Below are 288,358 nucleotides of genomic sequence, written 5' to 3' on the forward strand. Positions count from 1 at the left end.
AAAATGACAGTGATAAAATAGATTGTCCTCCCAAATTAATGTGGGCCTCGTCAAATCTGCCAAATACCAAATAAACTACAACATGTAAGTGCAAAACTCCTTCCATCTACTTGACAGTTGGTGGATGCATTGGCTTTTTTGTCTTTGGGCATGAATTATTAGCTTTGGAAGGATCCCTAGCATGCCAGCCATGACCCCATCTATATTGTCTACTTTCCTGGGATATAATTCCATATAAGTCCTATTCTTTTCCCACACCTTCTCACATTTTCTTTTTATTTCTTTCTCTTGCTTTGTTCTTTATTTTCTTACTTTTTTGCATTTACACAAGGAATGTTTCATTATATTCAGGGTTAGCCTGGAATTCTACCTACCTCCTAGTCTCCTGAGTTCAGTGACTATAGCTGCATGCCTCTATGCCTGACAATGATATTTATTTCAGAATTGGTCAACGGAACCCAAAATTTCAGAATCTACAATCTATCTTACCCTCCTTAATCAAGCCTATTATACTTTTAAGTACTGTTTTATCTTGGGTCCATGTGAGCTTAAACTTGTAAAACTCAGGGTTCTCTTGTTCTGTCTGGTTCACAACCTCATTCTAAACGTTCTTGGTTCCTCTTATGTCTGTATGAAGAATGGGAAGAAATTAAAGAGGACAAGGTGGAAGGGACTATTTTTGTATGCGTTTCAATCTGCTATTCTGAGAGTGATGAACTACTTTCAAATATGAGGCATGCCATTTTCAGATATCTGGAGCCTATCAGAAGCATAAATGAAGTAGGAATTTTACTCAATTTCTGTAGTCATGTCTGTCATTACATCCCTTCTGCGTATCCTTCAAGCTGCTGTTGGTTTCCATACATGTTACCATTTCAGCCTTCTATCACAATTGAAACAGAGGTAACCATTTTGATCTGTCATTTCTGAAAACAAAAGAACTCAAAAAGACTATTTTTGTACAACTTGACCAAATTGGCAAAGAATTGATCATGAAAATACAGATCTTCTTGCAAATTTCACCTTTACTTTACTGTTGGTCGTCAAACTATGACATGTATCGAAATTACCTGGACATCTTATTAGTGTTTAGATTTTGATTTAGTCCTTCTGAGTGAATATTTGTAACTACCCTTCAGGGGATACTTATGCTTACTGCCCAAAGACAAAAGTTAAGTAGTGATATGACATGGGTGGGTACGTATACATTGAAGGATGTGCATGAAATCTATATTTAAATGTGCTTTCGAGTCGTGTTTTGGTTTATGGTTTGGTATTTCATTCTTAGTCCTGTGACTATATGAATGTAATTAATTTCCTGCTTTTGTTATAATGTTGCTTTCTTTTGAGGAGGGATCTCACATAGCCCAGGATGGTCTTGAACTCAACATGTAGACTAAGATTAGCTCGAATTCCTGATCCTCCTGCCTTTACCTTTCACGTTCTCAGGTTACAGGCATTTATTGTTCATTTTATAGGGTACTGGGGATTTAACCCAGAGCTTCATGCATATTGGGCAAGCATTCTACAAACTGAACTATATGCTTGTTGATTTTCCATTATTTATGTTATAAAAAGGCAATTGGACATGGTTTCATATAGAGCATGTAAAAGTCTACACATAATAACAACACAGTTTAAACATTTTAAAGGTATGATACTATGAAGATATAGTTCATTCTTTGGAAAACCTACCTTGTATGACACAGACATCTTCTAAAATGGGGAAATCAAGTAGACTGCTTCATGTTCCAAAATGGAAACACATCACTGCTGGGTACTGATGCACTGAGGTATAAAACTCATCTGTGGAGGTGACTCAATGAATAAGAGCACTTGCAAGAGTTTACTTTGAATCCCCAATACCCACTTTAAAAAATGACTTGGGCATGATTTTTCATTGTGTGGGTGGTATGGTTGTGCATGTACCATTGATTGTACATGGAGGTCAGAGGACAACTTTTGTGAGTCAGTTCTCTCCTTCCTTCCAAAAAGAGCCCCAAAAATCACACTCATGTTGTTAAGATTTCATACAATTGCTTTCACACACTGAGCTATTTTAGTTCAGAATTAACTACTTACTTTGACTTGCAAAAGCTACTACTAAGTTCTACACCAACTTCTCCTTGTTAGCTACTAAATATTACCATTCCCTCAGTCAATGGACTCTGAGATAAGGCAAACTAATTATCATCTTTATCAAGGTGTATTGTAGTAAAACAAAAGGGGGGAGGGTTAAACCAGACTAAGATACCAGCATTCTGAAGACTGAGGCAGAAGAATCGTGTACCCTTGATGAGTCTGAGCTATGGAATGAGACTATACCAGAAAAACCAACAAAAGTTTCCAAGTGTGATACACTTCTGTGTATCCACATATGTAGATATATATGATGAATAAATACATACACAAAAGTATATATTTAAGTTCATATGTATGTATATGGGTGTATAGCATATATACATGTGCAGTAACTAAATGTGCATAGTAAATAGAGGGAAACTATGAGTTAAATTTTAGTACAGCAACAAGCCAACTCTATGCTTGTCTCATTATTTCCCATCATTGCAATAAAATTACACAGAAATTTTAATTGAGGAAAAATTTATTTTAGCTCAGAATTTCCATCATAGCATAGAATTCATACAATCAGGTACTTGCAATAACAAGTGATATTACATCCACAGTGAATAGCAGAGAAGCATAAGTTAAAGTACACATGTGTGGTCAGCTCACTTTCTCCACTCTAATGTAGTTCAGGATCCATTGCCTATGGAATTGTGACCCTTATAGTAGGCCGGTCTTCCCAGCTCAATTAATATAATTAAGACAATTCCCCAGACATGTCCATAGACCAACTTGATCTTGATAATGAGACTCTTTCCAGATGATTTTATGTTGTGGCAATTTAACAATTAAAACTAATCATCCATACTCTTATTTTTGTATTGATAACAATACCCCAGGCTTAAAAATGTAGTTAAGTTATTTTTCTTATGCTTATTAGTAAGTGTGCTCTGTTAAGATGAACAACTATTTGTTTGCCACTTATGTAATTATTTAAGGTTCCAATTTAATATGTTCAAAGAAAAATTGAACTACCAGCAGTTTTAATTTATATTCCCTTAATGTGAAGTCATAGAGAGCAAAGTGACTGTACTTTTTAAACTCTAAAACATGACAGTGAAATCTTTCCAAAAGACAAAAAGAGCAATGGTTTCTTACTTTTAGAGGAATCATACCAAAACATGTAATTTAATAACCAATCAGAGATGGTTCAGTAAGACATTTGATAATTATACACCAAGAATTTCTCTTCTTGCTTGAAGTATTGTAGTGACGGATTTTAAGATTAAAGTGTCATTTGTCTTAAGGGATTTATTTGAACAATCTGGAATTCCAAATCTTGTGAAGCTCTTCACATTAAAATATCACCATTCATGCATCTCATCATTCAATAATTCAGTAGTTCCACAAATATCTCTTCACTAGCATGCTATAGAAATTGTCATCAGTGCTGCTGGAAACAATAATGGTTAATGAAGCAGCCATGCATAGCCCAGGCATAGCCAAAAACTCTAATGAGGAACAGACATCTAGCAATACGTAATGAATGCAAGTCAATTAATGTGTTAATTAGTCCCGATGGCTGCCTTTTAAAGTATCAAGGCTTAAGACAACAATCACATAGCAACTGGAGTGCAGAAGTGCAGAAGCGTGAGATGAAAGCTCATAGAGGGATAAGTCCTGTTAATAACTCTGAAGAGGGGTCTCCCGTGCTATTCACAGTCCTAGGGCTTCATTTGTGATGTTCATCATTCTTTAGCTTATAGGTGCATCTCTCCAGCACATGACCTTCTTTCTATGTGTCTTCACACGATCCTTCCTCTCTAAGTCTCTTTGTTTCTTAATTTCCCTATAACCAGAGCACTGGTATTCCTTGATGAGAGCCTCTTTTTAAGAACCACAGTCAACTAGATCACTTGCTGAAATAAATCCATCTCAAGGCATTAGAGGTTAGTACTTCAACATACCTTTATCTAGAGGGACACAATTTGCCCTGTAACAGTGCAATGCAACTGCATTACTAGGTGTATATTTGGGGCTCAGTAAAAGTAACCTGGAGGATCTATTTAAAACTAAGTGGATAGAGAAGGACTAGTGAAGAGCTACAGACTAAGATACAAGGGACCAGGAGAAAAGGAGTAGGCTGGAAAAGACTGAATCATCACATGCAAAGGCTCTGTAGTGGGGGAAATACTGATGTGCAGAAAAGAGAAAAGCAAAGGCAGTGCCAGGGTGATGAATCAGAAAGCAGGAGCATAAGATGAACCATTAGCTTTTGCTAGACTTTGTTTAGGAATTCTGAGCAATTAGCAAAACTCAGTTAAAGATAATATGTTTACGCCGGGTGGTGGTGGCGCATGCCTTTAATCCTAGCACTCAGGGGGCAGAGGCAGGCGGATCTCTGTGAGTTCGAGGCCAGGCTGGACCGACAGCCTCCAAAACAATACAGAGAAACCCTGTCTCGTAAAACAAAAAAACAAAACAAAACAAAAAGATAATATGTTTACAAAGGATTTAATCACAATGGCTTTTATTACTGCAGAAAAACAAGTAAAATAGGCATGGCTTAGAGCCATGGTTGTCAATCTGTGTGTCACAACCCTTTAGGGAGTTAAATGACTCTTTCACAGGAATCACCTAAGACTATAAAAAAACACAAATATTTACATTACATTATAATTCACAACAGTAGCAAAATAACAGTTATGAAGTAGCAAGGACAATAATTTTCTGATTGGGGTAGGCACAACATATGGAACTGCATTAAAGGGTCGCAGCTTTAGGAAGGGAAATAAGTAAGCACGAAAGGACAGTAGAGAAAGTCTAGAGTATAAATGTGAACGCCAGAATAATTGCAGTCAACTCAAAGAATAATATTCTGTGTTCATATTCAGAATGTACGGTCCTAGTACAGCCGTACTTGTCATTGAAGTGTCTAATTACTTCAGTAGTAGTTGGTGGGCAGTCACTGCCACAGGCCACCAACACCCTACTGGCACCTTCCCAAGAAGGCCTCAGAGTTTCAGATACAAAAAGATCATCTCATGATTATGAGGCCAGAACACCTTGCACCAGCTGTATCATATGCTTTTCTCTATTGTCACTGAACCATCTGTGATGGGCACTTCATAGTAAGGTTTCAGAAATGATGGTCAGACTTAGGTTTAAAGAGCCGCACCCATATTTATGTGCATGCACATGCACATGTAAGTATCAGTGTAAGACTGTTTATATTTGCAGAGGTACTTGTTAAATGTGATTAGAATAAGCTTAAACACTAATTACCTCATGTATCTGTCTTGGACATAATTTCTGAAACCTTAAAATGTGCTGGAAACTTGAAAGAATTGACTCATAGAGGCTGTTTTTCTGGAAGAAAAAAAACAAATGTAGCACAGGAATTAGTAAAAACAAAAAAGAAAGAAGGAAACCCCCAAAGATGATGCAGTTAGCTTTGATTGAGTCTGGTAAATTCCCTGTGCAGATGCATTTTCATTCTTCTGAATTTTTTCCTTCCATTGTTACTCTTCTGTCAGATTGACCTCAGACTGACCACGATCCTTCTGCCTCTGCTTCCTGAGTGCTAGAATTCAGATATGTTTTGAATACATGGTCTCTCCTTGATTAGTTATCATTGTAATTTGGACAATTAACTCACCACAGTCAAATCACATATATGTAAAAGATAAGACTGTCACTTTAAAGAGGGGAAGAGAAGGTGAGACATGAAATTAAGTGTGACTTATTTAAACAAAGGACATTTCCACAGTGTTAGAAAAGAATATATTTAAGAATCAAGTGTTGAGAAATTGACTTCCTAAAAGAATCCCCAGGTCTTAATTTTGTCTTTTCCAGACTGAAAACCGTTGTGTTATGTAACTTTCTATGCCTCACTCCTTTTCCTCGACATTCCAACTGCATTTTAAGCTCATTCCTTTTTGAAAATTTCCTTGAATTACTTTGGCTCGATGAACCTTTCAGACTCTTGCACATCTGTATGTCTTACCCAGTCATACCCGATCTTTGAAATGTCCTGCTTTCTCCAAGTATTACTCTTTCTCCCATCCCCACATGCTACTAAATAGCTGGGTTTATTTGCAGTAACATATCTCCCTGATGTTCGATTTTGCTCGTGGATATCATCCTAGGTATAAAAGAATTAGCATAAAAATAATTACTCTCTAATCCTTTGCTTCATATTCTCAGCTTCAAGCTGTGCTAGTTCACAGCTACTGGAGGAAATAAGAAACCAGTCAGTGTGTAACAAACTAAACAGAGGCATTGGATGAGAGCCTAGGAGATCCACTAAGGATTTGTTGCTGAAACCCACACCGCAGACAACCAAAATCTTAACTAATGGCCAACAGTGAATAAAATAAAAGACTTGCTAACTATAATATATACAAACAAGTTACGTAATATTAAGTAAGAAGAATTTTGCTTAGAAAATGAAGGAATAGCTGGGGAGATGGGTCTGCAATTTAAAGCTTTGGCTGCCCTTCCAGAGGACCTAGATTTTATTTTTAGCACCCACATGATGTTTTAAAACTGCTCTAACTCCAGTTCCAGGGAATATAGCATCCTCTTCTGGTATTTTTGGGTACTACACACATGGGGTATACTTGGACATATGAATGAAGGCAGAGTGCCCACATACATAAAAGAATAAAATAATTTTATAAAGAAATTGAAGGACTAAGTAAAGGTCAGGATGGGTATTAATAAAGTGACTCACTGCAGAGAGAGCACACAATGGGCTTGCTGAACTTGGCAATTGTGAAAGGAGCATCAGTACAGGGCTTTGTCGACAACTTCATAGCCAGAGCTTGTCACAGTTCAATGACCAATCTACACCATATTCAAAGGTGAGTAGAGAATTAAGTATTTGTATGTACATACAACTTCCACTGAATAAAACCAGAACTCAGAAAGAGTAGTTTAGATATAGGGTATAATGTATTTCAATTTAAATACAAAATGGATGATTGGAAGTGTGTTAGACTCCATGACTGACAGGCCAGGGATGCCATTTCCCACTCCTGCGGGTCAGCTGCTTATCTAAAGACTGAATATTATGGCATGTCTATGTGGCTGTGCCACACTTCATGTTTAGCTCAGCTTGCCAGTGGAGGGACCTACTGCTTCTTTTCACCTTTCTCAGTTTATTAAAATTGTCATCAGGGTCACATAGTTTTGCTTTCATAAATGGCTTAATGTAAACAGACCACAGAGTGACTGATAGAAGAGAAAACACTTGCTCCTTCCTCTTTGTTTCTCTCAACTTTCCTTTTTGATGTCTTTCTCTTGCTGCTGAACACACACACACACACACACACACACACACATACACACACAATACACACACATACACACACATACACACACACATACACACACACACACACACACACACACACACACACACACACACACTGTTCTCTTATAAAGCATCCTGCATAAATGAAGCCAAATTCCAACATGACAAGAAAGGGTAAATCGTGCTAAAAAGCAATAGGGTATTTTTTTGAGGGTGAATTTTTGGTTTAATTATTATATCACAAAAATATAAAGAACTCAAGATGGCTTGATGGCATAATTTGCATCCTTTGGTTAACTGTAAAGTGCTAAAATAGAAAATGCAATGAAAGAACTGTAATTATCCACTTCCAAACTTTAAGATCAAATTTAATAGCTGCATTTTCTTTTTTCCCAGAAGGTTTTGCTCAGATTCCTTTTCTAGCAGGTGAGATTCTTGGAGATTTCCTTCAGAAATATGTGATGACAATCACCACACACTCCACTTAGAAGCCAGGATTTTCCTCCTCCCTGAAAAAGACATTACAAATACTAGAAGATCTCTTGCTAATTTAATTTTATAAAGTTAAAAAAACACAATTCCCTTAAAAACAAGTGAACATTATAATGTTTCCTATTTGAGAAACCTGTGGTTCCTGAATTTTCAAAGAACTTGTTTACAGGGTCTCATTCAGGCTTGCCCTGAGGAGTAACACAACATTTAATACTCTTCATTTCTCAGACATTGCTTTAAATGCTCTGATGTCACTGTCTTGGAAGTACGAATGAGTTTTCCATACAAAAAAACGACTCATATTTTCATTTTAGTACATGTCCCATAGATTTTCTGCGACATCTTGGTCTCAGGTCTTTGAAAGCAAAGTTAGACTTAAAAATATTCTTATCCTCCTTCTATATTTCATCTCATCTCCTCAGCTAAATAGGGTTTTAAGTAAATTATCTTTCTCCTTTTGAAACCTTCTTCACATACCATATATGATCTGACACTGCTACTAACAGCATGCAGGCATTAGATACCAGAGTTCTCCTTTACCTCAAATATGGACAGATAGACACTATACCCAGAGATTTCTGGAACACAGAGGAGATGTCATGCCCCTGTTTCTCAGTACAATTCCATGCAAAGTACCATTATAGAAATTAAAATCAAGGAGAGTTAATTGACAGAACACAGGAACATGACTGCAACACAAGTTATTATTCCTTCACATGTTTAAAAGAAACTATTTGAACTACATAAAGAGGTAGAGGGCCACTCACTAATAGATTACGAATCCTCAGTATATAGCAAGATGTGTACACAATTGCATATATCATAGAGTAATTTACAGAAGGATACTGCTTCATTAAGGTTTTTCTGATATGAAGTCTCCTTCCTAGGTTTGTGAAATGGCTCAGTACACAACACATGAAGACCCTAAATCAAGTCCCCAGAACTCCCCCATAAAAATCCAGGCGTGACCACACATGTCAATAACTCCATCAATGCTGGGAAAGAGAACAGCATTGCTGAGGCCTGGTGGCCACCAGCCGATCTTCTAGTTCAATGAGACACTCATTCAAGGGAATAAGACAGAGAATGATAGAGCAGGATACCCAATGTCCTTCTCTGGCTAAACCTCGCCACAATATACATACAGGTGTTTTAGTTCTCTCCTTTCCATCACTAGCCATTGTTATTCGTACCTTGATTACTAATTAAGGATGCTTCTCTTCCTCTTAAATTGTTCTCTTTATTTTGAGTACATTGCAGGTCTAGACATTATTGCTAAAGACTTCACCAAAGAAACATTTGACAAAAACTTCCAACTCAAACCTTTCCTCAGAGGGCGGGGGGGGGGGTGGGGGAGAAGCATCTTTGGCCAAAGATGCGGATTCTCTGTCCCTCCTCTTGAAATGGTACAGAATCACAATGCTTACCTTGGCCTTGCTCTTTGCATCTCTGCCAGCAGTAAACCTCACACAAGCCAGTTTGGGCTTCTAAATCACTGATATTTCTCATGACTTACCCCATTAAGTAAAATTTTCTAAAAAGAATTCTCAAAATATTACTCAGAAAACAATTTCCCCTTTGGGCTGGCAAGGTGGTTGAGCAGTTATGACCATGAACCGCTCTTGCAGAGGACTCAGTTTGAGTCCCAGCACCCACTTGGCATCACACAAGTAACATCCTCTTTAGGGAATCCATTGCCCTCTTCTCCTATTGGCATGCATATATCCACACACAGACACACATATACACACACTTAAAAATAAGAATCTTTTAAAAGATCTGAATCATTGTGACACAGAGTAGTTAAGAATGTTGTCTTTGAGAAGTAGATGCAAGAATCGTGTTTTGATACCGTAATGAACAGTGAATGCAGTGAATGAAATGCTCTTAGCAAAATTCTCTCTTATGTTTTTTTTCATGCAATAGCCAACTTTATTCAGAGCATTAGACAATTTATACTCTGAGGGTTAAGAAGAGTCACCTGAGTAAAGTGTACAATCGTAAGGACAAGCTGCACATGGCAAAAACATGTTTTTCCATTGAGGCAGATAAACAAATAACCATAGCCAGTTGTAATGAATAATCTGAAGAAAACTCACTCCTGTGTTATACCTGGGAGGGTCCTGAAAGCATATTCCAAGAATAACTCATGTTCTGAAGGAGCAGGGATTATAAGACTCTTGCCTTGTTTACTTGGAGTTTTCTCACAAGGCCTCAGAAATTTCCTCACACAGCTTGGTTCATGGACTGTGCCAACAGTTCTGCTCTTAACCTCTCATTGCTTATTATGTCTGAATGTTCTTCTTCATAATGTCTTCAAGCCTTGAAAATTTTCTGCATGAAATAGTCTATTGTTGAGGCTTTCCAGTAAGTTTTTTTCTTCGTACTGAGATTTTTGTTTCCTGTTTAGGTCAATCCTCCCAAATCTCTGTTAGTTGAGTTTTGCATACATATCCTGCCTTCTTTTTCTTTTTTCTTCTTCTTTTTTTAATTATTTATATATATATATTTTTAATTTAAATTTAAATTAGAAACAAGGTTGCTTCATATGTCAATCCCAGGTCCCTCTCCGTTTCCCTCCCCTTCTCCTGTGACCTCCCACCAACCCCCTCAATATGCCCTCATTTCCCTAGGGAGGGTGAGGCCTTCCATGGGGGTGTCCATAGTCTGTCATTTCATTGAGGGCAGGGCCTAGACCCTCCCCCAAGAGTTCAGGGTGAGAGTGCATCTCTCATTGTTGGATGAGAGTCCAAAGTCCATTTGTATACCCGGGATAAATACTGATCTACTCTCCAAGGCTCAATAGATTACCTAGGCCTCCTCACTGACACCCACATTCAGGGGGTCTTGATCAGTCCCATGCTGGATTCCCAGACATCAGTCTGGGATTCAAGAGATAACCCTTGTCAGGTCAGTTGTTTCTGGGGGTTAAACCAGCCCTGTCTTGTGTTTTTAAGAACAACAAAGTGCTAAGAATGGCTGAAGGGCCCAGTGTTAATGGTACACACCTTTAATCCCAGCACTTGGAAGGCAGAGGCAGGCAGATCTCTGTGAGTTCAAGGCAGCCTGGTCTACAGGGAGAGTTCCAGAACAGGCTCCAAAGCAATACAGAGAAACCGTGTTTCAAAAAACAAAACAACAATAAAAAGAATGGCTGAAGGACAGTGGAGAGGGAAGGAGAAGAGATGGGGTTGGAGTGGACGTCAGAGTGAATACTGGTCACAGATCAGATAATATGGCCCATGCCCTCTTATAAAATTTATATTAAATGAGTTTTGGGCTTAAAATATGGAAGTATACGATGTTTTAAAGTCCTTTCATCCTCCTCAGAATGACCATGAAAATGCATTTCATATGCTTACAACTTTTGAAACAAGCAATGTATTGTGAAGCATATTGGTATATTAAGTCAACTAAAAATGTAGCTAAGAGTATATGTTCCTGTTAGCCACTTTTGTTAATGGAAATGTTAATGGCAGAAAAAGGGAACATTGTTGTTCTCAAGTATTCACTGACATACACATTTCTCCCAAGCATAGAACAAGAAGTAAGAACACTAAAAAGTCACTCAGAAGAAAACAGGTGGCAGTGACTTAACACCTGGACATTTTAAATAAAAAGGCAACCAAATGAATTTACATTTCAGACTTGTATTTACATTGCATTTGAGAAAGCTTATTCTAACAGGTATTTTTATGACTTGTTTTTAGACAACTATTATAATACTGAATTTGGAGCAAAGGATCTGTAGTTCCATGAGTAGAGTGTCTGTCACATAACTTAGAGTGTCCTTCACTTATAATGATGTAAACAGTTTTGTCCATGTTGGGAATTATTGTATAATCATGACATTATTAACAATCATAGATAGACAAAAGTCTTATTATAGTTAGTGTATTCTGTTTAGCCTTCAGAAATCTTCCATGAAAGTAGATAACAAAGAGTCTAATGTATAATCTTGTTGTGAGTGGGAGGTTATACATTGAGAGATCTGACACCCAGTTGTTAGAATATCAGGAAAACGCAAAGCTCAGTGAAAGGCTAATTGTATTTTGTGTCACACATGGCACAGCAATAGAAGAGAGGCCCACTGTGTGGAGAGCACCCCTTTTGGAGGTTGAGAGCTGTGCATTTTGCAGTATAGCTGAACAAATGGTACAGAAATGAACTAACTTCTGTCCATCTTCCTCATCTTCATTTCTACATGGAACAAACTATTCACCAAAAGACCTTTAAGAGCAAGTTAGATTAAAATAGATTTATATGCATATATTGTCCTTGGTTCTAGTCCAAGAAACAAAGACACTTTAAGTGTTATTTATATTTGTGTGGCATGTGTGTGCATATGTGTATGTGTGTGTGTGTGTGTGTGTGTGTGTGTGTGTGTGTGTCAAATGGACTGGTGCCACCATAGGTCAGAAGATGAGTCCTATAGCCTGGAGATGGAGTTACATGCAGTTGTAAGACACTCATTGTGGGAGCTGGGACCCGAACCCCCATCCTCTGCAAAAGCAGCAAGGGCTCTAAACTGTTGTACTGTCTCTGCAACACACAAGGGCACATTTGACACTGAGGTGATGAGGTGACTCTCAGAGTTTCCTCTTTTAGCACTTCATTTCCTCCATTCAACTGCCACATTGAAAACATAGTCTCAACCGGTGGCAGACGCCACTGGTTCATTGTCATCAGCACCACACTGATATGGGCAATCCAATGACACTGTTTTCAAGCCCGTAATCCTTTAGGAATCCTGTGACCCTAAATAAATCTAAAAGAAGCTTGGTAACTATATGGTATCGATTGTTGTATGACACATATAATGCTTCACACTTGATGTGTGACAGCTTCTTCCATGGCCGCCTCAATAAATCTGTAAGCAACAAGAAACATCATTTCTACCCCCAGAGGCTAGCCAGTGACAAATGCACATAAAGAAACAAAGGCTGTTGAAATCTGCCTCGATTTTTACAGTAACAATGGCTTTTAATTTTGACAGATTCATGTCAAACAGTTGCCATGTGATCAATCTGCACTCTGTATTATGATCCACAACAATCATAATGTTTTCTAAGATAAAGTAAGTCCTAGACATTCAAATGGTTTATATAATTTCACCCATCTATGTGATTCATTCCTAAGGCCATACCCAAAATGTCTACCTTAAGCTGCCTTCCATAGTCTAGGTATTCAAGAGTAATTATTTCATCTTAAACATAATAACTTGGTATTTCCATGAATTGTTAGACCCACTGTGATGAGTAGGGGTGGAATGTCCCAGCAACATCCCTTGATTAAGTGTCAACTCCTCATTATCTAGTCAGGGGAAGCCACACCTACTGCCACCATAGACTGTAGCTCTCACACTTAAAAGCCTTGATTTGATGCAGCAAGCAGGATAAGTGTTGCCATAGTTGGTGATCAATTACGGAAGGCTGTGAGCACTACTGACCGTAGATTACTGGGGTTGTGGAGACAACCTTATCTCTCTGAAATCACTTCATTTTTTCTGAGATAATTGTAAAATATATGATATGGATTAATAGATGACTGAGGTTTTTCCTAACTTCACAATTACATAGATCCATGTACTATCGAGATTTCAGGTGACTTTCTCTTATACCAAAGGCCACAGCTTGCATCGTGGTGTTTCCTTTCTAAGGTTCATCCCAGCATGTGTTATTTCTTTCTTAGAAGAATTACAATGAGGAGAAACATTGAAGTAGTGAATGTATATCTTCAGTGAACCTTTAAACCACAAGGTGTTGAAAAAAAATTGTAAAACAGTTCATTTCATACTTAAGATTTGTTAAGATTCTTAAATCTGTTATAAACAAATTCTTGACAGGAAAGAAGGAGGATAAAGTAGACACATTATCACTACAAAGTTGACTAGTATTGCAAAGGCAGATAGTGCCAAGGTATGCTTTATAAATCCAGAATGGGACTATGAGCTAATTTAATTCCCACTGCTATGATTAAAAACAGGCACCCAGATCAATGTAGGGATGGGAAAGGTTTTTTGGTCTTACATTTTCAGGCTACATGTTGAATGTGAAGTAGCACCCAAAGACTCATGTTCTTGCTTCCCACTAAGATGTACTGAAAGCCCTAAGTCATGAGAATGGCAAAACCTTTGCCAATCAGCCTGCCTGTCTTTGTCATTATTATTGTTGTTTTTAAATAATAATCAAGTATATGTCCCTCTTGAGCTCAGTTCTGTGGCACATAGAGGAAAGTCTACTCACTTTTGGTAATGTTTCACAATAGTCACAAGTAAAGTACACTGCCACAACACAAATTGATCAATTAGAAATTTGGACTACTCATGAATATATTCAGTCAAGATGTACAGGTTTTTGTGGGCTTTTTTCCTCATTGTTTTTTTAACTTATCCTCAGTATATTATTTAGAAAAAATCAGTAGCTATTTATGCAGACAGTTGATACACTATTGGAGAGGCCCATGATTTTGCATGGTAAGGAAACAGAGGTGGTTTCTCACATGTAATAAAAGCAGCCATCAAGTAGATGAGCTCCTTCCTGCCTCCTATTGCCACCAAGGATCCTCATTATTAAGATTGAAGCTCATTGTCATAAAATGGAATGTGAATATCAAGAGAGTACATTGGCAGAATTTCATGCCAAGTCAGAACTGAAACAGAATGAATATGAAATTTGCATAATCTCCAAAAGAAGGAGGCAAGCCAACCTCCTCTGAGGATTGAGTTAATAATTAGTACAGGGAACAAATGTAAAAGACTTGGACAATGAGTTTAAGTTCAGTGCTAATCAAGAACTGATAGAAGGCCTGTTGAACTACTTGGTCACCAAGTCTTTGAAATGTCCAGTTCTAAAAATTTTATGTTCCAGTACTCATGGAACAAGAAAAATAATGCAGATTATGAGAAAATATTGGTGAAGTGACAGATCTAAATTTGAAAAGGAATCAATATTTATAATCAGTGTTTGGTCTATTAAACTCACATTACTGAAAGAAGACAAAGACTCCACGAGGTATTTTCCAGAGCTTAATGAGATATTTGTACATTTCCAACCATGCTCATCCAGTTTCTTTCTTCAAAAGAATGCTAAAATGGATTTGTAGTAATTTTACCTTTACTGTTTTAATAGAAGGTATCTCATGTATAGTATATGGAAAGGGATTAGAAGGTGTGCTGTCTTTATGTAGCATCTTTGCAGAAATTTCTAGTATTGGAGGAATCTGCTTAATCAGGAAAGTCACTGGGATTAAATGTCTTATTCCAGAGAGTGTTTTTATCATGTTAAATCACCTCTTCCTGTTCGACCAAATCATAGCACCCAAGTCCCCATGATAGACAATCTAAAGCCTGGGTCTTCTGGAAATGGGGGGTAGAAAAACCTGCCTTTGAACTGTGTTGGACACCTGGAACACACACCAGTTGGAGATGGAAGTAAAGTTAACTAGAGAGCTTCTTCAGTGATAGATAACATTATAAGATGTTAGCTAGCAGCTTCCTCAAGTTCTCAGATCAAGAGCTGTCCATTATAATAAAGGCCTTAACCTTTCATCTTGATTCTGATTTTCTGTAATATAATTCATTCCTTTTCACACAGGAAGATCCATGAAACAGTTCTCTGTATGTGACTTTGATAAAAGTTTATGTTCTAGAAAAAAAATCTTAATGACTGGGTTTGTGGGGGTAATGCAGAAGTGGGAGTGGATTGAAAAATATGCCCAATAAAGGACACTCTGAAGCTAAAAACAAAAGTGTGAAAGTATCCTTGATGCTTTAAGCATAACCACTTATTTTCTTCTCCCTCTTCATGGAATGACCTTTTCATCTTTCAATCTATAACTTAACTGCCACACAGAACAGACACCTGTCTTGGTGCTGATGGCAAAATACACACTGTGTTTCATACTCACATTCTCTATGTGACTTTGATCTTACTGTGTTAAACACAGAAGGACTACTTGCCAAGAGATATGGTTATGTATCTTTCTGGATTATACTAGAATGTCCTGTTCACCTAAGAGAAAATCTTCCATTAGACATTTCCCAGGAGATATAATCATGAATTACAGGAAAAAAATCATAATTACTCCTCATTCACATCTTGCTTGGTGGTCTTGGTTTCCATGTTGAGAGACCCTATATTTTGGTCTTTGGAGAATGTACTTATTCTTTATGTGTCTGTGATGGTTTGAATTGTGTACTGTAGATTAGTTTACATGTGATTTTCCCTAGAATTTTCCAGAGTATTTCTCTTAATCGGATGTCAAAGTGATTAATAATACAAAGACTACCCATCGATATAGGAGAGAATAAGTTGTGTTCCCCTTGCAGTTCCAATGGCTCTGGGAATAAATTCTTGGTGTCAGTGGGATATCATTTGTTCATACTTTAAAGGCAAGGTACAAACATAGATCTGACCCTGCTGAGTGGGCACCATGAGCCAAGTCTCTCTCCTGAACAGACAAAAATTATGAACAAGAAGTTATCATCTACAAAATATACAGATGATGAACACGTTATTTCTCTGAAAAAGCAAATATCAAGGCCCTAGAATATACCCATCACTTCTTGAACTGGAATTAAAACCCAACCCATTTCCAAACCCTGCTCTGTGTTTGTCACTACCTCAGGGGTGGCTAACAGTTTAGCTTCCATCTACATTAGCATTTCCTAGTTACTGAGAATTTGAATGTTACACAGTTTAATCTGGGTGTTTTCATCTAATTAATGGTATTCTTCATAAATAATCATAGAAGATAGTCTCATAAATTTTGGCATAATGCTGCTGCAGTTGACCAGAGATGACTCACCAATGGAAACTATTAATCAAACCATGGCAGCATTCCATTTTTGAGATGCAAAAAGCCTGAAACAGTAGTGAAATCTTATTGTTTGAGCTGTGTTTGTCCATCGCTTTGCAGTTCCAGAGGCTAGTCTTTATATATAATTAACTTCTGAGTGATACATTTTATTTCTATGAATTCAAGATTCTACTCACTCTACTCCAAGGGTGGCATTTTGGTTTACAGATGTGTTGAGACAGCAATGCCTCAGCAAATTTGTACTGATAGGAGGCATGAATATTTCAAGATCATATTCAGATTGTCTTGGGGGAAAATTGTAATCTGGTTCCCACAGCTGTTGCTAAGTGAACCAGTGGAGTTGTTTTTCCTCTGGCTAAACCAGTAGGGGGTTCCCAAAACCTGTCTCTATTCCAAGACACTCTCTGTATTTTTATTACTCACTATAATTTCAGAAACTGTGTTTGCAAATGCATGAGTTTTGAAATCCTCTTATAAATTATTTATGTCTTCATCAACTGGGAATCATGTTCATTCACAGGTTCTATGAGAAAAAATAGAGTATTTGGGTAAAACTAGATCTTTAAAATAATTTTCAAGAGATAATGTTAAATTGGCTAACTTTTTAAAATAGTATGAGAGGGTTTAGGGTGGTTTTATAAAATCCAGTGTGCAAACATGCTGCTGTGGGTTAGAATATGATCTCTCTTGGCTTCTTTTACCTGGCACTCCTTAAAAACTCTACTCTAGACCTTAAGGTGAGCAGGCCCTGTGGTTGTGAGGTGTTGGGAACTATAGAAGGCAGAACTCTTCACATTTTAAGGGAGAGAATTTTCTGAAAGTAGACAGGTGATGGGGAGGGCAAATATTTAGCTTCAAATCATCACTATGCACCTGTTAACAAAACAGTGATTTGCATATAGTAGAGTCTCAGCAAGTATTTGCCAGTATCTTAGAATCTCTGGTCTTTGTTTTGAGGAATTCTAGAGATTTGTTTGATTGTTAGGCTTTTGGACTACAATTACATATAAAAGTATGCTATCAACATATAGTAAATATATTATTATTGTACCAGCCTGATGGGGGCTATTCTTGTGTATGCTGTGACTATATGTTTCTCTTATTGGTTGATGAATAAAGTTGTTTTTGCCAACGGACAGGCAGAATTTAGCTAGGTGGGAATCCAAACAAAGAGGTAGGGAGAAGAAAGAGAAAGGCTAATGCCATGTAGCAGCCAGGGAGTCAAGAGATCTGTGGGCATCACCAGTAAGCCAAGGCCATGTGGAAATACAGATTAATAGAAATTGGTTAATAATTGAGAGAAAGCTAGCCAGTAAGAAGTCTAAGTCATTGGCTAAACAATTGTAACTGATACTAAGTCTCAGAATGATTATTTCGTTAAGTGGCTGAAGTATCCAATAGGTGGAGAGTAAACCGGTCCAGTGGGACCAAGATAAATGGAGAAAATATCCTTCTACATAATCCTCTGAAAACAATTGCTGTTTCTTGGACTTGCTTTAGGAAGCAATAGACACATCACACTTTGACCTAATGATAGTCTAACTTTAGAGTTATATGTGTGTCCACCTGTGGGTGGAGTTCAAAAGTCAATGTCAGATATCTTATTCTATGACTTTCCAATTTATTTTTTGAAACAGTCTCTTACTCAGAAGCTCACTGACTGGTTAAAGTAACTGTCCACCAAGCCTCGGGCGTTCTTCTGTCTCCTCCTTCCTAATAATGGGATTGCAAGTGCATGTCATGATGCTTGGCATTTTACATGGGTGATGAGGATTTGAATTGAGTTCCCCATGCTTACAGCACAACACAATCAAGTGAGCCTTCTCCCTAGTTCTGAGATCTTATCCCTAATGCTTCACCTTTTTGTTGAGTAATGGCACAAGAATGAATTCATGCTTAAAAATCGCCTGTGATCTAGAAGGTTGGGTTACATGGATTTAAGTAAGTACACAGCTCAGAGCTGATATGGAAAATGAGTCATTTATTTCAGAAGGACATATCCTCCCATTGCCAAACTCTGTATGGGTTTATGAAGAGGATGCTGAAGAGGAGCTGGGAGAGAGCATGGCAGTCATTATACACTCTACAAAAGCTGCTGTGGGCATGCATTGCAATATTCCCAACATTTCTTGTGTTTTAATTCATATTAGACTGGCTCTTATCAGTTTAATAACAGACTGAAGGCAATTTCAGTAGCACACACTGTAACATCTTATCCAGGGCATCTTATCTGTTCTCTTCCTGAATCAAGACTGGGACAGGACTCCACGCAACCTTAATCACAGGGCAGATGAACTGGCAACAAATGGATGTTCTGCAGCGAGATGTTCTGTTCCAGAGAAAGATGCAATCAGCTCAAGCTGCTTCAGAGTAATGTTTCAGATTGTGGTCTTGTAAACAGGCCTGAAAATAGCCAGTTTTCTTTTCTATTTTTTTAAACTGTAAATTCTTGTAATTAAGGTATGCTTCAAGAATTAACCCTAAAAGAATAAGGATTGGAGAATGGAGTAGCTCTCTGTGTTGAATTACTAGTTGGAGGAACAGAGCACTCTGTTCATAGGAGGAAGCAGGTCATTAGAGGAACCACATCTAAACACCGTGTGTCAGAAATGAGAGGAAAATGGAATTTCCTTGGTGCCAAAGAAACGTATAATTATCTGGGACAACAAGCATTGATATTTGTTGTAGTGGGATGCAAGGAAAATACTGAAAAGCAAGACTCCTGGTGTCTCAGCTCCACATCTGCTCAATTAATTTAGGGGTAATTTTATCATTTTAATCTACAGGAAGCTCCTCCCCAGTCGCTAAAGTACCCTGGTGTATTCCAGATGTCAGGCATTTAATGATGTCTCTGAGCCCAGGGGTGGGTTTGAATGCAGGTGTTTAATGCCTGCTGGGCCTCTGGACAAACCTACAAGTGGATGTCTCCTGGTTTGCAAGGGATACAAACCACTCCTGCTCTCAGAAAATGTTAAGGGTGACTATGGCCACTAGGAGGAGCTGGAGGCTACTCCATCCTCTGCTTGACTTCCCCTGAATTGGTCTGGAAGAGGAAACAATTTGAAACACTGGGAGACTGGGAAATTAGAGTTCTGAAAAACAGAATTAAACTCCCTGACTTATGATAGAGGTAGGACCAGTGTGCATTGCTTAGAAGGGGATGGCTAGAGTCTAGGAATTACGGTGGGACAAATTAACAAATTTCTACTAAGTCTTGTTTTCCTCACCATTGGAAGTAAAATAATATCAGTATTGATCTTAAGTTTTATGAAAACAGAAGCAAAATAATCCACAATGCCTGACTTCATACATGGGTCCTGGGGATTTGAACTGAAAACCTGATGCTTGTACCACACACACTTTGTCAAGCAAGCCTTCCCTTAGTTCTTATTTCTTGTTCCTAAAACACACGTTGCTTCACCTCTCTTTTGAATAATGACACAAGAATGAACTCATAGTTTAAAAGTCAGCTTTTCTTCTAGTGCAGCATTAAAACTGTTCTGTGTATGTGTGTGTGTGTGTGTGTGTGTGTGTGTGTGTAATATAGGTGTGGGCATATATATTTATCTCCAAATTTCCTTTATTTACACATACTGTCTTAGTCTCCCTAGTGCATTCCTTCCACCTAAGCTAAGGAATTAGAGCTCCATGGTTTTATTCTTGGACCTTGATTTTTCCTTCACGAAGCAGTTTAGTCTAATGTTTGAAGCAGAGGACCATTCCTGTCTTACAATCTTAATTCTGACACTTAAACATGCTGTGAGGTTAGTGAATTTGCCTAACTTCAACAACAGAAGTTTCATTTTTACTAGTTATATTTGTTCTTCGACAATTTCTTAGATGCACATAGTATATTCTGGTTATCCTCTCTCCACACACTCTCTTATCACCCATCTCTATTATCTACCATGATCGCACTTTCAGAGTGATGACTTTGGTTTGCCGTGGTGACACATTTAGTTCAATCAAGGACATGTGTGTGGCCATGTGTGGGTATTGGTACTATCTATTGGAGCCAGATGGGATCACCATTAAGTACACAACTGAATGCCATAACTCCCTTCCACACACTTCTCTGAATATGTCAGAAGCTAACAGTTCAGCAGTGAGGGGTGTCCACCGCTGAGCTTCTCCTCCAGCTTGGCTGATGACTGACCCATTCCTTTTCAGACACAATGCAGACATGCGCAGCAGCAATGAGTTTGTGATTGCAATGACAGTGTCTCACCCAGAAAATAGCATTTTAGCACCCTCCTCCCTATTTTCCATCTCTTATATGCTGTCTGCCTCCTCTTCCTTAACATCCCCTGATCCTTAGAGGGGAAGATATAAATGACTGTTTTAAGTCTGAGCCCTCACCCCACACTTGTTCAGTATTCTCATTAATCAACAATCCGCACCCATATGGAGTTTGGGGATACTCATCACCCTTCGTGTGTACCAGCACCTTCCTCTGGGCGTTTCACACATAGACAGTGCTCAATTCTTATTTATAAGATGAGTCAACTTTTCATCTTAAGATCTTACATGAGATCAGCCATTCGTTCAGACATTCTCTCTTCTGGAAGGTATTCAGTTAGGTAAACAGGAAAGGCTGAAAAAAAGAACACGTGGGACCAAAGTGACAACACTTCTGAGTGACTGGAAATCTCCCAGTGTTCATCCACCATGTCTTTTTACCTAAAGCATTTGTTCAAGGCTGATGTATTCTGGGTCACCATTGCTCATTTGGGGGCAGAATATAGAACAAATGACACAGAACGTTTTTCTTAAACTGTTTTCTGTCTAAAATAATAGTGATATTAACTAATGATATTAATGATACGTTGCAGACTAAGGGGACACAAATAAGAGACATGGAGCCCACGTGCAAGGAATTGTCCATCTACAAAAAGAGACCACAGTACTGAATATTGATATCACCCCCCCCCACTGACAGGAGTGTAAGATCCTAGGATCATGATGGTAATCTTTGTAAATGTAGCCTATCATATCTCACCCTCCGGTCACAATTCACATTGCACTGAAAAACCATCTCTACCCATACATGCCATAAGACTTCCAAGTCTCATCCATTACGGCATCTTCACCAAACCAAATGTGACATTATTTTGATCAAGAGAAGGCTTTTCACAAAGTGGTTCTATAAGTATTCTTCCTTCATACAGTCCATCCTGGTCTATAGATTTGGGAGCCAACATGACAAATTACCGGTGTCCTCTAAATCCCCTATTAAATATACAATTCTTTAACAGAGAAGATAACTGCTAAAAAAAAAGGCACATGATAGATGTAGTAGACTCTTCACTGGTTCCTAGCAGTTCTGAAATCTAGGGAGGCATAGATAGCCAAGTCTTTGTCATCCTAGAACAGGTCTTATGCTCTGTGTAGTGCACAGTATCTCTGTGGTCTGTCCTCTGACCTCTTCCTTTTGCAGAACAGGTCTGTAGTTTCAGTTGGGAAAATTCCCCAGTCTGCTTTATGCATGGCCAAGTCTTAGGTGCAAAGGCTTCTTATGCTTCGTACTGTATTTGTCCGCTCCATCTATGAGAGGTATATTATGCCAAAATTATTTTCTTAAAAATTGTGACACTTTCCTGTGAGTCTTATTGAGATATACTCCAATACACAAGAAGGAGTGCCATTATGAATGGCCCTGTCCTATCTTAGGCTCCATGACAGGCAGCCAAAAGACAAAAGTCTTCTACATGATTACAAGCCCTGTGTTTGTAACTGAGAATCTAAAAGACATTCTCTTAAGATATTTACAGTGTCTTTTATTCTTACTAAGTGTATTTATTTCGGAAGCACTATAGTAAAACTTTCTAAAATCCTAAAAAAGGAGTTTACTAGAATCTGACCTTTGACATAACATTTTAATACAAAAATCATATACCACCTGCAGAAACCAGGGATGAGAAATGGTCTTATTTTCAAGTCTAGTAAGTTTTGACTCCTGAACACAAAAGAAGTCATGAAACAATTTTAATCTTATGCCTGGAAATCTCTGCTGAACCATTATGTTCAGGAAGTTCACTGTTTGTTTCCCACATTATAGTAAGTATTGTTAAACTTTCAATCTCTGCAGAGAAGAGCACATGCTTATGTTCCTCTGTAATACTATTATTGCTTTTCTTTCAGCCTCCACTGTTAACCTGTGGGTCATGGAGACCTTTATATATCTATTAGGAATCTCACTGAGTTGATTCAAGATTTTCCTAACAGATTCAAACTCTGCTCAGCCTTAGAGGCAGATTTACCTTCAAACCAATACCCCCTACTTTATGTTTTGATTCAGACAGAACCATTTGTAGGTATCAAATGATAGAACAGATGTTCATTGTTACTTAAAAAAATCATGGAGCTTAAGAAAACTCAAGCACTTGTTTTGTCCATAATTATGAAATATGGGAAGAGGTAACTCATTTTTCTATATAGAGTAGTTGTTTTGTGATGTTTTATTCAATGGGGCTGAAGTCTGGAGCCCAGGGATGTGGGTTTGTGGCCTTGGATTTTCCTCGGAGTGTTCTTGGCACATGCTGCTTTGACTTCCTCAGAGCATGGTGCCTATGCTTGAAGACTAAAAGTGTATAGAAAGTGGGTATTAATGGGTGGTGTTTTTGTAATCTGGACTCAGATGTCACACGGCATCATTTTTGTTGAAATTGGTTGGCTTAGGATTCTCAAGATCAAATGATAGAGACTTTCATAATCTACAACAGCTGCATTTGAGGAAATCAGCTTGTTCCACAGAGTATCTCTGACAAAAGTTTCCTATTTGTGAGTCATTTATGAATCACTTAGGCATATATACTGTCTGTTCTTTTTCTTTTTGGAAATTTTTATTGATGTATATGATTTATATGTTGAGAATATTACCTTGCTCTTTATCATTTCTGTTGCCAATAAACCGCCCCCCCCAGTTTCATTTATATGTGGATTCTCATGGCTTTTATAAAATTACTCTAAAGTAACTATCTTAGGTTGTGAGTTGGGACCTCAGTTTACAGAGATTTCAGATCATTTTTTTCTGCCTTCATTTGTAGCATATGTGAAAATTAATAGTGTATGAATTAAAATAAGAACCATGTGCTTGGCCCATCATCTAAGAAACAATTTTCTTCTAATGAGATATTTAAAGTGAGAATTTCTAAGAATATGTAATGAACATATTTCTTATATGTAAAAATTAGACAGTGCCTGATAATTCAGTGAGGACTTGTTTAATGGATAATTTCCTTTCTCTTTCAACCCTGATGGTGTTTATTTGACTTTTCTAAAGAGATATGTTGGCCATGAGTATTTTATTTGAGAAGGTTCCCCACAAAACAGAATGGATACTGGAAAAAAAGGAGGTGGAGATGAGATAATATTTTAGGGTCCAAAATGGACAAGTGTGACTTTATCCTTTGCGGCTCTTTTAAGTTCTGTAGCAGTCATACTTCAGAATGTCCTAATTAATATGTGAGGAAGCTAGGGTGTCAGACCATTAATTCTAGCCTCATGCTTATTGAATGCTTTTTTTAAACAGGATTAAGCATCTCAAACTTCTAGCCATTCCTAAATAGTCACCTCTATGCAGGGCACAAGGATATGGGTGGGACCAGGAAGGATCTACTGAAGTAATCCATTGCACAAAAAGAAGGACCAAAGAAACACTATGAAATCAGAAATAAAGCAAGGATAAACACATCCTTTGATGCGAGAAAAGATAATTCTCTTAAAGCTTCTAAAATTATAGAAAGTCAGCGTCTGTTACTATGATTTTAAGCATCAAACAACAAAATTACCTCCACTTACAAGGGCATCTGCTCCACTATGTTCATAGCAGCATTGTTTGTAATAGCCAGAACCTGGAAGCAACCTAGATGCCCCTCAACTGAAGAGTGGATAGAGAAAATGTGGTACATTTACACAATGGAGTATTACTCAGCAGAAAAAAACAATGGAATCTTGAAATTCGCAGGGAAATGGATAGCACTGGAAGAAACCATCCTGAGTGAGGTAACCCAGTCGCAAAAAGACAAACATGGTATGTACTCACTCATATATGGATTTTAGATATGGATCAGGATAGTGCCAGTCTGCACTTCCACAGATAGAGAGTCTGGGAAACAGGAAAGAACCTAAAAGATATGCATATATGCATAGTACCCAAGAGAAGAGGATGGAGACAAGATCCTCTGAATGGATGGGGAACAGGGCAAGGGGGGGGGTAGTGGGACCTGGGAAGAATAGAGGGGGTAAAGAGGAAGGGAGTTGGTCATGGGGGAACAGGAAGTTGAGGGGGTGGGGGTAGAATAGGGGGAAGAGGGAATCATAGGATCGAAGACAGATCAGGCACCAGAGTGACCTCGAGTGATCTAAAGGAATAACATCAATTGGCAAGATAAGCAATAGTGCAAGGACCACCTCGAATGCCCATTCCTGATAATGAACTTGATGTCTATAACTATCCGGGAGCCTTCATCCTGGGACTGATGGAAGCAGAGGCAAACACACAACTAAGCACTGAACTGAACCCAAGGAACCCAGTGACAGAGAGAGAGGAATGATGAGCAAATTGGCAAAGAATGGGCTGGCAAAACCAGCAGAGACAGCTGATCTGAACAGGGGAGTGCTCTTGGACACCAGACCGACAGTGGGGAGGCCAGAATGGGACTGATCTGGACCCCCCAAATGTGAGTGTCAGTGAGAAGGCCTGGACAACCTATGGGGCTCTGAGCTGTGGATCAGTGTCTATCCCTGGTATACAATCTGTCTTCATGTGCCTATAGCACAAAGAGAGATGCTCTCTCAGCCTGGACTCTTAGGGGAGTGCCTTGACCCTACCAAGAGTAAAATGATAGACTCTAGACATCCCCTATGTGGAAGGATTTGGCAATAGGGTGGGAGGGAGGGTGGAAGGGGAGTGCTGGAGGAGGGGAGGGAGAGGGAACTGGGATTGACATGTAAAACGAGCTATTTAAAATTAAAATAAAATAAAAAAAACTTTAAAATACCTAGTATTTAATCTGAAATGAATGTGTGTGTGGCCAAGTACATTTCTGACTCAAAAGTAGTAGAATTTGGCTGGGAATTATCTTTTCAGACTTCTTAAAATTAAATAGAAAACATGCTAATTTACTGAGGGTAAATACAAAAATCCTAACAAAATGAAAACACACAATTCAGTGAAAATCTTTCTTCTCTCCTTTCCTTTTTTCCTTCCCTCCAACCTTTCTCCTCCTCTTTCTTTCCTTCATCCCTTTATTTCTTCCTTTCCCTCAAGAAATTGTGTTGCAGTTCTGAAACCTTTCCAGCTAGGTTGCAATAAACTTTAATATTAAAATGTATAAATCCTCTTTGCTAACCTATCTTTCTTGTCTTCCTTTGTCTTTATAAAAATGTACAACACCAAGTGCTAACATACATGACAAAATGTAGACATTGCCTTCCACAACTTTCAGTTTTTATGCTGTCCTGGGGTCTCTAACGCTAATAACTTTCTTGTGATGGTTGTCTGTCATTTAATATCTACCTAACCTTTAGAAACAACAGATATACTTTTATATTAGCTATAAACTGCCACTAGTCAATTTCCATTCAGTATGGGTTGCCCTGTGAATGATAATAAAATTAGCTTAACAAACATGCAGAGGAAAATGAAATGTCAGCTTTTAGTATATACTTTTCTTCCATCTGCCAGAGTGATTTGAAATGCCAGCTTTAAAAAGTACGGAGGTAACAGCCCGCCTTTCGGTAGGACTTGCACTCTGCCTGAGGCGCGTGGATTTTGGACTTTGGGTTCTGTACACTGGCTGAGAGGGCTGCCACTCTGGTCTGGCGGTGGCTTTGGACTGTATATGGCAGCAATCGGTGGTCCATCTGTCTCATCTACGCCTAGGATAAGCTGTTCAACTGTTGCGATGGAGCCGATCTGTTCCGTCGTTCTTCTTCAAAAAGTTTCTTGAGTTTTGAATCCTGCTACCTAGTTGGCAGACATTCCACTTCTTCTCAAGGGACTGCTGCCTTGCCTCTCTTCTTCCCCCACTGCTGCGATTCTTGATTTGGAGCCAGTAGCCACATCACAGATTTGCGATGTGGTGGCAATTGTTTGATGAAATACGTATGCTTGAGAGCTAGTCCAATGGAGATCTCAAGAACTTATTCTTTATTTTTTAAATTTATTTAAAAATTTTTTATACAATATATTTTGGACAAATTTGTTTCCCTTCTAGAATGCTCCCCCCTCCCACACTTCCTATTTTTCTCTCTGAAACACAAACACACACACACACACACACACACCAAACCAAGCAAAGAAGAAAACCTGTCGTCTGTTTTGTCTTAACATATGGCCTCCCCTGGTGTGTGGTTAATATACCCAGTGTCACTTCACTAAAAAACTTATTTCCGCTTTCTCAGCAGCTGTCAATTGCAAATAACATTTCTGAATAATTGCAAGTAATATTCTTGAATAAGTCAAACAAGCTGATGTGGGATACAGCAACCCATCCATCGATCATAAGTCAGGTATTTCAGTCATCTCCTTGACAGCATGACAGTTATTTTTTTCATATCACTCCTTAACCATTGCTTAATGTGCATTTTCTCAATGTTTTGGCTCATATGCTTCCATTAGCAGCTAAAATTTAAGAAGACGGGGAATCTGCATCTTTGGTTTAGGAGCACTTTTAGAGTTTTGGGTCATAGCAAGTCTTCAATAAATAACTCCTGAAAAATTGAATCAATGTCATATTGCTACTTATTGGTACCCCCTACATACTTTCAAGTGTGTCTTTACAAAAAAAATCAATAAAATGGGTAACAATGGGTTCCCATAATCCTAAGATTTATCCAGAGTTGTCACTGCAAATGTTCCTGAGTAGTTTTCCTTTCCCACTTTAGCATCCAAGGAGTTTAAGCTATGAACAAATTTCAAGTTTGCCCCACTTCAGTTCCTTCAGAAAGACTAATGAATTTCTGGAAGGTAGTACCCAAAAATTCACCTGAATTTGAGGCAGTGAGACACTTCATTTCAAAAAATGTCAGAGGCTCCAGAAAAGATTGATGTGGCTACAGAGACGGAATGCTGAAAGGAAAAGAATGTGACAAGAAAATCCTGAATCAGAATCTGTGGAAACAGAAGAAAGAATGACTGGAGGAATACTTGAGAAGCTGAGGAAGCCTGCAGTTTCCAGAAACCATGATAAAGTGAGCATTGAATTAGTTGGTTGCAGCAAAGAGCAAGAAGTCACTAGTGTGGGTATATGGAGAAGACTCAGTGAGTCAAAACACTTTCCACACAGTGTGAAGACAAGAGTTTGCATCCCCAAAATCCTCATGAATGCCATGCAGGTGCAATAATCTGCCTGAATCCCAGTTTTGAAAAGTGGAAGCAAGGATACCCTGAGCAAGCTGCCTAGCTAGACTAAAACAATCTGTGAGTAATTGTTGAGCTATGGGGTCAAGTGAAAGACCCTGTCTGAATATGTAAGTTGGCAAGTCCAGGCAAGGAAAGCACTCAATATCAACCTCCAGGTTGATCACACACACACACAGAGACAGAGAGAGAGAGAGAGAGAGAGAGAGAGAGAGAGAGAGAGAGAGAGAGAGAGAGAATGTGTATGTTCTTACTGCCATTGGCATGTCTTGGCTATTTTGTCATCCCTGTGACGACATATCAAAACAACTAAAAGGAGGATAGATTTACTGTGCCTCACAGTTCAAGGGTTACAGTTCATCAGCCGGGGAATGAACGATGGTTAGAGAAGCTTCTGGTTGTGTTAGGGAAGGCCACATGCTTCCATCTTGACCCATCAATAAACAGATCTCATAAGGACTACCATATAGCCTTATGTCTGCCACTCAGTCCCCATGTCTAAAAGGCTCCACAACCTCCCAAAAACAGCCCAGCCAACTTGGGACCAACTGCTCAAACACATGAGCATGTAAGAGAAATTTCACATCCAAACTACACAAGAGGCATTAGACTTCCCAGAAGCCTTGGAGAAAACCATTCCTTCTTATAAAATCAACTTCCTTCAGAGCATGCCTTTCTTTTGGAACCTGCTCCAATCCCAGGGAAACATACAATGCTATCTACAGTACTTCCACAATGTTAAAATGAGAGTCAAGTTTGCCTTTATACAATCGTGATTTTGCAATATTTAAACTACATGCATTTCTGTCTTTATGATCTTTTTGGGTTTAATTGTGTTATTTGGGGACTGATAAACCAAATCTTGTTACTCTTACACATTACTGTGTTCTCAAAATTCTAGCAGGCTGCTATTATTTCCTGTTTGGTGATAGAAACTAACTCTGGTGACTCTATTAAGAAAACCCTGGTGTCTCCAGGGTCAGAGGATCATAACAGCCTTTTAAAAATTCTAAACAGTTTAAGATTCCTTTCTTAAATTTATGTCTATTTTCTCTGAAATATGGAAATTTCAGTATCAATTTGCCAATTATGTGTCCTTAATGTAACACATCTGTCAGTGTTCTGGCTATAACCTAACTGCAAAGGAAAATTTAGGACACTACTGGTTAACTCTGAATGTATTGTCCACTACAGGGTTCCCTCATAAGTTTTTAATAATAGTTTACAATTGGAGAGACTCCTCAGTGCCTTAAAATATTTCATTTAAATAACTTGTTATATAACAGAATTCCAAATAATCTCCCATTCCAAAAACTCTTTTTCATGTGTTTCATTTGATTAAGGATCTACTCTGTAACACAGTTTTCACTGCACAGCATTGCAGTCAAGCATCTTTCCTTTAAAAAGGCCAGAGGCTGGGGGAAGGTAAGTAATATATTAGAGTAGACTGCATGTATAGTGTAAAATCAGTGAAAGTGGAGAGGTTGTAGGCACACATAGCAAGAACACTCAAACTTAGTTCCTTAAATGAAGATATATCTGTTGAAGAACATTAGGTGAAGATGGGTTACATTCTTTTATGCTATGGAATGTTTGTTTAATGATGCAAAGATGTGTTGCGTTCTTTTATGTCAAATTTGTTTAACTTCTGTGAAGCTGTGTTACTTTGCCTGCCTAAAACAACTGATGGGTAAAATAAAGAACTGAACAGCCAATAGCTAGGCAGAAGAAAAGCTAGGTGGGGCTCCCAGAAAGATAGAATAAATAGAAGGAAAAAAGAGAAGAACAAGGGGCAAGAAAAGGATAGTAGGATGCTGGGGGCCAGCAACCCAGCCACAGAGCCAAGCACATAGTAAGAAGGAAAGAAAAGATATGTAGAAGTTAAGAAAGGAAAGCTCAGAGGCAAAAGGTATATGGGATAATTTAAGAAAAGCTGGCTAGAAACAAGTCTAGCTAAGGCTGGGTATTCATAAGTAAGAATAAGTCTATGTGTGTTTATTTGGGAGCTGGGTGGAAGACCCTCAGTTTAAAAAAAAACCAACTATACATATCTAATCCATGATGCTGGAGTTAGAGAGAGTCAGCCAAGTGGATAAAGAAATGAGACTGGACATACGAAAACAGAGGACATGACTTATACTTTAAAAACAACCAGATTTGCTAATTTTTAAAGCAGGAAGATAAAGGGACTTCAATATGAAGATACCAGATTCAGACTAGCCTATCAAGGAGTGTATCTAAAGGCAGAATGATCAATTGTGTGGCCATCACAATCATCCCACTGAGAATGGACAGCATTTGATGTGGGTGAAAAGAACAAAACTCAGAGCTTGTGTCATGAATTTAAAGAAATGCTGGGCGGTGGAGAGATATTCAGCACACACCTCTTCTGCAGAAGGGCTGAGTTAGGTTCCTGCAACCCACATTGGGAAGCTCATGACTGCCTGTAACTCCAGATCCAGAATCTTTGGCCTCTGCAGGCAGTGGTACTCATGTTCACACACCTGCCCATAGATATACACAAATAATTAAAAATAAAATTAAATGTTATACAATAAAGCAAATTGACCTGTCTTGTTCAGAACTCATCATCACTGGGAATTTGAACTTATGATACACATAACAAACTAGGTGTTTCCAATTTACTATGTAAATATTCAAACCTCTAGTTGGCATTTCAGCAGGATACCTAGACAAAAGTGTGTTTCTTTCTCACCTAGAAATTTAGCTACTTGAGAAATTACACTATAGACTTTATTTTTCTCCTACTTGTAGTTATTTTTATATTAAATAAGTTATTTAATTAATGATAATTTTAAACTGTAGAACAGCATAACATAAAAAATATTAAAGATGAGTTTGGTGGTACTGGCCTGTGATCCCAGCACACAGGCAGCTAAGACAGGAGGATTTAGAGGTTTTTTTTCCAGATTTATTTTCATTTTTAATTGTGTGGGAGGGTGGGTGTGTGGGATATGTGCATGTGAGTATGAAGCCAGAGGTGTATGATACCCTGAAGCTGGAGTGATTCACCTGACCACTGTGCTAGGGACTGAGAAGTGAGAGCTTCTTAATTAAGCCAGCCTGGGTTACATAATGAGTTCCTGTCTCCAAACAACACACCACCCGCCCCCCCCCCCCACACACACACAGAAAGAGAGAGAGAGAGAGAGAGAGAGAGAGAGAGAGAGAGAGAGAGAGAGAGAGAGAGAGAGAGAGAGAGAGAGAGAGAGAGAGAGAGAGAGAGAGAGAGAGAGAGAGAAAGAGGCAGGCAGACAGACAGACAGAGACAACAGACACAGAATTTGAAATCATTAGTATCTACTATCTTTCACATTATTTGTCTGACAAGGCCTCAATCTTGCAATGCTACTCTGACAGTAAACAGTAAGCTGGTGCATTTTCCCCATAGGAAACTGGACAGTACAGTGTCTTTAATATATATATATATATATAAAATCTCATTATTAAAAACACACAGCAACTGTACATATTTATGGAATACATTGTGAGTTTCAAATGTCTATATGATGTGTAATGACGACCTCAGGCACCTGTTATTTCTTTGTGCGAGGAAAACTTAAAGCCTGCCCCATGCCACATTTGCCTGAAAGGATAGTGTTCTTTTGACTTAAGTAGGGAAAGTGAACAAACATTAATTTTTTATTTGTATATCTCCAAGAGTACAGTGGCAACACTTAAACAGAAGATAGTGTTGATGCTACTTTTAGTACAAAACCAGAGCTCCCTTGATCATAACTGAGGCGTTAACATTGTTGTGTATGTAAGGAAACAGTTTTTTAAATGAGTATGTTATGTACATGGCAGCTTATCCTATGCACATATCTCCAGATAAGTTACTTTGGCCATTTGCCCATTAGAAGAGGCATACCGTGCTTACATAGTTAATAGTAATCACTAAGTTCTGGCAAAGAAATGAAAGTCTCTGTGGGAGCTGAGTGCTGCCACTGCATTGAGATTCTTGTTAAATTAAGATTATCCAGCCCTACCGAGGAGGAAAAGCCATTTACATATTCATACCCTAAGATCTTAATTTTCCAGACAAGCCTTAATAATACTTTATACCAGGAAACAAAACTATTCATTGCAATCATTTCTCTTCTTTTGCCACTGATATTATATAAAAATTAACTATAGAATGTGGTCATTTTTACTCCTAATAGATTCTAATTTTCAAAATGGTTTACATTGAAGATATTCAGCTTTGAAAGCCAAGAATCTAAAGACCATTTTTTGGGGAGAATATGTATCAATATATACTTAATTATGAAAACAAAAATAAATCATATTTTATATTGTGTCTACCAGATAGATGACTCTCAAATTAAATATTAATCTTATGATATTAGAACTTTAGGCTTATAAAGGCAGTACTACACTTTGTAATAAAATATGTGAAACCTTTAATTTTGGAATACTACCAAATTCAATATAAAGTACACGTTTTTTGTAAGCAATTGTTTACCAATAGTAAATCACCCATTCAGTTGCTATTTTAAGGAAATGTGTTCAAAGAACTTGCTAATTCTAATTTTGATTATTAAATTGAACTAAGCCAAATAAATAAATGAAAATATTCACTAATGTAAAACTCCTCTTCATTTTGTGTTTTGAGAAAATGGGTTCAGGGAAAATGTTAGTCTGTCTATTATTATTGGGTTTCACTTGTTGACAAAATTTTTATCTTTATTCTAATGTGAAACATATTCAAGCATTTCATTGCTGTTATTCTTTTTTATTACATTTATTTTTAATGATCACAGAAATACTGTGTGTGGAAGATACTTTGATCTTCACATGATCTGAGCTTGTGTTGCAATATTTACACCCAGGGATTTGCAAGAACAAGAATGTGCTATTTGTCATTACTGGAGAAAAGTCCCACTTCTACATGACAACTGAGCATTGAAATTCTGCCTGCATGGGTCTCTGTGCCAGCAGTAATGCATCATTGATTTAGCTGGTAATTGGCATTCACTCCGTACATTGCTTTATATATAATAAAAACACAAATCTACCCACTACTGAAATAAACCAGCCTTCAATGAAAAATGATAATCATGAAGATTGTTCAAAATCAAGAAGAAATGGGTGTGCAGACATTAAGTGAAATTGATTTTGCATATATCTATAAATTTAAATAGATAAGGATTATAAATTAATATACAACATATCTAAATAATTCAAAAAGATTTAATATTGTATATCACTACAATACCATTTAGAAAATTATACTCAAATCTCTCATAGGAATATCTTTTTCTCTTTAAATGGTGCAACTGTACAGTTTGATGTTGCTTGTCGTTAACATAGTCCTACAAGAGTGAAGGTCAGCCAGAGAGGTCTTTGCAAAGTGGCTATGACGCCCCTAGCATAACTGTAGTATTTTGTCTCTAATACAGACTTTCTCTTCATACTGGCTCTACTCACTTGCTCAAAAATTTCTTCACTTTTGTCATAACTATTAAGTGCACTCAAAATTAATTTTTACACCTATAAACAAACATCAAACTGGGCAACAGGCACCCAGAACATAGTTCACACAAAATAATTATTTATGAGAAGGAAGAAGAAATAGAGATATGCAACATATCTACTACCACTAATACAAATGAACAAAATACCCTAAGAATATTTTAAATATTTTTAAAAGTTCTTTCCTAAGCAGTATTTTCAAATTTAAAACTTCTATGTTAAAATGCTGTCTTCTGTACAGGGATAATCATGTCTCATGCTAACAACACTCATTCATGACGCTAGATTCTCAGTACATACATCATCACTGATTTGCAACTGAGAAAAGGTGAGTGATTGACAAATATGTTATTTCACGAGAAGAACAAAAGTTCTTCTCCTTGAATCATATTTTCTAAAACAATAGGAAACAATAATTATTAAGAAGCAAACCAAGTGCTAGATACTAAATGTCCAGTTATTTTATCATCTTTCATATCTAGATAAAGACCTGTCATTTTAAAGAACAGTGTAGTCCAGTCACCAGCCAGAATGCAAGTTCTCATTGTTGAGCAAAATATGATAGACATCTTCATACAAAAAGTAAGACGATGAGGGCTAACGAGATGACTCAGGTTAAAACCACATATTGCTCTTCTGGAAGACCCAACGTCATTTCCCAACATCCACATCAGAAGACTTATAGCCACTTGTAACTCCAGTTCCAAGGAATCTGAAACCTTCTTCTGGCCTCTGCTAATACTTATGTACACACACACACACAGACACACACACACACACACACACACACACACACAAACACACACACACACTCACAAATGGAAATAAAATTAAATTTAAAAAAGAAATTTTTTCTTCTATTTCACTCAACCAAGTAACCACACAAACTATACTTCCCGGGGTGAGAGAAAGAGACATCAGTAGTTAATAATATGTATTACCCTTGCCTGGAACCCTAGTTAGCTTTCTAGGACCCATGCTGAGATTACAACTGCTTGCAACTGCAGCTCCTGGAAAATGTGGTGTTTCTGACCTCAGCAAGAAACTGCACTTACTAGTTTGCTTGCATGCATACACAAACTCACACACAAACTACATAAAAATAAATAAAATTCATTTTTAAAAATGTTTTCTGTTGGTGATAAAATAATGGATATTATAAGTAGTTGCAAAATAAAGAAACGGTAACCAAATTTGATGTATAAATGATTAACCTGGAGACACCAGGTCCTGAAAAGAACAGCTCTCTTGTGAAACACAACAACAGGCAAACACACACACACACACACACCAGTGATACTCAGAAGGAAATGTTGACACTGCTAAATACACAAAAGGGGCGATCAGCTCATGTAATGCTAACCATCAGAATAATATTGAACACATAAAAGACTTAGAACAGAGGCAAATCACAGTTCTGGAATGAGCAGTCAATAATATGACAACTACAAAAGCCCCATTTGGAAATCAGAGATCATAAAAGAGTTGTAGTCTTTGCAGCCCCATTCGGAATCAGTCTGCAACCACTCCCTTCTTTATGACAGGATTCAGCTGTGTGCTTTGGAAATCAATATTTATGACCCTGGAAATATAGTTTCCTAGCAAATTTTCAGGGAAAAATAAGCATATGATCATGAACAAAGCATATTTGCCCTAAAATAATTTTAATGTAGTTATCACATACATTATATCCTGGTTGTTTTATTTTAATCAAACTTGACACACGCTAGTGTTATTTGAGAAGAGGAAAACATAAACAAGAAAATTTCACTGTAAGATTGGCCATTTGAAGCCGGGTGGTGGTGGCGCACGCCTTTAATCCCAGCACTCGGGAGGCAGAGGCAGGCGGATCTCTGTGAGTTCGAGGCCGGGCTGGACCGATAGCCTCCAAAACAATACAGAGAAACCCTGTCTTATAAAAACAAAAAAAAAAAGATTGGCCATTTGGCAAGTTTATGAGACATTTTCTTAATTAGAGGTCGATATGGGAGTGCTCAGGCCACTGTGAACAGTGCTAGTCCAGGGCTGGTGTGTGTTTGAAATAAAATAAAATAAAATACAAGCAGGCTAAACAAGTCATGAAGAGCAAGGCAGGAAGCAACACTCCTCCATTGCCTCTGGTTTCTGAATCAAAGTTCCTGTCTTGAGATCTTGCCCTGACTTCCTTTGATGATGGACTGTGGTGTGGAACTGGATATGAAATAAACTTTTTCCTCCCCAAACTGCTATGTTCCCAGTATTTTATAATATCATTAGAAGAGTTAGGTAAGGCAAACAAGCACATTTTTAAATATATTTTATTTTAAATTAATGTGTGTGTGAGAGAGACAGAGTGTGTGGATATGTGCATGGATGGGTATAGCTCCCTAAGAAGTCCAGAAGACGGCAACATATCTCCTTGAATTGGAGGCACAGTGTTTGTGAACTGCCCAATGTAGGTACTGGGAACCCAACTCATGTCTTCTACAAGGCCAGTGCCCTATTGTAGCAGCGGAACCATCTTTCCACCACCATGGTCTGGACAATTTTAGTAGCCTAGGGGAGTGAGAACATGGGGACATGAGAAGTGTTTTGAATCTTGTAGACTCTTGGTGATCAATGAAAGAAAACCCAAGATGAGGAGAGAAAGAGACAGACAGACAGACACATGCACACACAGGCACACATACATGCATACACATGCGCGCACACACACACACACACACACACACACGCAGAGAGAGAGAGAGAGAGAGAGAGAGAGAGAGAGAGAGAGAGAGAGAGAGAGAATCAGTCAATACTATAAGACTACTTGGTGACAAAATGCCCACTTTCCTCTATCTTACCAGGGACATGCATCTTTCATGTGTGATAACAAGGGATTGCTGTCAAACCATTGTTTCTGTTACTGCACCAAGCTCCATCCTTATACATACCAGAATCTTGATTTCAGAACTTTATATACCTTTTAAGGATCATATTTACTCCTGATAGTATTTTTGAAAGAGGATTCTATGAGGGGAATCATTATAACTCAATAAAAATAGTATTATTGGGCCAGGCGTTGGTGGCGCACGCCTTTAATCCCAGCACTTGGGAGGCAGAGGCAGGTGGATCTCTGTGAGTTCGAGGCCAGCCTGGTCTACAAAGTGAGTTCCAGGACAGCCTCCAAAGCCACAGAGAAACCCTGTCTCGAAAAACCAAAAGAAATAGTATTATTGTTTACTTAATGAATGTTTATAAAATGTTTATATGCCAAAAATCATTTTAGCTGCTACACGTTGCATAAAAATACAACAAATTCTTAGTCTCCATGGTCCTTAAATTATGGTGGGAAAGACAAAAAATAGAGAAAAATAAAGAGCATAGGTACTAGTTTGAGATGTAATAAATTAAATGTAAAAAATAAAAAAGATAAATAAATGAGATAGAAACAGTGGTTTTAAGTAAGGTAGCATTTGAACAATTGTCTTGGGAAATTAGAGAGTTCTCTGATGTTATTTCTGACTAGAACATTCTGGACAGAAAGAAGATTAGCTACAAAACCTCAAACCAGAGAAGAGCTGAAGCTAGAGCCTGTGAGGATTTGTAGGCCCTTGGAAGGAACTTGGATTTTCCTATCTGAAAGATGGTAATTGAGTGGAGTACTTAAAAGAATACCGTGACCTGATTCATCGTATAGAGATAAACAAAGAACTGTCTAGGACAGAATCCAACAGTCCAATAGGTGGCTATCCAATAATTCAGCTGAGAGATATTAGAAATTTAGGTCACAGTGATTAAAGTGAATGTGATGAGGAATAATCCAGTTCTGAATAGATTTTGAGGCAAGAGCAAAGAGTATCTTTATGTTAGACTTGTGACAGAAGATAAAGATCTTACCCACAAATTTGTGAGAGATTAAACTCCCTGAGTATAGAATATCTTACTACATCACATCAAAATACAGGTAGCAAAAACTGATCAAATAGAAAGAAGAAATAGACAGGTCCACATTAAAGATGGGAATCCACACTTTTTTCTGATAGGTTATTTTATTTATATTTTTGATGACTATTGTTTTTTTTTAGTCAGACTTTTTTTTTGGCTACAATTATTTTATTACTTTAATTTTAAATAGCTTGCTTCACATGTCAATCCCAGTTCTCTCTTGCTCCCCTCCCCATCCCCCCATCCCCCCCAGCCTCCCACTGTATCCCTACTTCCTTCCACATAAGGGATATCCATAGTCTGTCATTTCACTCAGGGCAGGGTCCAGGCACTACCCCTAAGAGTCCAGGATGAGAGAGCATCCCTCTTTGTGTTATAGACACACGAAGTCCATTTGTATGCCAGGGATAAACACTGATCTACTGCCCAGGGCCCCATAGGTTGCCTAGGCCTCCTCACTGACTCACACACTCAGGGGGTCTGGATCAGTCCCATGCTGGCCTCGCAGCTGTTGGTCTGGAGTCCAAGAACTCCCCCCTTGTTCAGATCAGCTGTCTCTGCTGGTTTTGCTAGCCCATTCTTTGCCAATTTGCTCATCACGCCTCTCTCTCTGTCACTGGGTTCCATGGGTTCAGTTAGTGTTTAACTGTGGGTGTTTGCCTCTGCTTCCATTAGTCACTGGATGAAGTTTCTAGGATGGCTATAGACATCAAGTTCATTATCAGGAATGGGCTTTTAAGGTGGTCTCTCCAATATTGCTTAGCTTGCCAGTTGGTGTCATCCTTTTAGATCACTAGAAGTCACACTGGTGCCAGATCTGTCTTCTAACCTATGACTTCCTCTTTTATGGTATTACTCATTCTGTTCTCCCCCTATCATACCCCCACTCAATTCTTCCTGTTCCTCCATGACCTACTCTCTCTTCCTCTTCTTTCCCTCTCTTCTTCCCAGCTCCCACTCCCCCCCTCAACCCCTCGCCGTGTTCACAATCTGTTCAGAAGATCTTGCCTCATTCCTCTTCTCTGGGGTACCATGCATATCTCTCTTAGGTTCTTTCCTGTTTCCCAGACTCTCTGTCAGTGGAAGTGCAGAGTGGCACTATTCTGATCCATATCTAAAATCCATAGATGAGTGAGTACATACCATGTTTGTCCTTTTGTGACTGGGTTACCTCACTCGGGATGGTTTCTTCTAGTGCCATCCATTTACCTGTGAATTTCAAGATTCCATTGTTTTTTTCTGCTGAGTAGTCCTCCATTGCATAAATGTATCACATTTTCTTTATCCACTTTTCAGTTGAGGGGTATCTAGGTTGCTTACAGTTTCTTGCTATTACAAATAATGCTGCTATGAACATAGTGGAGCAGATGTCCTTGTTGTATGAATTTACATCTTTTGGATATATGCCTAAGAGTGGAAATGCTGGGTCTTGTTGTAGATTGATTCCTATTTTCCTGAGGAATCTCCATACTGATTTCCAAAGTGGGTGTACAAGTTGGCACTCCCACTAGCAGTGGATGAGTGTTCCCCTCTCTCCATATCCTCTCCAGCATAAATTGTCTTCGGTGTTTTTGATTTTAGCCATTCTGACAGGAGTAAGATGTATCTCAAAGTTGTTTTGATTTTCCTGATGGCTAAGGATGTTGAACACTTTCTCAAGTGTCTCTCAGCCATTTTAGGCTCCCAAATTGAGAATTCTCTACTTAGTTCTGTACCCCACTTTTTAATTGTATCCTTTGGTGTTTTGGAGACTTGCTTCTTGAGTTCTTTGTAAATTTTGGAGATCAGCCCTCTGTCAGATGTGGGGTTAGCAAATATCTTTTCCCATTCTGTGGACTGCCTTTTTGTCTTGGTGACTGTTTCCTTTGCCTTACAGAAGCTTCTTAGTTTCAGGAGGTCCCATTTGTTAATTGTCAATCTCAGTGTCTGTGCTTCTGGTGTTAAGTTTAGGAAATGGTCTCATGTACCAACTCGTAGAAAAGTATCTCCCACTTTCTCTTCTGAGAGTTTCAGTGTGGTTGGATTTATATTGAGGTCTTTGATCCATTTGGACTTAAGTTTTGTGCAAGGCGATAGACATGGATCTATCTGCAGTTATGCCAGCACTATTTTTGAAGATGCTTTGTTTTCTCCATTGTACAATTTTAGCTTCTTTATCAAAAATCAAGTGTTCATAGGTTAGTGGGTTAAAATCAGGGTTTTCAATTTGGTTCCATTCGTCTACCTGTCTATTTTTGTGCCAATACCAAGCTGTTTTCAGGACTATAGCTCTATAATAGAGCTTGAAGTCAGGTATGGTGATGCCTCCTGAAGTTCCTTCATTGTATAGGGTTGTTGTGGCTGTCCTGGGCCTTTTGTTTTTCCATATAAAGTTGATTATTGTTCTTTCAAGGTCTGTGAAGAATTGTGCCGGAATTTTGATAGGGATTGCGTTGAATTTGTAGACTGCTTTTGGCAAGATTGCCATTTTTATTATGTTGATCTTACCAATCCAAGAGCATGGGAGATCTTTCCAATTTCATTATCCTCTTTGATTTCTTTCTTTAGAGACTCAAATTCCTTGATATACAGATGTTTCACTTCTTTGGTTAACATTATCCCCAGATATTTGATGATGTCTATGGCTATTATAAAGGGTGATGTTTCTCTGATTTCTTTCTCAGCCACTTTATTATCTGTATATAATAGGGCCACTGATTTTTTTTGAGTTAACCTTGTATCCTGTCACTTTGCTTAAGGTGTTTATCAGCTCTAGGAGTTCCCGTGAGGAGTTTTTTGGGTCCTTATATGCACTACCATATCTCTGCGAATAGTGAAAGTTTGACTTCTTCTTTTCCTATTTGTATCCCCTTGATCTCCTTTTGTTGTCTTATTGCTGTAGCTAGACCTTCAAGTACAATATTGAAGAGATATGGAGAGAGTGGACAGCCTTATCTTGTTCCTTATTTTATCAGCATTATTTATAATAGTCAGAACTGGAAAATAGTCTAGATGCCACTTAACAGAAGAATAGATAAAGAAAATGTGGTACATTTACACAATGGAGTACTACTCAGGAGTAAAAAAGAATGACATCTTGAAATTTGCAGGCAGATTGATGGAACTAGAGAAAGCCATCTTAAGTGATATAACCCAGACATGAAAAGACACCCATGGTATGTACTCATAAAGGGAACACACACTTCCTAAACAATAAATGATTGAATTAGTGAAATATAAAATTAACAAAGAAGACTTGAGCAGCAACACTAACCAACTTAGTAAAATTATTAATAGAACTTTATAGCAAACAACTGTAGAATACCATATGTTCCTATGCTTACATATGGAATGTTCTGAGGATAGACAATTTGCTGCACCTTGAAAATGAACTTCAAATTTATTATTCAGCCTTAATAGAATTAAATTTAAACAAACCATGGAAGGATATCTGGAAATGTCCTCAACTTGGAAATGCAGGTGTGAAACTCAGTTCTTGCCTCAAGAGGAATAAAAGAATTTTTAAAGGCCAAGTATGAGTAGCTATGTCCATGGAACACAGAACCAGGTGGCCTCAATTACTAAGTTCCAATGTCATAAAAGTTGTATTGTTATAGAACCATAACAATGACAAAGCGAGGGATTGAGATACTTTTTCAAATATATTATTTGGTGCATTATGAAAGCTGGACACAAGGAAGTGAAGGGATCATTGCCAAAAGTATTAGGTGCTGTCTGATGCTATCCTTAGCTTTGGGTTAGGTTTCACAAGAGAGTTATAGGGATGATAGGTCAAACACACAGGTAAAAATCAGCATCTAACAATGGGTTAAAGATAGCCCAAGACATTTTGTCTCTGCATCTATAACATTCCTGCTTTCCAGATTCATGAAGTTTCAGTCAGTGTTGTAGAGTCTTTAACAGAGGTGTGCCTCCCCACCCCACCCAAGAACTGTTTTCAAAATAACATGAAGCTTTACAAAAGAAGAGCAAACAAAAAGAACCACCACCCCCTGTTTATACTGACATTCCCCATAGAAATGTGCACACAACTTAACATTTTGAAAATTTAAATGCATCAACATTTATAAATACAGTGTGAGATGAAGAAGTTAGTTTTAATTCAAGAATGCAAGACTAGATTACACTGAAAAGTCAATTAGTATAATTCACCAAATTAATATAATACATGAGACAAATTAGTTCATGTTGGAAAGTAATTTGAAAAATTTCAACAGCTGTATAAAATTTACAAAAACTGGAATAAAACATATGCTCTTAATATAGAAAATGACACCCATGAAAACTGTACAATTATTATAATGAATGGAGAATTACAAGATACTCTTCCTTGAAATTGGGAAAAAATTCGCTTTTACTTAACATTATTCTGTAAGTCAAAAACCAACACAATAAGTCAAGAAAAAAAGCACTATAGTTCCAGGCCAGCGTGACCTACAGAGCAAGTTCCAGGACAGCTATGGGTATAGAGATAAACCCTGTCTTTAAAAACCAGTAAGTGGTAAGACTGCCATTTACTATGCTGATCCTACCTATCCAAGAGCATGGGAGATCTTTCTATTTTCTGGTGTCTTCTTTAATTTCTTTCATTAATGACTCCAAGTTCTTGTCATACAGATCTTTCACCTGTTTGGTTAGTGTTACCCCAAGTTATTTTATGTTGTCTGTAGCTATTGTAAAGAGTGATGTGTTTCCGATTTCTTTCTCAGCCCCTTTATTGTCTATATATAGTATAGTTACTGATTTTTTTAGTTAATCTTGTATTCTGCCACTTTGCTGAAGGTGTTTATAAGCTGTAGGAGTTCCCTGGTGGAATTCATTGGGTCACTTATGTAGAATATCATATCATCTACAAGGAGTGAATGTTCTAATCTTTCTTTCCAATTCTTATCCCCTTGATCTCCTTTTGTTGTCTTATTGCCTAGCTAGAACTTCAAGTACAATATTGAAGAGATATGGAGAGAGTGGACAACCTTGTCTTTTTCCTGATTTTAGAGGAATAACATTGAGTTTCTCTCCATTTAGTATGATGTTGACTGTCCTTTTGCTGTGTATTGCCTTTATTACGTTCAGGTATATTCCTGTTTTCCCTGACCTCACCAAGACCTTTATCATGAAGGGGTGTTGAATTATGTGGTAGGCTTTTTCAGCATCTGGTGAGATGATCAAGTCGATTTTCTTTTTCAGTTTGTTTATGTGGTGGATTACATTGATGGACTTTCATATGTTGAACCATCCCTGCATCTCTGGGATGAAGCCTACTTGACCATGGTGGATGATTTCTGTGATGTGTTCTTGGATTCAATTTGCCAATATTGGTCTGTAGTTCTCTACCTTAGATGTGTCTTTGTGTGGTTTGGGTAACAAGGTAATTGTAGACTTGTAAAAAGAATTTGGCAATGATCCTTCTGCTTCTTTTGGTGGAACAACTTGAGGAGTATTAGTATTATCTCTTCTTTAAATTTCTGGTAGATTTCTGCTCTAAAACCATCTGGCCCTGGGCTTTTTTTGTTGGGAGAATTTTGATGACTGCTTCTATTCCATTAGGTGTTATAGGTCAATTTAAATTGTTTATCTGTTCTTGATTTAATTTTGGTAAGTGATATCTATCCAGAAAATTGTCCTTTTCCTTCAAATTTTCTAATTTTGTGGAGTACAGGTTTTCAAAGTATGACCTGATGATTCTCTGGATTTCGTCATTGTCTGTTGTTATGTCCCCCTTTTCATTTCTAATTTTGTTAATTTGCAAAACCCTTGCCTTTTGGATGGGTTGGAGAAAGGTTTGTCTCTATTGTTGATTTTCTCAAAGAACCAACTCTTTGTTTCATTGATTCTATGTATTGTTTTATTTGTTTCTACTTAATTGATTTCAGATCTCAATTTGATTATTTCCTAGCATCTATTTCTCCTGGGATAGTTTGCTTCTTTTTGTTCTAGAGCTTACAGTTGTTCTGTTAATGACAATCTTACCAAAAACAATTATAGATTCAATTCAATGCCCACCAAAACCCTTGCACAATTCTTCACAGACCTTGAAAGGACAATACTCAATTTTATATGGAAAAACAGAAAACAAAACAACCAGGATAGCCAAAACCATCCTGTACAATAAAGGAACTTTAAGACGCTTCACCATCCCTGACTTCAAGCTCTATTATAGAGCTATAATAATGAAAACATTTTTTATTGGCACAAAAGCATACAGGTAGAAAAATGGAATTGATTTGAATACCTTGATAATAACCTACACATCTATGAACACTTGATCTTTGACAAAGAAACTAAAATTATACAATGGAAAAAAGAAAACATCTTTAACAAATGATGTTGGCATAACTGGATATGAACAAGTAGAGGATTGCAGATAGATCCATATCTATCTCCAGGCACAAAACTTATGTTCAAATGGATCAAAGACCTCAACATAAACCCAGCTGCCACACTGAACCTCTTAGAAAAGAAAGTGGGAAGTACCCTTGAATGAATTGGAACAGGAGACTTCTTCCTGAATATAACTCTAGTAGCACAGACACTGAGATCAACAATTAACAAATGGGAGCTCCTGAAACTGAGAAGCTTCTGTAAGGGAAAAGACACAGTCAAAAAGAGCAAATGGCAGGCCACAGAATGGGAAAAGATCTCCACCAAACCCACATCTGACAGAGGTCGACTTTCCAAAATATACGAAGAAGTCAAGAAGCTAGTCACCAAAACACTAAATAATCCAATTAAAAAGAGGGGGACAGGATAACCCAGAGAAGGTGAATAGGACAAGAGCTCCTAATTGGATTGGGAGCAGGGGGGGAGTGGAGTGGAGAGGGAGAAGGGACAAAGACAGGAGGAGAAGAAGAGGAAGAGAGAGGAGGACACGGGGTGGGGGGAGGAGCAGGAAGATTGAGTCAGGGTAAGAACAGAAGAGAGAACAATGAGAGGTACTGTAATAGAGGGAGCCATTATAGGTTGGAGGAGACATCTGGCACTAGTGAGATCTTCACAGATCTACAAAAATGACACCAACTCACATTAAAGCTACTTTAAATGCCCTCCCCTGATAATGAAATTCATGACTACTTTATATGCCATCCTAGAACCCTCATCCAGTGGTTGAAGGAAGCAGAGGCAGACACCCATAGCTAAAAACGGAACTGAACTCCTGGAACCCAGTTGCAAAGAGGAGTGATGAACAAAGGAATCAAGACCTGGTTGGTGAAACCCACAGGGGCAGCTGACCTAAACAAGGGGGAATGCATGGACTCCAGACTGATGACTGAGAGTCCAGCATGAGACTGATCCAGACCCCTTCCCCCAAACCTGAGTGTCAGAGAGGAGGCCTCAGCAATCTATGGGACCTTGGAGAGTAGATCAGTATTTATTCCTGGCATACAAATGGACTCTGGGAGCCCATTCCACATGGAGGGATGGTCTCTCAGCCTGGACACATGAGGGAGGACCTAGGCCCTGCCTGGGATGATATGACAGACTCTGAAAATGCCTCATGGAAGCCTTTACCCTCCCTGGGGAGCAGAGGGGGGATAGAGTGGGGTAGGTGTTAGGAGGGCTAGGGGGCTGGAGGAGGAGGGGAGGGAGAAGGAATTGGTAATAACATGTGTAAAAAGTTAAATTAAAAAATTATTATAAGGAAACAAGAATAAAAAATAAAGGAACTAAAGGAGAAAAGTGGGGTACAGAACTAAACTGAAAATTTTCAATAGAGGAATCTAAAATTGCTGAAGGACCCTTAAGAAATTGTTCAACATCCTTAGCCTTCAGGGAAATGCAAATCAAAACAACTCTGACATACCATCTTACACCTGTCAGAATGACTAAAATCAAAAACACCAAGGACAGTTTATGAAGAAAGGGGAATTTTCTATTGCTGGTGGGAGTGCAAACTTGTACTGCCACTTTGGAAATCAGTATTGCAGTTTCTCAGGAAAAATGGGAACTAGTCTACCTCAAAATCTAGCAATTCCATTCTTACACATATACCAAAAGGATGCATATTCGTACAACAAGGAAATTTGTTCAAATATGTTCATAGAAGCATTATTTGTAATAGCCAGAACCTGGATCAACCTAGATAGCCCTCAGCTGAAGAATGAATAGAGAAAATGTGGTACATTTACAAATGGATTACTACATAGCATAAAAATAAGAGTCTGGGCAAATGGATCGAACTAGAAGAAACCATCCTAAGTGAGGTAACCCAGTCACTGAAAGATAAACAGGATATATACTCACTCATATGTGGATAATAGACATAGAGCAAAGGATTGCAAGTCTACAATCCACACCTCCAGAGAAGGTAAGGAAACACAGAGGACTTTAAGAAAGACATCCATGGTTCCTCAGGGAAGGGGAAAGGGACAAGAGCCACTGAACAAATGGGGAGTATGGGGATAGGGGGATGGAGGTAGGAGAAAGAGGAGGGGAGAAGAGGAGGGAGGAGAACATGAGGGATCAGGAATATTGCATGGGGAGAGGAATAGAGGAGAGCAAGAAAAGAGACATCAATAGAGGGAGTCACTATAGGTTTAAAGAAAAATCTGGCACTAGGGTATTGTACAGAGATACACAAGGATGATTCCATCTAGGAATCTAAAAAATAGTGAAGAGGCTACCTTAAATGCTCTTCCCCTATAATGAGAATGATGACTACCTTTAATGCCATTCTAGAGCCTTCATCCAGTAGCTGATGGAAGCAGAAGTAGAGATCCACAGTTAAGCTCTGAGTCAAACTCCTGGGATCCAGTTTCAGAGAGGGAGGAGTGATGAACAAAGGGCTCAAGACCTTGCTGGGAAACCCACAGGAACAGCTGACCTGAGCAAGTGGGAACTCATGGACCCAGTCTGATAGCTGGAGAACCAACATAGGACCAAACCAGGCCCCCTGAACGTGTGTTTCCGTTATAGGAGCAGTCAGCATTCTATGGGGCCTCTGACAGTGGAACCAGGATGTATCCCTAGTGCAGGAACAAACTTCGGGTGACCATTTCCCAGGGAGGGATACTCTCTTAGCTTAGATACACGGGGAGGGCCTAGGTCCTGCCCAAATGACTTGACATATTTTGATGATCCCTCATGGAAGGGAGAGAGAACTGGTATTGATATGTAAAAATAAATTGCTTCTAATTTTAATACAATTTACAAAAATACAAAATAAAAACCCATATGTGTCCGTGTGTTTCTGTGTCTCTGTGTGTGTGTGTGTATACATATATATTAGTAAAGCTATATTTAGTCATAGGTAACATCATTAATTGTACAAATAACCTGTGTAATGTGTAGACAATCTCTTTCAAAACTATTTGAGTCACATATAAATACATACACATGCATGCAATAACTAAAATATGTCAGTTCAGTCAGTTAACTAAAATATTTCATCAATCTGCTAGCAATCAATTAAAAAGAAATAAAATAAATCTTTCATACAAAAATGTTAGAGCAGCATTTGTGGCAGTATCTAACAAGATGGAAAACACGGGCAGTTTTGACAAAAATGAAAACCTTATATTTTAATACTGCAAAATTCTCTGATTTTTTTAAAACTGGTTAGATACTGTGCTCATATAATGGAAGAACCAGTATTGTTTTCAGTTTACCACAGATTTACTGTAATTACAAAAAAGCTCAAATACAACTTAGAAGAGAAAAGAATGATGATTTCAGCTCATAGATTACAGTCCATCATTGTGGAGAACTCAAAACCAGCCAGCCACATCACATCCACAGTGATCTGGGTCTTGCCACATCAATTCATCTAGTTATGACAGCCTCCACAGGACATAATCACATGACTAATCAATGTGGAAATTTCTCCTTGTGACTCTTTCCCCAAATTATGTCACATTGACAGTTAAAGCCAACCAAGACTGTCACCCTATGATCATCATACCTGTGTAAGTTATTTCATGTTTGGGTCCTCTGAGAGCCCTATCTGGTACATCTGTAAAAAGAAGTGGGTCAATCAGACACTGAATTTTGCTTGTTTTGACTTGCATCAATATCCAGTATGTTTTATTTATGTTTTTTTGAGACTTTCTCTGTATTGTTTTGGAGACTGTCCTGGAACTCACTCTGCAGACCAGAACTCATAGAGATCTGCCTGCCTCTGCCTCTCGAGTGCTGGGATTAAAGGCGTGCACCACGAACGCCTGGCCTATCCAGTATGTTTTAACCTGAGTGTAAAATATATTGAGAGCCTTAAGTTTTATCTGGAAGATGGGATTGGTTTAACTCACATGGTTGCATAATTTCTCAATCATTTCACTCAGCAGTTCTCTCTTATCAATTGAATAACTAGAATGGGCAGTCATCATTTGGTATAAATGAAGGGCAAAAATGTTCTTTTGGTACCAACAAATATTCCATGGATGGAATTCTGAATTGTCTCTTAGTCCATAATTTTTTTCTTTTTTTATTTTTAAGTTTAAATTTAGATTAGAAACAAGGTTGCTTCACAAGTCAGTTCCAGGTCCCTCTCCGTTTCCCTCCCCTCCTCCTGTGCCCTCCCCCCACCCCCCAATATCCCCTCATTTCCCCAGAGAGGGTGAAGCCCTCCATGGGGGTGCCCATAGTCTGTCATTTCATCCAGGGCAGGGCCTAGGCCCTCCCCCAAGAGTTCAGGGTGAGAGTGCATCTCACATTGTTGGATGGGAGTCCAAAGTCCATGTGTATTCTTGGGATAAATACTGGTCTACTGCCCAAGGCTCAATAGATTACCTAGGCCTCCTCACTGACACCCCCATTCAGGGGGTCTTGATCAGTCCCATGCTGGATTCTCAGGCATCAGCCTGGGATTCAAGAGTTAACCCTTGTCAGGTCAGCTGTTTCTGGGGGTTAAACCAGCCCAGTCTTAATCCCTTTGGTCATCAGTCCTCTCTCTCTGTTACTGGCTTTCTTGAGTTCAGCTCAGTGTTTAGCCATGGGAGTGTGCCTCTTCTTCCATCAGCCACTGAATGAAGGTTCTGTTTCCCAGACTCTCTGGCCATAGGATTGTAGGCTGGCACTCCCCAGATCTATGTCTAAAATCCATATATGAAAGAGTACATGCCATGTTTCTCTTTTTGTGACTGTTACCTCACTCAGGATGGTTTCTTAACTTTTTACGCATGTCACTCTCAGTTCCCTCTCCCCTTCCCCAATCCTCTGAACCCCCCACTCCACTCCATCCCCCCTCGGCTCCCCAAGGAGGGAAAGGGCTTCCATGAGGGATTTTCAGAGTCTGTCATATCATCCTGGGCAGGGCCTAGGTCTTTCCTCCTGTGTCCAGGCTGAGAGAGCATCCCTCCATGTGGAATGGGCTCTTAGATTCTATTTGAATACCAGGAATAAATACTGCTCTACTCTCCAAGGTCAATATATTGTTGAGGCCTCTTCTCTGACACCCAGGTTCTGGGGGTATTGTCTGGATCAGTCCCATGTTGGCCTCTCAGTCATCAGTCTGGGGTGCATGTGCTCCCCCTTGTTTAGGTCAGCTGCCTCTGTGGGTTTCGCCAGTCTGATCTTGATTCCTTTGCTTACTGCTCCTCTTTGCAACTGGGTTCCAGGAATTCAGTTTGGCTTTTAGCTGTGGGTGTTTGCTTCTGCCTCTCTCAGACACTGGATGAGGGTTCTGGGATGGCTTATAAGGTAGTCATCAATCTCATCATCATGGGAGGGCATTTTATATAGGCGTAATGCCAGTTGGTGTTATTCTTGTAGACCTCCGAAGATCTCACTAGTGCCAGATCTTTCCTCCAATTTAAAATGCCTCCCTCTATTATGGTATCTCTCTTCCTTCTCTCCTCTATTCTTACCCTGGCTCAACCTTCTTGTTGCAGAAGAATAAAGGGAAAGAATTATTTGAATTTAAGAAACTCAAATTTCTTTTTTACATGTCCATGCTGAATCCATGCACTTCTCAGACAGTTTCATTCATTTCTCTGGTAAGCCAGTAGTAGTTGCTTGAACCAGAACAGCTTGACTCTAGTTTTATAATGCCAGCTGAAGTCAAGGCCCCTCTGTAGGATACAAACTTGTGCCCAAACTCTGAGCACTGGCTGGATACTGCCAAGGATACTTGTGAATGGATAAAGGGCATGGTAATTTAGTGCCTACTCGCTACATCTAGGGGAGGGGAAATGCTGAAAATTCAGACATTTTAGCATATTTCCCTTTGCCTTCACAAAAGAGGAGAACACAGGGTGAAGATAGTAGAAATAACAAAATGTTCCAGATGTGCTTATCACTAGATCAGTTTTGCCACTTGAAGCATGGTGGCCAACATCTGGGCCCACAGGATGGACGAGTCTATATGCCTAGTCTTTATATTGAACTTCACTGTTGGTTTTGGAACGACACCTAGAAAATATTTGTTTGCAATCACTTGGTTTCTTTCATGCAAGATGAATTTTGGAGTAGAATAACAATTTTTGTCTCTAATTTTCTGTGCTTAATATGGTAATCCATTTAGTAAATATGAATTCATACTGTTTTGATGTACAAAAGGAAATTGATATAACTGCAAATGGTTCATCTTGGGCTCATTTTTCATGTATGTCTCTCGATTGGTTGGAAAGCAATGGCTTTTGCACAGCCAATGTGCAAGAAAACCATTATTTTATGATTAGGTGAAAAAGTAAATGAGATGACATTCATATATAAACCAATTACCAGTGAAGGATTGCCAATTCCATTCCCAGTAATAAGTGGTTTGCTTTCAATATTTGGTTAATTTTTCCTGCTGTGATCAAAAGTGTCTCTCTTACAACTCAACCACAGGATGCTATATGAGACTACCACACATTTGTAGTACTTTCCACTGGTTTTGAAATTGAGTTGGGTTAGCATAAACCCTTAAAATGTGTTGTTACAGTGACAGTATAACTATTTTCTCCCAGTTACAATCTAATATCTTCTCTTTAACTGGAGGGTCTCAGGCTTCTGATTCATCTCTAGCCTGAAGATGCTCTAGAGTCTTTGAATACTAGAGCAAAAGAGAGCCTAGTAGTACAACCAACTCTCTGGTTCCATCTTTGGCAATGGAAGATTGTAGTGTGAACCATTTGGCCAAAGTCATAGAGTGTGTGTCTCTAAACTTGAAAGCTCTCTTTCCACCACATCTTTTATAACTTCTATTAAATTTAAGAGGAAAACCGGAAAGGATGTGATATAAAGTGTGAAGATTATAAAATAACATGATAATCTCTAAACTACTTTATGCTTGTGGCTTCTACTATAAGTCTGAATAGTTAGATTTTTGGGACAAATTGCTGGATACAGTTCTCCTGAAAGTTATACTAATTTTGTTTTATTTCTTTTCTTCCTAGTGGAAGAAAATGTGTATTTGGATAGTTTAAAATTTGTTCCTGTACTTTATGACTTATCAACTAGTAATTTACTGTTGCTCAAAGATCTTCCTTATCATGAAAATTAGTCTTGCATTGTATAATTAGGGTACTTTGGTAGATTTCAACTTTATTTCCTACACCCACATTTTTTTTCACAATGATTCAGATTTAGTTGTTAGACAAAGGTTGTTATAGACCTTATTTGACCTACCAACTGTTTGGTGCAAATTTGAAAATCTTTTCTGCAGTAAGTAAGTACCTCACATTGGGATTAACTTTGATATATCCATTCTTATGATTCTTTTTATGCTATTTACCTTAGGGTAAATTGTAATGCTAGAACTTTTTATTCAAAGGATTTTAATGAAATAATTAGGAACCTTTAGATCTTAAAATTCTGCTTAATATCAGGAGTTGCTACATTAATATAATAAAAATAAAATATAAGATTTTCTAATTTTAAGTTTTATATGCTATCAAGCCTTCTTAATATTTGATGATAAAATTATTAAGTGACTTAGTTTTTGTATTACTATAGTGATAATAGAATGCAATTCTCAACTCAGTAGGAATAGGAGTTTATTTTGAAGCCAAATATGCCTGACCCAGGAGTAGGTCTTCTTTTATCCCAAAATCCAAAGTAGAAGTTGCTTCATGATGTTTTATAGCAACAAAACAAAGAAAATCATAAACCAAGACACTTTGTAAATACAATGGTAGAAATATTACATAGATAGGTCAAAGAAAAGCAGGGGACCTATGCTATAGGCCACAGATGTTATCTAATGAAACTCTTAGCTTCTAGGTCAGTGGGAACTAGGGTTTTGCTTAATCAATGCACTCCAAAGACTTTTATCCATCAGTTATAGATGTTTGGTCTGGTGGTCTGAATGGAAAATGTCTCCCATAGGTACATAATGAGTGACATTTTTGGAAGTGTGGCCCTGTTGAAGTAGGTGTGGCCTTGTTGGAAAGTGTGTCACTGGGGTAGACTTTGAGGTTTCAGAAGCTCAAGCCAGACCTAAATGGCTTGCTGTCTCTTCCTGCAGATCTAGATGTAGAACTCTCAGCTCCTTCTACAGCACTATGTCTACCTGCATGCTACCATGCTTCCTACCATGATGATAATGGACTAAACTTCTGAATTGTAAGTTAGCCCTCAACTAAATGTTTTCCTTTATAAAAGTTGTCATAATCATGAGTTCTTTTCACAGCAATAGAAACCTTGATTAAGATATTAGATCAGACACAGATGGACAAAGAATTGCTATTTAGGGTTAAAGACAGTCCAAAATATATTGTAATTAGGCTTCAGACTTGCAACATTCCAACTTCTCTACAATCATTGACTCTCTATAAGTTAATCAGATTTTCAGATGATTCAGTGGAAAGCACATATTTCTAAGGAAATTTTTACTATTCACATTATAAAGAGTAAACTTTTTTTCTAAGCTAATGTATATCAAATACCCAAGGTTAGTATTGAATTTTCTTTGTAGCATAAGATGACCTTGAATTTCTAACCTACAACTTCTGATTGTTTTATATCTACCTCCTATATTCTAAGATTAGAGGCACAGGTTATTTAGTGCTAGGAATCAAAACTCAAAGCTTCACATATGACAGGACAGACAAGCATTATACCCCCCCGTCCCAACAGAATAACTTTTTAGGGAACAACACTACAAAAGCTCTTCAGCCATAGATGATACTCTCCACATGGTTATTTCATTACTTATTAATCTGGATAGTTTGCAAAAAACAAAGCTGAATGATGAAATTATATAAGGTAAAAGGTAACCTAGGAAATAAGCGTGAACTCTGTTGTCTGTCACAAGAATATAACTTTTAGCCGAGGGTATACTTCAAGTGGTAGAGTAACTGCCTGGCATAACAAAATTTGAGGTTCTGTCACCAGAACTGCGTAAACTTGTTGTGGTGGTACAGATGTGTAATCCCAGCATTGGAGAACTAGAGGCTAAAGGATCAGAAGTTCAAGCTCAACCTTAGCTACAGAGTGAGCTTGAGGGCAGTTTTAGATACATAGAGCCTACCTCAAAATGAAAGTTAATAAAAAGTTAATACAAGGAGTTGTTTATTTTCAAATTGAATGCAGTCTAAGAATTCTAAAAAGGCATTTTCTACTGGTTCTCTTTTATCATGGGACAGGCAAGATTCAGAAAATCAATGCTGATAGATGCACATTTCCTTTGTGTAGTTTCTGAATTCTTCTCATGGGCATGGGATCATTTGGCTGGGCCTATTAATTATAAGAAAATGCATCCACAGCCTCCCATATCTGCAAACAGTACATTGCATATCAATGAACATAATTCTCAGAAACAATAATTCGAACTTTTTATGACAGCAATAGAAAAATCTTCAGTAGCAGCTGCTGACCTAGCTAGTTTTAGAAAACAGGTCCTCCAGAAGCCAAGTGGTGCTACTGAGAATTCAGTTTGCTTTTAACAATTGTCTATCAAGTCAACTAATGAAAGTTGTAAAACTTGGTCATGCCTGATAACTTCAGAATCTCCTGGCTGTGCTAAGCAACTGTCTGCACCTTTATGTATAGCCCTTATGTGTTAGACATGAGTGGAAGTGGTGCTTTTTAAAGACATTTTAACAATAATCTAAAATTCTTTTGGAAGACTATTTGGAAATCTGTCATTACTAACCATGTCCTGAAATGAGAATATTATGGCCCATCATCCCCATTTCTCCCCTCTGAGTGCATCATTATATTGCTGATTTCACAAAAGTAACTGCATTAAAAAAAGTTAAAAGTGTGTGTGTGTGTGTGTGTGTGTGTGTGTGTGTGTTTCACTGTGGAGGCCAAAAGAGAGCATCTGATACACTGGAACTGCAATTATACGTAGTTGTTAGCCTCCCATAATGGGTGCTAGTAATGGAACTACAGTCTTTCTTTAGGGAGAGCAGCAAGCATACTTTACCACTGGACCATCTATTTATCCCCCAGGCAGTAGTTTTGATAGTGGTCCAGAACTCCTGAGTTCCGATTTGGAGCTATAAGAATGTGGGTGTAGCTCTATGATCAGTTAAAACTCCTCCTTGAGCAGTTGGTTATTGTTGGGGATCTGCAGAACTTGGGACTGGATTTCATGTTCCCTTTCCCTCCCCATTAATTAATTTGCATTAGTAGTATATGAGGTGAAGGAGGGTGGTCTGCTCTGGACTTGAAATTCTTAAAAATAGTTGTGCCTTCTATTTCTGCTGCTGCTACTACTTCTCATTTTTACTCTTTTGTTCTTATTCTTCTCTCACTCTAGTTCTTGCTCTCACTCTTTTGTCTCCTCTGTTGCCTAGAAATAGAAGTTGGGAAAGCCCTAGAGATTCCATAGCCACAAGACACAAAGCCCTTGTTTCCGGGATTCCCCGAATGAAAGTAAGCCATGTTATCAAACCAAGAAACATCATCTTGGGCATTCACATATGGAATTAACTATTATTGGTGTGCCCAAACAAATTGAATGATTTCTGTTTTTAGATGCTATCATTTTTTAACAACAATAGTTTTAGTCATGCCTATATGTTTCATAAAAATTGTAGATTACATGCTCATTTTTTAAAACATCTTACTTTCCCAATTTTCCCCATGAGATATGTCACAACATTCTTAATTTTTCTTTTAGACTATATTTTCTATCTATCATCATTTTTTATCAGTCTCCTGCACTTGATTGTTCAGTCGTGCGCTTACCAAGTCTCCTTTTCTTCTCAAGTTCACTTCCTACTTTCATCTCTCTCTCTCTCTCTCTCTCTCTCTCTCTCTCTCTCTCTCTCTCTCTCTGTGTGTGTGTGTGTGCGTGTGTGTGTGACCCACTATGTTTATTTAGAGTTACCTGTATGATTGTAGATAGGGATTATTTGCTTGAGTGAGGGCAATGCACCAGTGGCTATAGCCCTGGGAAATATGACTCTCCCTTCTGCCAACTTTAACTGCTTATAGCTCCTCTTCAAATGGTGGGGGTTATGAGCATCTCCTCTTTCCTGTTAGGATGTTTATAGACCTGTTTGTGTTGTGAGGTATCCTTCACAGAAGATCAGTTTAACACTGGTTCAAGTCAATATGAAGTCTTTATTAGCTGACCAGTAACTACACTGGGTGCTTCAGACCTGAGCACAGTTCTGAGCCTTTTTCCAGACTTTTAAGCACAAAACCACATCCAGAATTGACATGCCTCTATTAGTAAGAACAGTTTGCCAGAAGCTGAGCTATGGAAACCACAAAGCAAAATCAGTGTATTTAGCACTTTCCCAGAACTATGAACCTTAGTGGAATAGGTCTTTGTTCTCATTTTGGCTAGTGGTGTTGTCTACATGCTGGGTTCCGTGGCCTGAATAGTATTTCCATTATGGTGTCAGTTGTGCTAAGATCTGGAGGCCTACTAAGATCTAAGGGTCTGTTACAATTGTGTTCGTGTCTTTCACAGATACCTACTGCTGGCTGCTATAATTTTATGGGTGCACCATTCATGTCAAGTTCTGAAGACAGCAATTAATTTCTATCCTCTGGATCTTACGTTGTTTCTGCCACCTCTTTGGATATGTGGTCTAAGTCTTGGATATATGTCTCCCATTTATAGCATAGTACTCAGAAGCTTCTTGTTCTATTTATAAATATCTACACTGACCACCACTCACAAAAGAAGAAGCTCTTTGAGCAAACCTGAAAGCAGCACTGATCTCTGTGTATAAGCATAAGTATTTAGAAAACACTATGTGTATTTACCCAACCAACCATAGTGGATTCTACCCTAAGTGCTATGACCTCCTTAGCAAGGGTTCTGACTAGGCTTACAGTACCTGGTATGAGTGCCTCCTGTGGAATGAGCTTAAAACCTATTAGGATAACAGTTGGTTACCCTGATAACCTCCATGCCACTGTAGCACCAGTCCATGTATCTTTCCCGGCAGGTTGGTATTGTAGTCTATAGGATTGGCTGCTAGATAAGACTATTGAAGTTTTTTTCCTCTAGCAAACTGCTTAGCATCTCCAGCACTATTGAAAATAGTCATCATGTAAGGAGCTTCCAGCTAAGTTGCAACTTGATTTCTTTATAGTTTGCAACAAAAGTTCATGATGTTTCCAGCAGTACAGTCCTATCAGCTCATTCTAGTGGCAACCAAGAGAATTCAACAATCAACAGGCAATAATCAATCTGTTAATCCCCATCATTTTACTAAAATGGAATCATTATGTTAAGAGATTTTCATATTTTATATAATATTCTTACAGCATAGCACAATAGTATTACAAGAACTATAGAAATCTGCCCTGAAATTTTTCTGAATATGGAGACATTAAGGAGCTTTCTCAAGAGCAAGAAATTGGTAAAAGCTTAAACTCATAATGCTTAATTTCAAACATATTTCTGATGTTAAGTTAAATTGTATTTCAAATGCCATTTATTAAGATATTTTTTCTGGGTCAGCTTAGTAGTTTGCACAAATCATTTCATTTAATCCTTCAGGGACTATTTGCAGAAAGTATTCAATCACAGCATGAATGTATATCAGCATTCTTAAGTAACTGCACTGTAAAGAGAATTATGACATCTGAAACCCAGAGAAAATTTTACAATTCTACAGAATGGTTAGGTAGCCAAACAGCAATTTAAAGCCATCTTAAGATGTAAATGTTACTTAGGGTTGCAGTATTAGCTCTGTGTTTTCAGAGCTATGCCCTCCTACTTGAATAATTGAAATAAAGGATCACAGGGATTGCAAAGTAACCTGGAAATTTTGTTTAAAACAAAGAAACTTCTGAGGTCAGGAAAATAAACTTTTAAAATTGTCAGCAGGCCACTGAATGAAGATACTGAAGGGCACAATTATTGCTATGGTTTCCTTTTATCTAGCTTGTCTTAGTTGGGTTTATGTTGCTGTGACAAACATCACAAGATTCAACTTGTGGAGGGAAGGGTTCATTGGTCTTACATTTCTGTATATAGTCCAGCATTGAGTGAAGTCAGAGTAGGAACTAAACAAGAGCAGAGATAGCAACCACATAGTAAACCTTTTTACTGGCTTGCTCAACCTGCTTAGCTATAAAAACCGAGGGGTGGCATTGCTCACTGTGGACTGGTCCTTGCCATATCAATTAATAATCAAGAAAACTGTCCCTAAGATGTACCCATGGGCAACTTCTATTTGCAGTTTTTCAATGGAGGTCCCATATTCCCAGGTGTCTCTAGTTCTTGTCAACTTGAGAAATACTGACTGGTGTGATGTGGGAACTCCTGTGATTATGTCAATAAAGCACTGTTGGGCCAATAGGAATCTAGATAGGTGGGACTAGGAGTCCAGGAGAACTCTGGGAAGGAGAAACACAGAGAGTTGAGATGTAATGCCATGGGGTAGGAAGCCCGGAAACTTCTCTGGTAAGAGAAACACTTAGATTAGCAATTATGGGGTAATTACTTAAGTCAGAGCTAGCCAGTAAGAAACAAGCAAGGCCACCAGCTCCATAATTAATACAGCGTCTTTTGTGTTATTTGGAGACTACAACGCGGCAGAGCCCAGGCGACTGGTAGGTGATAAACCAAAGCGGCTAACAAGGAAAAGCTTCTCTTTACATAATGGTGATCAGGAGTGGGATGATGAATTTCCATGTAGAATGGCAAAAGTTTTAAAGGAATTTTAGAAAGAGAAGAACGGAGAGAAGCACAGATTTTTGGTAGCAGTATTTTCTCAGGTGGTCTCTGTTTTGTTAGCGGCAAGCAGAGACACTCAGCTGGCTTGAGTTAGGCTTCCTGACTCAGCATAAAAAAAATCCTAAAGCAAACAAGGTTCTTTTAAGAGGCTTTGCTAACGAATTAAAAGTTGTACTTACAGCTGCAAGTGGCAGTGACCACATCTCCAAGCCGGCAGCTAGAGTCACGCTTATGCCCGCCATCTTGGAAAAAAAAAACGGCAGTTTAAAACAGCCACTGTTTTACAGATAAGGCACATGGCCAGAAAAACATAAAGATTTACAGTAAAGTCAGATTTGGATGAAGAAAAACCTCTAAAGGTTTCCAGCGTGTTTAAAAATTTACGTAAGATTGAGAGAAAAAGAAACGGCCAGCTGTGGTGGCTCATGCCGGTAGAATTTACTGCAGAGGCAGAGGCAGGCGGATTTCCAAAGAGAAACCCTGTCTCAAAGAAAAATAAGTAAAAGTAAAAGAAATAGAGTAATAATAAATAAATAAATAAGCCACATAAAGATGGAAAATACACAGAGAGTCTGGATACTGTATGCTATTGTGTTTTTCAGTTTTTCATTGCTAAGGAAGGAACAACTACTAACATACGCTTGATTATAAATGCTGCTGAATTAATTAAACTTCTATCTTTTAAAAAGGCCTTGACTTCAAAATTTAAGTATAAGGATATGTTACTTGGAAAAGGAGTTTTCATTATGTTTCTACAGAAAATGAAAAGCTGAGGATTCCTTACACGCTTCTGTGGTTTGACGAACCAAGACCCCCGGAAGCAGTGGGCCAGGTGTTCCAACAATCAAAACAGCTAAGATGATGCAGTCTTACAGACCATGAAAAAAAGGACTTATACAGGTTTCTGAGTTTTGTCATGGTATGAACAGTGCCCCCTTCCAGCATGAAGCAGTTGGGAATGAGCGATGTCCTAATTCCCATCTTGTTTATAAATCTTTGCTTTCACTTAAATGGGGTTGTTTATAATTGGCTAATGATCACAGCCAATCTCCTTTTTAATGGTAAAAAGGGGAATTATGGTATAGGTATGGTTTTTCATTTATTAATACAAATTCAAGGTCAATTTTGTGATATATATATTTTTCCTCTTGATTAAGTATTGTGCTTATACTGATCTTTTAAAACATAAAGCATAATTAAATATAGACTATAGATAGTTACTTATAATATTCAGAACTTATAGTTAGGTAAGTTAGATTTTCTAGATATACAGAAATATATTTGAGGTAGATAAACAGTCTTCAAACCTCTCAAAGACCTTCAGAAAATGGCATTTAAAATGGTTTATGGTTTTTCTTGACAATGAGAAATGTCTGCTCCTGGCAGCACCAATTACGTCTGAGAGGAAGATGGGTATCGAAGAAACTGGTTATGGAGTTTGCTTTCAACATGGCAAGATTAACCATTTGGGCAAGAAACTGCTCTTGCCTGTACTGCCTGACTGTTGCTGTATAATCTGGACATGCAGGACCCACAGGAAAGGACTGCTGAACTCAGTCTTATAGGGTTCCTACTTCATGAAAGAGTCTACGAGACTTTCTGCAGGACACAGGAAAATGACTGACAGACTGCTGATGCAGATGGACAGTTTGAAATTTCCTGCTTTCCTGAGAAGTCTTCTGGACACATTGTGGCCTATGCACTGAAGATGGATGCCCCAACGTTACAGAGGAACTTCGGGTGACTGTCCAGGCAGTAAGATGTCTCTTTCAATCCTAGTGTTTATGTATTATCCTTCTGTGGTCATTGATGGAGTTGAAGGCAGATAGTTATAATTATAGTTTTCCTTAGTTATGATAAGAGATAAGCTACATATAGGACTTTGGACTCAAAAGAATGAGATAGATGATATTTTCTTTAAATCTTGCTAAATGTTGATAGACAAAATATTGTAACTATGTTCTTACTTGCTAACTGTTCTTTTATATATAATTTGACTATGTTAAAGTTAAGACCTTTCTTTTTGTTTAGACAGAAAAGAGGAGATGATGTGGGAAGTCCTGTGATTATGTCAATAAAGCACTGTTGGGCCAATAGAAATCTAGATAGGTGGGACTAGGAGTCCAGGAGAACTCTGGGAAGGAGAAACACAGAGAGTCGAGATGTAACACCATGGTGTAGGAAGCCTGGAAACTTCTCCGGTAAGAGACATACTTAGATTAACAATTATGGGGTAATTACTTAAGTCATAGCTAGCCAATATGAAACAAGCAAGGCCAACAGCTTCATAATGAATATAGCCTCATGTGTGTTTATTTGCGACTGATGCGGCTCTGGAACCAGGCTGGCGGGAAGGCTTCTCTCAAGGAAAAAGCTCCTCTTTACACTGGTGCCTTGTCCACTTGACACACAAACACATCACTATTAAATCATAAATGCTCGTTTTCTATTTTTCACTAAGATCTCATGTAAATGTTAGTGTTGCACTATTAAAAATAGCCCAACTTTTAAAAGTTCTACATTCAATACAATTCTATTACCTAGAAGTTCAATGTTCCAGGTTGGGCATATGACTCAACAGTTAAGAGTACATGCTGCTCTGTGTAAGGCCAGAGTTCAGAGCACTTATATCTAACTAGTTCACAATCATTTGTAATTCTAGCTCCAAGGGATGCAATTGTCTCTTCTGGCATCCATGCATGGGCTTCTACATTCATGTGCATATACCTATGCACAGATGCACAAACCTAATTAAAATTAATACAATTAAAATTTTAAATTTCAATGATCTTTAAAGTATCTACTCTCTTAACTGAAGGCTCCAATAAGATAAAAAATACACTACATAATTTTTATTTGTTTCAAGTACATTTGTAAAATTACATCAAAACAAACAAAATACAACCATATAAATAGTTGTGTGATTAATGTCTTGCTCTCACTTATGATCTTCTGGTTTCCAGAGTGCTTGGGTAGTCTCACTTTTTTTGTTAACTATCCATGGAACATACAGGTTGTCTCATAGAGCCAGATCAGTTCCATTCCACATGTACTGCTGTCCTTGGTGGCTGTCTCTCTAATTTCTACTTTCACCTTCGGTACAGGTCTTCCCTTGGAGAATGAGACTGTCTCTTAACTTCCCCTTTTTCTAGGGCAGTCACACTTAATTAAATTGTATGCTAATAACTTCCCTTTAACTTGCTTTCCTTTCTAAGGGCACTTCCAAGTAAATTCAGATTTGTGGTATTTCTGTTTAGGACTTCATTGCATGATTTGAAGGGATATGGATGCAAATCTATCTTAATATATGTACTGTATATATATGTATGTATGCCAGGCATTGTTTAAATGAAATAAAAAACAATGAATGAAATAGGTAAAATCTCTTTCTGAATGATATATTAATAACCTTTGACTTTCCTAGTCTATAATACTGACAATTGTACCTACTGGACTCATGAATTTCCTTCATGTAATAATTTGACAGCTAAATCTTAAATTTAAGACTGCTTAAAGAGACTCACATCTTCTATTTCTAAAACACGTGCAAAAATAAGAAATCAGTCATATTTAATAAATGAATTCATTTCAGTCTGAGAGTAAGTTTGCAGTCTAGAAAAGCTAGTTTAAAAGTCTCCACAGTGGACCCCAGACTGATGACTGAGGGGCCAGCATAGGACTGATCCAGACATCCCTCCCACAGAACTTGGGTGACAGAGAGGACACCTTGGCAATCTGTGGTGCCTTAGAGAGTAAAGCAGCATTTATTCCTGGCATACAGAGGGACTCTGGGAATCCATACCACGTGGAGGGATGCTCTCTCAGCCTGGACACATGGGGAAGAACCTAGGCCCTTCCTGGGATGATGTGACATACCTGAAAATCCCTCATGGAAGCCCTTTCCCTCCCTGGGGAGCAGAGGGGGGATAGAGTGGGGTTGAGGGGTTGGGAGGATTGGGGAGTGAGGGAGGGGGAGTGAGAGGGAACTGAAAGTGACATGTGTAAAAAGTTAAATTAAAAAATATGGGAAAAAAGTCTCCAGAATGACTCTTACTGAAATACTTCTGGCTGTTCAAGTGACATAGCATACAAGATGATATTGATTTATCAGTTAACAGATATTAATTTGCAGTAATTTTGCATACCTAAGCTGTTAAAAATGAAACATACGATTTAGGAATTAATCTTCAAAATGACATAATAATGGCATTAAAAAAATTTTAAAGCATAACCATGCTTTGCCCCAGTGCATGGTCCTAGTACATAGAAAAATGCAACTCCAGGTAGATTGAAGGTATTATGTTTTGGATATGATCTGTCCTCCAATGGCCATGAACTAACAGCTTCTTCACCAGATATAGAGATATCAGGAAATGATGTAGCATTTAGGAGGTGGGACCTAGTGGAAGGAAATAAGTTAACTGGAGGGGGTGTTAGTGAAGAAGATTGACAGGGTCCTGCCCCCTCATTCTCCTTTCTCTTTCCTGTCACTGTTGGTAGCACTGTTCATCCATGTGCTTACCCCTACAATGTTAGGATCAAAACATCAGATCCAGTTGACCATGGACCAAACATCTGACATGACACAATAAGCTGTTATTCTTTTTAGTCGATTTACATTAACAGCTAAAGGAAGGCATCCTTGTAAATTCAGATTGGCAGAGTTCAGAGGAATGTGGTCCTCAGGAACTAGAACAAAGAAGAGTTTACACACAAAGGTATTCCTAGACAGCATTCAAGTATGAGTCTTAGAAGCAAAGAGTAAAGAAACACTTGGTTACCATGAAAATCTGGCAATCTCTTGAGAAAACTATGTTGAAGTCTTCAAGTGTCCTGAAGGCTCAGCAGTGAGTTCTTGAACATCAGAGGAAATGTGTGGAGTAGGGGGATTCTCTTAAGTTATGGGAAATGTTCTACTGCTGAGACATTAAGGAAAGTTAATTCCCTATCCTCCTTGTTTCTTCTTTCTGAAATATGTTGTCCATTCCTAGTCTCTATTTGTTTTGCTTTCTCTGCTGCAATTGTCAAATCTGAGTCACTACCTTGGGAAAGTTCTACTTAATACCTACAGTTGTAGAAGGGTGTTCACTGCCACTTGATGCTCTGACATGTACTGGTTTCAATCCCATCATTCACCATAATTCTGGAAAATTGCAACATCTTTCTCTGTCCTGCTGTGCAATGAACTTTTTCAAGATAGGAGCTACATCCTTTTCACCAGTAGACCTAGTAAAGGAAAATGAAAGTACTTACTTGTCAAAAGAGACAATTTAAAAGAACAAACATGTCATCTTCTTATTTTTCTAATAACTCTTTCTTCTGTAATGTGCAACACACAGTAGGAAATGAAGCGCCAATAAGGAAATGAACAAGGGATTTTCTGTCACTATTCTGTCATGCATAGTTGGATGGTTCTTCAAACACAAACTTAAGCTAATAATTGTTGTCTTTTCCACCTCACAGAAGCATTTGGGAGGATCACCTGAGACACTTGTGTGAAGTGTATTGCTAAAATCTAAAAAAAAAAAACTACCAGGCTTGTTATTATCACTAGGGGTGGGGGGAGTGGAAATCAATGCCACAAAACAGATAACATCAAAGCCACTTTCAGAAGAAACAACTACAAAAAGATACCTTAGTTTTATTTATTGTTGAAAATGGTTTGGGTGGGTTTTACTCCACACTGTCAATACACAGTTACTCATCTCATGGTAGAAACAGAATATAGTTCTTTGAATTAAAAACATTTGCATTTTGGGTGAAAGTGCAGGAGGTCTGGCATTTTAAAATAAATTTGATTAAAGGCAAGTCCTTTGAATGTCTTCTATTTTGCAGATTTCAGTCTTTGGAAGCCACTTGTTCAAAACAGATTCTTGAATTCTACCTGAGGCTCAGGGAGGCTTTTACGACAACCACAAAATGAACCAGCAGGTTACTTCTTGTTTTGCTGATTTGTTCATTTGAGATTTTTTCTTCTCTCATGGAATACTCTTTCCCACTTTTCCCACTGGTTCGCTTTCTCGAGAGGAACAGAACAGACAAAAATGAATAAGTGTTATAAAGGGAATTTATTAGACTGCTTTATAGGATACCTGCTGAATAGTACAGCAAGGGTCTGTACAGACTGGTGAGGTCAGGAATCCTGTGGTTGCTCAGTCCAAAATCAGGTGTCTCAGCAGCCTCCATCTGCTGCTGAAATCTCATGTGATTCCTGGAGAGCTAGCTATTTTGTTTTAAATACATCTCTGAAGGTCAAAGCAGTTGGTTTCTCATGGTAGCGATAAATGATAGCAGCAGCAATGGGGATAAATAGACCTAGGATAACATTCTTCTAGGATAACGTGCTTTTTCCTGAGACCTTTTCACATCTGTGATGCTGCAACTAGAAGATGCTGACCTCTAAGTTAAGCCCTCTTGATAATTCTCTGAAAGACCCATTCAGAAAGCTGTCTTTTAATTGATTCTGGATCCAACTGAGTTGACAATCCTCTTTGGTAACTTTAAGATCCATCATGTCTCACTTGGCACTTTAGGGAGTATTGACAGATTGCATGCTACAGATACATACTGCGTGTCTTGATGATATAGTTTTCTTATGTTCTCTTTTAACTGGTTGGGTGGCTAAGAAGTTCTCCAAAGGGAGTTAGGAATAAAAAGGAGGGGGAGGGAGATTGAGAGAAAGAGAGAGCAGAGGGAAGTGCAGGGCCAGAGGGGGAGAAGAGGGAGAGAGAAGAAGAGGGAGTGCCTTTGCTCACCACACTGAAACTTCTGTCAACACTAAGTGTGAAGTCTTCACTTTGTCAGTGGTATGGTGTGGGCTTGGCTGAGGGTGCCAGAGATACAGCAGTGAGTCTTCTCACAGCTCCACAGGAAGTGTTAAGACAGAGTAGACATCTCAGCAGCCAGAAAAGCTGATTTTTTTCTGGCCTATTTATAGACAAAGATTGTTCTGTCATCAGGAACACATTCGAATTCAGGCTCTTTCTTGAGGACTGTCCCTGTTCTTTGAGTCTTCTCTGTGTGTGGCTACTCACAACTTGTACCTTATAAATTTTCCCTTCAGAGTCCAGAAACCACCCTGATTCTATTGTCCTTCAGGGAGCTTCTGGTTCTTTCCCAGTTTCTACCCACTATCTGTTAATTCCACATGAACAGACTCCCCCACCATTGCAACCATAGACCTGAGGATGTTCTGCCTGGATTATTGCCACTCTGATACTATTCCCATTGTTACTCTGATTGTTGCCAACACTCACAGAAGTTACATTTCCAAATCCTAACACTTGTTTCATTGCCTACTCTCCTCTGGCATTGTTTTTCTCTACCCTAAACTATCTCTGACACTCCCTACATTTTAATCAAAAGATGCCAATAACAGAAATGTCTCTATAAGCCTAAATCCAAGCACTCTGGTTTCTGAAAGCATCCCTTACCTGCTCTGTCCCCTCTTACTAGGGCTATGACTTGTTATTTCCATCTGTTTATGAATTGAAACCCTTAATTCTAATTACTTATTTAGTTTCTTCCTTTTTTCCTATAATTCCGTTCTCAAACTTAATGACTCCCTTTTATTACACATATGTCAAAGCTCCAATCCTGGCTATCTCTGACTCCCTGTCTGCCTCTACTGTGCCTTCTAAGATGAACATTTTTTGGTAAAGCCAAATAGTTGAGTTGACTCACACATTCATGATTAATAACTTTAACTGCAGTGTTGATGCCATTCAACCCAAACATGTATTTCCAATTCCATTCAATCCCCCTATTCTCTTAAATGACTACTTCCTACCTACATTACTCTCCTGAAACTTGAAGCTTCTAATTCTGTTTTCATTCTCAGGCTGATTAATCAATCTGAAAAGAAATTCTCAAGTTCCTTCCATTTGTAAACACCATGTGTTCCATCTGTTACAACAGAACTGTCTGTGCTATGAGTGAGGACAACTCCTCTTTACCTTTTGTGTTATATTCTCTCATCCTCCACTATTTAAGGACACCATTTCAACCAGTTCTCTGCTTTTATATCTGAATTGCAAGTTGCTTTCTATTAGGTTTTCTTCCTTGTTGTTTCAAATGCTGCTATTTTTTTTCCATGTTGAAAAACCACCCTTGACCTAACTTCCCTTATCAGATAGTAGCCTATTTGTCTTCTTTAGGAGTTGTCTGCATGATGTTTTCTCCACCTCCCTTCTCGGTAATTTTTAAACAGTCATGTTTATACCCTCTCATTTTACCACAGCAAGGCTTTTTCAGTTCATCAGCTGATGTGTCCTAAACGGTCAACCCCAGTTTTTATCTGTGAGACCTACAGGCAAAGTTCACAAAGTTGATCTTTCTACTTTTTAAGTGCCACCACTTGACACCTGGGACACAACGTGCTTTTGTGTGTCCTACTAACTCGGTGACCAGAACAAAACAATAGTAAAGGAAAGTACTAAGACATCCAAGTGGAAGTGACAACCTTTACATCCTTTTAGTACTTTTTTATTATTTTGACCACCTTAATGTTGTCTTTTTGTTGTTGTTAACAGTTTTTTTTTTCAGATTTATTACCTGTACAGTGTTGCGCCTACATACCAGGAGAGGGCACCAGATCTCATTATAGATGGTTGGACGCCACCAGGTGGTCACTGGGAATTGAACTCAGGACCTCTGGAAAAGCAGCCAGTGCTCTTACCCTCTGAGCCTACTCTCTAGTCCCCTTTAAAGTCATCTTAATCAACTAATTAATATATTTAAGATTGGTAGATTCCACCTGGTGAGCAGGCACAATAGCTAACACAAATTGGACTCCAGGATTTAGTGTTATTGCTGTTGTTTTGTCAATGCTTTGTTTATAATAGAGATAAAGAATATGAGTTGGGTGGATAAAGAAGGGAGAGTGTCTAGGAGGAGTTGGAGGAGTAGAAAGCATATGATCAAAACATATTGTATGAAATTCTCAAATAAAAGATGCAAACATAAAAAAAGAGTACAGTGGAGCAGTAGTTATTCCTGGCATACAGAAGGACTCTGGCAACCCATTTCCCATGGAGGGATGCTCTCTCAGCCTGGACACATGAGGAAGAACCTGAGCCCTTCCCGGGATGATGTGACAAATGCTGAAAGTCCCTCATGGAGCCCCTTGCCCTCCCTGGGGAGCAGAGGGGAGTGTGGAGTGGAGGTGATGGGTTGGGAGGATTGGGGGTGGGGAGGAGGGGAAGGAAAGGGAACTGAAAGTGACACACATAAAAAGTTAAATAAAATATATGGAAAAAAGGAGTACATAAAGTATGAGGCTACAAGGATAAACTGGAGGGGATGGAATGTAAAATTTTTTGATCAAAGATATTATATGTATTCATTAAGTTCTCAAACAAAATGCTACTCCTTGTCTTGGTGGTCTGTTTGATTGACATCAAAACAGATAGATTAAAAATTAGATTTATACTTTATGGTGTAACATCTTCTACCTCTTTTCATTTCAGCATAACCACACTCTTACAAATAGCATTTATCTGAGTGTTTCCCTTTTTAGTCTGATAATGACTACTCTTTAATTAAGGTGATTTAATCTTTTTAGCTTTATTGTGACTACTACTGTGAATGGGTTTGTGTATTTTACAGGTCTCGGGTGATCTTTTGTTATTCTACTCACTATGTCCATATCCCTAGGATATTGTGAAAATAACTTTTGCTATTCAGTGTCCTGAACAACATTTCAGGCAGGTTGAGAGTTTTGTCTAGGAGCATTTTCCTTCATCCTAAAACTTTTTTTCAAATTTGTCTGGTTTGTTTCCTGATAAAAGCACCTTTATGACTGCTCTTGTTGTATCTGGTGTGTGTGTGTGTGTGTGTGTGTGTGTGTGTGTGTGTGTGTGTGTAAATGTGGGGTTCAGAAACCTGTATGGGTTTGTTTGGGGCTATGGGTAACATCAGAATGACTCTTCCTCAATCACTTCTCAACTTTAGTATTTGAAAAAGGGTCTCTCTCACTGAAGCTGAGTTAGGATTAGTGTGTCTTGTCTTAAAATTCCAGGTATCAACATGGCTGGCTACAGATACGCATTCCTACATATGGCTTTAATGTTTTCCTGTGCCTTTGCATTCATGTCTCTTCATTCTCATCTCCAGGAAAGTAATGCTACATTTTCTGTCACAATAAAGTGCATTGTATTTTCTATAATCTGACATGAATAAAATATAGAGGATGTGTTATTTTAATTTTATTTCCCTTACTAAGCATAATACTTTTCATATTAATCTAGGTTGTATGTTTGGTACTAGTTCTCTATGTTGTGTTATAAGTCATTCAGCACATCTACAACAATGGTCCTTTGTTTGTGTTGGCTTAGTTGCTTTATCTGACTGTTGATAGCCATTTGGAATGTGTCTACTTTTGGACTATGACAAGTAAAGCTCCACAGCCACTCTCTTTAATCTTGGAAAGGACTCCTGTTTTAGGGTTTCTTGAGTAAAAGCCAGAACTGGAATAACTAGGTACATGGTGAATGCATACTTAACTTTTTATGAAACTGCTGTATTATTGCAAAGCTATATAGTATTTTGTTTCCTCAACAATGATGAGTAAAACTGTACTTACCTCACATACTTAGTGAAATATTTTGTTAGGATTTTGTTATTGAAGTGTTAACTATTCTGATGAGTGTTTATGGTATCTCACTGTGGTTTTAATTTGCATTTCCATAATTCCTAAGGAGCTGTAACATTTCTTTCTGCACCAATTTGCCATTCTCATATCATCTTTAAATAGTGAAATGTCTACTCTAATCATTTGTGGATTCCAAATGGGTTGCTTGTATCATTCAGTTGTAATGAGTCCATCTTATATTTTGCATGGAAGAATTTCTCTTAGATAAATACCCTAAGCATTTCCTTCAGCTCTGTATTGACCCTTCATTTTTTTTACAGACACCTGAATGGAAGACCAGAATCCAAAGCACATGTATGTCTTTCCTGAAATTGCCCAGCTAGTATGTGTCAGGTCTAGGATTTAAATTTAAGTCCTTTTGCATTCCACACCAGAACTCTCAGTTACTATGCTATTTTCCTAAAAAAATGGAATAATTAATTTATGTTAGGACATAATGTTAATGAATGTCTTCTATTTTGTAGTTTTAGTTCTTGAGAATTTAGTTAAATGAACACCACATGGCATCTGTGCACCTTCAATCAAAGACAAACATGGGGAGACAGGTACAACACAAAAAGGTGTAATATGTGCTCAATGAAGAACAGTCCAGAACAAGCTAGGATTTACTATATGGAATTGTTGAGAATATTAAACATGTGTTTGGTCAGAGTCTAAAAAGATACAAGTCCGGGGATCAAAAAAGAATCCTCTTCAATATGAAAATGACATTCTCAAAGGTGAATAGCCGGTATGCTGTCTTGTTTTATGTCAACTTGGCATAAGTTGGAGTCATCTCAAAGAAGGAAACAATTGAGAAATTGCCTATATAAGATCAGGCTGTAAAAGAACAAAGTCAGCATGACAAAATATTTCCCTACAGACTGGGAAAAGATCTTCACCAAACCCATATCTGATAGAGGGCTGTTCTCCAAAATATGCAAAGAACTCAGGAAATTATAAATCAAACTACCAAATAATCCAATTAAAATGAGGGAACAGATCCAAATAAAGATTTCTCAATAGAACAATCTCATATAGCAGAAAAACACTTAAGGAAATGCTCAACATCCTTATTCCTCAGGGAAATGCAAATCAAAACCATTTTGACATTCCATCATATACTGATCAGAATGGCTGTGATAAAAAACACCAATGACCACGTGTGCTGGAGAGGATGTGGAAAAAGGGGAACACTCCTCCACTGCTGGTGGAAGTGCAAACTTGTACAGTTGCTGTGGAAATCAGTATGGTGATTTCTCAGAAAATTAGGGATCAGCCTACCTCAAGATCCTGCATTACCACTGTTGGACATATATCCAAAAGAGATACATTCACACCACAAAGACATTTACTCAGCTATGTTCATAACAACATTATTTGTAATATCCAGATCTTGGAAACAGCCTAGAAGCCCCTCAACTCAAGAATGGATAAAGAAAATGTGATATGTTTACACAATGTAGTACTACTCAGCGGTAAGAAACAATGCCATCCTAAAATTCACAGGTAAATGGAGAGAACTAGAAAGTAACATCCTAAGTGAGGTAACCCAGACCCAGAAAGACAAAATATAGTACGTACTCACGCATAAGGAGATACTATACATAAAGCAAAAGATACCCAGCCTACAAACCATAATCCCAGAGAAGCCTGACCCCTCTTCCAGATACAGATGGAAGCAGATGCAGAAATCCACAGCTAACTAATGGGTCAAGCTCCTGGAATACAATTGAAGTGAGGGAGGAGCGATAATATGAACAAAGGAGTCAAGACAATGATGGGGAAACCCACAGAATCAGCATACCTGAGCTGGTGAGTATCACTGACTCAAGTCTGACAAATGAGAAACCTACGTAAGACTGAACTAGACTCCCTTAATATATGTGACAATGGTGTGGCTGGGACAATAAATGAAGCCACTGGCAATGGGCCGAAGATCTAACACTAATGCACAAACTGATTTAATGGAGTCCTTTCTATATGGAGGAATTCCTTACCTGGTCTAGACACAGGGATGTGGAGGTGGAGACGTGCCTTGGTCCTGCCTCAACTAGATGATGGGACAGACTTAGTAGACTTCCTAGGGGAGAACTTACCCTCTCTGTGGAGCAGATGGAAGAAGGAGGAAGTGGGGGGGAGCAGGAGGAGAGGAGGAAGGGGAACTGGGATTGGGGTGTAAATAATAAATTAATAAAAATGCAAAAAAAGATCAGGCTGTAAGCAATTCTGCAGGGTGTTTTTTCTTTTTAATTAATGATTCATATGGGAGGACCCACATCATGGCAAGTGGTACTACACATTGGGTGGTGGTCCAGAATGGTATAAGAAGGCAGTGGAGCAAGCCATGTGCAACAAACCAGTAAACAGCACTCTTCCCAAAACTTAGTATTAGCTCCTGCCTATGTTCTTGACTCTTCTGAATTTCTGCCTCGATGTGCTGTGATCCAGAATATGTAAGGCACTTAAACCCTTGGAGAAGAAATAATTTTGGTCATGGTGTTTCATCACAGCAATAGAAACCCTAAGACCCTATCCCTAACTAACCCTAATTCTGCATAACTAGGAGCAAATGTTACATTGCTGGGAAAGTGGTAAAATTTCCATTTTTAATAGGTGCTGGGCATCATTTGTGTGATTCTTTGCATAGACTTTATTCTATAGACAACTTACTGTGAATATTTATCTCAGTAAAATAAAACTCTATCTTAAAATATTTATTTGGATATCTGTGAGTTATTGAAAATGGGTATGAGATTTGAGGTCAGTCTACTATAATTCAAGAGCAGGGATTAAATGAACATAAACTGATCTGGCTGAGTGAAAGGGCTGGATTTATGAAATAATTTTAAAAGAATAATCAGTAGTTCAAACACAGGATGTATAACATGCTATTTAAGTACAGTGAATGAGCCAAAGCAAAAATGATCTATGAGATTATTAGCTGAAGAACTGCAGAGGAACAACAACAACAAAAAACTTCACACATTTTGTATCTCAGAATCATTATCTGATTATATGCCTGAATTATATAAGTGTCTCAAATGCCATAAGCTGAAAAGAAAGCATGGACTTTCTGTGATCCACAGAAAACAAGGTTATTCTAATATTATGCAACACTATCCATTGTCATGACTGCCTTCGGCACTGCATGAGCCATAAGAATAGGCTGTAACCACTATTAATCAGAATACCACATGACAAGCTGCTTGGCTCACACAGTCTGGGAAACCATATATTCTAACCCAGAGAGGCAAAGGTCTTAAACATCCAAAGGCTACACGTATCTTGAGAAGAGAATCATCTTGGTGATGGAAGCCAATGCTAACATAAGGCATTGGGTATACAAACTTAAACTATGTAACCTAAAAATTATAAAATCTAGGTCAAGAAGTAATTTTAAATCTTTTCATAATAATTCAGATTTATGGATTATTTGGGCATAGGAGATAAGCACACATCTCAAGATTATAAATTTGGTATGGGAACAATTAACAGAGGTTACATTTTGTATGCCCATATACATACTCTTTGTTCATCATTGAAGTTATATTTGCAAAAGGATTAATGGACTGCTCATTTTTCTCATCTTCTGACTCTTGCAGTACTTGAATTTATAATTCATGGTGTGTGTGGCAAGTGAAGTTCCAAGTGCCAGAATACTCCATAGCTTGTTCCTACAGAGATATATAATTAGATCCGTAAGAGAAAGACAAAGAAATACTTAGAAATATATATTGAGATTCTTGAGATACGCCATCATTATGAAGATTGAACAGCTAAAAAATAAATTTGATCACATTAAATAAGAGGTCCGATTAAAAATTGAAAAATGGATATATTTTACTTCAGGTAAAAAAAAGAGGCATCATTTTCACATGTCCTTTCTTTCTAACATTAACTATATCAAGAGATTCTCTAACTTTTATTAATGTCTCTTCAAGATATGGATGCTTGTATTTTTAAATATTTCATAAAATATTGTAAGTTGCTAAAGGGGTTTTATTTTATGGTTATCCATGACTCTAATATAGAATGCTGTTAAATACTTAGATTTTTGATTCATTTGTGTTTTTAACAAATGTGAACATTGCTGTAGAATGAACTTGAGAAGACCTTTTTCAAGAGTAACATTTGAATTAAACTCAACAATAGGAATTCTTCCTAAGACTGGTCTTCCTAGACAATGACCACAGCAAGTGTGAAAGCAGGAATGACTTTGGTGAGTTTTTGAATCAGAGCTAAAGCCAGTGACGCATAGGAGACTTGGTTTTCAAGTTTATGGGTTACTTCTCATTTCAGGTTCCTTATATTAAAGAAGAAGAAAATAACATCTTTCTCATTAGGTAGAGTAAACATTAACTATTATTAAGTAACAAATATTGATCAGGAAGAGTCATTTCTATGGAACTGTGGAACTTCATGGGAGAGAATCCTTCTTGGGAGGAAGAACAGTAACCATGCTTCACCCAGCAATGCATCTCTCCTTCATAGGAAAGAGGGGAATACCAGCAGGCTCCACCTACAAATGCAGTTGAAATCCAATTCACACACATGTTCTATAGAGTATATGTTTGTTGACACTGGGCTCTAAGCTCGGTAAGGTGAAAATGAACAGTATTTACCACCGGATTTTCCAGCCTTTACTAACACCACTGTAAGATGTACCTATAATTGTGGTTATAAATATGCTAGCAAATATTTTCAGTCACTAAACAGACTTTTAGTCTTGGTTTCATTTACAGTCCTGTGCTTAAAATCCAGTTAGGTACTAGAACACAAGAGAAAGTAGAACGCATGAGAAAGTAGAAGCGCAACAGGTCTAAGGAATCATTCTGTCTAGTGCTGTGAAGATAGGCTCTGGTGCTTTGACCATAGCTACAGCATTCCTGGATGAATCAGCAATCTTCAGAGAAAGAGCTCAAACCTGAGCAGAGGTTTCTATGTCGCCTGGAACCCAGAGTGACAGTACTCAGCTAAAGCCAAGGTGACTGCAGAAAGAGACAGAGATGTCTTGTGAATGCCAGATTTATCTATAGTGCAGCATTTGTGCCTCAGGACACACTGCTCTATGTGGCAGCAATCTCCAGAGAAATTTGGGAAATGGAGGACCAGTAGGAGGAATGCAGGGTTTGAAGAGGAAGAGGACTGGGTTATGGGTTTTCTGTTCTGGTACCCTGTCAGAGAGGTGCTAGGCTGTCTATTTAAGGGAGCCAGCCAAAAAGGAATGGCCACTTGGCATTAAATTTCAGATAAATGATGATTATTTTAGTATAATCAAAACATGAGCTATTTGGGACATTTTTAAAAAGTTGTTCATTATTTATCTGGATTTCAAAGCTGAACAGGCACCTGCATTTCAATTTTTGAAATTTAGCAATATGCTTATCAAGCTTCATTCATTTTCTAGCTTCAGTAATTGGCCCTTACTCTTTGGAGGCCAGCTTCTGTGCAGCAAATTTCCCAGCAGGCTTACTGCAGTGAGGTTTAAAACTTATTTGCTTAAAACACAGTGCCACCTAGCTGGGACACTGTTACTTAACTGTTTCATGCCCACAGGACATAATAAAGATGGTCACTCAGACAGCCAGAAACTTCTGTTACTGTCCAAAACTTTCCAACCTTAACCATATCTCATTAACTGTTTGGAAAGCCTTGCATATTGAATGGCAATTTCTCTCCCTGTGATTTTCTCTAACAGGACAGGCAGCATTTATTAAGTGCCTAGTTTGTACACAGGAGCTACCTCCTCTGCTTTTTTGAAAGAAACGAGTAAAGTCCCGTTTGTGCAATCCAGATATTCTCAGATGTGTGGCCTTCCAATGGAGGATGGTCCAGTTACCAAAGAGCTACTTGGGCATTCCTTTTAATTATGTGCTTGAGCACTGTATGAGTCAGGATTCTCTAAAGTAAAAAAATGATACTAAAATATTTATTAGAGTGACTTATAGGATATATAGTCTTGGTAGTCCCATACTTGCTGTCTCATGGGAAGAAGCTTATTATACAGCAGCTGTTCAGTCCTCAAGACTGGTTATCTCTACAGTCCCACACTGGTGCTGGTGTGCAGGAGTCCTAGAGACCTGCTACTTTTCAGTCTTCATTAGAATCATGAAGAAGCTGGATTTAATACATGACGCATCATGATGCATCAACAAGGCAGATGAACTTGCCTGTGAGAGAGGGAGTAAGCCGACAAAACACAAAAACTTCCACGTTACGATAACTCTTTTCTGCCTGCCTGGTCCCATAGCTGTGTCAGCCACACTCAAAGCTTATATTAATTATAATATCGGGCTTCTTATTGGTTAGCTCTGCTTTAATTATTAACCCATAACTACTAATCTGTGTATTTCCACATGGTCTTGGAAAATGTCAGACCTACTCCTTTTCCTACTACACAATGACTGCTCACCGTCTCCGTGAAGAAGAGAGTGATTTCCTGTTTGTCCCTGCTTATATTTTGATTCTGCTCAGCTATGTCATTTCCTGTCCAGCAAATCAGTCAGTGTTTTATTTATTGACCAATAAGAGAGACATACATATAGAAGAACATTCCACATTACTTCCACCTTCCATGCCCTTTTGTGTGGGCTGTCACTATAAAGTGTAGCACAGACTTAGGGCAAGTTTTACCCCTCAGATATTATGAGTAAGTAAATCCCTGAAAATATTTGTCACATCTTGGGTTTTAATTGATTCCAGAAGTAGTAAAACTGACAAACAAGATTGGCCATTACAAGTACTATGTTTATAATATTTCTACCGACTCCTTCTACTTCATCGAACCCTTTCTAAATGTCTCCACCCCTTTCAAATTCATTGTTTCTCATTTGATTATGACTGTTACATATATGCATATGTAAATACAACCTGCTGAACCCATTTAGTCTTTTGCTTATATGTATGTGTGTTCAGGCTTGCCCGATATCTAGGATTAGATAATGCATCACAGGCCTTGTCCCTGGGGAAGACTAATTCACATTCTCTCTTTCTCAGAAATTCTGTTGCCAGATTCACTCGTTATTAGGTACACATTTGTATTTGTCAAAACCCCTGTGCTGTGTTCTGTGTCTCTCAAATCCATGATGCTTCATCATGGACCCTCCCTAGATACACCAGCATGTTTTATTACCTTTTGCTCCCATTTCCAAGTTTCTAGTTAGCTACTAGATTTTACTTCTGTCTAGAGAAGTGGTTGTTCTTAAGATTGCCCCTACTTTTAGGAAGATCTATTTCATTTGCAGCTAATCCAGTCATCAATCCTCCTTTAATTTGTACCTTAAAAAAGTCCCTAACTCGAATTCAGCCTAAAGCTGTTTTAAAGAATAACTGACAATACCCAGCCCTCCCCCTCCTAACGTATAATAAGGGTTGATGAAGAGGTGGAAAGATTATAAGCACCAGAGATCTGGAAGAACTAGGACAAAATAATACCTTCTGAGAATGACTGGATCTTTGTACTCATGAACTCAAAACTTCAGTAATTTCCTGCACAAGACCTGAACAAGATTAAACAAGTCAATATTCCAGTATGGATAAGGGAGGGTTCCTTAAGTCATCCCCTTAGCTGAGGTCAAGAAGGGAGAGTTCAGGCATGTGGTCTCTCATATGTTGACCATATTCCACTGGATAGCATACAACACATGCATGCAGAGGTACCATTAATTGGGCAGACTGAGCTATTAAAAATAAGAAGAGGGGATAAGTGGGGGGTGAATATCACCAAAATACATTAAAGTTATTATGAAATTAACAATGAATAAATAAAAATATGTAGAAAAGAATAAGTGATAACAGGCAATATATAAAGCCATAATGTCAGGAATAGCAATATGAGTTTTAGGACTATCTTCTCTCTGCGATAGATAGTACAAGGAAGAAGTTACATTGAACAATCTCCAAGAAAAATTACCAAAATTAGAATATTATGTACGTTAGAGCCAACTTTATCTTAACATAGTTTTATATTTACAAAAAAATATTATAAATATATACTAGATGCAATCAATCATGCCTGCAATCCCAGAACCAGGAAAAATGGGACAGGAGGATTATTCCTGGGTTACTTGATGAGTTCAAGCTTGAATCACACTGAAACTCTGTATAAATAAATAAATAAATAAATAAATAAATAAATAGGAAAACTCCTTTAAACACAATTCAAGAGAATTTCCTTCTAGTTTTTCCTACTGTGAGCAATTTCCATAAGCATATTGCATGTTTGATCACTCAAGAGCTAGATGATGATGATACTGTGTTATTAACTAATTATGATTAACTCATATGCCCTTATTTTTGCCTCTGTTGCAGAACTGTACCCAGGATACTCTATTTCAATTACAACTTCATCTCCTTAGACTCTTCTCTGTAATTGTTTTCTAAACTATCCTTGTTTTGGTTAATCTTCACAACTTTGAGGAACAGATCTTGTCAGATGATATTTTATAAAATGTCTCTCAGTAGATTTCTGCTTGATTATTTTCCTGGTGAGTAGACTGGATATGAGGTTATGGACTGTGGAAGATTTCATTACTAAAGTCCTATTTCAATACATATACAATAACATCCTATAAACACAACTTATGACCACTAGAATTTATTTTGTTCACCAAGCCAAGGAAGTATTTGTAACTTTTCTTCTCTCTACAGTTACTTTTTCCATACCACACTCAGAATAGATATGTGGTATGTGAAGGTCACTCTTAAGGAGCAGGAAATGATACTCCAACATCTCTTCAGTTGGAGTTTCTGGAAATCATGAACATGTTATGTCAGAAATATTGGTTTCACTGATTTCAATTTGGCAAATGGTCCCAAATACCCTTGATATTTGGCACTTGGAAAATGCAGGCTCCTTTATTCCAATCTTAATTATTAACATTGACTCTCATATCATCCATTATGCACCAAATAGCACATATCGATCTCTATGCATACACATACATGCATATATGTGTATGTATTTATGTATGTGTGTTCATAGAGACATATATGTATAATGTATTATATTACACCTATATGTTGCATATTACATTATATAACATATATATGTTTTAGAATGGCTATAAAGGGTTAAAAGGGTTGCCATGGAGTTCAGGTTCAATAAGGCCTTACTGAACTACTGAATGTCAGAAGTTGAAGACTGAGAGGTGTAAACAGTGTCTGTATATAGAAGGGGGTACAGTAAACCCCGCTAGAGAGTAGCTGGAAATGTTATCACTGACTCAAGTTTCTGATTCAAAAGTTGAGTCAAGCATCAGGGTTGAGCTATACACATGAATTGTGGGACCTAGAAATAAAGTGAAGGGCCAGGTCCTGATGTATATCAGGTAGATTTAGCAGTGGGGCCATTACTAAGCTTAAGCCCGAGGATAGTCAAGAACTCTGTATCTGTTCTTGTCTTGATGTACACCCTGAATGTTTAGATAACTGGTTTCATTTGTTCCCATAAGAATACTCTATTAGGTAATTTCATTGTGCAGTTCAAGAAACGGTTTTGCACCCTTTCATGGTATGATGTGTTTGATATATTTCCACTGTGGTTTTCTAAACATGCCTCAAATATGTCCATGTATTTATAGTGTGTCAAGTGAATTTGATTGGTGTATAGCGTGGTACCCTCTATACTTTTAGAAATATGTTAACTATCAGCCTGTGCTTCGTGGTCATGGTGTTTGCATGCACAATGAGAATCATTCAGCCTGCTTCTGTATTTGCACTAAAAATTGAGACAAATGTAGCTTATAAGATGGAGTTTCTGAAGACACACACAGCCTGAAGCCAGTTTTACATAATATGGAGTGACTTACAGCAGCGAACAACCTGATCTTGACACTGCCTAAATTATTCACAATTAAGCTACAGAATTTGTGTATTTTCTCCACTTATTTTTACTTATTTATCATTTATTTCTGTCAATATGGGATCCTTACCATCAATTTTAAATTTGGAGTTGCATTACAACACCTTATTTTTTACTTCCATATTCTTATTATTCTAACTTTGGCAACTGGGGGATATTTTAGCTGAATCCTATATCACTCTGATATAGTTTCACAGTGTGTGATAGGGTCCCGAGTACACTACTTCCACCATGGACTTGTCATTTGACCAAACAGAAAAAGCAGAGGGGCCATTCTTGCCTACTCCTTCACTTTTCACCTCAAGCAAGTCATAGACCCTCATTTAGAGATACTTTGCCTAAACAGAGAAAAGAATCATCCTGTCTTCAAAACCATGATGCCTCTAAGAAGAAACTCATCAAATAAGCCTTGGTGAGTCTCCCTCAGCTTCTTACCAACAGATTATATTCCCTTGTGTATCCGTGTTGTTCTAGAACTCTACAACTGCCCTTAAACTTAACCATAAATACACACAAACTTTCCTCTTTTTAATGGTTCCCACATCACAAGATCTCAACTTGCATTATTCTCTCTTGTTACTGTGTCCTGTATTCTAGGAACCTCCAATAAATGGGGTGGGGCAGAAAGGTAGCACTTCCCTAGTCTAAGTGTGTTTATATCTTCTTAATATGTGCGTATGTCCTGCTTCAGTACTAGAGCCAACTGTTTTTCTTCTATTCTTACTGAATAGCAGAAAAAGACAACATAGCCTAAGATGGAGCACAAATGGTCACCAAAGGGTCCTGGGCATATTTGCAGCTAAAGTCAGTGACTTAGATGATGAAGAAATGTGTAACATAGACAGGACCAGGCAATTGACTAAAAGAAGGGATATAACTTTATGTAAAAATAGTAAGATGACATTATTTTGTTATGACTTTCAGCAATATTCTTTGGTGAGATAATATTAATTAAAAATAAACTATGACTTTAACTGCCCCCTTTCTTTACTTTCTTTCATAATCACTGTCAAGAGACAGTTCCAAAAATATTGTGATAATGTTTATGCAGATTCTTCTATGTGTTCCTTTTATTTTTAATTTTAAGTAATCTCTATTATAGAAAAACTTGCAAATACATAAAACATCACACAACAAAGAAGCTAATCAGAACCAAACCCTATAGAACTTAATGATCGAATATACAGTTAGGGTTAGCATTGGTCTTCTTTCTCCTCTTCCTCTTCTGTTTCTTCTCTTCTTTTAGCTCATAAATACTGCCATGTTCTGTCTTCCTTTTTACTCTCAGAACCAGTCTGTAAAGTTGGGTAAACACTGTACAGCTTCATTTTACAAACAGGCAACTTTCACCACAGGATTTACATAACTAGCTGCAGGACATCTTTCTTTTTTTAAAATTGAAACTATTCTTAGTTTATTTTTACTGTCTCTTCCTTTTTTATATTTTAATTTCAAGTAGCTTGTTTTACATGTAAATCCCAGTTCCCTCTCCCTCCCCTCCTCCCGCACACTCTCCACCACCCCCCCAGCCTCCCACCCTATCTCCATTTCCTTCCACATAGGGAATATCTAGAGTCTGTCATTTCACTCAGGGCAGGGTCCAAGCATTCCCCCAAGAGTCCAGGCTTAGAGAGCATACCTCTTTGTGTTATGGACACACAATGTCTCTTTGTATGCCAGGGAAACATTGATCCACTGCCCAGGGCCCCATAGATTTCCCCAGGCCTCCTCACTGACTCTCACATTCAGGGGGTCTGGATCAGTCCCATGCTGGACTCCCAGCTGTCGGTCTGGGGTCCAAGAGCTCTCCCCTGTTCTGATCAGCTGTCTCTGCTGGTTTTGCCAGCCCATTCTTTGCCAATTTGCTCATCGGTCCTCTGTCTCTGTTACTTGGTTCCTTGGGTTCAGTTCAGTGTGCAACTGTGGGTGCTTGCCTCTGCTTCCATCAGTCACTGGATGAAGGCTCCTGGATGGTTATACACATCGAGTTCATTCGAATGGGCATTCGAGGTGGTCTCTCCACTACTGCTTAGCTTGCCAGTTGGTGTCTTCCCTTTAGATCACTAGAGGTCACACTAGTGCCTGATCTGTCTTCTAACTTATGATTCCCTCTTCCCCCTATTCTACACCCCCAATCAACCTTCCTGTTCCCCCATGACCTACTCTCTCTTCCTCTTCTCCCCCTCTCTTCTTCCCAGCTTCTCCTCCCGCCACCCCTTGCCATGTTCCCCATCTGTTCAGAGGATCTTGCCTCATTCCTCTTCTCTAGGATACCATGCATATCTTTTAGGTTCTTTCCTGTTTCCCAGACTCTATGTGAGTGGAAGTGCAGAGTGGCACTATCCTGATCCATGTCTAAAATCCATATATGTGTGAGTACATACCATGTTTGTCTTTTTGTGACTGGGTTACCTCACTCAAAATGGTTTCTTCTAGTGCCATCCATTGACCTGCAAATCTCAGGATTCCATTGTTTTTTTCTGCTGAATAGTACTCCATTGTGTAAATGTACCACATTCTCTCTATCCACTCTTCAGTTGAGTGGCATCTAGGTTTCTTCCAGGTTCTGGCTATTACAAATAATGCTGCTATGAACATAGTGGAGCAGATGCCCTCGTTGTATGAATTTGCCTCTTTTGGGTATATGCCTAATAGTGGAATTTCTGGGTCTTGTGGTAGATTGATTCCCATTTTCCTGAGGAATCTCCATACTGCTTTCCAAAGTGGCTGTATGAGTTGGCACTCCCACCAGCAGTGGAGGAGTGTTCCCCTTTCTCCACATCCTCTCCAGCATAAATTGTCTTTGGTGTTTTTTATTTTAACCATTCTGACAGGGTAAGATGGTATCTCAAAGTTGTTTTGATTTGCGTTTCCCTGATGGCTAAGGATTTTGAGCACTTTCTTAAGTGTCTCTTGGCCATTTTAGCCTACTCTATTGTGAATTCTCTATTTAGTTCTGTAGCCCACCTTTTAATTGGATCCTTTGGTGTATTGGAGACTTGCTTCTTGAGTTCTTTGTAAATTTTGGAGATTAGCTCTCTGTCAGATATGGGGTTAGTGAATTTCCCATTCAGTAGACTGCCTTTTTGTCTTGTTGACTGTGTCCTTTGCCTTACAGAAGCTTTTTAGTTTCAGGAGGTCCCATTGTTAATTGTCGATCTCAGTGTATGTGCCACTGATGTTATGTTGAGGAAGTGGTCTCCTGTACCAACTCATTGAAGAGTATCTCCCATTTTCTCTTCTAAGAGTTTCAGTGTGGTTGGATTTATGTTAAGATCTTTGATCCATTTGGACTTAAGTTTTGTACAATGCGATAAACTTGGATCTATATGCAGGACATCTTTCTTAACAGTAGAAAGAACACTACACACTAGGTTCATCTATGGTGGAGCTCATGCTCAATCCACAAAGCACCACTGATATTTTTTCAGCCTTAGTGTTCAGGCTATGTTGTTTCTGACAATGTAGTGAGGGTTAAACTGGAGTTGTCCAGGACATGGTAAGGTGTTTTTTAGTAGCACACCTGACCTCTAACCACTGAAAGCCTTGATAATAGTTGTCTATTCCCAAGTTATGATAAGGATATTCTAAGTATTGTCAGATGTACCCTAGGGAAAATAATTTATCCAACAAGGAAAATGCAGACTTTAGTTCATAATTTTCTTTTAAGAATGAAACACAGATGAATTGCATTCAAAGCCCCAAATCTACGTAAAGACAATTTCGGGATACTGGGAGCAGTCTGAACAGTGTTTCTCTGGGAAGAACATACTAATTGGTTATTGAGTATTAAGTGGTCACTTCTGAAAATATACATGCAAGTAACTAAGTAGATTGAGCAGGTTATATTTAGGAGTAAAAGTGTATATTCATGTATACATGTGCGTGTAGCAACAATCATTAAATAAAAGAGGCCATGAAGTTAAGAGAGAGCAGTCAGGGGTATATGAGAGAGTTTGGAAGGAGGAAAGGAAAGGGACATTTTTGCAATTATATTATAACTTCAAAAAATAAAGAAATCACAAGTGTAGATACCAAGTACCTGAAAATTTAAACTTCCAATTTTAGTGTAATATATGAGAAATATTTTGTTAAGGCTGGTTATGTTATGGCCTGAATTTCAGTATTAGCATATTTGTTTAAGACAGTAATCATAGTCTAATAGTTTTATTATTGCAATTTCATAGGTGATTTTCTTAGGATCATCAATTACTATAGGATAAAGTCAATCAGATTAGGTTATGCACATATTAGGATTTCAATTCTCATAAAATAGGTTAGATGGAGATCCTTATTTTCCATGGCTCTCTTAGTTACAATTGTGAACTCACTACAGAAGTAATACTACAGTAGTACATCTCAAACATTTGATAGAGGTAAAGACATCATTTAAATGCGTCTTTTAATCACTACAAATTCAAACATTCTACGTTTCACTTTTCTACATTCTTTTTAATCTCACACATTTACATACATGATTTTTACATAACAGTAATCACAGGGCATAATTTGCATCTTTTTCAACTTAAATTATATCATAAACATGTTTTCACATTGCTACATAATGTGCATATTTATAATTTAATGTCTACATAGTATTCTGCATAATCGGTAAGCCATAATCTATTTACCTACTCTGTTATTGCCACATGTTTAGATTATTTCCTCTGTTATAAATAACACTGCAACAGTCATCTCTGTGATTATTAAATTATATTACTTTGGGGGACAGATTCACAGGAACGAAATTACAGAAGGAAGAAGGTTATGAGCTTTTTAGTGGCTCATGAAACATAGTGCCAAATTGCATTCCAGAGGGATAGGCACTGCCAGCAGAAATATAGGTCTGTATTAGTTAACACTGTGTCCCATTCAAAATTAGGATTTTTAATTTTTTTCTGTGTTTTATAGTCAAATTGTTTAAATAGTCACTTTGAGTCTCCTTTGCTGATGTTACTGTTGATGTTATCTAGAGGGGAAAATTTAAAAAAAAAACGTTTATAAGGTATTTACACATGTAATCACTAGGCTAGGAAAAGTTCATGGACTGCCTAGAATAACCACCCTGTCTCTACCTTCTCAGGCCTGTGTCTCTCCTTTACCTTTGCTTCATAATACTCATGAGTATGTTAAATAATACTGTGCACTTATGCTCCTCTTAATTTTTCTGAATCCTCCAAAATAATGCAAATTTTCCTCTGGTAACATGAGTTTAGCTTTATACATTGCTATTTGGTACTTGAATCTGTGAGAGCTCCTGGTCCATGACAGGAGTTAGGTAACCATGCTTGAATGGAGGATTTGATTAATCAATTCCATTTATTTATGTACCAGTCTTGACAGATGGTCACTGGATTATTTAAGAATGCTTGGTTTCTGTGTCACCTCCCCTATACCACTGCTTCTGAGCATGACTACAGGATTTGTTCTGTCCAGTGAAAGGTATGCAGAAGTGATACAATTTGAAGCAGAATATATAATCCCAGCATGCATCAACCTAGCTGCTCCCCTTGCCACAGCTAGTACCTGTGGTCCAAATAGCATCTTTTCTGCTAGACTAGATCTCACAGTAAAAAAAGCTATTAAATAGACCAATGCTTCCAAGTGACACTTGAGGGATATGTAATAAAAAACAAAATAAATTCATTCCTGGAGGCAGAAATTTGTAGTCTCTCTGCTATAGTCTACTGTACCCTGAATGATGTGGCAAGTTCAGATAGCATGACCTCAATCTCAGAGCTAGCAGTAGGGAAGCCAACACACACACTTAATGCTTGTGCCTTTCCCATTAATCTAGGTTACCTTGGGGGCGGGGTAAACACTTTCATTAGATTATTAGGGCTGAGAACCACAAACCCGTTTGCACAAACAGTGGAATTTTTTGTCTCACAAGTCTACAGGATGTTCCAAACTCGGTAAGTGGGCTGAGTGAGAGTGGTACCCCTCTCACCCTGTTGTTCCTAGCACTGTGAAGGCAGAGGTCATAGGGTAGCCTGAGTTCTGGAATTTGAGATCAATTTAGAGAACAAAGTGAGACTCTTTCTCAAAACAAATTAAATCCAGTTGTCATCATGTTTGGTTCTTTATGAGGCGATGAGAGTATGTTTCTCTTACCTATCTTCTGATGATTCACTGTATTGTCTTTCTTAGACATGATCTTTATTACTGTGATCTCTGCCTTCATCTTTACGTCTCTTCCCCTCTTTGTGTTTATCTAAATTTCCCCTTTTTATAGAGATACCAATCACATTGGTCGAGGACATATCCTACTACAGTATGGTCTCGCTTTAATTTCAATGTGATCATTTAATAATTTTACATCTGAGCTTCCCTGTTTCCAAATAAGATCATATCACATTCTAAAATAGGAATTATAACTTTATATATTTGATATAAATGTCAGAAGTAGAATGTTTACCTTGTAACAAGAGAAACAAAAGTGCTTGATTGTCCAATTCCCCAGAATTATGTATATGTACATATATAGCTTATATATGTATGTATATACATGTGTATATATATAAATCAATATATACATGTCAAAGTTTATATGTGATGTTGTTCTACACAGTTTTATTCAACTGACATAAGCTAGAGTCACCAGATAGGAAGGAGCCTCAACTGTGAAAATGTCTCTATAAAACTCCACCGACAGGGATTTTCTTAATTAGGGAATGATGGGAGATAGTCCAGCCTATTGTGGGTGGAGCCATCTCTGGACTGGTGGTCCAGCGTTCCATAAGAAAACAGGCAGAGCAAGCCATCGGAAGCAAGTCAGTAAGCAGCACCTCTCCATGGCCTCTGCATCAGCTTCTGCCACCAGGTCCTGCCCAGTCTGAATTCCTGTCCTGGCATTCTTCCATGATGAATGGTAATATGGTTGTATAAATCAAATCAGCCTTTCCTCCCTAACTTGCTTTTGTAATGGTGCTTTATCACAGCAATGGAAGCCCTACCTAGAACAGATATAAACAGTTGACTGAAATTATGTGATAAAATATAGATTAAATTGGACAGAAGATAATTAGCTTCATGTTGTTTCTGTTATCAGCACAATTTTCCTGGAAATTTATTGAATTGGAATGAACTAGAAAGAATGAAAAACTGGGACTTGAACTAGAGTAATATTATTTTTAAAAATACATATTGTTAAAAATGAACAGTATTATAGATTCAATTGATGACAGCCCAGCTGCAATGTCCATATGTGTTCAACATTTTATGATTAGCACCAAGAATTCAGAATAAATACAAAGATATATGAAATGGTATGGCTATAATCCCAGCAGCCTATACCATATGTTATGAATTTCCCATTTAAATATGAAGACTCATTTCATTTGATTTCTCTGGTATGATATACAAGATGTTCGTTTATAATACAAAGCACTGCATCATAAATAGAGCCAGCTAACTGTGGTGGTTAATATTGTCAACCTGACAGGATCTTGATTTACAGAGGATGTAAGCCTCCAGGTACATCTGTGAGAGAGAATTTAGATTAGGTAAGCCTCTGAGAATGCCTGTGAGTGATTATCTTGCTATGTCAACTGAAGTGGAAAGACATGCCCTAGAGAGGACAGCACCATTTCCTGGCCTTGGATAGTGGGTTACATAAAAAGGATGAAGCTAGCTGAGCGTTCACCATTTACTGAGTTTGTTTTTCTAGGGATGCAAAGCAGCCAGCTGTTGCAAGGTCTGCCATCTTGACTTCCATACAGTGATGGGTTATGCTTGAAATGAGATTGTCTTGAATGTGTACATGGAGGTGCAAAGATCTATGAACTGTGGGTAGCACCATTCCTTGGACAGAGGATCCTGGACTGTATAAAAAAGAGACTGCTATCCATGCACTGGCATGCATACATTAGTTTTCTCTCTGTGCTTGACTGAAGACATGACTAGCTGTTTCGAGTACCTGATCCTTTGACCCCCTGAAGTGAGGGACTTTAAACTGTAATTGTGAGCTAAAAAACAAACAAACAAACAAAAAACTAACAAAAATATTTCTCCCCTAACTTGCTTTAGTCAGAATATTTTAGTTGCAGCACCAGAAATGAAACGACAGCAGCCTTTATCAGTTTTTCTATGGGCTGTAATCATTGGAGCTGAAATTTTATAGCAGTAGAGAGCTGCTCCAACATGTATCCAAACTCATGTGTTGTAGCCTTCAGCCTGAATGTGACAACATTTACCGACAGAGAGTCAAGTAAAGTGGGGTCTCAAATGTGAGGTCTTCATCTCAGTATCAGGGTTCTTTTTAGAGGAAGAGGCTAGCAACTTTCTCTGTGTTCCCAGGAAAGGCAGCTGTCCTGCTGGCCACACAGAGCAAGAGGACGTGACTCCACTTATGGTTATCTGACAGGAGGAGAGACTAGGCATTATCAGACAAAAAAACATTGACTCCAACAATTCTATGTTAATCTTTGTTGAAAGCATCCTCTAACATGCCTTTGAAATGATGGAATCTGTGAAGCTTATACAGTATGTTTGCTTGATTGAAGACCATTGGTCTTTCCCCCATGAAGTACTGCAAGAGCAGGTTTCTCTGACTGAAATAAAGCTATTGCCTCGAGCTGGGCAGCGATGAAGGCAGGTTGGAAGCTGCTGTGCTTGCCCTTCACTCTTGCCGCTGTTGAGTTTCCTGACTGTTTAGATCGTAAATGATATTCAGTCACTTCAGAAGATCTATGTTGGGTAACGTGGTTGTTGCAACTTCCATTCACTATTTTCTGAGAACTCCAGGGAGCTGTCAATCCAGCAGCCACTCTTTCTTCCACAGGTCTCCCAGCTGTCATCAGGAAGAGGTGGTTGTTTTGAAACCTCCTTGGCTGCCAAGGGGAGATTATATTTGAAACGACAACCTAGAGAGGAAGCAAGACTGGCAATAGATGCCCCAAATGAGGGAACCATAAAAACTGGGATTTATGTAGGGCCACCCAGAGTCATGACAACTTTGAACGACACTTAGGTCATCCTCAAAAAGCCCCATCCCCAGCTGCTGTGGATGCCACTAAGGCAGATTTCAGCCTACTTTGGAGGATTGCCTCAGTACCCATGACAGGAATGCATATGCTTCTCTAGCTAGGCTAACAGCAGTCCAGTCACCCTAGGTCAGCCATCAGAGGGACCTTCCTCTTATGCAGAGTGTCCTGTAAGAGACTGGCCCCAGGACAAGCACATGCTGTGGTTTGGGTGTTTAGTTTTGGTCTTCTATCCCTGGTAGAGTGGACTGAGATGGATGCATGGTGAACAGAAACACCAAGCCCCAGGGAACACCCAGCAACAGCGCAAGGACCAGAGGAAAAGTTCAGGAGAGTAGCAGGGAGCAGAGAGTTCTGGGAGGCAAATGGTGTTGAAGAGATGATAGCAAGGATGTAACAGCCTAGGAAAAGAGAGGAGTGTGGGAACAACAGACCTTGGCCAAAGCAGGCAGCTGTAACCCACCACAGAGAAAACATGTTTACTAAAACATGTTTACTAAAAACAATCCGGTGCCCTTAAGAAATGTTTACCGTAGCAATAAGTTCCTGTTAAGGGCTTGTCCACGGGAACACTCTGACCTTGACCTTTTCCAATGACTAATGGCCTCTTCCTGACCCCCCCCCCACCCCACTGCATCTGGTGTCAGGGCATATAAGCAGCCGGGGTAAGAATAAAGCAAGGGGCTTCTTGAGGCTTTCTTGAAGCTTTCCTGAAGCCTTCTTTCACCACCGACTGGTCTCTGGGTCATCAATCCTGACATCCTCTGCACATTCTCGGACACAGGCTGTGTTAGTGGGCGCGGCCAAGGAGTGACTGGGACAACTGCAAATGCCTGAGCCAGGAGAGTTCCAGAAAGCCACCCAGAGCTACTAGGAAGCAAGGAGGAGTCCAGAACATCAATGGCATCCTGAGTTCCTAGGGTCAGACCTGCAACATGAGCTGCTTCGTTCTGCCTTTTGGTAATTTCCATACAGACCTAGAGACATCCCGTAGCCAGATGGAGACACTAATCCTTTGAAACCAAACTTCCTATTTATGGAACATTTAAGAAATACTTATTTTATTTTATTTTTTAGTCATTCTCCATATTCTCTTCTGGCAGCCACTGCTAACTCAACAGAAAACTAGAAGCAACAGGTTCCAAGGAGATGGTTTCAAAGACAAGAAATAATGAGAATTAACAGCTGAGGGCAGAGAATACTGTAAGAAATTGAATAGGGAAAGCATCATCAAATAAGCAATCATGGCTTCTGAGAATCTTCAGGAGAGTGAATTCTCTGGCTCTTTACAATTTCCAAGAGTTTTGCTTTATTAGAACATAGAGTAGAATGATTCATAGTCAAGAGTTAATCCACTGTGTGAGCAACATGATTATGAAAGATTGCTGAAGCTAGCAAAGCCAAGTTATTCAGGGAAGATCTGCTTTGTCTGATTCCTTTTCTTCGTCTGGCAATGAATCGTCTGCACAGCAGGTTCACTCCTAATGCAAGTGCTTCTTGACCTTTGCTGATACCGTTTTTCCTTGGTTTGACTTAGAAAAAATGAATGAGTAAAGATTCACATTAAAATTAACATAAGATAGAGTTCTTAATGATATATGTTAATGGAAAATAAATGTAATATTCTAAAATAACCTCATACATGAGCCTTTATAAAGAAGTTTTATGCACTTAAAGTTTGCATTGTGGTTTCATATGTATGCATAACCATATATACACCTCTCTATTTCTCTCTATATGTATACACATACATACATTGTAACATGAAAAACATAAGACCTAGATTCACATATTGGTGGTCAGGCTTCAAGCTGAAGATCAGAGAAGCAAGACAGCTGATTTCATAGCATAGCACTCAAACTATGATAAATAAATGTGCATATTTTCTTCATCTTTAAAAATACCTCTCTTTTGTGAGTGTGTATGTGTGTGTGTGTGTGTGTGTGTGTGTGTGTGTGTGTGTGTTATATTTCTTTGCATGCGGGGAGAATGAGAAATGGTCTCCCATTGAACATGGTACCAGTATGTCCCAGTAATCTTTGTTTTCATTCCCAGTGTTGCTGCGGGTGCAGGTCTGTTACAGTTCACCCAGCTTTTTGCATAGGTTCTGGTATTTAAACTCAGGTCTCAATGCTTGTGCAGTAAGTGTTCATACCCTCTGATCCATATCCCCAGTCCAAAGGTCTGTTTTTAAATAACTTAGACCATGGCATTTAATGACACCAGCCTAAGCTAAGTTAGAGTTACTGTTTCCAGAGTTTGCTCTTTTCTTGGTGTCATTTAACTTAGCATAAAGAATATGTATCTTTCCTACAATTTATGACTTATTTCTCCTGTTCCTAAGTTTATATTGGCTATCAATATTTCATTTTTCAGTGTTGTAAAAATATTTCAAACATATTCTGTGACATCAATAATATAAACTCAGAGACTGATATTGGGGTTCAAGCTGACAATCAGAGAAGCAAAGTAGTCAGCCAGTAGCTCTTACCCCTACCTCAAACTGGCTAGCTCCATGAGTCCTCAGACTGCAATAAGAGACTCCTGCCTCTCTTCTGTGGAGACTAAACCTGTCACACAGGACGGTGGTAGCTCATGCCATTAATCCCAGCATTGACGAGGCAAGCAGATCTCTATGAGCCTGAGGCCAGCCTGGTCTACAGAGCTACACAGAGAAACCTTGATTTGAAAAAGAAAAGGAAAAAGAAAAAAATAGGTTTGTGGCAAATTTAATATACAACAAGAAGCAATTCTTCACTCATCCCTGCACCCACCTCATTATTAGTCCCTTCTTGAAACTGGACTGGCTCTGGGACTTACTTTGACTGAATGAATGAGATGGGCAAACGGCACCCACCGTGCCAGCACTCAGCAAGTTTCTGCTTTCTCAAGCCAATGTGCAGTGGGTCCTTAGCTCTTTGATAGATTTTATTGGGAAGACATCAGATTCTCAGGCCAGCCAAGACCAGTCTGATGACTTTCACGTTCATGAGAAAAGTTATGTATGCCTTTTAACTCTCATTTATTTAGCGAGGGTGAATCATTTGATACATGGAACCACTCAATAAAATGCTAGATGAAGGAACATTGGATTCGTTCACAGGGAGCAATATCTCCCAGGAAACATGTTTAAAATGACAAGTTACTATGCAGTTTGGAGGAGTTTTTCTTTCTTTAAAAACAATTCAATTGAAATATATTTCATTTTTCTTCTCAAGAGAAATAAAAACACTATTAGTTTTCAACTAGTAACAATTTTGCAAATAAAAATACAATACCATTGTGTTTGTATTGTGCCAAGGTGTAGACAATAATTCCTTTCTAAATAGTTACTGGCATGGATTTTGGTAAAAAAATATCTGAACAGTGGAGGTGTCAGTGTGCTCACTCATCTATGTTTTCTTGTTTGAAACTCTTTGGGTAATACATGTGAAGAACAGAAGTCTGAATTTATAAATAATTTACAATTAAAGAATCACAAGAATAATGGTTTAAGGAAACATGTCATTGCCAATCAACCATATACTATGGATACATTAGACTAAAAACAACTGATATATTGAAAGTGACAGGAGAGAAAATAATTAAGCATTCCTCTTTTACTTAAGATGTGGTCATCTGTAATCTGGAATAAAATGCCTTGATTCGTATTTTTTAAAGAATTACAATTTATAGCATTCATTAAAAAGGTTCAAGTTCTCAGTGTACAACAAAACCATTTTATCACATGTTGAGGGTAGCCTTTCAGAGCACAGAGTTCAATAGACAATGCCTGTGGGGACAGGTCAAACAGACATCTACCTCTTTGTTATCTGCCATCCACAGGAAGAAGACTGGCTATAAATTACAAGCCTGTTTGGTGTTCAAAGTAGTTTCCAGAATTTTATGATTTGCAACTATGGAACTTGACAAGATCCCAGGATGGTCATGGAATGTAGAGATAATTTCCCTGATCTAGACGGTATCAAAATTTGATGTATTTTAAACACTCTCCATTCGATATGAGAACCCTAAACTCCATGCACATTCTTTATTCCTCTACCCCAATAAAGATCAATCCACAAGGAAAAAGAAATTTATCTTTTAATTTAATTTTTTAATTTTTATTTGAAAAATACAATACACAGCAGAGAATTATTTCCTCCCCCACTGTTCTTTCACAAAGGAAACTAAGGTAAATGTAACTGAGATATTTGGCTAGGATAGATCCTGAGAAAAAGAGAGGCCCAGTTAGAAGTTGAATAGACAAAGTCTGTCAAAGAATGTTCACCTCTCTTTTAACGTAAAAGAGCCTTTTTAAGTTACCTTAGGCATCAAATAACACTTGTGCAGAAGTTCTGCCATGCAAACAGAGACTACTGAAGTTTTAGCTTGAACAATTTACACTGACCTGGGCCCCAAGGAAGTAGAATAAAGTTGAGAGTCTGTATCAGAAAGGTATGTGATTGCCTGCTTTTACTATACTATGTATATACATATTTATATACTGATATTAGTGCTTTCTCTTACAGGTCCTGGGGATCAAACCCAGGGCCTGTGCTGCTAGACAAGAGCTGAACTCCAGCTCCTGCCAATTGTTTTAACATTTTCTTAAATGTAGTTTCCATTATTCTCAGCAATAGCATCATGGTTAAGTAGTCTCTTATGGGTTTGGATTATTCTTATGCCTCTTTAATTTTTCCTGAACTTCATAATCATGCAAACTTGGGTTCTTGATGCTTAAATATTAGAAATGATTTCACCCTGATCCTCCTTTGTTTTGTTTTTCACTTATAACTCTTTTATACTGACCAGGTTTGGGAAGGTACAGAAATTCATCACTGACAGTGACACCCTGATATAATGTTAAGGCCTCCAAGGGGAAAATCATTTGTTCTTGGGTCCTTCTAAAGCAGATGTAGAACTAGTAGAATTAAACAATTGTACAAGCCTGACCAGTCACCTGCCTTTGCTTGATATTATACTCATACTCTTTATTCTAGACCTAGGAAGCAAATTATTACCCACTACTAGTGCTTTTTAAAACAATGTCTTTAAAAGTGATGAAGAAATGCAAAGTTTGCTCAAATTTTCAAAAGAGCTGAATTGCTATAGAGATCTCAATTTTTATAAGAGGGAATTTATTTGGCTTTTAGTAGAAGTGTTTCGACTCCTAAGGGCCTGGAATTGGACAAATGAAATCCATTTGTAAGTAATGGACAAGCTTTTGGTTTTAATTATTTGCTGATTTCTATTGAAAGTAAGAGTAAATTAAATGTTTACTTTCAACACTCTTTCAAGACTAGAAAGTTTTTCTTTTAAATCAATTTCTGCACATATAACTCAAGCATCTTGGGTCAGCAAAGTGACTCATTATTTCATCCTCCTTATATTTTGGTTATCATCTTCATCTTTAATTTCAAATGGTTACTGTAAAGTTAGTCCTTCAGCCACTTTCTGAATGGCAACTGAGGTACAGAGTGAAGATACCTGATCTGGACTTCTCTTTTACAGAAAGCCTCACATCCAGACACTGGAGCTTCCTTATTTTTTATAGAATTATAAACATAACCCTAGATAGCTCTGTATTTGTAAAATGTTTATGTTCATTCATATAAGGTTGACATTTAAAATACTGTACACCTTCTTAACTCTATTTTGGCATTTCTTCATATTCTTTTAACATAGGTAGTTGTTTAGGACTCTAATGGTCTCATAATGGGCTCAGTGTCATGGATGTTGAGGCAGCTGTGGCATATTTGAGGGGAAAAAATACAAGTTCAGTGTAAATCTGAATTTTGGATTTAACTCTCTCCTTGACTAGCGGTATGGTATTGGGCATGTTATCAGTCTTGGCTTCATTTTTTCTCATGTGTAAATAAAGCCATCTTTCAATATTTATACAGGATTTCTGGGAGGATTAAATGATAAAATAAATATAAATACATTTAATTAAAGTATTAGACAATTACAAAAACACATTAATCATATGTCTAGCATCTACATAATAGTATGCTAAGATATGGTTCTTTCCCATTTAAATTATTTGAGTCCTTGGCCAGTAAGGAAGCTTAAGGATAGACTATAGCCATTCTGGAGACACTGTTAATGGTGGAAAGTTACACAATAATAAGGTATCAGGGCTGGATTTACCTTAACGCATTCTAAATATTGCCTGCATTTGAAAATTGTTACTCAACCATTAAATGACAACTGTCAAAGAAAACGTCCAAATAAATTATTTTAATTATGATACATTACTCAGTGACAGTAAAAATTGGCAATTTCCCCTTTAAAAGCAGAAGCACCAGTCTTAGAATGTGTAGTATGAATGGTGTTTTAAGTGTAATATAGCATAATATAATGAGCAAACAATTTAGTATAGGACATACTCTCTAAAAGTAAAATGATCCCACACACTGAAATCTGTTAGAATGGAAATAATGTCATGCTGCATGGTAAAAAGCCCCCATGACTTTCAAAATTAACTTCTAATTAAATATGATACACTGTTGAATAGATGTATGAAAAATTAAAAAAGGCTCATCTAGCCCAAAATAGAGGGTTTTTTTTCTATACAAATATAACCTGCATTGAGGTTTCTTTTCACATAGTCACAGAGATTCTTTTGAGAAACTAAGCCAACCACTTTATTTAAGAATTAATTTGTTCATTATATCATCATGTTTTTACTGAACACCCACACTTTGTGCTAGGCTTTGCAGTAGGTGTTTGGGGATACACAAGGGAAAGCCATGACCCTGCTCCCGAGGAGCTCACAGTCTAGTGGGGTGGGGGCAGACAGGATGCTGTTGAGTTTAAAATTTATAAAAAGTCTCAGACAACTTTATAAATTTCCTGTATAATCAAATAAACTTTCTTATGAATGGATGGTAAAAAGGGATGATGTCCAGTGCAGGGAAACACCATCTGCTTCAATATCATGTGACTTCCGCAAAGGCAGTGATGTGGTTCTGGAAAAGAAAAGGGGATTCCAGAGTCAGAGCCCTGGATTCTATAAAGTACTTAGCATTTTTGACAAATGTCAATTAGCTTTATATAGAATTGTGGCCCACATGCATGTTGCCAAAGCACACAGTGTTATTAAACTCAATTCTCTGTACTGTTACATTATGTTAGCTAATTAAATGTTTTATTCCATATTCTTAATTAGTTGAATAGATTAAAATGGTATACCTGCTTTGTTCAAAATTAAAACTCAAATTTGGGTAGATACAAATGGCAATACCAAATGCATTAATATTCTGCTCACTGTTAATGGAATTTCAATGTGCAAGCTGCAGTTTCAGACTAATTGCTCCCTGTGAGACAGATGGTGTAGCGTGAGGTGGGCAAATGCTTAGACTGAAATAGCATTTGTTAGTTGACAGAGATCTACTTGAATCCTTCACTCTTGATGCGTTAATTCAGACTCCACACCGAAATCTTGGCGTGTTGCTCTTGTTTTTATTTCCTCCAACCACAGGATATTTTACAACCACTAAACCCTTTTTGTTTCTTTGTCTTTAAAAAGCTATCAGTTATTGAGAAATAAACTTTTTAGAATGGCTAATACTGAAATAGCCTTAGTCATGGAATATGCATGCCATAGATGCTGAGATATTGTGATAGACATTTGGTAGTATATGATTAATTCTGACATGAGTGGGATGATATTAAGATCTAGCATGAAGAGCAATCTCATTGGATCACAGCATCATTGAAAAAAGTCTGTCTTGTCACACTACCTATTCAGAGTGCTTTTCATAATAGTTACGTTCAGAGTTATTCAGACAGAATCTTAGGAGATACAATGACCAAGATTAAGCCCAAGTAGATGAAGAATAGAATTTGCTAAGTATTCATTAGCAAAATGTTCTCTCTAGTCCACATCACACCAGCAGGCAAAATACTGAGGCTTGTCCTTGAGTGCAGGTGTCACCTAGAGGAAAAAAATCATTGTGTCTTAAAAGTCATTTCAGGTCCTGACATTCAGAGAATTTAAGTCAGTTTTGGTATTCTGAATGTCAGAGCCTATAGACATAGGTGCTGGAAACTTAGGGGCTCCACCAGAGCAGCAACTGCTCTTCACCACTGAGGCATCTCTCCAGTCCAGTTTAAGTACAATTTTACTGCTTCAAATTCTATGTGAAAATCTCCATTTTACTATTTATTTCTTTATACAGATGTATATGTAACAGGACTAGAATGAAGTCATGATCCATTTATTTATGATGCCACAATTTAGTGGTGACTTACTGTTTGAAAAGACGAGCCACTCCCCAAATCCTTTCCTTAAAAAATTCAGAAAAAGAGGCAAAAGAACATCCCAGGAAAGTACTTAGACACAAGAGATTTCAAAAAATAAATACTTTTTGAAAATATTAAGCTATTTCATTTATTTTTAAATGCTATACTTCTAGTGAGGAAAAAATGGAACCAATAGTAACAACAGCAGACAAGCTAAGGGGTGAGGAGCAGATCCTCTGTGGCTGTGCTGGAAACCTGTGCAGAAGGACATGGTTCTCTGTATTTGCTCTAATTTTTGCAACATAGCTCCAACACCAGTGCGCTAAAGCGCACATACGTTTATTGCCTTAATTGGAGGTGCTCGCAGTGGCTAATCCCCATTATCCAGCCGAAAAGCCTGGCAAGGCAGTCTTTAAAGGACCTCCCCTCTGAATTTTCTTCTTGATCATCTTCAATACATTGATTTTGAAACACCTACAAAACGCATTTTACATATTATTTAAATATTAACATCTTTGCATCAGAGAAACTACTTGCTACTTCATAGTTCTAGGTTGTCATGTTAGATGACACAAAATGAGTTTAAATAATGTTTATAAAAGCATCCTAATGCCAGTTGGTGTCATTTATTTATTCCTGGCATACAGAGGGACTCTGGGAACCCATACCATGTGGAGGGATGCTCTCTCAGCCTGGACACATGGGGAAGTAGACAGAAATGAATATAGTTCCCTTTTTCAAGATGGCACAAAAAGACCTCATATCTTAATACAAAATATTTCACATCCTGCAAAACGTATGGCACTAAGGATTCTGAATAAGGAAACAGACCACTGTTAAATTCACCAGTGAGTCCACTGTTATGAGGATGCTGTCTGCCAGGAGAAGTTAGATTGCACGTCATAATAAAAAACAATGCCATGCTTCATTTTGCTATTTGTTTCCCTATTTCATTCATTGGCTGCATTGAGACAGGGAGCATGGACAAAAGGGAGAACAGAAAGCATACCTATAATCCCAGCAAAAAGATAGGCTACAGAGTTCAAGGGCAGATGTTGATACATAGTGTGATCAAGATTAGTCTGTGTTACAGAGATTCTGAAGAACCAAAAAGAGAAACAAAAGTAGCACCCCAGAAGGAGAATGTGTTCTCTGATTCCCATGAATGTGCCACGTGAAGACTTGGAGTGAGATAATTTAGTAAAGAGGAATCATTTTAAATTTAATGATAAAATTATTAGAGAAATTCAGACTTGAGGCTGTGTAATTGGTTGGAAATTTCAAAGTAAGCAATTACTTTGATTAAAGAAACTGAGAATAAGGGAAAATAAAAAGCTCAGACATGAGCTTCTTTGGCCCAGAGGATTTTTTTAGAGTTTCTTTCTGTATTGTGATTTTGTTTAAGTGCAGAATTGTATATTAATTCAGAGTTTTCTTTTCATTCAATAATCTCCTCTTTGTGCAATCAAAAGGGGGAAAGGGCTACTTTCTGAGAGAATTCTCTCTGCCTATGAAGAAGGGATCGGTGGGAGGCTTCCTTTGACAAGCTAGATAAATAAAAGTTTCCTCTAGGCTCTTCTGGGGCTTTAGCCACAGATCTTAGGAGCTGAGTAGCCAGAGAAGCTACAGTTCCCAGTCCAGATCTTTAGATGCCCTGTCGCTCTTCCTGGGATTCATGCTGTAGTTTGACCAAGAATAGGCATATCCCCAGAGGCTTCACCTTAATTGATCCAAGGCCTCACACAACCACCAGAATGCAGAAAGGCTCTCTGGTTGATCTTCATGTGCAGCCCGTATTGAGAGCTGCTGCATCAGATCAGCTAATCCATCTGCATCAAGGCTAAGTTTTGGTTTAATATCCACAATACCCAAGAAGCCTGATGTATACTATCCCCATCTCCAGAACTAACCCAGTGCCTTTTGTAGAAGAATCCCTGGGCTTGTGGCCCAGTTTTTGAAAGTGCTATAAAAGACAGCTCTTGGTTGGTGTAGATATTTAAATACTTTATCCTCTAAGTTTCAAATCCTTCCTAAGGATCAGCACTTACCTGTCTATCACACCTTTAGTCCATATTCTCAGAAATCTATCCTGTTTATGAATATAAACTTTTAGCTTCTCTCATCTGACTTCAAAGTTTGACCTTGTGGACATTTCTGGAGTGCTAATTCCTACATCCACCCCTGCTTTAGGTTCATTTTTTCCCCACTCATCTGGACCCCATGATGATCTGACAGTGCTTAACAACATCCCCAAGCCTCGTATCCCTGTGGTCTTGCTTTACCTGTGGGCAAATGGTTCTCCAGTCTCCTCTTCTTGGGTGATGCTGTGAAGTGTAGGTGAGTTTCCCCTCTATGTCATCATCTACCACAGCTGTCGTACTACCCTCTGTGTCTGTCTACAAAATACTCTCCTTCATCGCTACATTGGAAAATCAAAAGACCTGAGGGACATACTACAGACTTTTGACTAGGTATTTATTCAAGTTTAATTTATTATAACCCTAATAGAAATCACTTTGACATTCTTAGTAACCTGTACATTAATATTTATACTGACTGCATTCATAATTCCCTTCAATTGCGCTCAATCCAAATGCCCTCCAAACAGATGATGGGAAAAGAAGCTGTGATACTGTGATACGGTCAAAACACCCAGAGCAACTCTCATCAACAAAAGTAAGGATGGAAATCCCGTTGGCACACCTAAAAGAAGTCAGACTCAAAAGCCTGAATACTGTGTCAGCTTGTTTATGACACACTGAGAAAGACAAAAGTACAGGGCAGAAAGCAGGTCAGTGGTTGCCAAGGGTAGGGGTTGGAGGTGGGCTGCTTATCATTAAAAGCAGACAGTTCTGGACAGATTAAAATTTTACAGCTTGAAATTGTTGATGGTTACATGAAAGCTTACTTTTGTTATAACTCATAAAATTGGGAATTTTAGGGAATAGGAAGCTATCTCTACATGCTTGCTCCCCAAGATTGAGGACTGAAGTTTCACCCGCACAACCCACTTCAAAAATGCCAGGTATGGTGGCACACATTTGTAACTCTAGGGCTGGACAATGAGAGACATGCAGAGAACTCTGGGGCTCACTGATTAGCCAGTCAGTCCCATGGTGGTAAGAGATCCAGTCTCAAAGACAAGGTAGATGGCATCTAAGGAAGAGGCCCACAGTTGAGTCTGGCCTCCACAGACACATGCACATGAACACAGGTACATATGCACCTGCACACGCACAGGCACACACAGACAAAGGGAATATCATAGGCTATAAACCAGTTATTATACTGAAATTTAATTTTAAAAATAGAACTGACATCTATGATTTGCCAGAAATCAATATAACAGTGTCTAAAATTTGTTTTTTTAGACATGGCATCATTAATTCATCATCTAATTGTTTTAGCTGCAGAAGAAAAATATAAAATAAATGTACTGTAAAATATTTTAACAACACATTGAAAATGAGCTACCTTATTTATTCGTGGTCTATTAGGCAGACGAAGAGTCTCAAAAACACTATTTTCCTTTGTTAAGAGGACATGGATGAATGAATTAAACCCAAAAAATTCACTCTCCATTCAGTGTTTCTCTTCCTATGAACTGAAATCATTACCTGATCTTACAAGGGCACATATTATAATTTTTACCTTAGTAATGTTACTAACTGAGGGAAATGGAAGGAGAATCTTTCATGCCTAATTAAGAAGATGCTTACATAATTTACACAGATTATAATTTCTCCAACATGCTTTCATTGTTACACTACAGTATAGTGATCTTGAATTTGCTCTCTGAAATTATCACTGTACAACATAGTGGCACAAAAATGAAAATACCATTTTGTATTATGGGCAGTGTTGTGACCCTGGGCATATTACTTTATTTGTGTCTCTTTCTCTACATAACTGCAATTAGGATATTCTCTAATGTTTTCTTATAGAAACAAAATGACATATTATGCATAAGGTTCTCTGTCTAATTTGAGATACCTGTTAATCTTTCACAGAAGCTTAGCTTCTACTGTTAAGTTTGATGATATGATGGTTTTATTTTTTGATTTATAAATATCTATATGATATCAGATTGAGAAAACCCAATGTTCAAAGATAACTCTCCCTATAGAAACCTATGCACACAACTCCAAGGTTTTTATCTTTCGTTTGTGAGACAGACTTTCATTGCGCAGTGTGGGTTAACATCATAGTCATGATGTGGGCAGCATGATTTCCTTGCCTCACTCTTCAAAGTTCTAAGGGATAGAGGTGTAACATCACACATGATTTTCACACAGGGTTTTGAAATCTGTTCAGAAAATTTTCCAAGGGGCTTAGGAAGATGGCCGAGTCAGCAAAGTGCAAGCATTCAAGTATGAGAACCTGAGTTTGGATTCTAAATACCCAGGTAAAAAGCTAGGTGTGGCAGGTATAACTATAATATGGTGCTATGGGGAAGGATACAGGTTCATTGGGCAGCTTGTGTAGCTGAATTGATTGGGATTGGGGTTAGTGAGAGACCATGCCAGAAAACAAGGTGAAGAATGATAGAAGAAGACACCAGATGCAAACATTTGGCTTCCATACCCATATGCACACATGTAGGGGCTCATCCACATGTGTACACACTCACGCAAACAATTATATGCAACCCCACATACACACATACATAAATTCAAGTTCTCATGTCTACTTCCTGTTCATTTTTTTGTTTTATTTATCTGAGTATGTTCTCCCTTCTTCTTCACGTTCTTCCATTCCCTCTCTTCCTATCTTCCCTCTCTCCTCATCTCTTTGCTCTCACCTCTCCTCTTTTCTTTTTATTTCCTTTTTTTCATATCTGGTATCCAGCTCAGGGTCTCAAGCACAGTAGTGTAATGTGTATCCTTCCTGCCAGCCACTTGGGTCGCACTGCTGTCTCAGCCCCCAAATAGCACATAGGATGCTATATTAGTTATAAGGCTTTTGGCCATTTGTTTGATTTCTTATTGGCTATCTCTGGCTTAATTATTAATCCATAATTACTAATATGTATTTCTATAAGGACTTATTTTTCTAAGGACCCAGCCTCATATATCTTCTCCCCACTATCACATGGCAACTATTCTCTTCACTACATTTCCCAAATCCTCCTAGACACCTAGTTCCATTTATCTTGCTTCCCTATTGGCCAACAGTGTTTTAGTTACATATATACAAAAGGACTTCCACCATCATCTCCTCTTTTATGTCTAAATAAAAAGAAATGTTTTAACTTTAACATAGTCAAATTACATATAACAGAACAGTTATCAAACAAGAACTATAGTTACAATATTTGTCCATTAACATTTAGTAAGATTTTGATTACTAAACTATAACCTCAGACCTGCATTTTAAGTTTTCACAAGATATTAAAATTAGTGACTTTTGCATTTTGTTTGCCTCTTTACCTAAAACAATAAATTAAAGACTAAGGATTTGGTTCATAAGACAGTGGGTTTACTATTTATTCCCTTCATTGTTGTTTTTTCATTTCTAGAAACAAGCTTGCTTCACATGTCAATCCCAGCTCCCTCTCGCTCCCTTTCTCCCTGCCCCCATCGGGCCCTCCAGGCCCCCCCCCGACCCAATCCCCACTCTGATTTTTAGAGAGTATTTTCTTTGCAGAAAGTTTTCATAGTTCTTAGATGCTTCAGACTGAGGAGAAGGGGTGGACACCTCTGAACACCCCCTATGTACAAATGCACATGCTGCTGAGACAAGATAGTTCACCCACCATTCCACCTTTGATTGTTCTCTCCCTAACTAATGGCTGAATGAATCATATCCACCTAAGCTACACGCATCACCCTTACACCATTCAAAAGTAATTCTCAGGAAGATGCTTTCATAAAAGGCTGCTGGATACCTGGGAAAAAGCCTGCCTGTTATTCTTTACCTTGTATAATATGATTCCTCTACTGTGTGGAAAAATAAATCCTGAATACACAGACATGAATAGCACAATCAATAATTTGAAACCATGACACAGGACACTAGTGTATTCCATGTTTAGTTAGTCCAAAGATTGTTAATAACTGCTTCAATTATTTTTCTGCTTTCTTGTTTAAAAGTTTTTCTTCAAACAATATATTTTCAACATGTTTCCCCTCCCCCAATTCCTTCCAGATCCTCCTCACACCCCACCTAACTTCGTGTTCTTTCTATCATCTATCTATCTATCTATCTATCTATCTATCTATCTATCTATCATCTACCTACCTACATATATTTGTCTATCTACTTATATCTATCTATCTATCTAGCTCTATCTAGCTCAAATAAAAAACAACAACAAAAACTGACAACCATACATAAAATAACAAAAAGAAAGAAAGAAAGAAAGAAAAGAAGGAAGGAAAATTAACACAAAGAAAAGAAGGAAGAAAAATTAACACAAATAAAAAAGAACAAACAGTTCAGGAGTAGATGCCTGATGCATTTTTATTTGTTTCCAGTTTCTTTTTAAAGTAAAATAAAATATATGAGAATAGCATGTAAATTTATTTTTAAGTTGTTTTCATACATGCTCAAAACCTTCCTTAATTGTCTAAAGTGTGAATTGATTTATCCCCACTAACTATTGCAACACCTAATCACTACTAAATCTGCCATTGTGGTTATATAGAACATTATATATCATTCAGCAGTTCCATGAAGCAAAGATTTGCTTTATACAAAAGCAATTTAATTTTAAATAGATAGTCAGTTACTCATGACACTTCAAAGAAATTTCTTACAGTGAGCACTACAGTGGATAATCATGTTTGTCTTGGCAAGAAACCACACAAGAAATCCTGGGTTGTAGTGCAGAGGAACTGGATTTCAAAGACATAATTTCAAGTCATTGAAACTAGTTCTCTTCATACACACACTCACTCACTCACACACACACACACCATTCTGAATAAATTCCACCTCATATTTCCCCTTGATTCCTGTCATACTACCTTTTCAAGGGAAATCTCAGTTCCCAGGATTCCCTGATCATGGGGAGTTCTCTTAAAATCTATAGCATTCTGTTTATAGTCACCATGATATTAGGCATGGAGATTTCCATCCATAATTGTACATACTCTTTGTGACATCTGGCGATTTCTGGAGCATGGTTACTGATCACCACTTTTCACTCAGCTACAATTAATCAGGGTGTGAATTTACATGACCAGTTTCATTGATAAGCACAGGTTTGTGAAAAGTCTGTGTGACTTCACAATATACTCTGACAACCTCTAAACCCCTGTGGCTCCTGTTACGTATTTCTCATATTACACATTGGTGGATAGGTTCTGTGTTGCTAGTCTGCTTCCTATTCTTTCCTGTACCAGAGTCTAGGCTGAAACAGGTTTCTCCCAGAGAAGTCATAAGGCTAGCAGGGTGGAAAGACAGCCCCAAGACCAAGTAAACTGTTGACCAATGAAGTGTCTCTCCATTCTATTCATAGGCTAATAGCCAAGTCCAAACTAAAGAAGCAAAATGCATAGTCTGTCTGAAGAGGTAGTTAACGGTTGAGAATGTCACTCTCTTTTACCACAGCTGTAGGATTCTTCTGTCTTCTATCACATTTGTAGGATTCTTTCTTTGGTATTGTTAGTTTTCAATGAATCTCTGGTTTGTAGTACATATTTCAGTTTTACCTTATATCTAGCTAACTTACCCATATTAAATATTAAAGTACTTATTTGAAGAAAGGTTTCTTTATTGCTCATTTATTCTTTAGTCTATGTTTTTAAAGAAGTAAAATATTTTTAATTTTAATGACATGTATGTGTATATATCCATATTTGAGTTTGTACATGTGAGTGCAGGTACCTGCCACAGTCAGAGGTGTAAGATCCCCTGGAACTGGGTTTCAGGTAGCCCTAAGTCTCCTAGCATTAATGATGGGACTAGGACTTGGGCCTGCTCCAAGAGCAATATGCCCTTTTAATTGCTGAGTCATCTCTCCAGCTCTCTCTTTAGCCTTTCTTAATCTGAGTGCTTTTACTTTCCGCAGCATGAATTTCCTTTCTTCTTAATGATTTCTATTATTGTTTTTAAACCTGTCATGCCACACATTCTAATCATACAGCTTCTAGTTTATCTTTCATTCCATGTGTTCTTTTTAATTTCCTGTACTGTGGAAAGGATGGACATGCCATGGACAATAACTGTAGTATACTTCCTTATGGTGTGTATGTATGGGGGGTTGTACAGTGTTTGTGCAGACATGTGCAATTGTATGTGCAGGCTGATGGACATGTGTTAATATGCACAAAGACCAAAGGTCAACACTGAGTGGCTTTTTCAATCCTTATTTTTAGACAGAATTGCTCCCTAAAAATACAGATCCCTAAATGGTTAAAATGACTGCTTGCATCTGCCTTCCTAGCACCAGGGTTATAGATACATGTAACAACATCTCTTTTTTATGTGAAAGCTAGAGATCCAAATGCAAGCCTCGTGCCATCCCAGACATATACACTGTCTACCATGTTTGTCACAAAGTCACATTAAGAAATATAAATTTATGTTCTGATTATTCCCACTTGAAGTGAAGTATATTATCTCAGTTTAATTTCCTAATGTGTGTGAGAAAGGATTTCTGAACAATCTAAACATTTCCCTTATGGAATCTTCAACTTCTGAGTGAAAGAGCTAAAAAACTCAATTCTATGTCCTCATTTGGATAAAACATGTGAGGAGATTCAGATCATGGACATTTTCAGGAAGATAACTTTATTACTATATAGTTTCATTCCATGTTTGTTAACCCATTATATACCATGCTTCTGTGCAGCTTAGCTTAAGAACTAAAGGCAATTGTTTCTCTTGCGTTTGATCTGCTTGGTTATATTTAAATATCTTTTAATTTATATGTTTGAGTGTTTTTTTCTACATGTATGTTTGTATTCTACATTTGTGTCTGGTACCCAAAGAATCCAAAAGATTGTATCTTATCTTGGGAGACTATCTGGAGCTACACAGTTGTGAACTGCCAGTTGAGTACTGGGATCCATACCTGGGTCTTTTGGAAGAACTTACAGTGTTCTTAATCACTTGGCCATCTTGCCAGCTGTTTCCTTTACTTGTATGTATTGTTTTGAACGAAAGTAATAACCCACTCAGTTTTGGGACACTCATTCTCTTTTTAAAAAATTACTTCATCTGGCATGAATTAATAACAAAATTTGTTTTTTTTCCCTAGGGAATTTTGGTCAGTATGAACATACCAGTTAATGGGTTTAATTGAGGAAGCATAACCAGACCTTCTAAAGATAAGCTTAAGAAAATGGGATATTTTAAACACTCCAGGCAAGGTGACTCACAGTAGTCGTTCTGCATTTGGGAGGCTGCAACCAGAGGATTTCTGTGAGTTCTAAACCACCACAAGTTGTACAGTGAGTTTGAGAGCATCTACACTGTTTCAAAGAACAAAAACTTACTACCAATAAGAAGGCATACCAGACCTCAAAGCCAATCAAGAGAGTGATTGTTTGCCCCCATAAACAATGTTGCCACTACTGCAGTAGTGGGCCTCCTTTCCTGGCAAGTTGATATTATAGCTTATAGAGACTAGTACTAAATAAGACCACTGTTGTCCTTTCTCTCCCAGAAGGGTGCATAGCACTGTATAGTACTATGAAAAACAGCCAGCCAGGAGTGTTTCCTTGCCAGTTCAAGGTTGATTTTTCTATGTCCAGAAGCCAGCATCTTCAACAATAAGTTCTTAGCCTCTAGTGTTAACAGGCAACCAGGAACAAGCCTGTATTATTTTGATGTTTCCCTAAACAATCACTTACATGAAATGCAAGCCATGTCTGGCATCAGATTTTTATTTTGTAACAAGTCTTCTATCATGTACACAGATGAGAAGTACCTCTATTCAAATTCGCCTTAGTTTTAGAAAAATAGCATTTTCATTTGCTTACAAACTAGTAAAGTTTCACAAGTGTTTTCATACATCCTTGATTTTGCTTAACTCACCTTCTGTTCGTCCCTTTCTCCATGTCCTGTGCCCACAGTACTCCCTTCTATTGTATCACATCTGGTACTATTAGCTCTTATTAAATGTTTTATGTGTTTTCAAGATCACGTGCATTTCATTTTGGTTACGCCTTCACCAATCTCTCACTTCTCCATTCTTATCACTCCTCTACATACTAGAACCTTCTGTCCCCAGAATTGCCTCTCTTTGCTTTCATTTCACCTATATTCTAAAATTTCTGCTCCCTAAATACATCCTTTTTCTTCTAATAACTTGCTTCTATTTTCCTGGATTCTGCATGCATTCCAGGTTAAAAAGATTTGAAGCTAGAATCCACATACAAAAAAGAACATATGGTTTTCGTTTTTAGGGACCTGGGTCACCTCACTCAGTAGTTTTTATTTCCATTTCTAGACCTTATCCTGCAAAGTCAATGACTTTATATTTCATTATAGTTGAATAATATTTCACTGTCTATGTGGGTTTGAGATATGCTTTACGGAGGGATTTCTTGCCTGGTACTGTCAGCATTGTCAAATCCCATAGTTAGGGAAGTCACTGGGACGAGGGGAGCACCTACTAAAGCTGATTTTTAAGTAGTTATGTTGTCAAACTGACTTCTAAATATCTATGACTATAGCAGTAGATCTATGCTGCTCCTAACCTTGGTTACAAATGCTACCTACTGTAGTGGAAATCAATTAATCCAGAGACTCATTACTGTTCATTATCTAATAATGAACAATTGTAATTGCTCAGTCATAGGTAGGGCATCTGTATCAACTGTTTCCTGCGTTCATCTCAGAGAACACGGTGGAAGATGGAGTGGAAAGAATGTAAGAGCCAAAGGATGAGGAGAAGAGTTATAACATGATGTTCTCCAGACATGATGTTGCTGTTGAACACATGAACTCCAGGCAGCTGTGCTAACCTGCAGAAGTGAATCCAGTTGAAACTTCTAGCACAGGCTGGGGAAGACCTCATTAGGTGCCAACCCTACCTGAAGGGCATTGGGTAGTCGATTGATGGCGAGAGAAGGAGAATCACTTGTCTTTATAGGGTGGTCACTACCAAGTTAGCCATGATCCGTGGATGATTCCATACCCATGCGCATTTGGAAGCAGCAATTGGACCCAGTGGGTTTTTTTCTAAATTAAATTTAAAATTGAGAGGGAGAGGGAATCTAAATCCCAGAAAGCATGGAGGTGGAGGGCTGAGGAGTGGATACAACACACAGGATTAATCTTATCACATGTGAACGCATGAGATCTCTCACCAAGAATACCATTTGCTATAAACAGCACAAACGACGTTGGCACCTGTGCTATCCTGTGATACAAGCATAACAATGTTCTACTGAACCATACTGATCTTGTGAGCCTGAAAGGGTACTAACAATGCACCCTACCCTACACATCAACACATTCATTCAAAAAGTAAACATTTGCTTTCGCTATAGTAAGATGTAGCTTATGGTTATCCCAAGGGAAGTTTTATTCCACATGTGATAATGCAGAGTGGGAAACTAATGGAAGGGAGGCAAACAGTTGGTGAGTAGGCAAGAGAGAGCAGTAGAGGGCAAGAACAAATGAGAACAAAGCATAAAGACACGTGAATCTGGGAAAAGGCAAGGAAGGAATACACTGTAAGAGCTGAAGGAGGGGAAGAAAAGGGGGGAAATGATGTAATTATATTTTAATTATACTAAAAATATGTGGGCACAGAGCTGAAGAGAAGCTGTGAGATAGCCCTTGAGTAATAATTTGACTAATTACAATTGCAAAGTACAGCAGCAACATTTAGGAAACATCCCCCTATCTGCTTCACAGAAGTTGCAAGAACAATTTTTTTGCAATGTACTTGACTTCTTGCTCACAGGGACACCCACCAAGGCCTGGGCCTGCTGTTTAAAACATTGTCTGTGCACAAATGCAGCCCAGCCTAACCCTTGGTATCTCTTCCATCCAGGAAGCACAGCTGGAGTTTGCATGATGCCAGATCTTTGTGCACTGAGATTCAGTGCATGTCTCCTGGGCACTATTTGTGTGATGACAGCTTATGAAGCACTTTTTAATTGGCAGAGAACATGGGAGAACTGGAGTATACTTTATAGAAAAATGCATATATTTGTAAGTAAATGTGTCTTTTTATTCTGCTTGTGTGTGAGGCCAGTGAACAGTATTTCTTAGACATTGTAGCAAAGTGGTAGATGGGTTCTATGCATAGTTACCAAGCTTCCAACATGAAGGATATCCATGGGTACTTTAAATGAGATATGCATTTTCTGTAGGGAAAAGGGGCCAGTCAAAGAAACACACCCTGAGCAGAGCCAAAGAAACACGCTTTGGCCCTGTAACCAGAACCAAAGAAATGTACCCTGACCCTAAAACCAGTGCCAAAGGAACACACTTTGTCCCTGGATCAGAGTCAGTGAAAGAAATGCACCCTGGCCCTAAAGTTGGAGCCAAAAGGCTAAAAAGGGCCAGAGAAAGAAACACACTTTGGCCCTGAAACCAGAGCCAAATCTGACCTTAATCCTGTGCAGAAAAGTAACCAATCCTCTAGCAGAGCTCTAGCCAATCTCAGCTCAGCACTGAAATCCGACCAATCCCTACCCTGGAAAAACTTCCCCGCCCCCAAGAATCCCTATATAAACCCTGTGTATGGTAAGCTTGGCTGGTCCAGCTGCCTTCCAATAAACCCCTTTGGATGAGCTTTGGGTGAAGATCTTGTTTTGCAGAGGCAAAGGAGCAGAGGCGACCCTGGCCAGAGCAGAGCAGAGTGGAGCGAGCAGGGCTGCCTGGGAAACCTTCCCTTGGCAGAGCGGAGTTGTTACACCTTCCAGGAGCAGAGCTGAACTGTAGCAACTTCGCTGGCGAAACCTCCTGCCAAGCAAAACTGCTATACTAGGCGAACATCCCCAGCTCATCCCCAGCTGGAAGATCCTGTCCTCCCAGAGTGGAGCTGATACACCTGATACACCGGAGAAGCCTTTCCCTGAGGCAAGGCTGTAAGCAGCTAAACTTACTGCAACCTGTGGTGGTCCTTGGCTCCCCAGCTCCAGGACGCCTTTCCACCTGAACTGTGTAACACTCAGTATTCTGACTCCCGAGTGCCAGAATACCTGATCCACTCCTGTTTCATCCTGTCCCGACCCATCCCAAAATGCTTACATTTTCTAAAATCTTTCCAGTAATAAACTCTGCTAAATGACTCCTTGCATTCTGAGGTGAATCTAAGCAAAAAAATCTGTACATACACTCTTTGAATACACAACTAGAAATATCTGGCAAATTTGGTCTAGAAAGGAAATTATGAATCACCTGCACAGATGCTACCTTTTCCAAAGGACTTTCTACTCGAGGAATGTTGATCATCGGCATACGGGCCACAGTGTCCCTGTGCATGTGCCCATTCTCTGGTTGTCTTCCTTTGAAATTATTTACCACGCATACAACCTAAAATGTCAGGAAACAATTGCAGTTAAAAAGTCATGCATCCTACAGCTATCGCCCTTTTTAGGAGTTTAATAAAACTCCCAAAGCAACTAAGTTTTAAAAAAATTACCTATGTTATATGAATAAAACTTCACAACCAGATTTACAATGAATAAATTTGAATAGTTATTGCAGTGCAGGTAGGTTCAAGAAAATTCACCAGTGAATATGTAACAGAATGAATAATGACAATTCTGATATTCCATAATGTTCATTGATGTATAGAAAATGCTCAATCCAATCCAAAATTAACAGCATAACCTTATAAAAATTCACAGCAAGCTAACATATCCCTAATGTGGCTAACCCACAACTTAATTTTCATGCTCATTATTTCTCAGTGCTTCAAGAGTATTGCATTCACACTAATCCTTGACAGTTGGAAAAATCTAATATAATAATACCCCTTTAATTATACTAGTTTGTTGTATATTGTTTCTCATATATAGGCAAGATTTGAGAAATAGCTTACCAGAGATACTACTGAAATAGAAGACTTTTCACATAAAGGAAATTGACCCTCATTTTAACTGATTATATGCTAGAGGTGAAAATGTGAACCATGCATGAAAATTAAGTTCCTGTAATGTTAAAAATATACTTTCCTAGAAAATGATTCTGATTTAATAGGTGAGGAAGACAAAACTTTTAAATGCATTCCAGAAGTTTCTGATGAAAATGAATCATATTTAAAGACTAATGATTTAAGCAACACAGGAAAATCAGTTCCTATGGTGAGGGCTATTTTCTTTTCCTGGGCTTTTTATTCTAGAGTAAATAGGACTTAATGTTAGTTTCCACCTAATATTCATTTTACATAAAGTAAATGCTTAGTCAATAAATTGTGTATTTTCATAAATTTATCAGTGGGTGATTTTCTTTTGTTAAGCATACTAATGAATGCTTATTTTGTTTCTAAAATTTTTGAAGATTTACTTAATTTTATGTGTAAGAGTTCTTGCCCACATATATGTATGAGCATCATGTATGTGCCTGCACATGATGGTCAGAAGAGGAGGTTAGATGACGTGGAACTAGAGCTCCAGATGGTAGTGAGCCAATACATGTGTGTTGGGAACAAAAAATGGGTCCTCTGAAAGAGCAGCCAGTGCTCTTAACCTCTAAGTCATCTCTCCAGCTACATTATTACTAAGTAATTCTAAATAGCAATTAAATCTTGGTTACTCACCCATTTTTGAATAAAATACACAAGGGTATGAAATAATAACATATACTATATACAATACTTTATATCACAAAATTATTGCTTTAAACCTTCCTAAGTCCTAAAAGAATTATAGGTTAAAACCATAGATAAAACCTCAATACTACCATACGACAACTTTTTCTGCATTTACCATGATCTTTAAAGTAAGGATGATAAGGGATTGAAGGTTTTATTCAGTACACTTTTTACCTTATAAAGTTGTGGTGATCACACAAAAGACTAAAAGAAGTAGATTGTTCAAGAATGTGTGAGTAACAAGGAGAACCCTAAGAGAGACATACTTGGATACCCCTGGGAAGGGGAAATAGACAAAATCTCCTGAGAAAATTGGGAGTGTGTGGAGGGAGGAGGGAGAGCAGAAAAATAGGGGAAGGGGAGAAGTGGGAGGGGAGGAGAACATGAGGGAATGCAATGGTTGAGAAGGGGAAAGGACAGAGAGGGAGCGTAAGGAAAGAGATATCTTGATAGAAAGAACCATTGTGGGGTTAGCCAGAACCATAGCACTAGGAAAATTCTCAGAAATCCACAAGGATGACCCCAGCAAAGACCCTAAGCATTACTGGAGAAGGTGCCTGAACTGGCCTTCCTCTGTAATTAGACTGATGACTACCTGAGTTATCATCATGGAATATTCATCTAGCAACTGATAGAAGCAATCGCAACTACTCAACTCTATATTTTGAAGGGAAGGCAGCAATTCCAGATGCTCAACCGAGAAGATATGTTGAAATTCTCATAAGCTTCCCTTACTAAGGCAGACAATAGGTCCAATTTGGTCTGCAGGCTCTACTTTGATGAATGAACACTGCTCTGACACACAAAGGATAGATTTGCTAACTTTAGGTAACAATTTTAATGACACAGAGTTTCACATCCATATCCTAAAACACACTTCCAGAAATCACTCTTCTAACACATATTCATTCAGGATCCCTTACTTCAATTCAGAGCTCACCAAACCCACTAGTCTATCTAATTAGCTTGTCCAAAAGGTGTTTTCTCTCAGTCTTCAATGTGCTGGGATTACAGACACCAACATTGCTCACCCAGCATTTCATGGATCCAGGAATCCTCATATATGTGGAACAAGTGCTTTATGGCTTTGCTTTCCCATGGAAGTCTCCCCTGAGCCCTCAGCTAGGCAAGCTCACTGTGTTTCAGTGTTCTTGTTTTCTCTGTGCTCACACAGGACTCTATAAGAGCATCAGGCTCAAAATGAAATTTCACACTGTATAAGGAAGTACCTCGATTCATGTTTCTTCTAAGACACTGCACAAATCAGGAAACCTGCCTGAAGTTTGCTGCCTCTATACTCAACTATCATGGTGAGTGACACCATTCATGAATGAGCACACTAATGAATGAACATACAACCTAGTCACAAATTGTCAAATATAAAATTTTATGTGTATAATTTAATTTCCTTTCAAACACTGTAGTTTTATATCAATGGCTTTGTTGGGGAAGTCTTATGTCAATAAAGTACTGTTGAGCCTATAGGGAACCAAGATAGGAGGGATTAGGAGTCCAGGAGAACTCTGGGAAGGAGAAACACAAGGGAGTCGAGATGTAACGCCATTGGGGTAGGAAGCCCGGAAACCTCTCCGGTAAGAGACATACTTAGATTAACAATTATGGGGTAATTACTTAAGTCAGAGCTGGCCAATAAGAAACAAGCAAGGCCAACAGCTTCATAATTAATACAGCGTCTTGTGTGTTTATTTGGGACTGATGCGGATCTGGAACCAGGCTGGCGGAACGGCTCCTTCTCAAGGAAAAAGCTTCTCGTAACATGGCTTCCATTCGTGTAAGTCTATATTCTCCTAAAAAGCTTACAAAAAATAACCACTATCATACATATTTTTGGTTAATAAATGTTTTTTTTGGCTTTTCAAGACAGAGTTTCTCTGTATTGTTTTGGAGGCTGTCCTGGCACTCGCTCTGTAGAACAGGCTGGCCTTGAACTCACAGAGGTCCATCTGACTCTGCCTCCCCGAGTGCTGGGATTAAAGGCGTGTGCCACCAATACCCGGCGTATTAATACATTTTTATGTATTCACATTTCTCTTCCTATAATTGTTGCATTATGAAATTTATGGACTCAATATTGGCAGAAGGAGATGGGAGAAAGAGAGAGGGAAAAGAGGAGGGGAGAGGAGTACACAGGGAACAGGAAGATTGAGCCAGGGTAAGAATAGAGGAGAGAAAGATAAGAGATGCTGTAGCAGAGGGAGCCATTATAAGTTGGAGGAGAGATCTGGCACTAGTGAGATCTTCACAGATCTACAAGAATGACACCAACTGGCATTAAGGCTACATAAAATGTCCTCCCATGATAATGAGATTGATGACTACCTTACATGCCATCCTAGAACCCTCATCCAGTGGCTGACAGAAGCAGAGGCAGACACCCACAGCTAGAAACCGAACTGAACTCCTGGAACCCAGTTGCAAAGAGGAGTGATGGGCAAAGGACTCAAGATCAGGCTGGCAAAACCCACAGAGGCAGCTGACCTAAACAAGGGGGAGCACATGGACTCCAGACTGATGACTGAGAGGCCAGCATGGGATTGATCCAGATATGCCCCCCCAGAACCAGGGTGTCAGAGAAGAGGCCTTGACAATCTATAGACCTTGGAGAGTAGAGCAGTATTTATTCCTGGCATTCAAATAGAATCTGGGAGCTCATTCCACATGGAGGGATGCTCTCTTAGCCTGGACACAGAGGGGAGGACCTAGACCCTGCACAGGATGATATGACAGACTCTGAAAATTCCTCATAGAAACCCTTCTCAACTCCCAACTGTGGAGTTGATGAGAGATGGAGTAGGGTAGGGGGTTGGGAGTTTTGAGGTGTCAGGGGAGAGGGAAGGGAGAGGAAACTAGGAGTAACTCATGCAAAAAGTTGAATAAAAAAGAATTATTTTAACTAGGAAAAAGCAAACAAACAAAAAGAACAGATAAGTATTTTTTTTTTGGTTTTACGAGACAGGGTTTCTCTGTTTTGGAGGCTGTCGGTCCAGCCTGGCCTCAAACTCACAGAGATCCGCCTGCCTCTGCCTCCCGCGTGCTGGGATTAAAGGCGTGCGCCACCAAAGCCCGAGTAATTTAAACAGATATATAATCCCTAATGAAATAGAAGCAGTCATCAAAAATCTCCTAACCAGCCGGGTGGTGGTGGCGCACGCCTTTAATCCCAGCACTCGGGAGGCAGAGGCAGGCAGATCTCTGTGAGTTTGAGGCTGGGCTGGACCGATAGCCTCCAAAACAATACAGAGAAACCCTGTCTCGTAAAAACCAAAAAAAAAAATCTAACCAAAAAAAGTCCAGGCCCAGATGGCTTTAGTGCAGAATAATACCACAAATTCAAAGAAGAGCTAATACCAATGCTCCTCAAAGAGTTCCATACAATAGAAGGAGAAGGTTCATTGCCAAACTCTGTTTTTGAGGCTACAATTAGCTTGGTACCCACACCACACAAAGACACAATGAAGAAAGAGAACTATAGACCAATATCGCTCATGAATATTGATGCAAAAGTATTTTGCAGGGATGGTTCAACATATGAAAATCTATCAATGTAATCTACTGCAAAAGAAAAATCACATGATCATATCACTAGAAGCAGAAAAAGTCTTTGACAAAATCTAACACCCCTTCATGGTAAAGGTCTTGGAAATATCAGGGATAACAGGAACATACCTAAACATAATAAAAGCAACATAAAGTAAAACAACAGACAACATCAAACTAAATGGAGAGAAACTCAACGTAATTCCTCTAAAATCAAGAACAAGACAAGGCTCTCCACTTTCTCCAGGTCTCTTCAATATTGTACTTTAAGTTCTTGCTAGAGCAATAAGAGAATAAAAGGAGATCAAGGAGACACAAATTGGAAAGGACGAAGTCAAACTTTCACTATTTGCAGATGATAAGATAGTCTACGTAAGCGACCCAAAGAATTCTACCAGGGAAATCCTATTGCTGATAAACACCTTCAGCAAAGTGGCAGTAGCCCTACTATACATAAACAATAAAGAGATGAGAAAGAAATCAGAGAAACATCACCCTTTACAATAGACACAAACAATATAAAACATATTGGGGTAACACTAACCAAACAAATGAATGACCTGTATAGCAAAACTTTGAGTCTTTAAAGAAAGAAATTAAATAAGGTACTAGAAAATGGAAAGATCTTCCATGCTTTTGGATAGGTAGGATCAACATAGTAAAAATGGCAATCTTGCCAAAAGCAATCTAGAAATTCAAAGCAATCCCCATAAAAATGACAGCACAATTCTTTATAGACCTTCAAAGAACAATAATAAACTTTATATGTAAAAACAAAAGACCCGGATTGCCAAAAGAACTGGAACAATAAAGGAACTTCCAGAGGCATCACCACCCCTGACTTCAAGCTCTATTATAGAGATATAGTCCTGAAAACAGCTTGGTATTGGCACAAAAAATAGACAGGTAGACCAATGGAACTGAATTGAAAACCCTGATATTAACCCACACACTTGATTTTTGACAAATAAGCTAAAAATTATACAATGGAAAAAAGAAAGCTTCTTCAACAAATGGTGCTGGCATAACTGGATGCTGGCATGTAGAAGACTGAAAATAGATCCATATCTGTCACCATGCACAAAACTTAAGTACAAATGGATCAATGATCTCAACATAAATATAGCCACACTGAACCTCTTAGAAGAGAAAGTGGGAGGTATCCTTGAATGAATTGGTACAGGAGACTGCTTCCTAAACATAACACCAGTAGCACAGACACTGAGATCGACAATTAATAAACAGTACATCCTGAAACTGAGAAGCTTCTGTAAGGCAAAGGACACAGTCAACAAGAAAACAAGGCAACCCAAGAATGGGAAAAGATATTCATCAAGCCCACGTCTGACAGAGGGTTGATCTCCAAAATTTACAAAGAACTCAAGAAGCAAGTCTCCAAAACACCAAAGGATCCAATTAAAAAGTGGGCTACAGAACTATATAGAGAATTCGCAATAGAGGAGTCTCAAATGGCTGAGAGACACTTGAAAAAGTGCTCAACATTCTTAGTCTTCAGGGAAATGCAAACCAAATCAACTCTGAGATTCCATCTTACTCCTGTCAGAATGGCTAAAATATAAAACACCAATTACAGTTGCTGGAGTGGATGTGGAGAAAGGGGAACACTCCTCTACTGCTAGGGGGAGTGCCAACTAGTACAGCCATTTTGGAAATCAGTATGGAGATTCCTCAGGAAAATGAGAATCAGTCTAACACAAGATCCAGAAATTCCACTCTTAGGCATATACCCAAAAGATGTGCATTCATACAACAAGGACATCTGTTCCACTATGTTCATAGCAGCATTATTTGTAATAACCAGAACCTAGAAGCAACCTAGATACCCCTCAACTGAAGACTGGATAGAGAAAATGTGGTACATTTACCCAATGGAGTACTGCTCAGTAGAAAAAAAAAAACAACGGAATCTTGAAATTCTCAGGCAAATGGATGGCACTAGAAGAAACCATCCTGAGTGAGGTAACCCAGTCACAAGAAGACAAACATGGTATGTACTTACTCATTTGTGGATTTTAGGCATGGGTCAGGGAGGGCCAGCCTACAATTTCACTGTCAGAGAATCTGGGAAACAGGGAGGACCCTAAGACAAATATGCATGTTTCCCTGGAGAAAGGGAATGGGACAGGATCTCCTGAGAGGATGGGGAATATGGGGGCGGGGAGGGAAGAGGGAACTGGAACAAAGAGAGGGAGAGAAGAGGATGGGAGAGGATGACATGGGAGAGTAGGAAGTTGAGTAGAGGGAAGAATAGAGAGCAGGATGAGAGACACTATAATAGAGGGAGTCATTATAGTTTTGGGGAGAGATCTGGCACTTCTGAGATTTCTAGAGATCTACAAGGATGACACTAACTGGTACTCTAAGCAATAGTGGAGAGGCTACGTTAAATGCCCTTCACTGAAAATGAGATTGACGACTACTTTATATGCCATCCTAGAGCCTTTACCAGTGGCTGATGGAAGCATAGGCAGACACCCACAACTAAACAATGAACTGAACTACTGGAACCCAGTTGCAGAGAGGGAGGAGTGATGAGCAAAGGTGCCAAGACCAGATTGATGAAACCCACAGAAATAGCTGACCTGAACAACGGCGAACTCATGGACCACAGACTGATGGTTGAGAGACCAGCATGGATCTTATCCAGACCCCCTAAATCTGGGTATCAGTGAGGAGATCTCAGCAATCTATGGGGCCTCGGGTAGTAGATCAATATTTATCCCTGGCATATGAACGGACTATGGGAGCCCATTCCACATGGAAAGATGGTCACTCAGCCTGAACACATTGGGGTGGAAGGGCGAGGCCCTGCCCCGGATGATATAACAGACTTTGGAGATTCCCCCATGGAGGGCCTCATCCTCCTCATCCTCCCTGTGGAGGGGAGTGGGGACTAATTTGAGAGTTGTGGGAGTTGGTGGGGGGCATGGAAGGAGGTGAGGGAGAAGGAGCTGGGATTGACATGTGAAGCAAGATTGTTTCTAATTTAAATTTTAAAATAACAGAAAAAAGAATAGATCCATACTTAATTCTCTCCTAACTCATCCAGTTTAATATTCTAAAGACAGAATGCACAATAGGAATATAGGAAAGATTTCTAAAAGTGCTGTTTAAGTTAGACAAACTGATCGACAATGTTAAATACGTAGATTCATTGAATTTAGTTTTATGCTATCTTAGGAGATGTATTCATCATTATAATTCTATTCTTCACATTTATTTGAACTTTTAGCATTCAGGCTATTTTCTATTATAATTTCTGTAAACAAGGGTTTCTTGCTATGAAAAAAATCACTGCATACACTTGTTCCAACACAAGCAAAATTTAAGAGCATGGAGTTTTAAGTGACTTCTATTTTCTCTGATTTTTCATTAATTTTTATCACCAATTTCAAAACTAAAAGCCAACTGTAATATGATGACCCAAATATTCCAGAGGCAAGAAGTTGCTATGTTCACCTTCTCTCATCAGCAAACAACAGAGAGACGGTTTTTAATTATGTTACTCATTTACTTTACATAGTTAAAGCAGACATTTTTTAAGGAGGTCAAAGTTTATTGATCTTACCAGATCAAGTATGCAATAGCTTCCATGAAATTTATCCTTACAATATAGTATTTATGTGTCTGACTTGATTATGTTTATCTTTTAAATAAAACATAGCCACCATACAAGAAATCAAAGACCCATTTTCCCGAGATTTCAAAAAATAAGTAGAAAAAAAAAAGAAAAGAAAAGTGGGTTTTGTCTGAGCCAAATCTTTGCTATGTAGAGGATGAAATATAGGTGTAAGGGATGGGCATTGAGTCTTTCAAAGAACTCTGGGTAGCAAATTAAATTCATTAATTTGGTCATATACAAGCCCCTATTTTATATGCTTGAAAAGATAAGCAGTGAGCAAAGTAAAAAAAAATTATTTCTCCACAAAAGCTTATTTGCAAAAGATGTGTGGTAAAGCAAAAACATAAGGTGTGGTATCTTGGAGCTATAATGTGTTAGGGAGAAACACAAAGAAGAGACTTAGGAGAGGAGATGTCTTGCGTGTGACTTGGGGAAGGTTTCACTTTATTTGGGGGAAATAGGGAGATGTGAGTGACATATCCAGGATCACACACATGAAAAGGCAGGACTTCTATATCCTCCTTTCTAACTTGCAACTGAAATACACAGAAAAGGAATTCCCAGAGAACAAATTGTAAGAAGGGCAGGGTTGCTTTTGACAAAGTAAGGAGGCTGATTATGATTCCAAGAGCTGAATTTATGTACACAGTGAAAAAGGTAGGATACCTTTCACTAGGAACTAAGCAATCAGATCCGTGTACGGAGCTGAGGTGTCAGGGAAAATTTGGTTTTGTCTTGTTACTGACAATGAATTACTACAATATAGACAAAACCAACAATGTGGTGGTGTGAGGGATGTCGGAACTGTAGCTGTACATGAGATAGGAAGTAAGAAGTTCTGGTTAGAAGGACTAATATAAGACACTGGAATAATTGGGTAGTGGAAATGAACTTGAAGTAGATGAATCACTGGTTGTGGGTGAGGAAGTAGAGAATGAGTCAGATGTAAATGCTAGATATAGATAATGGGTGATGAGAGGAGGTGTCCTTGAATCAAGACATCAGTTTGGAGTAGACTGATGTTAATTTTATTTTGGAATCATTTTAGAATCTTGAAAACACTGCAAGATAATTGCAGGACATTTGCAAGCCAGAGTTGGAGTGGCTGCACAAAATAAATGCTCTACTGGGTTATCCAAATGAGAACACTGGGAGTCATCACAAGTTGTTTCCTGTACCTCTTCCATATCATCTTGTGTTCCCTCAGGCTATAATTCTTCCCTTTCTCTTCCAAAGGCACTCCCATCTCTTTCTGTCTCTGTGGTCCAGTTTACACTGTTTTATTTCCCTGGTTCTTCATAACATGTGTCCTTGTTTTTTCACCTGCAATTTTATTCTAGAGCATATTTTTAAAACACCTATCTCATATGGTAGAAGGTAATGAGTGGAAACAAACTATCACTTATGGAATTGTACATCACTCATTCCCGGGGTGTTCACTAAGCATGTACTATTTTGTTTTTCCTTCTGTAAGTTCAAGCTTGCGTCTTTGGGGAGGTTGTGATTATCCTCATTTAAACAGGGATGCTGGAGCACAGACAGGCTCAGTAAAGCATGCAATGGGAAAAAATGAGTGCATGAAAACACTTGGACTGAAGCAAACCTTCTCTATTTTTCCTGGTTTGAAAGCAGGAGCTACTAACTCACCTACATTTTAAACAAAAGTCCAAGTTATTCTCCTGGCACACAGAACCTTTCCATCCCTGCTACCATTCGTGTTGGGAGACTGGTACCATTTGAGAATGCTATGCTTTCTCATGCATAAGCTGTGTCCTGGGTTTGCCATATAGAAAGGGCTCTACACTTGATGTCCTTATATAGCCTTTCACATTATCTCTGTGACCCATGCTTTGTTCTCATTCCTTACCTAGAATCTAGACCCATGCTCTTTATAACCTTCCCAAGTTGATAACATCACTTCTTCCTGAAGGCTAAGTCACCCCAGTAAGTTAATATCTTCAGTACATATTGGTAAATTGTGTTTAATAATCTATAAAGTTGCATGTCTGTTTTCCTACTGGATTGTAGCATGCTTAAGTATCTGAGCTATCTCTCTCTCTCTTATTTTAGATATTTATTCATGTCACCAAGAACAGTGCTTGCATTAAAGTAGGGACTTGACCGTATTTTATTTTAAGGTGGAAGAGGGGGAAGGGGAGTTTAAAGAATTGACTAACCCTCAAAGAAAACTCTCACACTGGAGACAGACCACACTTACATGATCTTCCTTGATTCATCAATTGTTACCTATAGGCACTTACATTCACAAATATTCATTAATCAGAACACATTTCATGTTTAGTTATGTGGTTGTAGCACCATTTTGGTGTGACCTTTTCATGGGGTCATTTTTCTCTTGCATCATAATATTTGAAGGACAATCTTAGAATGTGTGTAATATACATTCTTAGATTGAGTATGCACAATATAGGGACTTGAGCTCAGGCAAGATCCACAGAGTAGCTCTGTAGGGAGAGATCAAGTACCTTTAGCACTAACCACACCCATTTGGGGGTGACCACAGGTATGTGGGAGATAAAGAGCTAGGGGAAAGAGGAGAGGGCTCTCTCTTGGGTTCCCATGGAGGTGCTGAGACCAGCAGAGTGCTGATCTCAATTCTCGGCTTCTCATGTAAGTGATTTTTCTCTAATAAAATAACATACGACCTCCCTACTCTGTGTATGGTGATCTTCCTCTCACATAGCTCTTCTTTTATCGAGTTCTCAGATGGGGACATGTCTGAGAAGACACTAGGATTCTGATTTTAAAGGATCTGGGTAAGGCAGTAAGATGCTGTCTGAGAGTACAGGAGGATCTATAGGAAGCACATCATTACCAATTCTAGGTACATAAATTGCACCCAAACACATAAATGAAAAGTTCATACACGTTTTTTGCCTACTGATTATTAACTAGAGACAGGAGGCTGAGGAAGGATGAAGCAAGTATAGTGAAAAACAAATCAAGCTGAATTAAAATGGAAGTAAAGTGTTCCTTAAACTATACTGCGTCACTGTAAAAGCCTTTTGATTTATAAACTATGCACTTGGTCATCTGGGTAAGATGGTATAAACCCCGACAAATAATGGATGGATAATTTCTACTCAGACTGAAATCTTCTAATGAACAAAATTATAGATACATGGTAAATATATGTTTTAGCAGGCACGCAGTTAGCTCTCCATTACAAGGCTCTGCATCTTCTTCATTCTGTAGAAAACATGACCAGAGATGTTAGTGTCCCTATCATAGTCTCTGACTATTTCAGTCCCCATGGTGAAATGATGCTCTTAAAGTCCTAGGCAGTGGGAACATTTGTGGCACAGACCTCATGGAGTGCACAGATTGAAGGCATGAGGCACTTGGACCCTTGAGGACATTTTAATACACTAGAGGCAACATATACTGAGGAATTTTGTGAACATACAAACAACAGACTCTACAATACTGACTGAGGAGGGACAGGCGAGATGGCTTAGTGGATAAAAGTACTTTATGACCTGAATTTAACTCTCCACCCTCACATGGTAGAAGGAGAGAACAGACTCTCACAAGTTGTCTTTTGTATCTACACATGCAAGCCATGGCACATGCAGGACCCCCATAAATAAATGTAAAATACTATTTGAGAAGGACTGTTTTTAGCTCTGCTCCATTTTATATAAAAGTATTTCAAGTGTAGAATTTATCTGTTATTCCTACCCAAGCCTAATCTTAAGAATAAATATAAGAAAGAAGAAATAAGTAATCAAAAACATATATATTATCACATAATTTATCACAATGATTCATCCTTGCATTTTCTTAGAGGTAATATTCAAGTTTATTTAAAAACAAACGTTTTTTTAAAACATTGTACTTACCGGCACGAATGGGCTTTGGGAACCCATCCCTATGGTGGGGGAGACACTCTCCCAGTCTAGATAAATGGGAGAGGGCCTAGGTACTGTTAAAATGGTGTGACAGACTTTGATGATCCCCTATGGGAGGCCTGACCCTCCCTGAGGAGTAGTTTCAGAGGTGGAATGGGGTTTGGTGGAAGGAATGGAAAGACAGGAGGGAGAAAGAACTGGGATTGGTATGTAAAATAAGATTGTTCTTAATTTCAATAATATTAATTTAAAAATTGTACTTACCAGAAATACTGCTATAGATATTCCAACTAGAAAGCCTGCTATCACATCTGACCAATGATTTCGATATTCTGCTACTCTGTTGAGTCCAGTAAGAAAGGCCAAACACATTAATCCCAAGCATAGAACAGGTTTAGCAAGTCTGGTGCCTTTGGCTTTGATAGTGTTGGTAATGTACATCTGAAATAGCAAATAAAACAAGACTTTTCACAAAAGCATCTTCTTGATATTCACATGAATTACATTATGTATAAATTACAAAGATATATTTATCAACTCTATGTGACTGTGTGGTTTTACTCATCAACTATAGTTTATGATTCCAGTAATTTAAAAAGGAGAGGGACCTGGAACTGACTTGTGAAGCAACCTTGTTTCATATCTAAATTTAAACTGGAAAATAAAATTAAAAAAAAAGTTAATTATTTGCTGGCTGGTTTCCAACTCCCTACATAGGGAAAGCTGACTTTGGATGCTGGGATTATAGGTGTGTGCCACCACACCTGAAATGAAATTTCTCATGATGATTTCTTAAATATGGAATTTAAGATTGCCAATTATTTAACTTTATGTATCTGTCATGGCCATTTGTTACTAATGACCATTTTTTAAAAATTGTGTGTATGTACACATGATTGCAGGTAGTGGCAAGATGTAACAAATCAACTGGAACTGGAGTTATGGGTAATTGTTAGCAGTGGGGCGGTAGTGCTGGGAACCAACTCAAGTCCTCCACCAGAGCAGTGAGTGTTCTTACTGCTAAGCCATCTCTTCAGTCCAATAACAACCAGTTCTTATGTAACAGCAGCAGTCAGCTAGGAACATGAGCAGTTATTCCAAGTGATCTCCTACCATTCATCCTACTATCATTTTATGCACTTTTGTTTCATCTGAATTTATGCTACGTTATGCTTAACATTGATGTTACAGGGGATAAACTGATGATGTATTGGTGTTTCCATTTGTATGTGCTGTACTTGATCAAAGCAGAATTAAAAAATAGCTAGAAAAATGAAATGGAGATTTCTACCAAATTGATGTGAAGGTAGTCCATACAGTGAACAACCAAGGCTGGCTTTTATGTTGTTATCTGAAAGCATGAGATTAAATGTCAATAAAGAACACTCAGGGTCAACTGGTTAAGGTAAAGGAAATAAATCCAGGGTGAGCAAGCATGCTCAGGAATAATTTGGCTCCTCTCAAAACATCACTTATTCTATAGCTTCATTTCTCCTAACTTAAATCACATATCATTCTATTAGCAAACCTGTTGACTTCAAGAGGATACAGAAAGTATGAAAGAGGCAGGTTTCAAAGTACAAGTTGATTTATGGTGTTAATGTCAGTAAATATCTGGTACTGATAACACACTCAGGAAAACAGTTATAGATAGACATATCTATTACATTCTATAATCTTGACTGTTAGCTTGAGTCAGACAGAAAATACATTTGCTTATGAGATTAGACTAAAAGAACTGTATCTAAGCTGTTAGTTCATAATGACCATTTTAGAGCACTAAGAAATACACTAATTATCCTTTTTTTGCTGTTTTTCAGGGCAATGTTTGCAGCCTGTTAGCTGCCAGAAGATGTATGCATGCATAAGCAGTTCAAACAATTCTAGTTTTCTCCATGGCCAAGTTCTGGACTTTGTAATTTGTCTCAGAGCTCAATATTCTCAAAGAAATATTAAAAAAAGGAGAGAGGGAGAACTGCCAAGTCAGTTCCGGCAGAGAGCGTGGCGAGCTAGGCACTGCGGCCTCCTTCCTCCCGGCCCCCCCACCGCCTCCGGCCTGCGCCGGGTGAGCCGGGGGGCCCGGGAGCAGCTTCGGTCTGCGTCCTTCGGACCCTAGGAGCCCGAGCACCGGCTCGGCCGAGCCGCGATCCTACAGCGACTCTTCCTCCGCCAGCGAAGCGCCGCGATGGCGGCGACCCCCCGCGCGCGGCCTCCTTGACCCCACCGGACCCCTGCTCTCCAGGGCCGGGCCCATAGAGAAGCTCCAGGCAGGTCTTCCATGACTTCTCCCGGTGTCGGCGGGCGTGGCATGGCGGACAGAATGGGGCCACCCGAAGGCCAAGGTTGGCCCTTCGGGGCCTCTGCAGCCTGAGGCGGTGGATCTGCGCAGGAACCCTCGGCCATCGCTGGGAGCGAACCACCCGATTGACGAGCCCGCGGACCTGGATGAATGAGGCCTCGACGGTCCTGGAGGAAGGTGAGCCGAGCCCCGCATAGCGGCCGGAGGAAGGTTCGGTCCTGGGGGCGCGGGGTCTCCTTCCACCGAAAGAAGCCTGAACGAGACATCGTAGGCGGCCAGTCGGAAACGCTGGCGAAGATTTGCCCGCCGCCTTAGAAGGCCTTGTATATAATATGAAAAAGCTGCTCTCAACCTTTCCCCCGACCCTTTTAGAGAGACCTTTGGCTAAATCTGGACATGTAGCTGTAGTGATTGCCGACGCAGGGTAAAGTAGAGGTAGGACATCACATGTGTGTATCCAGTCGTCTTAAAAAAACATCGTAGACGTGTCTTCCAGAAGTGACTTTGCAATGGAATTGTTTAAGCCACATCTAGAAAAGACCCCAGGAGCGACACTCGTCCTTGTCTGTTCAATAGGCCAGAGGACCCAGCAGGAGGAAGAAGAGGTCCGGAGCCAGATTGGTTGTGTGAAGACGTCTGTTTTTGGTGTTCTATTGTGTATACATTTTATTCATTCCAACCCCCCCGTGTGTGTGTGTGTGTGTGTGTGTGTGTGTGTGTGTGTGTGTGCTTGCGCGAACGCGCTATCTCACAGTGTGATGTGTGTTTGACAATGCCAAGTATTTTTTGGGAAAGATCTTTCTAGATACTCTAAAGTGCCTGATATATTTTATAAGTAGCAGTAGTAGTAAAACAATACATTATGTAAATACGCTTTTGTTAGGATTCATTTGAAATATTGTTTGGGGAGGAATAGCCAAAGCCCTCCTGAGCTGACCACATTGTGTTTGTCCCCTGGTTTCCAGGAGAAGGAAATGAAGAGCTCTAAGTCATTGTGTTCCATGGGCGGAAAAGAAACCACTGTCCCATTTTGTTAGGCTTTGCTGTGTAAATAGCATATGTAATTATATAAAGGACAAAGGAATCCTATTTACAACATCTGGTCACTCTAGATGTTAAAGAGGTTGCCAGTGTATGACAAAGTAGAGGTAGTAGAACAATATTTTATACGTTTGTGTTAAAATTTTTCTTTTTGTGTTAAAATTTTTTGATTATTACTCTTGATATAAGTGTGCCGTTTACTGGACTGCTGTGTTCATAGTGGACAACAGTCCTTACTTGAAACATCTGGTCTATCTAGATGTTTAGAAGTGCCCAACGTATGTTAAATGTAGAGGTAGTAAAATATCACTTTGTAAATATCTTTTTGCTAAAATTCACGAAACGCTGCCTTTGGGGTGGAATTATGAACCCCTCTGTGAGCAGTTCCGTCTGTCCTTGCTCAGTGCTTTGGAGGAAGTGCTGGGAGGCAGCGAGGTCGTGTGATAGTGTTTTCATAAGGGACCTCTCAGATGCCATTTCTATATATTTGCTGTGTGTGTACTGTATATAATGGACAAATATGTCTAAACATTTCAGCTTCTAGTCTCTAAATGTTAAAGAGGTTGCTAATATATGACAAAGTAGTAAAATTAGCACATTGTATACACTGTTAAAATTTATAGGAAAGATTGCTCTGTAAATGATTTGGGGATACGAATTTGTTCCAATTTCTAAGCATTGCATATGCCTGTATTTGTCTACTGGTTTGAAGGCAGAGAGAAGGGAGAAAAGAAATTGGGTCAAAGCCCAGATGGTTACATTTAGAAGATACCTCAGATAATAACCATTGTAAAAGTGTTTGATACATTTAAAAGTAGAAGTAGTAGAATAAAACTTTGTGTAAATGGATTTTGAAAAACTGGAGATACTATGTTTAGAAGTAGAATTGCTAACCCACCTCTGAGAGCAGTACCAGGTGTACTTGTTCAATGGATTGAGGAGGTGGGGGGGAAGAAACTGCAAAAAGATTCCATTAGTGTTCTAGATAGTTTTAGCTTACCCATCACCCCGTATATACATTTCATTTAGCCTTGCTATACTGTATATATTGTACATACTGGACAAAGGAGTCCTAACTTTAGTTTGAAGGCATTAAAGGGGCTGCCAGTGTATGACAAAAGTAGAGTTAGTAAACTAGCCCATTCTGTATACTCTGTGTTAAAGTCATACAAGGTTGTCTTCTGAAAGGGGTTGTGGAAGTCTCATCCAAGTGTTAGGTCCTGTGTCATGTGATACAGGGGAGGTGGGAGACCAGAATGCTCTTAGCAGAAGACACTTTGAGATCTACCCATTGTTACATGTGTGTGGTTTCAACACTACTCTGTATATAGGGGACACATTTATGTCCTCATCTGAAACATCTAGACCTTCTAGGTGTTTAGAAGTGCACAAAGTATGTTAAAGATAGATGTAGTAAATAATACATGTTGTAGATTATCCTGTTTAAACTTGTGGTGAAATGCTGTCTTTTGGAAATGGAATGCTAAGATCACTTCTGAGCAATATATAGTTGTGCTGGTTTGGGAGGGAGGAAGAAAGAGAGTGTGTAAAGAGCCTAATACTAATGTAAGCTTTGGTAATGCAAGATTAGCCATTGTCCTTTTGTCTGTGCATCTTATTTGTGCAATGTGTGCTGCATACAGAAGACGACAAGTCCAAATATACAGCACTTAGTTTTCCTAGATGGTGAAGAGGCTGCCCGTGTGTGACAGTAGAGTTAGTGAAAAGACGTGCTTTTTAAGTTGTGTTAAAATTCATAGGGAAAATTCTTAGGAAGTGAAATTGTTAATATCCTCCACAAAAAAGAAAATAACGGTTATGTAAACTGGGTTGAGAGAGATGGGAGAGGTTCTAGACCAGAACATTGCTATTTATAGGTATATGCAGTTTATTTACTGCACTGCACTGTATGTATGCTAGGGAAACAGAAGTGTTACTGGAAACATCTAGTCTTTAGACTTTTAAGTGTGGCAGGTGGATCTTGTGAGTTCCAGGCCAGCCAGGGCGACATAGACATTGTCTCAGAACAGTAAGAAGATGTGCATAATAGACTGATGGTAAGGCACTTGCCACTCAGCTGGTGACCTGAGTTTGTGCTCCATGACCCACATGATAAAGGAGAAAACTGATTCACTAATTGTCTTGTAGCCTCCATACAAGTACAGTGGCATGTATGTGCCCACATGTACTAATTAATGTAAAAATGCACATGGTAAAAATAGAGGGTTAATACTTTCTAGAGATTATTATTTCATAGGAATGTTTATGGGGGTTGTGTGGAATTGTTACACTCTATCTCTGAGCAGATGCTGTTACCAGGTGGAGGTGGATAGGGAAAGAATAGTGCAGGGTAAGGCACTGTGCCTAGTGGTTGCTTCCACCAGCCTGGCCATTGTTCCGGTGTGCGTTTCAGTTAGTGTGGAATGTTGACAAGTATTAGAAGATAAGTCCCGGTGCCTAAAGGAAGGGCTGTCTTCTGGGGTGGCCTTTGTAATACTGGCGGTAGAATCATCCTGGACGGGAGCTGTGCAGAGAAGAGGGATGAAGGAAGAGCTCTTTGCTGGGACCACCACATCTGGAAGACAGTTACAGCTGTACCCAGGGATCCATACATACATGCATATGGGAAGATACCTGTTTATTGTGTACAAAATTCATCCCACAACATCTGAACTTCATGAATGTCCTAAGGAGAGCATATGGTTAAAAGTATAGCTTCATAGGCTGACAGAAGAGGTGACTCTTGAACATAGATTAGCTAAGCCATGCCTGGACAGTGGGAGCTAATTCATGTTGCTAGGTTGACTGGAGGAACTCAGAAAGGTTCACAGGGCAAGATCTGCAGCACTGTGCTGTGTTAAGATTGACATCCTGAGGACCCATGCCATAGGTGCATCTTCAGTGCTCCACAGGATACATTTATTTAGCAGGAACACCTTCACATTTTAGTATATACATCTGATGATAAACTTAGGAATGCTGTACTTACTTGGTCTGCTGCTTTTTTGTTTCTCTAAGCTGAGCATTGAGGGAATGCAGAACCTTAATAGTAACTTCACCAGTACTTCTATCTAGAAGCCTGCTGCCATTTTTGTCTTCTATGAAATTTTTGTTGCCAAGGAAGACAGGATTACAGATTTGTCTGACAGACTGAGATGGTGTAGTGTATTCTTGGTTATCAAAATACTCATGTAGCGTGGGATTTTTAGTTGGTGAATATTCACAATGTGGGGGAAAGCTTGGTACATACTGTATAATCTCAATTCCCTAAATGTATGTACATTTGCAGCATCTGGAAAGACACATCAAGCTGAACTGCTTGTGACTGGGAGACTGTTCTTAGCTTCTTGCGTTTTGTTTCCTGTAATACACATGCTACAAAATAAAAGCTTCTTTTAAAAGCTTAAAAAAAAAAAAAAAAAAAAAAAAAAAGGAGAGAGATTGTCTCACTTGACCAGTGTCATTTGGAACAATTTTTGTAGATTATCCATTTATTTATTTTTATTTAGAAACAATCTTATTTTACATACCAATCCCCTTTTCCTTTCCCTCCCATCCTCACATGTCCCCCACTGACCTCACCCACTTCCCAAGGATAGTAAGGCCTTCCACGGGGGATCCTAAACATCTGTCACATCATTTGTATCTGTGCTGAAATAGTATCCCTCCATAGGGAATGGGCTCCCAAAGTCTATTTGTGCACTAGGAATAAAAATTGGTTCCACCGTAAGGGGTTCCATAGACTGCCCAGACCTCCTAACTGGCACCCACATTCAGCAGAAACAGGCACCCACAGCTAAGTAAGTACTGAGCCATACTCCTGGAATCCAGTTTGATAGAGGGAGGAGGGATGAGCAAAGGTGTCAAGACCTTGCTGGAAAAACCTACAGAAACAGCAAGCCTGATCTAATGAGAGCACAGGGACTCTAGTCATAAAGGTGGGGAACCAACTTAGTATTTCAGTTATAGGGGAGAATTCACAGGAAGAGAAGAGAAAGATTAAAGAATGCCGTTGCCCTTGTGAGACAGAACATGAAAGAACTCTGCCCACAGGAATAACAAGGGCACCTGGCCAGGGAAGCTTTCCTGTGATGCTGTCTATAGGGTAATCCCTCTTCTGAATTTGAAATGCTTGTGGAATTTTCTTTAACAAAGACATGAGGATGGCTGATAATTCTCTACTTTTTCATTTCTTCACATCTGGAAAACTCAAAAAAATAAACTACCCTTTTTAGAATAAACATGAGTTAATTGGATGATATGAATCGTGCTACTATTTATTAGATCTATGATTTAGTAAGTGATTCCTATCCATGGCAATGTTTTTAAGATTTTATCTCATTAAGTCTTTCAAATTATTCTAGAAATTGGGTATCCTGATTACCTATATTATATAAATGAAAAAGCAGATCAAGATAAAGTTTATTATTGATCACTCAATTTTATTTTGGTGGTGTAATTATTGGCAAAGAAGAAATGAACCTATAAACAGAGAACTTTAAGTACTTCATAGTCATAGGGCTTTGGCTGGTCTTATTTGCATTCCTTTTGCTTCATTGAGTTATTTTTTGGGGGGGTATTACTAAAAGACTTAAACAGGGCTTCGGAAAATGCAAGAGAGCTGGAAGTAAATGCAAGAGAAAGATGACATCATGGGTTTCTAAGAGTAACAAAATGGCCTGCTCAATCATTATGGATGGAGAATACAAGAAGGGCTAAATTTTCACAGAATCTCTACAGTTTTGGTAAATGCTTGCCATTATTCCCCAAGGGCCATCTCAGGGACAACTTTATTCTTATTCAGTTCTGGTGGTCCAGACAAATTATTGACTTGGACTGTAGCTGTTTCAAGTTCAATGATGATTCATTTCCTTAATTACCCTACTGAATCAAGGAGGCATACAGGGAGCCCCAAATAGTCTAGCCAGTATGTAAACTAACGAAAATGTGCCTCCATTAGAAGAAATTCAAGTTTTATTTCTCTTCAATTAAATCCAAGGCTAATGTCCAAACCCCAAATGGAATGTGAGAGGTTCACAGATTTGCAGAGCTGTGAGAATTACAAATGTTACAAGAACTGTAGAAGCCATACAGATAACATTAAGGTTGATCATAGCAATGCTGTATAAAATACACACGCTGTTGAAGAAAAATCACCATGAATATAACAAAACACAAATAGAAAATGTTTCATTTGAACTTGGAAACTCTCTAGTGCTTTATGACAAGAGACCTTTAAATAGTCTGTTTGTGTTATACTTGCAGAAAGTCTATTACTAGCTAATCTACAGAAGAGGAAATCATAGCATAATGATACACCTACCAATGAAGCTAGATATAGGACAGGAATTGATTATTTATGCTTTCCTGGTTTCTAATTCACTTATGAAATCATCTAGATTAACCAGATGTCAAAATGTAGCTAAAATAAACACAAACAGAAGGTGAGTGATTTGAACAGGATGGTATTCCCTCCATCCTCAAGTGTCTGTGGATGTTAACTAGTTTACAGATAAATCATTTAGCTGTATTATCCATCCTTATTCACCCATTCCATGTAAGAAGATGCAGAAGGCTAAAGTGTATTATTTGATTCCTGTTAATATCCTATTATACATTCTTTCATGTTTCTCTTTGCTTATTTAAATACATACAATTAACTAATACATAGATACACGGGTTTTACTAAAGTGTAGCTACAATGTTCTATTATTTCATAATGTGGGTTTTCTCCCTCGTTGTAGTAAACACAAATCATCTAGTCAAATCACAAAATTACTGCTTATAAAAGAGTCCTGTTATAGCCAATATATTTCAATTGCTAGTGACTTACCGTGTACCTAATTTATGTGTTAAATTTCTTCAAGGAGAAAACATTGAAGGTTTGATCCTGAAGGATGAGCATGAGTGTCCAAGCCAGCAGAATCTGAAACTGTTGGGGGAGCTAGTCTAGATATAGGATATAACCCAGGTAATCAAGCCATGTGCTCTCATAGAACCATGCTCATCTTCTCAGAACTCTTGCCATGGTGGCTGGCTCTTATTTGTCGTATTTGTTTCCCCACTATAAGGGAGACAGAGAAATGAAGCCTGGTCCTTCACTGTGAATTCTGTCCTTGGCACTTGGTCTGACTTACAGGGAGCTCTTACTAAAACTACACTTAATAAAGAGAAGATTGAGTGAGGGTTAGCTATGAGGGAGAGTACAGAGTATTTGTGGCACTTGTTCTTTTGTATATTACCATGTTTCTCTCCATTATAATATTCTATTAGAATGAAGCATTTGTCCAGTCACTGCTATATTTGAAATGCATAAAAGGCTTTTTGAACAGTAGGCATTCAAAACTTACTGCCTGAAGGAAGCATGAAAGGCAGAGTTGCGGAAAGTTGGACATTCGAACTCTTATTACATGGAAGCACATCACTACTCGAAATTATCTTGAATATATGTTTACTAACTTGCTGTCTTCCTTCTTTTACTGTTTTGTTTTTACAGAAGCAAGGTCTGCAGGGGGGTAATCACTTGTGGCAAGAAGAATATGAGCCCCAAAAAGATGTCTGTGAATCTTCATTTCCTTGCTATTTCTTATAAATGTGGTTCCCAATCACACAAGTCTTTGAAAACAGATCATGTTCCCTCGTTGTAGCTGGAGAGAAAGACTGAAGCCATGGATGGAAGGAACACAGATATATTCTCATAAAGCTTGGGAAGGTGAGGGTTTGTTTTACCACTAGAATGTCCTCAAGGTTGTACACCAGATGACAAGTTCCCCTTAACCCAATGAGACCCATATTTGACTTCTGACCTATAAGATTCTACAGTAATATATTTGTATTGTTCCACATTTACTGTGTTTGTGGTATTTCCTATGTTCAATAGAAATCAAACATACTCAGGAACTATCTCTTTAATGTATGAATTAATTAATAATAAGATTTGTAACAGTATTCCATGGAGTGAAGTAAGTATGTCATAATGATTAAAATATCCACATTAGAATCAGAAAAAAATGTGTTGGAGTCTCAACTCTGACACTTGCAAGTCATGGTGGTTTGAACAAGAATGGTCCCTATAGGCTCATATGTTTGAATGCTTGGTACTCAGTTAGTGGAATTGTTGGGGAAACATTAGGAGGCGTGGTCTTGATAGAGGAAGTGGGTCATTGGCGGTGAGTGATTGAGGTCTCACAAGCTCATACCACTCTCTCTGCCTTATGCTTGTGGATGAAGATGCAAACTCTTAGCTACTGCTCCAGCACCATGCCTGCCTGTCTGCTACCATGCTTCAAGCGATGACAGTCATGGACTCTAAACATATGAAACTGTAAGTCACCAGTAAACTCTTTTTTCTGTAAGTTGCCCTGATTATGGTGTCTTATCACACAGATAGAAAAGTAACAAGACACATGTCTAAGCATGTCTATTTAACAAACACAAATGAAAATTAAGATGCTGCCCCTAGTGTGATAAGGATTAAATGCAATAGCATGGCTAAAGTGCATAGTACAGCATTCAGTCTCCAGTAAAGCCCAAGTAACTGTAGGGGTTAAGTTGGAGCAAGAACAGGAAACATACAATCAGGATCATGATTCTGGAACAGTGTCCGCTGAATGGTGGTCCTTAGGCTTAAGAGAGCATATGGCCAAGTACTCAGGGAACTGCTCTATCTTCATGATTGTTTCACTTTTTCATCAAACTGCTTCATTCTTTTGTCTTTTCCTTTTAGGCCCTGAAGTCACACTCTACTTGTTCTCTTGTAAATGATTATCATGTACTATCTTCCCATGACTTCTTCTGTGCAATTGATGAAATATTCCCTCTATTTCCTCCACCAAGGTAGGAACAACTCTGTATCCAGATTCCACATAAACCTGGACACTTCAAAGTTTTGTGACCACTGCAAGTCATTTCCTAAAACTGCAGCACTAAAACTAAGATTATCAGTTAACATACAATCATGGACTGGCAGCCTCATGGTAGAGTAGATAATCTACAGATACACTTGTATCCTTCCCTCTGATCATCAAACTATTGAAAAAACAAACGCTAGTGAATTTTTAAAAAATTTCAGGAATCCCATACTAGACACACACACACACACACACACACACACACACACAGAGAGAGAGAGAGAGAGAGAGAGAGAGAGAGAGAGAGAGAGAGAGAGAGAGAGAGAGAGAGACAGACAGACAGACACACACACGCACACACAAGCTAGAGTCACAGCTCTAGCCAGAAGAAAAACTTGCCTCTCAGGAAGAAATTTCACACAGTTCTGACAGTTTGACTCAGTCAAATTATCCTATGTATTAGTTACTTTTCTATTATTATAATAAAATACCATGGCCAGGTTAATTTATAGAAGGGCAGGTTATTTGGCTTGCAGTTGCAGAGGGATAGGAGCCTGTTATGATGGAGAAATGTGGCAGCCACAGAGATGGGAATTCAATGCCCAGAGTTCACATCTTGAGCCACAAGCACACAGAAGAGAAAGCACACTAGAAATGACAAGGTTCTTTCATCTCTGAAAGCCTGCCTGTAGAGACACATCCTCCAATAAGGTCATACCTCCTAGACCCCTAAAACAGTACCAGCAGCTGGAGAACAAGTGTTCAAATCCTTTTATCATGGAACACACCTCACCATTTAAGCTTCATAGCATATGAGTATCTGTTGGCATTTTCTTCCTCATTCTCTATAAAATTACACATACTGCTACAGAAATGAGACAAATGAGGAGTCTTTTCCTTACTGGGTTATGAAAACTGTTAAAAATACCCACGTTTTCATTTTATAATTTCTGGCTCCTAATTTTTTAAGATATGACAAAATTGGGCAGCAAGTTTACAAATGTAAGTACCCTCCCTGTTCATGCACTTACTCTCTGACCATCCTGAGGAGCAATGTGGCTCTTCCACATAGCAAACTCATTGGCCCATATTTGGTAATCAGGTCACACTTTGAATATATTTGCATGTCTTAGGTTTTGACAGCACTGGTTAAGATAGTATAATAAAATACTCGGATTTATTTCATATCCTCCTAACATTACTGCTCATATTATTCTGTCAGTGGTCAACTGAACCTTCCTTAACTTCCTAGGAAAGACTGAAATCCACTCAATTTCCTTGTATTCTGCACTTGTGGAATTTTTCACCAATTAACACCCAACCTTTTAAAAAACACCTTGAACTTTTATCCTGGCATTTATCACACCAGCTCTTCCCTAGTCTTTAGTTAGCTAAAGGGAGCACCCCAAATGACAAACATCCAAGATGGAATGCTGCTTGTAAAATGGCACAGCAACTTTAATGCAAACAAAATCAGGTGTTTGTTCAAGCTCATGTTTGCATCCTTGAAGCTTTATTATTGTTATAATTTTACTTCATATTATTATCTGTACTTATATATTTGCCCAAATGGTAGTGCAAATGCATCTAAGAATACCTGAAGAACAAATAGTATTGGAATATTGTCATGGTGGACACCAAGGATATTACAAGGCTGGTTTGTATTCCAGGATCCACTCCCTTGGACTGTGATGGAAGTGAGGATAATGATGCAAGAAACAGTGATATGTTAAAGTGTTGTAACTCAGAAGATGAGTCCCATCATTTGGGTCAGGGTATAGCCCCTGCCTGTGTGTTTAGGATGAGAGAGTATCCCTCCATGGGGGAATGGGCTCCCAAAATGCATTCATGCACCAGAAATAAATTCTGGTTCCACCACAAGAGGCCCCATAGACTTCCCCATGGAAGGCCTAACTTTCCCTGGGAAGTGGATGGGGGACGTGACTGGGGTGGGTGGGAGGCATGGGAGAATGGGAGGGAGAGGGAACTGGGATTCATATGTAAAATAAGATTCTTTCTAACTTAAATAAAAATATTTTAAAAAATAAAATATGTTCATGTTTATACAAAAAAAGTGTCCCATGTCAGGGATTTTTGCCATTATATATTGAAAGTAAAGATATTAGGAGGCCACAGAAACAAAGTCTCTTTTTAGTCTGCCCTCCGGTGTCTCCTCCCTCCCTCCCTCCCTCCCTCCCTCCCTCCCTCCCTCCCTCCCTCCCTCCCTCCCTCCCTCCCTCTCTCTCTCTCTCTCTCTCTCTCTCTCTCTCCCTGAAGGAAGCCATAGAAACCAAAATTCCTGTTTTCCAAGATGGAACCCAGAGCTAGAGAGTCATACCCCACTTACTGGGGTTCACGTGGTTCTCTAGGGTTCTCTAGACTCACAAACAATGAGCATCTTTCCAGCTTCACAACATCTTATCCTGGCCCCTGGCTCCTAATCTGAGAAACCTATCATCCATTGCTGTGCTATTTCCTGTGAGCAACTTTTCTAATCACACAAGTCCTTATAAATAGGAAATGTTCCCTGGCAGTAGAAAGAGAGAATCTGTGAAGCCATGATTCTGTCTTTGAATGATGGAAGGAACACAGATAATCCAGACTATGCTGGAAAAAGTAAGGAGTACCTCTCATCACTCATCTACAGGCTTGTTACCTCTGGTTCTCACGACAACTAGCTTATCAGCTACCTACCTTCCTGTATTGGGGACATAATAAGATAGGTGTTCTGTCAATTTAATCCAGAAATGAAGTATAAGTCCCTTTATTTTGTCTTTTCGAAGGATAACCTCCTCCTGAGATGTGGTTTAATTTATGCATAAACAAATGTATCCCCACCCCTTACTGTAAATGAGCAGTTCCCTCTCTTCCATATACTAATTGTGCTCTACATTCTCTCTCCTACTGGTTTAAGTAAAATCTTCAGATTCTCCAGTTTTGCTTCAGATATGCCCAAATTAGATTTGAGACTTAAAAATTCTTTTTCTCTGGGCAATCAAGGCCTAATTCAACCATGTACTTAGCACAAACTTCTTTTTCTGATTGGCACTGAATTCTCTTTTAATGCCTATCCTTCACTGAGGTACTGAATCCATTATTGAACCTGTAGAAACTTCAACTCATGACTCCTTCAACTGTGGTTGATGTAACTAGGAACCAAATCTTTTCTTCTATTTGATTTCAATTAAATTAAGCATAATTGAATTAAACTTAACTCAAAGCTAATGCTTGATTGGGCTACCAGGCAATTTTTAGTGGGTTTAGAACTAATTAGGTATGCAAACTTACATTTTACATTCTGGATTCCATGAAATCTAAATATGGATCAAATGTTTCACATGAAGACTCAGTATCTGAATTAAGATGTCAAATATGTGATGGATTTAGAAAACTAAAGAAAGGCATAAAAAGAACATCTAATTAAATTTATATCGATACATGCTAAATGATACATTTGATATACTGACAAATGTTTTCAAAATATCACAATTTTGCTTCTTTGAATGAGACTATTAGAAAATTTAAAAGTCATAGCTCACTTTATATTTATTATGTACACATGTTAGTATGTGTGTTTATTTGTTTAGGTAGTCTATGCATCCATGGGCAAGTACCTCAGGTGTCTTCTTCAATATCTCTCCACCATAAATTTTGAGACGACCAAACCTGGAAGTCATCTGTTAGGCTAGGATGGCTAGCTAGCCAGCCACAGGCATCCTCCCACCTCCACATCCCAGCACTGGGATTAAAGATGTGTGGACTTTTTGCCTAGGTGCTGGAACTTGAACTCTGGGGCTGATAATGTGCAATAGGCACTCAAGTATCAACTGAAATATCTCCTCAACCCCTCAGTTTACACTTCTATTAAACAGTGCTGACCTGCAGAAACATCATGCTTTCAGGGAAGAAAATGAACTGTGACTTCTCCTAGATTGCATCCATTCATCACTTACTGTTACTGTATGTTTTGTATTTATTGCATTCACTAACATTAGCTACTTATCTGAAGTTACTCTTCATATCACCTTTGCTTTGTCAGACAACAATTCTATGTATCTTGTATAATATTAATATGTGAACTTTTCAAATAGCATACACTCTGCTAAAATGATATTGTGGAATTATTTGAACCCTCTAACAAACTTACACAGCTATTTTTTATATTCCTATTTTCTTAACAGCTTTTAAAACTTTTACTTCATTAAAGTTAATGAACTATTCCATACTTTATGAGTTTAATAATCTAGGAAAAGCCAATCTACCACCAATTAGCTCTTTAACCTTAGAAAAAAATATTAACCTTATCATTATGGGTGAAAATGGCAATGGTGTTTGTAGAATTTAGCAGTTACTACATAAGTAGGATTTTTTGTTATATTCATGGGCACATGGAAACTTTTATTTACTTGGAGACTAGAATACAGGGTTAAAATGACATAGTAATATTAAAATTATATGGGCAGGCAAGATGGCCCAGAAGAAAAGGCATTTCCATGAAGCCTGGTAACCTGAATTTGATCCCTGGCATCCACATGACAGAAGGTGAGAAGCCCGACTTGTAGTTCATGCCACATGAGTTTGTGCACACATATAAAATCAATAAATACATGTAATTTTTAATTGCCCAATTTAAAGGCATGGGTGGGCAAATATTTATAATAGTTTATAATTAATTTATTTTCATATAATTACATATAATATGTATACATGTGTATAACATTTGAGGAATCAAATGTTAGCATTCTTTATTCTTTAATAGCTTCAATGGACATCTAACAAAGATTACATCATCCCAAATACAGGATTTATCCTGCCGTTGACGTCTTTGAATGGGTAACATTAGAGATTCTCAAATGTGAAGTAAGTAACAAGCACCTCAGTGTTCAGGACCAGCTGGTACATGCAGTTTCGATTAGACTATGCTCAGTAACTCAGCTGCCCCCAGCACAATAGGTGATTGATGGCCTGGCTGCAAACAACAGTCCCTTCATCATGGCCTCAGTCACCTTCTCCCTGAAGTGCCGCAATGGCTGATTTCACATGGAGACTGTGTCTCTCTTGCATGACCCCCAATAAACATATTGCACACATGGCCTTCTATCCATCAGATAGAACAACAAAAACACTTATAAAATGCCATTGTCATCTCTGAAATCAATATAACTTGTACTCCTCTTATTTATTTTTATTTATTTTCCATGCTCCAAACAAAAAGCAAGGTAAATTTTGCATAAACACAGCCTGCTAACTTGTTTCTGTTCCTTATAGGAAAACAAAACAAGCTGTGACTTTGAGGAGTTACCAGCAAACAAAATATATTTCATTGCTGTGGTTTAAATAACTGTGTCATCTCCAAGATTTAGAAGTATCTCACTAGGAAGAAGGGAATTAAACTGGCATGAAAATGGCCAATTTGAAATTTTTAAATCCTACAAAGAAATGCACAGTACAGTGTTAGGGAAATCTGAGGGATTTATTTTGTCTTAGCTTACAGGCAAGCAAAGCTAGTAAACCCTCTGAAAAAAAAACCTGTTAAAGATTTCCATAAAAATTTAAGTTGAATGTTAAAGACAAAGCTAGCAAATGTATATTTCAAGTGTCTCTAACCTACCCTCAAGGTTTTTCTTACAGTTATATCTTTAATAGCTTGATGTGTTAAGGAAAGAAAATTGTTAGCAATGTAATAGACTATTAACATGGTATTTTGGTGTATATATGTGTGTGTAGTTTATGTAGATGTTTCTCTCCCTCTCTCTCTCTCTCTCTGTGTGTGTGTGTGTGTGTGTGTGTGTGTGTGTGCATGTGTGTGTGCATGAGCTTGCAGGCATATATACACGTGAAGGCCAAAGGTCAATATCAGTTGGCTTTCATGATCACTCTTCTTATCTTGAAAAATAGTCTCTCACTGTGTCGACAGCTCCCTGATGGAATACTAGGACACTTTTGTGTCCTTGCCGCTCACTTCATATCCCCAGCCTAGTCCTAGCTATTGGAGAAAAAGGATCATCCTGTCCTCATTTTACTGTCCTGAATTTTGTTCCAAATCATTATGAGTTATTCTTTTATACTCTGATCTCATATCTTGTCATTTCTATCAGCTTAGAAGGTTAGAAGCACCCTTTCCTTTTAGCCCCTGTGCTTAGTGAAGTTAGTGCTTGACTTAGTAACTAACTAGTTAATCATAAAATAATTTTAAGTGTACTGAAGGTGAATTATGGATCTAACTGCTTTACATACACACTATCCAATACAGTAAATAACCTCTTGTAGTTGGTACCTAATAAGGAGGCAGATAGAACACAGAAAGGCCAAGTCACTCATCCAAGGATTTAAGGCTAGGGAGGGTTGGAACATGTGCTCAAACTCAAGCTGCTATAAAAGTAATGGGGAGTTCAGTTCAGAAGTCAGAGGGATAGTTCTCCTTCAGTCTTTTTAATGTGTGACATTTGAGGAATCTTCAAGTGGAACAGCCCCAAGAAGAAACTGGAGGACTTGAAAATAGCTCAATGAGACAGATTGAAGGCTTGGTGGGTTGAGCCTGTGGCTGAGTTTAGAAAGGAAAGTCAGGAAATAAGTCCAGAAGGCTAACGGTGTCAGGTTACATTAAGTTCTTTGTGTCAAGTCCAGGAGTTCAGATTTTCATTAAAAAGAAAATGAAAAACTACTAAAGCAGTGTGATAAAATGACAAGAGTGCATTCAATTTAATAAATTTTGAGACTGAATTGAGAAATATTGTATCTACATTTGCTGGGTAGGAGATGGTATTTTGATTCATGCATATACTATAGAAAAATTCAAGATTAATTATCATATCAATCACTGCATTCTTTTATCTTTCTCTGTGTGGGGGGAGGGCTATGGTTTGCTAAGAACAAAGTGCTCTGCCACTGAGCTATATCCCCAGTCTGTTTTCTTTTTATACATTTTATTTAAATTAGAAACAATCTTATTTTACATATCAATCCCAGTTCCCTCTCCCTCCTATACTCCTATGGTCCCCACCAACTCCCCCATCCCATTCCCCATTCACTGCTCAGGAAGGGTGAGGCCTTCCATGAGGATCATCAAAATCTGTCATGTCATTTAGGACAGGGCCTAGGCCCTCCCCTGTATATCTAGGCTAAGTGAGTATCCCTCCTTGGGAAATGGGCTTCCAAAGTCCTTTTCTGCCCTAGGGATACACCCTGGTTCCATTGCCAGAGACCCCATAGATTGCCCAGTGCCCAGGCTTTTTTCTGTTTTGCATTTTAATACAGTGCCTCACTAAATTGTCTTGGCTGCCTTTGAACTCACTCTGTGGTACACTGGAGATAGGAACTTGTGATCTGCCCAATAGCACCTGGACCAACCAAACAACTGGGGTCACAGGGCTGTGCTACAGGGCTTGGAGAACACTTGAAATTTGAAATTGCCAATTTGGCTGAAGAGATTTCAAGTGTTGGGTTATCACACCTGGGCTGTGGTTATGAATAGAACAAATATTTAGGGCCTTGAGGTGATGCAATTCTTTTAATGTTTAAATAGGATGTGTGTTTATGTTTGCCTTTAAGTGACACAGGTGAAGATCATTAGTGAACAGTGAGGGAGGGATAAGTAAACACTACTACTCCTACTTCTGTTCTAGAACAAACTCTATAGAGTGACACTAACAGGCATACTAGTCTGAATATCTCTAACCTATTCAGATCAATAATTATGCTCAGTTACACCAAGAATCAAAACATTTGATGTCCCTATCTATGCATTCCAGGATAATCCTAATATAACTACTAATAATGCAAACTACATAATGGGTGGTTGAAATATGCATTGGAAGATTGGGCTAGGTGGAAAAAATCATTGTCTTAGGCTAACAATTTCAAACAACTGAGTTAAAACAACACACTGGTTCTCTAGGACAGAGAGATGTGTAATATGTTACTGTAATGTCGGTCTTTTGCACGAGGTTGGGGACACAAGAAGCACAGAAAATCACCAAAATACAATAGATACTTGAAAAAGCTGTTGCCAAAAATTTGCATCTTGTCTGAGGTTTCATGAGAATATAAGAAATATAGACAGAATTAACTAATTCCATCCTTCCTACTTGCCTTCATTCCTTCCATCACTCCTCTATTCCATCCCTCTCTCCTTTCCCTCTCTGCTTTCCTCCTTTCTTATCCTCCTACCTCCTCCTTCTCTGCATCCCCTTCCTTCTTTTTGTCTTCTCCTCCCTTGCCCCTTCCTATGGGACATTCCTTTGTCCTGCACAATGGCCTTGAGCTAGAAACGTGAAGACAGCAAAGTCTGTCTTGCTGACCCAAAGAAGCTGTTAGTCTAAGAGAAAAGAGACATGTACATGAGCAGATTTATTAACTAGATAGATACAGTTGCCTGCAGACAGCCTGTGCTAGATACCAAGGCCCTATTTCAAAATAAAACAAAACATTAAAAAATTAATCACTAAGAATAATTGAAGTGTATGTCTTGGAGCATAAATGATAGGATTTGCAGTAAATAAAAGTCACAAAGATCAATAGCCTTTTTAGGCCCTAGGCTTAAATGTAATACCTGTCCTTACCTAGAGAGAGGGAGAAAGGGAGAAGGGGAGAGGGAAGGAAGGGGAAGGGCTAAGGAGAGAGGGAGGGAGAAGCTCACTGGAGCAACTACCAGGTTGGAAGAGGGAGAGCTAAGCATACATTCTCCTGTGGGTTCTCTTAACAAGAAGTTAAAAGATGAGGCCACAGGAGAAGTGGGGGAGCATTAAAGGCAGAGGAAATACCTCTGTAGAAAGAGACTCTTAAAGAGACAGTTACAAATTAACCTACCTTAAGGGCAAGTCAGGTAATATAGATGAGCCCAGAAGTTCAAATCCAGAGGCAGTCAACAGCAAAATCACAGATGACTAAGGACAGTGAAAATGATTTAAAAGGGAGATCAAGATCTGTGACTTTAATGAAAAAGACAACAGTTGTGGCTTAACAAATAATCCAGGAATTAGAGAGAGACCACAAGAATAATAGGAGAGCAGCTTGATGTGATGTGCCTGCTAAAACAGCCAAGCCACCAGACAAGAAGCAAACCAACAGAAATTAAACAACATTTGGCTCAACTTTAGATCCTTGACTTACTTTGACAGCTTCATCTGTAAATTATATAAACTTAGGAAATAAAAGGAACTTTACAGAAAATTCACTTGCTTCTAAACCATATTCCATGACTGTTCTGATATTTATAGCAGGGTCTCGGAGCCTCTGGGTGTGCAGACAGTTGGATCATAGCTGTGATTGTATGTCATTATAAGACTGGCTACACTACCAGGAGAGCCAAGTTCACAGTGACCACAAGGAATACCACGTCAAAGCTCATTAAAGACTAAAAGACAATTATAGCAACACTGTAAATATAACCCAAGTGCTTCTGAACACAGGCCCTAAGTGAGTGCAGGTTGCACTCATGCTGAGCTGGCCCTGTGTGTGATGAGTTCCACTTCAGAAGGCTGCTCAAACAATGCTGAAGAATGGCCAGATCATGCTTGGCCCAAGTAGATGCTGTGTAGCAATTTTTATTAGTAACATAATCTAGCAATGGTAGGACCTCACCTAAGGCTGCAAAAATGGGAATGACATTTTATCACCTCAGAGAGACAGTTCATTGAACAGTTCACCTTTATTATTTCATTTTGTCTGTTTTGATTATATTTGTAATAATACTGAAGTTCCAAGCTGAGCTACTATAGAGCTTTGTGAAATTAAACGTGTCCAGAAAGAAAATGTTGTGGGATAAGGCAAACCAATTATAGGCCAAGTGAAAAGCCCCCACAGTTCTGTTCAAAATAAACGAGCTGAATGAGTGGGTGTCTTTGTAAGTCAAATCTAATAGCAAGGGATATCCAGAGACCATTAAGAACACTTACATATAAGACAAATTTGTGTGTGTGTGTGTGTGTGTGTGTGTGTGTGTGTGTGTGTGTGAACATTTTCATGGCCTTTGTCTAACGGGCTCACTGCAATATTGTTCTTAATCTTTTCTATGAAACCAAAATCACTAGAACTCTATATTATGCTATGGCTGTGTGAATGGCAAAGGACTGTGTTGGGAAGAACCAAAATTCCACTTGGGTAACTGCAGAAATATTTGCCACCCAAACAAAGGTCTCAAGGCAAGGAGCCTGGGATTTTACACTGGATGAACCCTAGGATGTGCCCTTTAGTTTGGTGACAGCATGGGGCAGGCAGTGAGAGGCGACCACTCAGAGAGTACACTTGGAGAGTATGATGGGTTTAGATGCTGGCTCCAGTATATAATGGCTGTGTGACTAGGAGTTGCAGTGAGCTTCCTATTTCTCATCTTTAATTTAGGAGTTATGGGAGCCCTCTAGCTTGGTTTACTGATAATGTGATAAAACGCTGGCAAAAAGGAACTGAGGGAAGAAAAGTTTTATCTCATTTTGTAAATACTAGGTCACAATCCTTCACTGAGAGATATCAAGGCAATAGCTCAAGACAGGAACTTAAATGACAGTGGATAAATGCCACTTGATGGCTTGCTAGCCATGGCTTCCTCAGCTACCTTCCTTGTACAGCCTAGGTCCATTTGCCTACAGATGACACCACTCATAATGGGCCTAGTTGTTCTAGATCAAGTTATCAATAGAGTATATGCTTTAAAGATATGCCCACATGCAAATATGTTGAAGGCAATTTATCATTTGAAATTCCTTCTTTCCTGGCTTGTTTAGGTTCGTGTGAGGTTGACAAAAACTGTGCCAAATAGTATGCATCGTATGGGGCTATAAGGATTAAATAAGAATATCCATGTCCTTTTCAGGCAAGTATACGTTTATTTAACAGCAAGTTCGACCTAGTGCCCCCCTCTCAGCCCTTCCACTTTCTGTTAGTTCCCCTTTTTTGCCTAGACAGTTTTGTTTATACTTCCATACTATAGATACATATGCAATTTTATGTATCTATATAAAATGTAGGCAAATGAGAGAAAATACAGTATTTGTCTTTCTGAGACTGGCTGAATTTGCTTGATATAATTCTCTCCAAATGTATCCATTTCCCTGCAAGCAATATGACTTTGTTTTTTATGAACAAAATAAATTTCATTTTATATATATATATATATATATATATATATATATATAAAGAATATCCACGTCCATAGCCCTGACACACTCAGTATAAGGCAGGTACTTTTTTTTCAGCTGATCATATGAAAACAGTCTATTCTTTTTACAGAAATTAAAAATAAAAAAGTAGCAAGTATTAGGTCTTTGAGCGTACAAAATGATCATTCTGAATTTGGATGCTGAGGAAGAGTTCAAAGCTGAGTACTACAGAATCCTGGGGACATGACCAAGAGAACCCAGAGAGTCAACCAGGATCAGGGACACACCAGCCAGTATCTCTAAATTCAACTTGGGTTCATCCATGTCTTCAGGCACTATAGGTGTACCTAGGCTTGTCCTCAGGATGGACATAAATCCCCCTCATGCAGGATCATAAGACTAATTGAAAATAGTATTGCAAATTTAAAGAGATGAAGCTGTTGAGCAGGCAGCTGTTGGGGGCTGTGTGTCAATGTAGAGGTGTGTGGCCTTTACTTCTCATGGCTCTGATAGAATCGGCAGGAAAATGCAAGTGTTTGATTTATTTAAGGACCAAGAGCTATTTATTCAGAACCATCGATCCAGAGCTTCATGCAGGCATTGCCTCCTAAATCATGAGTATTTTCTTTTCTGTATCTGTATACTTTAAGATGATAGATATATTAGAGGACAAGGCCAATGTATCTATTTAAAACTCACTGTTCCAAATAATAAGCACTTAATATATGGTTGCAGCTGTTTGAGCCAATCAACATACTTACCTATGTCTAAATTATATTCATGCCATGATTAGCATCAAGGTAGCTTTAAAATAATGTTCTCTAGCCTCTGGAATTTATAATTTATGTGAGGTGTGAATACAATACAGGGTTAACCTTAAACCCTATCAAGTGCTAAATTGTGCAGGCATCTGGAGATCAGAATTTACACAGGCGCACGCCATGAGAAGGATCTGTTGCAAACACAGGTAATAAATGTTTGCAAAAATAAAACCTGCCAAATGTCTGCATGGTCCTTATTACTGCCATGCACTCATCATTCTAAATATTAGCAGGGTCTTGTAGGCAGCAAGAACCAATTGCTGCACCACTATAGGGAAGCCAAGGCAGGTGGACAGTTCATGTGTAGTCAGTCAGTCTTAGTCTCAGTCTTCATCTCTCCCAGCAGGGACAAACGGGGGCATAAACAATCTTCAGTTGATTCTACATCCGGAATCTGCAATCCTGACACTCTTGACTCTACCTCTGAGTCTTCCCAATAGAAAGCAGAAACATTATAAACAAGACCAAACCACTTTGTGCCTTTTTCAGTTATATGACCTACAGAATCTGTGAGTATGCAAATGTTTGTTCTCAGCCAGTTTTGAGGTGATTAGTGATGGAGTGATATTAAGTGGAATGTTGCTTAAAGGTGAAATAATTGATGTACTTCTTCCTGAGTGTTAATATATTTATGTTTCAATTAGCACATTCATTCCATAATTGTGAATATATACTGTATTGTAGCTGGAAGTTAATTCAAAGAATGCCCAGCCATCCATTTGTTTTTGGCATGCAGACTTGGCTATTCAGATCTGTCTGGAAAGCAGGTTGGTAAAAGGCTGGGAACCTTCCAAGTGCTTTACAGCAACAATTTAATGTCCCCAGGCCCCAGGGTGCTCCATTTAAATGGCGGGTTTGATGGGAGGCAAAGCATCAGTGTGTTAGCATGACAATTAAAGATGAAAAGGGGAAATTTGTGCATTTCAATTCTTCTGATCTATGTGACTACTTAGAGAACTTAGTTATAGCTAAAATTTAAAACTGAAAATATATAAAATATATGAGTACACAGTATAATATATTATGTTGGACAAGTGCAAATTTCAGTTCATATGTGAAATAGAGCACTAATACCCTTTCACATTTAAATATATTTGTATTCTCATATAATTGTAACATTTATTCAATTTTTTATTTAATACTTTGATTTAAAAATATTTTAAAAAGACATTTTGTGTGTGACATGGCGTATGTGTGACATGTTAATAGACATGAGTGTATATACATGCTTCTGCTTGGATATGAATGTATGTGTGACAGGGGTTTACATTTAATGTCTTCCTCTATCACTCTCCTTTTTATTTTTTTTGATAGAGTCTCTCACCAAACTTATAGCTTGCCAATTTGCCTACACTGGGCATCCAATGAACTCCAGGGATCCTCCTGCCTTTGCTACCACAGATCTGAGATTACAGATGGATGCTGCTAAGCCTCACCTGAATGCTGAAGAATGAACTCAGGTCCCTATGCTTACCCACCTTAATAATTCACTGATCCTATTTTAATTTTTATGTGTTCTTGATTTTAAAGTTAAAAATAAATCAATAATTAGTATCATCATCATATAACTATTATTTATAGATAGTTGTTTATATAGAAGGGATGCTAAAAATGCCTTGTTTTTTATGTCAAATATAGTAGGTGTGTCACCAAGATCAGAAAGATTAGTTTCAATCAAATGAGATAAATCTTTACAAGGGAGCTTACTGCTGATCCAGATTAAGATTTTCTTCATGACAGAGCATCTTGCTGGGATTGGAAAATTCCTTTCATACACATCTTCTAGATGGAAAGTAATTACCTATCATCAAAGCAACAATCATCTGGATATGGCCTTTCTCAATGCCCTGGCAGACAGTCTGCTGTCACATAATTTATACTCAGATGTTCGTGTGGCTGCCATGGAGCAGATACAGAGAGGCATCTACCTCCTTGGCAGGTCTGATGGCAGCAGGGCAGGAAGAGGCATTGACTTATGGGTAGTAGTGGTACCAGAGTTGTAAGGTCACACACAGCATACCTCATCTCACTTTTCCTGTGGGCAGATTCTTGCTGGCCTCTAGGCCTTAGTGCTTCCTACTCATTCCTCCAGCCTCGTATTTCAGTTTGTCCTTTTACATCATTTTGCCTGACTCAGCCTGTCTCACTCTGTATCATTTACAATGCACAACACTGACCAGATCATAAAGTTGAATGGCAATTTTGGCAGATTATGAAGACAATGAAAATATCATAAGCTGAGTGAATCTGAAAGTAAGAGTATACAAAGAAAAAAGTTGCTATGCTTAGCAAATGGTAGAAATCTTCACCCGGAACAGAATTCACATGAATTAAGAAATGAAAGACAGGGCAACCATGAAATAAGGGAGCTGTCCTGGTTAGCTTCAGAACTCAGAACAAAATGCCAAAGAATAGGTGGCTTAATCAACAGAAATAGTTTTCACAATGCAGGGTTTTTGAAAGTCTAATATCCTTGGTCGGGTTCAAAAGATGACATGTTTTCTTGGTCTGAAGATGGTCAGAGTATTGCTGCATCCTCTCAAGGTACAGAGAGATAGGAAGGGAGCATTCTGGTGCCTCTTCTTTTAAAGGCATTGATTCCATCTTGAAGCCCTACTTTCATGACCTTATCTAACCTTAATTATCACCTCCAAAGTCTCCATCTGGAAATATCACATTATGAGATAGAGCAGTAATGTAGGAATAAGGGGTAGGAGAGAGGTTACAGTTCAACCTACATTGTAGGACTCTTTTTGTTTGTTTGTTTAAGCGCTAGCTAGATTAAAAAGTTATTACATGCATCATATAGGATTGTGAAGGTGCATTAAGGGGCAGCTACAGACTATGCAAACAGGGATATACTTAAAACTCATGCTACTCCAGGCACCTAGTGTCAGATAGATGGGTGGGGAAAAGCTATATTAAGAATTTTTTTAACAAGCACCTAGAACTGTCAAGGCAAGCAATACAAAAGCACCGAATTAAAGCAGTAGGAACACACAGGAGAAAGCAGAAAGTCTGGATTCCAGAGATAGATCAAAGGTAGAAGCAACAGAATTAGTCAGGCATCTGGATGTAGGGGTGTGGGAGAAGGAGGAGTTGAAAATGACTCAGATTTCAGGGCTGGATAATTGGAAGGGGAAGAATGCCAATCACCAAGTCAGAAGACATAGGGCTAACTTGGAGCAGTGGCAGGGTTGACACTGGTTAGGCAAATTTTAGGTAGAAGGAGGTGGTGGGACGTTTCCTAAATTGATTATTTTTAAGACTAAAGACTAGAGTTCAGGAAAGAGCTAAGAGCCAATAAAAGACTTTGGGGGTTCATTAGAAAAGACATCAAAATAGGGAAGGATGAGATAATTCTGGGAAGGGATCAAGAACTGCTCTCTGAGGCAGGTTAACGGTTTCCTAAAATCTCAGTAAGGTATTTAGATGGGAGAGGAAACACATTACGGGGATATGGTGGTTTTAAATGCTTTAAAATGAGGGAAGCTGACACAAAAAGCATTCATGTACCGGAGCATCAGGTTCATGGAAAAGAAAGGTGAGGTCAAGCATCTTTCAGAATGAGCTTTAGTAGGAGAGAGCCCTGTGACCTGGGTGCTGAGATCAGACCTTGAGAAGGAAGAGCTATTAGGAGCAACAGAGCACCCAATCAGAAACAACTTGACAGGTGCCTAAAGGAAAAGAGAGGGTGATTTTTAAAACCTGGAGAGTCACTTATCAAAAAGGGAGGGAGAGAGAGACAGAGACAGAGAAAGACAGAGAGAGAGACAGACCATGGTAGGAACAAAAGGAGGAAGGAAGAAAGAGGGGGGGGAGGATGCTGAACATGACCATAGGACACCCATGATCTAACTGGATCCTGAGGTGGAGTATTAACTTGTCTTTCTAGAACTTTCTTTGTAGATGAATAATCACTGAAATTAATGTGAAGTTAATTGTGTGATTGTTAGTTTTCTGTTTTGGTAGAGGTAGTTTAGAGAGAAAGAGACATGTTTCTCTGCATTGTCCACAATCTAACACTGTTAAATCTCTATCTAGAAGAAGAAAACAGTAAACACACTGCGTGAAAAATTCTCTGCACTGTAAGCATTTGGTAATAATAATAATTTTATTCCCCAGATTGCCACAATACTATAGAAGAACTTCTACTTTTTATTTGAATCCCTTCATTCCTTTTCTAAGATTTTTCTAAAATGGCATAAACAAATAGCTCACAGTAGATTGTGTTCACAAGAACACAACTTTGAAAGTAATGAAACAGCAGTGGTACCAAGAAATTACCTCCATTTGAACTACATTTTTGGTTCAGTATGATGTCTGAAATTAAAGTGCTGTAAACTGTCCCTGGATATTAAACCACTTACATGCAAATGTTTTTGACGTGGGGATTGAATTTCATGCTGGGCAATACCTTATAAAATACCGGCAAAAAAGCTACACAAATTGATAGCTTTCCAGTAAGCATAGTTGGCAGACAGAGGTTGGAATCAATCAGGAGTGCTGACCTCTATAGCGTGGCTGATGGGCTTGACTCTAAGAACCCCAAGGTGCACTCTGGGTACTGCTCCAAATGTTGGGCTCTAGGAAGAATGTTCAAGAATATCTAGCTGCTCCAGCTTTGCTTTCAGTCAGTGATAACTCTGGTTCTTAGCAGCTTGGGTTCCTATCTCATTTCACCTCCTAGAAACAAGGAACCTCATCTCACACTCATTGAACCTGGTCTCCTGAGCAATAGGGTCTCAGTGTTTGGGAAGCTGGACAAATCTAAATCTTCATTGTCTCAAATACTGTGACAATCTTCTCTGTCAGACCATTTTAAAACCTCAGAAGGAGTTTAATTCAGTGTAGAGAGAGAAGCCAGGTGCCTTACAGGATGCAGTGTGCATGTGTGAAATTCGGTCAAAGGTAATGTGAAGTACTGCTTGTCATCCAAGTTGTTTTTCTGGCTACCTATTGCTCATGAACTAGAGCTATGGAGTTTCATTACAAGTCTCTTCTGGTATATTACTCTCTTTAATTCTTAAATCTCATAATGCTACACATATACCCAAGTCCCATGGGGTCCTGTTTTCTTTGTTTCTTGGTTCTTTGTTTCTTGTTCCTTGCCTTTGATTCCCCTGCTCTTTACCCATGTTTCTTTTCAACTTTACAAAGCACATCCAACCTCAAGATCCAAGTACCACTTCAAGGCATCTACCCTGCCGCCTGCCAGCAGTGGACAATGTGTGGCACTCACTATTCCTGCTAGATAGACTGGCAATACAACAATCACTTTATTACATACCATCCTCAAGACAGACTTATCCTCTAAGTATCTTAAGCACACCTATTGCCTAAGAGTCTTCTAAAGAGCCAGGAAAATTCTTACATTCTCTTAAAATGAGAGAGAGAGAGAGAGAGAGAGAGAGAGAGAGAGAGAGAGAGAGAGAGAGAGAGAGAATAACTCGAAGATTTTTAGTTCAATAAAACTTTTAATAATTAAATAATGTCCTTTTCATCCAGGCAGTGGTGGCTCAGGCATTTAATCCCAGCACTTGGGAGGCAGAGGCAGGCAGATCTCTGTGAGTTTTATTCCAGGTTGGTCAACAAAGAGAGAACCGGGTTAGCCAAGGATACACAATAGAACTGTCTCAAAAAAGAAAAAAAAAACCAAACAATGTCCTTTTCATAATAATGCTGTCATAAAATAAAAATTTTGACATTTATAGGGTGGAAGTATCCTAGGGAGGCATAGTGCCTAGTGCCCACAAAAGTCACAATACAACCCTCACTATGTTACATTGTCGTAGGCTGGTAAGACCTCCTTTCCTAATGACAATGGGCAGTTTGCCAGAGTTCCCACACCAATTTGTTAATGACTAGGGAAACTCAACATATGAATGCCTATGACATACTTTGTAATATTTGGAAAAAAGTGTCGGGAATACTTCATTCACTGATAATAAGCCCACATATAGTAAAATATCAATGCTCTTTGCTTTCAGCCAGAAAGAATTCAGCTTGGCAGCACGTGAGAGCTCAGACTTCTCAGAGTTTCTGATATAGCATTGACAAGTCAGAGACTTCTGGGATATGACTGAAGAGCCAGATACAATTAAAAAATCCACACATCAGTCACAGAACATACAAATACAGGTCTTATTTCTAGAAGCCAGGTAAAACAAAAATATGCAGAAAAAAGGCAATACTTCTGTGTGTTTTATCATTTGCTTAAGGGCTTATCATATCCCACTCACCCATTTCTATAATTTTATGTGTGCAGTTTCAAAACAGTAGTATCATTATTTTTTATTGCAAGGAATAACTGCTGAATGCCTGTGCCCAAGAGAGTATGAGAGATTGTGTGCATTTAGATAGAAAAATTTTGAAACACCGGGTTCGAGAAAGAGAGTGGGAAAAGGGAGACAGTGTGATTAAAAGGACCCATGACAGCAAATACATCGGAACACAGAAGGCATTTCACAGATGGCCTTTGTCTCTTCTCTCACCACACAATAATACTTAGCTGAATGCTGTCAAGGAAAGTGTCAGTCGACTAATAATGGCAGTGGTGGCACCAGTCATTAAAGTCACGAAATAGCTGATGAATTGACTGTGTGCCAAGAAATATTTCTTTATATATGTCTGAGCAGACATTTGATCAAATTTACTCCTGTGAAATCTGAAGCCCAGGGACCTTATACATTTTAAGATTAAGTTACTCTTGTGTGTGGAATTTTATAGGACAGCATAGTGATGGCAGCTGTCTTCTCTGAACATAAGAAGACAGAATGGAAGACCAGAGTGTGTTTTTAATATACCTTATTTTCCCCTTTAAACATGACTTCAAATCTTACTTATGAAACAAATAGGGTGTGTTCTTCTAATCCTTGTCTCAGTAGCATGTAATCTTTAGTTAGTATACATGGAACCATGTGAGATCACTACAAATATGACATGCAGGACATAAGCAAGGAGAGTGTCAATGACTGACCACTAACACTGAAGACAGAGGAAAAGCAGTATTCCTCCTCCCACTCTTCAGGAAAAACATTAGTAAATTCAGTAATGACCACGAATTCCTCCTATGGCATTATATCCACCTACGCTCTTCTGTGATTTGCCTAGATAGATAGAGCACCATGATTGAATGGCTAGGAAATCAGGAGCATAAGTCTTTGGACATGTCAAAGCTTGGAGCTTCAACCTTTTGGAAAGCTGTTCAGAGACACGGTCTGTCGAGTTGACTGACAGAAAGACCTCTTCAGAATGAGAGAAATCCAGTTACTCTAGCTGTACCAACTGAGGCAAACCCCAGTTGACTGGTGAGATGATCCAGACCCCTGAGGGAAGCTACAACTCACTTGTAGCTTTAGAATGGATCAACATGGGACACTACCCAGTGGAAACCAATGCCCAGATATGTGCTGACTCTGACCTATAATTACTTTATGTTTAAGTCCCTAAAAATTTATTTTATGTGTTCAGGTATATTGTCTGCATGAATGTCTGTGATTTGTGTGCAAGCAGAGCCAGAAGAGAGCATCAAGACTCCCAGGTGCTGGAGCCACAGATGGTTGTGAGTCACCTTGTGGGTGCTGGGAAGCGAACCTGGAACCTCTGCAAGAGCAGTCAATGCTCTTAACCACTGAATCATCTTCCCAACACGTTTATTATTATTATTTGCTATTAGAAGAAAGTGACCAAAAGATATAAGGGCATGCTTTCCTGTTTCAAAAATGCATGGGGTTTACTGGAATTTCAAACATGATTTTTCATTCTCAACTTTGAATGTTTTTTTTCCTTGCTTTTAATTTGAAAGATGATTCTTTAAGGCTAAATTTAAATATGATTTAACACCGATTTAGAAATTTGAGAGTTGAGGGTTAAATAACTTTGAGATTATTCCCTCAACTAGGGAAACTAATAGCATTTGTAAAAATAGGATTAGGGTTTTTTTTCCTCTTAAACTTCTCAGTAAAGCAACAGAAAAACCTACAATCAAATTATCCCCAAGCCTTAATTAAAGTCAGATCCTTAAGGAGAGTTCAAATTCCTTGGGTTTATGCTAAGCCACAAAGAGTATCATCAAACAAATATTTCTCAGTTCGCTTTCAAATACTGCATACTGGCAACCCTTCATTCTTATGAGTTCACATGTTTGTGACTTAACATTAAATAAACATATTTCTACACACCAGCATGAAATCATTTCCATAATGAATATTGTTTCTGAGGCATTGTTTTCTATATACCCACTTATCAAAATTCTGGCAAAGATTCCAGGAGACTGAATTAGTTTGAAACACCCAGGCTTTCCATTATGAAGTATTTCCCAAGGTGTAACTAGCGAATCTGGGGTAAAATATATTTGTATATAAGTTCTAATATAATGGTAAAACCTGACTGGAAATTCTGTATTTGCAGCAGAAGTTATACTCAGGGTTGCCATAGCAGCCACCCACGTTCTCTCTCACACAAAAAGGGGTGGTGAGGAAAGAGAAGAAAGCAGTTGGGAGAGAACAGAATCTATTGTTGAAAAGGCAGAGGTACCCATCAATGTAATTACAAGCAGAGATCTTAACTCTTTATCTGAACAGCAGTCAGTAATAGAAGATTCCTTAGCACTGGGCTGCTTTTTAATCTCATTACTATCTGCACCCTTAGCTTTAAACTGTACTGGATGGTGAAATAATGTAGGAACAACTGGGGTTGGCTATCCAAGAACACATAAGAGCTAGTAAACTTTAATGTTTCTCTATCTGAGACATCGTGAAGATCATTATCACCAAGAAAATCTGTGATTCACTAGATCTGAACAAAGGACATCACTTTCTCACTATCTCCAACTATAAATGGGCAAAATGAGTACAAACTGCTACAACGTGTGACAATTTCAGAAAACGATTACATATAATGAATTATTAAATATAAATAATCATGAGTAGATGTTGACATTTGTCAACATAAAAAATTAGTCAAATAATAAGTAAAACCTGAACCACAGGAAGTGCTCAATAAATGTTTGCTAAAGTCACAATAATTAATCATTATTAATACAGTATTTGTCTTTATTATGCCTAAAACAGTGCAGTGTACAAAGCATGAGTTTCCAAAAGAAATTCTTGCAGGTGATCAGCAGCATAGAGGTAAGACAAAATGTGAAGATTCTTCTAGAACATAAGAGACTATTGCAATGTCCCCTAGCAATGTCTTTGAAGGACTACTTAGCATACTAAAAAGGCTAAATATTTTATTCTAATTACATATTCATCACCATGGACAAAGGCTGGATACACAGCAAAATCCAACATCTATTAGTGCTAAAAGCTAGTACAGTATCTCACTTCAGAAAGCACTATACAATTTTCCTTCCATCATTTGTTTGATCACATATTCATGTACAGATATATTTAGAGTCCCTACACAGATTCAAAAAGTGAACATTAGGTTTAGATGAAGGCATAGATGAAAAACTACCTTATGCCTTCTGATTCACTCATTTAAAATCTTCACTGCACAGCTGAATGCTGCATATTCTAGCAGAGGAGAAGCCTGTAGTCAAGCAATGTGGTGAATAGGAAAGAATATGTGTGTTTGTGCATTTCATTCAATTCGAGAGGCGCCTTACAATGCATAGGGAAATGCAAAGCTGATAGACTAAGGAAACTGAAGAATTCAAGGACCATACAAATTTTGGGGGACAGAGTTAGAAGGCAAGAAGGGAATCGTAACAAACATTTTGAACAGTCAGCAGGAATTGGCAGAGGAAATGATAGGCTAAGCTTCACTCCCAGAATGCTGTTCAAAACTTCTTGATGGGAAGTTTTTAAAGACAAGGTAGTAAGGGATAATATCATCATGGTTTATAAGCTTCAGGAAGTCACTGCCGAGACACTTGGTAAGCTAAGGTGAGCTGATTGCCAAAGCTTTGCAGCTAACCTAGCTGCATAGTGAATTCTAGATCCATTGGGACAGCAAGAAACAACCCTATCTTAAAGAAAAAAGAACAACAACAAAAGCAATTTAAAATTCTTAAACTCTGCACTTTGTGACCTCTAGATTTATTTTTCACTGTATATGTTATGAACACTGGTACATTATTCCTCATAAAGTTTTCTTCTACTTAGGAATCTATTTCCTGTCTTAGAGAGACATAGCACTGTGTAATGCTTGACATTCGCTACTTTTAGTGGTAGCCTGACATGATTGCATTAGCAACATTCCCATTACCAAAGAGTGTATGGAGCATAAAAATAATTCTGACTTTTTTCCAAGTAATTAGAAATAATTGAATTTGGTTTCAGGGTGGGACAGATTCTTCCTTCCTCCCTTCCTTCTTTCCTTCCTTCCTTTCTTTTCTTTCTTTCTTTCTTCCCTCCTTACATCTGTCCTTCCTTCATTTCTTTCTCTCTTTCTTTCTTACAAACCTTTTCTTGACAAGTTGAAATCAGAAAGGAGTAGATCTTGGAGCTACTGAGAAGAAGATCCCCCAAAGAAAGACCTCTATATCCTCTGTACTTCTCACCACAGTTTATGGACAAGCCCACAGAAAGCAAGGTTGAAGTTCAGTCCCACAGCTGGACACCTCCTGGGGAACCTGAGAAAGCTGACTGAGGGACATGTAGTTGGTGTCAAGAGCTGCCTGCCACAACTACCCTTTTCTCCACCCCTGCTGTCTGTAACACATTCAACTATGACTGCTCATCTTCACCTCTAGGTCTTAGGATGCCTATACACAGAGCCTGGACATTAACAAAATGAGGGCAAATACTCGAGAATAAAAGGAAAACATCATTTCTAAAGGTATTTTGGTTAGTTCTGTGAGGATATATAAAGATACTGATTGAGACATTGTGATGATGTAATTACCAATAACAATGGAGCTTTCTAAAATAAGAGTTATTTCTCTCTCAGAATCAGGCAACTTGAGGGCTTGAGTAGGCAGCCAGGAGCCCAGACAGTTCTCTAAATTATGTTATTAGAACTTAGTGGGTAGTGCAACAGAACAAATTTGTATCCGTTAAGTCTTACTTAATATAAAGGCAAATATATTTGCAAACAGATATTCCAATCATAACATATCTTTATGTAATAAGCTACCATCTATGACCTCAAGAGAGCCAGCTGAGTTAACATAATTCACAGTACAACCAGCAATTATTAGAAATAATTTGAATGGTCAAAAGTAAATATTAGTTTTCTGTATACAACTCTCATTATGGTGCAGAAAAGTATTTCACACTTGGAAAAGGGAAAAGACATACCTAGAACTATGCATTGCTATTCATTACTTACTGTCAGATACATGGCAGCATAGACACTGAGGGCAGCCTCTTTGGATGGGAAGGTTTTCCTTGCTCGCATGATGAGATCTGGGTTGCCTGTGCACGCTTCCTCTCCACTGATGAACTGTGTGTACTGTTGACACCCAAGTGCTGTGTAGTTGGGTTTACACAAGGCCAGAAAGTGTGGAGCCAGGTTACCTGTAACCACTTGACCAGCATTTACAAAGATATCTGTAGCAAAGAGTCCAAATGTATAAATTCCTGGGGAACAAAAAACAAATAAACAATGTTAGCTTTTTTCTTCTTTAGAAAACATTATTCCATAACAATCCAATATGGAAACATTTTAGAAACTGTACTGCATTCCATAAGTGCATGTACTCAGTTCTTTCCATTTTACCTCTCCTCAGTTTCTGCCTTGGCTTTCTGAAGTAGTTATGAGTGTTAAATTATTTAACATATTGAGCTGTCTACCACTGGCTACATTTTCATGCATGGCAAGCTTGTGAGATATAAGATCAAGAAAGCAAATATATGCTGAAACTGTGTTTGGGTGATGCAGGTTTTGAAATAAAAAGACAGACCCCAAAGAGTAAGCAGTTGACCGTGTTTTAGTAATGTTAGCAATCTCTATTTTTTCCTATTTTTGACTTTTTTATGACACTAAAGCTAAAGCAAAGCAGTTGTATCTCTTTGATTATGCATCCTAAGCCTACTCAGATGGATAACACCTCTGCTGGAAGTGCCAGTTAGCAATAAAATCCAGTGTCATCAGTTTACATTTAAATATCATGGAGAAATCTTTAGCAGAGTACTCTTGGATCCAATCTCTACATTGCCTTCAGAAACACATTTTTCAAAGGCACAGAACAGCTACCACGTGGTCCCATGTTATCTTTTAGAGATTTGCTTTCTAGTTATCTGTTTTGGAACAAGTTAGGAAACAAGAAGGCAATCAATATTCTAATTCTAGACTGTCTTTACTGTGGCTACATGAAAGTACAAACCTAAGTATACAATTTTTCGTCCATTGTAATAAGCTTAATAATTTACTTGAATTTGAAAAGCTCTCTCTAATCAGAATCACTGGACATTTCTTACATGAAAAATGCAAAAGACCTAATACATTTTCAGTGTTACATACATAGATGGCCTTTTAATTTTTAAAATCTTGTGGAGATTTTCTTATGAACAAAACTTATTTTCTGCCTCAGTAAAACAATTTTTTTCATTGATAACAATGATATGTATAAAATATAACCTTGAAAGGTGTGGTTCCGATGTGAGGATATTCACTGTTTTCTAACTAAGTTAATAAAATCCACTGGGATCTTTATTTTATTTTTGTTATTCTCAACCTTTACTTATTTACTTTATAAGTATGTGTGTGCATCTGAGTATATATCTGTGCCCTACATCTGCTCAGGTTCCCACGGAGGTCAGAAGAGAGCAATTCAAAATCCCCTGGAACTGGAGTTACAGGTGGCTGGGAGCCACTGGATGTGGGCATTGGGAATAAAATCCAAGGTCACTGTAGATGCAGGAAGAAATTTTAACTGCTGAGCCAATTCTGCCCCTCCAAGAACTTTTAAACTTACAGAAAATTAATATTTCCCCCAAAGAATTGACCTATTAAAAGAGCATGCTAATTTTATTTTTAAAATTAGATGTTTTTCTTCTTAGCTGCATATTTCTGAATGTTTTTTCCTAAGCCTTACATCATGATTGACTGTTGTATTAGGAAGTCATCATGCAATTGCAAGGGATCAAATAATTTTCTAGTATTGGATGCATGGATGTTCTTTTAATTTTAAAAATATTACATAAGATTTCTTTATGCACCAAAAATCTATACATAATAAAATGCTGAGTATCCAAATGTCAAGGTGATAAAACATTGATTTTTCTATTTTAAGTTCCAAAGGAAAACAGCAAGAATTTCTTTCTTGACTCCTAGCAGTGTGCCATGAGTCATACCAAGGAAAGGCTAGGTAGGAAAAGCAGAAAATCAGGAGAGGCAGAGAACTGGGAGCAAACCGAGGCCAGTAAGATGCACACAGAATCTGTCTTTCGAAAACCTCTAAGCTAACCACTGGCATCTATATACATACTCCTTTGAAATGTAGGCTAAAATGTACTCATTTCGTAACTAAGCTTCTCTTTTTGTCTAGTGTAATAGGTCCCTCTGTTTAAAATAGAAATATTTGGAAAGAATATAGAAATGTCTCTTGATACTTGAAAAGTTCCAGAATAGGACTTAGAACTAAAATGTCTATGGGTCAGGTCCACAGCTGGTATTGCTGTTGATGGCACAGATAATTTTCAAAGTGGGATCCCATAGGCATAGCTACTCTTTTGACAGAAAGCACGAAGTCCCTATGCGAATTGAAATCTTTTTATTCAGTGTTGCTTCAGTTACAAGCTTTTGTTTTCTTGTAACAGTTTCAGATTTGAAACTTCAGGTCACCATAAAGGAATGAAACAAAAGAAAATTTATATAGCAAGGAAGAAACGTGGTGTGTAATATGCACACTTTACGTTCTGACACAGGCTGTTTATAAACATGATGCAAATTCAGAGAATGTTTTTCCTTAACAATACAACCAACTTTGCTCAATAGTATTTAGGAAAGTACTGATTTCAAGTACTTTTAGTCTTGCAGATGTCATGGCTACTTACTTATTTTGTTTTTAAATGACTCACATTCAAAGGCAAATGGGTCAAAAGCACATGACTTATACAAACAAAAAATAAAATTTAAGATGTATGTATCTTGAAAATGATATCTAAATGTTTTATATAATCTCATATAATATTTTTAATATTATATAATATTCATGTATTTTATATAATATTCCTTCAAAAGATACTTGGGAGCTTTCAATATACTTAACTTGATGATAATGAAAAGTTCAGTATTCCAAAAAAGATCCTGAGTCTTCAGAGATGCCTAAGCTCCTGTTTCTTTTATGCCTAGTCTCTAGTTTAGTAGCTATAGGACAGTATGCTGTTTGCTGTCTCCAAAGTTTTCCTCTTATGCCCCATAACATGAGATATACCCTGAAAAGTTACAGGCTTCTTGATGAAGCTCTCAATGTTCATCAGAATACATCTTAAATACTTTTGAACACACATTTTAATTTATCAAACCAGGAAATGATAATCGACATTGATCTTGGCTGTCCAGTGAAGTTTGTATGTCTAAATTTCTATTGAACTACAAGGATGATTAGTAATTTTGTTAAGAGGTGACCTTTTCAGGGTGAAAGCTAACATATTGGTGTCTCTCATTCTCTAACAAAACTATTGCTATAACTCGGTTTCCATGAAAACCAGCTCAGCGCTAGTGCAAGGGGTACAGCTTATTAAATATGATATTCCTATTTTGCCAATTTATTGTTCTTAATTGGTCTACTTAGGGTTACTATTTCTCCCATGCATTCATTTGGAAGCTTTATAAACCCACTAAGTCATTTGTTTTAATTGCATACATTTGGTTTCTTTAAAAATACTATTCAGGGGTCATAGTCTTTCCTTCTTAATGTGGAAATTTCATCCTGGCTGTTGTTGTCTCATATATGATCATCTTTATTGACAAGAATAAAAGTAAATCAACGAATACATACCAAGAAATCGGACAGTTCGGCGTACCAGTGGGTTTATATAGCAACAGTCTCCAGTTAAAATAGTTTTTTCCTGGTTTTCAAAATCCCTTGTGGCTAATTGTAGGCAAAACACGGCAGTTTCTCCAACTATTATCTTGCAAAAGAAGATTAAAGAGTGTTAGAGTATCACTAGTATGAAAGTTGTTTTTATTTAAAAGATTGTAACTATCTCAATGTAAAATTGAAGCAAAATTGCTAAGTAGACCATTTAATTTTTATTTTGTTAGCAGACATAAATCATATTCCTCTCAACTTTAGGAAATATTAAAAAGGCAGATTTTAAAAATAAAAGCAGACTGTAATGATATATATGGTCCCAAAGAAATTCTGTTATTCTAGTGCATAATTTTCACTTTTGAAAAACTTACTTACCTTGCTTAAATCTGACTCTTCTCTAAACTTCAAAACAGATTTTGTCTTAATAATACATATATATCATATTTATGAATAAAATGACACAGTGAACCCCATTAATTTGCACTGTTTGAATTAATGAAGAATTACCATGATAAAAGATGATAAAATATATTTTCTATAAATATTTTTAGAAAGGTCATGTATAAATATATTGATTTGAAAACATAAATATCATATTTTTATAAGGAAAACAACAACCCATGCATGTTTGGCTTTGTGATGATTCTATTCTGAGACATTATGAAGAAATCTTAGTAATTAATCTGCTATTTATATCTTACTGAGAATGTGTTATTTTAATCTTCGTCAGACATATTAAGTATAAATTACCATACCTCTTTATAAGTGAAGAAATTGAGTGCTTGCTCAGGATTTAGCAATGAAGACTATGTTTTGGCCTAGCTTACTTCTTCTTACTGGCCTGGCTATGTTCTACTAATCATTGTACAGTTACAGTAGTTTTCAAACATTTCCTCATGATTTTCATTCCTCAAGAATTCCTTTTGCAGAAAAGGACATGGAAACTTGGGGAGTTAAATATTTAGTTCTCCTTCAGACTTAAAGAAGTCAAGCAGAATTTTTTACTTAACCTGAGAACTCAGATTCCATTAATACCATGGACAAAGCATAAGACAGAAAATTAATGAAGAAGTTTCAACAGGATGACTCAGCAGGTAAAGTATAACACAAGCTCATCTACACAAGTTGGATCCCCAGAACCTATGGAAAGAAAGAAGGAGTGACTCCCCAAAGTTATACTCTGATATCCGTATGCACACCATGACATGGGTCTCCACCCAATATTAATAAATTGAAATCCATTTTACATTAAAATTAAGTAAAAAAGAAACTGAAGCCAATCATTTGCCCGTTAATTTGTTCATGTTAGTTTTGAGTTTAATCTATCTCTTTAACATTAATTAAGACTCTCTAATGAGAGAACAAGTGCATGTCATGTCAGTTTGAAGAACAGGTACAGGTCATGCTAGCCACAAAAACAGACCACACAAGCCAGAAGAACAAATAGGAGAACTTGGACAGATACTCCCAGCTAGTCCAGAGACCATACAGCATCCATAACCCCACTGTCTAAGTGCCTCTCCACACTATCCCAGGTCTCTGCTTTCTTCCTCAACACTGTGTCCCATGCCCCCAACTTTGGTAGACACCCTCTGTTAGGCCAATGGCAAGCCTAGCTGCCAGAAGTCCAGCCCCTAACTGGGACAAAAATTCCCTGTTATAATGGCTATCAGAAATATAGGCTGCCAAGACCAGAAGATCAAAGAGGAAACAAAAACCAAGGAGAGGGCACACCCATCCAACAATGAAAAACTCAGAAATCAGTACTTAGATCTAAAATCACCCCAAACCCATGTGCCCTGATGCCAGTGTAAGTACACAATCAATAACTGCTAGGGCAATATGTCACCATTCTACTACAGCAAGCCCTAAATATTCTAACACAGCTAAAGGACAAGAAAACAGCCTTAAAACCAACTGTATGACAATGATAAAGGTTCGTAAGAGGAAATGAATGAATCCTTTAAAGAAATCCATGGAAACACAAAGAATTGGAAAAAAAGGATAAATCTCTCAAAGAAAGCCAGGAAAGCACAAACAGTTGAAGGAAATGAATATATCTATTAAAGAAATCCAAGAAAAAACAAACATTAGAAGGAATAAAAATAAAACTATTCAAGACCTGAAAATGGAAGTAGCAAAAAAGAAAACACAAACTGAAAAATATACATGGGGAATCTAGGTAAGTGAACAGGAAGTATAGATGCAAGAATCACCAGCAGAACACAAGAGGTTGAAGAGAAACTCTCAGATGATGAAGACACAATAGAAGAAATAGATACACAGGTCAGCAAAATGTAAATTCTAAAAAATTCCTGCCCCTAAAATCCAGGAAATTTAGGATACTATGAAAAGACCAAACCTAAGAATAATAGAAATAGAAGGGAAGAATGTCAACTCAAGTGCACAGAAAATATTTTTAACAAAAATCATAGAAAAAATTGCCTAACCTTAAAAGATGATGTGCCTATAAGTTACAAGAAGTTTACAGAACACCAAATAGATTAGACCAGAAAAGAAAATACCCAGCCCTTGCCACATAATAATCAAAATTCTAAGTATACAGAAAAAAGGAAGGAATATTAAAGGTGGCAGAGGAAAAGGGTCAAGTAACATAAAAGCAGACCTATCAGAATTACACATGACTTCTCAACAGAAGTATACAGATCCCTGTGAGTCCAAGGCAACCCAGATCAACACAATATTGATCCAGTCCTAAATAGAAATAACTCATCCAAAGTTTATTCCCAAAATTAAGGAGGTATAGAAGACAGAAGAAAGGTCAGGATCAGGCATTCATTCTTCATCCATGAAGAGAATAGGAATGGTCCAGCCCTTTTAGAGGTAAGAGTTCTCTGGTAGCTTGAATATTTTGCTTCCCTGATCTTCAGGTTGAACTCTAATACTCATTTGTGGGTATTTTATTTTTCATGCTACACCAAGAGACATCAAAGGAATCCAAATAATGTTTCGGTCATAATTTCAGAGAGTGGACTTCACAAAAATTGGTAAATCTACAAAAAGGGGGAGAGGTCAATTTTCTCCATAGATACCACTTACCAAATTTAAATCAGATAAACAATTTAAATATACCTAGAAACCCTAAGGGAACAGAAACAGTTATTAAAAGTCTTTCAACCAAAAATAGCCCAGAGTCAGATGGCTTGAGCAAAAAATTCTTCGACACTTTCAAAGAAGACATATTATCAATACTCCTCAAAATATTCCACAAAGTAGAATCATTGTCAAATTTATTTTTTGAGGTTACAGTCACCCTGACACCAAAACCACACAAAGGTGCAATACAGAAAGAGAATTGCACATATTTCCCTCATGAACATTGATGAAAAAATATTCAATAAAATACTCCCAAACCGAATCCATGAACACATCAAAAAGATCATCAACAATGATCAAGTAGGATTTATCCCAGAAATGTAGGGATGGTTCAACATAGGAAAATCTGTCAGTGTAATCTTCCCTATACACAAAATTAAAGAAAAAAACACATGATCATCTCACTAAATGCTGAAAAAGCCTTTTAAAAGTAGAACACCCCCTTCATGATAAAGTCTTGAAGAGACCAGGGATACAAGGGATATACCTAATCATAATAAAGGCAATTTCCACCAACAGGAGGGATCAGAAATGGGTGAGGGGGTACTGAGTGACAAGACTGGAATTAAGGGAGCATTGCAGAGGTGAGGTAGAAACCGGATGCAATGGAAACTACCAGGAATCTACCAGGGTGATCCTAGCAATGACTCCTATAAATGGGGCAAATGGAGCCTAAAGTAACCAGGCAAGGCTTCCAGTGGGGAGACTGGGACACCACTCCGCCCACAAAACTTTTGACCAACAATTTATCCTGCCTTCAAGATGTTCTGGGATAATACTGCACAAAACCTGTGGGAGTGACCAGCCAATGAATGGTACAACTTAAAACCCATACTATGAGAGACAGCCCAGGCCTGACAACCAGAGGTTGGACAGAACCAAACACCTCTGTAAAAAAAATCAATGAAATGATTCTTAATGATACTCTGTTATGCTAGTAGACCAGAACCTGAAGTAGTATACTAGTTGAGCAATTTCTGAAAAGGGCAAGGGAGGATTGTAGGAGACAAAGGGGCCAAGGACATGACAATAACATTGCCCACAGAATCAACTAGCCAGGGTTCACTGGGGCTCACAGAGACTGAACCTTTGTTGGACTGACCTAAGCCTTCTGCATATATATTATGGTTGTATATCTTGGTCTTCTTATGGGACTCCTAACAGTGGGATCAAGGGGATGACTGACTCATTTGCCTGTTTTTGGGACCCTTTTCGTCCTATTGGGTTTCCTCAGCCAGCATTGATTTAAGGATTTGTGTCTAGTCTTATTGTAACTTGTTATGCCATGTTTGGTTGAGATCCCTGGGAGGCCTGCACTTTTCTGAAGGGAAATGAAGGAGGAGTGGATTTGCAGGAAAAGGGAGCTAAGAGGAGACAAGGGAAGGCAAACTGTATTTGGAATGTAATATATGAGAGAATAATAAATAAACAAACAAACAAACAAAAAGAATCCTCTAAGGAGTCCCTGACATTCCCTAGGTGTTAAGGTTTGCTTATGTCCTCTAGAATTCATATGTTGGAAACTCGTTCCTCCAAGCACTGTGTGTACAACCTTCCCCTTTGATTATCAAATGGCAAAACTGTGCCAAATAAACTGAACCCCAGGACCCTGAATGGACGTGGCTCCAATAAAGAGACTGCATAGAATTCTGAGAAGTTGATGGGTAAGACCATACCCTGATAACAAATAATCTCTATTTAAACCTAAGCTTCTAGGCTAGAGGGATGGCTCAGCAGATAAAAACCATTACTGATTTTCCAGAGAACCTGAGTTTGGTTTCCAGTACCCGTACTGGGTGACTAAAAACAGCCTCGAAAAACAACTCCAGGGAATTCAGTTCCCTCTATTGGATCCCTATGGGCACCCACACACATGAGGCACAGAGCACAGTCTCAGTTTCTCTCTCTCTCTCTCTCTCTCTCTCTCTCTCTCTCTCTCTCTCTCTCTCTCTCTCTCTCTCTGACACACACACACACAAATCTTAAAAACTAAAAGGATAAGAAATCTAAACTTCATATTAGGTCTCCAAAGATGGACATGGAGCGCCAGTGGTCCTCATTCTTTGCTTCTCTTCCCAATGTGACCGCAATGAATATGCCTTTATCTGTTTTTCATTATCACTTCTCTGTATAACTGACCCGCTGAGGATGAATGACCAAGCTGAGGTTATTAGGCTGCCAAAGCCCAGGCTTTGACCCTGGAAACTCCAGTAACAACCCTGTCTCAGGTATTTTGTTATAGATATGGAAAACTAACTAAAACACCCAAGAAATGTTTTGGAGAATCCATAAAAATCAATGTCTATAATAATAACATAGTTAAAATAATAGTAGAAGGTAGAAAAGAAGGAAAGCACAGAAGGCTAGAAGTTTGGTGGACTTCCACACCACTTATGGCTTGGGTATCTTTTCCTGCTTTCTTCCTCTGCTTCCTTTTGTTACTGTATCTTTTATTTTAACCCAAGACAGTAAGAGTTCAAGGCTAAACCAGAACAAACTGAGACGAGCTGTATTTACATTTCACCTTCTCTGTCTGGAAATGCTGGGTTGTATTAAAAAGATTACAACTAGCTCCTGCATTTTAGCTTTGGCTTTGGTGAAGCAGATCAGCTGTGTGATAAAAACAGTTCATCTCTGGCCAAAGAAGACACAGAACTATTTTTCATGTCTATGTCATTTGTCACCAGGAGAAGTTAAACAGACAAGCTGTGTGTTTGGTATTTCCTTAGCTCCCTCTCTGCATTAATCTCTCACATCATCTGTCTTCTTGGCTTCTTCTCAAAAGAAATGACCACTGTGATGCTTTCTGGGAAAAATTAATTTGTACTGTTTTGCCACAAAGCATTCCATATTCTAAGTATGTGCCATCTACTCCACTGCATGACTCTCCAGTCCCCTACACAATTGCTGCCTTCCTTCTCTGTGCCATGCCAGTTGCCACTGGACATGCACTTCCACCTTGACATTGCTGCACATGACCTTGAAGCCCTCCTAGACTGTGAACACACAGAACTCCTTAAAAGATTGTGGATAGCCAGTGATGCTTACTGAGTACATGAGTGAATACCATCTTCAGATCATATCTTCAATCAATCAGAATGTCATGGTCTGTGTTTTACCTTTCACTTATTTAAGATACCAACTTCTTCCTGTTTACAGTGAGGAAGGTCTACCTAATACTCTGCTTCCTGTAACCAGATCTTGATAATGCCTTAATTACTAATGGCTGCCAGACTAAGAACTGCTTTCTTTGGGCCACTGGTCTTAGGGACACTCTTCCCTGTAGCTCCCTAACACATTCATTGCTTGTTGGCATTGCAGCCTATTTAACATTTCTGAGTTTCCTGCTTATGGACTGCTCATATTAATCAATGTCATTTGCCTGCTATGGTAAGGAACCCAAAGCCAACTAGATTAAACACAGAAATAGGTCTCGGGCTAGAGGACTATCTCCAAACCTAATTGGGGGTGGTGTCGGTGAGAGATTAGGACACACATAGTAGCTAGCAGTGTCATTCTTCCCCTTTCTATGGTGTCACACACCATCTTATTTATGGCTGCTCAATGAAAACTTACCTTGCTTTCATCTTTCTGAAAGCCATACCTACATTCTGTGGTTGTTCTAGCAATCTATAAGAGCCTTATCTTCAACACAAGAGATAAGTTCAAAGAAACAACCCAAAATACCAAATTAAGGGACAAGAGAAATGGCTCAAAAGTTAACAACATGTGCAGCTCTTTCACTAGTTTCAAGTTCACTTTGCATCATCTACATTAGACAGCTCATAACAATACGGCTCCAGAGGATCTAACATCCTTTTCTGGCCTCTGTGGGCATTGTACTTACATGCACAAACATACCCACCCAGAGCTGCTGTGAAATATGGCTGCATTTAGGAAATCAATCATCTGTATTAAAGACACAACAGTACACTGATGATCAAGGAAGGGATTGGCATATATTTTGGTGGTCATTGCAAAATAATTGACAGAGGTGTGAAACTTCACATGCTGAGTTTTTCGCATGATTTAGAAAATGTGTGCCAGTAGAAGACTCAGGAGAAAAGTGTCATGAGTCACTGACAATACCTGTGATGACTTGTAGATATTTGAATCCACATGTTTGGGGCTTGCCTCTGTGTGAATATTGATTCCACTCTTCCAAGATTGCTCCTAGCCAACGAGTGATCAATGGTAGGACTCTGTGGTCTACATTCAAATGGTAATCATCTTATAAAGACATCCCATGGACTTGAATACATTTTTAATCGTCTGTTCTACAGTCTATGATCTTGGTGATCCAATTTTCCTTCTTCTTGTCCAGAAATGAGGTTGACTCCCATAAGTCTGAAGGTTCTGCTCACCTTCTTCAGCTTAATTTTCAACCCTTGCATTTTAAGATATTTCTCCTAATAAACCCCTGTATGTCTCACCTCATCTCATTTTCACTTGCATCTGAGAAACATAAATTATTATAAGATCAAAGAAAGACAGAGTGTGAACTTGACTACACATAAAATAAAGGCTGTGACTTCAGGATTCACAAACAACTCCAGCCAGAAAGACAGTGTTAGGAGGCAGGAGGAAGAAGTCTTTCTCATAGTGACTTTCAGCTTGACTTCAGCAAAGGCTATAGTTGATGGAGTTGGCCTTAGAGACAGAGACACAGATATCTATGATAAATTTTAACCATTATCATAATCAATAGTACCATTAAAACAATATTAGTAGTATTAATGACAATAGTATTTGCTTCAGTCAAACACACACACACACACACACACACACACACACACCTACTTCTTTACTCTCTCTGACTGATTTAATATCAGGTTATATTGATTCTAATGTGTCCATTTCATTTTTTTTCTTGAATTTGAATTCAAGGTGCTGGTCAATAAATTGCAGACCCAAAGTCTATGATTCCTAGTACTTTAGTTTGATTCTTTTCTTTTCCTCTCAGAAGCTTTCTCCAATGAATTTTAGTTACCCTAAATCTTTAACAACCTTTGCTCCTCTAAGGAATGCTGAGGATTTTTCTCCCCTCTGAACTCTAGATGCAGGGCTCCTATTAAAGTGGAATAATTTAAGAACCTCAGGTTTGTCTCCTGAGACATCTCAAGCTCTCACATTTGCAGTGGATACATTGGTCTCTCTCTGAGCCTCCTTTTTTACCCATGTTATCACCTCAGTAAACCCACTAACCCTCCATTGGTACACCCAAGATAGAACTCTCACCCATCACACTGGCCCCTCTGTTTCTCTAACATGCCTCTCTCCATCAGTGACTTAAAAATTACATTATTCTAATTAATAAAAATTGTGTATATTAAGTTTAGGCTGTTCAATATGATGTCTTAAAATATGCACATATTTTGGAATGATAATAAATTGCTGTGTCATTATTTCACATATCTTCCCCGTGGTAGCAGCACTTATCTACTTTCTTAGGAATTTTTGAAGTATATAATATATTATTATTATTATTATTATTTGCAATAGTCACCATATTCTTTGGGAGATCATTGACCTTATTTTTCCTAATCAAACTGCTATCAGTTTCTAAATCATGATTAAATTATACCTTAATTCTACTTCAAATGTCTATTTATTTTCTTATTCCTATGTAAAAATCTGGTCGCTTGCCATTTTTTCATTCCTTATGGAGTACTTAGGACTCACCTCTGCATTTCAAATTGTCTACTACAAGATTATTCAACTGAAACCAAATTTTGGGGAATCCAAACTTCCTACTTGTAATTTCAGTGTGGACTCACAGCCTACAGATTAACAGGAATTGTTATAGGAGGCCTTTAAAGCTGTATCTAAACCCATCTTTGTCAGCTTCTGTAATCCTTACAAAGCCTTGGGATGTGCTATGCTATAGTTTCACCCAAACATTTTTATCCCATATTATACCAGGTATTTCTATGCATCCATGCTTTTATACTTGCTCATAAGTTAATATGGCCTGATATGTGCAAGGCATTGAGACAAGATTTAAACATCACTTGCTCTATTACAAATTTATTCAATGCCTGGTGTAGTCTATTCTTCCTTCTTGTATTTCAATGGTACTTTGTACATTTATTGTGGTAATTCCATATTTTTATAAGTGTGACATCTGTTGAAAGCTTGGGCAAGGATTGTACAGTGTTTTTACTTCCAGTTTTAAAGCTCAATGACTGACAGTGAATATGAATGCTGTATTGATGAATAAAAAATCCAGTTCAATCTACGCAGTAATAGACAAGAAAACTATTCAGAGAGAAACAGAAAAACCAAAGAGGCCTGCACCACAGGGCTACTGTCTAACCCAGATATGCATCCAAGTTCAAAGGCATTTTATTTCAGCCTCTACCTAAGAACCTGCAAGCTTTGAACTTTTCAGGGTTAAAGCAAGTAGACCCATGCTTTGTAATACAGGTTGTGCCTTGGAGAGTCATCCCTAGAGTTTCTACAATGTCAAGGAAATACTAGGTATATAACTTCTCATTAGGATGCTGATAACTCTATAGCTAGCTGTAAGACAACTGAACACAGAAAGACATTCTGGTCCCATTTGATAAACTGCAGTTTTCTAACACAAATTCAGGGAGCATCCTGCCACCCTCCCTGACTCTATTATGCCTTTTATAGATTCCCTTTTCAGGGAAATCACTTCTTGCTTTCCCCACATGGCTCTTTTGAGGACTTGAGGATTATTGCAGAATATTCCTTTAGACTACATGAAGCTGTGCCACTGTGATTGCTTTAATAACAAGCTGAATGGCCAGTAGCTAGGCAGGAAGAGGCTAGGCAGGACTTCTGGGGACAGAGAGGTCTTGGGGAAAGAAGAAAGGCAGAGTCACCAGCATGATATAGAGGAAGCAAGACATGCAGGAGGGGAGATAAAAGTCACAAATCACATGACAGTACATAGATTATTAGAAATGAGTTAATTTAAGTTATAAGAGCTAGCTAGAAACAAGCCTAAACTTTGGATGAGCTTTCATAATTAACAATAAGTCCCCATGTTTTTGTGAGCTGGTGGCCCAAAGAAAAACATGTCTACAGAATACCTATTGTTTTAAGCATCATCTCACCCTTATTGAGGAGTTCTTCTTCTTCCCCAAACTCGAGCTTCCTGATTCCTCATGTTCTCCCCCCTCCCTTTTTGCTATCCTCTTTCCTATACCTCCTCCCCCTGTGTTCCCAATTTATTCAGGAGCTCTTGTCCCTTACTCCTTCTCAGGGAGTCCAATGGGCAAAAGGGGTAAAGACTATGTTGGGGAAACCCACAGAAACAGCTGTCCTGAGCAAGTGGGTGCTCATGGACTCCAGACTGGCAGCTGGGGAACCAGCATAGGACCAAATATGGCCCCCGAACATGGGTGTCAATTGAGGGGCTTGGGCAGTCTATGGAGTTGCTGGCAGTGGAATCAGTATTTATCCATAGTGCACAAATGGAGTTGGGAACCCATTCCCTATGGAGGGATACTCTCTCAGCCTAGATACATAGGGGAGGGCCTAGGTCCTGCCCCAAATGATGCCAAAGACTTTAATGATCTCTCATGGGAGGCCTCACCCTCCCTGAGGAGTGGATGAGGGGTGAGAAGGGGAGATTTTGAGGGGGGTGATAGGACAGGAGGGAGAGGGAACTGGGATTGGTAAAAAAATAAGATTGTTTTAATATAAATAAAAATTAATTTTAAAAAGGAATTCTTGATTCTTCTCTCATTGGTTGCATTTCTCATTGGATGTTTAAAGCAACCCATGGGCCAAAAACATAACTGGTTTGACTCCATGGGAGTTTAAAGCAAAGGAAATGCAACTGTATAGTAGCAAAAAGCCACATATAGGCATAGTAGGAGCATCATTATGACAGTTTTCCTTGAGAAATGTCTTTTTTTGTGTGAACTAACAAAGGCTGGTTTGAAAGAGAGTTGAAGTAGTGAACAAGAGAATCTGAGATCAGCTTAAGACCAAGTTCCCTCCTGCTTGCCATAGGTAACAGATGTCTACAAAAGTGAGGAAAAAACAAAAGTTCCAGAGAAACAATTATGGCTCTCAGGGACAACATCATCCAGTTTGTCCCGGGTCAGCCTCTCATAGGCAATTCTTCAGCACCTCAGCACAAACCCTCCATTTACTAGGATGAGAAATGAATGAAAGAAAATGAATCTTGGGCTGAGTGTAAAAGGCACAGCAACCGCAGAGCTGTACCACATCTTGTTTTTCAATTCACTTCCTCCAGGATCTTTCTCATCTCTCTTCTGGCAAAAGAGGCAAACTCTTCCCTGGTACTCTGCTCTAGAGGACATTCTCAGGCAAACTCTTTGGAAGACACATGTCTGTTCATTGTCCTTACAAATCCAGTGGGAAATGTGGTCAGAGGACCACCAGTGGCTTAGAAGGTAAGTCATGAAGTTGTATCTATCTACACAGGACTAGTTCTGGTAAAACATTATTCCTGGAGACAAGGAATTGTCTCTTTATTGAAACTGACAGTACTCTTAGAGGTAAGAGTCTTCTCCTGAGCCATGCTCAGTGGATAGAAGGCATGTGTCACACACACAGAATTTCAAAAACTGGTATTACCACATATTACACATAGTTTACTTCTGGGTCACTAAATTCTGCTTTATTGAGCATCATGGAGCCCTCAAACCCCACCTTGCTATTGAGCTAGGCCTATGCATTGTACCGTTAAAATTATGCATCTACATCTATTATTTGAGAACTGATACGCTATCTCCATTTATTCTCTGAGAACAGATACATGATCTGCCCCATTTTATCTATTACTCATTTGCCAGAGAGTAAAATACAGTGTCTTAGTGAAGAGTAAATTACTGAAATGCACTTATGAATCATTCATCTCCAGATCAAATATATACCCCAACACCCAGAAGCTAACTCTTGGTTATTGAAACTCCTTAATGGCAAAATAAAGGAAGTATGATCACAATAGATTTTCCCCAGTGTTAAAATCCAAATAATGTCGTTTTCAGTTTTAAGCATGCAATTAGAAAGTCTCCTCAAAGATACCCATACATCGGTGCTTTGAAACTACAAAACTAACATGGGTGTAATACAGCACTAGAAGTCATACAATCAATGGATAGCATTTGGCATGTCTGATTCATTTCAGATATGAGTGAAATAATATCTGAAAAACCTCTATGATCTGGGAAAGTATAGTCAAGACAGATAATTCAATGTTTTGCATGTTTCTATTTAGATGGTCAAATGCAACCTACTCAACAAAGTTCTAAGCTCTACTGAGGTAAATGTTGCAAGGGATAGTGTTTCTTTTAGTTCTGTGTTCTGTTACAGACTAACCACATCTTCTTGTCTTTCTTTATCACTGATGATGATGTAGTGACTGGCATCTCTGAACATGACTTCTGAGGATAACCTACATGGTTAGTGTAGAAGTGAATTACCTGAACTGAAGAAAAAAAAATGAACGGTGCTACAATATGAATGCAGCCTCTCCCTGGATTTATAAAATACTATAATATCTTCATAATTTGAGTCCATAAAACTTCGTTTTTAATGCTAATATGTACACTTTGTTGGATGACTACACTGAATAACCTACACACAACCTCACATGCTACATATCCACATATCCACATTTATACTGGAAAGTTGTTGTAGGGAGTGAGTACTCACAGCGAGTGCCACTATTAGGAAGTATGGCTTTGATGGAGTAGGCGTGATCTTGCTGGAGTAAGTATGTGCACTTTGGGTCTTTCAGAAGCTCAAGCCAGGCCCAATGTCCTTCTATATTCCTGCTGCCTAGTTATCCAGATGTAGCTACTTCTCCAGTATTATGTCTGGCTGCATGTCACCATGTTTCCAGCCATGATGACAATGGATTAAACCTCTGAACTGTAAGTCAGTCTCAATTAAATGTGTTCCTTCATAAGTATTGCAGTGGTTATGATGCATACTTTTAATATCTGTACTCCACAAAATTTGAAAATTTAAAGGAAATGGACAATTTCCTGGATAGATATCACTTGCTGAAACTAAATCAAGAACAGATAAACAATCTAAACAGACCTATAACCCCTAATGAAACAGAAGCAGTCATCCAAAGTCTCCCAAACAAAAAAAGCCCAGGCCCAGATGGCTTCAGTGCAGAATTCTACCAGAAATTCAAAGAAGAGCTAATTCCAATACTCCTCAAAGCATTCCACACAATAGAAGCGGGAGGCTCATTGCCAAACTCTTTTTATGAGGCTACAATTACATTGGTAACCAAGCCATACAAAGACACAACTAAGAAAGAGAACTATAGACCAATTTCCCTCATGAACATTGATGCAAAAACACTCAATAAAATACTAGCAAATCGGATTCAAGAAAACATTAGAAAAATCATCCACCATGATCAAGTAGGCTTCATCCCAGGAATGCGGGGATGGTTCAACATTAGAAAATATATCAGTGTAATCCACCATATAAACAAACTGCAAAAGAAAAACCTCATGATCATCTCACTAGATGCTGAAAAAGCCTTTGACAAAATCCAGCACCACTTCATGATAAAGGTCCTAGAGAGATCAGGGATAACAGGAACATACCTGAAAATAATATAAGCAATATACCGTAAACCAACAGCTAATATCAAACTAAATGGAGAGAAACTCAACGCAATTCCTCTAAAATCAGGAACAAGACAAGGCTGTCCATTCTCTCCATATCTCTTCAATATTGTACTTGAAGTTCCAGCTAGAGCAATAAATCAAGGGGATACAAATAGGAAAAGAAGAAGTCAAGCTTTCACTATTTGCAGATGATATGATGGTTTATATAAGTGGCTGGAGAAACTCTGCAAGGGAACTCCTAGAGCTTATAAACACCTTCAGCAAAGTGGCAAGATACAAGGTTAACTCAAAAAAATCAGTGGCCCTATTATATACAGATGATAAAGTGGCTGAGAAAGAAATCAGAGAAACATCACCCTTTACAATAGCCTAAACAGCATCAAATATCTGGGGATAATGTTAATCAAAGAGGTGAAAGACCTGTATATCAATAATTTGAGTCTTTAAAGAAAGAAATCAAAGAGGATACCAGAAAATGAACAGATCTCCCATGCACTTGGATTGGTAGGATCAACATAATAAAAATTGCCTTGCACAAAACTTAAGTACAAATGGATCAAAGACCTCAACATAAATCCAACAACACTGAAACTCTTAGAAGAGAAAGTGGGAGATACTCTTCAACGAGTTGGTACAGGAGACTGCTTCCTGATCATAACACCAGTAGCACAGACACTGAGATTGACAATTAACAAATGGGACCTCCTGAAACTAAGAAGATTCTGGAAGGCAAAGGACACAGTCAACAAGACAAAAAGGCAGTCCACAGAATGGGAAAAGACATTCACTAATCCCACATTTTACAGAGAGCTGATCCAACTAGAAGGTGGGGTACAGAACTAAATAGAGAATTCTCAATAGAGGAGGCTAAAATGGCCAAGAGACACTTAAGACAATGCTCAACATCCTAAGTCATCAGGGAAATGCAAATCAAAACAACTTTGAGATACCATCTTACTCTTGTCAGAATAGCTAAAATCAAAAACACCAGAGACAATTTATGCTGGAGAGGATGTGGAGAGAGGAGAATACTCCTCCACTGCTAGTGGGAGTGCCAACTCGTACACCCACTTTGGAAATCAGTATGGAGATTCCTCAGGAAAATGGGAATCAATCTACCACAAGACCCAGTAATTCCACTCATAGGCATATATCCAAAAGAGGCACATTCATACAACATCTGCTCCATTGTGTCATAGCAGCATTATTTGTAATAGCCAGAACCTGAAATAAACCAAGATGGCCCTCAACTGAAGAGTGGATAGAGAAAATGTGGTACATTTACACAATGGTGTACTACTCAGCAGAAAAAAACCAATGGAGTCTTGAAATTCGCAGGTAAATGGATGGCACTAGAAGAAACCATCCTGAATGAGGTAACCCAGTCACAAAAAGACAAACATGGTATGTACTCACTCATATATGGATTTTAGACATGGCTCAGGATAGTGCCAGTCTGCACTTCCACTGACAGAGAGTCTGGGAAAAGGAAAGGACCTAAGAGACATATGCAAGGTACCCCAGAGAAGAGGAATGAGGCAAGATCTTCTGAACAGATTGGGAACATGGCAAGGGGTGAGGGGAGTGGGAGCTGGGAAGAAATGAGGGGAAGAAGAGGAAGAGAGAGTGAGTCATGGGGGAACAGGAAGGTTGAGTGGGGAGTAGAATTGGAGGAAGAGGGAATCATAGGTTAGCAGACAGATCAGGCACCACTGTGACCTCTAGTGATCTACAGGGATGATACCAACTGGCAAGCTAATAGTGGAGAGACCACCTTAAATGCCCATTCCTGATAATGAACTTGACGTCTACAGTATATGCCATCATAGAAACTTCATCCAGTGACTGATGGAAGCAGAGGCAAACATCCACAGTTAAACACTGAACTGAACCCATGGAGCCCAGTGACAGAAAGAGGAGCGATGAGCAAACTGGCAAAGAATGGGCTGGCAAAACCAGCAGAGGCAGCTGATCTGAACAAGGGGGAGCTCTTGCACCCCAGACCGACACCTGGGAGGCCAGCATGGGACTGATCCCGACCCCCTGAGTGTGAGTGTCAGTGAGGAGGCCTGGGCAACCTATGGGGCCCTGGGCAGTAGATCAGTGTTTATCCCTGGCATACAAATGGACTTTGTGTGTCCATAGCACAAAGAGGGATGCTCTCTCAGCCTGGACTTTTAGGGGAGTGCCTCGACCCTGTCCTGAGTGAAATGACAGACTCTAGACTCTAGATATCCACTATGTGGAAGGAAGTGGGGATAGGGTGGGCGGTGGGGAGGGGAGGGTGGGGGTGCGGGAGGAGGGGAGGAAGAGGGAACTGGGATTGACATGTGAAGCAAGCTATTTAAAATTAAAGAAATAAAAAAAGAAGTAGCCAAAGAAGGACACTGGGACTTAACTTTCTTTCTGGATCTATAGATTATAAAGAACCATGTACTTCCTTATACTGTAAAAAAGATAGAGTTCTTCCCATCTGGCTCTGAGGTATCTACTGACCACTGTATCAAAGGAGAATTGCATGGATGTAGCATCTAAGTTCTTCCTCACTCTCTGTTGGTAGACAACCATTCTACTGTTCTTTCTTTTATCTGATGTTGCTGTGCAGTTCAATTTTCTTTGTTTTGTTTCTGTAATAAAACACTGATATCTACTGTATACTGGGATTGGTTGTTTAGTGTCCTTCTAGTGCCCATTGCCACAATAAAGGAATTTGTATTCAATAGACTGAACCATAATCATCTGAATGGAAGAACTGTCCTTTTCATGAAAACTAGCTTTTGAGCTGGCTGGCCTGCCTGGGTAAACAGAAATGATATTCCTTGGGATTTCAAATTCAGCATTCAGTTGGCTCCCTGGGGACTATCTTCTGCATTTTTTTGGCTTTCATATCTCCCATCTTTAAACCAACTGCCAGAACAAATTTTTTTTGGGGGGGGGGTTGAAACAGGGTTTTTGAAATATTGTTTTGGAGCCTGTCCTGGAACTCATTCTGTAGACCATGCTGCCCTCGAACTCACAGAGATCTGCCTGCCTTTGCCTCCAGTGCTAGGATTAAAGGCATGTGCCACCAACGCCCAGCAGAACAAATGTTTTTAATGCCACTGATTTTTACTGGAAAAAACGAAAGACTGGACATTTGTAAGATTTTATTTTTTAAAATGCTTTTGCGTGGTACTCAATGATGATAACGTAGGAAATCCTTGTACTGCATTGAGCTGCTAAAATTGCTTGATGAGGATGAATAAAGAAAAGCATGATTAAAACGCAAAAATAAATGGATGAGACAAATCTTGGAACACGAACTCATTTGTCAGCCTGGCCTCATTTGCAGTTGGTATAAGGGCAATATCCCTGGTTACTGCTTGTGGAGTATTAGGAAGAGGCATCATTACAATTCAAATTGTAATGTTCTAACAGCTCTAAAGCAATTGAAATGTTTAAGCAAGCCAATTTAAAGTCCTCCATTATATAACAGCAAATGCATTGTTTTAAAAATTATCAGTCCAAGTGCTTTTAATTTCAGCTTATTATATAGGCACATTTATCCAATAAATTTATATATATACATATATATGTTATCTTTCATTATCATTTTCAAAAGTGACATAGCAATTTACCCTGAACAAAAACACAAATGCTGTTCTAACATCTCACACATATCAATGTGAGTTGATCCTCCCCAAAATCCTACAAGGCATTACTTCATTTTACAAATAAAGGAACTGAGGTATGAGGAGTAATTTCCCAAGGCCTCAGATGTTATAAAAATGGCAGAGCAGAGATCAAATGAAGACAGTCTGGCTCTGGTTTTAACTAGACTCTTCATATCAATTTCTGTAGAAATACTGTTATAGAATTTGGTGCTATACAAATTTGCTTTATCACTCATTGCCCAACTTGCCATTATAATATTGTATTTTTGTTTTATCTAGAAAAGAAAAAACCTTAAAATTCTGAACTCATAGGTATATTTCTACCAATTACGTAGTTTGCAAAATGACACGTATTAGGACCTGTCATTAAAAATCTCAATAAATGTAGCCAAACATGGTCTAATAATTATAATATTAATACAATTACAATCATTGAAACAAACAGGAAAAGACAGAACCTCTATTTCCTGGCAGGAGGCAAGAGGGCTAGTAGTGGAAGTTTGTACAATCTATTGTTAGACTATGGCATCATCTTTTGAGAATTCACCTACTATTCTGAAATACCTTTTGGAGGAGGTGAATGAAGTAACATTTTAGTAGGAAGGGAGAAATATAATAAGGTTCCACCCCTAAATGAAGAGCTACAGGCAATTCATGACTGATGAGAGAATCATTCTTCTCCAGGGTTGAGTCCATTGACAGCTTATTTAACACCAAGTGATCAGCCTGAAATACATATACATATGATCAATGCTAAATGGACCCAGCATGTGGTATTTATGTATACATATGTGTACATACATATGTCATAATACCAATTAAGAAGAGGATATGATCTGACAGAAAATCAGAGGGACACATGAGGGAGAGGGGATGGAAATGATGTACATGCAGTACTTGGGTAGAAATTCTCAAAAAAAAAACGTAAAAGAAGAAAAGTAAGTATTTTTTCAGAACAATTATAAATTAATACCTGTTTATCAAAGACAATGCTGCTTAAATGTTTCCTTGTTAATGCTGAACAGGATATCAGAAGTGTACAGAAGAATTGTGAAGGAATTTTAACTGTTGATGGAAAAAATATATGAGTTTGAAGTTCACTACCTCTTCCAGGTTTAGAAAGTTTATAAGTTATTCCCCCACTTCTTAATTCTGCTATGTTCTGGTTCACAGCCCAATTATTTGAACATTCATGAATGAATACTATGAAATTAGAATTATTGACTCTTTGATAAGAAATCAATGAACCTAGCAACTTTAATCCTTCAGAACACTTGATAATACATAATTTGAGAGACTGCTTGTTTGGTGAGTCCTATTGCCAGATGTCAAAATATTTAGAGTCGTGATATCTCAGCTTTTAGCCAGAGTATTGATGAGAATATATAATTAATTTGCAGTTCTTCTGGCTGCATAGTCCATAATTGCACAGCAATGTCCATGATGACTCTAGAAGCAATTTCCTCTGACCCTACTTTCTACTTCCTTTATAAACAAACATGTTTTTAATATTTTACTGTGCAAATAACTGGCTCTAGTTCCTTCTCATGATGACACAATGCCTCCCACCAGGGACCATCTGTGCTGCTTGGTGACAGTACCTCAGAAAGCTCCCCGGACCCTTATCTCAGATCATGACACTAACCTTGTGCAAGAACCCAACAACTATCCCCAATTCTCTGCTTTCTCCTTTGTATTGACCTTAGATGGTCTTGAATAGTGTTGGGCCTGAATCTACATTGGAGAAAGCATTCTTCCTAGACTTGAGATCATTCCCATTTGGTAAGCTCCCCTGAGAGCTACAGAACATTTCAAAAATTACAGTTTTCTGACCTATTGCTTATCCCATTTCACAGTTGGCACATATTTTGAGAATTCTGTGGTTCAATACCAAAAGATAGTTATAACAGAAGTTTGAAATCATGCAAACACTTGAGTCCTGGGACTAAAATACTTGGCAAAGCTGTCCATCAAAAAATCACTGGGAAAGAATCCATGTGATGAGCAATTCTGAGCATAAATTGCTGGCCAGCAATTCTAGACAGATATTAAAATTCCAAGCAGTTTTCTTTCAAAATTTTAATTTTAGTCTCTCCATATGAACTTAATATTAACTTAAAGTGCTGCTAACATGAACCTGTCATTTGCAGTATTGAAAAAATTTAAGTTTATTAAGCATAAAATTTTATTAATCCACAACACCATTAGAATAGTGAAGTAAATTAAAAACTTTCAAAAATTCCTCAAAATATATAAAACTAAATCTGTACTTAATAGTCATGGATTGAACCCAAACTTGCCTATAGTTGACATTATTATTTTTATAAACAGTGTTATTATCCCTCTTCCTCAAAAAGCCCTGGTTTTGTTCAGTTGTTATACCTCACAGCAAGAAATGGCATCCAGCGTGCTAAGCCTACCATCTGCCCCAAAGTGTAAATAATATGTCAAGTTCCAATGGCTCTGTCTACTCAACTGGCAATTTCTAAGACTTGTGCTGTAAGAAATCTGGGTCAATGAGGCAGATGATATCTGCTACAGCTAGGTGTTTCTGAAACAGATCTTCTTGCTTTTAAAAAGTCTTACATTCAGAAAACATTAGTTCCACTAAGTATCATTATGCCTAGGTTTTATTTCTAGAATAGTCCATTGTTCTATCATGAAGAGAGATACTCAGAATTGAGCAGATAGCTATTATGGACAGGATTCAGAGAAGGAGCACCTGGGCCACTGCTCTGATGGTCAACAATTAATCATCATGGAGATACACTGACTAGATTGTATGTGACATAATACAGCTTCTTTATTCTTTAAATGGCTAAATTGGAATTTTCTAATATTTGCAAATGAAAACAATTTAATTAATACAAAGACTAAGATCCTACATTTACAGGATTCATGATGATAAAATGTGATGTATACATTTATATAAGATATGTTTATATAATAAATACAGATAACTGCATTACCATTTTGGCAGATGTGGGGATTAAAGGCAAGAACAGAATGCATTAAATTGGTGATGAGAGTGTGAGAAGAGAGGAAAAAAAGTATCATGAAAGCCAATGTTTTTCATGGTCTCACTTGAAGGAATCTAGCTATGTTTACAAGAGTATTTAAGTACAGTGGAGACTAGGTTTTTAACATCACTGTTGCCTGTCAGGGTCCATGAGAGTTACAGCAGGTGGTAACTAATGTTCATATGTCAACCCACCAGAGGGACGGCTATCTGACGGAGGAGTCAACCTGTCAAGACAAGGTGTACAGGACCATCAACTCTAAATACTTTTGCTGAAGTAGATTGATGTCTCCCCAATACCTTCATCAAAACATGTAATCTCATGTAATGTATATATGTAATCTCATGATTGCATCTCAATGTATTCGGCACAATTTACTATGTAGAGGGTCACTTTCCCTGCTCTGCGGGACCTCCAATGAGAAATTAGTCACACTGTCAATAACCTTGGTTCCCTCATTCTAATCTCCATTTGGTTCCCTGAGATAGACTGAGAAGCCAGCTTTCTACAATTACCTTCTATTTGGCAGGACATTTGGTCAGGAAAGGAGTCTTTCATATGGTTCGCTTTCCAGACCTTCAAGATGGGGGTGGAACATACCAGCTTGTTTGATTCTTAGTCTGTTCTTGTGCCCCTGAAAAATGCAAGTTCTGTAACCATACAATTGCCGGAGAGAATTTCCTATGTTTGTGTGTATACATAAGCTGGAAATTTTATAGTACAGGAGAACAAAGAAACTGATGCAGAAAAGTACATAGTGAAGAGTTCACTTCACCCTTAGATCCTTCAAGTCCTGCAGTTGCTGTAAGCCTTCTTCTGAACCCTGAGGGGACACTGAGGCTGGTATTCAGAGACCCCTGATTGTTCCCTGAATAAATCAAGTGTCATCTTCCTCAAATCAGCTGTGCCTGCTTACAGGAGTCAATCAGGGGCCGGCCTGCGGACTGTTAACAATCCATCATAAAATAGAATGAGGCAGGGAGAGCCATTGAACTCTCACCTGATGTCCAGTCATCCACTGCCAATTATATGCCACTTTGCCCAAACTGCATATAGTCTTGAGGTCTTGAAGGAAGTCTAAAGGGCATAGACTTGGTAACACTACAAGAAGAAGACACATCTGTATTATCCTTGGGGAAGTCATCATCCATGTTGAATCTTCCAGTGGAGTTGTTTTATTGTCACCTGTGCTCCAGCCCATAACCCCTCACCCATACTCTGTTAAGTCTGATAAACTTATTGGTTCCCAGGGTTAACTAGGGAGGAACACACTTCACTGTGTTGTTGGGAGTTTGTAAGAAGGGAATAAACATCATTTATCTTTCCTAGGGAAGGAATTTCTCATAATACTGAAGAAAGGGATTAACAAGAGGAAAGGGAATTGAGAAGGAACATCTTGCTACGTAGGATCACTATATAAGTTACCACCCACGTGACTATATTGTTGAATGTGAGACAGCAAGCATTTTAATACAGAAGCCAGAATAATAGGAAAAAATAAGTAAGCCAGGGAATGTGGGTACCTTATAGCACAAAGGAGAACATTGTCCTTAAATAAGACACAAAGGATGTTCTTAAGAAGAAAGGTAGTTACTTTTGGTGGCCATATAAGTTAGTTATGGGTGCCTAATATGAGATGAACTTGTTAGGATGTTCTTGAGAGGCTGAAACTTAATTTTCAATACAGTAAAAGGCCATGAGTGCCTGTGAATGGAGATCTGATCTATATTTCAGAAGAATCCATACTGTGAGAAGAAAAAAACTAAAACACTCAATTAGTAGCTACTGCAGTAATTCTTTCCCAGGAACAAACCAGGGTCACAGCAGCAGAAAAAGCAAAGAGATGTGAGCAAATAACGATAGCAAAAGGAAAGATAGGTGAGAGGAAATTTTGAGCTACAGCCAACATTTGAGGAGTGCTAAATTAAACAGGAACAAAAACCCCATGCAGGAATGTCAATGGAGAGCAATGGAAACGGTGGGCAGACTTTCAAGAGCAGGAGCTGGCCCAGACCAGCCACATTCAGCCTTGCAAAGAAAGGGAAGAAGTGAGTGTGCAAGAAGAGAGGGTGTTAGTCGTTGGTCTGCAGGAAAGAAGCCTGAAATGGTGAGAAGAGAAATCTTTCACACTGCCTCTGCAATGCAGAAAGCCTTGCTCGGTGAATCAATGAAGTAACTCCAGGAACCAAACAGAATGGCCTTAAAGGACCTGACACTGGATTTGATTTGAATGATGGAATCAATTAGGTAAGAAGTAGGAGGAAAAAATCTGATATGGATCGCAACGGTTTCATTCTACTTCATCCTTTGTTTTACACCACCCATCCTCTACACTCTTCACAAAGATGAAAGCATAAAAATCCATTGACTCTTCCATCATCAAACAATGCTCCAGCTTTCATGGATCTCTCAAAACTTTGTCTATAGGAAGGAGAGATTTGCATACTCTCTGTCATCTCTAAGATTCAGTTGCCAGTCTCCTAGTTCAGGTTGAACATTCTGGCCTGAGGGGGAATGTTTATATATATATATATATATATATATATATATATATATATATATATTTGTCTTATTGGTTGATGAATAAAACACTGATTGGCCAGGCAGGATGATAGGTAGGACTAGTAGACAAGAAGGATTCTGGGTAGTATAGGCAGAGAAGAGTTTGTCATATGATCCTAGGAAGTGATGTAGCTGGGCAGAAATTGCCACTAGCTAACCATAGAGGTCTGGAATTTTGTAAAGACACACATAAAGTGACGTAGCTGGGCAGAATCAGGATATAAGCAGGGACAAACAGGATATCTTCTCTGCAGTGATGCTGAGCAGTCCTCATGTAGCAGGAAAATGAGTTGCAGGTCCGTCATTCCCGGTAAGCCAAAACCACATAGAAATACAAAGATTAGCAGTTGTGGGTTAATAATTAAGACAGAGCTAGCCAATAAGAAATGCTAGTCATCAGCCAAAAGCTTTATAAATAATACAATGTCTAAGTTCTTCTTTGTCATAAAGCTCACATTATACTGGCCAACATTTGATAACAACATGTATGCATTGTTTCTGAAATACAGTTTCTATTTTGTACTTGACTTCTCTTACCTGGTCCTCATTCCTGGGTTTCTGTTTTGATCATCACCTCCTTAGTACTTCATCTTTTAATGCCATCACTGTCATTTCCTATCAGTTACCCTATCACTGATGTCTTGCTGATATAGTGACTAAGACAATAAATAACCTTTTATTTATCAAAGGGATTTTTTAATACTTCCCAGTCTTGTGTTCCTGGTAGCTTCATTCTACTGTCTTTCAGAATGTTCATTTATTGTCTACAAAGCTTCTTTGTAGCATTTATTTTTCCTAGAATACTTTTCCTTCCTAACTATTCCTCCCAGAGCCCATATTTTGTTGAGAGACAAGACATTAAGACAGAATCCTTGGGAAGTACATACTTCTATGTTTTCATGGTGTCAACTCTTCAAATATGTCATACCCAGGCTCCTCCTGAATTAATCCATTCCACAAAGTTCCCGAGTGGCCCTGTCTCTACCTCATCTTGTTCAGTTGCATGAGATATTTTGAGCCAATTCAATCTTTGCAGGAAAGCATCCAAGTAGTAAAAATACTTGCAAATTGGAACTAAAGGAAGACAGATTTTACATTGTCCCCTCCATTGACAAAAATTACAGCATGTGATTCATGCACTTGGACAAGAACAGGAAGCAGTGAGAAGTGTGAACTCATGCATATAAATGAACTGAAGCCATTTAAGGTTGCAGCAGTGTATTTGTTACCAATGTTTGCATTCTGAATAAATTTGTTCCAAAAAAATCACAAAGGTGTTAGTCCCTTAATTGTAGCAAGAAGATAGCTGCATCGATTTAGAGAAAAAAATACTGACTTCCCCTACCATCCATCTAATAATGGGAGTATATACTGCTGTAATTCAAGTACAAATAGAGACAGAAACTTCTGAGAGAGTTATTTGTAGGAAACAGAAAAGGTAAAGCCTGTAGATGATAATATGATTAGGGACCTGTAAGAGAATTGAACGAAGAGTGAGGTATGCCCTATTTCCAGCATATAGAAAGATCTGGGCCCATACTCTACTGGGCCAACACAAAACAAATAGATTGATTCACTGAACACCATGGCAGACAACATACATGAAGACTTGCTATTTTCATACTCAGTTCTCCTACAGCATTATGAAGATTCTCATTCTCTAATAGCTTGTGAAATGTCTGAAATGTTACATGTACATGGAGCTATATATTAAATGACTCTTACATAGATAGAGCACTGTAGAGCCATAAAATATACACACATACACTATTCACATTATGTCTGGCATAATGATTGCTAGAGACAAGATGAGTCCCTTTAAAGAACAAAAAGCAAGAATGTCTAATATGCCTAATTATTCTATGAATAATCTTTATTCACAACTTCTGTAATGCACAGTAGGATCTATATACAAGTGAATCTTTTCCTCTCATAGAAAGACACATGGAAGGGAAATTTATAATGTCTCTTGATTCAAACCTAAGTTAAAAATGTTCTGGTAATGTGTGGTTTGTGTGTGGAGTGTGTGTGTGTGTGTGTGTGTGTGTGTGTGTGTGTGTGTGTATGTGTGTGTGTGATGTATCTACATATGTATATATTTGAAGTATGTATATATGTTAAGTAATTCTTTCTCTCCTCTATTTTTTATTTAAATTAGGAACAATCTTTTTACATGTCAATCCCAGTTCCCTCACCCGCTCCTCCTCCCCTGCCCCCATCCCCTTTCTGCTCCCCAGGAAGGATAAGGCCTTCCATGTGGGATCTTTAAAGTCTGTCACATCAATTGGAGCAAAACCTAGGCCCTCCTCTGTGTGTCTAGGCTGAGAGAGTATCCTTCTATGTGGAATGGGCTCCCAAAGTCCAATTGTACACTAGGGATAAATACTTTTTTAAAAGGTGCTTAAAATAGGTACAGTGTTGTTCCATTAAAAATCTATTTTGGCCAGGCATTTGTGGCACATGCCTTGAATCTCAGCACTCAGAAGGTACAGGCATTCAATCTCTATGAGTTTCAGGCCAGCCTTGTCTACAGAGCAAGTTCCAGGACAACCCTCAAAGCAATACAGAGAAATCCTGACTCAAAAAAAAACTATATATAGGCTTCTTCTTAAATACAGATAAAATTACATGTAGTGATTTAAAGTAGTTTTAATTGCCATGAATTTACATTAAAAGTAAATTATTGAGCCACTGAAATTCTTTAAAACAATGAAGGGAAAAATCTAGACTAGACTAGCCAATGCAACTGCCAATAGCCTTGAGCACCAGTTCCCAAACACTGTGTTTCAGCAAGGCCTGGTACAAACTGAAAGCCCCATAGAACACTGAAACAGTAAGAGGAATTTGAAGACTCAAAGCCTCCACCCTATACACATACAAAAGAATGGAAAGGAACTAGGTAATCAGTCTTTACACTGATTACAGGTTGGAATTATTTGGGGGGATATATAAGGTTAGTGATACATTTCAGTTAATTTCCTCTATTACTTTTCACTTTCGGTGGAGCTAGTAGAAAATTATAAACAATGTTTGCATTAAGATTCTCTTGAGTCACAGAGTCTGGATTCTCTATGAGCATATCTTCTGACCTATCAAAAGCTGTGAATAATGGCATAGTTACCATGGTTATTAAAACCATATCAGGGTTTGAGGGAGACACATCTCAGGAGAGAGCCGTGTTAATGTCATGAGGAGACATTTAGAGGCTTTATTTAACTTGCATATCTGATCGATTTTCTAAGAATGTACAAATATAAAATTAAATATGAGGAAAGATTTGAGAAAATTATTCATTACATGCCCTCATTATAATGTCTTGATATTTAAAAGGCAAAATGCCCCCATAGAGGAGAGTTCATGAAGCACCTGGCCATGTATCTACAGATAGTTAAAATAAATGCACAAGAAATTAGAATGTACCAGGTGGGGGTTTTCTAATGAAGTATCTTGGCAACACTCATGTTCCAGAATTAGATCCTACTCCAACATGTCAATCTCATCTGATGTCTAACCTGCAACAATCAATTCATCATTCGTTACTCTTACATAGTTTAAAATTAACTCACATATTTTGTACTTTGAGCTAGATTTTAATACCATCCTACCTAAAGTCAATTGTTTTCAGCATTTCTTTGGGCACAGATTAGTGTTTCTAGAATTTCTAGCCCTTTTTGTCTTGATTATAATTTTGTCTACCACAGAAAATTCATAAGCAACCTTTTTATGCCACATTTTTTTGAATGCAGCAAGTTCAATGAATTCTTCCCTGTGAGTCATTTCCTTTCACATACTTCCTCACTTTTACATTATTTTTTCTTTCTGGTAGTTTTAACAATTTTAGTTACCCTAAGGTTTTTACTAGTCTCTGGTATTGCTTGAGAGGAAGACTTTTCCTCTGGTTAATAGTGGACCTGTAAATTAAGGTTATTATAGATTATTCACCTCATATGATATGTTACACACACACAATAATGTAAAGCTTTAGGAAAAGTTTTGTAAATGAGTTATATAAACCAGTCACCAAAGAAAAGAAATAGGCCTGACAAAAAAATCTAGAATGTAGCTTCAAAAAACAAACCACCTCTGATGATACAACCATAAAATAGATCACTAATGTAACTTCACAGAAAACTTATGGTCTCTGGAGTTCTCCAGCTTTGGTCTGGCAATAGTTTGATTGCACTGACATTCATAGACTATACCTCAATGATGAGTTCATGACTTTTGATTTTAATATTTGCACCACTGGATTGTTGACCAGTTCCTGATATGGAGATAACATTCATCAAATACTTGATGATAAAATAAAGAGCAAAGTTGAAAGAAAAAAGGGAGGAAAGACCAGATGGAGGGAGAGAAGTATGGGGAGAGAAAGGAAGGTGAGAAGGTGAAAGGGAAAGAAAAAAGATTGGAGGGAAGAGAGGAAAGGAGGATGGAAGGAAGGAAGACATAAGAAGAATGAAAACCAATTCACTGATTAATTCATAAACATGTCATTAGGTATGCTGCATGGAAGATTCAACTTTATGTTTTAATATTGATATTTTATATTTATATAGTTTATATTTTAATAGTTTATTTTGATACCATTGTCATCCAATGCCTATGGCAAACTCCAGTGACCAACTATCCTCACTGTTCTACAAACCCAAATATAGACTATATTTATGGACAGAATTTGTAGCCTCAGCATTGCTTTGGTAATTTCAAGAAGCTGTGTTCCTTATAGTTGCCCAGGTACAGGGCAGCCTCTTTCACAAGTCCTAAAATTTACATCTTTATCTTTTCTATTCATTTGGAATCCAGCATAAATAGAGTAATTTAGAAAAAGCAAAATTAACACAAAACATGCAAAACAATATTTAAATATAAACACATCTAAGATGATATTCTGAGGAGAGGCTAACATACATTTTTCTATCAACCCTATTCAATTTAATGTTTCTAATAAGTTTAAGCAATTTTCTCCTAACTCAAAATTCCTATAGTAAATAAACTAATCTGGTTATTTATTTCAGCCCAATTTTATATTGGCTTACTGGTTGAATTTGTTTATATCTGTAGACCTAGTACATCATATTTTGTAAACGCCACACCTTCTAATGATATCTTAGTCATTTGATTTTGTGTAGAATTTTATTCCTTATTATAATCTTCTCCATTATTGTTGGCTTGATGTTCCCTTGGGAGTCACTTCAAATGCCCAATTATTGCTCTCCTTACTTGCTTGAGACTCCTTTTTTCTCTTAAAAATTTCACAAAGCACTAAAATGAAATAGACTAAATGCAACATAGACACTCCTTCCTTTAAAAACCCCCAGTGGAGCCCCAGAATGTATCCTTATTTGTCACTGGAGGGTCATTGAGAAAAATGTGGATTTTAGAAACAAGAAGAGGTTCTGGTTCAAGTCACTTGATATTGTGCAAATTACTTAGTGTTTGGGTAGCAACTTTTTCCTTTACAAATGAGGAGTGACAGTTTTTTAAAAAATGACATAGATGGAATGAAAATTAAATCCTTTCCCCATTATAATCTCCCAAAGAACAAGTTCTTATACAATAAGCGTCCACAATAATCAAACTGAGAAAAAAGGAGTTCAGTGATCAACCACCCCCTTTAAACTGATTAATAGTAGTGGCAGTATCAAACCCAGTCATGTCTGATTTTCAAATATGCCTTAGCAAATATTAGGTACCAATCCCTCTCAACAAAATCAAAACACTTTTAACAAGATACCCCGGAAACATTTGAAAGTCCTATCATTTTGTACATCCATCTGGACACTGACATGAGCTGTAAGTCTTCCTTCAATAAAAATATCCATTCTCCTTTTCCTTACTTACTGATAAATACCTAAAATGTATTTAAAATGCCAGAAAAAGTTCTAAATAAGATTCACAAGTATTTTGTCTACAAATTGGACAACTCGAATTTTTCTCAACCACTATTTTATCATCTGGAAATGACTGTTACACCTATGTCACATATATTCTCTGAGTAAGAGATTGTCATAAAATGGTATTACCTAGGGCTGGGACAATAGGTGCACTGTTGAAGGTTCTTGCAAAGGACCAGAGTTCAGTCCTCAGCATTCCCATTGAGTGACTCACAACCAACTAGCTGTAAAACAAACTCTATTCTAGGAGACCTGATACCTTTTTCTGGCCTCCACAACAGGTATCCATGTGCATGTGTACATACTAACACACACACACACACACACACACACACACACACACACACACACAAGAAACTCATTTATAAAATGCTATCTTTAAAAACTCTGAGAATCTTTGCTATTTCTGTTCCCATTGTCACATTGTTATATTCCACATGAATGCCAGGATGAGTGGCAGAGAGCTTCTAGACTAGGAGCTGCAAGTCCAGAAGGTTGGATCCATACAAAAGTCTCCTTAATCCAAATATACCATATCTGCTGTTTAAATTCTACCTGGGTTCTGTTCTGATTCCCCACCTGCATTTCAGGATAGTTTCTAGTCCATGATGCCTGAAATCCTAATGTGAGCTCCCAGAACCTATATCCCAGAGTGTGTGCCTGCCTAGAACCTCATCTCACAATCTATTCACTCCTTTTCCCCACTTTGGTTCCCATTTGGATCAACCTTGTCTTGTTGTAGTCTGTTTCCTTTTCCCAGTTCTTTGTATCCTCCACATGGACTTACTCTTCTCTCCCTCTCACAGTCCCATTTCCAGTTCCTTTCCCTTCTTTAGCCCTAGATCAGTACCAGTATCTGATATCCCAGTAACTCCATGTTAGGGTTTCTTCCCACAAATCCACCTTCCCAAACAGTCAAGCTTGTCTTCGTCCCCAAAACACCCGAGGTTCCCTCTTCCTCTATGATCTGACCCATCTCTGGCACCAAGGCTGTTATAACTCTTCTTTTGTTACAAGACACACCAAAATCGTGAGGTGTATGTGTATCCCCTATCTCTTTTCTCCATCGCTCAGCCTTTTGGGCTTAGATTGCTGATATAGCCAAAACGTTTTGCTGCGTCAGCTCCTTATGATCTGTTCTCACCTCGCCTTGAACCCAACTGCTTTTCCATGCATCTTTTGTAAGCTTTCATGCATTTACGCTTTCTGACTCCTTTTAGCTCTCCTTTTTAAGTGAAAGAAGCCAAGACACCAGTACATTCCCACCATAAAGTTTATGCAAATTGGATGAATCCAAGCAAAGCATGCTCAAGAAAAGCTGGTTTTCATCTGCTCTTTGAAGCCATTTCCCATGAATAGGATACTGAATTAGATGACCAAATTTAGAAGGATAAGGCATCTTTCAAGAAAACCAAGCATGCTTAATCCTTGATACTCTAAACTATAAAACCTACATTTCACTTACCCAGGATAGTTCAGCTGCATTTCATATAAATTTTAATGTTTTCCTAAAAGAGCTTCATCAATAGATCTTTAAATTGCTAGAACAGTATGAAAATGTGTACAGTTTACTTTGATTTTCAACTTGCAATGAGATGATTGAAGATAGTTAATACACAGATGAGCACACTTGTTATAGAGTTTGGGAGAAATTGAGTTGAGATGAATTAACAATTTATGGGAGAAAAGCAGCAGCAACAACAATAAAACAAATGCACCCATTTTAATTGTTTATTCCCAGCATAACCTTCAAGATTGTACAAATACTTATATTTTAGCTTTAGCATTGTCTTTATTGAAAACATTAATTGAAAAATAAGTATATCACAGAAGTTAACTTCTTACTAAGTAATTAAAATTTTATTTCTTGGTGGCACTTATAGTTGATAAAAACAAAAACAAATTATTTCTGAAATACCTTTAAAAGCCAAGACCCATGTGCCAAATATTGTCCTAGATTCCTTAAAGTTCTAAACCAATACATTTATTTTTTCTTGGTAGTTTACTAAATTAAATCAATCACTGAAATAGAATTACTTTTAGTAGTCCAAGAAAACTAAGTATAGCTGAGAGGCAAGACAGTGTAGAATAGACTTATGTCTTCAGGCTAGTAATTGACTGTGGACTTCAAACATCACATATGACTGGAATGTAGAATCCACTGATGTCTATTCCATACACAGCACTTTACTGTTGTAAATACTTTCCTATTCCAGTCTTGCATTGTTCCCTAAGTTGGCAAATTTTTTCTGGTCCAAATGATTACACACACTGTCTTCTTGGAGTCCCTTTCCTTCATTTTCTTGACTAGATATTATATCCTCTGCTTTAATGGTCCCTCTTCTATCCTGGTCACCTCCTCATCCTCCTACACTATTGTGGATATCTCTGCCAAGATCAGTTAAAATATACTGGCCCGGGGATCTTGCTCTCTCTGTTTGAACATCTAACACTCATTCATTACACATAAAATAACTTTATCCAAGGAAAGAGCCATAGTTGTTCTTTTAATGAATACATGAGGGAATACACTTGAATACCATGTCATGCTCTATGACAGGATGTTATTTGGATTTTTCATGTGCACCTATTTGAGAAGGTAGAGAGCTAATTTCAACGTACTTGGTATTGCAGTCTAATTGGGAAGTCCTGAACTTCAGTGAGAGAATCCATAAACAATAAAATGCTAATTTCATGTTCCCAGCTCTGCCTGAGTTAATTATGAGTGATTCGCTTGCCCATGCAACACTGAATCCTTCTCTCCTCATTAATGTCACTCTCTAAAGTACCACTAATTTTTTATTACTCTCCAAGGACGGAAATGCCTTTCAAAAACTGTGTCATGTATTGCATTTAGTGTTTTATCTTAATATATGATCACTAATAAAAATGTACAAAGCATGTTTCAGGGATTCTGTGTACTTATAGTAGTGACTCATCTCATTTAGAAACTCTGCCAGCTATCTGAATGCAACATCAGAACACCATCAAGAAGTTTTCTAGGGGCTGGGGAGATGACTCATCCAGCAAAGTACTTGCAGCACAAAGATGGAGATCCTAGTTCAAATATATAGCATTCACATAAAAAAAACTGTAGGTGCAGTGATGCACAGTGTAATATCAGAGCTTGAGAGGGAAAGAAACAAGGATGCATAGAACTTGTTGGTCAGTTTGTCTAGCATGATCCATGAACCCTAGGTTCAAAGAAAGACCTTACCTCCAAAATCAAGGTGGAAGACACCTGTCATCAACCTATGGCCTCCACGTTCATATACATCCCATACGAATGTGCAAGACACACATACATAGAAGCTTTAGCTATAAAATAAATTAATAATATAATCAATGAACTTGGAAGAAAGATCATGAGGTCTCCTAGGTAACCTGCTGTGTGTGTGTGTGTGTGTGTGTGTGTGTGTGTGTGTGTATCCACACACTGGGACTCTAACATATGTATATTAATCAAGCACTAACCATACTACTGAGCAATATTTCCTGAACCTCTGCCTTAGCTAAGAAAAAACTAAAGTATACCAAAATACATGAAATGACACACCTAATTTTTTTTGGTTTTTCGAGACAGGGTTTCTCTGTATTGTTTTGGAGGCTGTCCTGCAACTCACTTTGTAGACCAGGATGGCCTCGAACTCACAGAGATCTACCTGCCTCTACCTCCTGATGCTGGGATTAAAGGCATGCGCCACCAACGCCCGGCGTCACACTTAATTTTTAAAAAGTACAGCTACAACAAAAATTATCTTGTTAAAATTTGTACTTCTAAAAGTATGTACTAGCTATAATTTAAAACATAAAAATGAAATAATGATTATAGAGCAAAAGCATAAAGATGTTAAGCATTTGAAAATGAAAAATTAGAGGTATTAGAAATATTCTCCACTTAAAGGAAATGAGGTTTACTTTTTGAGTACATTGTGCATAACTTTGATTAAATGAAAAGTGAAATGAGCACACATAAGAAAATATTTAAAATTGATGACTGCAAACTAAAATAAAACATTAACAAACTGGAGCTTGGGAAAATAATTTGGGCTTGACAACCTAATTATCTAATGCACTTAGGTACATTTTATCATGATCTGCACTCATGTAAATAAACAATAAAAATGAATAAACAAGAATTCCTGATGGTTGATAAAGGGTTTTGCAGCTGATCAAAGTGTACAGAATAAATGAGTGTGAAGTGCTGGGCCCAAATGGGACATCTACAGCTCCACACTTACAAGGCTTAGAAAACATTGTAGAGGAGACAGGAGATATTTTAAGAGACAGAAATTATGGAAGACTTCTGGGCATCGCTGTCATCTGGACATGAAAGAACCATGGCAGCTGTGGTTGGGTGCACAATATCTGAACAAGATCAAACAAGTCAACAGTCCACAACAAATACGATATCCATGATCCCGCCTATACATGATGAGCAATTGGCAATTGAGAGCTACTAGTTATCTTTCTTTGGAGATGTGATTCCTGGGATGTTGCATATGCTGTAGCAGAATACTAGAACCCCTATGTGCATACAAGCAACAATAACTGGACTCCATTGCTCACAAAAGTGCAGGCATGCAGTTGGCAGAATTGTGACAGGGATTTGTTGGGAGTATCTGGAAGGAACAGGGTCAATATGAAAATATATAAGATTAAAATACATTGTATTTGTCTATGAAATTCTTAAATATTTTTAATTCTAAAACTGAAATAAGAGGAAAAAGCATTTCTGAAATAACTGTAATTTCTATTAATTCTAATAATTGTGAAATGCACAAATAATCATTTACTACTGTCATTGGAAGGTTGTTAGGTGGCAAGCAGGAAGCAAATATATTTATAACGCAAATTTGTTTCTTTATAGGAATTTATAATATTTTGATAGCCTATACGTTTTTATGCAGTCAAGTCAATGTGTAGTCAACCATGTGGTCATGTGATGTATTATATAGGGTATATTCAATTAAGTGTTTTAGTAGTCATTTATTTCCAAGTTGGCATATTAAATTAGAAGAGTTTTCATTCAGCTCAAGCTTAAAGTGTGGGAAGCCAAGAGATCAGCCTCTGGGAAGACTCTGATTCTATTCTTTTTATAGATGTGGTAGCTGACCAGTAGAAGATTCTGTGCCTATCTAAGGCTAACAGATTCATGAGCAAGATAGTGTCAAGAGAGGTAAAATCCTGTCCTACTTGGCTAGGGGTGAAAGTCCAGTTGAGACCCACTTTCACTACTAAACATAAGAGCATACTGCGTCTCAGCACAGTCAGATGTGTGCAGCCACTGGAACAGTACAGCACATTTAAATCCATGACTCTATGAGGACTATTCTCAGATTCGTGAAATAAATTGAGAAATAACTTCAAATGTTGGGAAGCCATTGAATCAGTTCCATTTGTCTTCAAAGTACTGAGAGAGGCCAGGTAGCAGAGTATTGAGAGGGACATACTACTTCATCTTAAGACGAATGTTCTCATAGTCGTCCTTGTTTTATACACAGAGAAGGCTTTTTGGAGTGGCAAGGAATCAGTCTTGTACCCCAGTTGGAGCTCAAGTGTTTCCAAACAAGGTAACATAATGCATATAGGCTAGAAAATTTACCTGAACTAAAGGTACAAAAGATGGTCAGCATCAGAGCTAGGAGGAGAGCTAGGTACCTGCATGTCAGGTCAATGAATTGTTCTTTTTATTACATCTTGTTTTCTCCCAAGCAACCCATACTACACCCACAAAGCCATTTATCCTTAGTAAAGAGTACATAAGACGAGAAGAAACAAATGGCCATTATACAAAAAGGAAATGATAGGAGCAACAGATTGAAGTTGACTACGAACATCAAGGAAAGAGGTATCACAGAGATACCCTGAAGCTGCCTAAATTAAGGTTGAGGATATGGAGATAAATGGAAATGAAGAACAGGGAAAATAATGTATACACAGCATTGCAGAGAACTGTCTTCAAGTTTTGGCTGGTTCCAAGAAACATAAGACCAGAAAACAGTTGTGTCTATTTTTCTGATATTAACACTAAAAATAGTGTGTCCTTTAAAAATATGAGTTCAAAATATACAGATAGCATGTCTATGCTTTTCCCTAAATATTTTTTGCCCTTGAAACTCCTTCCCATGCACTTGTTCCAAACTTGATGACAGAGACAATGTCTTGGTTGCATCTGATATTCTCTATGATAATGATAAGCTTATTGATGTCAAAATCACAACATAAGAGTTTAATGTGTTCATCAAAACTGGATAAATTGTTATTGAGCTACCTGTTAAGTACCAAATGGGGCCTTCTTTTTTGGTGAAAATAGCTGATACTTTAAAAAAAAGGTTTCTTATAGAGCCAACACTAATTTTGGATTCTAATGTTATTAACTCATTCATTCATTGTGCATGGGTGCATTGTGGGGGCAGTTTGTGTGTATGTATACATGTTTGGGGAAGTATGCTTAACTTTGTGTAGAGGTCAGAGGTTGGTCTCAGACTTTTAATTCTATTGCCATCTACCTTGGTTTTTGAACCACGATCTCTCATGAAACCTGGAACTTTCCATATTGCCTAGGCTAGCAGGCCAGGGAGACCCTGGGATCTGCCTGTATCCATCAACACATCAGGAACACATGGTCAACATTTTTACAGCTACTTGGGGTCTGAAATCAGAACCTTGTGCCTGTGCAACCAACATTTTACTCATAGAACAAGCTCTCCAGCCCCTTAAAAATCTCTTTTTTTCTCATCTTTTGTTGCCTTGCCTCTTCAACATCCTAATTAAGTGTTAACTGTAAATACACTGTTAGCTAGAATCTTTTCGGTCAACAATACAAGTCACAAGATAAAAGCTATTGTCATAAAACACACCGTGCATTTCATTTTCCCAAATAACACTGAAAAGCAAAGACATTCACCTCATCCTTCCAAGAGAAGTAAAAATCAGGGCAAGAGAAGTGTCTGGTCAAGTCATACCACTTCCATGCTTTGTGTCATAGGTAGTTGCTTACTCTGAGCCTTGATGTTCTTATCTATAAGTTGAGGTACAATAGTATGTATGTAGCACTTACAATAATGCTCAATAAGCATTATGTGTTATAAACATATTAGCTGCCTGTGAAATCTGCTTATTATCTGAGTGGCCTTGGAAAAGTCACTTCATCTCTCTTGAAATCATTAGAAAATTAAGGAAAAAGAAGAAGAAGAATATCCCTAAGTTCCTCTTCCATGGCTGAAGAGGTTTGGCTAGTAGGATGCATGTTCTATTTTACACTGAATTCACAACATTTTTTTCCAGAAATGCAAGGCCAGAAAGAGACTGATTGTGTAGCTTGAATAAAGCATCTTCTAGAGTCTGATATCTGTATTCCAGACTTCACCCAGAAAAACAAGGGGACCCCAAGTAACCATGTGATGAGAAACCAGAAAGAAGAGGAAACAAATGTCCCTTTGTGAAAGAGCAAGAAGGGTATCAGGTACTTATGACTAATGCTCTTCATTGATTTTAGTAACTGAGCAAACACTGCCCAGGCACATGGGAAGGAGGAGGTCATTGTCACCAACCCAAAGATACTATTTTGTTTTCTATTGTTTTCTTTCAATTGAAAATGTCAGGAGTTCATTTGAAATTCCAAGAAGAATCCTTCAGTGTAGCATCTCTGTGAGACAGCTTGGTTTCAGTGTCTGTGAGATCATGACACTCTGCTTTGATGAGGTCTCCGGAAATACAAGATGCCTCTATGTACCCCAGCTGTGAGGGTGCTAAATGTAAAATGGAGATTTCAACAAAGTACAGTTTCTGCTGTCACTGCTGAATGCATGAGAAACACACAGAGGTTTGGGTTACATCAACACAAATCTGACTTCTATTAGCAGGGAAAGGCCACAGGGTGTGTCAATAATATTCAGATATATAAGCTATGTGTTTATTCCACTATCCCATAATGTTTCAACTATTTCCAAATTTGCTTTGGAATACAGGGGAGACTTTAGTCCCTGGCTTTTGCATCAACTAATATAACTTTTTCAAGATTTCATTTCAAAATAGGATGCACATGAAAGCTACTCACCATATATTTGTTTGGAGAAATAAAATCTGAGAGGAGAGAGGGAAGTGCAAAGTGTTTGAAGAGAAATAACTTTTCACAGCCCTGATTTCTAATATTCCATTTGCTCTTGTTTTAGAGCTCTCCATCTATACCATGCCACACATGAAATGAGTGTTTCATAAGCTATCAACATATGGAAATGGCAATAAGATGAATATAATCATGCATTACACCATTTAGCTAAGATATCTTGAGTATAGGTTTGAGAAATAATAACTTAAAGAAGAAGCAGTCCCTAAGTGATGATATCTGCAATTGAGTCTAGGATGATGTGTGTGATATAATTGCATACATATAGGCTTACTGATATCAGCTCTACTTCCAGGGATGGCCTGCTAAAAAGCTGGCAAAATTCAATGTCCAGAGTAGTGACAAGTAAGGTTATGATTTGATTCATGAGTCTACCCTGAAGAGTGTGTGTTGAAGACTTTGGTTCCTGGTGCTACAACATACAGATCTGGGGCCTTTAGGAAGTGATTGGATTATGAGGGCTCTGAGCTCATGGGAAGATTAATCCATTGATAAAGTAATAATTTAATGACTTTTTGGAGTGGGGCTTTGTTATAAATGCAAGCACTCTTTTTTTTTCTGTCTTTGCTGCCTAGCCAGTGTGAGGTAAATTGCTTTGTCTCTTCGTATATTTCCATTTTGATGCATTGTTTTCTTCCTATACCCCAGGCCCAGAAGCCAAGTGACAGTGGACTAAAACCATGAATCAAACTAAATTCTTCCTCCCTTTATGCTATTCATCTCAGGTATGTTGTCACAGAGACAGAAAATTGAAACAAGTCTTATTATTTCAAAGAAGCTGCCAAAAGCCTCTTTGCTATCTGTATGTTAATTAATGACTAAATTAATTAGCAAAGAGGATGGAAAAAAGGTTTCTCTGTATTGATGAAAAGACTGGATGTTAATTATCATGATGAATTGCTAAAAATGTGCCTTTACTTGTGAAAGGAAAATATTTCAAGTGATGTGAATGGGCTTATATTCCCATACCTGAGCAAGCAAGGATTAAGGTGGTAGTGTGATCTATACCCTATTTCCTAATGGTTTTATCTTGATGAATTCAGAAGAACCCAACTATGGTTGGTTTGAACTAGGTCAATCCAATCACACACACAAAAAAACCCCTTGGATATGTTTACCCTTCAGACAGCATTTCATCAATCTAAAACATCTCTGAGGACAAAGAGCTGAGGTTGCATTGACCTTACAAGTTATTTGGACACATCTGCATGCCATAATGGAAAGCTATTAAATAACTGAAAGTTCAGCAGAATTTGGCCCATTATTTGAAATCAAATTCATTATAACTTCATCACCACAACTTCAATGAGTGCCTTGATAGCTTATTTATCAAAAATAGTTGAGATATTCAGCAAGACAGAACTGACTTAAGTCAATTTACAACATTCTAACTTTGAAATGTTCAAATCTAATGATTGGAATATGAATAATAATACATTATCATCCACAGCACAAAATTATCTGAATGTCATAATTCACATCCAACTTGTATAGTTCAAGAGATACAAGCCAGGATTACAAAGAACTTCTAGGAAGCTGATTTGTATGTGTCACAGATTAAACACAGAGAAGATAAAACTGAATTTATACTAAATTTACAAATGTATTAGATGTCAAACACATTGTAAATGTACGCACATATAGTCATTCATTCATACATGTTCTCTCAGTGAGAAACACATTACAAAATCTGTCTTTAAATTTTAAATGTACTTGTTTTGAAAAAAATTTAAATCTCTTTTTATCCCTTCAAAAATGGTAATTTTGCTGACAATAATTCTCAAATTACATCTGTCATAATAAGACTAAAATAGTAACCAGCCTGCTGAGTGAAAACTGGCATTCTCAGAAATAGTTTAAATAGTACTGATAAAATTCTGTTTCACATATTTTAAATCTCTTTCATCCAAATAATTGTCCGTTAGTTTCTGAAGTCTGTTAAAAGAGTCCTTCTAACTACAGGTAAGGGTCATTGCTGTGACATAAGAGCCTACCCTGTGATGTGAGTGGCCGAGAGTGCAAATCTGAGAAAATCAAGTCCTATTGGCTACTGTGATGATTTTAGATATGAGGAGAGTTTATGTATTTGAACACAGATTTTAAACTCCTCTTTCCAAGGTTTAGCCCTTTCAATATTTGTTGACCAAGACTTTACATTAATGGGCACATGATAAATAACACATTGATATTAACTCAATATTCGTTAACTCATCTCTGCTGCTAGGAATAAAGTCATTTCTACTATGAATCAAATTAGTGACCAACTCTATGTAGTTACTAGAGCACTGGACTTGAAGTAATAGGTTCAGATCATTAACGTGTCATTTACCAACTGAAGTGAATTGCTAAGGCTCTCGAGAAGTGCCACCACACAAACTACATGAAAGAACTAATGTGAAGAGTAAATGGCTTACCTCATTCATTCAAAAGTGATTGAGTATGTGTGACATCATTTTATTCAGTGCTATCAATAAGAGTAGCTGGCATTTATTGTAGAAAAGCAGCTACCACCAACTGAACACTTAGCACAGACATGCTTTTAATTCATGTAAGAGATCATGTTAAGCATTCTTATGCCTGTTTTACAGTCAAGAGAACTGAGGCTTTGAGGTGTAATTTTTACTCACCTGGAATGAATTGTTGAAGTGTGTGGATTATTCCTTTCTTTTTAGAAGTCTTGTTAACAATGCTGTACCTAGTACATTGTAGATGACTTGTTATCATTTAAAAATTCTACAGATTTCTGCTTGATGGGGTAAAAAACTAAGACCTAATGTGGTATGGTATATATTTAACAAGGCATTCCTGTAAACCCTGGAAACTATATATACTTAAAATTACAGAAATGAATAAAATGATTCTTAATAATAATCTTGAAAATACTTAAAGTTATTGAAATATTCTAGAAACCTGAATTACATAAGAGTAATAGTCTATAATAATTAGTTAGACCATTATATACTGTTAGCTCTTTTCCTATGCCTATGTATAGGAAAATCAGTAAGAAGAGTGTAGACATCATATTAATTTTTCTGTATCACAATACATATGCATAAGTCTGTCAAAATAGAGCTACAAATAATGCTAATCATGGCTAAGGGCTAGGTAGCTACACAGTCTTTGTGACCTGTTCACACTGTATCTTCAGTGTAATTATGAAGTGAGATAGTCTTTTCTTCTCATCCATTTGTTACTCAAAAAGCTTTGAAAGGCAGGGAGGAGTAAGTCAACATATCTCAGTTAAGGTGACTGTCTCAAAAAAAAGTCACAAGGATGACTTGTAGATGACAGGTAGAGGCAAGAGAAAGAAGGAGAAAAGAGAGAGGACAGGAGAGTAAGAGAAAGAAGCAGGTGAAAGACAGCTGGTTGCTTCCTGTTACCATTTCCTTATCAGTATGAAAAGCAGTAGGGATGAATGGAAAAAGAGACGCAAAGAGAATTTTTTTAATAGAAAGGGAAGGAAAGGGTAAAAGAAAAGGGAAAGGGGGAATGTGAGGGATTGGATTTGAGTGGCAGTTTCTAAAGAGAAACAAAAGGCATTAGGAGAGCTTCAAATAGACCCACAGACACACCCTGCAAGAGTACTTCATTTAGCAGATCTTAAAACAAATATTTTACACTTCGCTTGTGTATGCATATGAATGCATCTTGTTTCCATGCATGTATGGCATTGCACAATCTAGTACTAAGTCTCTCTTATTTTAAGAAACACGCCTTTGAGAAGGAATCTCACCTCTCCAGCATCACAGATTGCAAATCTAAGAGACTGTGGATCTCCACAAATGTGGGGGCTTACAGCCTCTGCTCAGTGTGTGCAGCTGAGATAATAGCTGGGCTTCAACTCAAAAAAAGGAAACTCTGAATCCCTTCTACAGCCACCCACATCTCTGCAACACTTCCAAGCAGAATAGGAAACAAAACAATTTCCCACATCACACATGGAGACAAGTCTCTACAGGGCAACACACAGTTTACCATCAAACCAGGAAAAATTAAATCCAGGGCAAAAGGTTTGAGAAAATGTTGACTTTCTGGGATTGAATCACTGTGGCTAAAAATCTTAAAAGACTAGTTAGTCTGACAAAGTAAAGGGATTTAACAGAAGAGGTAATCGCACAGTCTTTGGAGAATGGCACTGTCACTGTGAGACTCTGGGTTTGTCATCTAAACTCCCTACATCTCAGTAACCTTCATAATTGTATTATGGAAATGAACTGTATTAATGGATTTAAATAACTAAATTCTGACACAATGATCTCTCATTGAACTTCTTGTATGCCATTGACAAAATGGCTGCAAGCATGAGACATGTGTCTGAGGGAAGCACTCTCAGAAGGTCACTGAATAAAGCAATCCCCGAAGTACAGAAAGAGCCTCTACTCTAATACGTATGCACATTAACTAATTTTACAATACAGTAACACCAGAAGGTAAATTTTCACAACACCTCCATTTTATCACTGAAGAGCTTGGGCAGAGAGATACACAGGCTCAAGTTCCTACCACTGGAAAACACCAGAAGCCAAGTAGGAGAATCTGGAGTCAGTCTGAACCTGCATGTAATAACTCTCCAGGAGTTAGACACAGTTTTGTGTTATTTTGGTTTCATGGGAAGATTGTTTGTTTGCTTCTTCATTTTCATTTTAGTTTAGATAGGGTCTTGCTAGGTATCCTGTGATGACCTGCTATTCACAGCTCACAGAGATCTGTCTGCTTTGGGGGGTATTGAAGACATAAGCTATCATGCTTAGCCGGAAATTATGTTTTTTATATCTCCAGTTTATGAGATAAGAAATTTTGATCAAAGTAGCTGGCTAATTAACAAGAGAAGCCAGAGTAAGAGTCCAGACTTATCTAATGCCTGTATCTATGCTGTGTGCTGCAGTATAACTCAGACGTGGTTTTCCAAGGTAAGGGTTTCTGAAAGAAGGAGCCCTGGTTGGGAAATGATTGCATGCCACCATATGCTTCTATCACCATTAAATGAAGCTGTGGACACATTGCTCACATTCAAGTCTCAGGGCCTAGAATATAGACCTCCAACATCAACAATGCGTATCCCAACCTTCAAATAACTCTGTATGGTGTGGTGAACCACAATGGTTAAGGTCTGGTTTTGTTGTTTGTTGTTTAACTCTTGATTCTGACTCCACGAAGATAGATAGTCTACAATCATCTCTGTCACATCATCCATGTTGCTGAGAAGTCTAAAGAAGAATAGGTCTTGGTGGGCACCAAATCCAAATCTGGAGGAGAGATTAAAAGCCATTCCTGCTGCCAATTACTTTAGTAAAAATCAATGTTACCAATTAAGTTTATATCCATATGTGATGGGGGAAGTCCTGTGTATATGTCAATAAAGCACTGTTGGCCAATAGGGAACCAAGATAGGTGGGACTAGGAATCCAGGAGGACTCTGGGTAGGAGAAACACAGGAAGTCGAGATGTAACTGCCATGGGGTAGAAAGCCCGGAAACCTCTCCGGTAAGAGAAATACTTAGATTAGCAATTATGGGATAAATACTTAAGTCAGAGCTAGCCAGTAAGAAATAAGCAAGTCCAACAGCTTCATAATTAATATAGCCTCCTGTGTGTTTATTTGGGACTCATGCGGCTCTGGAATCAGGCTGGCAGGAAGGCTTCTCTCAAGGAAAAGGTTTCCCTTTACACATATGTAGTTTATAACCGGCCTTGACAGATACTTTACAGCTCAGTCTACACAGAACCATTTTCAAAGAGATGACAAACCATGTTAACTTTGTGAAAAAGCCAACATTGTCTTGTTTTCCTTGAAAACAATCTTGAAATAATATTATACATCCCTAACTATGAAGTGTGAAATGGTCTTTGGTACCTACCTATTTTGTTAACAGAATTTCCTCCTGTTTGCCCCAAATGTTCTGAAATACCACCTACCAGACTATGTCCATAATCCACAGCTGAGATATTAGGAGAAACTCATAAATGTGACTCCAGCCTTTGTCTCCAACCATGCAACTCATTCCCCCTAAAATGTCCCTCTTAGAAATAAGGTAGGCCAGAAGTTGTTGGAAAAAATGATGTTTTACATTTTCTGATTTCGTGATTTTGTTCACAAAGCTGCTCCTCTACTAATTTTCAGCTCTTCCTCAAATCGTGTCCCAAGGCTGGCAATGCAGCTCACCACCAATACAGCACTTTGCAAGTGCTCACACAAAGGCTCTTGTTATTGATACTGTCAACAATTAATTGACTGTTAATTAATTAAAGATAAAGAATGTCTCATATGCAACCATTTTCATGAAGTTTTCCTTCAGCCCTCCCAAAAAATGTGTCCTTATCCTTTCCTGTATCAACATAGGTCTTTGTGATCTATGCACACATATATGTTGAAATACATATGTCTATATATATTTGTTTTCTTTCCTGCAGTGCTGGAGACCTAAGGGTCCTGGACATGCTAAGATAACAAAATCTATATACAGATATTTCTTGGTTTGATGCCCAAAAATAAATAAGTAAATAAATAAATGTAATGGAATCCAAAAGGCACAGGCTTTTAAAATTTTTAGATGAATAAAAATAAAAATAATTCACAAGTTTAATATTGAGGATAGTGACTTTTCAAAATCATCCTCCAGGTTAAGAACACATATAAAAAGCTAAGAAGGCAAATAAACAAATGTGAATCTTCACAGTCAAAATATATTAAATATGACACAAGGGAAAGGTTTGAAGCACTTAATTAGAAAATTGATTTATGATCAAATTTAATTAATATATTATAACAAAAAAGTACAAACTTAGAAGACTGATAGACAAGGGTTAAAACCATTAGGGAATTAGGGCAACACATTTTAACTTTGGTCCTTGAGCACATAGTCTTCTTCAGCTCCCGCTTCCCAAAACATTTTTTATGAAAGGGCTAGAAGGATAGCTCTGTGGTTAAAAGTATTGCATGCTCTTCAAGAAGACCTAAGACCTGGATTCAACTCCCAGCACCTCTATGGCAACTCAAGAATGTCTGTTACTTCAGTCCCAGGGATATAATACCACATTCTTGTGGTATTCAGGTATACATTCAGGTAAAACACCCATAAACATTAAATAATAAAATTAAATTAAAAACAAAATTAGTATGAAAATAATAACGGGGATCTCAGAGATGATATAACCATTAATGGGTACCCACATAGCATGTGAAAAACATACTCAAGTATCCAAGAATAAAGTACTAACTCCCCTGTGGTTGAGTATTGTTCACATTGCTGCTTTTCTTAGGAGAAGGTAGTATGTTTAAGGACATGCTCTTGAGAAGAATGGAGAAGCAGAGCTGAAGTCCATGCATTAGTTTACTACATGGCAACAGAATGTACTATTCCTATAGAAGAAAGTGAAACAGTCCAACCATCCAAAACTCAGTATTTCTTTTCACATTGGTTCTTAAATACATTCATATCTAAGAACTAGAGGTCAACTCAAGAAAGCCAATTTGGAGACCCCCTTTTAAATCTCTAGTGTTCATGTGTCTCTCCATGCTATCTCCAGCTCCCCACTTTCAGATATGTTCTTTGGAAGCAGTAGCATGGAACTTGGCATTAGACCTCTGGATATATGAACACCAAAACTACCTTTTGTTTTTTTCTTCAGATATTTCCAGTCTAGTATCTGAAAGCTAGTTTCTTCTAATATAAGGAAAGGTAAGATCTCTTGGGAGCCTGCTCCGTAAATGCACATGCCTACAACAGTTCAGTTCTACTCAGTGATGTTTAACTCCCTTTATCCCCCTTAGGTACTCCCTAGGTCTCCCCTAAGTGATGAGTCTCCAAAATTTTGGACCAAAATATTCTCAGCTTGAAATTGGTACTTGCTGTCAATGACGGATGGTTCAAGGGTGACAAGTGCCCATCGAATTTAAGACACTGAATGGTGAGACAGACATTATTGATTATGGTTGCCAATGAATCAATGACCCAAAAATTCTTGAAAAATCTCTGTGCTATTCAGTCTCCTAGAAAGCATGTGCCTGAAAACCCAGGATATGCAAAGTCAGAAAGTCCCCAGAAACTAGGACAGCTTTGTTCTGGCAACTTTTCAAACTGGGAGACTGAACTGGAGCTTGAAACTGGATTGAGGATTTCTGACACATTTTAGCAAACCCAATGTCAAAAACAAAAATAAACTAAGGAAGTCTTAACATTGAAGTTGAAGTCATCTGTGCAGTGGTATGATAAACAGAGTTACTTTGAAGCTATCAAGAACTTGCTTGGTTTGTTTGTACTGTTCCAGTTTTGTGATAAGAACTTTTCATTTTGAAAATTCTTAAGTCATATCCCTGAATACAAAGAAAAGATACAATTTTTTAAAATGGATGCAGCAGACATACATGTTTACAATTGCAATTCATATGCTCAGCTATGGGAAGAAAGAGCTCAAGTTCCCTTGCCTTTTTATTCTCTAACTTCTTATTCATTATGCGGGGAAAGGAAGAGAGGGAGGGAAGAAGGAGGAGGAGCATCATGGGAAGGCAACCTCGGATATTTTGTCAATGTAAATAGTGTAGTTGGTCTCCAAAGAAATATGACTCATCTCCTACAAAAAACTTTGTATTGTGTTCATATATGCAAACTGTGCTGTATTTATTAGCTTAGGAGTTACATGGCCTGAGAGAGAGAGAGAGAGAGAGAGAGAGAGAGAGAGAGAGAGAGAGAGAGAGAGAGAGAGGACGTATCTGTATAATCTTGTCCTCTGTCTACTCCCCATCTCTCTCTAACACACACAACAGAAAGACGGATAGGAGAGAGGAGACAGAGAGAGACAGAGAGAGAGAGAGAGAGAGAGAGAGAGAGAGAGAGAGAGAGAGAGAGAGAGAGAGAGGGAGGGAGGGAGGGAGGGAGGGAGGGAGGGAGGGAGGGAGGGAGGGAGGGAGGGAGGGAGGGAGGGAGGGAGGGAGAATAAATTTAGCCAGGATGAGACAAGCACTAGAGTCGTCCAGGGAAAAGATAGCCTTTATATAAATCTAAAGTGCTCTTGTGATGCAGGCTCCACCACTCTGGCTTCTCAGCAAAGCCCTGTTGCTGAAGCCTCTTCATTTACAGATGCCCAAAGACATTTTAGGTACTTGTGAGCTAATCTCCAGCTCAGTGCACCTGGCTCTTTCATCTGGAGGAAAAGGAGGAGGTAAAACAGGAGCATGTGCCCCTTTACTCCTCTATCCCACCTCAGGCTATTGCTCCTCTTCCTAGTAAAATCCAGGAGGCCAACCAATGAGGCAGGGTCACAGAATGAATCAAGTCTATTCGCTTCAGAGGCTCACCCACTTCAAATCCCCTCCACCCACCCATCACCTTCTGCAGGTCTCTTCCCTGTCTTTGAGCCACCCAGCCCTGCTGGCTCAACAGAGGGTGCAGGGGTGGTTTGGAGAGAGGCAGGGGTGCTTCCCTATCACCCACCCCCGTGCTCCCCAGAAGAATGTCCTCTGGGGGAAGAGAGCTGCCACCAAGTTGGAGGAACTTAGATGGTAAAGGCTGGTGTACCCTGATCCTCCAGGAGGAGCCTAGATCTGCAAAAAAACAAGAGAGGGCTAGCAGCCCAAGGCTTACCACGAGCACCGGGACACCAGCAGCCAGCGAGTAGAGGAGCACAGGGGGCACTGCGCTGCTGTCCTCTGGGCCCGGATAGGGCTTGCGGTAGGCGCTGTCGTGGCAGAAGAAGCCCTGCACGTTCACAGTGAACGTGTCCGTGTATTCGAAGTAGTACGCCAGCATCACCGTCCCTGCCATGATCACCATCTGGAAATAGAGCATGCTGCTGATGAGCGCCACGGGCAGCAGGGGCATGCACGCCTCCCGGCCAAGCCGAGCCGAGCCGGCGGCCGACGCACCGCAGGCCCCCTCCGGGCTCCGCCAAGGCACAGCCACCGGGGGCGCGGGGGCGGGGGCGGCGGGAGGCCGAGGTGGCGCGAGGCGGAGGCTGGCAGCCACCGGAGGCAGAGGCGGAGGATGCGGCTGAGCTCCGTGATGCGCGGGCAGGATGCAGGGGAGGTGGCTACCCCTGGACGAGTCCAGGCTGCCCTACCCGCCCCCTGCCCACCGCAAGCGCCGCCCGCCCGGGCGCAGGGTCGCGCGCAAGGGCGGGGAGTCCCCAGCCCCGGGAGGGGAGCATCCGCGACACCGCAGCGCCGGGGTCAAGCCCTCCGGCCAGCACGCGAAAAGCGGCGTCGGTGACACCTGGTCCCCTCGGAGGGCTGTCGGATGCTGTGAAGCTGCAGCAGCTCCCTGACAGGGGTAAAAATCCCAAATCCGAAGGGGAGGGGAGGCAGCAGAAATGGGGCTTCTAGAAACTCCCTTTTGAGGCACCAGCTGGGCTGTTTCAGACCTCCCGCACAGCTCCTGGGAAGATGGTGCGGAGACACGTCCTCAGAGCGCAAAGCCCACCGAAGCGCAAAGTGTCCGGGTGGCGTCAGCGAGTTGCAGCCTCTGTGTTCACAGAGCTGCCCACTGCCCGGACTCCTTGACCCAGCGCTGGACAGCAACTGGGCGGTGTGGCTTCCAGGGTGATGACAGAAATTATCTCAGAGGATTTTAGATTCTGAATGGCTTTGCCTCCCCTCCAGTTTTCCAAGGCTTTGTAAATAAAACCACAGAATCAAGGCTCCTAGCTTGAGAGGCATCATTTTAGGATCTTAGGTACACCCGCTCTTTCCTGGTTCTATGTATATCCTTTCTCATCTTCTCAGCTGCTTGAGAGATGAGACATTGCAGATTCTTGGGACCCAGGGGTACCAGTTACCAAGGAAGGGTAAAGAGCTACGTGCCTCGTGTCGCTATTCCCAGAGTTCAGGGAATTGCAGGGATTCCTCTGAGGTCAGGAGACCCACATAGAGTCATATCACAAGCATACAAAAAGGCAATCTTACGTAGCTATCCATACGTGTGCTGATATTTAAGTAGTTTAGGAGCTAGATGCATGCTGCGATGCTTTGAGTTTTGCACACAAGCTTAGGCAGTATCTTCAAGTCACTGTCACCCTGCTCACACCAATCAGTCCAGTGGGCAGAGAAACAAAAATCATGTGTACAAGGCAAGGGGATGAACGTCACCTCAAGAGCCCTGCTCTTCTCGTCAGATTGTGGAATTACTTACCAGATTTATGGGGTGTTGATTTATTTTAATAGGTTGCCTTGCCTTGGTGGGTCTTTATCAGGACAGAAGCCGAAAGCAATAGCAGCTTTAATTTGGCAAATCCCTGAGTTTGCGGGTGGAGTGGTTTTTCCACTGAATTTCTTGAATGCCAAATAGATGTACGATGGACCAGCACACAATCACAAATATCATTCAACAACTACTCGTTTCAACAAACGCTTGATAGGTCACCCAAAGTGATGGGTGTGACAGGCAATTTTGACCAGTGGAAGTAAGATGCACAAGAGTGACTTGCCGTTTTATGAAAATGTGACTACTTTAAGGTTATGTGATGTAAGGCTTCATTCAGAAAAATCGATTCAAGGCTATCGAGGGGTTTGGACTGCTCTTCAGGTCCCCTGGTTAGGGCTGTCAATGACATTCCCACTCAGATTTTTTTGAAGGAATGATGTTAATTGTTAAGGGTTGCACCTTTGAAACAGCTGATGAAAATATGCATTATTTTCAAAATAGCCCTGGTGTGTATTAGCTGCCTTGTACTGGGCATGTAGCAAAGCCCTTGTTGTTTCCCACCCTGTGCTGGCAGTAAGACACATTGCTGTCACTGAGTAAATGTCATTTTGAAAAGTAATATGGTCACACTCCTACCAAGAACACAGACTGAGCTTCACATGTAAAACTTGCTGACAGGTAAGACCCACGGTCATTATGCCCAAATGTTGCCATAGTCACAGTGACATAATGAGTATGAAGTGAGCAGCAACTGTGCCATTGCAAGCATGGCTTCTTTGGGCTTCATTTTAGATAGTCAAGAGCGCTGTTGATTGATGCATGCTTAGCTAAACATCAAATGTTAAAATTCAAAGTTAGTATTGAATCTTCCCTTATGTTCTAAAGACATCAACTTTTAAACAATAACCTTCCATGATAGTCTCAACACACTGGATATTCACAGTCTGGTTCCAGGTGGGTGAGAGTGTGCGTTATGCATCCCTGGTCTCTACTTCATATTCCTGCTTTCAGGATAAAGTGGATACATTTTCTTATCTCTGAGCTAATTTTGACTATAGTGAGAATGTGTAAATTGCCTTGTCCAAACAATATACTTTAATCAGGTGTGTTTTTCCACTGTATTTTCTATTACATAGTTTAAGCAATCCTTTCCAAAAAATGTATCTACCCAACTAAAAAGAATTTTTTGAAGTCCTATCTTAATTTTTTTCTAGACTAAGCTAGAATGAAAATAGCATTATTGTTGTTTAATCTTTTGGAATTAGGGCTAAATTTGCAACGTAATTTAACTCTTAATCATGTCTTTGTGCTTGCAAACAGTGCAGTGATCAGTCTTTCCAATCAAAATACTGTCCTGTCATTCAGACTATAGGCGCCCATATCAGCTCTCACCCAGGAAAGCTACATGATTCATGTGAAAATGTGAAACTTGAAGACCTTTTATTTTCAGTTTCTAGTAATATATATTATACACAGATGCACATGCCTTAACAAGCAGCTCATGTCCTTTATCATATCTTGTCACAATAAACTTCCGAGACAAACCTCAGGGAGCTAGGGACCAATTCTAGTATCTATCTCCCTTGCTTTCAAGCTAATGCTATGTGATGTGCTAGGATGCATAAAGGTAGCACAGCAGCGTGGGTAGATGTGGTCCATCCCCACGTGGTTCACAACTATTCTTTGGCAGACAGAAGACAGATGTACCAAAAATAAAGACAGAAAAGATCGATGTTGATTCTGAGCACAAAGACCAACAGAGTAACTGTGGGCAGGCACACACTGATTGTTTGTTAGTGACTAGATGAGTGAAAAGAGAATGAATGTATTCTTCCCATTGAAGAGAACTGATGGGCTTGCTGGAAAGACACAGAATACCTAATCTTGGTTCCGTAAGATTTTTATCAACTGTCTTCTCTGTTACTGAAATAATCTTCTAAGGGACAAGATATGAGACCTAATTAAGCAAAAGAATTGATTTTGAGAACCAAGTGTAGTTACCAATGCCTACTGCCTCAACATTCGGTTCGTTGAAAAAGGTGGATTGTAATGGGGGAGAGGGTAAGATTGAGGATATCCTAAGACACTAAGCTATGGAATATAAAATGTGTATTTCCATGGATTTCCAATAACTAATATGAAAGCCCAGATATTTTCCCGGGAATTTTGTAATTAAATGTAGAAAGGGAATAACACACCCAACAGAAAACCCAGGAAGTCACTTCCCTCCCTGCATAGCCAGGATGGTGGAATGTGAAGGATCCAGAAGTTTCATATGAGACTAAGTAGATAACACTCCCCTAAATAAAGGAGTCCTCCTTTAAACAACAATGAAAAAACATATTTATATTGCCAGGTCAGAGAGTGATGTTTGAGGAGACTCAAGGCAGAAAAGCTAGATGACTTTGCACTAATGAGAGGAATTTTGAATATTAGCATATAGATTGGTGGAAGCTCTCCTGAGACTAGAGTGGAAATAGAGTAAGAAAAGGAATGCTTCTGAAAAAAAATAGACCAGGGTAACTGCTTTTAGAATTGGGCCACAACGTAATCTATTCTAAAGTTATTGAATGTGCACTACAAAAGGCAGTGTCTAGCTCATCATTGGCTTGGATGAGGGAAGAATACATAGACAAGTGTACTAAGCCCTTGATTACTTGGCATAGGAAGCCCCTCTTAAGTATGAGCAAGAAGTGAGACCATGAAATATGTCCTTAGACATGCTTATATAAACGCAAAGACAAGGCACAATGAAAGACACATGGATAAGTTCTGAGTATTTGTGATCCCATCCTTGACTTCTCACGAGTGACATTACACATGACTGTATCCTCACCCAATGAGGTCCAGTGCTTGGCAGGGAGGTAGCTGCTTTCTCAAGGGAAGATATAAGAATGGTGATTTGTGTGTCTCTGATGTTCCAACTGCAACATTATCTTTATCTCAGAGGCAGGTGCTACTGAATCAAACTGAACTGAATAACTCAGTTGTTTCCAACTGAGTCCACCAAGATCTTTAATAACACTTACTCTGAGACTGTGTTATAATTTATTTGATTCCTCTGTATTTCCAGTATCTCCAATATTTATTTTCAACACAGTTACCACAAACAAAGCAGATCATTTGGTAAAACTGCTTTACCCTGAGTGTGTGTATATGAAATTAATAAAATTGTACAAAAATGCAAAATATTTAATAAAAATGAATGCCAGGAAATAATAGAAATAGTTAATATGTCCTTGATGGAATCCTTCTGTGTTATGGAAATTCAAAGTATTAAGTTGGCAAATGTTAGCTGAGACATGCTGGTCATATTCACTGTGTATTCCTGACAATTGCTGAGCTTCTCTGAGTCCATTTGCTGTTCTGTGAAATTCAGCTTACGAATCTTAACTGCACAGATGTTGAAAGGCTTATATTTACAAAATGCTTCATAAATATTAAAGCCTTGGAAAAATCTGAATTAGAAAACATAATCAGTCGTTCAGACTGCCTCATCTAAGTCAGTTCTAGGTGTTTTTCCATCTCTGATTTCAACTCAGCAATTACTCAGATCAATTCTGGCTGCTGCACATTGCAGGCTTAAAGTATTAGGTTATTTGCTGTATGTTTTAAGCAGTAAAATACACACTGTTATGTTGTGTATCAACTTGTAGTTCTATGATGCAAGGGGACATTTCAAAGTATTCAGATTCCCTGAGAATTGCTTCAAACAGCTTGAAGAAAATGGACATAAGGGTGTGATTATGAAGTGTGGACACTTAAGCCCCAGGGTCAGGGACATTGGGACATTGCTGATCTTTGCTCTGGAGAGTCATAGGTACAGGATCTTGACCATGTCATTTTGATGTTCTTGTTATGCCTTAGAGTTATGTCTTGTAGAGTACCCTAAAACGCTGATAATCTTGCCTACTGCACCTAAATATAATATAGAGCCAAGGCTGTTCCTGCCAATCAAAGGTCATCACTACTACTGTTATTCTTCAGCAACCCAGTATAATCCTGCCATGGTGAGATCAGCAAAATCTTCATCAATCCATTTGGGAAAATGCCAGCACAAAACCCTGCTGAGTTGTGTGTACCTTCACATTCCTTGAGAATACCTGAAAGCCATTAGTTGTGCTGTGATTAATGAGGACTATTCCAAACTAAATCACAAATCCTACAAATGTTTGGAGCAACAGTGGGCCTTTAGCTGTGAAGTAAAACATGGGAGCATGCTGACCTGATGATGTTTACAAGTCCACACTCGAGACTAAAGACAGGAATGTTAATTGGCACTCCTTTGCCTGCCCTTGTCTGTGTAAGGAAAGTGATTGACATAAAAGCATTGCCGATGATAGACATTCCAATTATTCTGGCTTTCATATTTGGATCATATCAACTAACATTATTTAAAATTTGTAATTAAGAGTAAATGAACAAATCAGGGTTGATAACCCTGACTAGTTAAATCTCTGATTTGTTTATAACCAGACTTTGCACATATTGGAGCTTGCTTAGGAAGAGTAGTTTTAATACAAACATTTCACACACCATTTTTTCAAAACAGAGGCAAACTAAGAATGGCATTATTATGTCACATCAGTAAACAGGATGTAGTCAAGAGGATTAATGATAAGTAAGCAAAACACTTCTCTGAGTCTCTGGGAAGTAGTAGTCACTAAGTAGTATTATCATGGTTGTTGAAAAAATAACGGTATTTGAGAAACTTCCCTCTCCAGCTTTGTCCTGTTTTTCTGTAACAAATTATCCAGCATTTATTTTATCATTAGCCCTAACAAAAATCAGTCTCCTGAGCTGTCAAGATGGCTCCATGGGTGAACTTATTTGCTCACAAATCTGAAACATGAGTTCGATACCTAGAACCTACCTTTAAAAATGCTGAGTCACCTCTCTGTAATTACAGAAATCCTACAGAGAAATGGAAGACAGAAAGGAGAAATATGGCTGGAAAGGGAAAGCCAATCCTGAAACGTCTTACTGCCACAAACATGCCATCACTTATACACACGCACTCACTGCTACTACCACCACCATGCATACACACACCCCCATTCACATACATACATACACACATACAAACCACACATATACCACACACAAAACATATACACACCCCAAAACACCACACACACAACATATACACACTAGACATAAATACCATAAACACATACTACACACACACCACACATAGAGCACACACAAATATCATACATACACACACATAACACAACACACACAGACAATATATGCATATACATACATGAACACACACAAACATAAAGAAAGCTGTTATACCTCTCTAACTACTACAGTAACCAAGCTTCAAACTAGTGACCCTTTGCTATACTACAAAAGCAATAATGCATACTTTGGTGACTAATTTAGAGTTCTAACAAAATATATGGAAGGTTTCTACCAATAAAAACCAAAGTTCCCCCAAGATACTCTAGTTTATGCAGTTAATTAAGGTTTTACAATTTACACTGTATTTTTATTAGAGAACTATATGAGTCAAAAGGAGTATTAAAGCAGATCATCAATGAGTGAAAACAAACTATTTTATTCTCATCCACTGCTTTACATTACAGATGCCATCACACACAGAAACAGTGACTGGAATGGTGGTGGAACATAATGAAATATGATGAGCAATAACGATTTAATAATAAAATTGAAATCAGGAAAGCAAACAGAATACTATGCAGTGATATATTTCACAAGTTCTTCCTCTCAAAACAATGTTGTTTACAGAGATATAATATATAAATGTCCATTTTCTTAAAGATAAAATTTTCACCTACTTAGCACCATCTGACTTACCAAAGTATTTATATGTTCATTCATAACTAAAAATTATTTTTCTTATCACTGTATATTCTTGAAGAAAGATGGAGGAAGGCCAAGTAAATTATTATTTACTGTATGTATGTGTGTGAAGTATACACATGTGTGTATTTAAGTGAAGAGGTTAAATGTCTTGCTCTATAAGTCTTCATTTCATTCCCTTGAGGTAGGCTCCCTTACTGGACCTGAAGATTTGCTGGCTATCTAGCTCCTGGAATCTACTAATTCCCACCTTCTAATACTGGTATTTTAGGCATGTGTAGTCACAAATGACTTTTTATAAGGTAGAATCTGGAGATTTGAACTCAGGTCCTCATGCTTGGGCAGTGAGCAGTCTTACTCAATGAACCATCTCATCTAACCCCTATGAACCATCTTCCCAACTTCTAAGTGATTTAATAGCTCATTCAAGTTCAGTGGATATCCAGATGAGCAGAGAAATCTGCCCAGAGGTTTTGAACTTTAAACAAAATGGAACTCTAGACAATCACTTAAATTTCACGGAAAGGCTCACCAGAAATAGTGATAATTTCCTCATCTTTGCATCCTTCATTTGATGGTGATTGATAAGTAGACAAATCATGATTAAAGCCTGCTTTATCTAAATCCAGTATTGTTATCAAAGACAGTAAGCATCAGAGATCTTCTAGCTGAATGCAACTGCTTGAATATCCTCTATTATTTGAATCTCATTCGATTTACACAAAGAAACCCAATCCCAAGTGACTACCTGTGTGAGATCACCTAGCTATAGAAGAAAAAAGAGAAACTTGATCACTTTTCTGATGCAAATTACTGCATTTCTTTTCTCTTGCTGAGACATCATGATGTGTTACAGCTTAGTTATTTTAACAGAGTGTGTACCTCGTACCCTGAAATTCATCTAAATAACTAGATGAAATCAGATTCCAGGCAGCTCACAAACCCAGGCTCTCTGACTCTCAGTTCAGATGTTCTTCTGCGTACACTGTCTCCTTACACAACCGTCATATTCATATCAAGATAAATGTTAAGGATCATGATGCTTTGTGGCAAGGTTCAGTTTACATAATTCACCTGTTAATCATGTGATTTAGGTTGAAGGAGATAGATGAGCTAACATAATCAAATGTTCTTCAGAGGTATGTTAGGACATTCACATTTGTCTTGTTAACCTCAAAGAAACAAATACCTGACTTTTATAACTGCAACTGTGCGTTTGGAACAGGATGAACAGAATTCGCCAGGTTGTCACATCACAGTGACCTTAGTTCACAGCTTAAGTCTTCAGACTTTTAAACCCAATCTACAGTCCTGATACAGTATAAGTAACAGAGGAAGACACTCTGGATGACACTAAACTTTTTACCTTGATCTTTGGTAGACCTGGGGACAAGGCCACAGGTATGAAGCACAGACACTCCCTTATTCTATTAATAATTGGTATCATGGCTTAGTCATTGAGCCAAGAACACAGGAATCTGAAACAGTTTGTTCAGGTTTTAAGAAAACAAAACAAAACAAAAACAGACTAGGTATCTTAATACTAGAAATCTCTATCCTCACAGTGTTGAATGCAGGAAGTTCAAGACCAAGGTCTTTATGTGACTGGCCATGTACATGTCTGCATGTGTCCTCAGATGACCTTTCCTCTAAGCCTGCACACACAGAGGGACTCCAGTATGTCCCCTTCTTAATAGATACCAACCCTATCTGATTAAAACCTCATGTTTATTTCTTCAGTTATCCTCAGTGGTCTCCCTAAAGGTGCTGTCTCTGAAAATACATACATAGTCCTATATCTATATCTACACAAATAGACAGAGATAATATAGATATGTATGACATGGATGTGTATATAGGCTATTATCAAGTTGAAGCACAGGAACGCTGAATTTTTAGAGATGAAAACTGCTGTTTTCTAGGAACTTGAAATGACTTAACCTGTCCAAGGTTACTAGTGCTTTTCTTTTTTGCTGAAATATCTAGTTGATGATCACATGAGTAATAACACTTGAGAATAATAAATTATATTTACTCAATTTTGGTGATGTCTAAGCTTCCCAGTTGATGGGTCTATGGTTAAATTCTTTAAAGTTGAGTTAGAGAACACATTAATTTCTACAACTTCATTGTAAATGTCAGAAAGCCTGGGTTAAAACTGAAACAATGGCACATATTTTGACCTTGGCAGTAACACCTCACTACAGCCCACTTCAAAATGATTTTTTCATATCCTAAGCACTGGCATCTGAAGGGCAGTCTGTCTCCTCTTATAGCTAGAAGTATATCATGAATAAAACATGGATTATTTGGGATAAGCATCCCATATATTTTTAACTAAGAGTTAGAAATTAATTCCTTCTTATTATTCATCCTGATAAGGGACTCATAGGCTATACTCAGAAATTGCAACAAATCAATTACTGGCAGGTAATGGAGTCTAGTATGAAGGGAGATAAGGACAGTTAGAAGTGGGGTATATCACCGAACTTTCCTAATGCTGGCTGAACCAGTCAAGCCTCCTTGGAATTTATGACCTGCTTCCTTCTCACCAATGGGAGATGATTGCATGATGAAGACCAGAGAAATAATGTAACTTTCACCTTTTCATCACATGACATGAGGCCCCCAGCTTTGCTGAGACAATTTAAAAAGCTTACTAGACATTTTGCCCTACTGACACACTAACATAATCTTTTTTATTTTTTTTGGTCTTTTTGTATTTTATATTTAAATTAGAAACAAGGTTGCTTCACATGTCAAACCCAGCTTCCTCTCCCTCCCATCCTCCAATGCCTTCCCACCAATTCCCCCACCCCACCCCCAATCCTCACTCCTTTCCCCAGGGAGGGTGAGGCCCTCCATGAACAGTGTCCATAGTCTGTCATTTCATCCAGGGTAGGGCCTAGGTCCTCCCATAAGATTCCAGGCTGAGATAGCATCTCTCATTGTGGGATGGGAACATTTGTATGCCAGGGATAAATACTGATCTACTAGCCAAGGCCCCATAGATTGCCTAGGCCTCCTCACTGACACCCACATTCAGGGGGTCTGGATCAGTCCTATGCCATCAGTCTGGTGTTCAAGAGCTCAGCCTTGTTCAGGTCAGCTGTTTCTGTGCGTTAAACAAGGCCAGTCTTGACCCCTATGCTCATCAGTCCTCCCTCTCTGTCACTGGGTGCCTTGAGTTTAGCTCAGTGCTTAGCTGTGAGTGTCTGCCTCTGCTTCCATCAGTCATTGGTTGAAGGTTCTATTTCCCAGACTCTCTGGCAGTGGGATTGTAGGCTGGCATTCTCCTGATCAATGTCTAAAATCCATATATGAGTGAGCACATAATCTTGTGATGAGAAAATGCACAAACTAGTGCTTTCCATGTTTTCAATCATACCCTTTAAGAATTTATAATACTATGCAAAGATCCACATCAGGCATGGTACAGCAGATTATCTTCCATCTGCTAACAAAACCATTTAAAAAATAAGCATTATGCATTTCCACACTCAAAAATGATATTCCACATACAGGAGGATATTTTTTCTAAAACTGTGTACTATTCTATTTATTTACTGACAGAAGGGAAGGCAAAGAGACATACTTGAAAATTTACTATGTCCAGATACTTACTTTATATGTTTTAATGCTACATGATTCTTCATAAAATTCTATGAAATAGAAATAATTATCTTCCAGTTTGTTTAGAACCTTGTTAACTTACTCATAGTTAATGACTAGCAGAAGTGATGTTTGACCCATGAACTGACCATCTCAGACATTCTCAACATGCTGTAATATAGTACACCAGTTCTACAAATGTTGCTTTTTGGATTAAAGGAATCTTTGATTACATAAGCTGTAGTACCAATGTATTAGAAAATATATCCAATTACAACTAATAAGCAAACTCCATGCTTCAGGCTTCAAAGGCTTTTAGTTGAGTAAAGAAAGCCATTTTCAAAATTTTACATAATTGTAGGGCTCCATTTTGTCACTCTAGAAAAGACAGAGCCATGGCATCAGAGAATAGAACAGGATTGACAAGGTCTAGGTGGGCATGTATTATGAATATAAAGGATTACCACTAGTAGTGTTAACTGGGCTTATGGAAATCTACATCCTCAGTGTTGTAGTGATAATCTGAGCTATCTTGTCATACCCTCCACATAGCTGCATTAAAAAAAAACATCAAGAGGAAGCAAGACATAAATGTATTAGAGAAGATATTCCCTCCCCCAAGGTCCAGGGATCTTTGTAGAAGAAGAGGCAGAAAACTTGTAAAAGTCTGGGATAGTCAATGACAACAAGGACACAGGATTTTTCAGACACAACAGAGCAGATGCACATACGAACTCATAATAATTACGACAGCATGCACAAGACCTGTGCAAGATTCAGCCAGGTAAAATCCTAACACAGGGTGGGAGCTGGACAGGAATTCTTACCACTAGCTGAGAAATTATTGGCATTTGATAACTGCTGGGAGAGGGGGAGCTAGTTCTCAGAAATGTTGTGTCTGATAAGCTGAACACACACCAGGGCAGGTTACACTCCCAAGACTAGTCGGTCAACACACACTAGACTTAATGAGGAAAAGAAGATAAAAACCACACAGCAATACCATAGTTGTACAGGAAGAAATATGAATGTGGAAATAATGGTAAGAGAAGTAAAATGTATTCAAAATGTATCAAATGAAATGCTAAAAAAGCACTAAAATATTACAAAAATAAATTTCACAAAGCTTTTCTCCATAAAAATATCATTGATGACATCAGCATACTAATAAAACTTACAATGTTTTTTAGATTTAATCTTACACAGAATGTTATGCCTTTTGGTGATCTGTAGTCCCTCTGTGGATGGGCCAATATCCTGGCATATATACACCTGGAAGATGATGTTAAACAATAATGGAGACTGATACATAATAGTCTCTTAAGTTTTATTTGCACCTGCTCTATTCTAAGGAGTGCTGTGGAGTTCTCAGGTCACACAGCAATATACTAAGATGAAGATCTTATTTAAGAGTTAGGCAGGGTCTAGACACAGTTTTATTCTCTCTATCTCTCTCCATGATAACTGCTGACAGAAAATTGGTACATGTTTTAGTGGTGAAGGAAGTATAGCAATTTCTGGGCAGAACTAGAGTGTTCTAGAAGACTTGTTGCAGAAAATAAAATAAAATAATAAAATGAATGGAGTTTGGTATGGGAAAGGGGATAGTAAAACTGAAATGCTACAGTTTGATCTGGTAATAATAGACAGTAGCTAACCATCAAATCACAGCCACCAGCCATGCCCACTCACCAAATCTCAATATGATGCTTAGAGCAAGCTTGCGAACCTGATGACAGATAGTGGCAGGGACTTGTAGCCTTGAAAAGGTTATTGAACCTTTTTTTAATAACTTGGAAATGTCATGAAATGAATGGACATGCATGAAAAGAGTTCTATAAATGAGAAGTTACCGTAGAAACATGAGTTGCTATCAGGTTTGAGACTGGGAACCTGATTCAGCAGATTACCAAAACTACATGAGGAACATCACTCAGGTCATCAAAATTCCAAATTTTCTATTTTTCAAAATGCTGACGTTTTCACTTCAGGTGAATAGGATCCACGTGTGGTTGCAGACTGTGTGGTATAGTCATACTGAACAGTAATAAACACAGATAAATGAGCTGAGGACTGTGAATGACTCAGTAAAACCATAGCAGTCCATCTTGATGAGACGATTACCCTTTCAGGAAGAAATCCATTAAAATGCAAATATGCTAAATAAATCAAATTTGGGAGGTCAAATTTTCCAGAGACATCTAATCCACTAGCAACAGCACATCTCTGTGAAATTTCCATCTGAATTGTGCTGATGGTATGCAGCCTGGGAGTGGAATGAAAGGACCCTTTCTGCGACTATGGGCTTCAGCTTCAGCAGATGTTGTATATTCTGATAACTAAATCAAAATGAGACGGATAAAATTCTTTGCACTCATTTTTGCATATTGCTAGAAGAAAGATAACTCTGCAATAAGCAACTCACAGAGGAAATCAGAAAGTATATGCAAAATGGCATAATTCACACAGATCAAATATTAAATACTTTGGCATTATAGTAAAGTCTTTTGCCAGGCATGCTGGGTAAAGAGTTGAGCTGGATTTAACAATGAATTTCTCAAGCAGAATGACTCTCCTCCCAGCTAACACACCTGTGATTGCCGGAACGTTGCATGTCCTGTATCTGTGACTGCAAGGATTCTCAATTGAAAACTCAAATTTAGACTGTGATAGTAACACTTTGTCTATCACTAGTGTCTCATTCTATTAAATTCTTGGTTATATGCTTGTGAAATCATCCAAGCAGAAACCATGTCCAAAGCTGCTGTTCTGGATGACTGTAGAGGAAAAGTCTATTAGACTCTAAATGCAGTGTTAAGGCTTTTTCTCAGTCTGTACAAAACTAACATTCCTCATTGTCTTCTGAGGCACTATTGCCTTTTACTATGACACATACTTGGGATACCATGAACATTTATGGTGTCCATGAATAAATCTGATCTCAGAGGCCAAGCATGGTCATGCCTGCCTGTATTCCTACAAATCAGAAGGATGAGGCAGGAGGAACATGATCATAAGTTTGAGACCAGCATAGTGAATTTCAGGCAAAACTGATCTACATACTGACATCTTGACAAGAATAAAGGAAGGAAGGAAGGAAGGAAGGAAGGAAGGAAGGAAGGAAGGAAGAAAAGAAGGACAAGAAAGAAAGATCGAATGGTTGAAAATTTAGAACCAGGTCTTTCTACCTATGGGAGTGCAACTGCACCCTTTTTGAAGCAATTTTCCAAATACTCAAGGAGTAATAATGTTACTTATGAACATTCAAAGCAAGACAAAATGCCACCACATTTTTTCTTTATAAAACAGAAAACATATGCAACAATAAAAATCGGTGCTAATGAGAATGGGCTGAAATGAACATTGTTCTACACTATCTGAAGTTCAATTTTGCTGGAAAGCTATTAGGTGATAAGTAACAATAATTGGACACTTGAACCAGCAGCAGTTTATTTCTGAGTATCTCCTAGGGAAATAATTGAGGCTTAGCAAAAGAAATCATGGTTTAATAGCATTATTTACACCCATGGCGAAATGGGAAAAAATGTCCAACAACAAGGTACTGTGGAAGAAATTGTGGGATAACATCTCAGCAGTCTATCAAGTAGCAAACAAAAATATTACTGAAGAATTTTAAAGAGAAACTTATGATTGTACTTATACTCAAATTCTGCTGTGTTCCCTTACCTTTTCTCTATAATATGAATTTTCATTATAAAAACATCACAGTTTCCACGACAAAACAAAATAAAACTGGTACTGTTTAAGTAGATCACAATCTAAGTAGATAAAACAAGTCAGGGTGATGTTACCTAAGATGGATGGAAAATTGCATCCTGAAAAGGATCTACCCCTGTGAGACTCTCTCCTACTATAATCACATATGTGCTGCTAGAGCATAGTGAATATGAGATTACACAGTGGGCTAGAGTAGTACTTAGTGAGTAGTCTATAGAGCCAGGAGGATTTGAGTGGAAACTCAAATATGTTTAGATCGTAAAAAGAAAATGCAATAATATGGGTTTCAGCAGTCTCCATTTAAAACAAAGAAATGAAAGGCAGAAGTGACAGGTGTACTTGGAAGGCTGGTAAAAGACTACCTTAGTCACAGTGTAGGGGTTGGCTTTGCTGTGGGGAGAGGAAGTAAGCTATTTAGAAATTACACTGGTTCCAGATATTATTAACTATTTTTAATGTTATCAGTATATTAATAATAAATCTAATGAGAAGCCATCTATACACTCTTACTGAGAAATAAAGAAGGTTCAAATAGCACAGCTTGGAGATTTTCTGGACATTGATTTGTATCATCCATATGGTTCAGGGAAAGAAGGCATACTTTCACATAGGGCAGCAGAGGAAGCCACCCCCAAATGCAAGTCAATCTTTGCAAAGTTCAATCCGATGTTGTCTTCCTATTGTTGTACCATTTTTTTTTTATTTTTTCCCCAGTTCCCTCTCCCTCCCCTCCTCCCGCATGTTGTACCATTTTAATAGCTTCCTTTGCTTTCCGACACAAGGAAGACTTCTTAACATCATCCAAAAGGTTCTGCTTGACATCTGCCAACCTTTCTGGCTTCCATATTCCCCCAACTCTACAGCTAGCTTCATGAAGCGTTTAACCACGCCACCTCTAACCATAAGGCATTTGCACTTGAGCTATGCCTCCTGGAATCTCCCTGTTTTCTCATCTACCCAATAACTACTCATTCCTTACATTTCAATTCTACTGTCACTTCCTGTGGAAGCCACCACCTCCAGCTTCCCTATCCCCTTCTACTTAGAGTCACATAACACCAAGTGAATTGGAGTCACTACAGTTGTCTCTGTTGTGATTAGATATTTATTTGGGTGTAGCTATTTCCTTCCTGTGCTGAGCACCCAACCCTAAACTGCCTGAAAAAAAAAGATAAATAGATGCTTTGCTCTTATATTTCCATGGACTGAAACCCCATAACATCTGGCATGTACTTGATCAAAGTTAGTAAATAAGCACGTGGTAAACAAGATGCAGATTGTTGCAAAGTATAATTTAGAAAGAAAGGATGAATTTGACAGATATTTCAAAAGAAAAACCACTAGGAAAGATGAAAACTAACATGATGAGTAAAGAATGATGTTAAAGGTCTCCTTAGTAATCATAATAAACAAGAGCATAGAGGAGTAGTCTATGCTATTGTGCTTCTTCTTTCTGCTCAAGTGGAGGCAATGATTTACCTGGCTGTGTAGCAGTGACATTCATTGGCTCACAGTTTTCACCAGGAAGATTTTATCTACCTAAACACTGGAGGATCTGGAGATCTACTTCCTCTTTTGAAGGGTGGAGCACAGCAGCTATTCTGAGTAACTGTTTCCTGGAATAGATTTTTTTTTCAGTCTGAGAGTCAGCGATTATCAAAGAGGCAGAAAACTGCAGCATCTCTCTTTGGCCATGGAACTTTGCAAGCAGTTAGTATGTAAATACTTCCTGATGGCCTAAGTGTAATTTTTTTCACTTAGTTCCAAATGACACAAAGGAATTAAATGATGTTATAGGTTGTTTTTCCTTAGGGCCTGATACTTTACAAAGTTTCAAGGAGAAAAATATAAAGTGAAGAAGAACAAAGCAGCCAGTGAAATAAGAATCATTCAAGCCCCTTGCAGAACCCAAGGGTTTCTCTTCACGGACAGTGAAATGAATCTTCACAGTGAGGGAGGATAAGTCCCAGAGGCAGTATCTGCCAATCACAAACAGTAAGATGAGCCCGGCAGTGGTGGCACACGCCTTTAATCCCAGCACTCGGGAGGCAGAGGCAGGCGGATCTCCTTGAGTTCGAGGCTGGGCTGGACCGATAGCCTCCAAAACAATACAGAGAAACCCTGTCTCATAAAAAACCAAAAAAAAAAAAAAAAACCAGTAAGATGGAGCCTGAGTCTGCACCTGGCCACTGATAAAACTCATGAAATAGAGGGAACTGAGGCAACATGTGTAAGAAGTTAAATAAAAAAAACTCATGAAATAGTCATATAGAAAGGTCCATTTGGGAAGTCATGGAGGAAATAGGATCACTGTGCTGTTTCCAGTTGGTTACATGAGTATGAAGATCAATATTGTCGGGTAGTAGAATAGTGACTGGAAGATACAATAAAGACATTTTATGGGAAAAATGTGCATATCCTCGACCATTAAAAATCCAGAGAGGTAACCACAGAACAATGAAGATACTAGAAGAGGAGAAACCATGTTGGTGTGTGGCAGTTTTTTCTTCTCATTTTTTAAATTAAATTTTTTGACAATTTTGGATAATGTTTTTTAATCACATTCATATATTCAACCCTTCCATCAACTCATCTCAGGTCTACTATTTGATGTTTTCTTCTTTTTTATCCCACAAAATTTATTTATGCTGTCTCTTTACTTCTTGGACATGTGACTTCCATTGGAGTATAGTTGACTTACTAGGAGTTAAACCCTTAAAACAATATTATCCCTCTTTTTACCAACAACTATTATTGACCAATAGTTCCTCAGCAAGGGGTGGTATTTTGTGCACCCAACTCCATGCTAGGATTTTGTCTGACTTGAGTCTGCAAGGATCTTGTGCATGCTATCACAAACCATGTGAACTCATACATGTAACTGTCCTACAGCATCTGGAAAACACCGCTTCCTTGTAATTATACACTTGCTCTTACAATATTTCTGCCTCCTCTTCTGCAGTCATTCCCAAACCTTGGGAAGTAAGGGGACATTATGTAGAGATTTTGTAGAAGGCTGAGAATTCTGCAGACTCTTACTCTCTGCACCTGTCTAGGTGTGGGTCTTTGTGTTAACCAGCATCTACTGAAAATAGAGTCTTCTCTGGTGAGGGTTGAGAGGTGCATTAGTCTATGGCTTTAATAATACGTCATTAAGACTCAGTTTAATAATATGTCTATTAAGCAGAATAATAGTACTAGGTTCTCCCAAGTGCCTATGACCCATCTAGTCACAGGGTCTTGGCTCCATAATGGTGCATGGTATGGGGTTTACTTGTGGAGTGTCGCTTAAAGCCAATCAGAAAATGGTTGAAAATCACCTCTTAAGGAGGGTCACTTTTAAATGAGGTCATCAAGGATGAGAAGATGAGCTGTAGAATTAGTTCCATCTCTGTGAGGGACTTTATTCACTGAGACTACAAAAGGGGAGCTATGTAGAGAGAACCTCCCGCAAGGAATGCTGGAAAGAAAAAGGCCAGGGAGAAAGTAGACCATTCCCAACAGTATTCTCAAGCAGGCATATAATGTTCAGTTTATCTGAAAACAAGCATTGCTTTCTCTTTAACTTAGTTCTGGCCTTAAAGTCTCTCTTGCAGATTGTAGAGTGAATGAGAAGTATCCAAAAATAAAGCAAAATATTCCAATTCAAAAACAGAGTTTTTGAAGGATTTATAGTGTGTGTGTGTGTGTGTGTGTGTGTGTGTGTGTGTGTGTAGAGTACCTAGTGTTCCAGTTTAGAAACCTAAAAAATCCATGAGAACAAAGATTCATTATGAAGTTCCAGGTCAGACCCAGAGATTCAAAACTATGTCCTCTACTCTATTGAAGTCATATTTACGCAGTCCTCCCCCATCCTCCTTTTCCTTCTCTTTTTATGAAAAACTAGCAAAGACACAAACACCTTTATTTTTCTTTTAGAAACTAACTTGAATATGATTTCTTTGTGGAGAATCCCATATCAGATTAACTCAAGTTCAGCCAAATTCAACGATTGATCTGGTGCCACATTTTCAGATTGAGTCTCCCAAAGAGTAAGCTATCAGAGAATGGGAAACAACAGAGCAAAAAGTGATTCTCACGAGGAGGGGGTGCCATGTGAAACACTAGGGCTGCAAGGTGCATTGAAATTCAGTATTGTGTGGTGTCCTTGCCCATTTCTTTTGATGAGAGAGATGAAAACGCTTCAAATATATGGTTAAAAACATTCAGTGTTGAAAATAGAAGACAAAAGAGATGTTGTTATAGCTAAAATAATTGCTTATAGCTAAAATAATCCTTTTTTACTAATCATAAATCATAAAAATTGGTTTAAAGCAGTTCTTTAATACACATGGGATTTTTAACACATTTTAGAGACAACAGCAAATTTGCATATTATGCTTGTCTGTTTTTACATAAAGGACTTAATCTTGGCTGAATACTTGATACTGCAGAACACAGACTATCTTCAACATTCTTCAGAGTAGATCAATACTTTTTTCATAACCCTTAAAGCTGAGAATGCTGCTTCATGTAAATGTGTAGCACAGAACAGCAAAAGTACATTTGGGGCTATTTCAGTTATTGTTGGGATTTCTGTACTAATCCTCAGTTGAAATTCATTTAGCAATTCTTTTGTTTTGTTTGAGAATCCATACAAACATGTAATGTATTTTGATGAAATTTTTCCCTCCATCCCCTTCCCTTTAATTCTTTCCCTATCCCATTCCACGACTTTCCTTCCAACTTCATGTGCTGTATTTTCTTAATCCCACTGAGTCGATTTGGCACTATCAATATGTGCATGGGTTTTTAGGACTAACTTCATGGAGCATTGGTAACCTCTGATATCCACCATTCTTTAAGAAAACTGACTCTCTCTGGCAATGAAGTCATCAATTTCCAGTAGCTCTTGAGCTTGAGAGGTGTGACTTCATGACCAAACTCCTTCCATTCTGTGATTTAGTTCACCTAGGTTTGTGTGAATATTGTCACAAGTGTTGTGAATTTGTATGTGAAACTTCCCTACTGTATCTGAGAAACAGTTTCATTGTAATCATCCACCATCTTTGACTCTTACAATCTTAAAATCATAATTTTTAATAATAATTTTCTATAAGATTATTGAGGAATAGAAATGTTTAATTATCACTTATATTTTGCTATTTCAAAAGTAAAGAAATGATGACACAAGGGAGTAAAATATTTTCTGAGAATGTAGAAGAGTTAATAGCAAAATTAACACATTTATACATGAGACAACCACTCATCTTTGAAGGAATCTAAGAAAACAATTCACTCTTTGAAACTGACAAGCAAAGAGAACCAGTCAAGAATTTGACTGAGGTTTACCTTCTGGCTCTGCCTACCCTCACTGTGCAATAACTCAACTTAACATGACTCAGTCTCTCTGGGGCTCAGTTTTTCTCATCTGTCAAATGATCAATTTACCAAAAACAACTCATACAGATTCAATAGGCAACACCTTTAGTAGAGTTTTCAGAACTCCTAATATGTAAGAGATGTCAAGAAACGCAAGCTGTTATTGTTGGCATTAATGTCATTGGAGGATTAATGAAGGTATAAAGTAAAAGGAGGACATAGACTCAAGTGAAGCAGCCATGTGAACAGAGATGCTGATGCAAGTAAAGTGTAATTGGTGGTAGAATAAGTAGATGTTCAAGTGGCTGCCTGACTTAGATCTGTAGCTCAACTAGTCCCACAAGGCAGTTCTCAATTGAGGCTGTCAGTACTGGCAGAATGGTTACACATAGGACAGTAGGGCCCACAAAGGGTAGTTTCAAAAATGTGCCTTTGATGTCAATAGAGGTGAAATATCAGAGTTTGCTTGGATAAGCTAAAAGTAGAGATGTGGCACTGTCGACTGAAAGGTTCCCTGCTCCCAAAGTATTCTGATGTTCTCTCCTGCCTCAGACTGTATCTGGGAATAGCCTCTTTGCAGAGGAAGCCAATTTAAGATGAAGACATCAGGGTGAATTGAAATCCGATATAATCACTGCTCTTATGAACAGGAAAAATTTGGGCACAGGGATGGAAATGAACAAATGAAGAGGATGGAAAGGCCAGCAAGAAGACAGACATGTTGCTGAGGTGATTATACCATCAGCCAAAGTAACCTAAGGATCACTTCTGTGAAGACTGGACAAAGCAGGGAAGGAGTCTCCCCTTAACTGTTCAAGAAAACCTGACTCTGCCCACATTTTGCATGATGTGGGTACTGGCATCTGAACTCAAGTATTCTTGAAAATCAGCAAGTGTTCTTAACCACTTAGTCATCTCTCCAACTCCCCAATGTCAAGTTTTCCCTAATGTAATTTTATATATTTGTGATGTGTGCCACCTTTTGATATATTTATGCATGTTCAAATAACTAAACCAACAAAATTTCCATATTTATTATTTACTTACCATATTTTCCTGTGGTGAGAAAATTTCAAAGCTAACTGTAGGCAATTTTAAAAGAATTCAATGCTATTAACTATAATCACCATGTTCTACAGCAGCTTTCCTGAGCTGATTTCCCCTTTCTGACTCAAATCTATGCTTTGATTAGCAGTCCCAAATCTTATCCAATTCCAGAGCCTCTAGTAGTCCTTATTGGGCTCTCAAGATATGTACTTCTCCTTGACTTTCATACTCAATCCTGAATACACTATGAATTGTGCACTAACACTGAGCTTTAATGAGGTCAAGAAAATGTATCTGGGATCAAAAAAACTAGGAGAGTACAGAGCCTACACTACCTGACATTCCTCGTGGTGCACAGTGATTGTGGAGCAACTTAAACCAGTGAATGAAACCTTGGCCAGTTAATCCACTGAATCAACAAATGAAGAAAATGAACCCCTATGATAAGTTCTACAATCACCATGTTTCCTTCCCAAGATATGTTATGGTGCCCCCAAAGCATACCTGCCTCACAGTATCATGGTTTGGGTTCACTTCCTACAAATTTATTGTGGACATTGTTGTTTACATGGACTATAGCTAATGCACAGAGAGCTCATTTATGTGTGAAATAAACCCAGAGTTATGTGATTGGCTGTTTTTCCTCACATGGCTTGACCCATTATTTGACAGTCTAAAATAAACAAAATTTGAAAGGAAAAGCAATTGAGTGAATGGTTTGGAATAGGTGTTGCTGCTTACCTCATGACACCCCCTTCATCATCACTCAAAACAAAAAAAAGTAGACACACATATCAAAAGCTAATCCCAATACCTCCTCCATAAATTATATACAACCTCCAGCTTGGAGTACTTTCAAACCATACTCTCAAAAATCTCCAAATTTGGAAATATTAATGGATGCATAAACTCTTACATTGGGTAAAAATCATTTTACACACGATGAAATGATGCTTTAATATTTTCAGTGTTTTAAATTATCTTATGTTCTATACTTCATTTATAAACATGACACTAAACTTCACAAAAATTAATGCTAAGGAAATTTTGAGTCCTGAGAGAATACAATCTACATAAATGTGGTTCTCTTTTGACCAAGACTATGTATTAAAGATAGATATTAATTAGCAAGCTCTTGAATAATTTAATTGCAGATGATTCATCAACTTCTTGATAGAGAATACTGAAGGACAGATAAATGATGATGGTGTATGAAATATATGCAAATCAAATAGAAGCACAGATAAAATAACTCTTCTCGCATAAGTCAATGTAATTAGATTTTCTCATATTTGATTTACATATAACTGTTTAGAAATTTACATAATGAATGAAAAGCTTATAGGTAATCAACTCCAGCCAATGGTACTTTCAGACTCTGCCTATTGGTTGCATGCTTCTCAAATTAATTTCTAAATTTGATATAAGGTATTTCTGGCTAATGAAAACTAGCCCCTCTTATTATTTTTTTTATTTTACACAACAGTAGTTATGTAGACTCAATAAATTCTACCTACATCTCCACACTTCAAAAGTGCTTCTGCTATATCAGATCATCCAACTCAGACCTGATTTTTCTGCCTGGATGCTTCCTGGCTGGCAGTCCTGCCTCTCCAACAGCAAAGAGAACACAGTATCCAATCCATTTAAAAACACAGTGTGGTCTTTCGGTGCTCTGCTTGGAACCTCCTGAGGCCTGGGGACTTCCCACTGTGGAACCCATCCCACTGGTCTAGCCCATCAAGAGATTTCCAGCATCCTGGTGTAGCCTCCACTCACAGGAGTGGGTAAACATAGACCTGTTTATAGCCTGAAGACCAGCGCCCTGCTCAGAGCCTCTTGAGGATTGGGGTCTGAAAATGGGTGAAACTGTTCCAGAAAAACAGCCCATCCAGGTTCTGCCAAAATCCCAGTACTAGTCCATCCTTCACCCATGGGAAGAGGAGAGCCATACGCATATTGTACCGTATTGTACCTGCTTGTACCCACTGGAAGGAAACCTTGGACTTGTACCCACCAGGAGAGGAAGAAACTCTATCTGCACCCACTGGAAAAAGGGATTGGACAAAGACAATATAAAAACACATTCAACAACAGAAAAACCAATATGACACCACTAGAGACTAGAGACACTAAACCAGCAAGACCTGAACATCCCAACACAGATGAAGCAGAAGAGAATGGTCTTAAAAACAACTTTATGAAAATGATAGAGTCCCTCCAAGAGGATTTGAGAAAATTCCTTAAGGAAATGAATGAAAACCCAAGCCAAAAATACAAGAAATCAACAAATATCATAAAGAAAGTCAGGAAAAAAACAATCAAACATCTGAAGAAAACAGTTCAAGACATGAAAACTGAAATAGAGACAATAAAGACAACAAAAACTGAGGGGCTTATGGAATTAGTAAAACTGGGTAAATTATCAGGAACTGCAGATGAAAGCATAACCAACAGAATGCAAGAAATGGAAGAGAGAATCTCATACATTGAAGATACACTAGGAGAAATAGATTCATTAACCAAAGAAAATCTTAAGTCCAACAAATCCCAAACACAAAATATCCAGAAAATATGGGACACTGTGAAAAGACCAAACCTAAGAATTATAGGTATAGAAGAAGGTGAAGAAACCCACCTAAAAGGTGCAGAAAACATATTCAACAAGATCATAGAAAAAAAACTTTCTGAACCTAAAGAAAGACATACCAATGAAAGTACAAGAAGCTTCCAGAGCCCCAAATATAGTGGACCACAACAAAAGTCTCCTTGCCACATAATAATCAAAACCACAAACATACAGAATAAAGAAAGAATAGTAAAAGCAGCTAAGGAAAACGGCCAAGTAACATATAAAGGCAAACCTATCAGAATTACATCTGACTTCTCCATGGAAACTCTGAAAGCCGGGAGGTCCTGGATAGATATTCTACCTACACTAAGAGACTACAGATGCCAGCCCAGACTACTATACACAGCAAAGCTTCCACTCACTATAGATAGAGAGAAGAAGATATTCCATGACAAAAGCAGATTTAAGCGATACATATCCACCAATCTAGCCCTACAGAAAGTTCTGGAAGGAAAACTCCAACCAAGGAAGTTAACAACTTCCACAAAACAAAGGGAAATTGATAATACCACTTTATCAACAGACAAAAGAAAAAACAGATAGAAATCATACACAATCCCACTACAACCAACAACTCCAAAACAAACAAAAATGAGCAATTAATGGTCATTATTATCCTTCATTATTAATGGTCTTAACTTGCCTATTAAAAGACACAGGGTAACAGAATGGATATGAAGACAGAATCCATCTTTCTGCTGCATAAAAGCAACACACTTCATTTTCAAAGACAGTACCTCAGAGTTAAGGATTGGGAAAAGATTTTCCAATCAAATGGACTCAAGAAACAAGCAGGGGTAGCAATCCTAATATCTAACAAATTAGACTTTAAACTTAAAACTATCAAAAGAGATGAAGGAGGTCATTTCATATTCATCACAGAAGAAATCCACCAAGATGAAGTCTCAATGCTGAACATCTATGCCTCAAATACAAACACACACACATTCGTAAAAGAAACACTGCTAAAACTCAAATCACATACAAAAACCTCACACAGTTATAATGGGAGACTTCAGCACCCCACTTTCACCACTAGACAGGACTACCTGACAGAAACTTAACAATCAAAGAAACTAATGGAAGTTATGACCCAATTGGGTTTAACAGACATCTATAGAACATTCCATCCAAACATTAAAGAATATGCCTCCTTTTCAGCACCACAGGAAACCTTTTCTAAAATTGACCACATACATAGAAACATAGCAAACCTCAACAGGTACAAAAAAATTGGAATAACCATCTGTATCTTATCAGACTACCATGCTTTACTGTCAGAATTCAAAAACAACACAAATTGCAGAAAATGTACAAACTCATGAAACTGAACAATGCCTAATTGTACCATTCCTGAGTCAAGGAAGAAATAAAAAAGAAATAAATGATTTCCTAGAATTCAATGAGAATGAAGATACAACAAACCCAAAATTCTAGGACACTTTGAAAGCAGTGCTAAGAGGAAAGTTCATAGCACTAAGTGCCCTCATGAAGAAACTGGAGAATTGTCCACACTAGAGAATTAACAGCACAACTGAAAATATTAGAACAAAAAGAAGCAAATCACACAGAAGGAATAGATGCCAGGAAATAATCAAATTGAGGACTGAAATCAATAAAGTAGAAACAAAGAATCAATGTAAGGAAAAGTTGGTTCTTCAAGAAAATCCCTCTCCCAACCAAAAAAGCCCAGGCCCAGATGGTTTCAGTGCAGAATTCTACCAGAAATTCAAAGAGCTAATTCCAATACTCCTCAAAGTATTCCACACAACAGAAGCAGGAGGTTAACTACCAAACTCTTTTTACGAGACTACAATTGCCTTGATACCCAAGCCACACAAAGACACAACTAAGAAAGAGAACTATAGACCAATTTTCCTCATGAACATCAATGCAAAAATACTCAAAAAAATACTAGCAAACCGGATTCAAGAACACATCAGAAAAATTATCCACCATAATCAAGTAGGATTCACCCCAGGAATGCAGGGATGGTTCCACATTAGAAAATCTATCAATGTAATCCATGATATAAACAAACTGCAAAAAAACCCACATGATCATCTCACTAGATGCTGAAAAAGCCTTTGACAAAATCCAGCACCCCTTTATGATAAAGGCCCTAGAGAGATCAGAGATAATAAGAACATAACTGAACATAATAAAAGCAATATACAGTAAGCCAACAACTAACATCAAATTAAATGGAGAGAAACACAACACAATTCCTCTAAAATCAGGAACAAGACAAGGCTGTCTACTCTCTGCAAACTCTTCAATATTGTACTTGAAGTTCTAGCTACAGCAATAAGACAACAAAAGGAGATCAAGGGGATACAAATAGGAAAAGAAGAAGTCAAGCTTTCACTATTTGCAGATGATATGATAGTTTACATAAGTGACCCAGAAAACTACACAAGGGAACACCTATAGCTGATAAACACCTTCAGCAAAGTGGCAAGATACAAGGTTAACTCAAAAAAATCAGTGGTCCTATTACATACAGATGATAAAGTGGCTGAGAAAGAAATCAGAGAAACATCACCCTTTACAATAGCCATAAACAGCATCAAATATCTGGGGTAGGATCAACATAATAAATTGGTATTGGTAGGACAAATATTGGTAGGATCAACATAATAAAAATGGCAATCTTGCCAAAAGCAGTCTACAGATTCAATGCAATCCCTATCAAAATACTGGCACAATTCTTCACAGACCTTGAAAGAACAATAATCAAGTTTATATGGAAAAACAAAAGGCCCAGGATAGCCAAAACAACCTTATACAATAAAGGAACGTCAGGAGGCCTCACCATACCTGACTTCAAGTTCTATTATAGAGATATAGTCCTGAAAACAGCTTGGTATGGGCTCAAAAATAGGCAGGTAGACCAATGGAAACAAATTGAAAACCCTGATTTTAACCCACACACCTATGAACACTTGATTTTTGACAAAGAATGTAAAACTATACAATGGAAAAAAGAAAGCTTCTTCAACAAATGGTGCTGGCATAACTGGGTATTGGCATGCAGGAGACTGCAGATAGATCCATGTCTATTACCTTGCACAAACCTTAAGTACAAATGGATCAAAGACCTCAACATAAATCCAACCACACTGAAACTCTTAGAAGAGAAAGTGGGAGATACTCTTCAACGAGATGGTACAGGAGACTGCTTCCTGACCATAACACCAGTAGCACAGACACTGAGATTGACAATTAACAAATGGGACCTCCCACAGAATGGGAAAGGATATTCACTAACCCCACATCTGACAGAGGGCTAATCTCCAAAATTTGCAAATAACTCAAGAAGCAAGTCTCCAAAACATCAAAGGATCCAATTAAAAGGTGGGGTACAGAACTAAATAGAGAATTCTCAATAGAGGAGTCTAAAATGGCCAAGAGACACTTAAGGAAGTGCTCAACATCCTTAGCCATCAGGGAAATGCAAATCAAAACAACTTTGAGATACCATCTTACTCTTGTCAGAATGGCTAAAGTCAAAAACACTGAAGAATATTTATGCTGGAGAGGATGTGGAGAGAGGGGAACACTCCTCCACTGCTGGTGGGAGTGCCAACTCGTACAGCCACTTTGGAAAGGAGTATGGAGATTCCTCAGGAAAGTGGGAATCAATCTACCACAAGACCCAGCAATTCCACTCTTAGGCATATATCCAAAGGCGGCAAATTCATACAACAAGGGCATCTGCTCCACTATGTTCATAGCAGCATTATTTGTAATAGCCAGAACCTGGAAGCAACCTAGATGCCCCTCAACTGAACAGTGGATAGAGAAAATGTGGTACATTTACACAATGGCGTATTACTCAGCAGAAAAAAAACAATAGAATCTTGAAATTCACAGGTAAATAGATAGCACTGGAAGAAACCATCCTGAGTGAGGTAACCCAGTCACAAAAAGACAAACATGGTATGTACTCACTCATATATGGATTTTAAACATGGATCAGGAGAGTGCCAGTCTGCGCTTCCACTGACAGAGAGTCTGGGAAACAGGAAAGAACCTAAAAGATATACATGGTACCCAAGAGAAGAGAAATGAGGCAAGATCCTCTGAACAGATGGGGAACACGGCAAGGGGTGGTGTGGAGGGGGACTTGGGAAATAGAGAGGGGGAGAAGTGGAAGAGAGAGTAGGACATGGAGGAACAGGAAGGTCTACTGGAGGGGGTAGGATAGGGCGAAGAGGGAATCATAGGTTAGAAGACAGATCAGGCAACATTGTGGCCTCTAGTGATCTAAACAGATGACACCAATTGGCAGCTAAGCAATAGTGTAGAGACCACCTCGAATGCCTATTCCTGATAGTGAATTTGATGTCCATAATCATCCTGGAGCCTTCATCCAGTGACTGATTGAAGCAGAGGCAAACACCCACAGTTAAACACTGAACTGAACCCATGGAGCCCAGTGACACAGAGAGAGGAGCGATGAGCAAATTGGCAAAGAATGGGCTGGCAAAACCAGCAGAGACAGCTGATCTGAACAGGGGAGAGCTCTTGGACCCCAGACAGACAGCTGGGAGGCCAGCATGGGACCGATCCAGACCCCCTGAATGTGAGAGTCAATGAGGAGGCCTGGGCTACCTATGGGGTCCTGAGCAGTGGATCAGTGTTTATCCCTTGAATAATAACAGACATCCTGTGTCTATAACACAAAGAGGGTTGCTCTCTCTGCCTGGACTCTTAGGGAAGTGCCTGGACCCTACCCTGAATGAAATGATAGACTCTAGATATTCCCTATTTGGAAGGAATTGACAATAGGGTGGGAGGATGGGGGGGATGGTGAGGGGGTGCAGGAGGAGGGGAGGGAGAGGGAACTGGGATTGACATGTAAAACAAGCTATTTAAAATTTTTAAAAAATGTTAAAAAAAAAGAAATTCGCAGGTAAACGGATGGCACTAGAAGAAACCATCCTGAGTGAGGTAACCCAGTCACAAAAAGACAAACATGGTATGTACTCACTCATATATACTCATATATAGATTTTAGACATGGATCAGGATAGTGCCAGTCTGCACTTCTACTGACAGAGAGTCTGGGGAACAGGAAAGTACCTGAGAGAGATATGCATGGTACCCCAGAGAAGAGGAATGAGGCTAGATCTTCTGAACAGATGGGGAACACGGCCAGGTGTGGGGGGGGGGAGTGGGAGCTGGGAAAAAGAGAGGGGGAGAAGAGGAAAAGAGAGTAGGTCATGGAGGAACAGGAAGGTTGAGTGGAGGGTAGAACTGGGGGAAGAGGGAATCATAGGTTAGAAGCCAGATCAGGCACCACTGTGACCTCTAGTGATCTACAGGAATGATACCAACTGGCAAGCTAAGCAATACTGGAGAGACCACCTCGAATGCCCATTCCTGATAATGACCATTCCATCAGTGACTGATGGAAGCAGAGGCAAACACCCAGAGTTAAACACTGAACTGAACCCAAGGAACCCAGTGACAGAGAGAGAGGAACAATGAGCAAATTGGCAAAGAACGGGCTAACAAAACCAGCAGAGACAGTTGATCTGAACAGGGTAGAGCGCTTGGATCCCAGACCGACAGCTGGGAGTCCAGCATGGGACTGATTCAGACCCCCTGAATGTGAGAGTCAGTGAGGAGACTGGGCAACCTATGGGGCCCTGGGTAGTAGATCAGTGTTTATCCCTGGCATACAAACAGACATCATGTACCCATAACACAAAGAGGGATGCTCTCTCAGCCTTGACTCTTAGGGGAGTGCTTAGACCCTGCCCTGAGTGAAATGACAGACTTCAGATATCCCCCATGTGGAAAGATGTAGGGATAGGGTGGGAGGCTGCCAGGGATGCAGGAGGAGAGGAGGGAAAGGGAACTGGGATTGACATGTAAAACAAGCTATTTAAAATTAAAAAAAGAAATAAAAAAGAAAGTCAGCAAGATAGGAAAACCTTTATCGAAAGTTATCAAAATTAACAAAATCAGGAATGAAGAGGGGGACATAATAATGGACACTGAGGAAATCCAGAGAATCTTTAGGTCATTCTTTGAAAATCTATACTCTACAAAATTCGAAAATCTAAAGGCAATTGACAATTTTCTGGCTAGATATCACTTATCAAAATTAAATCAAGAATAGAGAAGTAATTTAAATAGACCTACAATCCACAATGAAATAGAATTAATCATCAAAGTCTCCCAACCAAAAAGAGTCCAGGGCCAGATAGTTTGGGTGCAGAATTCTACCAGAAATTCAAAGAACAGCTAATACCAATTCCCCACAATAGTAGCAGAAAGGTCATTGCCAGACTCTTTTCATGAGGCTACAATTACCTTGGTACCCAAGCCACACAAAGACACAACTAAGAAAGAGAACTACAGAACAATTTCCCTCATGAACATTGATGCAAAAATATTCAATATAATACTGGCAAATAGAATCTTAGAACACATCAGAAAACTCATCCACCATTATCAAGAAGGCTTCATCTCAGGGATGCATGGATGGTTCAACATATGAAAATTCATCAATTCAATCTACCATATAAACAAACTGAAAAAAATCACATGGTCATCTTACTAGATGCTGATAAAGCCATTGACAAAATCCAACACCACTTCATGATAAATATCTTAGAGAGACCAGGAATAACAGGAACATACTTAAATATAATAAAATCAATATACAACAAACCAACAGCCAACATCAAAATAAATGGATAGAAACTTAACTCAATTCTTCTAAAATCAGGAAAAAAACTTACTCCATACCTCTTCAATATTGTACTTGAATTTCTAACTAGAGCAATAAGACAACAAAAAGAGATCAAGGAGATACAAAAATGGAAAAGTAGTGAAACTTTCACTATTTGCAAATTATATGATAATTTACATAAGAACCCTGGAAAATTCTGCCAGGGAACTCCTACAGCTGACAAAGACCTTTAGAAAAGTGGCAGGATACAAGAGTAACTCAAAAAAAAAAAAAACAGTAGCCCTACTATATACAGACGATAATTGGGCAGAGAAAAAAAACTCAGAGAAACATCACATTTTATAATTGCCACAAACAACATAAAATACCTGGGGTAATGCTAACCAAACAAGTGAAAGATCTGTATAACAAGAACTTTGAGTCATTAAAGTAAGAAATTAAAGATGATACCAGAAAATGGAAAGATCTCCATGCTCTTAGATAGGTAGGACCAACATAGTAAAAATGGCTATCTTACCAAAAGCAATCTACAGATTCAATGCAATCCCCATCAAAATCCCAGCACAGTTCTTCACAGACCTTGAAAGAATAGTACTCAAGTTTATGTGGAAAAACAAAAGACCCAGGATAGCTAAAACAACCCCGTACGATAAAGAAACTTCTGGAGGCATCACCATCCCTGACTTCAAGCAGTACTATAGAGCTATAGTCCTGAAAACATCTTGGAATTGGCACAAAAATTGACAGGTAGACAAGTGGAATCGAATTGAAAGCCCTGATATGGACCCACACACTTACGAACACCTGATTTTTGACAAAGAAGCAAAAAATGTGCAATGGAAAAAAGAAGGCATTTTTAACAAATGGTGCTGGTGTAACTGGATGCTGACAAGTAGAAGATTGCAGATAGATCCATATCTATCACCATGAACAAAACTAAAGTTCAAATGGATCAAAGACCTCAACAGAAATCCAGCCACACTGAAGCTATGAGAAGAGAAAATATGAGGTATCCTCAAACGAATTAGTACAGGAGACCACATCCTGAACATAACACTAGTATCAAGGATCCTGAGATCAACAATTAATAAATGGGACCTCCTAAAACTGAAAAGCTTCTATAAGGCAAAGACACAGTCAACAAGACTAAACAGCATCCCACAGAATGGGAAAAGGTCTTCACCAACCCCATATCTCATAGAGGGCTGATTTCCAAAATATACAAAGAAACTAGTCACCAAAACACCAAATAATCTAATTAAAAAGTGGGGTATGCCCAGGAGGGCCTCACCCTCCCTGGGGAATGATATGGGGACTGGATGGGAGGCTGGATGGGGGCTAGTGGAGGGACAAGAGAGGAGGGGTGTGAGAGGGAACTGGGATTGACATGTGAAGATTTCATTTTTCTAATTAAAAATAAAAACATATACTGAGGGAAAAATAAAAAACAAAAAAGAGCAGAGCAGATACTGACTTTTCATCATAAGCCCTTGCTTTACATATATAATTTATGAGTAATTACCAAGAGGAGAAACTGAAGTGTCTACATGCAATTGAATGTTTTCATCTAGCTGTTTACAGGGGTTTGAGCTACTCTAGAGGAAAGAACTACAGTGACTCTTGAAACATAAGACAGTTAAGAATAAATGTCAATTATTCCTGAAATGTTTTGCAATTTTTTAAAAAGTGAAAACTGTTTAAACTCAGTGGCTTGTTATCAGGCTGAAAATAATAAATTCAAATTTGGGGAAAAAATGGGGTACAGAACTACATAGAGAATTCTCAATAGAGGAATCTAATATAGCTGAAAGACACACATGAAAATGCTCAATATCCTTAGTCATCAGGGAAATGCAAATCAAAACAACTCTGAGATACCACCTTGCTCCTGTCAGAGTGATTAAAATCAGAAACATCAATGACAGTCTATGCTGGAGAGGATGTGGAGAAAGGGGAACACTCCTCCACTGTTGGTGGGAGTGCAAACACGCACAGCCACTTTGGAAATCAGTATGGAGATTCCTCAGGAAAATAGGAATCAGCCGGGCGGTGGTGGCACATGCCTTTAATCCCAGCACTCAGGAGGCAGAGGCAGACAGATCTCTGTGAGTTCGAGGCTGGTATGGACCGATAGCCTCCAAAACAATACAGAGAAACCCTGTCTCGTAAAAACCAAAAAAAAAAAAAAATAGGAATCAAACTACCACAAGATGCAGCAATTCCACTCTTAGGTATATACCCAAAAGATGAACATTCATACAACAAGGATATCTCTTCAACTATGTTCATAACAGCATTATCTGTAATAGCCAGAACCTGGATGGCCCTCAACTGAAGAATGGATAAAGAAAATGTGGTACATTTACACAATGGAGTACTAGTTAGTGGAAAAAACAATGGACTCTTGAAATTCACAGGAAATTAATGGAACTAGAAGAAACCATCCTGAGTAAAGTAGCCTAGTCAGAAAAAGACAAACATGGTATTTACTCACTCACATAGGGATTTTAGACATAGAGCAAAGGATTACCAGCCTACAACCCACACAATCAGAAAAGCTAGGAAACAAGGAAGACCCTATGAGAAACATACATGGTCCCCCAGAGAAGGAGAAAGGGACAAGATCTCCTGAGCTAATTGGGGGCAGGGGGGAAATGGTGTTAGGAGGAAGAGAAGGGGAGAAGAGGAGGAGAGAGGAGGACATGAGGGAGCAGGAAGATTGAATCTGGGGAAGAACAGAGGAGAGCAAGGTAAGAGATACCATAATAGAAGGAGCCATTATAGGTTTAAAGAGACATCTGGTACTAGGGAAATATCCAGAGATCTACAATGATGACCCCCAACTAACAATCTGCAATACTAGAGAGGCTACTTTAAATGCCCTTCCCCGATAATAAAATTGATGACTACCTTATATGCCATAATAGAGCCTTCATACAGTAGCTAATGGAAGTAAAGGAGACACCCACATCTAAACACTGAGCTGTACTCCTGGTATCCAGTTGCAGAGATAGAGGAGAGATGAGCAAAGTGGTCAAGACCAGGCTAGAGAGACCCACAGTAGCAACTGACCTAAACAAGGGGAGCTCATGAAGCCCAAATTGATAGCTGGGAACCAGCATAAGATTGTTGCTCCTGAAAATGGATGTCAGTTTGGAGGTCTGGACAATCTATGGGGCCTTGGGTAGTGGATCAGTATTTATCCCTAGCACATGAATGGACTTTCTGAGCCCACTCCACATGGAGGTATACTCTTTCAGCCTAGACACACAAGGAAGGGTCTAGGCCCTGCTCCAAATGATATAGCAGACTTTGGAGATACCCTATGTTGTTTGGGGGCAGGGGAGGAAGAGGTAACTGGGATTGACCTGTAAAACAAGTATGTTTCTAATTTAAATAAAATAAAGAAAAAAGTATTGTTTCAATGCTGATTTTATAAAAGATAAAAAACACAGTGTGTATTCTTTTAAGAAGCTCTTATGAAATGCCAACCAACCACAACTGTAAATGATGGGAATTAATTGCTAGACCTTCAGTTTTTCCCTATCATTACATAGATTTCAATTATTTTTGCCTAATATTCATTTAAATTTTCATTAACTTTTATACATTCTGCATGTTTGTCTGTCAGTGTGATATTTAACAAAGGTACATAATCCAACCTTCCTTTATCCAATCTCCCACTTGGTCTCTTGTTCACTAGAAGTCACTATTGTACCTGCAGTTCAACTTTATTGGATTCCACATATGAATATCCCAATTCCATCGCTTTGTTTGAAGTGACCTCTTAATAGTTGGATATTATTCTATCATCTATATACTATAGTTGGATATTGTTCTATTAGATTAGAATATTATTGTTTTTTGCAGTTGAATAACATTCAGTTGCTGTGTATTCTTATTCCTTTCCTGTATTGGTATCCACTCATGGTAATAGTAACATTCAGAACATGAGTATGTATTGCTTTAGGAGCCTGACTAAAGCCACAGTTTTAAACCAACTCCAAACTCTGCCTTACCAGATGAAAAATAGCCATTTTTTTTCTGAAGGGAGGTTGTATTTCCTAGAATCGTTATTTTAGGTGTCTTTGTATTCTTTCTTTGTTCTCTATACTCAGTCTACTGCTAAGTATTATTTCCTCTGATGTTTCCATAATATTTTTGTTATTTTAGTTAAAATAAATTTCATAAAACATCTGCAACAGAAAGCTTGATTCTCAGCTCATTTAAAATCTTGGAGACAAAATTCTTGCGTATGAGGGACTTTTAGATTGGGTTAATAAGAGTGGGAATGACCACCCTCAATGTGGGAAGCACCATTCCATGGACTCAGGTAAACTACATGAAAAGAAGGAAGCAAACTGAGCACCAGAATTCATGTCTCTGCTTCCTGATTGCAGACAAAGGACCTGCTTCCTCAAGATTCTGACATCAGGTGTCCCCTGGGATGATGGGAAGTAATGTCCTTCTATCATTTGTTTTTGTCATATATCTTGTCACTGAAATAAGAAAGCAACTAATGCAGAGGGAGCCATGTACCTGTCATTGATGTAGATGGGCAATTCAACAATTCAAAGCAAGCAAAAGGAGATTACATACCTCAGGGGAATGGTAAACAGTCAGTAAAAATAAAGCAATGTGGAAAGTACCAGGATGATGGGGAGAAGCACTCTGCAGGGTTAGCTCCAGTGTCCTTTGTTCCTTAAATGAGAGTGTCCCTGACCTCTTGTCAGCATCTGTGTGAATTACTGCAGTTACATCAATATACTTCACTTTTCTCCTAAAACTTTTTGTGTCTAATTTAGTATCTGCAAAGGCTTTTTCTCCAAACTTCTATATGAACTCTGAAAACCAGCAATTTAGTTCTCCAAGCCTCCCTACTGCACATTACTTTAATTATTGCATGTTAGTCTGCAAACCTCCATCAGTGCCCACTCAGCAGTGACACACAGGGGATGCTCATGGGGTTGTAACTGCCTCCTAAATGCAGATGTGAAGGTATGAAATGTGCCTTTAAGCATCCTTCATTCTGCAGAACAAAATCTCCATGAAAGCAGTCAGTAAATTGATTGTAAACTCTCTTAATTGTTTTTGTGGTTGCTGTTTTGTTGCTTTTAAAACCAGGTACCTGGGAAGCACTTTCTTTTCCAGGCCCTGGGTTGTTAACCTCCCTGTTCCAAACAAGTTATAGAGTCCAGCAGAGCCAGACTGGAGTCCTTGAAACATTCGATCTCTTGTGCACTAATCATCTATCAGTAAATAATTTTTAGGCCAACATCAGGCCTTTCCATGGAATAGCATAGCCTGTACCTCCAAGGACTGTATTTCGATTATTGTCTTTCATTGTCTGTTGAAATTTCCTTTAATCCTGGAGAGCATTCTATACTACAGAGCTGTATCTAACCTATTAAAACACATTGGTTTTTTTCATTCCCAATGCCATTCAATATGTTTCTAGATCAAAATTCCTAAACTAAATTTCTGTTGACATTTTCTGACCCCCTTATTATTCAGCCTATCATTTCAGACACTCTGCACAGCCAAGAGTTTTGCCGATTGCTCTTTGGTTTTTGATTAAGATGATGGCAACCCAACTTCAATCATCTCAGATTTCTGGAACTACAAGAACAGGGCATGGAAAGATAAAGGGCCCTCCAGCTAGGAACAGAGTCCTGCTTAATGTGGTCAGTCTGACTTTAAGGGAATAAACTTGGCCTGAGTGTGTAAAAATGAGACCATCATAACTGATTATCCAGCATCTTACCAGGAACAAGTAAGTCCTTGAGAAGCAAATGTCAGGTGAATGGATGGAGAAATAAATGAGCATGGATTTTTTTTATCTAATATTCCCATAATGAAGGAGCTTGGACATATTATTTCAGGACTATATTCATACTTGCTGGAGAGTAAACACACTAAGTGAAGACAATATTTTGAAGCATTTGTACATTGAAATCCTTTAAATAAAACCCAGTTTCGGGAGAATGTCATCTCAGAACCATGCGTTGAAAGTGAAACAATGATTTCAAAAGGACTAAACTGTGCCCTAGCCATACCAGGGATACTTCTAGAGAAGTGCAAATTCAGTGCAATAAGAGGGTTATAGAAAGCCAAATAGGTAGGTTCATGGTACTTTTTTTCTAAGTGGAGGGAAACTGATGAAATCCTAAAACAGCTGAAACAGCATTAGATTATTTTTATCAGATTCAGGTGAATTATTCTGGGTTTTATTGTTTGTTTGTTTGTTTGATTTTGTTTTTTTCTAAGAATAGAAAATCTTATACAATGAGACTTTCCCCTGTAAGTCTCATGCATGTGAATACTTGATCCTTAGTTGATGGCTATCTGGGAAGGGCTAGATAATACGACCTTGATGGAGTTAAGTATATCACTGGGGGCAGGATTTGTGGTTTCAAAAGACTAGCATCTTTTTTGAGTGACTTCTGTCTGTTTCTTGTTTGTGGTTCCAGATGTGAGCTTTCCACTGTTCTGACACCATGCTTCAGTTCACCCATCATAGAACCTAAACCTCTGGAACTGTAAGCCCCAAATAAATCTAAACCTCACCTCTCCTTCTATAAATCGCCTTAGTTGTGATATTTTGTCATGACAATAGAAAAGTTACCAAAACACACCCAGTTAAACAATTGTTCTAATCTAGCCAAACTATGCTATTCCTGCTTGAATATACTCTGCCCTACTCTTCCTAAAAATTTATACCCTGGGTTACAGCATTAGTCATATGACAGTTAGTGGGAAGTTAAGTTGCATGTGTACTAAGTGAGCGGTCAAGAGCAGGCCACTGTTCTCATGAGCCTCCAAGGTGACCTGACCAGAGTGGTAGTCAGCATCTACCCACAAAAGTGTTCTCACTTTACTGCACTCTCTCATTTGATCTTACATGACTCTGCTGAGTGGCTTCGACTGGAACAGGAGTGGGAAAGCTTCAGTCTTTCCCCAAGGCAGTTCCAATCTGATCAAGTCTCAGGCCTGAAAAGAGGGCCATGATGTCTGAAATGAAGGAGTTGTCTTGGTGAAATGAATTGCCACAGTGCTGAGTCAGTTATGATTTCAATTTTATTTAAAGAAATTCGATATTCTTAATTGAAAATTGATGTATTATTAGTAGAATTGATGTTTTCACGCAGAACATATTAACCATTTAATGTAAAATCATATGTTAATACTCTGACCATACACATTTTAATGATGGTTAAGTTTGACTTAAACATCTGATAATAATCTCAAGCAAATAATTTTGAAAATTAAAGTACAGTTTTTTATTAAATAAAATGTTCAATTTTTATTAATTTTATCAAGCAAATAATTCACTAGTTCATTTATTCCTCAATTGCACTTGAGTACATGCATGTCTATGTGTGTGTGTTTGTGCATATGTACATGTGTGTGCATGCACATACATCTATGTGTGTATGTGTGTGTTTTTATGTGGTTATATTTGCTCATGTGTGCACATGTGGAAGTTAGGGGCTGATATCAGGATAATGCCTTACTTAATCACTTCTTTATCTTTTGTTTAGAGATGTGGAGTTTATTATTTAACGAGATTGGCTTGCTAGTAAGCCCCTTTGATGCACTGGGGTCACAGGCATATATATGATGCTGTTCTATGGTTTGTACCTATGTTTTGTTCTGTGGATCCAAATGGAGGTCTTCATGCTTGTGTGCTCAACACTTAACCTACTGAAATTTTTCCCAGTCCTTCATCACCAGTTCTTTTGGGAAAACTATCACATGCAGGGAACTATGCAAAGTCTACAGTCCACTAAAGCACATAGAAACTGTCTCTATCCATATGAAGCTTAGAGTCTTATAAGAGACACATAAAATAAGTAAAAATACAATTGAGAATGCAAAACGTACTAACAGAAAATGAACACAGTTGTTTAACAGGAAATACAAAGAGAATAATGATTTTAATATGAATAGTAAGAGAGAGCCCCCTAAGGAAGGGCTATTTAAACAGATTGAAAGGTAAGAAACCCATGCTTTAGGGCCTGAGAAAGGACATTCTAGGCAGAGATAAGATCACCTGCAAAGTTCCAATAGAGTTCCATGAGTGCCCTGGTCAGGTGTGAGTGAGGAATAAGCCACCCTATGTCAGGCAATAAAAGAATTAGATTTCCTTCTAAACACAATAGCAAGACATTAAGCTTTCATAAATCTGATCCAGCTTGTGCTTATAACAGCTGTTTATCTGAAAAGGTTCCTAAATGGCAGCACTAAAGCCTGGTATAGGAATATGGAAGCTTGGACCAAGGAAGTGGCAATGGACAGGGGGAGATATTCACAGATCTTAATGAGCTATTCATAAAGTAATAGGATTCAGTGATGGATTTTCTATGGGGACCAAAAAGAATAGAGAGAAAGAGTCTGACTGATTTCCAGGTACAGCAGAAATGGGTACTGTGCCTATGGGCTGATGGACTAACCATGACTCACGGTCATCAATACTATTTACAATAAGGCTATAAGGATGCAGTTCAGAGTGTCATTCTGTCCCTAGCACCAGGGAAAGAAGGACAGCATAAATGTATGAGTGTGTGTGTGTGTGTGTGTGTGTGTGTGTGTGTGTGTGTGTGATAGAAAAAGGGGGGATGGAAGAGAGACAAAGAGAGACAAACAAAGAGAGAGAGATTGAGACTCTGGGAAGTCCAGCTCCCTCTGATTTTCGAGAACTTCCTGCTTATTCTTTGGCTTTTGAGACAACACATCCAACCCGATGGCTTCTCTCTGAATGAAGTTAGAACACCTAGAGAAATCACAGAAAGGATCTATAAGGCAAATCTATCTACATTCTGTAATTTTTCTAATCTAAATTTTATCTGTAAGAATTAGAAACACGAAACATCTAATGGAACTATTGTGGAAAATGCAATAGAAAAATACTGGTGTAAAAATAATTAAATATAAACAAAGGTTAAAGATTGAGTTACTGACAGAATTAGATAATGAACCAAAAATCAAGTTTAAATTTTTTGTGTATCTCATTCAGCCATTACCACCCCTCACCCTTGCCCAAAATACTTCTAAAATTAGAAACTTCAGTGCCTCCCTCAGCTATTTTGGCTGTGCGTTTTCCTAGCCTCTCACACCCAGAAGCTTTGGCAAATCCATTATCTCATGGAACGTTAAGTGTATTTTGTTAATGAATGTGTGTTTTCATTACTAAGTGTAGAAGAAAATAAAGGCAAATAGGAAAAGAGTTCTTGCCAACTCAACAGCAATTTCTGTAGACCCAAGTTTCAAAGGGATGTATGTGGTACTTACATTTAATTGATCTGATGCTTAGTTTAATGAAATTTCCAACTGAATTAAGTGACACAAAGTCAAACTCAAATATCAAATAATAGGAAAAGCAAACAGGAGTAGAATGAGATTGGTGAACTGTATCAGGGACAGCATCTTTCATTTCTATGGTTTTATTACACAATCTATAAAAGGAAGGTATGCAGTCTTCATCTCAGAGTTGCTACAGGAGGATAAACAGACAATATAAGCAGATGTAGTATTGAGCACTAATGGTTTCTCCAAAGAAATACATCATGCTAATACACAGAACATAATCAAGCATATGTATTGCATATGTGCTGTAAATAAGTTTAAATAAATTATATGGTAGACTATTATGCATATAATATTATTTATTCAAAAACATTTTTGTTAGTAGTTAATATAAAAGGATAACTCTGGGGACTAGAAATAGAAAAATACATAATGCAGATTCCCATTTCTTATGTAACATATACTTGCAGAAGATTGATAACAAAACACTCAGTACTTCAGTTCTGAAAAATTCATAGAAATTATGATTCATATAAAAATAAGAGACAGTGGTGGTTGAGCAGGTGTGGCCCCCACAGACTCATGTGTTTGACTGCTTGACCAATAGGGAGCGGCACTTAGGAAATGTTGCCTTGTTGGTGTAGGTGTGGATTTGTTGGAGGAGGTGTGTCACTGTGGGGACAGGCTTTGGGGTCTCATATATGCTCAAACTACACCCAGTGTGGGAGAATTCACTTCCTATTGCCCATGGATCAAGATGTTGAACTCCCAGTTACCTGTCACGTCTGCCTGCATGCCACTAGCCATGATAATAATGGACTAAATCTCAGAAAGGTAATCCAGCCCCAATTCAATGTTTTCCTTTATAAGAGTTGCTATGGCATTGTTTTTTCTTCACAAAAATGAAACCCTAACTAAGACAAATACATAGGTAGTTGGGGAAGATTTTGGGGTTTATTTTATTATTGAAAATAAAGTTATTTTATGCACTATATTCTGATCATGGTTTCCCCTCCCTATCTCCTCCAGGACCCTCCCCTCCTCTCCCACTCCTTACCTTCTTTCTCTCTCTTAAGAAAACAAAATGTCCATGACAAACAAGGATAAAACAAAATAAAACAAACTAGCCAGTAGTAAAAAGAAAAAATCTAAAAAGAACATGAGAAACACAGACAAACTAATACTGGCACTCATACCATAAAATCTCAAAATTTGAAACCATAATATACAAGCAAAGGGCCAGAAAGAATTTAAAAACAAAAAAACTTGCCCAAATAAAGCAATATGAAACAAAAATCTGCCCTATAGTTCATTTTGTGTTGGCCGTCTATTGTTTGCTGGGCATGGGGCCTACCCTTAATTGTGATTTGTATACCCAGTGAGACTTCCCTGAGCAAGGCCTTTGACCAGAAGGTAATATTTGAGCAGAGACTAGAGGAATTAAGAAATTAAAGTGAGGACAAGTGGGAGAGCTTTCTGGAGTACATGTACTTGTGAGACAGGAATAAACTTGTTGTGTCCCATGATATTCAATAGGGAGAGTTTAAGTGAGATGAAATCAAAATAAGAAGTGGATAGGAGATGATAATGTGGAGACAGTCTAGGGCCACGCCATGGGAGGTCCGCAGACTGTGTTACATATGCTGACATTATTTTGTACAGCAAAGAATCAATGAGGTTGAGGGTAGAAGAGCAGCATGAGCTGACTTATGTTTTAGAAATGTCACTCAGATTTCATTATTTCATGGGTGGGGCTTATGAAGGAAGATGGAAGCCCAATTGTGAAGTGGAGGCACTAACTAGTTCCAGTAAAATATATTTCTTGTCACAACAGGACAATGGGAAACAAGTGGCAAGAAGTTATGGACAAAGATAATACAACCAATTTTCTGATGAATTCCTTGGAATCAAGGCAGCAAAAGTATGGGGTTGTTGACTATGAATGTGGGAAACTCATTTAAAAACTTTGCTCTGAATATTGGAAGTAAATAATCAAATGGTACCAGTCACAAACTAGTAAGTAAAGAGGGAGATTTTCATGAATGTGAAATAGTGTTTTATGCCAATGAATTATCCAATGAGCAAGGAGGATAATCAATTATTCAAGACAAACAGAAACAACTGCAAGAGTGGTACCCTGAAGAAACATGAGCTAAACTTTGTTCGCAAAAGTATGGTTTTCTGTTCCATAGAATCCCATACCATCAATTTTGTCAGAGCAAAGACTAGAACATGAAGCTGAATAAATGAAGACTGAGCTGTACCAATGCACGTGAGTTCAAAAGTCTGGGAGTATAGGCACAAGGAAGTATGTTCTTGTGATATCTTTTCTTCATGAAAACAGAATAAAGGACACTAAAGGAGAATAATCATGGAAATACTAGAGTTTTGTGAGCTTATAGAAAATATGGGCTTTTTCCCCTGTAAAGTAAGAAAGTGAATTAACCAAAGAAATGTGATAAGTTGACAGAAAATTTTAGGTAGGTGTTGATGAATTTCAATGACATTCATTGACCTAACTGTTTCTCCTACCCCTGTGCATCAGCTTGCTATAGAGAAAAAGACAATACATCTAATTAAACTACGACTAATGTTTTTGCATTGGTTCTAAAGGAAACACTGTATATCTACTTAGAAGAATCTTTTTTGACACTTTTTAATTATATATTTAAATTAGAAACAAGCTTCCTACCCATGTCAATCCCAGCTCCCTCTCTCTCCCTCCATGCCCATCCCCCTCCCCCCCCGCCTGCCACCACCAGCTCCCCACTCCATTCCCCAGGGAGGGTAAGGTCCTCCATGGGGGATCTCTAGAAGAATCAAAGTTGGCAATTCTCTCATTACCTTGACTACATGTGAATTTGTGGTGGATCCTACATTTGCATAGACTTTGAATGACTATGAAGTAAAATAAAACTTGTAACAGATTAATGAATTTGATAACCACAAATACAAGTGTCTTATTAGTCTATATATTACATTGAGATATTTTAACAGGATAAAAGTAAAGGGTGGTGATGAGAGAGAAGAAAAAGGAAGAAAGATTACCTTGTAGAAAGGGCTGAATTTTAATAACTTTTGATCTCAGCTTTACCTAACTATTTGGGTAACTTTTGACTGTTGTCTTATATAAAACATAAAATAATCATGAACTTTCAATTGGACAAAATACCCTGCTGCTATTATCCTCTACTTATGGTTCCATGCTGTCAGTGCTTAGCATGCCAGGGTTTTGTCTCTTGTGTAACTCAAAATGTGTGTGGACTTGAAAATCTGCACTGAAATTAAGGACTAATCCAAGACTGAAAAGAACAAAAGACAAAACAAAACAAGAAATTGTATTAATTGATGCAAGATTTCGGTATATAATAAATCTATAGGTAACAACATGATTCAGTAAAAAATAAGATTGGTTAGCCTACAAATAAATACTTTCTAGTGGGTTTATTTTTCCTAATGTTTTGAAAGTAGGTATTTTTTTCTAATATTTTACTTGGCACTATTCAAAACAAAAGGAATACTAGCTTATCGCATATAATGAACAAAATACATTACCATTAAGATAAAAACACATTAAACTGTATTTCTTTATAAATTATTTTCTAAAAAGATGTAAAAATAATATTCTGAATAAGCACACAAAATTATTACCCAAATGTCTCATTATCACCACCATAATAATAGGGGAAGATACAAATAATTAAGAAATTTGTGCTTTATATTTAAATGTTGACCAAATGTTAAGAGAAACAGAATATCAAGTAGGTCATCATAGTTTCTTTTCCTGTTGCTGCAACAAAATATTCTGACAAAAAAAATGGGGGGAAAAGTATTTATTTTAGATTACAGTTCAAAGCAGAACGCCTCATGACTAGAAAGACAGGGCTGCAAGAGCTTGGAGTGGCAGCTCGTGTCACATCCACAGAAAGTAGAAGAGAGCCACAAATCTATGTCCTAGTACTCAGCTCACTATTTTTTTACTTTACGCAGTACAGGGTCCCTTGTCTAGGGAATGATTCCACCTATAGTGAACAGGTCTTCCCATCTCACCTAACACAATAAAGTTAATACCTCACAGACAGTGTCACATGTTCATTCTCTAGCTGATCCTAACTTCTGTCTAGTTCATAAAAATAATAATCCTCACAGTAAGTCAGGGACAATTTGAAACCATATGCTGTTGTTTAATCCATGATGCATTTACTATCTCAACATTATCTATAAAGAAATTCAGTTGCAATGACTCAAAACATTTTCCAATACCCACAGTAATACAGAAAATAACTAGATGATCACCTATATAAACACATATAACAATGCCTACTTGAACTATTGCAAATTCAAAATTTAGTGAAGTACTTTTAATAAAATGAAGGATTCTATATATTGAAATATTTTGTATACAATAGTTCAACATTTACTACTGACTTACAGATACATTACAAAATGACATTATGCATAAAAAGTTAGTTAGCTGAACATTACTGTCCCTTATAAACAGGTGACCCTGCCATCTATTGTTACTTATGTAATAATTTTGATTTTGGAATTTCACCTTGATTGAAAGAAAATAACTTATCATGTAAAAATTTATATCCAGGTATTCATCATATCCATGGAAGCAATAAAGGAAAGAATCCGGGGGAAAAACGGAACAAGCAGGAACAGGGGACAGCAGGAATAGAACAACAGTCTGCATGAGGGAAGGTCGAGGTAGCTAAGGAGGGATGACTGGGAAACCCCTTGAAGAACTCAGACGTTGACAATGATTGGAGGTGATCCTCCAGTGAGTTAACATTTGGATCTTTGTAAACATTCAAATCAGAAGAATATCAATAGTCCCCCAACTGTGAGCATGAAATTCCCATAAAGGTCTGGGTCCTGAGACTGTTTTAGACTGAAGGGAATTGTTCTCATAACCTTCACTGATTCTTTGGTCCCAGATACCATAAAGGCATTCCATATATTGTTTGGAACAGAAAATCTTGATGAAGACAGAGGAAGGTATTCTAGCTGAATTCCAGTCGAAGGATATTTCCTGCTACAAAGCTATGTTTTAATATTGGTTAATTTGTTTTTACTCTTGCCCAGGTCCCTGGATCAATTATTATGTTAAAGATTACTTACAATTCAGAGATATATTTTTAAATAATATCTGATCACATTATCCCTCGTTTTCCACCTCCAAACCCTTCCATATCCTCCCTGACATATTCCCTTCCCAATTTGATCATTCTTAAATAACACTCGAGTCCAAGCTCTTGAACTAAATGATTTCCTTACCCTGTGTTTAATGATGAAAATATCTGACTAAAATATTTTCTCTGAGAACTGCCGTGTGACTGTGTCATGATTTTTAAACTTTTTCATTTTAGAAATTTTGATACACACAGAAAAAAGTAGCTGCAGCTCTATCAGCCAGGACCTGTCCATCTCTAGCTTGTAGCTGCGACTCCCACCACTGAGTTATTTAAAATTCAACCTCAGACACTGTGTCTTCTCGTCACTTAAAAGATACACAACCTTATATAACTTATTTACTATGTCTTCTAAGCTCTGGTATATGACATATTCTAGTTAGTAAATTTTATTCTATTATATCTAGAATCAAATCTTCTAGCCCACAGTATAGTCCTTCTCTCCTTTTCATTTCCCTAAGCTCTGGACATGTTTGTATTGCAAGCACACACATACAAATTGTAAAATAGAACATTAATTTTCATTAAAAAAGCTCAAGTTATATGATTTGTTATGGGTAAGGAGAAATCACACATCTTTGGTGGAAGCTTGCACTGATGACATCTACATTTCGATTCTTTTTAGTTATAGAATTTTCTGATGCTGTAATACATTTCTAAGATAATGAGACTATTTTATTAATGCATATATTATATGGAGTGTTAGTGCTCTAGTTGGCAGCATGTACCTTGGAGAATGGATCCTAAAACGAGGCATACTTAAGTGTCACACAATAGCCAACTTTATTCAGAGCATCAGACAATTTATATCCTGAGGATTAAGCAAGGTCAGATGAGCAAAGGTCATGTGATTTAGGCTGTATACAGTCAAGGACAAACTGACCTTAGAAATATCATCTGAGTAATGAAGCAAATCCACTCCGTTTTCCTACACCTGGGAGGGGCACAAAAGCATATTCTAAAGACAACCCATATTATGGAGGAATGAAGTCACAAGACTTTCATCTTGTTTTCCCAAAGTTTTCTCACAAGCTCTCAGATATCCTCACACAGTTTCATTCATGTACCATGTTCCAGCAATGGGCCTTTTGAATGTTGTTGAACCTATTTTGCATTCTCAAAGAAATTAAAGTTTCTATGACCATACCAAATTATAGATAACATTATTTGCAAGGAAATATTTACTCACAGGGATTTTGCAATCTTGAATGAGTTTTGTTCTGACTGAAAGTCTTAGGACTCTTCTACAGTTTCCTAGGCCACAATCTCTGTCTTTCTGTCCCTTTTGTTCCACCCAAGGTGCTATCTCATAAGCACATGACAAAGTACTATTCCTAGAAAATTTCAATCATTATGCAGTCATCCATATTTTGTTGCCTCCTTAAGGATTATAAACTCTGTGTGGTAGAACTTTGCATGTATTCTCATTAATCTTATAGTCTTAGTCACCAACAACATTTCTCCTGAGAAATATTTTAAGCTCAAGAACATAAGTACTATGGGCAATGGGAAAAGATTAGTTCTAATGATGTGTGTTTGTGCCTGTGTGTATTTGATGTTAGGAAAACACTAGCTCTTAAGATGTGTGTGGTGCCTGTATATATTTGATGGATGTGTAGATTTATATAACTGAGTGTGTGGGTGTGCATTCTTGTGCATGTGCATGCCGAGTCTAGAGCAGGAGGGAGGCCATTTTCTTCTCTAACCCTCTGCCTTATTGCTTTGAGGCATGGTCTTTCACTGAGCTGGATGTTTGCCTTTTCAGCTTGGCTTGCTGACCAGTACCTCTTGGAATCCACCTAGTTCCTCTCCTAACACATGGTGTTGGCTGTTTAGCATGGATGCTGGGGATTTGAATTCAGGTCCTCATATTCACTGAGCTATCTCTTCAACTTCTTCTGATGACTTTTTAAAATTAGCTTTCCAGGAACCACAAAAGTGGACTTTATAAACAAGTACTAATCAATTCTGCTTAATAAAGAGGTAAGATGTCCTCAAAGCATCTTGAGCTATGAATTTAAATAAACAACCAATAAATAAAGCACTCCCCCAAGACTCAGGAAGAAATTATATACTATTCTTTAAAGACATATTTATTTATGTAGACAGAGAAATTATAAAATCCTAGAGTCTTACAGCCTAACATCTATCTACCACATACAAGTATCACTGGTTGTTTTTTCTTTACTATTTAAAAAAAGAAGAAAAAAAAGAAACACCTCCAAAATTGTTCCATACAATTATCAGTTTGTAAATTAAATGGAAGTATTATTTCATAAATCACGTGAATTTTTTACAATATTTAAAGTGTTTTGGATGTTTTTATAAGAATTAGTGTAAAAGACATTTATTAAGGCACAATGTGCAACATCTTCCAGGAAATGTTACTAAAGCCCTCACAGGCTGTGCCCAGTGAGCATGCAACCTAATTAGACTGATAGACCTAATGGCAATGCTAGGAACTCAGAGGACATTAACAGGCCAGTTAAACACTTTTAAAACTGGGCCAACAATGTTAAAATCTCCTGGGGTTCATTACGCCCTAGCACAAAGTGGATGTCTCTAAAATCGCAAATGACTTGGGAAAATAAATTGCTAGCAATAACCTTATATTATATTGCCATCCCAGAGAAAGGATAGCTTTCTGTTACACTTGTTCACAGCAACAGCCAAGTCAGCACCCATCAAATAGCTACTTGTTGGTGGCAGTTATGCTTTATGGTCTACAACTTCACTAGTCTGATTCCAAGTGCCTAACTAAGCCAGGGCAGTTCTTAAATTGAAAGTTACTAAGAAAAGTCAAACATTCTCCAGCACAATTAGGAAAACATTTTGTTTCATACTAAGGCATATACACATGTGTGTACTGCAGTTACTCTAATACTGCCATAGACATGTTGTTGGTTGCTATGGAAAATATGCCACAATGGAGAATTTCAAAACCCCCAGATTGTTCTTCCTGATGTCCCTCAGAACCAGCCAGAAGAAACTCATTCAAGAGTTAATGCAAAAGACACTTTTTAATATGTAGTGTAGTAAGTCTTAAATAAAAGTTTCCTTAGAGGAAACTTTCAAGTGTTTATAACGCTTTTTTGTAGCTCAAGTAAGTTTTATTAAATTTTTTACTTCTTTTTTATCTCTATTTTTTTATTTTTAAAGCAATCTTATTTTACATACCAACTCCAGTTCCCTCTCCCTCCCATCCTCCCACTTCCCCACCCTGTCCTCCATCCACTCCTCAGAAAGAGTAAGACATCAGCTGGGCGTTGGTGGCACACGCATTTAATCCCAGCACTCGGGAGGCAGAGGCAGGCAGATCTCAGTGAGTTCGAGACCAGCCTGGTCTACAAAGAGCTAGTTCCAGGACAGAGTCCAAAGCCGCAGAGAAATCCTGTCTCGAAAAACCAAAAAAAAAAAAATTTAAAAAAAAGAATGAGTAAGACATCAAAGTCTGTTATAACATTTGGGATAGGACCAAGGCCCTCCCCGCTGTATCTAGGCTGAGCAAGGTATCCCTATAACTCTTAGATGATACAGACATGTCTTGGAAGATATTATATGCTTTCAGGGTAGGAGGCATACGAAGATGCAGATGGCTTAAAAGTCTAACTCTCTTAAATGTCAGATATTCCACAGAGGTGTGACCAGACTGGGTGCCTTATAGTCAAATGTAGCCAAGCAAAATACCCTGAAGACACACCAAGACTTCTCAGAACAAATAGGTGAACAGCAAGTTGAGTCAGGAAGAGAAGGTCTCTAGACTCTGACAGAATCAAAGATAGAATGAATTCCTGGCTACACACTTCAGCATGGTATGCCAGCAGGCTCTAGGTCACACATAAGAGGCCAACTCTACCCTAGATGATATGACAGACTCTGGAGATGCACTATGGAGGGCCTCACCCTCGCTGGGGATTGGAGTAGAGATTGAGTGGGGGTCTGGAGGGCCTGGTGGGGAGGATGGGGAGGGAGCAGGGATTGGCATGTGAAACAAACTTTTTTCTAACTTAAATAAAAGAAGAGAGAGAGAAAAAAGAAGAAGCCAACTCTTCCCTCCTCTGCTGGAGATTAGGTGGATTTCCCAATCTTACATTGTGAGACTCCTTTGGACATAGAGGACAGATGAACTAAAGGACAGAAAATTTATCTAAGACTTTCACCTAAAGAAAAAATTGTATTTACTGGATCGGCAATTACTTTTTTCCTTCCTCCAACATTATTGGTAAGAGGATACTGAGGTAATATAGAAGACATATTACCTCTATTATTAAAATATAAAATTTAATGTAGTTTTTCCTAAAGGGCTGATTTTAGTGTTTCTTTGCCTAGATGAGAATTGCCTAAAGTTCAGTTTTACAATTTTTCAGAATGCTTATGTGGGGAAAGGAAGTTCTAGAATAAAGTTTGGTAAAGTCTTGTAGCATAACTCACGGTACGTTAGTCTATATATTAGCATTTTCTAAGGTACTAGAAATCAATCCAGAAATAAAAATCTCACTTCAAAAATATAAAATAAGCTGTATCTTCCTTGTATTGAATTTGGACTTATTTGCACACACACACACAAGCACTGATGTAGCATTTTGCTTCAATTGCCATGGTAGAGTTTGTCTGTGTAAGGATGGTCACAGATAAAAATCAAACTATCAACAAGGTGTGGTAGTGCACCTCTGTAATCCCAGGGTTTGGGAGACTGAAGCAGAAAGATCAGTACATCAGGGTCAGCTTCTCAACACAGCATGTTTGAAGTCTGCCCAGGCTAAGAGAGATCCTCCCTCAAAGCCCCCTTTCCAAGAGTAAATTAAGCTATCAGATCTGACATGGTGTCAAGAAATCTCTGTAACATTTGAAAAGTTCTGACCTTCATATTAAATATCAATGGATACCTAAGAGCATCAATGGACCACAAGCTATTTAACCATTAGTTACGAAGACACCAATTCTTTGTGGTTGTTGTTCAGTGACATACCTCCAGATCACTTCATATAATCTAGGATATAATCAAGTATTGATAAATAATTACTGGGTAAATGAATGGATATGTGAGTGAATTAAGAATGAAATATGCATGCCAAAATTATGAAAACAAGAGATCAAAATAAAAAACTAATATATGAACACTATAATTCAAGCTCATTGGCTAGCTATGGTACATATTACTAGACTGATAATCAAGTTTGTGTAAAGATAGGAAAGTCTTAATGCCTACCCATTTACAGCTATTTTTTCTTCTTCGGGGGCCAATTCACGTGTTTCATTTACTGTTTTCTATTTTTGGTCCAAATTTGACAATATTACAAAATATGATCGAACAAGAGTTGAGCTAGGGATTTGCAAATCACCTTTCTTGTCTCACAAGCAAGTCTAGAACAGATTATTTCCTTAAAAGCATAAAATGTTCTTATTTGTAAAGTCATCCACGAGATAATTTCTTTCTTGGTTGGTGTTTTAGCTAGGAACTGAACAACATAGAGACAAAGTTTTGAACAAAATAGAAAAGTATAAAAACAAACAAGCAACAATAACAAAAACCCAAATTACAGTGTTCTCAAGAAAAAAGACAGTGTTTCAAAATTTATTCTAATGTTATTCTATTTACATTTCTTTATATTTAAGAACACATACTTTTCAGAGCAATATTACTAGAATTTTCGGGGGAGACGCGATAACAGACAAAAAAAAAATCACATTGACAGTAGGAAACAGGTCACAGTCAAACTAACTCTAAACTGTGTTCTGAAGTTTCCTTTCTTTTTGTAATGTTTTCCCTACATATATGTACACAGTGTGCATGCAGTACCCACGGAGGAAAGAAGAGGGCAGTGGATCCCTGGAATTGGAGTTACTGACTGTTAAGAGCTGCTGAGAATCTAACCTACACCAGCTGAAATTGCAGGAGGTGCTCTTACCTCTGAACCACCTCTCTAGTTCCTCCTTCTGTGGTAGACATCCTAAATTCTGAGTTTTGAAAGGCACTAAATTACATAATATGACAGCTCTTATTACTAAAACCAGCAATTTCTGCTCGAAAAACTTGGCAAAATCACGACGTCTACAGGTATGACAGAGCAAAAGGAAAAGTTGTGTTATACAATAGTGGGCACACTCATGACATTAAGCCTGGGATTTGAACATTCATAGTGGAAGGAGACTCTGCTGATCAGTTCATTTCATATGCACAGTTCCACAGCATGAAGAGTGTAATAGGCTGATCCTATAAACAAAGAAGCCAGGAAGTTCAGCTGAAGTCTATTAGCTCCCAAAACTACCTCAGCCTCTTTATTCCTCATGTGCTCAGCTATAATTAGAAATTAATCATGCCTATCTTTAAATGCCTTGGCAAACGATCTTGTGTCCAATAAGAGCTTTGCAGAGAGTAGAGAAGGTAGTTTTAAAAACTAGAAAAAGCTGGAAGTTCAGTGGACCTTTACACCAGCAAAGAATTGTAGTTGAAAGGAATATACCAGGAACAAATGCAGGAAAAGAGAGCAAGAGCAGTGTTTAAAATACCATGGAAGGAAGCCGCTAGACTGAAGTTCTGCTACCTCTAAGGAAGCCTGCATTGGGCAAAATTCCCATGGGAAGAAGATGTGTATCCCCCTTTAATCCACCAAAGACTCTAGCAGAGGCCTGGCAAACATGGCTCTGACAGGTCTTGCCCTTCCTCCATTACCTGTGCCTTGCTTAAAAATCACTGGATTTCAGTCCTAAAGCTAGCCATCAAGGTCTATTCCCTTGTTTGGTCACATCCTCCTCCTAAGGCTGACCACCAACCTCCAGCTATCAAAGTTTTGAAGTCCAGCAATAAAAAGCCCCCTTTGGTTCACCTAATTAGCATGCCCAATTAAATTAACACCTCATCAGTACACAGGGCTTCCCCTTTCACCTTTATAAACCACCATTTTCCTATGGGCATCTTCCTCCTCTCCTTCCCTTCCCTTCCTCCTTTACCTCCTGTCTTTGTTCCTTATCCCTGCCCTCTGTCACTCTGGGCAAATAAATATCCTTTGTGCTGAGAACTTGGTCTTGAGGAGTCTTGAGCTGACTTCAGGGTTTCACCACAGCAGGCAAGTGGCACATGGCCTAAAATATCTTTAAGTAATTTGAATTTACAAAACTCCAGAGAAAGAGCAGGAGCCTGGCATGGTGAGGAATGTAAAGCAACAACTCTGGAGTATAAACTCTTTGAAAATTACAGTGCCTGGCTCTGAAAGGGAGGCAGGAATGGATCCCCAGGTAGCCTGCTGGCTTCCTTCCCATCCACAGACAGGATCATCAAGCTCAAAGGACATGTGGAGATGAAACCCCAAAACAAACGGAAAGCCTGGAAGGAATCCTCAGCTTTTCATTTTCTGTAGAAACATAAGCAAAAACTCCTTTTCCGTGTAACATATCCTTATCCTTAAATTTTGAAGTCAAGGCATTTTCAAAAGATATAAGTTGAATTAATTCAGAAGCACTTATAATCAAGTGTACTTTAGCATTTTTTCCTTCCTTAGCAATGAAAAAACTGAAAAACATAATAGCGTGCAGTATCCAGACTCTGCGTATTTTCCATCTTTACGTGGCTTATTTATTTATCTATTATTACTTTATTTATTTTACTTTTATTTTTCTCTGAGACAGGGTTTCTCTTTGGAAATCCGCCTGCCTCTGCCTCTGGAGGAAATCCTACCGGCATGTGCCACCACAACGTCGGCTTTTTTATTTATTTACCACTTTGTCGTTTCATTTTCTCTCTCAATCTCACGTATATTTTTAAACACACTGTAAACCTTAGAGGTTTGTTCATCCAAGTCTGACTTTACTGTAAATCTTTACGTTTTTCTGGCCACGTGTCTTATCTGTAAAACCACGGCTGTTTTAAACTGCCGTTTTTTTTTTTCAAGATGGCGGGCGTAAGCGTGATTCCAGCTTACCGCCTCAGTCCATGCTGACCTCCAGCAAAAGCTGCCACTTCCAGCTGTACGTACAACTTTTCAATTGTTAGCAAAGTCTCTTAAAACAACCTTGCTGGTTTTTTTTTCTTTTTATGCCGAGTCAGGAAGACTCCCGTAAGCCAGCCACGTGAATCTCTGCTTGTAGCTAGCAAAACAGAGCACACCTGAGAAAATGCTGCTACCAAAAATCTGTGCGTCTCTCCGTTCTTCTGTTTCTAAAATTCCTTTAAAGCTTTTGTCATTCTGCGTGGAAATTCATGATCCCATTCCTGATCACCATTTTGTTAAGAGAAGCTTTTTCTTTGCTAGCAGCTTTGGTTTATCTCCCGCCAGTTGCCTGGGCTCTGCTGCTTTGTAGTCCCCAAACACACAAGACACTCTATTAATTATGAAGCTGTTGGCCTTGCTTGTTTCTTACTGGCTAGCTCTGACTTAAGTAATTACCCCATAATTGTTAATCTAAGTATGTTTCTTACCAGAGAATAGTTCCGGGCTTCCTACCCGCATGGCTTTACATGTTGACTCTCTTGTGTTTCTCCTTCCCAGAATCCTCCTCGACTCCTAGTCCCTCCTATCTAGATTCCCCATTGGCCAGACAGTACTTTATTGACAAATAAAAGGCAAATAACAGGACTTCCCCAACAGGAAATACATTGTAAGCAGAACTTTAAACATTATATACTATCATAATGGGAATTGTTCAAGGTGAGGAAAAAAAATTAAAAATCTCTTCTCATATTACTATGTCAGCCCATCCTGCACGCAAACCTCCCAAATTCCATATACCTGGCCACAAATGATTCTGAGATTCCTAGGAAGCATCTCCCAACTTGCCAGTCTAATGGTGGCACTAGGCATCCTGTCGACCTGTATACTCTATACAAGCTCGTGAAGACAGTAGCTTCCAGACTAGCCTTTAATATTTCCAGAGGTCAGAGGTCACTGACCACCCCACAGCTGCAGTAGCTGTGAGAGTCTATCTCCAAGCTTCCTTTAGGCACCTGCTATGTCAAAGTACTGACAATCAAGTCTCAGCTACGACAAAGTTGCCCATCATGCTTATTTAAGAGTAGACTTTTTTCCTTATGATGTTTGAAAATAATATTTATGATAATAGCAATCAGTGTTATACAATCATTTAAATTGTGGTGCTACAGAGCCTTGCAAATGCTAAGCAAATACTACTAAGTGACACTTTTGGTCCCTCTTTCAGTTTTTTGGTTTTTTAATGTTTGTTACCCTGGTTACATTGGCACATGCTGTTACAGTGTTTAGTAAAAGAAAATTTGCCATTTTATCTTTAGACCTATGACAATGAACCTAGAATAGGATCAACAATCATCAAAACTTCCCTTTTTGATGACCAATGGCTTTGTATGGTCAATACTGTTTGTCTGGGTTCTTCTACGAGACCCAGTTCTCCAGAGTTCCTGATCTACTCACATTCCCCATTACCTGCATGTGTCTTCATTCTCACTGGCACAGGACTACTTGTTTTCTGTGTGCTCCTCATTTACCATCCATTGCCACCAAGTCTAGAACCCCTAGGCAACTATTAGGTAATTGTTCCACATTAATAAGAAGTTATAACAAGGAACTCAATTTTTCAAGAAGGAAAATCCTTATTTTAAACATTGAAAAGATCATGAGACAATTATGGTTTTTTGTTTGTTTGTTTGTCTTTGAAATACAAGGTTGGAGATGTACCTAGCCTAACCTATTGTGCTAAGTTCCAAGTCAGTGAGCAGTAGGCCCTGTCTTAAACATCCAAAAGATAACAATAAATACAAAGGGTGGACAGTTCTTGAGGAATAACACCTGAGGTTATTTCTGGCCTCCAAGTGCATGTGCACCCCCCCATAAATACACCTGCATTTATACATACCTGAGCATGTTTATACATATATACAAGCATGTAAATAAATAACACACAGAAGTCTTTAGTTATAAAATCCTAATATATCCTCATAGACACAGTATAATTACTACAAACAACAACATATCTGTTCCTAAATTAATGGCCCTTGTTGTAATTTGGATGAAAAAAGTCCCTAAGAGTTTACATATTTCTGCACTTGGTCCCTAATTGCTGGCACTCTTTGGGGAACTTTTAGAAAGTAGAGCATTGCTAGAGGAAGTAAGTCATTGGATGTGTGCTCTCAGAGTTTGTAGCTTAGCCTCACTTTTATTTCACTCTCTGCTTCCTTGTTGTAGTTGAAGATGTGGTCTCTCAGCTTCTTGCTTCTGCTGACTGTTCCCTTGAGTCCTCCACCATCATGGACTCTCCCTTTGGGACCATAAGCCAAAATAAACTCATTATCCCCTAAGTTGCCTTTTGTCACAGTATTTTATTATAGCAACAGAAGAATCACTAACACAGAAGTAGGTGCCCAGCAGTGAACTGCTATAAAGAACCTGACCATGTTGGATTTTGGAGGAATATGGAAGACTTTAGAACTTCGTTGGGATTAAGTATTCTAATATCTGTGCCTATGGGGGACATTTCAAATTCAAACCACTACATCTTTCAAATACTTTGTATAATCAGTGAGATGGATATTTCTACGACTTTGCTAATCATGGCACTATACCAAAGAGCCAATTGGTTCACGTGAGAAGTGTGATTACAGCAGCTTGACATTGGACTTGCAGCTATGTTTGTGGAAACAACACTGACCCAGAAAATCAGCAGTGGTAAAGGTCTGACAAGCATGTTCAATTCCTTTGTGCATATGTGTCAAATCTAGTTTGTGTTTCTCTAATAGAATTCAGCATCCACATGACAACTAACACCCACCCATAACTCCAGATCCAGAACATTCAGTGCCTCTGCTGGCTTTGGATGTACATGGTACATAGGCAGAACACTCTTACATAAACTACAAATAAAATATTTTTTAAAGAAATTAAAATAGCATTTGATATCTTCACTTCAAGAAGATCTCAAAGTTCTGACAAGGAGTTTCCTTTGATAAGGCTCTTGAAATGACAGGGCCATCTGGAAAGAAGGTGCATAAAGAGGGAATTCTGAGTACAACTGAGGTCTAAGCTTAAACAGGGGGAGAATCTTACACCTTAGATGGAAAGACTAGTGATCAGAATAGCTTTAGACAACTACTTGAAGTCCTTTCTTTATCTTAAGAGAGATCATTGGGGTTTTCTAAGGATAGCATTGACATGTGCTTATTTACTTTTAAAGGTCAATTGACAATTGCCTGGAAGGAAGCTTGTAGATCTCCTTGAAAGGTGGGCATTAAGGAAACATGATGGTAGCTTGGATTAGAAGCTGGCAGCAGATGTAGAGAGAAATGGGTGGATTCAGGAACATTTTTGGATGGAAAATGCCTAAAATTGAGGAAGACTTGGATATGGGACAAAGATAATAGAGAGCCAGGAGGCATGTCTGATTACTAAGTTCTCAGTTGCACTATTGTAGTTGCACTATTGAGTACATGTAGAAACCATCCTTGGGGATATGGTAGAATACTGAAGTAAAAGACACACCACAGTTTTCATATCCTTAGAGTTTGGCTGTCAGCTATTCTTCCAAAGGACATGAGTTCTATTCCCAGCAACCATGTGACTTCAATGCCAGGGGACTTAATGCCTTCTTATGACATCCATTGCACCCACACCCACCCACACCCACAAATACAAATAAAAATAAACCTTAAAAATTGTTCCAATGGAAGCCAGGTGGTGGTGGTGCACACTTTATTCCCAGCTCTCAGGAGACTGAGGCAGGCAGAAGATCTCTGTGAATTCAAGGCCAGCCTGGTCTATAGATCTAGTACCAGGACAGGTTCCAAAGTTACACAGATAAACCCTGCCTTGATAACCAAAAAATGCTTCTTTCCTTAGCATCACTCCCACATCTCTATATCCATGAAAAAAAAAACCCTACTGCTTCCCCCACAAGGTAACAGAGATCAAGTTTCCATTTCCTCCTGGCAGGACAAGGGGAGGGCCATCAAGTGGAAAACTAAAGTTCCACCAGCTTTGGAGAGTCCTTCAGTTCCCTGCTGGAGGAATAGAACTGCCTATCCCTGACCACTGACATTCCTTATCTCATCCTGTATTGTCAGGACCTGGTTCCAGGAGCTGAGCTCCACAACACATATAACAAACGAGGGTAGACTTCCTAGTAAGGAAGGGGATAACAGGTATTTTGCTTATAAAAGTAACTTGGTGTCAACAGAGCACCATGGGAAACTGAACACACACACACACACACACACACAGTGAAAGAGACAGAAAGACAGAGGTAAGAGTTCTGTTGGTATTCTTCAATAACTAGATTGTTCATTGTTCATTGTTCAAAAACAAGTAGGGCCTATAATATCAAATGAGTTTAAGTTATAATCTAAAAACACTTACATCAGGTAAACCACATTATTAAGAAAACAACTTGGGATCTTGGTCCCGACTTCCTTCCACCCACACTCTCTGGGATCTCCTGGCTTGGGGCCTGCAGCCAGCTCAACTCTCCCATGGAGGACCAAGAGACCAGGCGCCTGTTGAGAGAGTCAGTCTACTCCTGCCCCACTCAGGGAAGAGGACCGAGTACAGAGAGCAGAGCTCCCACCCATATGGAGAGGAAGTACCTCAGACCCATCTGCACCCACCTTGAGACCCATCAATATATTGGACCTGCTTGCACCCACCAGAAGAGAACTTTGGAGCCGTATCCACCAGGAAAGTAAAAGACCCCCAAATGTACCCAATGAAATAAGGGATGGGAAGATGACAATATAAGAACAAATTCAATGACAGAAAAACCAATATGACACAACCAGAGTCTAGGGACTCTACACCAGCAAGAAATGAGCATAACAACACAGATGAAGCAGAAGAGAACAAACTTATACGCAACTTCATTAAAATGATAGAGACTGTAAAAGAAGAAATGAGAAAATCCTTTAGAGAAATGGATAAAAAGACAAATTAAAAATTACAAGAAACAATTCAAACAGTGTAAGATTTGAAAGCAGAAATAGAGACAATAAAAAAACACAATATGAAGGAATGCTGTAATTAGAAAAGGTGAGTAAATGATCAGGAACTACAGATGCAATCATAACCAACAGAAGAGAGAATCACAGGCATTGAAGATTCACTAGGAGAAATAGATTCATTGACCTAAGAAAATCTTAAGTCCAACAAATTCCTAACACAAAGTATGCAGGAAATATGAGACCCCATGAAAAGGCCAAATCTGAGAATAATAGGGATAGAAGAAGGTGAAGAAACTGAAAGATACAGAAAACATATTCAATAAAATCAGAGAAGAAAACTTTCCAAACCTAAAGAAAGACATTCTAATGAAAGTTCCAGAAGCCTATATAACATCAAATAAGTGGACCACAAAAAAGTCCTCTCACCATATAATGATAAAAACCCCAAACATACAGAATAAAGAAAGAATATTAAGAGCAGCAAAGGAAAAAGTTCAAGTAGCATATAAAGGCAAATATATCAGAATTACACCTGTCTCCTCCATAGAAACTCTGAAAGCCAGAAGGTCCTGAATAGATATTCTACCAACAATAGGAGACCATGGATGCCAGCCCAGACTACTATACCCAGCAAAGCATTCAATCACTATAGATGGGGAAAACAAGATATTCCATGACAAAACCAAATTTAAACAATACATATCCACTAATCCAGCCATACAGAAAATACTGGAAAGAAAACATAAACCTAAGGAAGGTAACTATACTCACAAAAACATAGGCAATAGATAATCCAACTTTACCAAGAGCCCGAAAGAAAAATCGGCATAAATCCACAAACAATAACTCCACCAACAACAAATCAAAAACAAACAAGAATTAACACTCAATGGTCCTTAATCTCCCTTAATATTAGTGGTCTTAATTTGTCTATAAAAAAGACACAGGTTAACAGAATGGATATGAAGATAGAATGAATCCTTCTGCTGCATACAAGAAACACACCTCAACTTCAAAGACAGACATTACCTCAGAGTAAAGGGTTCAGTTAAGACTTTCCAATAAAATGGATCCAAAAACCAAACTGGTGTAGATATCCTAGTATCAAACAAATTAAACTTCAAACTAAAATCAATCAAATGAGATAAAGAAGGTCATTTCATATTCATCACAGGAAAAATCCATCAGGATCAAGTCTCAATTCTAAACATCTATTCCTCAAATACAAATGGACCCATGTTCGTAAAAGAAACATTACTAAAACTCAAATCACACATAAGACCTCACACAGTTATAGTGGGAGACTTCAACACCCACTCTCATCACTAGAAAGGACCACCACACAGAAACTTAATAAAGTAACAAAGGAACTAACAGAAGTTATGACCCAAGTGGTTTAACAGACATCTATAGAACATTCCATCCAAACACAAAAGAATATATCTTCTTCTCATCACCACATGGGACACTCTCTAAAATGGACCACATACTTGGCAACATAGCAAACCTCAATGGGTACAAAAAAATGCAATAACCCCCTGAATCTTTTTTTATATTTTATTTTTTATTATTTTAAATAGCTTGTTTTACATGTCAATCCCAATTCCCTCTCCCTCCCCACCTCCCACACCACCCACCATACCCCCCCCAGCCTCCCACCCTATCACCATTTCCTTCCACATAGGGGATATCTAGAGTCTGTCATTTCACTCAGGGCAGGGTCCAGGCAGTCCCCTAAGAGTCCAGGCTGAGAGAGCATCACTCTTTGTGTTATGGACACAGGATGTCTGTTTGTATGCCAGGGATAAACACTGATCCACTGCCCAGGGCCCCATTGGTTGCCCAGGCCTCCTCACTGAATCTCACATTCAGGGGGTCTGGATCAGTCCCATGTTGGCCTCCCAGCTGTCAGTCTGGGGTCCAAGAGCCTTAGTAGGCTCCCTCTTGGAAGGAATATTTCAATTCTTCAGGTGCCGCTACACAAGAATGACTACAAAAATACCCTGAAAAGTGTGCCAAGAATGCAGAAATAAATGCAATTTTAGCTGTTCCACTTGCCTAGAGTCTATTAGCAACCAATCCACATGAAACTAGCTTACTCTTTCTAGAATTTTTCTCCTAGCTTTATGAGTAAAGGGAGTAAAAATAAGATGTATTAAGCCCTATGTTCAACATTTTGATTGTGTTATTTAATCTTATCCTCACTCCTGCCATATGAAGCAGAGAAACCATGTATAAGCATGCTGACATAGTCCAGAAATGCTCATCATAATTAAAATCCATGGAATTTCTGGCCCTGGGGTGATCAAAAACAGTCTAGACATCCATCTGTTCTACATGCTGGAGTAAAACCCTGAGGGATGTGGTACCCTTTAGCTCAATGAAGTTGTCTGCTTCTATTTCTGCAATTCTGAAATTCTATGACCAGATGGAATCACTATGAACTCTAGCACTATTCTCAGATAATTCAAATGTGATAATTTTTTCAAAGGAAGAAACCAATGTTTTACTACATCTTCTTACAAAAACTTCCATGCCATCCTCCCTAGGGTGATGGTGTCTCTGCTCATGCCAGGGCTAAGTTCCAAAAGAATAATTTTAGTTTATTTGCCTGAACTCCCTGCAGATTTCTGAGAATTAAACCATTCTATCATCTGGCTTTCAGTACACAGTTGTATTGTTCACATTATACTTAAGTTTGAAAGAAGGGGGTTATATTCATTTGTGTATGAATATATATATACATATAATTGAATCATCTTTACTATAGCCAAACCACTCACATCAAAGGAAATAGAATTTAAAATAATCCTGGGCCCTGTAAATGACTTGCTGGTGCCTGACATATGGAATTCGTAACAGAGAGGGCAGCGTTATTAAAGGAGTCCTTGATTGTGTCTCAGACATGAGAGGACAGTTGCTGGGCTGTGACTTCCTGGTGCTGCCTCTCTAAGGGACCATGTTTCTTCCTCTCTTTGTCTGATGTTTACTAATCAGGAGTGCTATTACTGTGCAAAATCAATTACACTTTTGTTTAGCTTTAACACATGTTATTCAGCACATACAAAGTAGTAGAAACGAAAGTTCTAGGTCCTGAGTTCCTGGTGGAACCTATGCTGTCACTTTGCTGTTTTGTTCCCGAAACAAGTGCTTTCACCACCACAAGTTTTTGTTGCCTGAGGAATCCCTGGGTAAATAAAGTTGTTCTGGATTGGAGTTCTGAGTCTAGAGTGTAGATGTTTAAGTAACCAACTGTGCAAAGGAAGTCTGGGGGAGTCAAACATCTCATGTTATGTTGGAGCTAAATGAGACTCCATGGCAAGGAATCCTTTCTAAGACACACAAACAAATCACTTGAAACTCTATGGTTTTCTGAAACTGAGATCAGCCACCTGAGACTTTGTCGAAAAGCATTAAAATGACTATCAAATGATGTATGTGCACAGTGATGATAAAGGGGGAGGATTCTTTTCCTATCCACAAACAGACCCAGCTCAAAGTCTTCTCCTAAAATCATTTTCCTGTGCAGTAATGAGGAACCAGAATCTTTACTCATGTGTGAGATCAAGTGTTCTGGAAGTGCATTGCAGATAGGGTGGGCTGAATCAGAAAGCCAAATATCGCACAAAAATAGAAATGTTTGCATAGGAAATCGGAAAAGAAATGCTACTTTATGTATTTCTTAAACTTTAAGATATTTAAGTATGAAATGAAGTTAGAGCATGCTATACAATACGTGTGTGGGGGGGTTGTTTAGTGGTGCATTCAAGGAGACCAAAGACTGATGTGGAAAGTATGATTGTCTTCCCTGTTGGGCTTCATCATATTTTCTGAAGCAAGGTCCTCACTGAGTCTAATCTTACTCATTGACTAGACTGGCTGGCCAGCAATCTCTTGGGATCTATCTGCCTATTTCTACACCTCTCATCTAGCACTAGGGTTAGAGATATGCGCAACCATGTGGGTTCTGGGGAGTCTGAACTCAAGTCTTTGTGCTTGTGTGGCAGCAACTTTACTGACTGAGCCATCTCTCCAGCCATGCCCAACATTTTAATGGACTATACATATTATTAAGTATTGTTCAAAACTCACAGAATATAAAACATGAAGACAGAACATAATAGAATCTGTGGTAACAAAACATCAATGTAGGTTCATGAATTATTGAAACATTCTGGAATGTGAAGGCATTGTAGTGAAGCAGCTACACAATTTTGCCACCAAGGACTATATGAGGAATTTCTCACACTCTGTTACAATTTGATGTAAATGACAAGCTCTAAAATTAATATTTCCACACAAGCATCCAAGCATTATTTTTACATAGAACTGTTAACTCCATGAAGGCAAGACACAATTTATTTTCTATCCTTATTTCTTAGATCCATAGAAATAATAGATTTATCTTCTGAGTGGTGAATAAGCATATATATCTACACTTATACATACATACATATAAACATAAGGCAATGTGATTCCTGCTTGGAATTCAATTAAGAACAAGATCTAGAAAGTCTCTATCCACATCCTATCAGAAGTTCAGTTGTGAACACATCCAATAGTTTCTGGGACCAATAACTTTGTGAAATCAGATTGTGTATATATACTCATGGGCACACGAGTATGCATATTTGGCTAAGATGAAATAATTTTTGAGGCAAATATGAAGCATAGAGAGATTATTATACTTCCAGGAAACATTGCACACAGACATTGGATAACACAAATTAAGAAGGGCTGCTTGGAGTTTAGAATGCCTACGAGAGGTTGCTGAGATGAAAAGTAGGGCTCGCCGGGCGTTGGTGGAGCACGCCTTTAATCCCAGCATTCGGGAGGCAGAGGCAGGCGGATCTCTGGTCTACAAAGTGAGTTCCAGGACAGCCTCCAAAGCCACAGAGAAACCTTGTCTCGAAAAAACTGAAAAAAAAAGAAAAAAGAAAAAAAAAGAAAAGTAGGGCTCTTTTACATCCAGCACACCTAGCTTTATGGTTATTGGTATTGCTGGGACCTACTTAGATTGCTCTCTTGGAAATTAATCATATCTGTCCTGATCTGTCAAAGACAGAATAATATCCAAATTAGTCTAAATGATCATAACACTGTCAGAGGCTGCTTGAAAAGAGTTTGTATCTATGTGTGGAGTATCCCCACGAGACAGGGACAAAGAATGTCAGGCTTTATTTGGATGGTACACATATGTGTTACTCTGTTTACCTTATTGATTTGATTATTTTCATTAACTTAATTATTTCATTTTGTATAATCCCAATCTTTAAAAAACTTGGATACTACCCTATATTAAATTTCAGCTCTAACAGAAAGTTGTTTCACACAACCAAAATGAGTTGGTCTAACATGCAGCTCACTAGAAAGTTCCATCTCTAAACACTGCCATATTTGTTCTTCATTTTATTTCCTGACAGTGATATTATTAGCTTTACTTTATTGGCTGAGAAATCTAAGATGAAGACTGATTCAGTTGGAAGGAGACCAAGTGTCAGATTCAGCAAGAGACCTGATTTGTACTAACGTTAGAACTGACAGACTCTTTGACAGCAGGAAATATGTCATTTTCTTAAAAAAGTCTTCACATTTATAGTGCAGTGTTCCCAATATAATTGACTTGAGCAAGCCAACAGATAACACATATTTTCAGTGGGGAGTAAATCACACTGACCTGGACATTTGTAATAAATGGTGATAAATGAATTGCTAAGCTGATTTTCTGTAAGAGTCATAAATACCAGGAAAACAATAACAATGACTTAAACGGTTTAAATTGTTCACTGCTGCTCTGATTTAATATAAAGATGTCAGAAAAGTTGTCAAGACAGTTGTACAAAATAATATATATATACATATATGTCTAGCAAACTTACAAATTGAGAAGTCAATCCTCCAAAGGTATTCCTAATTTCTATGAGAGTTCCAAGTTCATGTCCAATTCTTATTCCATCATTTTACTGTTGTCTAAATTGTGTTTAACCATGATTAGTTTTATGCAGTAACTTGGTGCATAGACATTTTAGACTGTTAGGTACAAGCTGCAGTCAAGAGCATAACTCAAAATTGTCCTTTAGATATTTGAGTTCAGCTGCAATAAATAAACTACAAGAGCAAGAAAGTATGAGGTTCTATATAACATTTTTCTTCATTTCCCAGCACCCAGCTATGAAGTACTGCACTTTATTCCTTCGTCACTATGTACCATAAATACTATTGGGCACAATACAATTGTACACACAAAGCACAAAGGATGGTGATGATGTCACAGTGAGGTTAGGAATGATGGTGATGATGCTGGAGTGAAGATGAGAAATGATGGTGATGGTGCTGAAATACAGATGTAAGAAGTAGCTGGGTTTACCACTAAAGATTATGGTAAAATGATTCATGCTACTTTCGTTTCTGAAGATAGATTTTCTACTTTTAACTCAGACTCTAAATAAGTGACTCTTTGTCAAAAGGCATACATTTTATCTACTCCATTACTGCAGCTACTGGAGAGACTGCATTAAGCAATCTATTGAGAACTTACATAGATGCACATGTTTCAAAAAGAGAACCATAAATTCTTTGTAACATAATCAAGTGACAAACCAGGGCAAGTAGAAAGAAGGAAAAGTAGTTTTGTCACTAATTAAATCATAATTTGTTAATTAAAGAACTTTGTCAAAAATAAGAGAAACTTATAAGTGGAAAGGGTACTCACTGATCCTATTTTCTATAGAATCCATGTTATGGCTTAAAAACGGTTTCATAAGAAAAAAGGAAGTTAGTCATCCACAAGAAGCTCAAGCAGTCACTGCCAAGATGAGTCACGTAAGAGATGCATCTGATGCTAATGCTGCCACTACTGGTTTCTGACCAACACATGTATTACTGCAACCACTGTCATAATGGTCCTTGGGGGAGTACGATGTTAATTTTTGGTCCACTGCCCTTCTTATTTTGGGTGTGTAGTGCTAGTGCTGGTTCTACTGATGCTACTTATGTCTTGCTATTGACTTTCATCAGTCACCAGCTCCTGTCAGAGTACCTCTGGGCTTTGACTGGTTTAGACTAGCATTCTAATTTTCTCTTCTGCTGCTGAGATAAAGTACTCTGACCAAAACCAGCATTGGAAGAGAAAGGTTTATTTGGCTACACTTCCATGTCACAACCCATTTTTGAAAGAAGTCAGGACAGAACTGAAGGAAAAGACTGAAGCAGAAACTATGGAGGAAAGAGGCTTGTGGGCCCACTCTGAATTTTTCACTGACTGATGCTCTGATTTGTATCTCACACAGCCCAGGCCTCACCAGCATAGGGATGGTACCACCCACAGTAGGCTCTTCCATATCAGTCATCAATCAAGACAACCTATTAAAAACCTCACATAACTCTAACTAGAACACCTACTAGGTTGCCTATACCCATGATTTCAGAGAGTCTAGGAGAATGAGTACCACTTATATTTTGTTATAGCAGTATTAGCAAACTAATAAAAAGGAAGAAGTAGAAGTTTGCCTGCTGTTATGGTTAGTGTTAACAATCAACATAACAGGCTCTAGAGTGACCTGGAAGTGTCTCTGGAAATGTCTGTGGGAAACGCGCTTAATTTCATCAAGACAGAAAGACGCACTCATTGTAGGTGGCACAATTCCCTGGCTTGGATCCTGGAGTGTATAAGCAGAGAGGCATTAATCCATCTCTGACTCCCAGATACAATACAACCAACTGCTTCAAGCTCTTGCTGCCTGGACTTCCCCATGATGATGGACTATAACCTTGAACCACATGCTAAAAATAAACACTTTATACAATAAGTTACTTTTGTTGGATATTTTATTCCATATACCAACAAAAATAAAAGTTAGGACTGCTCTGATTCAAACATACAGTATATGAAATTTGACTCACCATGTGAGTCAATAGACACATTAATAATCAAATATGCTAATCCTTCATGTTAAACCCTATCTTCAGACTTCTGTCAATACAATAGTCCAGGCAGCTCCCACTGATAGACTGTTAGTGAGCTGGTTAAAAATTCACCTGTTTAGACTGATGGAAGCAGAGGTAGACACCCACAGTAAAAACACTGAACTGCACTCCTGGAACCTAGTGACAGAGATGGAAGAGTGATGCAAAGGGGCCAAGACCATGATGGTGAAACCCACAAAGACAGCTGACCAGATAAGGGGGAGCTCTTGAATCCCAGACTGATGCCTGAGAGGCCAACAGGGGACTGTAGACTCCATGAATGTAGTCTCAGTGAGGAGGCCATAGAAATCACTGGGGCCTTGGGTAGTAGATCAGTGTTTATCATGATTTATGAATGATTTTTGGGAGTGCATTCCAAATGGAGGGATGCTCTCTCAGCCTGGACACATGGGGAAGGGCCTAGGTCCTGCCCTGGATGAAATGACAGACTTTAGAGATCCCCCCAAGGAGGGCCTCACCCTCCCTGGGGAATGATGTGGAGATTGGGTGGGGGGGCTGGGGGTGCTGGTTGAGGGACAAGGGAGGAGGGGTGGGAGAGGCAGCTGGGATTGACATATGAAGCACTCATGTTTCTAATTTAAATAAAAAAATTCACCTGTTTCATTTTTGCTATGAGTCAAATATGAGTATGTTCCTACTGTTAGACAGATACCCAGATATCTGCTTTTTCTGCAGTGTGGATTTAAGTACAGATTGATAATGCTAATTTGTCTATAACCTTTATGTCCTTTTGTATAATAAAGTTCATATAGGTGTCAGAGGATCAAAAGTTGTAAAGCTTGGATTCATTACTCACAGGTCAAAAGGACTCCAGAGAAGGACAGACTATGTTATCCCACATGTTTGTTCCTAAGGATGGGATTTTCTCCCCTAGTCTTGGGACTCCTGCCCTTCCTGATCACTAAAACTATGTGTCTAAAGAGTTCCAATTAAATACAAAAGTTTTAGCTTCAGTTCCCAGTTTAAATATATCTTAGACAGGTTTCCACCTCTGGCAGGTGCATCTGAGCAATGGATGCTGACTACATCCTGCTCCTAAGGATTGCGAGCCCAGTCCAGGCGATGTGGACACTACCTGTTTCTTCAACAGAGTAGGCAAACCTGCTGCTTCCAATAGATACCCCATTTCCTGAATTTCCTTTTTGCTTTTGACTAGCATTTCAGCCTTCTTGGGTTCCGTAACTGTGTCCCAATGTCAGCAGGAAGTAGCATGAGAAAGAATATGTCACCCCTTTTCCCTGGTTGAGATACTAAGTCAAAAGGAAACTCCCTTACATAGGGGACAATATGGAATCAGATGCATATGTCATTTACTCATAAAAATCTGTCAGCTAATGGTAGGGTCTGTTAACACCCCTTTTTGAGCCCCTAACAGGCAGGACTTAGGATTGAGTCCTGTCACGGGTACTTTGAGAAGGGGGAAATGAAAGGACCAGCTCCCTGTGCCCCCTCCTCCATTTTAGCAGCCATGACAGGCTAACATGTGCTTGCCTGACCTTGACTATCCTGTCCTGGTCACTAGGAGGTCCTCATGGCAAGGAACCAATCAGAAGTTAGCTGGTGGGACTGTGCTTTACAGCTCTGGGTGTACTTTCCAAACAAGTGCACAACAGTGATGTGCAGAGCATAGCAACTGCCCTGGGAGGACCTATGAGCCATAACAACCAGGTAACCAATCAATACAGGACAGGTCATCCAAGCCTGGAAGCAAAATGGTTGCATAACCCTAGGCACTCCCTTTATGCTGCCCTATAAGATCCCTGCCTTGTGGTTTCTTGGGGTCTTTCTCCAGCCACCTGCTGTGGTGAGTGAATGAAGTGTCAGAGCTAATGGGGTTAGCCTGTCAAACAACTACAATAAAAGATTCTTTGCTTTTGCATCAGGGAAAAAAATCACCAGTTTCTACATCAGAGTGCCATTTGATAGAGATATCTATTTCCACCACCTCCTCAAATAGTTTAGCTATTTCCAAGTCTTCTGTTATATTGATGAGATCTTAAACTGAGTAGCTTCATGATCTCAGAGGTATCACCTATAAGAAGACAAAAGTATCCCTAAACCAAACTTTTTTTAAGGACATAAGAAGCATTGGTCTCTTGAATTGCTACTTGAATAATAGAAATAATTCAACATGTTTGTTAAATGTACTTTGTCAAATCAAAACCTTATACATCAAGATTATGAGAACCTAGAGTTTTCTGTCACTTCACAACACATAAAACAGCAGTCCAAATATTTCCCTTATGTTAACACTGTCTAGCCAGAGATGGTCCTTGATCTGACTTAATGGTAAACTTTGTTCTGTTTGCATCCCCAGTAGTTTGATTTTTCAGAATGAAATACAAACATAGTCATTTGTGCCTAATCATGGAGACTGCTTGCCAACACTTAATCATGCTGTTACGTGTATCATTTGTTTTTATGCTGAGTAGCATTCCTTCTTGTGACAGATTATCAGCCAAGGATCTAAGGCATTGGTTCTCCACATTCCTAATGCTGCAACATTTTAATATGGTTCCTCGTGTTGTGGCAACACCCAAGCATAAAACTTTTTTTCATCACAGTTTTATAACTGTGGAGAACCCTTCACAAGAGTCACATATAAGACCATCAGAAAACATGGAAATTTACGTTATGACTCACAACAGTAGCAAAATTACAGTTGAATACCACTGATCTAAGATAAAATTTTCCTCTGTTTCATGGCCTAGTTCACTGCAACAAGTCAGGCACTGTGTAGTTCTAATTGCTTCTTAATGAAAGGCAATGAGGAGGTGGTCGATGGTGTTCTGTCTTTATTCATAATATTCAGAAAGCATGTCACTTGAAACTGTCTGTCTGAAAAAGGGCAAAGAAAGCTCTTTTACATAACCGTAAAAATAGTCTCATTAACAAGTGGTTAATTAATAAAATAAATCCTTCATTCATTCACTCAATCAGCTATTTGAACCAATTTTTAATTTAAAGCAGAGATGTAGATAAATAAGAAGCATAGATTCAAGCACAGATAATTGTCAGCAAACCTATAGATAACTACTTTCCAAAAAATATTAATACATAGTCAATGACATTACTCTTATTTCTATTCTTGCCAGCTATGTACAAAATTGTCAAACAGTACTCCACTATAAATGTGTATGTATTGATATATTTTAAAAATTTTAAATGTCAATGGAATTTAAATTGAAAACAACTAACACAATTGTTTTCCTTGTTAAAAACCATCCTCATATTTTCAGACAAATCTAGCTATACATTGTACTGTATGTTTTTACAATATATAATTTTAGTAAACTAGAGATATGTACACCTATGAATATCTCTCTGATCAAATCAATGAACAAATCCATCAACCCCAAAATTTCCTGACTATTTGTGCACCATTGGAGGGACTTGCATGAAAATGCCTGCTATGGGCTCAGGGCAGTACTATTTGGGAAGGATTGGGTGGTAGAGCTTGCCTGGAAGAGATACTCTACAGGGATAGGGATAGGCATTGAGATACACACACACACACACACACACACACACACACACACACACACACACTTATGTCTAGTTCCCTTGCCTACTTCTTACTTGCACTTGAGCTTGAAGATGTGAGATATCAACTTCCTGCTCCAGCCTTCTTGTCTGCCACCTGCTGCCAGGCTTTCCCTCCATGGTGAACTCTTACTCCTCTGGAACCATAAGGTTAAATAAACCCTTCCTTCTATAAATTGCCTTGGCCAGGGTATTTTCTCACAGTAAAAAATAAAACAAGAGCTCATATAGCAATCCCCTCCCTCCTTACACCCTAGCAAAGACTCTTCTTCTACCCATTTCATTACACATTGTTTCATCATCTAACTTATGAAATAATATAAAATGTAGACTCTGTTTCTCATACTTATGCTTACTGTGAAATTTATCTGCATTGATAAATTCATAAATTGATTTTTTCTTTAATGTTGAAACACATTTCACTATGTTGATATATAACCATGAATTATCTACCTGTTGATTGGCACTTGATATATCTTTTAAGGTGATTGCTTTAGCTGACTTACATCTTTGCCAACACTTCCTTTGGTCAGTGTGGTAGTCTGAATGGGAATGGCCCCCATAGGCTGATATATTTACATGCTTAGTTCTCAGATTAAGAGCTGTCTGGAATGATTAGGAGGTGTAGCCTTGTTAAAGAGAATGTGGCCTTTTAGAGGTGGTACGTCACTAGGGGTGGGCTTTGAGATTTCAAAAGCACATACCAGACCCAGTGTACCTCTGTCACATGCTGCCCTGCCCACCTACCTGCCAATCAGGATGTAGCTGTCAGCTAATTCTCCAGCACCATTTATCCTGCCATAGTGATAATGTACTAACACTCTGAAACTGAAAGGAAGCCCCCAATTAAATGCCTCCTTTTATAAGAGTTGCCTTGGCAATGGTGTCTCTTCACAGCAACAGAACAGTGACTAAGGCAGTCAATCTTCTTATGTTTAGCCACTTTATCAGATAATCAATGGAGTCTGGAACTAGCTTCCTGCAGGTAGTAAGGGGAAAGGGCCCATGATGACATTTACAAGTTGTTCAACAAGTTGCAGTGAGAACAGAAACTAGAGTTAAAAAAGCACTAAGGACTAGCATGGCAAGATCTGGAACACTGAGAAGGATGGATACAAGTCTTGTATACAAGTATGACATGACCAAGTTAGACAGATAAGAGCAAAGCAGGGCACTGGGGCTAGTGATGGCACTCACCTGCCACTCTGACACCTGAAGTCCTTGAGTGGCATATTAAAATTATTTTTGCATTATTCTTTCTCATATCCTCACTTCTAATGCACTAATTGCAACATACTAAACTGCTGCATTCACCTAGGAGACCACCACATAGACAAAGAGCTAAATATGTCGTAACCCAGAAGGACTATAGCTGTTCCTTAGTGTCTGAAATAGAGTTCTCTCTCTGCCTTGCTAAAGCCAGGAACTGGTCATGTAACTGTGAGAACAAGACCTTAGTAGAACTGACAGCCATCCAGACACATGACAGATAGGCGGTAGAGGCAGCAACACCAGCCAGCAACTAAGTCAGTGACTAACAAAGCTTAAGGCAGAGAGGAATATAGGAGAATTCCTATCACTCCTACCTGGGTAAGCATCTCATGAACATGGCTGGACCAGGCTAGCACAGCACGAGTACGCCACTTTGTGTGGAGCTAGGGGGTGTTTTGCTTGTTTGTTTATAATGTCTCTGTCTGTATAGTTTGCTTACCTTGAACACTACATCCTCCTGCTTCAGCCTCTGATGCTCTGGAATTACAGGATAAAGGAGGACTCCTATTTGCCTCAGCATTGCTAGAGCTGCCACAGGACAGGGTGAAAGCACTGATGGCTTTACCTAATTTGTTCTTATTTTATTGTGGGTCATGTTTTCTACTTTTTCACTTTTCTTGTGAGAATGTTTGCTTGTTTTACCAGATTCTGGACACTTTTTCTCTTTATATCCAATTTTTTACTGTTCTGTAATTTCCAAAATGTTCTTTATCTTTGTTTTCTGATAAATCTCCTTGGTAATTGATCATTTTAAGGCTTGCTGCAAGCTTGTGAGTCAGGACCAAAGAGCATTAAAGGTAAAATTAGTTTTTCCAACTGTAAGGCAATTTGTTGTTGAGCATTCTGCATAATATTCCTTGAATTATGAGTTGTTCTCTAGCTTCTGACCAGTGAACATGCATTATTCTTGACCTCATATAATTTCCATGATGTATTTATCCCATTCCTTTCCAATAGCTTCCCCTACCCCACCCCCACTCTGAATAGTTTCCTGATTTGTTTGAGCTGTTGGAACTCAGGTGAATGCGCGGGGAAGACCCTCTGTGACTCTCTGGATCTTCCCCACCATACACAAACATTCATTACTTCACCTTGGAGAGAGCCCTGTGCTCAACTCAGGTGCTCAAGTCCTCAGGTCCTGCCTAGTAGCTTCTCCTCAATGACTGAGGCAGTCACTGAACTACTCTCATTATTTCTCCTTTCTCATGGCATCCCAGCTGATATCTAATACCTGAAAACTACCTAAATATAATTGTGTGTTTTTTTAAAATTGTTTCAGGTAGGAGAATAAATACAGTTCTTATTCCTCTACTATGTCTGCCATGAAACATCATAAAAACATTTTAAATGAAATAACTGCATTTTCTAAGGAAGTGAACAGTTGTTAGATATTTCCAAAAGGAGAAAATGTTCTCCGGGGAAAGAGTCTCCCAGAGGGTAAAGCATTTCAGACCTCTAACACAGGTAACACTGGGAATTCAGTGGGCTCATCTCCAGTAGGAAAACTTTCATTCATTTTTTCTTTGCTGTTTTTATTTTCAGAAATTAAATCTATATGGAAATTATATACTTTTGAAACTCAATAACATGAGAAGTCAGAACAAAAGCTATATTTAAATAGAATCTATTTTGCTTTTTAGAAAAGCACCTCCCTGCAACTTAAAATGATTTAAAAATTGTTTTAAAGTTCTAATTTTATAATTAACTAAAATTAGAATACCAAACATTAATAATCACAGGATTACTGAAAGATCATTTGCATATTTTATATAGTTAATTAGTACAAATAATTAGTGTGGAGTATCACCTCAATATTTCTCAGAAAGCTAGTGTGTATTAATTATGTAAGACATAGAATTTAAGTAATTAATGTCTATTAAAGTCTCTATCCCAAGCACAACGAACAGAAAGCACGACTCAAGGCATCATGAGGACACAGTGGACTGGGGCGGGGGCTTCTATCATATTGTTAATAAATCTTATTTCCAAACTGCAGCATCGATGAGCTTTGGCAATCCTTCCTCTGGGAAGTCCCGTATTGCCTTCCCTAAAGGTAACCTGAGTTCATATTTCCAGAAGGAGAGGTGGATCATGAAACTCTGCAGGGGAATGATAGCTCACTCTGTACTGTCTAGGTAAGACCATTGGTAGGTGCTACTTTTCCCATTTAGATTCCTCTCAGCTTCCTTTCCCTAAATGAACTCTTTATTTCTATGACTAACAATAAATTTTCTGTAAGATTTGGCTTTGCTTCCACATCTGAAAATTCCCTCCTATCAAATCACCTATCTTAGTTAAAGTGTGGCATTTTCATTATTGTTATTATTATTGTTGTTGTTATTATTATTATTATTACAAACTTTCACACTATAACCCTGGCAGGTCTGGAATTCATAGAAATGCTCCTGCCTCAAACTTCCAAGTGTACCATGCCACCACTTTTGGCTTCGTACTTGGCCTTTATATGCCAGAAATGAAATCCTGGGAACTTACCAAACGGGAAAACTGACTGCTAAAATGTAAAGCTTTGCATATGACCCACTGACAGGAAGTACAGTTTAAAGAAGAAATGACACCAAAACTTAGAAATGTTCTCAAAAACAAAGCAGCTGCTGTGGTTCGTGCACATCCCCTAAGGGTCCATATACTAACAGCTGGGTCCTCACTTGGTGGCACTGTTGGAAGACTGGAAACACTAAGAAGTGGAACCTAATGGGAAACGCTCATTACTGGGCCTGCGCTGAAATAGAACACAATAGCCAGGAGAGTAGAGTGGACCAAAGCTGCTCTACTCACCGCATCCAGAAAGCAGAGCATACTCTATCAGCTTAAATACTTGACAATGTGAGCAGTGGCACCAGAATCAAGTAGTCTTGAACACACAGAAACTAAGTGTTTGTTGCCATTGTTTTTGTTTTACTGCTTTAAAATGAATAAAGTAAGAGAAGGCTAAACACTCATCAGAACACACACGACCACGGAAATAGAAATTAAGTGATTGATTTTCTTCATCGGGTAGATTTTTTGTAAGGTGGACCATGACTGTCTTTTCATCAATAAAAAGGCAAAGTTTTGCTGTACATTTGATTTTTATAGTTGTTCATAATTGGACCATTCTGGTAGAGTCTTAATCACTGAATCTTCAGAGTATTTCTGCTTTCATATTGTTGTGGGCAGTTAGCAATAACAACCACCAAGTCCTCTTATAATAGATAAAAAACTTCACAGTAGGGTATTCCTGAGTCTGAGAGTTATGACTGGAAGAACGGCCTCTTGCCTAACATTATCTCAGCACAAGACACTGTAGGGATGGACAAGCAACAAGCCTGCTGTGAAAGATGCCTTTGTGTTCTGAATGCTCCCTGAAGGGAGGGGAGTGTGAATTGTCAGGTTATCAAAGCACTGAAACAGACTGATGGAAAGCAGTATGCAGGAGGCAGCATGCTCTTTTATGAGTTACTCACAGAACTGTGTTTATCCAGAAATAAAAAGAAACATGAGAGGGAAAAGTCAGGACTTACCAGAGACCACTAATAATTCTGAGTTCTAACTAAGTCTAAACGTATTGGAGAGAGTATGAATGAGGTGGGTATGCTACTGACTTGAAGAAAAGCAGAAAACCTGTTTTGTGGCAGTTGTGGAGACAATGTATGCTTCAGTCACCAAGAGCTGGCAAGAACATGAGACGTTCAATCAAAAGGAAATGACAAAAAAATGATGTTTCACTTTCTTATTTAATTTCTTCTACATTCCTTGCTTCTAAAAGGTAATTGAGAAGTAAGATATCCCTGGTATTATAGACATGATTTTGTTATAGTCTAGTATTTTAAAATTACATTGTGTATCCTTTTAGATGTGTGTGTGTGTGTGTGTGTGTGTGTGTGTGTGTGTGTGTGTGTACGATTACAATATATTTTGGTTGTATCAACTCCCACTCCTCCTCTCATACAACTCCCCATCCTTTCCCTAACTTCATATCAGTGATTTTTCTTTCTAATAACCCACTGAATCAAAAAGTTCTGCCTGTATGTACTTGAGGGTAGGACCGTCCTTTGGAGCACAATATTTGTAACATATTGTCATAATGTGATGAATAAAAGATGTATGCCTAAAAAACTTCCAACACCAATTCCTACTTCAAGTATACAATTATTTTATTAAAAAGAATATAATGATTCCTGTTATCTTCTAGATTATAAATTAAATGAAATAATCCTTTTAGATGCATACTCTGCCAAAATTCAGACACACCCTTCTCTAGAAGAAAAGATTAATAAACCACATTGATTGCTTTATTTTTCTTGCTTAACTATTAAATACTCCTTCCACTGGTCACAAGCAAGAATGATCCCGTTTTCCTGTCCCAATACAGTCTATTAAAGCCTTAGTGAGACTCTTCATAAAGCCCCAGCAGTCTGCAATCACATGGTAATCTTTCTTCCAATTCCTCTTTGCTTTACATAAGTACACTGAACGCATTATAATAGTGTTATAAGCAACTGGTTTGTGGGATAATTCTCAGTGTAAGAACAGGACTTCCATTGTTTGAGGGCCCCAGAGTTTATCATTGTGTTTTCTAGAGTAAGATTTTAATAATATTTACACACAGACAATGAGAAATCAGAGAAAGGATTTCTTTTTCTGGTTTGTTCTTAAGATCTGAAGTTGAACATAAATATAATTTTAAATATAAATTATGCTATCAAGATAAATTTTACACCATAATATCTGAGAGATTGTTTGAATAAAATACTCAAATATGAAAGAAAATTTATAAAAATAAAATCCATATAATATTTGAAATGTAGTAAGATATTTTTGTTTTATTAGAGAAAGAAACAGTGTAATGCTTTGATTTTAATGTCATAATAGAGAAGAGTAAACCATACTCTATTTTGTATCTATTGATACTTCCATTTCTCAGACAATTTCTCCTTCTAACTGTGTGCAAACATATACCTGTTATTCCATTAAGTGCAATGGAAGGAGACCAGAGTAGTGTTGTAATCCAAGCAAACCTGGCCTTGCCTCTCACCCACCTGAGCAAGACAGGTGTATGTACCCTGGACTTTAAAAGAAAAAATCCACCTGCTTCCTTTCTCTTTTTTCCCAATGTTCCTCGGAAGGGTCTTGACTGCCCCCCTTCTCTTCTGTCCTGTCTCTGCACCTCTGTACCTCTTTTCTCTTCCCTTTCCTTATTTTCTTACCTCCCCTTCAATAAAACATTCAATATGGGTCATGTCTAGGGGTCTCTGTTCCCCATCTGCCTGTCATTCATCACCAGCCATGGGATCAGCAGGCAGATGGAGAAACATCTGCTTGTGGTCCCAACTGGCACTGTCTTATTCCTAACAGGTAGAACAAAAGGGAATCCAACAAGGTTCTTTTAAGAGACTCTGCTAACGATTGAAAGGTGTGTACGTACAGCTAGAAGTGGCAGCTTTTGCTGGAGGTCAGCATGGACTGAGGCTGTAAGCTGCAGTCACGCTTACGCCCGCCATCTTGAAAAAAAAACACCGGCAGTTTAAAACAGACGCGGTTTTACAGTTAAGACACATGGCCAGAAAAACATAAAGATTTACAGTAAAGTCAGACTTGGAAGAAGAAAATCTCTAAAGGTTTACAGTGTGTTTAAAAATATACGTGAGATTGAGAGAGAAAATGAAATGGCAAAGTGGTAAATAAATACAAAAGCCGACGTTGTGGTGGCACACGCCGGTAGGATTTACTCCAGAGGCAGAGGCAGGCGGATTTCCAAAGAGAAACCCTGTCTCAGAGAAAAATAAATTAAAATAAATAAAGTAATAATAGATAAATAAATAAACCACGTAAAGATGGAAAATACACAGAGAGTCTGGATACTGTATGCTATTATGTTTTTCAGTTTTTTCATTGCTAAGGAAGGAACAAATGCTAAAGTACACTTGATTATAAATGCTTCTGAATTAATTCAACTTATATCTTTTGAAAATGCCTTGACTTCAAAATTTAAGGATAAGGATATGTTACTCGGAAAAGGAGTTTTAGTTTATGTTTCCACAGAAAATGAAAAGCTGAGGATTCCTTCCAGGCTTCTGTGGTTTGACGAACCAAGACCCCCAGAAGCAGTGGTTCAGGTGTTCCAACAATTGAGACAGCTAAGATGATGCAGCTTTACAGACCCGAAAATACGGACTTATACAGGTTTCTGAGTTTTGTCATGATCCCCATGGTATGAACAGCCCCCCTTCCAGCAGGAAGCAGTTTGGAATGAGCGACGCCCCAATTCCCATCTTGTTTATAAACCTTTGTTTTCATTTAAATGGGATTATTTATAATTGGTTAATGATCACAACCAATCTATTCTTAAAGGAAAAAGGGGATTATGGTATGGAAATGAATACTTTGTATTGGTATGGTTTTTCATTTATTGATACAAATTCAAGGTCAATTTTGTGATATGTATATTTCTCCTCTTGATTAAGTATTGTGCTTATACTGATCTTTTAAAATGTAATGCGTAATTAAATACAGATTATAGATAGTTACTTCTAATAGTCAGAATTTATAGTTAGGTAAGTTAGGTTTTCTAGATATACAGAAATATATTTGACATAAAAAGTCTTCAAACCTTACAAAGACCTTCAGAAAATGGCATTTAAAATGGCTTAGGGTTTTCATTGACAATGAGAAATGTCTGCTCCTGGCAGCACCAATTATGTCTGAGAGGAAAATGGGCATCGAAGAAACTCGTTATGGAGTTTGCTTTCAACATGGCAGGATTAGCCATTTGGGCAAGAAACTGCTCTTGCCTAGACGGTTTGACTGTTGTATAATCTGGACATGCAGGACCCACAGGAAAGTGACTGCTGAACTCAGTCTTACAGGGTTCCTGCTTCATGGAAGAGTCTACGGGACTTTCTGCAGGACACAGAAAAATGACTGACAGACTGCCAATGCATATGGACAGTTTGAAATTTCCTGCTTTGCTGAGAAGTGTTCCAGACACATTGTGGCCTATGGGCTGAAGATAGATGCCCCAACGTTACAGAGGAACTTCGGGTGACTGTCCAGGCAGTAAGATGTCTCTGTCAATCCTAGTGTTTATATATTATCCTTCTGTGGTCTTTGATAGAGTTGAAGACAGATAGCTATAATTATAGTTTTCCTTAGTTATGATAAAAGATAAGCTACATATAGGACTTTGGACTCACAAGGATGGGATGGATAATATTTTCTTTAAATCTTGCTAAAATATTGTAACTATGTTCTTATTTGATAACTGTTCTGTTATATATAATTTGACTATGCTAAAGTTAAGACCTTTCTTTTTGTTTAAACAGAAAAGAGGAGATGTTGGGGAAGTCCTGTGCATTTGTCAATAAAGTACTGTCTGGCCAATAGGGAATCTAGATAGGAGGGACTAGGAGTCCAGGAGGACTCTGGGTAGGAGAAACACGAGGAGTCGAGATGTAACGCCATTGCGGTAGGAAGCCCGGAAACCTCTCCAGTAAGAGACATACTTAGATTAACAATTATGGGGTAATTACCTAAGTCAGAGCTAGCCAGTAAGAAACAAGCAAGGCCAACAGCTTCATAATTAATATAGCCTCCTGTGTGTTTATTTGGGGGCTACAATGCGGCAGAGCCCAGGCAGCTGGCGGGGGATAAACCAAAGCGGCTAGCAAAGAGAAAGCTTCGCATAACAGAACAGGCTGGCCTTGAACCACAGAAATCATCCTAACATTGCGTCTCAAGTGATGCAATTAAAAGCATTCCCCACCATGCCCAACTTTAACTATTTTTAATTCATATATACATATATATGTATATATTATATAATGTATAATGTTGAATATATGTATATTTTTCTGTATATTTGTGCATAAGAAGGGGGCATCTTGTCCACATATTGTTTGTAATATGGAGGGCTCCCAACAACAAAACCTTAAGTTCCAGACAGAAAAATCTAAAAATAATATTTTGAATAATTAGTATTTGTCCTCAGAAGTAAAGGATGTGGTCTCCAGGATTCAGTGCTGTCCAAGAGCCCCCAAGCAGTGAATAAAATATATCCATGAGACACATGGCTGTAAAATTTTATATCATTAGTTCTAAGAAATTCTTTACAATTTCTTGCTACTTGGAATATTATCTGAGTTAAAGAATAATGTGCTGGCTATAAAAAATGAAATTATACATTATAGGTTATGGGAGAAATATCAATCTAGACTTTTATATCCAGCAAATCCATCAATCAGATGCTCATGTGCAGTAAAAGCTTCAAGACATGTTTTCTAGGTACTCCATGGTGAACAAAATAATGAAACTTTACACATACTGCTCATGTCCTAAGTCCTTGAACCTGTTAATATGTTACTCTAAATGGTAAAAATATGAAGATTGGAGATGGAAAGTTTACAGTCAAACTGGCCTTACAGCACAGAGATTGCCCTTAATGGTTTGAATGGGACCAGCATAATAAGTATCCTTAAAAGTATAAGATGGCTAAGCAGGTTAAGACACTTACAGTCAAGCCTAGAGACCTGAGTTTGCTTCCTGGAACCTACATAGTAGAAAAAGAAAACTAACTAATAACACCTCATAAGCTACCCTCTGACCATCACACATAAGCTGTGCTATTTGTGGACTCAGTCACATACATAGACACACACAAAATAACTGAAGAAAACGTGGTTTGAAGTCTAAGAGGGAGGCAGGAGATGGTATTGGAGGAATGCATGGTGAATTCCCAGCCCACAACTGCCGGCTTTGTTGGCTTTGCAGATCTGAGGCTGTGTAGCCAGCCAAGGAATGTGATCAGGTTTTTGAAAGCGAGGCTAAGAGAGAGTTTCTCTGCTTGACCTCTAGAAATGAAGATGGCCTTACCTGCATTTACTTTAGAGCAGTGATGTATAATCCTGAACTCTAACCTTGAGAACTACAAGATAAGTTCCTACAGTATCTTTTAGAAGATTATCTCTACTGAAGAGAATATGAAAAAGAAGAAGAACAGCAAAACAACAAGAAGAACAAGAAGAAAATCTGGAAGGTAACTCCTGGACAGCTGTTGTGGATCACATCTAAAGACAGAAGAATGAGAAGCCTCCAGGGATTTAGAAGGAGAAATGGTAAATATTCTATCAAATCATGTCAAAATTTAGATACTTTAAACAAAACTAATAAAATGAATAACTAAGCCCTACTAACTGCAAGAAAGCTAGAAACCAATGTTTTTTGGTAAAAAGTACCATATTTGTCTATAATCTGTATGATTATAAGAATGACAAACATGGTATCAATTTTTCTAAAAGTTGTGGTCCATCTATAATGGAATTTTCAATAATATATAGTAAGGGGATAAGTACGCACTACAAAAGCAGAAGTCTTCATCACTTTAAAGACAGCCAGTAAATAATACCTATGTTTATAAATCAATATGCAGCATATTTTATCTCTCCTTCTCTCTCTTTCTCTCTCTCTCTCTCTCTCTCTCTCTCTCTCTCTCTCACACACACACACACACACACATACACACAAACACTCACACACACACCAGATAGGTGGATAAAATGGCACATCATAGGAGAAAAACAAATAAGTATTTGTCCTCAACTTTTCATTATTTTAAACACTTTTTGGTCTTTCAATCTCTGCCCATGTCTTTTTAAGTCAAAAACTAAAATGAGATTTGAGAGATAAAATTACGGTGACTTATATGTTAAAATATTCAAAGAATTAACACCAGTAGCAACATCATTCGAAAAATTATGAGAAGCGCTTGTCTGTCAGCACAGCCCTTGTCTGTCCACACTGTTTTTCCCTCTTATCATAGGTGATGCTCTACATATTCCATTCACTTGTCTATCCTTTGTTTTCCTGCTTATGGGAATGTAGCATCTATGAAGACAGGATTATAATGTACTTTTATCATCACCATATCCCCTAGAAACTAAAACAATGCCTTTTACATAAAGGCATTTGGCAATTTGGCAAATGGAACGAAGTACGTAAAAACTTTGAAACCTTCCTTAATGCTTAGACTCAAACTTAATAACCATTTACTGCTTTAAATATGAACAAGTAACCTGCATATAGTTATTTTCATCATAAATAAAAGCAAAGGAGCTCCCTAAGAAGAGATTAGGGGAGTGCTAAGAGGGCGAGCTTGTCTTGAGAGATCAGGGCATCTGTAGCAAAGTGCACATGGCAAGAAACTATCCTGAGGCTGCTGAGCCTGCTCATCATATAACAGCCTGTTCATACATAAACATCTGCAAAAATACCACCTAAACTAATTCTTCCTCTTTTTGCTTTTAAGAATTTCATGCATACTTACAACATGTTCTGATCACACTTACCCCCAATTCCCTTTCAATTCCTCTGCTATTCTCCCCAACACTTTTCCTTCCAACTCATGTGCTAATACCTAGTCACCATCCTGTCTGCTGCCTCCCACCCCCAATCTCTTTCCTTGTTCACTTATCTGTGTGAGTTCCTCTGAAGATGCTGTGCCAAGTATTCCCAGTTTACCTTAAAGGCTTTCTTCCATGGTGAATTTTTCCAACTGAGCATCTATTGTCCTAGCTGCCAGTCTTACTCCTCTGTCTAAGAGCATCCACTTACTTGCTTTCCTTACAGTGTGATTGTGTTTCCAAAACCTTTCTCCTACTATGATCTGTGTTTTTCACAGGAAAATGGGTGGGTTTAGCACAGGAGATGTGTTTACACCCAACTGTAAAGAACTATCCAAGTTCTGTCCTTTGTTGCTAATTTTAGGCATATATTGATCATGTTAAGACTGAAATCTTTTGTTGGTTTGACTAAACCTTCAATTTTTACTGGCATTAAACATCTCAGTTTCTCATAAAAGTCTTGTACATTGTCCTCTTGAAGCATTCAAATGTATTGCAAAGAATCTAAAACTTTGAAATCCAGGTGATTTTATTCTCCCATCTTAACATTCAGATATTCTTACCTCTCATTTCATTAGATTGCCCTGGGTCATTTTTTTACAAAATGACACAGTAATCAAAGAATAGGAAGACTCCAAGAAAGTAATTGTGATGTCTGAGCCTAAGCTATAATCCTATTAAAGACATCATGGGAAGAAGCTATTATCAGTTTAGCATTTCTGGCTTAATCAAAAATTTAATATAATTCATTGCAACATGGGGATTGCATGCATTTCATTGTAAGATATATTACAATGTGTTCAATATTGTTATTATATGTTAGTACAAATACAGACTCAAATGAAAAAGTAAATATACAGTAGTGGTTTGGGCTGGCTACAGGTACCCTTGTCATTGATAAACTGCAGCTAACATGTGGGTTATACATACAGGATCTAGAAAGGCCAACTTTAGGGATGGTTTACCACAGCTTCAATTTATGATGGGCATAATGAGGCTAACAGAAGAGCAAACTGGAGTGCCAAAACTCTGTCACGGTGCAGGGGGTTAGAAGGGAGAGAAGGGAAATGAAGCTGAGGGACCTGAAACATAGCTGTGATCCACAAAATGTGACAGTAACCGCAGGACTCCTGACTCATCTGGGGTGAAGTGTAGTTATACTAACCAACAAGCCAAGACACACTGTGATGTTCTATAATGAGACTGAGAAGTACTGGGTTATGGGCAAGCTTATAAAGAGAAGAGTAGGTAGAGACAGAGAGAGATGATGATGAGGAGATTAAGAAAGATAACTCTCAACCTAAAAAGACATTTGTGAATGGTGCAAGTATAGCATCAGTGTTCCCAGCCACCTTAACCATAAAAAAGTTCAATTGAAAATGACCTGTGCCACAGCAGTGTTCTACAGTTACACCTTCAGTGTATCAGGAGGAGGCAACACAGGGTCATTATGGAAGGAAAGCTTGTCACCTCTTACTTTGGATGGCATATCTTTCATTTGAAAAATATACACTCTAGAGGTGAATTTTCAGTGTACTTACCTCTACGAAGATAAAGCAGGGGAAAATTGAGTTGCTTCTAAACTCCTGGTCTTCGTGATTCGGGAACATTTTCCTGTTGGTATAAAAGAAAGAATACAGAAACTTAAATCCAGTTTGGTCATGGCTTCATGCTCTGTGGAAGCTCAATAAA

General features: G+C 38.3%; 1 protein-coding gene across 2 annotated transcripts; it reads right to left on the reverse strand.

Moving 5' to 3' along the window:
* Nucleotides 1-91,031: 91,031 nt before the first annotated feature.
* On the reverse strand, nucleotides 91,032-206,740 carry Plppr5 (phospholipid phosphatase related 5). 2 transcript variants are annotated; one of them, XM_040751973.1, is made up of 8 exons: nucleotides 206,363-206,740; nucleotides 205,588-205,776; nucleotides 158,990-159,122; nucleotides 155,374-155,624; nucleotides 121,248-121,424; nucleotides 108,494-108,628; nucleotides 95,523-95,659; nucleotides 91,032-93,909 (listed from the first exon to the last, which is right to left on the reverse strand). In XM_040751973.1, exons 2-7 carry the CDS (start codon nucleotides 205,774-205,776, stop codon nucleotides 95,525-95,527), a joined length of 1,020 nt encoding a protein of 339 aa, XP_040607907.1. In that variant the 5' UTR covers nucleotides 206,363-206,740; the 3' UTR covers nucleotides 91,032-93,909; nucleotides 95,523-95,524. The 2 variants fall into 2 exon arrangements, with proteins under 2 accessions (XP_040607907.1, XP_040607906.1); XM_040751972.1 differs by lacking the exon at nucleotides 206,363-206,740 and having other exon boundaries at nucleotides 205,588-205,908.
* Between the last annotated feature and the right edge of the window lie 81,618 nt (nucleotides 206,741-288,358).

The sequence above is a fragment of the Mesocricetus auratus genome, unplaced genomic scaffold (assembly GCF_017639785.1).
Source record: "Mesocricetus auratus isolate SY011 unplaced genomic scaffold, BCM_Maur_2.0 Super-Scaffold_100009, whole genome shotgun sequence".
NCBI classification, from domain to species: Eukaryota; Metazoa; Chordata; class Mammalia; order Rodentia; family Cricetidae; genus Mesocricetus; species Mesocricetus auratus.

Coding starts and splice junctions, on each gene's coding strand:
- Plppr5 (XM_040751972.1), bottom strand. CDS start 205,824: ATGCCCCTGCTGCCCGTGGCGCTCATCAGCAGCATGCTCTATTTCCAG. Junction 159,123..205,587: donor CTGGTGTCCCGGTGCTCGTG/GTAAGCCTTGGG, acceptor TTCTTTTGCAAG/ATAATAGTTGGAGAAACTGC. Junction 155,625..158,989: donor CCGAACTGTCCGATTTCTTG/GTATGTATTCGT, acceptor TTTGTTCCCCAG/GAATTTATACATTTGGACTC.